Source organism: Ornithorhynchus anatinus, chromosome 15, assembly GCF_004115215.2.
Source record: "Ornithorhynchus anatinus isolate Pmale09 chromosome 15, mOrnAna1.pri.v4, whole genome shotgun sequence".
NCBI lineage: Eukaryota > Metazoa > Chordata > Mammalia > Monotremata > Ornithorhynchidae > Ornithorhynchus > Ornithorhynchus anatinus.
In genome coordinates, this window is record NC_041742.1 from 25937158 (window position 1) to 26211572 (window position 274415).

The 274415-nt window shown below is 61.9% G+C and overlaps 11 protein-coding genes and 1 long non-coding RNA gene across 20 annotated transcripts in view; 4 read left to right on the forward strand and 8 right to left on the reverse strand.

The window, feature by feature from the left end:
* Positions 1-32388: 32388 nt before the first annotated feature.
* PPP2R3B (protein phosphatase 2 regulatory subunit B''beta) lies at positions 32389-58691 on the forward strand. Of its 2 annotated transcripts, XM_039914236.1 has the most exons (14): positions 32389-32572; positions 40115-40300; positions 41375-41478; positions 41735-41837; positions 42604-42717; positions 43942-44028; positions 45277-45433; positions 45554-45602; positions 45828-45917; positions 46882-47057; positions 47689-47807; positions 48320-48426; positions 49956-50013; positions 58399-58691. In XM_039914236.1, exons 1-13 carry the CDS (start codon positions 32441-32443, stop codon positions 49978-49980), a joined length of 1449 nt encoding a protein of 482 aa, XP_039770170.1. In that variant the 5' UTR covers positions 32389-32440; the 3' UTR covers positions 49981-50013; positions 58399-58691. The 2 variants fall into 2 exon arrangements, with proteins under 2 accessions (XP_039770170.1, XP_039770171.1); XM_039914237.1 differs by lacking the exon at positions 32389-32572 and having other exon boundaries at positions 39972-40300; positions 42643-42717.
* On the reverse strand, positions 57445-77397 carry LOC100083619 (cohesin subunit SA-2-like). Its single transcript, XM_039914171.1, has 18 exons — positions 77319-77397; positions 75358-75636; positions 74854-74927; positions 73548-73670; positions 71215-71313; positions 70388-70467; positions 66448-66555; positions 65736-65841; positions 65351-65468; positions 64093-64196; positions 63541-63633; positions 63020-63109; positions 62693-62896; positions 62150-62226; positions 60955-61042; positions 59659-59739; positions 58533-58625; positions 57445-58053 (listed from the first exon to the last, which is right to left on the reverse strand). Exons 1-18 carry the CDS (start codon positions 77395-77397, stop codon positions 57742-57744), a joined length of 2208 nt encoding a protein of 735 aa, XP_039770105.1. The 3' UTR covers positions 57445-57741.
* A 1-nt stretch (position 77398) lies between these two features.
* On the reverse strand, positions 77399-82241 carry LOC120638846 (cohesin subunit SA-2-like). The gene is made up of 6 exons (XM_039914172.1): positions 82211-82241; positions 81770-81909; positions 80830-80926; positions 80086-80160; positions 78651-78722; positions 77399-77523 (listed from the first exon to the last, which is right to left on the reverse strand). Exons 1-6 carry the CDS (start codon positions 82239-82241, stop codon positions 77498-77500), a joined length of 441 nt encoding a protein of 146 aa, XP_039770106.1. The 3' UTR covers positions 77399-77497.
* A 4662-nt stretch (positions 82242-86903) lies between these two features.
* Positions 86904-97711, forward strand: GTPBP6 (GTP binding protein 6 (putative); the record flags this gene model as incomplete). Its single annotated transcript, XM_039914173.1, has 11 exons — positions 86904-86922; positions 86953-87123; positions 88900-89037; positions 89646-89716; positions 90224-90354; positions 90934-91004; positions 91751-91909; positions 94190-94398; positions 95125-95273; positions 95830-95982; positions 97086-97711. Coding segments are annotated over 11 exons (1395 nt in total), but the record flags the coding sequence as incomplete, so codon positions are not given.
* A 1370-nt stretch (positions 97712-99081) lies between these two features.
* PLCXD1 (phosphatidylinositol specific phospholipase C X domain containing 1) lies at positions 99082-117792 on the reverse strand. The gene is made up of 8 exons (XM_039914174.1): positions 117765-117792; positions 111772-112011; positions 108929-109109; positions 107115-107251; positions 105645-105773; positions 104212-104367; positions 103174-103357; positions 99082-99425 (listed from the first exon to the last, which is right to left on the reverse strand). The coding sequence occupies exons 2-8, from the start codon at positions 111967-111969 to the stop codon at positions 99082-99084; spliced, it is 1329 nt and encodes a 442-aa protein (XP_039770108.1). The 5' UTR covers positions 111970-112011; positions 117765-117792.
* A 1981-nt stretch (positions 117793-119773) lies between these two features.
* LOC100074091 (regucalcin-like) lies at positions 119774-134405 on the reverse strand. Of its 5 annotated transcripts, none has more exons than XM_029079902.2 (7): positions 134148-134405; positions 125741-125906; positions 124981-125163; positions 123213-123428; positions 122014-122145; positions 121009-121163; positions 119774-119984 (listed from the first exon to the last, which is right to left on the reverse strand). In XM_029079902.2, the coding sequence occupies exons 2-7, from the start codon at positions 125901-125903 to the stop codon at positions 119934-119936; spliced, it is 900 nt and encodes a 299-aa protein (XP_028935735.1). In that variant the 5' UTR covers positions 125904-125906; positions 134148-134405; the 3' UTR covers positions 119774-119933. The 5 variants fall into 5 exon arrangements, with proteins under 5 accessions (XP_028935735.1, XP_028935734.1, XP_028935727.1 ...); XM_029079901.2 differs by lacking the exon at positions 134148-134405 and adding an exon at positions 131343-131405; XM_029079894.2 differs by lacking the exon at positions 134148-134405 and adding an exon at positions 131293-131375.
* A 2293-nt stretch (positions 134406-136698) lies between these two features.
* RGN (regucalcin) lies at positions 136699-143180 on the reverse strand. Its single transcript, XM_029079904.2, has 7 exons — positions 143077-143180; positions 141636-141818; positions 139764-139946; positions 138807-139022; positions 138160-138291; positions 137761-137915; positions 136699-137077 (listed from the first exon to the last, which is right to left on the reverse strand). Exons 2-7 carry the CDS (start codon positions 141796-141798, stop codon positions 137027-137029), a joined length of 900 nt encoding a protein of 299 aa, XP_028935737.1. The 5' UTR covers positions 141799-141818; positions 143077-143180; the 3' UTR covers positions 136699-137026.
* A 3404-nt stretch (positions 143181-146584) lies between these two features.
* On the reverse strand, positions 146585-180744 carry JADE3 (jade family PHD finger 3). The gene is made up of 11 exons (XM_003431415.5): positions 180521-180744; positions 168541-168602; positions 166741-166823; positions 164489-164646; positions 161979-162169; positions 159930-160141; positions 156973-157140; positions 153645-153761; positions 152707-153180; positions 151596-151713; positions 146585-147354 (listed from the first exon to the last, which is right to left on the reverse strand). Exons 1-11 carry the CDS (start codon positions 180577-180579, stop codon positions 146585-146587), a joined length of 2412 nt encoding a protein of 803 aa, XP_003431463.3. The 5' UTR covers positions 180580-180744.
* Positions 180745-197549: 16805 nt separating this feature from the next.
* On the reverse strand, positions 197550-213444 carry RP2 (RP2 activator of ARL3 GTPase). Its single transcript, XM_029079972.2, has 5 exons — positions 213315-213444; positions 204675-205340; positions 201326-201440; positions 200330-200415; positions 197550-198199 (listed from the first exon to the last, which is right to left on the reverse strand). The coding sequence occupies exons 1-5, from the start codon at positions 213402-213404 to the stop codon at positions 198116-198118; spliced, it is 1041 nt and encodes a 346-aa protein (XP_028935805.1). The 5' UTR covers positions 213405-213444; the 3' UTR covers positions 197550-198115.
* A 4402-nt stretch (positions 213445-217846) lies between these two features.
* LOC114817018 lies at positions 217847-221395 on the reverse strand. The gene is made up of 3 exons (XR_003764858.2): positions 221054-221395; positions 220683-220777; positions 217847-218944 (listed from the first exon to the last, which is right to left on the reverse strand). It is a non-coding gene; the product is annotated as an uncharacterized LOC114817018 (long non-coding RNA).
* A 948-nt stretch (positions 221396-222343) lies between these two features.
* SLC9A7 (solute carrier family 9 member A7) lies at positions 222344-257681 on the forward strand. Of its 2 annotated transcripts, XM_029079969.2 has the most exons (17): positions 222344-222701; positions 236108-236307; positions 239070-239147; positions 242117-242193; positions 243284-243396; positions 245639-245744; positions 246209-246350; positions 247704-247809; positions 248688-248776; positions 249137-249250; positions 249580-249691; positions 251082-251235; positions 253604-253663; positions 254600-254663; positions 255395-255477; positions 256788-256893; positions 257267-257681. In XM_029079969.2, exons 1-17 carry the CDS (start codon positions 222407-222409, stop codon positions 257477-257479), a joined length of 2112 nt encoding a protein of 703 aa, XP_028935802.1. In that variant the 5' UTR covers positions 222344-222406; the 3' UTR covers positions 257480-257681. The 2 variants fall into 2 exon arrangements, with proteins under 2 accessions (XP_028935802.1, XP_028935803.1); XM_029079970.2 differs by lacking the exon at positions 253604-253663.
* A 10495-nt stretch (positions 257682-268176) lies between these two features.
* MGAT4A (alpha-1,3-mannosyl-glycoprotein 4-beta-N-acetylglucosaminyltransferase A) overlaps positions 268177-274415 on the forward strand; it is a 22013-nt gene continuing 15774 nt past the window's right edge. For 2 of the 3 annotated variants that reach the window (XM_029079994.2, XM_029079996.2), the window contains exons 1-6: positions 268177-268231; positions 270222-270458; positions 270975-271047; positions 271808-272074; positions 272958-273125; positions 274083-274223. In XM_029079994.2, the coding sequence (XP_028935827.1) occupies positions 271981-272074; positions 272958-273125; positions 274083-274223 (403 nt within the window). In that variant the 5' untranslated portion in view covers positions 268177-268231; positions 270222-270458; positions 270975-271047; positions 271808-271980. Of the gene's footprint in view, positions 268232-270221; positions 270459-270974; positions 271048-271807; positions 272075-272957; positions 273126-274082; positions 274224-274415 lie in introns of those variants that run through there. The other variant, XM_029079993.1, reaches the window with a different exon arrangement.

Genomic DNA, 274415 nt, shown 5'->3' on the forward strand with positions numbered 1-274415 from the left:
TAGATAGAGATCGAAGGGAAGAGGAAAGGGAAAGGGAGCAAGGCGGGGAAAGGACTGGGCCCCCAAAACCAGTTCCGGACCAGTTATGCCTCCACCCCACGAATGCGGTAGAAAGAGAAAAATAAATGGGAGAGAAAGGGGCAGGGAGGGAGGGAGGGGAGAAGGAAGGACTTTTAAAGTCGTAAAATGGTTTGATGTCTGAATGTATAATAAGAGTTCAGAGAGATGCAAAATGTAGGCAAATGTATGCAAACCATCATGCAAATCATGAAGAGATAATTAAACAGGCCAGTGGGAAGGACAAATAATCCGGAATAGCGATAATGCCCTCCTCCACCTCAGTGCCACGACCCGCCATTAGCTATGGAAACCAACGGGAGCCGTGGAGAAATGAAACTCACAAATAATCCAAAAATCTCATCCTATCGTGGTTGTGGGCAGGGAATGCGCCCGTTTAGTGTCATGCTAAACACAGGCGCTCGGTGCAGTGCTTTGCTCACAGGAAGCGCTCAGCAAATACGACTGAACGGATCAATGAATCGATGGCATTTAGCGGGCGCTTACTGTGGGCAGAGCACCGTATTCATTCATTCATTCAATAGTATTTATTGAGCGCTTACTATGTGCAGAGCACTGTACTAAGCGCTTGGGATGAACAAGTCGGCAACAGATAGAGACGGTCCCTGCCGTTTGACGGGCTTACGGTCTAATCGGGGGAGACGGACAGACGAGAACGATGGCACTAAACAGCGTCGAGGGGAAGAACATCTCGTAAAAACCGATGGCGACTAAATAGAATCAAGGCGATGTACGATTCATTAACAAAATAAATAGGGTAACGAAAATATATACAGTCGAGCGGACGGGTACGGTGCCGTGGGGATGGGAAGGGAGAGGTGGAGGAGCAGAGGGAAAAGGGGAAGATGAGGCTTTAGCTGCGGAGAGGTAAAGGGGGGATGGCAGAGGGAGTAGAGGGGGAAGAGGAGCTCAGTCTGGGAAGGCCTCTCGGAGGAGGTGATTTTTAAGTAAGGTTTTGAAGAGGGAAAGAGAATCAGTTTGGCGGAGGTGAGGAGGGAGGGCGTCCCGGGACCGCGGGAGGACGTGACCCGGGGGTCGACGGCGGGACGGGCGAGACCGAGGGACGGCGAGGAGGCGGGCGGCGGAGGAGCGGAGCGTGCGGGGTGGGCGGTAGAAAGAGAGAAGGGAGGAGAGGTAGGAAGGGGCGAGGTGATGGAGAGCCTCGAAGCCTAGAGTGAGGAGTTTTTGTTTGGAGCGGAGGTCGATAGGCAACCACTGGAGTTGTTTAAGAAGGGGAGTGACATGACCAGATCGTCTCTGCAGGAAGATGAGCCGGGCAGCGGAGTGAAGAATAGACCGGAGCGGGGCGAGAGAGGAGGAAGGGAGGTCAGAGAGAAGGCTGACACGGTAGTCTAGCCGGGATATAACGAGAGCCCGTAATAGTAAGGTAGCCGTCTGGGTGGAGAGGAAAGGGCGGATCTTGGCGATATTGTAGAGGTGAAACCGGCAGGTCTCGGTAACGGATAGGATGCGTGGGGTGAACGAGAGGGACGAGTCAAGGATGACACCGAGATTGCGGGCCTGAGAGACGGGAAGGATGGTCGTGCCATCCACGGTGATGGAGAAGTCTGGGAGCGGACCGGGCTTGGGAGGGAAGATGAGGAGCTCAGTCTTGCTCATGTTGAGTTTTAGGTGGCGGGCCGACATTGAGGTGGAGACGTCCCGGAGGCAGGAGGAGATGCGAGCCCGAAGGGAGGGGGAGAGGACAGGGGCGGAGATGTAGATCCGCGTGTCATCTGCGTAGAGATGGTAGTCAAAGCCGTGAGAGCGGATGAGTTCACCGAGGGAGTGAGTGTAAATGGAGAACAGAAGAGGGCCAAGAACTGACCCTTGAGGAACTCCGACAGTTAAAGGATGGGAGGGGGAGGAGGCTCCAGCGTAGGAGACCGAGAATGATCGGCCAGAGAGGTAAGAGGAGAACCGGGAGAGGACAGAGTCCGTGAAGCCAAGGTGAGATAAGGTACGGAGGAGGAGGGGATGGTCGACAGTGTCAAAGGCAGCAGAGAGGTCAAGGAGGATCAGAATGGAGTAGGAGCCATTGGATCTGGCAAGAAGGAGGTCACGGGTGACCTTAGAGAGAGCAGTCTCGGTAGAGTGGAGGGGACGGAAGCCAGATTGGAGGGGGTCTAGGAGAGAATGGGAGTTAAGGAATTCTAGGCATCGATTGTAGACGACTCGTTCTAAGATTTTGGAAAGGAAGGGTAGTAGGGAGATAGGACGATAACTGGAGGGGGAAGTGGGGTCAAGAGCGGGTTTTTTTAGGATAGGGGAGACGTGGGCGTACTGAGTGCTTGGGAGAGGACGATAAAGCGGAGTCGGTAGGCGTGTTCCCAGCCTACAGCGAGCTTCCATCCACACCCCAGGCCCCCGTGCCGGGCGTGATCAGACTATGGGGGTCTCCCCAATACCCCTCCAAGCCCCAGCCCGTCCAGGGGCATGACCAGAAAGGGGGGGTTGGGGGTGACAAGAGCTGGAGGGAAGAAGAGAAGGACTGTAAGCTAGACCGTAAGCCCCCTCCTCCAGGCGTCAGTCAACTGCATTTATTGAGCACCTACTGGGTGCAGAGCACTCTACTAAGCGCTTGGGAGAAGACAATAGAACAACAGAGCGGACGCGTTCCCCGGCCACAGTGCGCCTACGGTCTACAGAAGCCGCTTGGTTCAGTGGAAAGAGGGGTTGGGCTCGGGAGTCAGAGAGCCCGGGTTCTAATCCCCGCTCCGCCACGTGCCGATGCGGGACCTCGGGCGAGTCGCTAAACTTCGCGGGGCCTCGGTTCCCTCATCTGCAAAATGGGGATGAAGACTGTGAGCCCCACGTGGGACAACCTGATCACCTTGGATCTACTCCAGCGCTTAGAACAGGGCTTGGTACATAGTAAGCGCTTAACAAGTACCATAATTATTATTATTATTATAGAGGTGAGTAAGCTGATTAGACTGTAAGCCCGTCAGAGGGCAGGGACTGTCTCTATCTGTTACCGATTTGTACATTCCAAGCGCCTAGTACAGTGCTCTGCACATAGTAAGCGCTCAATAAATACTATTGAATGAATGAAAAAGTAAGCTCCTTGCAGGCAGGGAATGTTTCTACTAACGCTGCTGAATTATACTCTCCCAGGTGCTTCGGACAATGCTCCGTCCTCAATGAATACGACTGATGAGGTAACCGAGGCACAGCGAAGTGACTCGCCCAAGGCCACACAGCAGACTAGCAGTGGAGCCGGGATTAGAACCCAGGTCCTTCTGTCTCCCAGGCCCGAGCTCTGTCATGCCACGCTGCTTCTCATGCTGCTTACTGAACGCTTCCCGTGTGCGGAGTTTCCTCATCTGTAAAATGGGGATCAGAGCGCGAGCCCCATCTGGGACAGGGACTGTGTCCAACCCGATTTGTTTGCCTCCCCCCCAGCGCTTAGTAGAGTTCCTGGCACAGAGTAAGCGCCTAACAAATGCCACAATTACTATTATCGTTACTACATTGCTTGGAATATAGTAAGCCCTTGACGCATCTACGTATAATCAAGACTGAAAAAATGTGAGCAAGGAACGCATCTGCTTACTGTCGCACTGTACTTCCCCAAGCGCTTAGTACGGTGCTCTGCAGCCAGTAAGCGATCAATAAATACAACCGAATGGATACAGATGATTATCATTACGCACAGCACCGTGCTAAGCGCTCGGGAGGGTACGATAGAACCATTAAAGAGACAGATTCCCCGCTCGCGGGTTTTCAGCGAGCGACGCGCAGTCGGAGGGTAGGCCGGGGCTATGTTCTGAGGAGGGAGAGTCCGGGTGGAGGGGAGGACGGCTGCACGGCCCCTCCGGCTCCCCGGGGGACCCCGTCTGCCCAGCGGAAATCGCTTCGGAGGAGAGAGCCGTCGTGCATCTGAACCGCCCCCCCCTCCCCGATTCGGAGGGTCGTAGAAATGATTTCTGACTACCGGGTCTAATTAATACCGCCACGCTGACCTCTGCCTCTAGCCCGTCTCAGAAATGTTACAGGGGACCTGATTCAACATGAACTGCAGATCAGCCGGGGCCTGGTACTAATGAATACTAATGAACAATAATTACTGGAAGTCTGTCACCGAAACCCACCCTAAAGACATATGCTAATGGGTCCCTGGGAACGGCCCCACCGGGAGTCGACGACGAGCGATTAGAAAACTCTGGGGGTCGTGGGACGCCCCCCACCCGATCCTCCTGCCCCTCACGCGAATCCACACATTCATTCAGCCCCCGGACCCTCACCCCCGACCCCGTCTCCCGGCCCTTTCCCCACCCGGATGGGAAATGCCGTCTCCCATAGGATTTGGGGGGTGCCATTTTGTCTCCGGGAAGAGAGCCGGCCTCCCTGTACGTTTTTCCTGGTCCCGTGGGAGCCTCGACTCCAGGCTTCTTCCGCCAACGAGTCGGGCAGAGAAAGGCCAACGGGACCCAAAGAATAGTAGTCGCGGTGGTGTGAGGAGGAGGAGGAGGAGGAGGAGGAGGCCTACCTGTAGTTGAGGTGGTGATAGGAATGATAGTAGAAAATCGTAGAAGTCGCAGTCATAATAATAATTATGGTCCCTGTGGAGCGCTTACTACGTGCCAAGCACTGTTCTAAGCGCTGGGGTAGGTACAAGCTATTCGGGTTGGACACAATCTCTGGCCCGCATGGGGTTCACACTCTTAATCCCCACTTGACAGCTGAGGAAACTGAAGCCCAGGATTAGGATTGATCCTAATTAATAGAAAGAAATCCTAAGGTCGCGGAGAAGACTAGAGGCGGAGAAGCCGACATTAGAACCCAGGTCCTCTGACTCCCAGGTCCGTATTGGTGCCGCGCTGCTTCCCTGATAGCCACCGCTAGCATAGCCGCGGTGAACAGAACCAGTATTGTTGATGCTTCAGAGCAGGACTTGTAGTAATAATAATAATAATTGTGGCATTCTTTAAGTGCTTACTGTGTGCCGGCCACTCTACTAAGCGCTGGGGTGGATACAAGCAAATCCATTTGGACACAGTCCCTGTCTCACGTGGGGCTTACAGCCTTCATCCCCATTTTGCAGATGAGGAAACTGAGGCACGGAGAAGTAGAGTGACTTGCCCGAGGTCACATGACAGAGGGTGGAGCCGGGATTAGAACCCATGACCTTCCGACTCCCGGCCCGTGCTCTTTCCACTAAGCCACGCTGTCTCAGGATCTGCGGTCCAGACCGATTAACCTGTAAGTCAGTCGTATTTATTGAGCGCTCACCGTGTGCGGAGCACTGGGCTAAACGCTTGGGAGAGGATACTGTAACAACAGAACAGACGCATTCCCTGCCCACAGCGAGCCTACAGTCTAGAGCAGAGAATAGGCCAAGGGCAAAGACTCCCACCTTTTTGAAAGCAGGGAATCCGGTCAAGCAGAAAAGGCGGAAAACCGCCCTGAGAGGAGAAGAACAAATCTCTGCGTCGTCGGGTCGGAGGTCGGGTACGCAGTGGTCAAGAGCGTGTCGGCGGTGTCGAGACCCTTTCTACTCTTCGCCTGGTTTGCGGAGGAGCAAAAGACCTCGCCTCCCACCCCTCCTCCCATCCTCAGAGACCCAACGCTTTCGACTCTCGCTCCGTAGAATCACCCCCGCTCCCGAAATATTTCAGAGGGAAATGACAAAGGCCCGACGGGGAGAGACGTTCCTTGTGAGGCCTGTGAGTGATGTGTTCTCTCGCCGCCTCGTTCCCGGAAGGGCACGAGAGGGGCCTAAATAATGTATGAAAAATCATTCGGGCCTCGGGGCTGGAGCGGATTCAAAGGAAGTGAGTCGGGTCCAAAAAAGAAAAAAAAACTACACTTAAACGTCTCAGGCCCGTGACAGTTGGGAAGGCCATGAGGGTTGATTTTGCTCAAGCTAGGGGGGATTTAAGATGTGGTGGATCAGCGGCAGGTCGGGGAGGATGGAAATAACGCAGGCTATTCAACTTGGGAATTATCTGGGGGCAGCAGAACTGTGCGCGTGGGGGGTGAGGGGAGTCGCCGGGTTTGAAGAAAGCGCCCAAAACTCCGACTTCGCTCCTGTTGGAAGACACCTCAGAGCAAGAACGGAGAAGGAAAGGTGGCCAAGATGGCGACGGCTGAGCCAAAGTCAGAAGACTTCCACTTTTTTTTAAAAAAAAAAAGGGTACTTGCTAAGCACTTACTCCGTGTCGGGCACTTCACTAAGCACTGGGATAGATACAAGATCATCGGGTTGGACACGGTCCCCGTCCCACACGGGGCTCACAGTCTTACATTTTACAGATGAGGGAAGCGAGGCGCCGAGAAGTGAAGTGACTTGCCCAAGTTCACCCAAGCAGACACAGGGCATTAGAACCCAGGTCCTTCCGATTCCCGGCCCGGGCTCTATCCACTAGACCACCCGGCTCCTCCACGTGTCACCTCCCCTCCCAACCCCAGGGCGTTTCGGCATCTCAGCTCTCTCAAACGAAAGGCTAAGTCTAAGGAGAGTCTGTGATCACTGCTCTGTCCTGGATTGTCATCACTCCATCAGGGGGATTTACTGAGCGCTTACTCTGTACAGAACACTGTACTAAGCACTTCTTAGTGCAATGCAATAGAATTAACACACTTCCTTATTGTTAACAATGGTACTTATGTAGCTCTTACTACGCGCTCTCCTAACTACGTCCTGCCTCCGCATATCCGACAGACGATGACTCTCCCCCCTTCCAGAGCCTTATTGAAGGCCCACCTCCTCCAAGAGGCCTTCCCCGACTAAGCCCTTCTTTCCCGTTCTCCCACTCCCTTCTGCCTCATCCTCGCACTCGGATTTCCACCCCTCCCTCAGCCCCACACCGCTTACGTCGATATATGGAATTTATTGATTTCCGTTAATGTCTGTCTCCCCCTCTAGACCGTAAGCCCACCGTGGGCAGGGGCTGTGTCTGTTACATTGTTCTATTATACTCCCCCAAGCGATTAGTAATAATAACAATTATTACGGTGCTTGTTAAGCGCCTACTCTGCGCAGACCACTGTTCTGAGCACTGGGGTAGATACAGGTTAGTCAGGTTGGACACGGTCCCCGTCCCCATTGGGGCTCACGCTTTTAATCCCCATTTTACAGATGAGGCCCAGAGAAGTGAAGTGACTTGCCCAAGGTCAGACCGCAGACAGGTGGAGGAGCCGGGATCAGAACCCAGGTCCTTCTGACTGCCAGGCCCGGGCTCTCTCCACTAACTTCTCTGTGCCTCAGTTCCCTCAACTGTAAAATGGGGATGAAGTCCGTGAGCCCTACGTGGGACAACCTGATTGCCTCGTATCTACCCCAGCGCTTGGAACAGTGCTCGGCACATAGTAAGCGCTTAACAAATACCAACATCATTATCATTATTATCAAACCACGCTCTGCACACACTAAGTACGATCGACTGACTACGCGCTGAGCATTTTCCGAAGCGCAGCATCTGAAACGGCGAGCTTTGCTGGCGTGAGAGAAAGGTCCAGAACGCTGGGGATTCTAGAGAGACCCCCGGGTTTATTTCTGACAGAAAACTGCATCAGATAAAATAAGCTACAGCCGCTGAAAGCCCCACTCCAGGAACGACGTGAAATACGGCACGTGAGGCGGCTCTGAATAGTCACAGAGAGAAGCTGAAGAGAATCCCAAAAAATCACTGACGCTGAGGCTCCCCTAATCTCACCGGACGGACGTTTGATGGGGCGGGATTGAACAGCGGTCCCTTCTCGCCTGAGGGAATCGAATCCTCAAACGGAAGGATTTTTCCCGTCTCACTACCTGCGGGCCGTGGGTGAATCTGTGGCCTGGCGGCAAAATACGGAGCAGAAGGAAAATGGGGCTTCTAGTCTCGGTGTGTCCCTAATAACTGTGGCATTCGTTAAGCGCTTATTATGTGCCAGGCACCGTACTAAGCCTTGGGGTGGACACGAGCAAATCAGGTGGGACACAGTCCCTGTCCTAAGCGGGGCTCACCGTCTCCATCCCCATTTTACAGAGGAGGCGACTGAGGCACAGGGGAAGCGACGTGGTCACAAGGCAGGCAAGCGGCGGAGCCGGGATCAGAACCCAGCTCCCCCTGACTCCTAGGCCCGGGCTCTATCCGCTAGAACACGCTGCTTGGTGCTGAAAGCAGAAACTTTCTGAAATGCACGAATTGTTCCCCCCAACCCGTGGTTTTCACAGGGATGAGCCGGGCAGAGAGGCGAGCAACAAGTCCAAGTCTGTCCTGCAACTCTTTCTCCGTAAATAGGTCTCCCCACGGAAGGCGTTTCAGAATGCCGATTTCACCGGGCACTCTCTCCTCAGAGAGGCTTCGAACAGTGAGGAACACGGCTGAGTTTTGATCCTTAGAATGTTCTTGTCTGCGATTTTTGTTCACTTTTATGTGAAATAAGTTAATGGCTACCCGACAAAGTCCGCTATCCCCGTTCTGCCCAGCCTCTGGAAACCTCCAGAGCCTGACAGGGGGAGGATATCGTCTTTGAGAGGGACCAAGGTTTCCCATTCAAATGTCCCAAAATCACGGCACAAGAGAAGTAAAATGAAAACATTTTTCCCCTATTAAGCCAGTCTGATGAAAACTACCCTTTCATCTCGCCTCACAGTGGGAGGGAGATTTTTTTTTTTCTCCAAGTCCGGCCCTAATTTATTTATCTTAAAGCAGGCAGTTTTCTGTAATTTTGCAATCAAGGACTCCCAATCAAAGCTTACCTTATCCAGAGGTAATTAATACAAAGATTGTTGAATTAAAGATGTGAGTCTTGACAGTTTGGCAGGGGGTGAGGGACATGGGTCTCAAAGGCCTAAATTATGCCCGAAACAGACCAATTAACACCATGTATCTTCTTTTATGTTAACTTCAATTAAGCTCTCTTAAAATTTTTTAAAGTTATTTTCTTCCTCACCGTCTCAGAGTGTCAGAGATGTACATCAAAGAAGGGCGCTTCAGTGGAACACCATAGGTAATGCTCATTTGCACGCAGATCTGCATATCGCAAGAGTTCAGAGGCCCCTTCTGCATGAATTACTGCAGGAGAGGAGTCAATGAATTAAAAAGCTTGAAAAAGAGCCACCCTCCTCTCCATCAGCTATTTGTGTTTACCTAATGGCTCGCCAAAGAACAAATTACAATCCCGCTTTGATGGTGTGAAGGCACGATTCATACGCCCCCCCCCCCACCCCGACACCCACCAATCTTTCATCATCCTGTACGGCCACGCTGGGAGGGAAGTGGAGAGTGACTTTTCTCTGGGACGAGGAAGAATTTTGAAGAATTCTGCTGAGCCCCTGCCTGCAGTCTTCATCCCAATATTTAATCTGTCTCTCTTTTTTAATGGTATCTGTTGAGCGCCCACTCTGTTCCAGGTACTGTATTAAGTGCCGGGGCGGATATAACCACCCCCCAACCCTGCGGCACCGTCTTTGAAATTCCACGGAAAATGTGAAAGGAAAATTTGAAAATGGAAAATTTTCCTTTGCAGATAATAATCATAGGACTATTATTACTAGGCTAAGATTTCCATTGAATTCCACTGAAAGAGAAGCAAGGGATTCTAGCCCTGGTCAAGGCTTTTAACCGGACGCGTCTCCCAGGATCGTCACCGGGAGAAGGACAGAGATGGGAGAGGGACAGGGAGGTTCCCGTTCAAGATTCCGGATCTGTGATTCCCTCCTAGTAGGACCTGGCAAAGTGGGACTGGAGGATCAAGCGATGGACCTCGATCAGAGTCGTGGCCTTGAGTCAGAGGGACCCGGGTTCTAATCCCAGCTCCTCCACTTGTCCGCTGTGAGTGACCTTGGGCAAGTCACCTCACTTCTCTGGGCCTCACTTCCCTCCTCTGGAAAATGGGGATCGAGACTGCGAGCCCCACGTGGGACAGGGACTGGGTCCAATCCGGTTTGCTCGCGTCCACCCCAGCGCCTAATATAGTGCTTAACAAATGCCACGATTATCATTACTAATTATTGCTACCAACAATATCTAACAACGAGTATCATCACCATTATTATCACCCAATCGATGATATTTACGGAACGCTTACTGCGGGCAGAATGCCCCCCTCATCCCGGCTCTGCCGCTTATTTATTTTTCAGTATCTGGCAAGCGCTTTCTCCGCGTCAGGCATTTTACCTACTACCTCTACTTGCCCAAGATCCCACCACAGACAGAGTGCAGAACTGGGCCTCAAACCCAGGTCCTCTGACTCCCAGGTCCACGCTCTTGCCACTGAGCCACGCTGCTCGTCTCGTCTGCCTGCCGTGTGACCTTGGGCTAGTCACGTAACTTCTCCGGGCCTCAGTTTCCTCATCATAAAATGGAGATTCCATACCTGATCTCCATCCCATTTAGACCGTCTGCCCCGGGTGGAACAGAGATGCTGTCTGATCCGATTGAATCGTATCTACCCCGCCGATTAGCCGAGCGCTCGGAACAAAATGCTCAACAAATATTCATTTAGTCGTATTTATCGAGCGCTCATCAGGTGCAAAGCCATTGGGAGAGTACCATATAACAACAAACAGACTCATTCCTGCCCAAAATAAGCTCACAGATACCGAAGATATTATTAACATCCCCTTTACGTCTCCGACCAGTCGCATCTCCTGCAAACCTAAGATTTCCTCATCTTTTCAGGATCCTCTCCCCACACTCTCTTGCTGTCCTTTCTACTCTTCTTTCACAAACTGCTTTTCACTTTCTAGTTTTGTCATTTCAAGCATGTGAGCGGATGGGGGTTTATTGGTGCTCTGTTCAATCGGTGGAGTTACAGGTGAAGGGGAGAGGGCAGATTCCAATTCTGCCTGCCCTGAAGAATCTGGGGGTCCCAATCATTTCTAAAAATTGCTTCCGAGATTAGGGAAAACGATTTCTGGATGTCTTTAACAGACCTTTTTCCATCGGATTTGCATCTATAGTGCCTATTTGAAACAAAGACGGGCTTATATTTTCTCCACAATTACCGATCCTGAACCTGCGGATTACATCCTTCTTCACCCTCGTCATCATCGACATCGGAATCGGTCGAACGTCCGCGGCGTGCAGAACACCGAACCGGGCTCTTGAGAAAATACAATGAAAAGTAGAATTCACGGGCTCTGAATCGGAGGAACGTAAACTCCAGCGGGAGACGGGCTCTGTTTCTGTTTTTAATCGTCTTTTTCAGGCACTTGCTACGTGCCAGGCACGGTGCTAAACGCCGGGATAGATACAAGATAATCAGGGCGCATCTACAGTCTTAATCCCCATTTTTCAGAACGGGGAGCCGAGGGCAAGAAGCGAGGTGACTTGCCCAAGGTCACGCAGCAGAGAAATGGCAGAGCTGGAATTAGAACCCGGCTCCTTTGACTCCCGGGCCTGGGCTCTATCCAGTAGGCCACACTGCCGGTTCAGGGAGGGGACAGTCAAGAGCGAGGCAGAGTTAGGCGAATGATTTGGGAAAAGGGAATAGCGTGAGCGGGTGTGAAGTGGGAAGACCCCGAAGTCAGGAGTCTCTGTTTGACGTGTTTCTGTTAGGAAAGCAGCGTGTCCTAGCGGAAAGGGCCCGGGCCTGGGAGTCCAAAGGACCTGGGTTCCAGTCCTGCCTCTGCCCCGTGTCTGCGGTGTGATCTTGGGCAAGTCACTTCACTTCTCTGGGCCTCATTTACTTCATCTGTAAAATGGGGATAAGCGGATGAGCTCCACGTGGGACAGGGACTGTGTCCAACCTAATTAACATGCATCTACTCCAGCGCTTGGCACATGGTAAGCGCTTAATAAACAACATTATTTATGTGATTTATGCTTTTATTTATGCAGAGAAGCATGGCTTAGTGGAAGGAGCGAGGGCTTGGGAGTCGGAGGTCGTAGGTTCTAACCCCAACTCCGCAACTTGTCAGCAGTATGACTTTGGGTAAGTCACCTAACTTCTCTGTGCCTTAGTGACCTCCTCTGTAAAATGGGGAGCAAGACTGGGAGCCCCACGTGGGTCAACCTGATGACTCGTATCTCCCCCAGCGCTTAGAACAGTGCTCGGCACATAGTAAGCGCTTAGCAGATACCATCATCATCATCACCGTGGCTTAGTGGAAAGATCATGGGCTTGGGAGTCAGAGGTCATGGGTTCGAATCCCACTCTGCCACTTGTCAGCTGTGTGACTGTGGGCAAGTCATTTCACTTCTATGCCTCAGTTACCTCATCTGTAAAATGGGGATTAAGACTGTGAGCCTCATTTGGGACAACCTGATTACCCTGTATCTACCCCAGCACTCAGAACAGCGCTCTGCACACAGTAAAAGCTTAACAAATACCAACATTATTATCATCATCATCATCAGTACTATTATTATGAGATTCACAATCCCCTGGCCTGGCTTCATGACTTTTGTTTTTGTTTTTTCAGCAGGTTGATTTCGAGTGAGGTCAAGGAGACTCTTCCCCGCCCCAGCATCATGGAAAAACAGCGTGGCTCAGTGGAAAGAGCACGGGCTTTGGAGTCAGAGGTCATGGGTTCGAACCCCGGCTCTACCACTTGTCAGCTGTGTGACTTTGGGCAAGTCACTTAACTTCTCGGTGCCTCAGTTACCTCATCTGTAAAATGGGGATTAAGACTGGGAGCTCCACGTGGGACAACCTGATTCCCCTGTGTCTACCCCAGCGCTTAGAACAGTGCTCGGCACATAGGAAGCGCTTAACAAATACAAAAAAAACCCCCACAAAAAACACTTCACTTCTCTGGGCCTCAGTGACCTCATCTGTCAAATGGGGATGAAGACTGGGACCCTCACGAGGGACAATCTGATTACTCTGTATCTCCCCCAGCGCTTAGAATAGTGCTCTGCACATAGTAAGCGCTTAACAAACACCAACATTATTATTATCGTCAAATAAATGCCAAAAAAAGGAAGATTTTGGGATTTCAAGCTACAATTGCTGGCGAACAGGTGACAGTGCCATCTAGTGGCGGGCAGGTAAACGCGCGCCGCCAAAATTAGCCAGATTTTCCCCTTTTTTGTTGTTTTTTTTTTGTTTTTTGGTTGGTATTCGTTCAGCGCTTACTATGTTGCAGGCACTCTACTAAGCGCCGGAGTAGATACAAGCTAATCAGGTCGGATGCGGCCCACACGGGGCTCACAGCCTTGACAAGCAGGCCTTGCGGATAGAGCCCGGGCCTGTGGGGGTCAGAAGGACGTGGGTTCTAATCCCGGCTCCGCCACCTGTCTGCTGTGCGACCTTGGGCGAGTCACCCCGCTTCTCTGGGCCTCAGTTGCCTCCTCTGGAAAATGGGGATGGAGACCGCGAGCCCCACGCGGGACAGGGACTGTATCCAACCCCATGAGAAGCAGCGTGGCTCAGTGGCAAGAGCCCGGCCTTGGGAGTCGGAGGTCATGGGTTCGAATCCCGACTCTGCCACTTGGCAGCTCTGTGACTGTGGGCAAGTCCCTTCACTTCTCTGTGCCTCAGTTCCCTCATCTGGAAAATGGGGATTAACTGTGAGCCTCACGTGGGACAACCTGATGACCCTGTATCTACTCCAGCGCTTAGAACAGTGCTCGGCACATAGTGAGCGCTTAACAAATACCATCATCATCATTAGTCTTCCCCATCACTTAGTACGGCGACCGGCACGGATTAAGCGCTTAGCAAGTACTATCTTTAAAAAAAGAGGGAACTGAGGACCAGAGAAGTGAAGCGATTGGCCCAAGGTCACCCAGCGGATGAGTGGCAGAACCGGCTTTAGAACCCAGGTCCTTCTGAGTCCCCGCCCCGGGTCTTTCCACTAGGCCACACTGACTCCTAAATTATCAAAAAAGGCGGTATCTCTACTGCAAACCAGATGTGCTACGTCGGTCGGCATCCAGTACACGAAGATAATCAGAACCATGAAAGCGTACGTAATGACCAGCCATCCCGGTGTCCTCCGCAAGGTGGTAAGCGCTTCCATATGTATCCGACAAAGAAGGAAAAACGTACCAGACTCACCATTTGGCTAGAGTCCCGGCCTGGGAGGCAGAAGGACCCGGGTTCTGATCGCGGCTCCACCGCTTGCCTGCTGCGCGCCCTCGGGCAAGTCGCTTGCCGTCTCTGAGCCTCAGTCACCTCGTCTTAAAATGAGGATTAAGACTGTGATCCCGGCTCCGCCGCTTGCCAGCTGTGTGACTTTGGGCAAGTCACTTAACTTCTCTGTGCCTCAGTTACCTCATCTGTAAAATGGGGATTAAATGTGAGCCCCGTGTGGGACTACCTGATCACCTTGTATCCCCCAGCGCTTAGAACAGTGCTTGCCACATAGTAAGCGCTTAACAAATACCAATATTATTAAGTTTCCCTAGACCGCAAGCTCGTTCATTCGTGCGTTCATTCTGTCGTATTTACTGAGCGCTTACTTACTAAGCGCTTGGGAGAGGACAGTGGAACAGTAAACAGTCACAGACCCTGCTCGCAAGGAGCTGATAGTCTAGAGTGGGAGACGGACAGTAATATCAATAAATAAATCACAGATAAATTACAGATAGGTACATAAGTCATGGGCGGGAAATAATAATAATAACGATGGTATTTGTTAAGTGCTTACTATGTGCCAAGCACTGTTCTAAGCGCTGGGGGAGATACAAGGTATCAGGTTGTCCCACGTGGGGCTCACAGTCTTAATCCCCATTTTACAGATGAGGCAGCTGAGGCACAGAGAAGTGAGGTGACTTGCCCAAAGTCACCCAGCTGACGGGCAGCGGACCCGGAATTAGAACCCACGACCTCTGACTCCCAAGCCCGGGCTCTTGCCACTGAGCCACGCTGCTTCTCTATGTGTCTGCTACCTGAGCACACGGTAAGTACTCAATAAGTAGAATGGATTGATTGACATGGACTCTGTCCAATCTGATTAGCCCAGCGCTCAGTACGGTGCCTGGCACATAGTAAGCACTTTAGTACTGTAAAAAAAAAAATATGGTTTTCATAACAGTGATGGCATTTGTGAGGCGCTTACTATGTGCCAGGCACTGAACTAAGCCCTGGGGTGCATACAAATTGAATAGGCTACACTTCCTGTCCCATATGGGGCTCAGAGGCTCAATCCCAACTTTCCAGAAGAGGGAACTGAGGCCCAGAGAAGCGAAGTGACTTGTCCAAGGTCACACGGCAGACAAGGGGCAGAGCCGGGACCGGCACCCCCGACCTCCGGACTCCCAAGCGCGGGCTCTAGCCACGACGCCGGGCTGCTGCTCCCCATTTACCTACCAAACCCAGAGCGGTAGATTGGTGAACACTCCCTGAATTGAAATAGAGGGAACCAATATTCACCGGGAGGTCATCTGGGGGGGCCAAAAGCAAAGTAGAGGAAACGGTCAGCCGCTTTCATGTGAGAGAGACCTCCTGCGATGGTCAGCCAGGGTTCGGCGGAAAGCCTGAGGAGATGGGGGGAAAAAAAACACAAGGAAAAGGAAGAGGAGAAGAGGGGAGAAATGTCTGCCGAAGGGCTGGTGGAACGGTCACGTGGCTGGTGACCTGCTGTTTGCCCTGCTCCGGCTGGAAGAGCCCCCCAGGACCTCGTCCGGTTCCCCGCTGTGTCCCCTACCCTTAAATCCAGGTCTGCCAGGGAAGTTTCTTCGGTTGAACCGCGGTTGCCCGCCGGCCTGCAGGTACGGAGGCACCCGCGGAGCCGAAGCGAGGATTCTGGGACGGCTCCAGAGACACAGAAAGAGAGAGACGGGGAGCGGGAGAGAGACGGAGAACGATATAGTACAGGTGCAGATACAGAGATAAAGCAAAGGATTCTCGGATGGCTACAGAGAGAGAGACACAGAGAGTGGGGAGAGAGAAAATGATTTAGATATAGAGATAAAAGATTCTGGATGGCTAGAGAGAGACGGGGAAAGAGAGAGAGACAGGTACAGATGCAGAGACAAAGCTAAAATACCAGTAGAGCTAAAGCGAAGCGAAGAGACACACAGAGATAAAGAGAGAGAGACAGACTGATACAGAGATGGGCGGAGGTAGAGCTAGAGATACGGGTAGAGTGAGATTAATTTATTGAGCCCTTACTACGTGCAGAGCACTGGACTAAGCACTCGGGAGCGGACACTGCAAGAGAATTAGCGAGACGCGATCCAGGCCCCTAACGAGCTTACAGTCTGAAGGGGGGAATAAATAGCTAGAGATACAGGAACAGGTAAAGCTAAGGACGCCTCTTTCGCTTGGCAATCGCCGCAGAACTCCCCCCGTCCGAGCCCGCCCGAAGCTTCCCCTCCGACTCCGGCTGAATCCCCAAGAAACCCCGGACCGACTCCTCCTCCGGGGCCTAACGGGGACATCTATTTCGGGAAGCATAAATCCAGGAGGAGAGGAGAAAATGCAACCCCCCAAGACATCATTTTAAATATCGACACCCGTCTGCTGCGCGGCCTACATTTCTCGGAAATCAAATGAGAGGCCGACAAGTCCAGCGTTTACGTGTCTGAAGGCACACGCATCTAGTTCATTATCTGGGGAAAATGATGAGGAGGCAGAATTAGAGAGCGTGATTTTGTTAGTCCATCTGGCAGGAGGATCTCGTGTACCTTTGTCTTTTATAAATGACAGAAAATACTGAGGGGAGAAAAGTGAAAGACCCATCTAATTATTCCAAAATAAATCGCATATAATGTTATTACTACGGAAGCGGTTTTTCCGTGCCCTTTGATTTTTACCTTTTTACATATTTCCTGGGGCGGCTGCTGACAATAACTTTTATGGTCATTATCTATCGATGGGAGCATAATCCCTAGGTTGTCGGGTCTGGACTTTTTAATCGGCGCTTAATTTGATCCTCTCGTTTTTTATTACCACTTCTCTGTTGTAGAATGACTATATAGAGTAAAACTTCACAAGGGTATTAAACAGTCAGAGGCAAAAGAACAAGGGTGCTTAGAAAACTCGGTGGATTTGAATTCGTCGAATTTCATGATAGAATATGATTAGATGATCATTTCCCCCTTTCACTCTTCCGCATCTCCGATGTACTTGGGTCCGTATCTCTTAAGTACTCGCACAGCACTTACGTCTGTGTCTTCTAGACCGTGAGCCCTTCGCTGGGGAGGGATTGTCTCCATTTGTTGCCAAATTGGAACTTTCCAAGCGCTTAGTACAGTGCTCTGCACACAGTAAGCGCTCGATAATTACGACAGACTGAATGAATGTCCACATCCTTCTCCTCTGCCATTCCCCAATCTGTAATTTATTTTAAACTTATTGGTCATTCGTTTATTCAATCTTATTTATTGAGCGCTTGCTGTGTGCCGAGCACTTTGCTAAGCGCTTGGGAGAGGACAAGGCAACAATAAACAGACACGTTCTCTGCCTGGCCATGAGCTTACAGTCTAGAGGAGCTTATTATTATTATTATTGTATTTAAGTTCTTTGTATGTGTCAAGCACTGTTCTAAGTCCTGGGGTAGATACGAGGTAATCAGGTTGGACACAGTCCCCGTCCCACATGGGGCTCACAGTCTATTTAGGAGGGGCACTCAATAAATATCACTGATTGATGGATAGGCTAGAAAATTCAATGAGGAAAATATTCCGTTAGAAATAAATGTCCAACTTTATTGACCTGTAGCTGCTCCAGTGCTTCGAACAGTGCTCGGTACCTAGTAAGCACTCCACGAGTACCATAATCATCATCATCACTATGATTAAAGGATGTGAGCCGTGGGGCTCTCTTGAACAGTAAACAGGGAACACGTGCTGTTGGTGTGAAAAGAAATTGGGACGAGGGGCATTTAAAGATCTCCGCGACCTTCTGCGCAGATGCGTCTGAAAGAAGAAATAGACGGATGCGTATTTCCCCGCGTGCTTGATAGTTTTTCATCCCAAAGCAGGGAGGGTCGGCACGACCGTATCATTAGCAGACGGGCGGCAAGGATAATTTCTCCCCAACGACTCCCACTCGCAAATATCTGTGTCACAATATTAATGAATCTCTCAGAGGATGGATTGAAAACGCTTTCTATACCAAGTGGCAATCTCCAATGCAGAGAGGCTGTAGATGGGAGACTGAAATGGATCTGTTTACGAGCCTCATTTGTCGCACAGAGGCAGATCTCGCTGCCTCCCCCCTTCAGAAACGGGAAATCGCCGACGACAGATCTTCCCGGCCGCCATCTGCTCCGTTTGGCAACGAAGCTCAGAGGGCAGCGGGGTGGGTTCCGGAGATAAGAGAAAAAGGGAACGTCACACGTACGTCCCAAGCGCTCAACGGCGCGTTCCCACAACCGAATCCGAGTCGTCTACGTGGAAGTCGAATACGGAGAGGAGCAGCCCGGCCTAGCGGATAGAGTCCGGGCCTCGGAGTCAGAAGGACCTGGGTTCTAATCCCGGCTCCCCCACCTGTCGGCCGTGAGACCTCAAGCGGGTCGCTTTCACTTCTCTGGGCCTCAGTGTCCTCATCTGTAAAATGGGGATTGAGACGGCGGGCCCCACGTGGGAGCGGGACTGGGTCCAACCCCATCTGCTCGCATCCACCCCTGCGCTTAGTACAGTGCCTGGAAAATAGTAGGCGCTTACTATCGTCTGACCTTACGTAGAGCCAGAACTCCAGGGCTTTGGAGCAGAAGCAGCATGGCGTAGTGGAGAGAGCACGGGCCCGGGAGTCAGAAGGTCACGGATTCTAATCCCGGCCGCGTAGGCGGGGGTGAACAAACTGTCCCTTCCCCGGAATGTGAGAAATGACTGGTGGAATCTCATCGGCCCTTGGCAGACCCACACGTGTAATTTGGGAAGTGCTTAATGGACCGCATTGAGCTTCCCGGAGAGCCCTGGATTTGAAATCCATTTGGACATGAAATTCCAGACTCCCCTCTGGGCAGCGTTCCCGGGAGAGTTGGGAGCGAGGAGGCCGGAAGAGGAAGAGAAGGGATTTTGGAGCGAATCGCCTTGACCTCGTCGCTCTCGGGGGCGACTTCCTTTTGACTGGAAGTTCTAACCCGTCTGCCATTCGTTCAACCGTATTTATTCATTCAGTCCTATTTATTGAGCGCTTCCCGGGCGCGTAGCTCGGGAAAGTACAATACCACAATAAAGAGTGAGAATCCCTGCTCACAACGAGGGATTCTAGCGGGGGAGAGACAGACATCGATACAGATGAACGGACATCAATAGAAATAAATAAAATGGCAGATATGTACATAAGTGGCGTGGGGCTGGGACGGGGGAAGAGCAAAGGGAGCGAGTCGGGGTGACGCGGAAGGGAGAGGGAGATGAGGAAAAGCGGGGCTTAGTCTGGGAAGGCCTCTTGGAGGAGATGGGCACGGCTTTAAAGGCGGGGAGAGGAAGTGTCTGTCGGATTTGAAGAGGGAGGGCGTTCCAGGCCAGAGGGAGGACGTCGTTGGCAAGAGAGACGAGACGGAGGCCCAGTGAGAAGGTCGGCATCGGAAAAGCGAAGTGTGCGGCTGGGTTGGGGTAGGAGGGTACTAATGTTGGTATCTGTTAAGCGCTTACTATGTGCAGGGCCCTGTTCTAAGCGCTGGGTTGGATACAGGGTCATCAGGTTGTCCCACGTGAGGCTCCCAGTCTTCATCCCCGTTTTACAGATGAGGTGACTGAGGCCCAGAGAAGTGAAGTGACTTGCCCACAGTCACCCAGCAGACAAGGGGCAGAGGCGGGATACGAACCCATGCCCTCTGACTCCCAAGCCCGGGCTCTTGGCACTGAGCCACGCTGCTTAGTGAGGTGAGGTAGAGGGGGCGAAGGGATTGACTGTGACCCCCATGTGGGATGCACTCAGGACAGTGTTTGACACAGAGGAAGCGCCTAACAACTACGGAAGTTACCATTATTTTATTGTCAATCAATTCTATCTCTTGAGAGCTTCTGTGTGCAGAGCACTGTACTGAGCGACTGAGAGAGTACAATAGAACAACATAGCAGCCACATTCCCTGCCCACAACAAGCTTTCAGTCTAGAGAGGGAGACAGACATTAATCGAAATACCAAAAAATTACAGATATGACGCTGACACTCCCGTTTGCAATGATAATAATGACGATGCTGGTATTTGTTCAGCGCCTACTCTGTGCCGAGCACTGTTCTAAGTGCTGGGGTAGCTACATATTAATCGGCCTAGACACAGTCCCTGGCCCACATGGGTCTTAATCCCCATTTTACAGATGAGGTAACTGAGACACAGAGAAGTGAAGTGACTCACCCGAGGTCACACAGCACACAGGTGGTGGAGGCGGAATTGGAACCCACAACCTCCGACTCCCAAGCCCGGGCTCTTGCCACTAGGCCCCGCTGCTTCCTGTAAACTGCTTCACGTGTGCTCCCCGAGGGCGGGGACTCTATCGTAGCCTCCCAAGCATTGTCAGCTGTGTGACTGAGGGCAAGTCACTTCACTTCTCTGTGCCTCAGTTACCTCATCTGTAAAATGGGCATTAAGATTGTGAGCCTCACGTAGGGCGACCTGATGACCCTGTATCTGCCCCAGCGCTTAGAACAGTGCTCTGCACATAGTAAGCGCTCAACAGATACCAACGTTTAGTACAGCGCCCCGCACAGAGCAGGCGCTCGATAAATCCCAGCGACTGGCTGACAGTGACCGAAACGCCTGGCTTCGGCCTGGAAGTCAAACTTCCCCCGTGCCAGCGCATCGGAGACGGAGAGAAACGAAAGAAACTCGGGTCATGAGATCTGCCCTCGATCGGGAAGTTAAAAATTGTCCGGGAGCAGATTCAGAGATAATAACCGGCTTCGAGTAACCCAGTTCCGACTGGATGTCACCGCCTCCGGCACGAAAATGTCACTTCAACGAAAAAGTCTGCAGGGCTATAAAAGGAAAGCGCTTCCCATCTCATTCCCGAAGATTCCGAATGTTGGCAACGAGGCGACACGATTCCTCTGCCCCTTCTAGAACTAGATCGGGAAGATTAAAGACCCGCCGGTTCTGAGACTGACATGGGATTTATTGCTCTATTGTGCTCTCCCAAGCGGTCAGTACAGTGCTCTGCACACAGTCGGCGCTCAGTAAAATACCATCGACTGGACGACCGATCCCCCGATCTCCATCTCCAGCCTCGATCTCCCTCCCTCTCCGCAGTCTCGCCCTTGGACGTCCCCTCAAATTTAACACGTCCAAAACAGAGCTCCTCATCTTCCCACGCAAACGCGGCCCCCACCGTCCTTCCCGTCTCACGAGGCCCCAACCTTGGCGTTCTCCTTGACTCCTCTCCCTCGCTGAGCGCTCACTGTGCGTCTAGCACTGGTCCAGGCGCCGAGAAGGGAGCGGCAGTGTGATTCGGCCTGGCTGAGAGGAAAGAACCCGGGTCTGAAAGTCGCAGGACCGGTGTATTGATCCCGGCTCCACTACTTGTCTGCTGTGTGACCTTGGGTAAGTCACGATTAGACCGTAAGCCCGTCAAAGGGCAGGGACCGTCTCTATCTGTTACTGATTTGTCCATTCCAAGCGCTTAGTACAGTGCTCTGCACATAGTAAGCGCTCAATAAATACTATTGAATGAATGAACCTAACTTCTCGGTGACTCTTACCTCATCTGTAAAAGGGGGATGGAGTCCTCCTCTTCCTCCGTCCCACTTCGTCTGCCCAACCTGATTACCTTGTATCTACCCCAGCGCTTAGTACAGTGCTCAGACTGTAAACTCCTTACGGGTAGGGACCGTTGTCTGCTAATTCTGGCCGGACTGTGCTCTCCCGAGGCCTGCAGCACACGGTAAGCGCTCGGTAAATCCGACCGATTGATACAGTGCTCGACACACAGTAAGAGCTCAACAAATACTCCACAAGAAACGCCACACTGATCATGCTGCCCTCACCTTGGTGGCTTAGCATAAACCATTAAAAAACCATTAAAACAAAAACAGCGCCACAGAAGACGACCGATTATGACTTTTTCTTCCTATTAAACAGAACTGGGAGTTGGGTTACCTGCAGTCTTGGAGGCCTAAAACGGTTGAGCTGTGACTTTCTAATCTTGTCTTCCTCGGGGATTTGGTTTTTTTTTCTGAATTATGTTTTATTTTGCCTTCAGCAAGTGCTAACTGGGCTGTTTTGTGGTGGCGTTTTTTTTTTTTCAATCTGTTCACCTGGGGTTGCAAAGGAGTGTATTTTGCATTCTGCAAGTGTATAATGAGAGGTCAAATTAAATTCTTGTAAAAATTCCCTTTGGGCTTTTTCCCGTCAAGCCCCGACAGAGTTGCAAAGCGTGTTTCAAAGAGTGATTGAAGGCGCGTCTCCTCCAAGAGGGCTTCCCTGACTCGCTCCCTTTATTCATCCCCCCTTCCCAGCCCCGCACCACGTATTTCCATATCTGTAATTTTATCGATTTCTAATAATGTCTGCCTCTAGCCTGTGAGCTCCTTGTGGGCAGTGACTGTGTCTGTTGTTTTATTCTACATTCCCAAACGCTTCAGTCCGGTGCTCTGCACAGAGTAAGCGCTCAATAAATACGACTGCTCAGCTCTGGCCTAATCTCGCCTCGCTTCAAAACCCTCCACTGGATTATAGTGTCCCCCTTCTTTTTTCTATGCTATTTAAGTGTTTATTCCGGACATCGTACCGAGCACTGGGTAGATGGGAGATAGACACAATTCTTGTCCCACATGGGGCTCACAGTCATCCATTCAATCGTAATGAGCGCTTACTGCGTGCAGCGCGCTGTACTAGGCGCGTAATCGTGTCCCCCCCCCCCCATTTTACAGATGAGGGAACTGAGGCCCAGAGAGGTGAAGTGACTTGCCCAAGCAGACAAGTGGCGGAGCTGGGATCAGGACCAGGTCCCTCTGCTTACTGTGTGCAGAGCGCTTTACTCAGCACTTGGGAGAGGACCTTATAACAGAGCCGATATAACAGCGAGCTTCTAGTCTAGAGGGAGAGATAGACTTTAATCTACATTATGGATTTCAATCGGTCAATAAGTCATAACGACTGAGCGCGTACTACGTATTGCACCTCGGAAATAGAAACATTCCCTTCCCGCAACGAGGCGAGAGTCTAGAGGGGGATATGTCAATATAAAGAACTAAATTACGGATATCAATCCATCCATCAATCATGCATATTGAGGGCTGACTAGGTCCACGACACTGTACTGAACGCTTGGGAGAGTCCAGTATAATAGTGTGGGTAGGACACGGTCCCAGCCTACAACCGTCTAGGGGGAGATAGACGTGCATATAAACGAATAAATTACAGATAGCAATCAATCAATCGTCTTTATTGAGCGCTTACCCGACCTAAGCGCTTGGGAGAGGACAAGAGAACAATATACCAGCCGCATTCCCTTCCCACAACGAGCCGACAGTCCGGAGGGGCGGCCAGACATAAATAAAAATAAGTAAGGATGTAAATCTTGTCGGGCTGAGGAATGGGGGAAGAAGAGGGGCAAATCCAAGGGCCGGAATTTTTCCAACGGGCCACTGTCTGGGAAGAAAGGGTGTCACCCATTGAATAGTCACACTTCCTCCTATCATTTCCATTTTTTTCCCACCAGCGGAATCTTCCCTTCTCCCCTTTACCCTCGGCCGCGACTGCATTTTACATGCTCTAACCTACATAAATTCTTAATTTCTGACGGCGCTTTTTGCAATGGAGATGTTATGGGTAAGGTAATAAGAAAAAGCCCCCAACTTGTTCCCGGTAATGTGAATCTCCGTCCCTTCTGAGAATATTGAATAGACTTCATTATTTTTTTCAATACCGGGCTGTATCCTACCATTTGATTACCTGGACCGAAAGCACTCCCACACGCTATCCATCACCCTGACCGGCGGAAAACGCTGAATATTCAGATTAAATCGGAACTTTTTTTTCCTATGAATAAAGAATCGGATTCAATTCTATAATACCCGGCGTCTCCGGGGAGAGGAAATCGAGCCGAAGGTCGCCGAAGGCAAGTGAGAAAACTGTATTATCCAAATACGAAATTCTTCTCCTTGTCGTCGAAAGGTGAAATACGGCCCTTGAGGGGCGGAAGGGGGGGGGGTGCGGGAGAGAATTCAATTAGAGATGAAAAGGGAAAAGGTGCATTTTCCAAAGGCGCGTCTTCCCACCTACCTTTCATTTTCCCGAACGGGCGGCTTCGCCCCGTCACGTGGAGACGGTGAAATATCGGTCGAGGGGCTTAAACTTTTCGGAGGGGAATCGGGAGACATTCTGGGTGGGCTGGAAAGGGACGGGAATTTAAAAAGAATGGTTCGCTTGCCTGGCGAGGTCTTCCGGTCGAGGAGTCCCAGCGCTGTTGAGTTGAGGAGGTGAGGCCTCGACCCGCTCAGGTGGCGGGATGGGGGGCTGGAAGGGGAGGGGAGGACACCCCCAAAGAGGGCAGGGGGCATTTGGGGTGGGAGGGGGGTCGGCGGCAGGCCCGCGGCCGTGAGCGGCCTGGCTCGGTGGCAAGAGCGCGGGCTTGGGGGGGCAGAGGTCATGGGTTCGAATCTCCCACTCTGCCACCTGTCAGCTGTGTGACTGTGGGCAAGTCACTTCTCTGGGCCTCAGTGACCTCATCTGTAAAATGGGGGTAAAGATCGTGAGCCCCGTGTGGGACCGCCTGATGACCCTGTATCTCCCCCAGCGCTTACAACAGTGCTCTGCACCTAGTAGGCGCTTAACAAAGACCAACGTCATTACTATTCTGGGCCTCGGTTTCCTCATCTGTAAAATGGGGGTTAAGACCGTGAGCCCCATGTGGGACCGCCTGATGACCCTGTATCTCCCCCAGCGCTTACAACAGTGCTCTGCACCTAGTAAGCGCTTAACAAAGACCAACATCCTTATTATTCTGGGCCTCGGTTTCCTCATCTGTAAAATGGGGGTTAAGACCGTGAGCCCCGTGTGGGACCGCCTGATGACCCTGTATCTCCCCCAGCGCTTACAACAGTGCTCTGCACCTAGTAAGCGCTTAACAAAGACCAACATCCTTATTATTCTGGGCCTCGGTTTCCTCATCTGTAAAATGGGGGTTAAGACCGTGAGCCCCGTGTGGGACCGCCTGATGACCCTGTATCTCCCCCAGCGCTTACAACAGTGCTCTGCACCTAGTAAGCGCTTAACAAAGACCAACATCCTTAATATTCTGGGCCTCGGTTTCCTCATCTGTAAAATGGGGGTTAAGACCGTGAGCCCCGTGTGGGACCGCCTGCTGACCCTGTATCTCCCCCAGTGCTTACAACAGTGCTCTGCACCTAGTAAGCGCTTAACAAGACCAACATTCTTATTATTATTCTCTGGGCCTTGGTTTCCTCATCTGTAAAATGGGGGTTAAGACCGTGAGCCCCATGTGGGACAAACTGATGACCCTGTATCTCCCTCAGCGCTTAGAACAGTGCTCTGCACGTAGTAAACGCTTAACAAATACCAACAGTAGTATTATTATTAACTTCTCTGGGCCTCAGTTACCTCATCTGTAAAATGGGAATTAACTGTGAGCCTCACGTGGGACCACCTGACTCTGTATCTCCCCCAGCGCTTAGAACAGTGCTCTGCACATAGTAAGCGCTTAACACCAACATTATTATCAGCAGCAGTGGTGCTTAGTGAGCGCTTAGAGGGTGCAGAACACTGTACTACGCGCTTAGGAGAGGACAATAAAGGCCCATTCCCTGCCCACAGCGAGTTTACAGCAGTGGAAAATGGGGATTAAATCCCTTTTCCTCAGATTGATGCCCCATATGGGCCAGGGAATGAACCCAACCCTGATTACCCTAAAACGACCCCAACAATTCCTAATAATAATAATAATGATAGTAATGCGGGTATTCGTTAAGCGCTGCCTGCACCGTGCTAAGCGCTGGGGCGGAAACAGGCAGGCCAGTTTCCAATACAGTCTCCACCCCCCTTTCCCAGATGAGGAAACTGAGGCCCGCAGGAGTGATGCCCAAGGCCACGCAGCAAAGTGGGGGACGGCGGGATTAGAACCCAGGACTCTCAGACAGGTCTAAGAACTCTCCCCCAACCCCGCCCACCGCCGCCGCCGCGCGCCTGCTCTCATTGGCGGAGGCCCCACCGCGCGCGCGCTCTCATTGGTGGATGCCCCGCCAGGCGCGCGCTCTCATTGGCGGGCGGAGTCGCCCCTTCCCCCCCTTCGTGCTCTTTGCGGCGGGCGGGGCCAACCCCTCCCGACGCCGCGCGCCTCCTCTCATTGGCGGACGCCCCGCCGCGCGCGCGCTCTCATTGGTCGACGCTCCGCCGCTCGCGCTCTCATTGGCGGGTGGAGTCGCTCCCCCTCTCCCCCCTCCCCGAGTCCTCGAGCTATCTGCGGTGGGCGGGGCCAAATCCTCCCGCTGTCGCGCGCCCTCATTGGCGGACGCGCCTCCTCGCGCCTCCTCTCATTGGCGGACGCCCCGCGGCGCGCGCGCGCGCGCTGTGATTGGCGGGAGGAGTGTCTCCCTCCTGCTCTCCCCCCCGAGTCCTCGAGCTCTCTGCGGTGGGCGGGGCCACCCCCCTCCCGCCACCGCCCGCGCGCTCTCATTGGCGGACGCGCCGCCCCCGCGCCTCCTCTCATTGGCGGACGCCCCGCGGCGCGCGCGCTCTCATTGGCGGACGCAGTCGCGCCCCCCCACCCGTCCTCGAGCTCTCTGCGATGGGCGGGGCCACCCCCTCCCGCCACCGCCACCCGCGCGCTCTCATTGGCGGACGCCCCGCGGCGCGCGCGCTCTCATTGGCGGACGCAGTCGCGCCCCCCCACGTCCTCGAGCTCTCCGCGGTGGGCGGGGCCCCTCCCTCCCGCCGCCGCCCGCGCGCTCTCATTGGCGGACGCGCCGCCTCGCGCCTCCTCTCATTGGCGGACTCGCCGCGGCGCGCGCGCTCTCATTGGCGGACGCAGTCGCGCCCCCCCACGTCCTCGAGCTCTCCGCGGTGGGCGGGGCCACCCCCTCCCTCCCGCCGCCCCGCGCCTCCTCTCATTGGCGGACGCCCCGCGGCGCGCGCGCTGATTGGCGGGCGGGGCCTCCCTCGGCCTCGCGCCCCCCGATTGGCCGCGGCGGGGCGGTTTGGGGCTTCCGGTCGCGGGGCGCGCGCGGCGGCCATGGCGCCGGGGAAGGGGCTGCAGCCGGTGCTGAAGATGAAGGTGGACGAGCTGTTCCTCTGCTGGCTCAGCGACGGCGCCACGCAGCGCGTGCTGCGCCAGGGACTGCGCCGCCTGGCGGCCCCCCGCGCCCCGGCACCCGCCCCCCGCGCCGCCCCCCGCCCCGCCCCGCGCCCCGCCCCCGCCGCCCCGCCGCCTCCGCCGCCTCCGCCTCCGCCGCCTCCGCCGGTAAGACCCGCTCCTCGGCCCTCTTGGCAGCGCCCGCTCTGTGCACGGCGCTGCGGAGGGGACGGTGCATTCGCTCCCGTTGAGCACGCGCTCCGTGCACGGCGCTGCGCAGAGCATGTGCATTCGCTCCCCGGGAGCGCTCGCTCTGTGCACGGCGCTAGGGAGGGGACGGTGCCCTCACGATGGAGCGCCCACTCTCTGCGCAGCGCTGCGGAGAGGACGGTGCCGTCACGATGGAGCGCTCACTCTGGGCACGGCGCTGGGGGGAGGACGGTGCATTCACTGCCAGTGAGCGCTCACTGTGTGCACGGCGCTGCGGAGAGGACGGTGCACTCCAGTGAGCGCTCACTGTGTGCACGACGCTGCGGAGAGGACGGTGCATTCACTGCCAGTGAGCGCTCACTGTGTGCACGGCGCTGCGGAGAGGACGGTGCCGTCACGATGGAGCGCTCACTCTGTGCACGGTGCTGGGGAGAGGACGGTGCACTCCAGTGAGCGCTCACTGTGTGCACGGCGCTGGGGAGAGGACGGTGCACTCCAGTGAGCGCTCACTGTGTGCACGACGCTGCGGAGAGGACGGTGCATTCACTGCCAGTGAGCGCTCACTGTGTGCACGGCGCTGCGGAGAGGACGGTGCCGTCACGATGGAGCGCTCACTCTTTGCACGGTGCTGGGGAGAGGACGGTGCACTCCAGTGAGCGCTCACTGTGTGCACGGCGCTGGGGAGAGGACGGTGCATTCACTGCCAGTGAGCGCTCACTGTGTGCACGGCGCTGCGGAGAGGACGGTGCCGTCACGATGGAGCGCTCACTCTGTGCACGGTGCTGGGGAGAGGACGGTGCACTCCAGTGAGCGCTCACTGTGTGCACGGCGCTGGGGAGAGGACGGTGCACTCACTGCCAGTGAGCGCTCACTGTGTGCACGGCGCTGCGGAGAGGACGGCGCATTCACTCCCGGCGAGCGCTCACTCTGTGCCCGGCGCCGGGGAGAGGACGGTGCATTCGCACCCGGTGAGCGCTCACTGTGCGCACGGCGCCGCGGAGAGGACGGTGCATTCACTCCCATTGAGCGCGCACTCTGTGCACGGCGCCGGGGAGAGGATGTGCATTCGCTCCCCGGGAGCGCTCACTCTGTGCCCGGCGCCGCGGAGAGGACGGTACGTTCACGATGGAGCGCTCACTGTGTGCCCAGCGCCGCGGAGAGGACGGCGCGGTCACTCCCAGCGAGCGCTCACTCTGTGCCCGGCGCCGGGGAGAGGACGGTGCATTCGCACCCGGTGAGCGCTCACCGTGTGCACAGCGCCGGCCTAAGCACCGGGGAGAGGACTGTTGGGTCCTATCGAGCGCTTATTTATTGAGCGCTCGCCGTGGGCACAGCCCGGAGCGCTGGGGAGAGGCCCGCTGGTTCCCGCAGTCCTATTTATTGAGCACCCACGGCGGGCCGAGCGCCGGGGAGAGGCCGCTCCGCTGGCCCGATCCCAGAGGACGCGGGTTCCGATCGCCTCGGAGCCCCGCGTCGACCCCAGCGCTTAGAGCGGCGTGAGCGCTTCGCCGGTGCCTTGGTCGCGCCCGGGAGAGGACCGGTCATCCTCTCCTCCTCGCGCTTCCGAGGGAGCTCTTGAATACCGTCGTCATGATGATTCTTCTTCCAGCGTCCGCGACGGGACCGGGACGGGCCCTCCTGATGTCCAGGCGGCGCGGCTCGGGGGAAGGAGCCCGGGCTCGGGAGGCGGAGGTCACGGGTTCGAATGCCCGCGCCGCCGCCGGGCGGCCCGGTGACTGCGGGCCAGGCGCTTCTCTGGGCCTCGGTGACCTCGGCCGTCAAATGGGGATCAAGTGGGAGCCTCGTGTGGATCTCCCCCAGCGCTTAGAACGGTGCCCGGCCCGTAGTCAGCGCTGAACGGATACCGACATCATCACCTGTAAAGTGGGGATTGACTGGGAGCCTCGCGTGGGACCCCCTGATGACCCTGCATCTCCCCCGGCGCTTAGAACGGTGCTCTGCACCTAGTCAGCGCTTAACAAATACCAACGTTGTTATCATTATTACTATTCGCCTCTCTGGGCCTCAGTTCCCTCATCTGTAAAATGGGGGTGAAGACCGGGAGCCTCACGTGGGACCCCCTGATGACCCTGCATCTCCCCCGGCGCTTAGAACGGTGCCCTTCACGTAGCCAGCCCTTAACAAACGGCAACATTATTCTCATCATCGCGTCGGCCTCCTCTCCGATCTCCCTCCCGTCTCTCCGCGCCCCGGGCTGCCCTTCGCTCCGCCGCCGGGCTCGTCTTCCCGCGGAAACGCTGGGGGCCTGTCGCTCCCCTTCTTAAAAACCTCCGGCGGCCGCCCGGCGACCTCCGCACGAAATAAAACGAAAACTTCTCACTCTGGGCTCGGAGGCCGTCCGTCACCTCGCCCCCTCCGACCTCTCCCCCCTTCTCTCTTTCCGCCGCCCGCCTCCTCGCCGTCCCCCGTTCTCGCCCGGCCCGCCGTCGACCCCCCCCCCCCCGGCCCGCGTCCTCCCGCGGGTCCCGGAACGTCCTCCCTCCTCGCCTCCGCCAAACTCATTCTCTTCCCCTCTTCGAATCCCTCCTGAGAGCTCGCCTCCTCCGAGAGGCCTTCCCCGACTGAGCTTCCCCTTTTCCCTCTGCTCCCCCTTTCCTCCCCCTTCACCTCCCCTTCAGCCCCGTCCTCATCTGAATCTATTATTTATTACCCTATTTATTTTGTTAACGAGGTGTCCCCCCCCCAGATTCTATTTATCGCGATTAAGTTGTCTTTTATTTTTCGTCCCTCTCCCCCCCCGATTAGACCGTGAGCCCGTCGACGGGCGGGGTCGGTCTCTGTTGCCGAACCGTCCAAGCGCTCGCTAGATACCACCGAAAGACCGCCAGCCAGAAGGACCCGGGTCCCGATCCCGGCTCGCGTGGCTCAGCGGAAGGAGCCCGGGCTTGGGAGTCGGAGGTCATGGGTTCGGATCCCGGCTCGGCCACTTGGCAGCCGGGTGACCGTGGGCGAGTCGCCTCCCTGGGCCTCGGTCGCCTCGGCTGTAAATGGGGATGAAGACCGTGAGCCTCGCGCGGGACGACCCTGGGTCTCCCCCAGCGCTCAGAACACTGGTCCGCACGTAGTAAGCGCTTCACCAATACCGACATCTTAGTCTGCCGTGTGACCTCGGGCGAGTCGCTCCGTTGCTCCGCGCCTCGGTTCCCTCGGCTGCAAAATGGGGGGCCGCGGGTCAGTCCCGCGGGCCCGGATGGTCCCGCGTCCGCCTCGGCGCGCGGTGAGCACGTAAGGGACGCGGTCGAGTCGTTGCCGTTTTTCCAACGGCGGATGCTTTTCCTGCAAGACCCTTCCGGGAGTTTCTCCGGGCCCGGATCGGTCCTACCGGCTCGTTCGGGAAGTTGGGCCCATCCATCTCTGTAGCGCGACCTTATCCGTCAAGCGCCGTGCTGCGCGCCGTGCGGACGATAACAGTGTTGGTATCCGTTAAGCGCTTACTATGTGCAGAGCACTGAAACGCCCATTTTACAGATGAGGTAACCGAGGCCCGGAGAAGTGACTCGCCCACAGTCACACAGCTGACAAGAGGCGGGGTTCGGACCCGTGACGGGACCGTCCGGTCCGGCGCCGCCGTCCGAAGGGGGAGGGACGACGGGTCTCCGGGCCCCCCCCCCGGCTTCACAGAGAAGGAAACCGAGGCACGGAGCCGCTGAGCGGACCGTCCGAGGTCACGGCGGGCGGGTGGCGGGATCGCGGTCCAGAACCCGGGTCCCCCGAATCTCCCCCTTCGGCGGACGAGGAGACCGAGGCCCGGAGCGGGGCGGCGACCTGCCCGGGGACGCCCTGCGGGCCGCTGCCGGGGATCAGAACCCGGACCCCCTGACTCCCAGGTCTGGGGTCTTCCCCCGAGGCCACGCTGTCGGGTCGAAAGCCGGTCTGATGCCGTGTGACCTTGGGCGAGTCACTCGGCCTCCCTGGGCCTCCCTCCCCTCCCCCGTTGAGACGGGGCCGACGCCGGGGGGGGGGGGGGGGTCGGACCCGCGGCGCCCAGTACGGCGCCCGGCACCCGGTGAGCGCCGCCCGGACGCCACGGGTAGCAAATCCACGCTCGGCCGGCCCGGGAAACCGGGCCCCCGTTGCCCGACCGGAGCCGACGCCTCTCCCTGCCTGTCGCCGTCCGTCTCGACGGACGCCCCCCGCCCCCCCGGAAGCGGCAGCTGTCCCGGCCCCGCACATTCCCTCGGCCCGCCCCCGCCTCCTTCCCTTCCCCGGGGGATTTTCGAGCGCCGGGCGTGGGGCGGAGCACCGGACCGCACGGCGTAGCCCCGGACGGACGCTCTCCCCGCCCGCGACGTGCGGCCCCTCGGCTCCTCCGGCCCGCTCCCCGGCGTCACCCGGAACGGCGGGCACGCCGCCGTCGAGCGCCGACCGTGCGCCGGGCGCTCCCCCGATCGTTTCTCGCCGACGCCCGGAGCCGCCGGGGATTAGGGGAAACAAGTGAGATCCCAGGGTGCCGACGACGTCGGTCCCGGGTTCTGATCCCGCCGCGTCACCCCTCTGGGCCTCGGTCCCCTCGTCTCTAAAACCGGGGTGAAGGCCGGGAAGCCCCCCGGGGGACGGGCGCCGTGCCCGCCCTCGTTACCGTGTATCCACCCCGGCGCTTAATACAGCGGCGGGCACGTGGTGAGCGCTCAAATACCGCGATCATTACCCCGGGCAGAGCGCTACGCTGAGAGCCGGCAGAAGGTCAGAATGAGCGGACGCGTTTCCACGGCCGGCCCGTGAGCCCGGCCCGGGCGGGGGGTCGCGGCGTCGTGCCGTCCTCTCCCGAGCGCTTGGTCCGGCGCCGCGCGCCCGGCAGTGACTATCGCCGCCCGACCGGAGGTCTCGGAGAAAGCGACGCGCGGGGAGGGGCCGAAACCTGGCACGGCGTCCCGGGAGGTTTCCGCCAGCTGGCCCCGCGGGGAGGGGGGCGGGGAGAGGGTCGGAGAAGGCGGAGACGCCATTCCGAACCGGCCCTTTTCCCAACCGCCCCTCCTGGCCGCCGGGCAGAGGGAGGGCTCGCTTCCAGACCCGTCGCACGGCGAGGCCGGCCCCCTCCGCCCGCGGAGGCCGACTGGAGCCGGACCCCCCCCCTCGGGCCGCCGGCCCCGTCTCGTGAAATCCGAAAGCATGAGGATAAAGGAGATCTCCCTGCGGCAGGACCCCGACCTGAGAAAGGAGTTGGCCTTGTTGGCGCGGGGCTGTGACTTCGTTTTACCTTCCCGCTTCAAGAAGAGGCTCAAGGCTTTCCAGCATTTCCAGGTTTGCCTTTTTCCGGGCCTTTTCTCTTCCCCCCCCCACGCTCCCCGCCCGGCCGTTCGGCCCGCGTTAAGGGAAGGCCCGCGTCAGAACGGCGCCCGGAGGTTTTCCCGTTCGGTTTGGTTTCCCGTCGCCCAACGCGCTCCCTCGGGCCGGAGAAGGGGAAGGGTTCCGGCGGTCGCGACGGGAAGCTCGGCGCCAACTCCGTTCACGCCGGGGCGATGGGGAGGGAGACGTCGAACGGACTCTTCGCCCCGTGAATGGGGCGTGAAACGGAGTTTCGACGCCTCGTGCGATCGCGGAGGGAAACGGCCGACGCGCCTCGTACGCGCGGTGGAATCGCGGCGCGAAACGTCGCGCGCGCCGCGGGAGATGGCGCACGAACCTTTCGGCCCCTGTGCAACCGTGGAAGGGAACCGCGGTCCCCTCCTCTCACGCTTCTCCCCGCCACCGTAACGCCCGAGCGGCCGAAAACCGGCCTCACCTTTCGGAGGATTTTAAGTGACTCCCGGAGAAAGACGGGCGAAAATCCCACCTGAGGGCAGGGGGCCGAGTTTCTCTTTTCTGCCGTTCCTTCCCCCTTCCCGAAAGGCCCGAATCTAATTGGGGTAATCATAAAATAGCGACGAGAGAAAGACGGTAAGCGCTCGACGAATGCCACAACCATGATCGTTACAGCGCCCGGCCCGTAGTGAGCGCTTAAATACCGGAATCGTCCTTATCGCCGTTAGGGAGCCGGGCCGTTGGTTTCTGTCTTCCAAGCCGGCCTGGGACGGATCGGCGATTAAAGGCCGGTCACGCCTCACGTACGCTTCCCGGCTTGGAATGTAAATGACGGGCATCTCGCCCGTCCCGAGTTCACCCTTGGCGGTCGTTGGGGTTACGGGAGGCGGCACGGGACCCGCTCCCAGAGGGAGGGGGGCCGACGCCGCCGGCAAAGCGACCCTCCCCTCGGGCTCTCGGAATTCCTCGGTCGAGGGCTCGAGAGCGACGCCCGAATTTCCGACCGCTCCGCGGGATCGAGGCAAGGTCACGACTCCGACGGGATCGGGTCGGCCCCCCCCCCCGGGCGGGATTTTAGTTTTTGCCTTCGGTGCGGCCTCCCCCCGTTTCTTCTTTCTTAAGCCAGTTTCGCCCGGCACGTTTAGCTGTCTCTCCTCCGCCACCTGCCCAAATTGGCAACCGGCCGCCCTTCACGGTGCCGGTCGCGCTCCGTGAATTCTGCCCCGGCCTCCCCCGAGACGTGACCGACTCCTTTGTCGGCCCCATTCGGAAAAAGTCCCCCGGCGGAGAAGCGTCGACGAGGGTATTCACCGAGCGCTTGCCGCGCGCGGAGCCCGGGCCCGAGCGCTCGGGGGAGCGCGGTGAGACGGAGTCACGCTCCCTGCCCTCGACGGGCTAGCGGGGGAGACGGATATTAGGCAGTGGGTGGTAGGCGTCGAGCCCTCTGCAGAACCCTGCGCCGAGCGCCTGGGAGAGCGGAATGCTACAGGGCAAGTCGCAACGAGCCGACGGTCTAATCGTAATAATGTCCGTGTCTGTTAAGCGCTTACTAGGTGCAGAGCACTGTTCGAAGCGCCGGGGGAGATACAGGGTCATCGGGTCGTCCCACCTGAGGCTCACGGTCTTCCGTCCCCGTATTCCAGAGGAGGGAACCGAGGCCCAGAGAAGGGAAGCGACCGGCCCACGGTCCCACGGCCGACGAGTGGCGGAGCCGGGATTCGAACCCGCGACCTCTGACTCCCGAGCCCGGGCTCTTTCCGCCGAGCCACGCTGCTTTGGCACCGAGCGTATCCCTTGAGGGCCTGCTGTGGGCCGAGCACCGTACCGGGCATTCGGAGAGCGCTCTCCAACCCTTCTCTGCCCACAGCGAGCTTCCAGTCCAGACCAGAGGGGGAGAGAGTCGTACCGCCATCGAAAAGAGACGTGTACTGAGCGCCCACGGGGCGCAGAACGCCGTTCGAAGCGCTCGGGGCCTAGCCGCTTCTCCGACCCGGGGGCTTTTCCCTCCGCCAGAGCGGAGGCGTTCCGCTTCGCCTGTTCTCGACTCCCAGACCCTCCGACGCCCCTCCGGAGTAAGAGTGAGCCCCGCCGAGCCGACCGTCTTTTGAACTCCCCTGCGGAGAAGCCGCGCGGACCGGTGGCTGGAGCCCGGGCGGCAGGCGGACCTGGGTTCGAATCCCGGCCCGGCCGCTTGCCTGCCGGGCGACCTCGGGCGAGTCACCGCCCTCCTCCGGTCCTCAGTTCCCTCGTCTGGTAAACGGGGCTGAAGAACCCGGAGCCCCGGGTGGGACGGGGACCGTGTCTAACCTGACGGCAGCTACCCCGGCGCCTAGCACGGCGTCCGGCCCCTAGCAGGTGCTCAAGGAGTACCCCTCCCCCCCCTCCGTAAAACCAGGCAGGAGACTCGCGATTTGGATCTGGTGGTGGGAAAAAGGGCTTCGCTGAATCCAGCTCTGTTTCGCAGCTGGGAGGGACAAAAACCCTTTTCAGAGTGATCGTTTCTTCCCCCGAGCGGAGCCGGCCGCCATCGCGGCCGTTTCCAGATTCACCGCAACGCATTTAGCAAATTTCTCCTCGTGGGGCCCCTCGGAGGAGGCGGGGCGGGGAGGGGAACCCGTCTTCCGCCTCGGTCGGATCGGACTCCCCCGGGGCGCTCAGCACAGACGGTGCCGACTGAACAGGACGGACCGAGTGTTGCCCGCCTCCCCCTCTAGACTGGAAACCGTGAAGGGAACAGTCAACGGACACGTCCTCCGCCCGGGCGGCCGCCTGTTGCGCGCGGGGCACCGTGCCGAGCGCTGGGGTAGATGGAAGGGTTTGGACGCGGTCCCCGTCCCGGGTGGGGCTCGCGGCCTCGGTCCCCGTTTTCCAGCCGGGGTCGCCGAGGCCCAGAGAAGCGGCTCGGCCCAGGTCACGCGGCAGACGAGTGGCGGAGGTGGGATTAGAACCCGGGGCCCTCTGCCTCCCGGGTTCTAGCCACTCCGTCACACTCCTCGCCGCCTCCTCTCGCTCCGTCCCCGTAGTTTGCCTTAGTCTCCGTCTCACCCAGGAGCGGGCGGGCAAACGGCGCCCACTTACTCACCGCCAGCCCCTCGGCCACGGCCCGCCCGGGGCCCGGAACTCGCTCCCTCCGCGTTTGCCGCAGGCCGTCGCTCTCCCCCACCTTCGAAGCCCCCCCGGCCCCCTAATCCTGCTTCCGTTGCATCCTCCCGAGCCCTCGTCGCAGTGCTCCGCACACAGTGAGCGCTCGGGAGAGGCCACCGATGGATCGATCCCAAACCTCGGTCACCTTCTCTGCGCCTCCGCGACCTCGTCCGTAAAAATGGGGATTGAAAACCCGCGAGCCCCACGTGGGACGGTCCGATGGCCCCGCGTCTCCCCCCGGCGCTTAGAACGTAGTAAGCGCGGAACAGACACCGCGCTCGTCGGACGGCCTGCCGCCCGGAAGGCTGTTCGCGACGGGCGGGCCGAGAACGCGTGATCTCCCGTGCGTCGAGCGGGGCCATCTGGCGAGACCCGACCCGTCGAAGGAGCCGGCGGAGATTCCCGGGCTGGTCGAGGGGTTCGGATCGCAAGAAGATATCCGAGCCCGCCTCCCGGTCGGGGGTGGAGGGCGGAGGGCGGGAGCGGAGATGTCTCCGGACTCCAGGGGTGAGCCGAAGCCTCCGGGAACAGGCGTGGCGGCGACGGACGGAGGGCGAGCGAGGGGTTTTTAAGCCACGGATCCCGCGCCGATTCCGCCCGACGGCTATTGGGAAACCCTCATCCGAGGAGCGCGGGGTTTGGCTTTTCCGTCGACGTCTTCGGTACCTGAGGGCTAGTTAGGCCGGACACGGTCCCGGGGCTCCTGATCTGCACCTCCGTCTCACAGATGAGGGGACCGAAGCTCAGAGGAAGGGAAATGACTCGCCCGGGGTCACCCAGCCGACAGGCGGCGAGCTGGAATGAGGACCCGGGTCCTTCCGACTCCCAGGCCCGGGCTCCTCCCATTAGGCCGGGCCGCCCGACGGGGACGGCTAGGGGACGACGGAGCGATGAACGGACGCGTTCCCCGCCCGCGAGGAGCCGACGGTCCGGAGGGGGAGACCGACGTCAGTAGAAATGAGCGACGGGTACGGACGTCGGCGGTGGGGGGGCGGTGAATAAAAGGAGCGAGTCGGGGAAGGGAGAAGAGGAGGATGCGATCGGGGAAGGCCTCCCGGAGGAGACGGGGGCCCGGCGAGGACGTTCGCGGCGGAGGAGCGAGGTTTGCGGGCCGGGCCGTAGTAGGAGAGCGGCGAGACGAGTTAGGAAGGGGCCGGGGGACCGAGGGCCTGGAAGGCGGCGAGGAGGCGGTCGTGTCGCTGTGCCTCGGGACGGAGACGACGCTTGGCCTCCCGTCCCGGAGGGCCGGCGGGGCGGGCGGCCAGGCCTCTCACACCCCTCGGGCGTCCTCTCCCAAGCGCTCCGCCCAGAGTAGGCGCTCCATCGATTCCCTCCGTCGGCCCCGACTACCTGCGGGAAGCGGGCCGGGCGGCGGCGCGAGGGTCGAGATCGAGGTGCGGCGAGAAGGTGGGCGTTAGAGCAGCGAGGTGAGGTAGGACGGAGAAAGGCGCTCCCCAGAGCCGGCGGCGCCGAGTTTCCATCCGAGGAGGAGGAGGAGGACGGGCCACCGCCAGAGGTTCTTGGGGAGCGGGGGGACGTGTCCTGAACGTTTCCGTAGGGAAACCAACCGGGCGGCAGAGTGAAATGAGGATCGAAGTGGGGAGAGGCGGGGAGGTCAGCGAGGAGGCTGATAGAGCAGCCAGGTCGGGGTGGGATAAGCGGCCGACGGGGTTTGGATGGGGAGGATGGCGACGTCGGGAAGGGGGGGGGCCGACGGGCCACGTCGACGGGTCGAACGTAGGGGTCGGAGGAGAGGTCGGAGCGGAGGGGATCTCCGAGGTCACGGGCCCGCGAGGCGGGAAGGATGGCGGTGCCGTGACGGGAGAGTCGGGAGGAGGGCGGGGGCTGGGTGGGGAGATGAGGGACGACGAGCCCGAGGTGACGAGGGGACATCCGAGCAGTGACGGCGGGAGGCGAGGCTGCGGAGGGGGAGGGAGATCCGGGGAGTCGAGGCCGCTGGATGGGGCGAGGAGGAGGAGATCGCCGCCGACGCGGAGCGAAGGGGACGGAGGGGGTCGAGGAGAGGGATCCGAGGCGGCGGGCGTACGCGTCCGCCGGCGGGCGGGCGGTCCGGCGCCCTGCCCGCAGTAAGCGCTCAGCAGATGCAACTGACCGACTGTACTGAGTTCTTGGGAGAGCGCGAGCCCACAAAACCCGGCGTGCTGTCGGGGTGCACCCATCCCATCGCCTCACACTCCCCCGTGGTCCGTCCCCGGGAGTAGGGTGGGCCGAGTCTGGAATAGAGATGATCTCAGGCTCCTCGGGGTGGGGGTCTCCAGATGAATAATGATAAAAATAACGGTATCTGAGCGCTCGCTACGTGCCAGGCACCGCACCGAGCCCCGAGGTGGACACGAGCCAATCGGGTCGGACGCGGTCCCCGTCCCAACGTGGGGCTCGGAGCGTCGATCCCCCTCTTCCGGACCGGGGAACCGAGGCCCAGAGAAGCGACTCGCCCGCGGCCACACGGCGGACAGGTGGCGGAGTCGGAATTAGAACCCGTGACCTCGCGACGCCCGGGCTCTAGCTACCACGCCCCGCTGCTTTGATGTCTTCCGACCCTACGCGGTGCCCGCCCGGCGCTTCGGACCAGATGTCTCCCTCGGCACGGCCCAGGTCACGTCCGCTCGGAGGCGAGCCTTCCGACAGAAGCCTCCGTTGGTCCGGTCGTACTTATTAAGCGCCTGAGGTGTGCGGGCACCGGACCGGGCGCCCCGGGAGAGTCCGACACGACAATAAACAGACACGTTCCCCGCCCACGACGAGCTCGCGGTCTAGAGGACGGCCTTCTAGGGCTCAGGATAGCGGGAGAGCCCGTCGGTCCCGAGCACCGAGCGCTCACCGCGTGCAGAGCACCGGGAGAGGACGATACCTCTAGGCCGTCCGCTCGCCGCGGGCAGGGGACACGTCGACCGTGCTGGTCGGATCGGCGTCCGGTACGGCGCTCCGCGCCAAGCGCGGCGCGCGGTAAATACCACGGTCGGATCGATTCCCCGCGCGTCGACCGTAACGGGGACCTCCCGATCCGCGCTCAGTACAGCGCTCCGCACGCGGAGGAGCGGCGTGGCCCAGTGGACGGGGCACCGGCCTAGGAGTCGGAAGGATCTGGACTCTATCCCCGGTTGGGCCCCGCGTCCGCCGCGCGACCCCGGGCAAGTCAACTTCACCACTCTGTCAAATGGCGACCGGGGTCCGGGCCCAGTTAGCCCGCGGTAAATCCCACCGAACCCATGGGCGAGCGGATGCAACGCCGCAACGTGCTCGGCGACCGTCAGCGGCAGAGCCCCCCCGCAAGGAGCCGGCCGCCCACCGGCCCCCAGGCGGACGACGGCCCCCATCCGAGTTCCGTTAAAGAAAGGAGAGGGCGCCCGGCGCTAAAATTAGCCGGAGTCCATCCGAGGAGCAGATCGCGGTCCCCCTCGGACACCTGCCGGCTATTCTGGAAAAGCTAATCTTCCTCCCCGGGGGAACACGCGAGCCGTCCTCGTTGACTGGCCGCCCCCCGGACCCCTCCCCGATTCCATCCCCAGAATAGCAGTCGCCCTGTTTGTCCCGGTCAGGTGGTCTTCCCCTCCCTCTCCCCACCCCCGGCGCCCGCGAGGAAAACACACTCGGCCCCCCCCACCGCCCCCAGCCAAGCCCTGCTGAAATCCCCCGTCGTCCCCCCCCCCCCCCGGCTAGGACCCGCTCTGCGGACCCGGCAGCTGTCGTGGCTCCCTCTCCTCCCGGCACACCCTTCGACCTAAGAATAAGAGTCGCGGTGCCGGTTAAGCGCTCGCTCTGGGCCGGGCGCCGTACTGAGCGCCGGCGTGGGCGGGAGCAAACCGAGTTGGACGCGCTCCCCGTCCCGCGCGATGAGAACCGGGCTGTCGGTTAAGCGCCAACCGGGGGCCGGGCGTCGGAGCTAATCCCGGCTCGGGCAAGTCGCTCCGTGTCTCGGCCTCGGTCATCTCGCCGCTATAAAGGGGGATTAAACCCGTGAGCCCCACGAGGGACGGGGACCGTGTCCGACCCCATCACCTTGTATCCCCCCGCCCCCCCGGCGCTTAGAACGCGGCCCGCGCCCGGTAAGCGCTTGACGAGGACCACGATTTCGGTTCTTAAAGCGCCGGGGTGGGTCCGGGCAGATCGGGTCGGACCCGGTCCCCGTCCCGCGTCACCATAATAATCGTGGTACTTAAGCGCCCGTTACGCGCCCGGGCCGAGCGCCGGGGTGGCTGCGGGCCGACGGGGTGGGACGCGGTCGGAATCCGCCTTCCCCGGATGAGGTCGCCCGAGCGACCCGCCCGAGGCCCCACGGCGGGCGAGGGGCGGCGCCGGGATCGGGACCCCGAGGCCGGGACTCCGCCCTCCGGGCCGCTTTCCATTTCCCTCGGTTTCCCCGCTCTCCGTCCTCAGGTCCAGACGAAGAAAGAGGAGGCCGTGGCCCCGGCCTCCAGCCAGAGCATTCCAGCTTTTTACTTCCCCCGGGGGTGCCCCAAGGAGAGAGTCGACGTCGACGCCGTCATTTCCAGAGTGGAGAAGGCCTTCTCCCAGTTTCCCAACGAGAGAGCCACTCTAGAAGACATGGGCCGGGTGGCGAAGGTAACCGGCCGACGGGCGGGGCGCGCGTCTCCCCGCGCTCCGGCGCGAAGTCGTTCCCGTCGACGGCCGGCTCCCCCTCCGGACCCAGGAACGCCTCTGCCGACTCTGCTCGGTCGGACTCGCCCGAGCGTTGGGCGCGGCGCTCTGCGCGCGGGAAGCGCTCGATCAAGGCCGTCGATGCATTACCGTCGGTATATACGTACGCGTACGCGCGCGCAGGGATACGTCCGTCCGTCCGGTCGGATCTCTCGAGCGGTTACTGCGTGCGGGGCACTGTACTGAGCGCTTGGAAAGTACATTTGGGCAACGGATGGAGACGATCCCTACCCAACAATGGGCTCGCAGCCTACGCGGCTGCGTGTCTTTGCATACGGCGAATACGTAATAGTGATGTTGGTATTCGTTAAGCGCTCACTCTGTGCGGAGCACCGTTCTAAGCGCCGGGGGAGATACGGGGTGATCAGGTTGTCCCACGTGAGGCTCACACTTAATCCTCATTTTACAGAGAAGTGAAGTGATGTACGTGCCAGCGCGTGCCTATACGTGTGTGCGTGTGCATATATATATATTTGTGTCTGTATATGAACACGTGTATATTTGTCCAGTTGTATTTCCTGAGCGCTCACTGTGTGCGAAGCACTATAGTAACTGCTTAGGTGTGTGTATACGCGTGTGTGTATATGCGTGTATGCATGCGAATCTCATGACACAGAGTGACTAAGAAGTGCCACGATCGCTATTATTATTAGTAAAGTTAAGCGCCTGCTCCGTGCAAGCCACCGTTCCGAGCTCCGGCCCATCAGGTCGGACACCGTCCCCGTCCCCCCGTGGGGCTCACGGTCTCAGTCCCCATCTTCCAAGGGAGGGAACCGAGCCCAGAGACGCGAAGCGACCCGCTCGAGGTCGCCGGGCTCGGAACCGGGTCCTCCGACGGCCCGGGCTCTACCCGCCAGGCCGAGCCGCGGTCCGCGGATCCCTCGGGCTCGGGAACCCGGTTTCCGGAGGTCCGGGGTCTCCCGCGGGGGGCCGGCCCCAGACCGGAGTCCCACCGTGCTCCGCGCCTCTCTCCCTTAGGCCTGCGGCTGCCCCCTGTACTGGAAAGGGCCGCTCTTCTTCGGCGCCGGAGGCGAGAGGACCGGCCACGTGTCCGTCCACAAATTCGTCGCCATGTGGAGGAAGTGAGCACCCTCTCCCCGGGGACGCCCGGCCGGGAAGCGCGGCGACCCGGGGAGCTCGCCCCGCCCCCCTCCGGGGCGATGCCGGTCGGAAGGCCGGGGGTCCCGGAAGATCGGCGGGAGGGGCGGCCGGACCTAGTCGCGGGCGACGGGGCTCTCCCGGCGGGACGCTCGGGAGGGGCCGGGGGCTTGCCCCGCGCCCGTCTCCCCGCGGGGGGAGACGGCGGACTCGACACCTCGCGGCCCCGTTTCGTTTCAGAATCCTGCGGAACTGCCACGACGACGCCGCCAAGTTCGTCCACCTCTTGATGAATCCTGGCTGCGACTACCTGGCGCAGGAAGATTTCATTCCGTTCCTACAGGTGAAACCCGGCCGTTCCGTGGAACCGCATCCGTCCCTTAACCCCCGGCTCTCCGGCGGCCCGGCCGCCAGAGCGGCGTGGCCTGGCGGCTCGAGCCCGGGCCTGGGAGCCGCAAGGTCCTGGGTTCCGATCCCGGCCCCGCCCCCCACTCCTCTGCCGGGTGACCTCGGGCGAGTCGCTTTACCTCCCCGGGCCTCGGTGACCTCATCTGCGCAACGGGGACGGAGACCGCGCCCGACCCCATCTGCCCGTCTCCGCCCCGGGGCTTAGCCCGGCGCCCGGCCCGGAGTACGCGCTTACGGCTGCCGTGATTACTAGATAGAGGCAGGGAGCGCGTCTGCCGGCTCCGTCGCCCGCTCAGTCGTATTGATCGGGCGCTTGTCGTGCGCGGAGCGCTGTACCGAGCGCCCGGGAGGGTACGCGGGTCCCGATCCCGGCTCCGCCCCCCCCCTCCCCGTCTGCCCCGCGACCTTAGTCGCCGCGTCTGTAAGATGGGGACGAGGGGCTCGCGGTCTTCGCGGAAAATAACCGAAGAAGCAGCGTGGCTCAGCGGACAGAGCCGGGGCCTGGGAGCCGGAAGGACCTGGGTTCTAATCCCGGCTCCGCCACGCCGCCCGCCGCGCGCGACAGGTCCCCGCGCCTGTCTGGGCCTCGGCGACCTCGTCCGTGAAACGGAGATGGGAGCCCGGGCCCCGTAGGGGACGGGGACCGTGCCCGACCCCATTAACTCGCGTCTGCCCCGGGGCCGAGAACGGGCGTCTCACAGGTCCCGTCAGCGTCATCTCTTGTCGTCGCCGTCGCGCAGGACGTGGTGAACACTCATCCCGGCCTGTCGTTTCTCAAGGAGGCGTCGGAATTCCACTCGCGCTACATCACGACGGTGAGCAGCCTTCCCCGGGGAACGTCTCTCTCTACTATCTGGCCGGGCCCCCCCTTCCCCGCTGCCGACGCCTCGACTCGATCCTCCTTCCGGCCCGAGGGAACGCTCCGATTCCCCGGAAGCGTCTTCCCCTCTCCCCTCTGGGCCATCCGGCATCCTCCCCACCCGGGGAGGCCGGGCCGGAAGCGGCGGGAGGAGGACGCGTCTCTGGTTAGCCCGAGTCCCGTCGGGGAGGATCTGCCCCCGCTCGGCCCTCCGGGGCCAAACGACGCGTCGGTCCGTTGTCGGACCGTTCCCTCCCGAGCGCCTAGTCCAGTGCTCGGCCCACGGCGAGCGCTCGGTCGGTCCGATGGAACGAAGTCACGTCCGGGTCGGTCGTTCATTTCTGTCGGCGTCCGTCTCCCCCACTTTAGACCGGGGTCTCGTCTGGGGCGGGGAACGGGTCCGCCGATTCCGTCGGGTCGGACCCTCCCGGGCGCTGCGTACGGCGCTCTGCGCGCAGTAGACGCTCAACAGATAGCAGCGAATGCAGGAACGGACCGCTAGGCCCCCCGGGGGCGGGGCAGGACAGCCCACGACGAGTCAGGTCCGAGCCCCGGCTTGGCGAACGGAAGTCGTCCCGGTCGGGACGGAGTCTGCCGTCTCGCGGCGGAGAGGTCTGTCGGAGTAGGTCTCGTCTGCCGCTTGTCAGCTGTGTGACTGTGGGCGAGTCACTTCACTTCTCTGTGCCTCGGTTCCCTCGTCGGTAAAATGGGGATCGACCGTGAGCCCCCCCGGGGGACGACCCGGTGTCTCCCCCAGCGCCCGGAACAGTGCTCTGCACGTAGTGAGCGCTTAACCGATACCAACATGGTTATCATTAAGCCGTCGTCCCCGACCCCCAGCGACGACGCGGCCGCGTCTCGCCCCGCGGCCGTTCCGGGGCCGTCTCCGGAGATCCGGGGACTCTCCGGGGGCCATCCCGAGAGGGGCGTCGGAGGAGGCGGTTTCGCTAGCGTTGGTTCGACGGACCGTACGTACCGAGCGCTCGGGGCGTGCGGAGCGCCCGACTGAGCGCCCGGGAGAGTCCGACCCGAGGATCGACGACCGCCGCCCTCCCGGCCCGGTGCGGCCCCCGGCGTCCCGGGATCGGTCCCCGCTCGAGAACGCCCGGGCGGAAGGAGAGAAGGAATCCACCCCGGACTCGGGTTCGCTCCCGGCTGACGGCCCTCTTGCTCCTTTCAGGTCATCCAGCGGATATTTTACACCGTCAACAGGTCCTGGTCTGGGCGAATCACCTGTACCGAACTCAGGAAGAGCACCTTTCTGCAGGTATGGTGGGGCTCCCGCCCCCACGCGAAGCAGCGTGGCCTAGTGGGTAGAGCCCGGGAGGCGCAAGGACCCGGGTTCTGATCCCGGCTCTGCCGCCTGTCTGCTCTGTGACTTCGGGCAAGTCACGTCACCGCTCTGTGCCTCAGCGACCTCATCTGTAAAATGGCCACCGAGACCGTGAGCCTCACGTGGGACGACCCGATGACCCCGTATCCACCCCAGCGCTTGGAACGGTGCTCCGCACCCAGTAGGCGCTTGACCAGTACCGACGTTATTATTATCATCATCTCGCTCTTCTGGGCCTCAGTTCCCTCATCCGTACACTCGGGAAGACCGTGAGCCCCACGTGGGGCGGGGGCCGTGTCCAATCCGATCGTCCCCAGCGGTGCTTGGCACTTGACGAGCACTACTATCATCATCATCATCATTAAAAAAACCTCGTTAACGCTCCACCTCCTCCAAGAGGCCTTCCCCCTAAGCCCGCCTCTCCCCAACTCCCTTTATCCTCCCCGTTTTAAAGACGAGGGAACCGAGGCCCAGAGATGTTGCGGCGACCCGCCCGGGGTCTCACAGCCGCGACGTGGCGGAGCCGGGATCAGAAGCCCGGTCCTTTCGTCGGTTCGATGGTACTTCTCGAGCGCTCGCTATGCGCCGAGCGCCGTTCTGAGCGCTCGGCACGGACAGTCGGGCAACGGAGACAGTCGGGTCCCGGGCCCGCGCTTCGTCCCCTAGGCCGCACCGCGCCTCTCTGGACTGCGAGCTCGCGCCCGTCGACTCCGTCGGGTCGGACGCTCGCGAGCGCTCTGTACCCAGGAGGCGCTCGGCCAACACCGTTGAGCGACCGGGCGGCTCAGTGGAAAGGGCTTGGCCGTCGGGGGTCATGAGTTCGAATCCCCGCTCTGTCCCCGGCCAGCCGGTGTGACTGTGGGCGAGTCGCTTCCCTGTGCCTCAGTGACCTCATCTGTAAAATGGGGGTGAAGACGGCGAGCCCCACGCGGGACGACCCGATGACCCCGTATCTCCCCCGGGGCTTGGGACGGCGCTCTGCACGTAGTAAGCGCTTCACGACTACCGACATCATTACGTCCGCCCCTCGCTCTAGAAGCGTAAGTCCGTTAGGGGACACGTCTGCCCGTAACGTCAGAGCGGATGCTCCCGGGCGGCTCGGTGCGGCGCTCCGCACGTCCCACCGAGCGGTCGACAGATTAAGCGGCGGCCGGCTGAGGCCGCGCGCGTTTCCGTCCCCAGGACGTGGCCCTGTTGGAAGAGGAGGCGGACATAAACCAGCTGACGGACTTCTTCTCTTACGAGCACTTCTACGTGATCTACTGCAAGTTCTGGGAGCTGGACACGGACCACGACCTGTACATCGACCCCAAGGATTTAGCCCGACACAACGACCAGGGTAAAGACGCCCCCCGCCCCGGCCCGGCGTCGGCCCAGAGCCCGGCTCGAGAGGGGGACCCCCGGGGGGCGGGGGGGGGAGACGGAAGCGGTCGCCCAGTCCAACTCTGCTCTCCCGCAGCGATCTCCAGTCGGATGATCGAGAGGATCTTCTCGGGAGCCGTAACCAGGTGAGGGGGACGGGGGGTCGTCTCTGAGGACCAACCTTTCCCTACTTTTCCGGTGGGAAGGGGGCCCCCTCCCGCTCCGGACCGGAAGCCCGCCGGCGGGCAGCCAACGCGTCCGTGTCCCGCCGCGTTGCCCCGGGCGCTCAGCCCGGGGCTCCGCACGCGGCGGGCGCTCACCGGACGCGACCGCCCGAATCCGACGCATCTCTTTCTCTCTTGGGGCTCAAGGGGCCGCAAAGTCCAGAGAGAAGGGAAGATCAGCTACGCCGACTTCGTCTGGTTTCTGCTCTCCGAAGAAGACAAAAAAACCCCGACCAGGTAGGCGGCCGTGCCGGGGGTGGGGGGGCGGGGCGGTTCGGCGAGCGCTCGCCGGGAGAAACCGCCCGACCGGGCGCCGACTCCGTCAGCCGAGAAGCCGGTCGGGCCACTCGCTTTCGCCGCCCCGGACCTCGGTTCCCTCCTCGGGAAGACGGGGACGGGGACCGCGAGCCCCACGTGGGCCGGCGACCGGGTCCGACCCCATCGGCTCGTATCCGCCCCGGGGCTCGGTACGTAGCCCGGCGCCCAGTAAGCGCTTAACGTGCCGTGATCGTCATCGGAGCCCGTCGATGGGCCGGGATGGTCTCTGTCCGTGGCCGGACCGTCCGCTCCGAGCGCCTAGTACGGCGCCCTGCCCAGAGGAAGCGCTCCATAAATCCTATCGAATGCATGAATTCACTCACTCGTGGCTCCTCGGCCGCGGGTCGCTTCCCTTCTCCGGGCCTCGGTTCCCTCATCCGGAAAGCGGGGACGAAGCCCGTGAGCCCCACGTGGGACGACCTGCCGATCCTCTCATCTTGCCCGGTGCTTAGAACGGTACGCGGCGCGTAGTAGGCGCTTCACCGCCGCCGCCGTGACGGCGATCGTCGTCATTATTAAAGGAGCGCTCGCTGCGGGCCTGTCGCTCCACCGGGAGCGCGCAGCCCCTCCGTGGTAAAACGGCATCCGCGAAGCACCCGCTACGGGCCGGGCGCCCGTCCGGACGCGGTCCCCGTCCCCGTCTGCCGGGCGACCGTGCCGCCGAGAGGCGGGGTGACCCGCCCGAGGTCGCGCGGCGGGCGCGGGACCCGGGACCTCCCGGCTCTGTCCGCTGGGCCGGGCCGGTTCTCGCCGGGCGGTAGCGACGGAGCACCCTCCGCGTGCGGGGCACCGCGCCGGGCGCCCGGGAGAGTCCAGTAGAGCGGAGGCCGTCCCGGCGCCCAACGAAGGCCGCCGAGCGAGGGCCCGGGGTGACGCTTTTCAGCATCGAGTACTGGTTCCGCTGCATGGACCTGGACGGGGACGGGGTGCTGTCGATGTACGAGCTGGCCCACTTTTACGAGGAGCAGTGCCAGAAGCTGGACGACCTGGCCATAGAGCCCCTGCCCTTCCAAGACTGCCTCTGTCAGATGCTGGACCTGGTCAAGCCGCAGTGCCAAGGTACGACGGCCCGGCCCCTCCCCGCTCTTCCCGGGGCCGCGGGCCGCCCTCCCCCGCCTCCCCAGCGGGGACGGCCGATGTCCCGATGAACCGGCTCGTCGCGGGCGGGAAGCGTCGCTCGCCATCGTTGCCGCGTACTCCCCCGAGCGCCCAGCGCGCGCCCGCTAAATCCCATCGACCGCCTGGCGGGCCCCGTCGGGGTCACGTCCCCTCCCCGGCCCCCGGGTCCCCGAGACGAGGGGATCGCACCCGGCTCGGGGAACGCGCCGGCCAACCCGAACTCGGTGTGGGTAGGAAACGTGTCCGTTTACGGTGGCCTCGCGCTCTCCCGAGCGCCCGGGACGGGGCTCCGCACGCAGTGAGCGCTCGCTAAATGCGGCCGAACGAACGAATCGCTTCGCACGCTCAGTCCGGCGCCCCGAGCGCCCGACAGAAGCCGACGATCGGCGTCTCCCCGGCTGCGCCGTCCGTCGGCCGTGGGCGCGGCCCCCCCCCCCCCCCGAACCCCGTCGCGTCAAACCCTCCCAAGCGCTCGGGGCGGCGCCGCTCCGCGCCCCGTCGTGAGCGCCCGACGCGTCCCGGCCCTCGTCGTCCCGGTCACCGGACTCTCCTTCCCGGCGCCGTCCGGCAGGGAGGATCACCCTCCGGGACCTGAAGAGGTGCAAGATGGCGGGCGTCTTCTTCGACACGTTTTTCAACATCGAGAAGTACCTGGACCACGAGCAGAAGGACCAGCTCGCCGTGCTGAGGGTGAGCAGCGCCCCGACCTCCGCCGACGCGGGCGGCCCCTCCGAGACGCCCGCCCCGACCGCGCCCTCCCTCCCCCTTCTCCCGCTCCCCTCGTTCATCCCTCCCTCCCGCCGCCGCGGCGCCGCCGTCCGTACCTGTCGTGGCTCGCTCCCCGCTCGCGGCCGTCTCCCCGTCTGGACCGCCAGCCCGCCGCGGACGGCGAGCGTCCGTTCGGCCGTGCCGTCGTCCCCTCCCGGGCGCTCGGTCCGGGGCTCTGCGCCCGGTTGTCGCTCCATCAGTTCAGTTGAATGAACGAATCCCCCCCGCCCGGCCCCGCGGCACTCGGGTGTCTCTATCCGTCCCGAATTTCTGTTGACGTCCGTCCGTCCCCCCGCCGCGACCGTCGGCTCGTGGGAGCGCGTCGCGGCGGCGTGGCGTCCTCTCCCGAGCGCTCGGCCCCCCGGGGAGCCCTCGACGCGTAGGATCGAGCGGAGGGGGCGCGCGGGTCGGCTGAGGCCGCGTCCCTCCGGCAGGACGAGGACGGCGAGGGACAGGAGGCCTCCGACTGGGAGAGGTACGCCGCCGAAGAATACGGCCTCCTCGTGGCCGAGGAGGCCGCCGGCGACCAGTGGGACGACGGGTAAGGGCACGGCGGCCGCGCCCCCGGGTCCGCCGCGTGCTTCCCGCGTGCGGAGCGCCGGCCCGAGCGCTCGGGAGAGTCCCGCGGGACACGGGACGGACACGTCCCCCCGCCCGCGAGCGGACCGGTGCCGCCCGCGGGGTCTGGGAGGCCCCGACCCCAAAACAGACACGCGCGGACTCGACCCCGGAGTTGGAGGGTTTGGCTTTTCTGTCGTGGTGTTTGTTAAGCGCTTACTGCGTGTGCCCCCGGCCCCCGCTTTCTAGGATTTGGTTTATTCCGGGTTTTTTACGGCAACAGTTGTTAATGATAGTGGCGTTTGAGCATTGACTACGTGCCGAGCGCTGCTCTGAGCACTAGGGTAGATACGGGGTCGTCAGGCGCTCACGCGGGGCTCACGGTCTTCGTCCCCCTTTTCCAGACGAGGTCACTGAGGCTCAGGGAAGTCAAGTGACTCGCCCGAAGTGGTGGAGGCGGGATTAGAACCCACGACCTCTGAGTCCCAAGCCCGGGCTCTTTCCGCCGGGCCACGTTCCCGCTCCGCGTCGGGCCCTGTCTTCTCCCCTCCGCCCCCCCCAGCCCCAGAGTACTAGGCTTCTTGTCTCTCTGGGGGAGGTTCTGTGGTACCGGTTCCGTTCCGGCTCCGTGCTGAGCACTGAGGCACATCGAAGCCCATCGGGTTGGACACGGTCCGCGTCCCTCGGAACAAGAAGCGACAGGGCACCGGTTGAGCGCTTCCTCCGGGCCCGACTCTGCACTGAGCGCTCGGGAAGGTATCGGGTCGGCGGGTTGGACCCGGTCCCCGCCCCACAGGAAAACCGGGCTATTTGATCGGCGCTTACTACGCGCCGGGCACTGTACCAAGCGCCGGGGTCGACGGAGACTGATCGGGCGGGTCCCCGTCTCCCGGAGGAGGGAACCGAGGCCCGGAGCGGTCAAGTGACCCGTCCGAGGTCCCCCGGCAGACGGGTGGCCGAGCCGGGATCGGGACCCCGATCTTTCCGACTCCCGAGCCCGGCGGTCCACCGTCCCCGTCCCCCGTTTTACAGACCAGGAGACTCCGATACACCCGACTGGCTTGGGTCTACCCCAGTGCCTAGGACGGGGCCTGGCCCGTAGGAAGCGCTCAGCAGATATCACCGGGGGGGGGGGGGATTTAAAGAAAGGCCGAAAGGTGGGCCAGCGACCCCCCCAAAGCCACACAAAAAGCCAGGGTCTCCAACGGGTGCCGCCCGTTTTTCCAGGGAGAAATGGGTGTCCCGAGAGCACCGGGAACCGCCCCCACCCGGAGGGATACGTCGGGGGGCCGGGCTCTCCGTGGCACCCCCCTCGGTACCCCCCCCGCCCCCCGGCCTTCAGGCCTTATCGCAGGCCCGTCTCCTCCAAGAGGCCTTCCCCGACTAACCCCTCCTTTCCTCTTCTCCCGCTCCCTTCCGCGTCGCCGGGCCGCGAGGAGCCGAGGCGCCGGGGGCCGGGCCCTCCGAGCCGCCTTCCCCCTCCCGCTGACCTCCCTCCTGTCGCCGTTGTAGGGACTCTGACTTCTCCGACTACTAGCCCGCCCGGGGCTCTAGATGAGGAGCGGCTCAGGTAAGGGGGCGCTCGCCCGAGAACCGGTTCGCCCACCCTGTCCGCCCGCGGCGCCGTGTCCGAGGAGACCGGGGGGGGGGGGGGGGGGGTGGCTTTTGACCCAGACTTCCCCCTCGCCACCCCGGGAGATAGAAAAGAGAGGAGGGAGAAAGGAAGGAGATAAAGAAGAGAGGGAGAGCGAATGGACGAGAAGAAGAAAGGAAAAGATGAAAGGGGAGATAGGAAGACAGGGGAAACAAGAGAGAGGAAGGAGAAAGGGAGAGTGGAAAGAAAAAGGGGAAGACAAGAGAGGAAAGGGAGAAAGAAGAAACGAAAGGGAGAGGGAAAAGAAAGGAAAGCAAAAGAGATATGAAAAGAGAAAGAAGAAAGAGGGAGAAGAGGGAGAGGAAAAGAAAAAGGAGGAGAGAAAGGGAGAGAGGAAAGAAAAAAAGAAAGAGAAAGAAAGCAAAAGAGAGGAAAAGAAAGGGAGAGCGGGAAAGGAATAAAGGGGGAGAGGAAAGAGCAAGAGGGAGAGAGAAAGCAAAATATAAAGAGATAAGTAAAGAACGAGAAAGAAAGGGAGAGGAAAGAGGAAAAAATGAAAGGGAGAGAAGGAAGAGAGCAAAAGAGAGGAGAAGAAAAAAGGGGAGAAGGAAAGAGAAAGCAAAATATAAGGAGAAAGGAGAGAAAAAAGAAGAAGGGAAAGGGAGAGAAGAAAAAAGGTAGAGGGGAAAGGAAAAGAGGGAAAGAGAAATAGAGAAACAGAAAAGGGAGAGGAAAACAGCATTAGGAAATGTGAAAAAGGGGAGAGGAAAAGAAAGCAAGAGGAGAGGGAAAGAAAAAGGGAGAGTGGAAAGAAAGGAGAGAAAGAAAAAAGGAATATAGAAGAAGAAAAAAAGGAGGGGAAAAGGAGAGGACAAAGGGAAGAGAAAAGGAGGGAGAGTGGAAAGAAAGAAAGAGCAATAGGAAAAAAAGGGAGAGCGGAAAGAGACAAAGGGAAAAAGGAAAAGAGGGAGAAAGAAAAAGGGAAAAAAGAGGAAAGGGAAGAAAGGCAGAGAAAGGGGAAAAAGAAAGCAAAAGAGGAAGAGAAAGAGAGTGGAAAGAGGGAAAGGAAAGAAAGGGAGAGGGAGAAAGCAAGAGGAAAAGAAAAGGAGAGAGGAAAGAAAAAGGGAAATAAGAAACAGAAAAAGAGGAAGGAAGGGACAGTAGAAAGAATGGGGACAAGAGAAAACAAAAGGAAGACAGAAAAATAAAAGGGAGGAAAGGAAAAAGAGAGGGAGAGGAAGAAAAAGAGGAAAAATAAAGGCAGAAAAGGAGAATGGAAAGAACAGAGAAAGAAAAAAGGAGTAAAAAAAGGAAAGAGAAAAAGTGAGAGAAAGGGAGAGGGGAGAAAGGGGACAAGCAAGAGAAAAATAGGAAAAGAAAGGGAGGAAAGAAAAAGTATAAGGGAAAGAGTAAGAGAGGGAGAAAGGGGGAAAGATAAAAACAGGAAAGAAGAGAGAGAGAATGGGAAGGTGGAAAGAGAAAGAAGGGAAAAAGGAAAAAGGGAGAGAGGAAAGAGAAGGGAAAAAGGAAATGATAGGGAGAGTGGAAAGAGAATGGGAGAGAAAGGGAGAGAAAGAAAGGGGAACAGGAAAAGAGAAAGAAGAAGAAAAAACTAAAGGAAGGAGAGGGAAAAGAGGGGAAAGAGAAAGCAAAAGAGGAGAAGAGAGAAAGAGGGAGATTGGAAAGAAAAGAAAAAAATAGAGGAAAGGAAGGAGTGAGAAAAGATGGAGAGAAAAAGATAGATAAAGTACAAAAGAAAAGGGGGAGTGCAAAGAAAGAGGAAAGAAAAAAGAAGGGGAAAGAGAAAGGAGGGAGAGGAAGGAAAGGAAAGAAAAAGACAAAAAGAAGAGAGGCAAGAGGAAAAGAAAGGGCGAGTGGAAAGAGAAAGGAAAGAGAAAAAGAGGGAGTAAGAAAAGGAGGGGGAAAAGAAAGGGAGAGAGGGAGAGTGGAAAGAATGAGAGAGAAAAAGAGGGAGAGAGAGAAGAAAGGAAAAAGGAAGGGAAAGGGAGAGAGAAAAAACAAAAGGAAGGAGAGGGAAAGAGGGAAAAAGAAAGCGAGAGACAGAAAAAGAAAAGGGAGGAAAGGAAAAAAGAAAAAGGGAGAGAAAGAAAAAGAGGAAAATAGAGGGAGGAAAAGAGGCAGAACCGGAGAATGGAAAGAAAAGAGGGAGAGAAAGGGGAAAAAGGAAATGAGAAAGAGAAAAAACTAAAGGAAGGAAAGAAAGAAAAAGGGAGAAAGAAAGAAGGGGAAAAAAGCAAGAAAGGGAGGGTGGAGAAAGAAAGAGAATGAGAGAGAGAAAAAATGGAAAAGAAAAGAGAGGGAGCAAAGAGGGAGAGAGAGGAAAAGAAGAATGGGAGCGAGGAAAGAAAGCAACAGGAAAGAGAAGAAGAGCCGGCGGGCCCGGCCCCCGCCGGCCCCCTCCCGGCGCCTCACCTGGCTCCGGGGCCGCCGCGCCCCTCTCCGGGAACCTGAGTCTCTTGCGCGCCCCGGCCGCCGTTTCTCCGTCCGCCGGCCCGCCGGGGGCCGGGGGGGGCCGGTCCCGGGAGGCCCCTGCGCACCCGGAGAGAGACGCGGCCGTGAGCGTGACGGCCGGGCCGGGCGCCGCCGCCGCGGCGAGCTCCCCCTCCCCCGGGGGGCTGACGGGGGCCGGCCCGGGCGGGCCGTCCTCCCCCTCCGGCCCCGGCCCCCCCGCCGCGCCGAGCGCCTAGCCCGCGACCCCCCCGGGGGAAGGGGATCGTACCCACCGCGGCCCTCACAACGGCACCCGACGCAGCCCGCGAAAGACCGCCGTGAAATCCGACGGCCCCGCCGTCCTCCGCGTCCCCCGGCCGCCTCGGCGCCCGGCGGGCCGCCCACCTGGGTCTTTGCGTTTGAGGGAGGAGGAGCCCTGGGGTGGGGCGGGCGGAGGGCGGAACCCCGCCGGGCCGGCCCCGTCCTCCTCTGGGCCCGTCAGCAGGGAGTTCCGGTAGCAGACCAGCGGCCGCCATCCCTCCCCCGGTCCGGGGTCCTCGCGTTCGGGGACGAACCTCCGCAGGTAGCCGTACCTGGCGGGCGCGGGGAGACGGGGTCGCGCCGGAAAGAAAGAGAAGGACAAAGAGAAGGAGAGGCGAGCGAAAGAAGCGAGAGGAAAAGGGAAATGAGAAACAGGAGAAGAGAAAAAGAGGAAGGGAGAGTAGAAAGAATGAGATGCTGAAGAATGCTGTTCTCCTTTCTCTCTCCCTCTTTTCCTTTCCTCTCCCTTGTCTGTTTCTCTTTCCCTGTTTTCCTCATTCTTTTCTCCTTCCTTTCCTCTCTTTCTCCATTTTTTTATCTTCTTTCCAATCTCCCTCATTCTCTCCTCTCTTCCCTTCTTTTTCTGTTTGTCTTTTCCTCTTTCGCTTTCTCTTTTTTCCCTCTTTTTTCTCTCCTTCCTTTAGCTTTTTTTCTCTCTCGTCCCGTTCCCCCTTTCTTTCTCTGTCCCTTTCTCTTCTCTTTCCTCTCCCTTTCTCTTTCCACTCTCCCTTTCTTCCTATTATTTCTTTTCTCCCTTCCTCCTACGTCGTGGGCGGGGGGTGATGTCTCCGTCGTGGAAAGGTACCCTCCCCGGCGCTCCGCGCGGACCCGGGGCCGACCCCGGCCGGGCCCCTCGCCGGGGAACCGGACCTCCCGCCCGTCGGAGGCCTTCGGGAGGAAGCCCGGGACGGAAGGGGCTCTCTGGACGCCCGGCCCTCCCGAGACCCCTCGCCGCGAACCCGGGGCCGGGGGAGAGGGGAGCCCCGTCCCGCGAGGCTCGGGGTCGGGTGCTCCCGGCCGGAGCCCGAGACGTCGCCTTTCTCCGTCTAAAAGCGGCGTGGCTCGGTGGGAAAGAGCCCGGGCCTCGTGAGTTCGACGGCCGGCTCTGCCGCTTGTCGGCCGTGTGACCGTGGGCGAGTCACTTCACTTCCCCGTGCCTCGGTTCCCTCATCTTGAAAAAACGGGGATTAACCGTGAGCCTCACGTGGGACGACCCGATCACCCCGTATCTCCCCCGGCGCTCAGAACGGTGCTCCGCACGTAGTGAGCGCTTAACAGATACCAACCTTATCATGATTATTATTATTATTATTATTAAAAAACCCCCAACGTGGATAACCGTCCGGCGCGGCCTAGCCCGTAGAGCCCGGGAGGCGAAGGCCGAATCGGGGCTCCCCCGCCTGCCCGCCCCGTGACCCCGGGCGAGTCCCTTCTCTCCTCCCGGCCTCGGTTCCCTCGTCCGTCATACGGGGATCGAGGCCGGGACCCCGCGGCGGACGGGGACCGCCTCCCGTCCGACGGGCGCCGACCGGATACCCTCTCCGACGACGCCGGCGACGGCCGCAGAGAGCCACGTCGGCCCAGATCGGATCAGCGTTTCCTAATGACGATAACGACGCTGGCATCTGCCGAGCGCCTACTACGTGCGGAGCGCCGTTCTGAGCGCCGGGGGAGATGCGGGGTCATCGGGCCGTCCCGCGTGAGGCTCACGCTCTTAATCCCCGTCTTCCGGTGAGGTCGCCGAGGCCCGGAGAAGTCAAGTGACTCGCCCACGGTCAGCCAAGGGGCAGAGCGGGGATTCGAACCCACGACCCCCGACTCCCAAGCCCGGGTCCTTTCCGCCCAGCCACGATCCCGGTCCCGGTCGGTGCCGGCGGTGCCGGCTGAGCGCTCGCTCCGGGCGCCGGGGCGGGGCCGAGCCAGCGGGGTGGGACCCGGTCCCCGTCCCCCGCGGGGGTCTCCGTCTCCGGCCCCGTTTTCCGGACAAGGCGACCGAGGCCCCGAGGAGTAGGGTGACTCGCCCGAGGTCCCGGGCTCCATCCGCCGCCCCGTGCCGTTTCCCCGCCTCCTCTCCCGGGGGCTCGGTCCGGGGCCGTCCGGCCGACCGAGGGACCCGGAGAGGCGCCCGGAGAGCGCGTCTCCGCCGGGTCCGTCGGGAGGGACGCCTCCCCGACCCGACGGGACCCCCGGGACCGAAAGAGACGGCCGGCCGTTCCCGTCCCGGCCGGCGGACGGGTGGGCGGGGGGAGATCCCCGGGATCCCCCACGGCCCCGTCTGCCCCGAGCGGCTCGGGAGCGGCGGCTCGGGAGCCGAGCGGGGTCGGGCGGCCGACGGCGCCGTGGCTCCCTTCTCCCGGGCCCCCCGCGCTCCGCGTACCGTCCTCCGCGGCCCCGCGCGCTCCCCACTTACACCAGCCTCCTGTCGGGTTTCAACAGCCTGCCGGAGAACTCGCCGACGACCGTCAGGAAACTTAGATTCGGAGGGTGGGCGTCCCCCGCGGCCCCGGGAGGTCGCTCGAAGGCGAACTCGATCCCTTCTCTGCGGGGAAGGAGCGGGAAGGGGGGGGCCGGGAACGCCGACGGCGGTGTCGGCCGGGCCCCCGGGGGCGGACGCGGTCCTCGGCCCACGGGGGAGCCGAGGCGCGGACGGGCGGGTGAGGGGGCCGTCCCGGATCTCGGGGGAGAGGTGGGCGAAACCCCAGGGGTCCCCCCCCCGCCCCGCCCCGGCCCCGACCGCCGGGGCGACACGTACTTGTGGATGGCGGTGACCGCCTCCCGGGACTTGGCCGGGTCCCAGCCGAACGTGAGGGAGAACCGCCGAGCCAACTCTCTCACGTGGGCCAACGGAGGGCCCGCCGACTCGCCGGGGGCGCCGCGGGCCCCCGGCTGCCTCCGGAAGGCCTGCGCGATCACCACGGCGTCCGTTAAGCGCTCGCCGGGGGCCCCGGGCTCTTCCAGGCGCGCGGGTCACGACGGTAGCGACGGCACCGGTCAAGCGCCCGCCGCGCGCGGAGCGCCGGGGAGGACGCGGGGCGACCGGGTTGCGGGTCGCCGTCTCAGTCCCCGTTTCGCGGATGAGGTCGCCGAGGCACGGAGAAGTTGACCCACCCGCCTCGGGGCGTCCCCGAGACACGTTCCCCGACCGTCGGCGCCGCGCGGGCGGGGAACGTGTCTCTCGACGCTAAGCGCCCGGGAGGGGACGGCCGCTCGGTGGGGTCGGCCGCGCCGTCGTCCCGTGCCCGCCGGACGCGACTCCCGCCCGCGAGGAGGGATCGCCGGGGCCCGGTGGGCGGAGCCCGGGCCGCGCGGGACCCGCCTCCCGACCCCCGGCTCCGCCGCCTGTCCGCCCGGCCACCTCGGGCGGGTCGCCTCCGCTTCTCCGGGCCCCGGTTCCCCCGTCCGTAGAACGGGGGGACGAGCCCCGTGGGGGGGACGCGGGCCGTGCGCGAACGCGTTGTCCTCTGTCTCCCCGCAGCCCTCAGCCCGGTGCCCGGCTGCACGGTAAGCGCCCGGGGGATACCGTAAAAAACCCAACCGGCAAACGGGGGCCCGGGAGAGGCCGTTGACACGGCCGCCTTTTTTCCAAGAGGGGCCGTCTCGGCCGGGGAGGCCTCCCCGGGACGCAGGTGTCGTCCCCCCCCCCCCCCCCGCCATCCGGAGATTCCCGGCGCGGCGGCGGCCCCCTTACCTCGCGCAGACAGAGAACCAGCGCCCTGGCCGCCCCCGTCGGACTGTTGTGCCTCGTTCGGCTCAGGGTTTCCCTGATGATGTCCCCGAAGTCGTCGTACGCCTTCTCGGGGCGAGAGAAGGGAGAGGCGCGTCACCGCCACGGGGAGAGGCGACGTCCTCGACGTTCGAGGGCCGGACGCCGGGGAGAGGATGACGTGCTTCCCGTTCTGCGGGAGGGTCCCCGGTGAGGAAGGGGGGATCTGGGACCGCGCGGGAGTCGAGCCTACGTCCCCCTGTCCGAGACGGGGCCCGAGGAGGACCCGACCGCCGGCTCCTCGTGGGCGAGGGATCCGGCGGGGAGCCGACATCCGCTCCGGGAGCTCCGGCGGACCCGGTCGCGTCGGGGAGGCGGAATCGTGATCCCGGGGGGCCCCCGCATCGCTTTCTCGCCGGCCTTCAGGGGAACCGACGCGACACCCAGAGGGCGGTGAGGGGCCGGGCCGTCTAGTGGCCGGCGCCCGGGCCCGGCGGGACCCGGGTCCCGACCCCGGTTGAGTCGCTTCGCCGGACCCCGGGTCCCCCCGTCCGTAAAAGGGGGCCGAGGACCGCGTCCCGCCCCGCCGGCCGGTGTCCGCCCCGGGGCCCCCGGCCCGGAGGAGGCGCCGCCCAGGGACCGCCGTCGTCACCGGCCCGGCCGCGCGGCGCGGTCCGACGGATGCCGCCGAAGAACTGGAAAAGAAAGGAGGGACCTTCACGTAGTGGCTGAACACTTCGGCGGCCGCGGCCGCGTCCACCACGTCGGAAGCGATGAGTCTGCAGTAGCCAGCCAGCAGGCTCCTCCTCCGGGGCAAGGCGGTCAGTTGCCGCTCTCGTCCGACCCTCCTCTCCTCCTCCGGCCCCTCCGCCGCCGTCTCGGCCGAGCCTGGGAACCCGGTCCGCGCGTCGACCGCCTCGCCCCTCCGCCCCGCGTCCCGGGCCCGTTTCGCTCGCCCCGTGCGAGACCCCGCCCCCGATCGATCGACCGCCGGCCCCGCGCCACGGTGAGCGCTCCGTGAATGCGACCGGGCGAATCCCCTGGGCCTCCCGACCGGAACTTTAAAGCCGCCCCCGCTTTTCTCTCCGACCTCGCTCCCTCTTACTTATCCCCCGGGGAGAGAGAGGACCCGCCAACCCAGAAGAGGCACCTTCCGTCGATCTCCTTCGCCCGCCCTGGCCGGGAGCGCCAGAGCCGACGTCACGCTCGCTCCGACGGGCATCTTCCCCTTAAGAGCCCGAGGCGCGGGGCACCTTTGAGCTCCGAGACCGAGAGCCTCGGTCCGTAAACCTGCCCGCTTCTCCCCCGCGGAGGCGCAGAGGAGGGAGGGGAGCCCTTCCGGGCGGGAAGGGGCCGGCGGACGAGTCCCTTTTACCCGAGGCCCCGTCCGTCTCCTCCGCCAACACCCGACGCCGGACGAATCCGAGGATCGCCGACCGCAGCTCCGGGTCCGGGGGCAGGAACGGGCCGCCGGCGCCTCCGCCGTCTCTCCGGCCCCGGCGACTCGAGGCGAACAGCAGGTCGCAGAGGAGGGCGAAGGCCTGAGACGCGAGGGCGCGCCGGGAGAGGGGTTACGGGGAACGGAGCGGGGAGCTTCCGGCGTTCGCCGCCGACGCCGCCGTGGAGAGTTTCTCGGGCGAGCCCGGGGCCCGGGAGTCGGAGGGCCCGGCTCTGCCGCGGGACCTCGGGCGAGGCCCTCCGCCCCCCCCCCGGGCCTCGGTTTCCCCCTCCATCCAACGGGGGTCAGATCCGGTCCCTCCCGGCGGCCGGACGCGGGCCCCGTCCGACTCGGACCGGCCGCCGGCGCCGAGGATACCGCTCGGCTCACGGGAAGCGGCGGGGCGGGCACTGTTCTCACGACCGTTATCGGCACCGATTTCTTCCAGTCCCTCCACCCCGTGACGTCCCAGAGGCTCAAATCCCCGACGGTGCCAGACGACGCAACGGTCGCCGCCCGCCGACCCCCGGCGGGGACTCGTTTCCGGAGGGACGTTCTGGTCGGCCAGCCCGAGACGCCCACCTTTTCGCTCAGATCCTCCTCCGGGCGACCGAGGTAGGGTCTGCACACCCGACAGAAACGCCTCACCCGACTCTTCAACTCCTCCGTGTCATCCTGAAACCAAAAAAAAAAAAATAAAGGGGATTCTCAGAAAAGGTCCCTTCGGGGAAAAGGTATCGACACGCAGACTCTTTTCTTCTGCCTCCGACGGCGGCCCGGCGGGAAGAGCCGGGTTCTCTCACCCCGGCCCCGCCACCCGTCCGCCCGTGCGGCCCGGGGGGGAGTCGCTTCCCCTCTCTGTGCCTCGGCGACCTCGCCCGTAAAACGGGGCTTAGGGCCGTGGACCCCGGGGGGACGTTCCCTTCGCTCGGTCGCATTGACGGAGCACCGTCCCCGGTCCCATCGGCCCCTAGCGAACCCGGCGCTCGGAAGAGCGCTCGACGCGTAGTCGGGGCCTCACGGATGAAAGGTAGATCCTCTCCCACCGAAAGGAGAAACGAAGTAACGGAGGGCCCGCTTGCTGAGCGGGGGGGGGGGGGGGGGGGGCGCCTCCAAATGACCAGGAACCGCCTTGAGAGGCTGAATTCCGATTAAAAAGAAAAAATTAGGCCATCCAAACATCGGGACGGGCGACACGGGCCTGTCGCCGCAGCGGGAAGGGCGCCGTGGATACCCGGGTCGGGGGGGGGGGGGGGGGCCGCGACACCGCGACGACGGCGGCGGTCTCCTCCGTGCCCAACGCCGTCCTAAGCGCCGGGGTAGATACGGGCTGAACGGGTGGGACGCCGTCCCCGTCCCGCGCGGGGCTCACCGTCTTCCACCCCGTTTTCCGGCTGAGGCGACCGAGGCCCAGAGGGGTGGAGCGGCTTGCCCGGGGTCACCCGGCAGACCCGTGGATTCGAACCCCCGTCCCCTGACCTCCGGGCCCGGGCTCTTTCCGCTAGGCCGCGCCGCTTCTCCGTGTAAGCTCCTCGCGGGCGGGGGACGCGCTCGGTAGACGAGCGCGACGCCGACCGAGGAACGGGGGCCGCCCGCGGCCGAAGGTCCGGGCCCGGGAGTCGGAAGCCCCGGCGCACGGCCGGCGCTTCGATACCACAGCTGGCGGGCTCGCTGTCCCTTCGGCGGGGGGTTTGGGGGGAAATCCCACCTCGGAGAGCGGCCCCTCGGCGGCCGAAGCCAGCTGCCACAGGAGGCCGAAGTAGCCGCACTGGAGGGCGGGGAGGGCGATCTGGGGGGAGAGACACACAGGGAGACGCGGCTCAGACAGGGGAGCGAGGAGAGAAGCCATTGAAAAGGAAGAGAACGGCACCGCTCGAGTCCTCGCTACGGGCCGGTCGCCGTACCGAGCCCCGGGGTGGCCGGGAGGCCCGACCCGGGCCCGCGCGGGGCTGGCGGTTTGCCTCCCCGTGCACAGAAGAGGGAACGGAGGCATGCGTTAGGGGCTCTGTGTCAAGCACCGTTGTAAGCGCCGGGGCGCCAGCAGAATGACCGTGACGACGGTGAGCGCCGACCACGTGCACGGCCCCGGCTACGAGCCCGTCGGGTCGGAGTCCCCGTCCCGCACGGGGCTCGCGGTCTTAATCCCCGTTTTCCGGACGAGGGAACCGAGGCCCAGGCGAGTGCCGCGACGGGCCCGAGGTCACCCGGCCCACGCGCCACGGAGCCGGGACCCGGGTCCTTCCGGCCGCCGGGCCGCTCTTCGGCCCGGACCCGGCGGCGAGAAGCGGCGCGGCCCCGCGGTCCGGGCCCGGCCCGCCCCGTGACCTCGGGCGGGTCCCCCGGCGTCCCGGGGCCTCGGTTCCCTCGTCTGGAAGGGCCCCGGCCCCCACCCGACCGACTCGCATCCACCCGCCGACACGCGGCGGGTGCCGAGTGCACGGCCGATCTGTTATTAAAACGACGACGCGTATCACCGCCGTAGTAAAGGGTTATCGTCGTCACTCCCCGGCCTCGGGGCGCCGAGGGTTTACGGCAGCTCCCTCTCAGGGAGCCCCACGCGAGGCGGCGACCGGATCCGACCCCATGACCCGCCCCGACGCTCGGGACGGCGCCCGGCACGGAGCACGCCCCGAACGGGTACCGGAGTCGCAATCGTCGTCCCGAAGGAGGCCCACGACGGGCACGGGTCGGCCAATTCCGCCGTCCCGGCCCGAGGTCGGCGCGCCGCGGACGAGAAGCGCCCGCTAAATCCCGCCGACCGCGGGCCCGTCGCGGGCGGGGGACGCGTCCGCGTTCATCGCTGCCTTCTCCCCCTCCCCGGGGCTCGGCCCGGCGCTCGGCACACAGTCGGCGCTCGGTAGATACCGACCGTCGGCTCGTCGTGGGCGGGGACGCGCGTCCCGAGCGCCGGGCCCACGGCGAGCGCCCGGGAAGTACGGCCGAACGGATCTCTCCCTTCCAAGGCGCGGGCCGTTCGGCCTTCCCGGTCGGGCTCCCCCTTCACCTGAACGGGGAGGCTCCCGTGCTCCGCGCCGACGGCGAGCAGCCGCTCCGTCTCGCCGCTCACGTTCCGGCCGCTCAGGTCGTGAGTGCTGCGGGACACGGGACCGGGTCACGCGCCCGCCGCGGCGTCCGCGCGGGTACCCCCCCCCGCCCCGCCCCGCCGCGGGAGCGGCCGGAGCCCGGGCCCCGATCGCGGCTCCGCCGCCCGTCTGCCGGGTGACCTCGGGCGAGCCGCTTCGCGCCTCTCTGCGTCGGTGTCCGTCCCCATTTCACGGATGAGGGAAGCGAGACCCAGAGAAGTGACTCGCCCGGGGTCACGCGGCAGGCAACAGGCCCGTCGGGGATTAGAGACCAGGTCTTTCGGCCCCCCCCCGCCCCCGGCCCGGGCTCCGTACCGGGCGCCGTCGTACGCGCTGGGGTGGACGCCCGTTACTCGGGTCGGACTCCGCACCGTCGGCTCCTCGTGGGCAGGGAGCGTGCCCGTTCAGTAATAGCGATAACGATAACGTCGGTATCTGTTAAGCGCTCCCCATGTGCCGAGCGCTGTCCTAAGCGCCGGGGTAGACCCGGGGGGATCGGGTCGTCCCACGTGGGGCTCTCGGTCTTCATCCCCGTTTTACAGATGAGGTCGCCGAGGCACCGAGAAGTGAAGCGACTCGCCCAGAGTCACGCAACTGACAAGTGGCCGAGCTGGGATACGGACCCGGGGCCTCTGTCTCCGAAGCCCCTGCTCTTTCCACCGAGCCACGCCGCTGTTTACCGTTCTGTCGTCCTCTCCCGAGCGCCCGCTCAGTAAATCCACCCAAGGATCGACCGATCGAACCCAGTCCCCGGCCCACGAGGGGCTCGCGGTCTAAGCGGGAGGGCAGGTGTCGGATCTCCGTGGCGCGGCGGGGGAAACGGCGGCCCAGAGAGGTGAACCGCCTCGTCCCAGGGCACCCGGCGGACGGGCGGCGGGGTGCCGGGATTAGAACCCAGGTCCCCGGACTCCCGGGCTCTTTCCGCTGGGCCGCGCCGCCTCTCCATCCCGGCCTCTAGACAGAGGCAGGGGCTTTGTGGATCCCATCTCCCCCGCGTCGGCTTTCTAGTCCGGAGGGCCGCCTCTCCCGGAGAGATTTCCGAGCCCCAGGGCGCCCGACGGATCTCGGGGGCCGACGCGCCTTCCGTGAGACGCGGGAGATCCCCCCCCCCCTCACCTGTAAAACGCGCTTATTCTTTGCAGAGTGGCGGAGATCTGGGCGACGCCTTCTTCGTCCGCACGGAGGCCTTCTCCCTGAACCCCGAGGGACGAGGAAGGAGAAAGGGAAGCGCCGGGGAAATTCCGAAACTCCCGCCCGAACCTGCAGGGGCTCGGGGCTTCGTCCTCCCCGGCCCTCTCTTGCCCCCCAAAGCCCGGCGTCTTAGAACGGTAATCACGGTCCTCCCGAAGCGCCGACCGCGTGCCGAGAGGCCCGGGTCCCGAGCGCCGGGGTCGACGCGACTCGACGGGGCGGGCCCCGGTCCCCCCCCCGTCGGGCTCTTCGTCCCCGTCCGACGGGTGAGGGGGGCGAGGCCCGGAGAAGCGGGGCGACCCGCCCGGGGTCGCTCGGCGGACGCGCGTGCCGGGCTGAGGACCCGAGTCCTCCGACGCCCGGGCGCCTTCGCTCGCTCCGTCGCCGGGCCGACCCCGCCCGCCCCGGCGCCCCGAGGGGCTCCCGCGGGACCCCGCGCCGCCGCCGGCCGCCCCCGCGGGCCCCCACCTCGCCGAGGGAATCCTCCAGCAGCCGGGCGAGGCGGGCGCCCAACCGGTCCATCAGCCGGGCGCGGGCCGGGGCCGCCCCGCCGGGCCCGCTCGGCTCGAGGCCGCAGAGGACGGCGAAGGCCACGGCGCAGGCCTCCAGGACCCCGGGGTCCCGGTGTCTCAGCACCAGCTCCGTCACCAGCCGCACCAGCTCGCTCCCGTGCTGTGAGGAGAGGCGGGGGCGCGGCCCGGGGGTGAGGACGGGGCCGGGCGTGGGGACGAGGGGAGCGGCCGGCCGGGGCTCGGGACCCGGGCCCTCCCGTCCCCCGGGCCGCCCCGCCTTCACCTTCTCCGCGTCTCCACCCCCGTACGCGTCCCGGTCGAAGTAGCGGAGGATCCGCAAGAGGTCGGCCGCTTTCCCCGCGTCGTCGGAGAACTGCGGAGGGAGGCGGGGCGTGGGGACGCTCGGTCGGCCGAGCGCTCGCCGCGCGCGGGCGGCCCGTCGCGTCCGCCGCCCGCGGGGCGGAGCGCTCGGGGGAGCGCAACCTAACGCGAGACGGACCCACAGAGGGCCGGCGGTCTAGAGCGGGGGGGACGGACAAGAAGGATCGACAGATCCGGCCCTAAGCGGCGCGGGGCCCGGGAGGGGGAAAGGGAGCGCGTCGGGGCGCCGCGGGAGGGTAGTGGGAGAAGAGGCGGGGAGGGCGTCGGCGGGGAGGGCCCCTCGGAGGAGACGGGCCCGCGACGGGGCCCCGAGGCGGGAGGAGGCGGGCGAGAGGTCGGCGGCGCGGGGGAGGAGGCCGGCCTCAGCGGAGCCGCGCGGGGAAACCCCGGGCGAGGGCGGCGGCCGCGGCCGCCGGGCACTACCTTGTCCAGCAGTCGGGGCAGCGTGGCTGAGAAGTGCGCCGTGATCCTCGCGCGGTCCTCCAGCCGGACTCTCCTCTCCTTCGCCGAGAGGACCTGCGGACCGGACGCGCCCGTCACCCCCCGCGGCGGCGCCCGTCCCGCGGCCTCCGGGCGGTCCCCGCCTCCGGACCCGAAGCCCGGGGCGGGCGGGGAACGCGTCCGCTCTCCCGTCGCGCCGTCGCCGCGTCCGCCCCCGGCGAGCTCGAGGGGACCCCGACGCGCCCGTGACGTTCGCCGAGCGCCCACCGCGCGCAGAGCCCCGCGGTCCAGAGGCGGGAGACGCGTCCCTCGTCCACGGCGAGCGCGAGTCACGCCCGGGCATCCGCCGGGCGCCCGGCGTGCGCGGAGGGAGCCGCGAGCGACGGGCACGCTCCCCGCCCGCGAGGAGCCAGCGGTCCGGAGCGGGCGAGGCAGGCGGAGGGACGTTACGGACGCGGGAGGAACCGGGCCGCGGCGGGGGGGGCGGGGGAGCGGCTCTCCGGCACCCAGAATCCGCCCCCGGACCCAGCTGACCTTGCGGGCGGCCGCCCGCCCCGCGGGAGGGCGGCCCTCCGCCGCCTGGCGCACGGTCACGGCGACCATCTCCACCAGGGCCGTCTCCTGGGCGGGGGTGAGGGCTGAGAAGGAAGAGATGGCGGCCGGCGGTGACGAGACGGGGCCTCGACGGGCGGGCCCCCCCCCCCGCCCCGTCCGCCGCGCGACCCAGTCGCCCGGCCGCCCGACGGGGACGGGGGCCGGGAGCTCCGGGTGGGACGGGGAGCCGTGGGCCGTCGGGGCCGAGGGTCCCCCGGGGGCCTCTCGGGCGGGATGGGTCTCCGGCCCTCGACGTGAGCGTAGGGAATCCGAGGTCCGGGGACGTGAGGCGGGAAGGGGCCCGGGGCCGCACCGCCTTCCATTTCGGGGCTTCCCCTCCCCGCCGGCCCCTCCGCTGCGGGCGGGGACCGCGGCCGCTGACCGTCGGGCCGCCCCCTCCCGGGCGCTCATCCGTTCCTATTCGAGAGTATTCACTGAGCGCTTACTACGCGCAGAGCGCCGTACTAGGCGCTTGGAACGGACAGACGGGTAACAGACGGAGACGGTCCCCGCCCTCCGACGGGCCCCCGGTCTAATCGGGGGAGACGGACGAGAACGGGGCGACAGACTGAGTCGAGGGGAAGAACGTCTCGTTCAAACAGCAGCAGATGAATAGAATCGAGGCGACGTACGTCTCCTTGACAAAATAGAGAGGGCGATGGAGACGCATCCGGTCGAGCGGACGAGGACGGCGCCGAGGGGAGGGGACGGGGGGGGGGGAGAAGAGGCTTTAGCTGAGGGGAGGTGAAGGGGGCGTAGAGGGAGCTCGGCCCGGGAAGGCCTCTCGGAGGAGGTGAGCTCACCGCGGCGCTCGACGGGTACCGCCCACCGACTCGGGAGTCGGGCCCCGTCCCGCGCGCCGGGTTCCACACGGGGCGACGGGGCCCGACGCGGTCCCCGTCCCACCCGGGGCTCTCTGCCTCCGTGGGAGGGAGGATTCCCGCTTGGCGCCTGAGGAAACCGAGGCCCGGAGAAGCGAGGCGCCTCGCCCGAGGTCACGCGGAGGGGGAGCCGGGACTGGAACCCGGCGGGCCGGGCCCGGGGACGGGGGGCGGGGGGGCCGGGCGGCCGAGATCCCCCCGCGGGACGGGGCCCGGGGCCTCGGGGGTCGATCCCGGCAGGCCCGACTCCCCGCACGCCAGAGGCCGGAGGCGTCTCCCTGAGAAAGGCGGACGGAGCGCGGGCGCCTCTCACCCACCGGCTTCCTCGTCCCCGACGTCGCCCAGTAAGAGGGCCGTCATGCACTCCCAGTCTTTCAGCAGGTCCGCCGCCCAGTCCCACAGGCTGTCCACCAAGTAGGTGACGTGGCTGTGCATCTGAGGGGGCGAGAGGAAGCGCTCGGGTCCATCCGTCATCCACCGGCGGCGACGTGTCCGCCCCCCCCCCCCCCCCCCGCCCCGCGTCGCTCTCGATCGCCGTCTTCTGCTCTGCCAAGCGCTCCGCGCGGGGCGGGCGCCCCCCTCCCCTCCCCACAGCTCCCGTCCCCTCTACTCCCTGGCCTTCGTCGACGGGCCGGGCGCCGCGCTGAACCCTGGGGCGGACGGGTGGCCCCCTCGCCGGCCCGCGATGCCCGTCCCCCTCACCTCTCCCTCCAGAAAGAACGCAAGAAGCCACTTCAGACGGCCGACGCCGGACCTCCCTCCCTTCGCCGAGACACGTTCCCCTTGGCTAGGTGCGGAATCGAGGAGCCTGTGAGGAGTTAAAAAAAGAAAATATATCCAATCCCGGTCGGGAGAACGGTTCGTCTCCACTGTTGTTTTCTCGACGGTACCGGCCGAGCACTTAGCGTTCTCCGGGCGCCGGACCGAACGCCAGACTCGAGGCGATCGGACGGCCAGCCCGTCGTGGGCGGGGACCGTCTCTGACGCCCAGGTGCCAGGCCCCGTCCCGAGCGCCGGGGCAGACCCGAAGCTAATGGGGCCGGACGCCGTCCCTATCCCGCGTGGGGCTCAGAGTCGAATGATGATGATGACGTCGGTATCCGTTAAGCGCTTGCCACGCGCAGGGCGCTGCTCCGAGCGCCGGGGGAGATACGGGGTCACCGGGTCGTCCCGCGTGAGGCTCACGGTCTCCCGCCTCCCGCGCCCCTACGACCGGGCATTGGGACCGTGGATCATTCCCGCAATTCTTATTATTCCGGAGCCAGACACCAAGTGCCGCCGCCGAGGCCCACCCCACCCTCGCCCGGGACAGCGGACAGTAGGCCGCCGCCTTCCCCGGCGGCTTCCCCCCCGCAGAGGAGGATTCTTTGCCCCTTCTGTCCCGTTTCTCACCCGCGACCGGCGGACGGGCTACCTTTTGTGCAGAAACTCCCCGGCGGCCACCGCCAGCGGCCTGTGGACCGCGTAAACCAGCCGGCACAGGGCGTCGCGGTCGGCCGACGACAGCGCGTCCTCACGGTTCCTGGACGGGGGGGGGGGGGGAGAGAGACACGGGGAGGGGGCTGCGGGGGCCCGGGACGATCCGCCGGCCCACCCTGGCTACGGAGGACCGGTCCTCGGCCCATCAGAAACCGCTGCCGACGCGAAGCGGGAACGGAAGGGGAGCCTTCGACGGAGCCCGCGGGGGGGGGGGGCGGGGGGGAAGGAGACGACGACAGAGCGATACCGGCCCGAGCGGATTCGAGATCCGCAGGCCAGGTGCGGTTCCCTGTCCTACGGCTGCTCGCGAGGAGGGAGGAGCGGCGTTTTCTCCCCGTTTTACAGACGAGGAAACCGAGGCATCAGAACGGCTGGGAGACGCTCCGGATTTTTTACGGTATTCGTTCCGGGCCCGTATACGTGCCGAGCGCCCTGCCGAGGGCTGGGGCGGACACGAGCTAATCGGGTTGGACGCGGTCCACGCCTCTCGGGGGGGGGCCCACGGTCTTCACCCCCATTTTCCCGCCGTGGAAACCGAGGCCCGGACAAGCGGGGACGTTCCAGGTTCCCGTCCCGCCGGTTCGGCCCCGGCGGGCCGGGCCGGGGCTGACGATAACGGTGCTCGCGAGCGCTTACCGCGGGCCAGGCGCCGTCCTAAACGCCGGGGCGGATACGAGTCGGCCGGACGGGAGACGGTCCCCGTCCCCCACGGGGCTCGCGCCCGTCCGACGGCCGAGGGAGCCGAGGCCCGGGGAAGCCAAGCGGCTCGTCGCGGAGCGGACGGGTGGCGGAGCCGGGATCGGGACCCGGGTCCCCGGACGGGCCCGTGGGTCACCGGCCCGACCGCCGAGCCTCCCGGCTCCGGTGACGGGTGGCGGACGTTCTTCCTTCCCGTCCCGAGGCCAGCCGGGCGAGGAGCCTCGCATTCCCTTCCCTCCCGGACCGCGCCTCCGATCCGGCCCCCGGGGAGCTCCGACAACCCGCGTCCGCGCCGCCCGGCCGCGTTCGCCCCGGCGCTCAGTACGGCGTCTCGTGCTTCCTAAGCGCTTAAGGGAGGCCGTGATGGCCGCCGCTCACGCGCGAGGGAGGCGGAACGGCCCGGTGGCCCGGCTCCGCCGCCTCTCTTCGCCTCCCTGTTCCTCGGTTCCCTCGTCTGGGAAAGGGAGCCCCCCCCCACGCCCGTCTCCAGACCCTCAGCTCGTCGGGGGCCGGAAAGGCGTCTGTTTTGAGCTCGACTGGACTCTCCCCGCTCCGGGGACGCGCGCACGAGGACGACAGATGCCGGTGGATCGTCCCCGGGAGGAGAGATCCGTAAAGTCGCCGCGCGTCGGAGACGACTCGACGGCGTTCGACGGCGCCGCTCCCCGGCGCGCGGTTCGGTGCCCTGCGCGCCGTAAGCGCGCGATAAAAACGACCCATCGGGTGAATGACCGCGGGGCGGGGACCGTGTCCTAGCGGATTGGCCCGTGTCCGCCCCGGGGCTCCGTGCGGCGCCCGGCGCGTAGCCGGCGCTTAACCAGCGACGTGGGGGACCAAGTAGGGGGCGGGGAGGCCGGAACGGCCTCGCCTTCTCCGTCCCGTCCCGCAGCCGCTTCGGACAAAAATAACTCGGACCCGGGTCACGCCGCTGCCGAGAGGGGGGTCCTCGGCCTCCTCCCCGGGGCCCTCCGCCCCCGGCCTAGGGGACGGAGCCGGGCCCGGGGGTCCGGGGGACCCGGGTTCCCATCCCGGCTCCGCCGCCCGGGGCCTCCGGCCGGTCGCTTCCCGTCCCCGTGCCTCGCGGCTCCCCCGTCCGGAAAACGGGGACGGAAACCGGGAGCCGCGCGGGGCCTGGACCGCGTCCAACCCCGTTAGATCATATCCACCCCGGCGCTCGGTACGGCGCCTGGCCCTTTGCGGGCGCCACCGAGAGGGCCGGGGGCGGGCGAAGGGCTTCCGCCTCCCCGCCCCGCCTCCGCAAGAGGAAGGCCGGGGACGCCGACTCGAGGGGGAGGCTCTCCGGGGTCTTGAAATCCGAGCGTTCCGGATGCCGGGCGCCCGATAGGAAAGGTTAAGCCGGCCGGGCCCCGAAGGTATCTGGTCTGCTGAAGACAGCGCCGTGGCGTGCCGGCACCGTGAGCTAATGCTCTAATTCTGGCGGCGCTGGTTAAGCGCTTGCCGAAACTCCTGGTCCCGAGGAGCGTCCGTTTCGAAATGACATCTGTTGAGCGCTCGTTATACGCCAGGCACGTGATGTGCGATTTCTTTATTTCTGTTAACGTCCACCTCCCCCTCTGGACCGTCGGCTCGTCGCGGGCAGGGGACGTGTCCGTTCATTTCCTGCGGTCGGAGGGATCTGGGTTCCGATCCCGGGCGGGGCGCTTCCCCGGGACTCGGTTCCCTCGTCTGCAGAACGGGGGCGAGGACCGCGAGCCCCACGTGGGACGGGGCCGCGTCCGACCCCATCGGCCCCTACCTACTCCGGCGCTCGGTACGGCGCCTGGTACGCAGTAAGCGCCTAACGGAGACCGTGGGGGAGGAAGAAAAGGCGGAGGGCGGAAGGGCAAGTTCCTCTCGGCTTATACCTTCGGGGGAGGGAAGGTTTTCCGGCACACAGCCGCAGCGCGGAAGTGGGCCCGGCGTGGATCGGATGCCCGATTTTTGACCAGCCGCCAGAGAGGCTCATCCGCTTTCTGTCTGGATTCTGCCCGGCCCCGGAGGCGGCCGGCCGAGAAACGGGCTCGTCGACGTGGCCGGGAAGGTTCTCGGCAGGCGCGGGGCTTGGCGCGGCGGACCTCGCTGGATCCGGGGGGACGGGAGGGATGGGCTCCGCGAAGGCCGGGAAGCCGTGAGGCTTAGGGGCCGGAGCCCGGGAGCCGGCGGGACCCGGGTTCTCATCCCGGCTCCGCCACGCGTCCGCCGTGGGGCCTCGGGCCCACTCGCTTCCCTTCTCCGGGCCCCGGTTCCCTCGTCTGTCAGACGGTGAGCGCTCAACGCGTGCCATGCGGAAATTAATCTGAGAAGGGGAGGAAGGGGGCTCCCCGGATGACACCCACAGAAGCGATTTCACCATCCACGTCGGATAATCAACAACAGTATCTATCTATGCCTATCTTTAGATCTATATCCTAAACCCTTTCCCCTGGGCAAACTACCTCAGCTATTTACCCCCAGACCTTCTTCTGGATCGTTTCCTGAATCCATTCGGATCTCGGATAAGGGCCCGACTGACAAGGCCGGGGCGTTCCCTCGATCGGATTGAACGCGCGCTGCGTGCCAAGCGCCGTACCGAGCGCTTGGGAGGGTCCAGCCGCACAATAAGCGGACACGTTCCCCGCCGACGCGCCCGCGGCTCCGGGCAATCGGCGTCGTCTAGTCACCCGGCAAGGTAAATCCAGCCACCCTCCTCCTCCTCGGCGGTATCGAGCGAGCGCTCACCGCGGGCGCCGGACTGAACGCGTGGGAGAGTAAGACGGAACCGAGTTATACAGGAGGCTCGCGACGAGCCCGCGGTCTGGAGGGGGAGACGGCCGCTGCTCGAAATGGAAGACCGTAACCACGGGAGAAAGAAGATCATCTCGCCGGCGTGAAGTCAACTCGGGAGTCGAGACGCGGGCCCGGTCGCTCCGGTGCTGCGCACGCAGCGAGGGCTCGGTCGATACGGTCGGACGGGCGCGCGGACAGTAGGCGCTCGACGGGTACCACACGGGGCTCGCCGTCTTCGTCCCCGTTTTCCGGGCGAGGGAACCGAGGCCCAGAGAAGCAAGGGGACTGGCCCGGGGGTCCCCCGACGGCCGAGTGGCGGAGGCGGGAGTGGAACGCCGCCTCTCCGCGCCGACCGAAGCCTAACGCCCGCCAGGCCGGGCATTCTTTCCATTAAAGAAAGCCTTATTTACCGTGACATGAGCATCAGGAGCTTCACGGCTTCCACGGCGACCCTGCAGTCCTTATCCAGAGTCATGGACACGACGCGCTCCTAGGGGGCAGGCAGAAGGGAGACGAAATTCAACGCTCCGTCCCGGCCGCTTCCGAGAACCCGACGGGAGACCTCTCCGGCACGGGGTCACGGGCGGGGGGACGGAGCCTGGCTCCCGCGCGCGCGCTCGGAGCGCTCCGTGAAGCGGCGCGTCCTCACGCCTCGGCACGCCCGACGTGGCTGTCTCCAATCCCTTCTCCCCGGCTTCAACGCCGGAGATCGCGAGCCCCCCAGAGAGACAGAGGCCGCGGCCGGGGCACCGCCTCCGCCCCCAGCGACCCCTTAACGGACCGTGATCGTCCCGAGGGACGGGGTTCCGGTCTAATTCTCGCCCGGGCCACCTCTCCCGGGGCCCAGCACGGTGCTCTGCACGCCACTTAATAGACCGGGAGCCCCCGAGGGGCGGAAACTGCGTCCGATCCCCAGCTGCGCCACCTCTCCCGGCTCCCAGCACCGTGTGCTGCCCACGGAAACCGATTCACGACCGCGGTACCTCTGCGGCCGTTACTCAAAGGAGAAGAGCCCAAAAGCGGCGGGAGAGGCCAAGGGAAGAGAATGATTCTGCCGGGACGGAGAAGCGTAAAACGGGGACGGAGGCCGTCGGCCCCGGGTGGGACGGGGACCGGGTCCGACCCGACGACCTTCTATCCGCCCCGCTGCCCGGCGCGGCGCCGGGCGCCGAGTGAGCGCCCACCCAACGCCGTACCGAGAAACCGAATAAAGGGAGAGGCACCAGAATCCGAGTACCTTGAACCGGGAGGAGAAAAGGTCCATTTTGAAAGCGAGATCCTTCCGGTCATAGAGTCCTTTCAGGCCCAGGAGACACTTCAGCCGCACCTCCGGCTGCTACGAGATAGAAAGACGGCTCCGCTCACCGTCAGCGACGATCCCGCCTCCGCCGCCGGCCCGCTGGGGGACCCCGGGCAAGTCACCTGACCTCCCCGGGCCTCCGTCTCCTCGCAAGAGACCCCGCTCACCGTCGGCATTAATCCCGGCTCCTCCGCCGGCCCGCTGGGAGACCCTGGGCAAGTCGTTTAACTTCTCTGAGTCTTGGTCTCCTCACCTGGAAAACGGGGATTCCCCGCCCCGCTCTCCCTCCTAGAGCACGAGTCCCACGGGGACGGGGGTCCCACCTGACCGACCGCTATCTACCCCGGGGCTTGAAACAGTCTGACACATAATCAGCGCTAAAGATTTGGGTTTTTAAAGGAACACAGCGAGTCTCGGCCGTTCACGCGGACGGGCAAGCTGATCGTGGCAACTCAGAAACGGATCTATCTATTCAGTTCGGCCACCTGGGGGAAGAAATGGATTTTGCCAGGCGCTCGCTATGTGTCAGGCGCTGTCCTGAGCGCAGGGGTAGATGCACGTTCATCGGGGGGGGGGGTCCCACGTGGGGCTCCCCCTCTTAATCCCCGTTGTACAGATGAGGCCTAGAGAGGTGAGGTGACTCGCCCGAGGTCGCGCGGCAGACAGGCGGCGGAGCCGGGATCAGAACCCACGGCCTCGGACTCCCCGGCCCGGGCCGCTCCTCGTCTTCAGCACGCTATCCTGCCGTCCTACTCCAGCCCGGCCCCCGATGCCGACCTTCCCGCCGTCCCTCCCGTCTCGTCTCGCTCGCCGCCGCCCTCTCGCCCACCTCCTGCCTCTGCTCTCCGACGCCCTCCCTCCTCCGATCCCCCTCGCAGACCTCATGGGAGGCCCTCCCCTCCTCCCGCTCCCTTCCGCGGCGCCCCGACTCGCTCCCTCGATCCGTTCCCCCCCCCCCCCCCGTCCCGGCCCCGCGGCGCTCAAGTCCACATCTGTCATTTCTTTATTTCTAGTCACGTCGAGACCGTCGGCTCGTCGCGGGCGGGGAACGCGCCCGCTCACCGTCACGTCCTACTCGCCCCAGCCCCCGGCGCGGTGCTCCGCACGCAGGAAGGGCTCCGTCGACCCGACCGGCTGAACGGAAGGAGTCCCGAGGGGCTGGAAGAGGACCATCTATCTATCCTTCATTGAGCGGAGCGCTCTGCACACCGTAAGCGCTCGATAAACACAACTGAACGACGTAGCCGCTTCGCGGGTGAGACGGTGATCCACCGCCTCGGCGTCAGCGAGGCGAACGTGGATTCTCCCGTTTCGAGCACCCTCCGCTGTCTCCCTGTCAGCCCTCGCTCGATAAGCCTCCGCCCCGGCTCCGAAATACAAACCGGCGCCTCCAGGGTGTTTCCCGCGACGCCGTACGGACCCGAGGGCCGGACGGTGGAAAAACGGGACGATTCTTTTGGAACGCGGGGTCGGAGCAGGCTTCAGCGGATGCCGGGGACTGCCCGAGAACCAGACGGAGGGATTCGGGGACAGACCGATCTCTGGAAGGCCAAACGACTCGACTCAAGATGGGCGCGTCTCGGACACGTCATCAGGAGCGCCGACGCTCTAGGGAGGGGACTGAGGCTAGGGGAAGTCCGGGGGGAACGCGGAAGAGACAGGCCGGCGGCTACGGGGATAGCACACCTTAACGAGGCTGACGGAAAAACCGTCAGCGAGGCTGAGGATCGTGGCGGAGGACCCTGTTCGGGCGGAGAAAACGGATCCCCGGAGGTCGCCCACTTGGAAACGACGCGACGGCGCTCGGTACTCACGACGCGACTCCAGCCGACCCTATCTGAGCGCATGCTGCGTGCACAGCGCTGCGCTAAGCGCTTGGGGGAGCGGTCTCCCGTCCCCCGACCCCGCCGAGCCCACGGCCGCCGTACGTATCCGTATAGTACGTTCATATCTGCGACGTGTCCGTTCGTTTACTTCTACTGATGTCCGTCTCCCCCCCGCCCCCCCCCGGACCGCGGGTTCGTTGTGGGCAGGCAACGGTCCCCTCCCAAGCGCTCAGTGCAGCGCTTCGCACACGGTACGCGCTCAAGAGATACGATCGTTAATCACGATAACGACACGGGGGAGAAAGGTCGGTCGTCACCGTCGGCGGCGGCCGCCCGGAGGACGGGGATGGAGACCGTGAGCACGTGGCGGGGACCGCGGCCGCCCCGACGCGCTCGTCCCCACCGGCGGCGCTCGCACACGGTAGGGCGCCGAAACCGACCCACCTTATCATAGAGCATCCAGCCGACGTATTTCAGGTAGCTGTCGTTTAAAAACATAGTAGGGTGCATCCTTAGCCAGCCGCCCATCTCCTCCACGCAGATGGCTCGGATCTCGGGATGACGTCTCTGCCGAGGAACGAGAGGACGCCGCTCTCATCCGCTTTCCCCCGCCCCTGACCCGGAGTCCCCCGATTCTCTTTTGAGGTCCGCGGCGAGGCTGCAAAACCAAAAACCGCTCATCGGCATCGACCGCGGCACTCATCGGCGGTGCCCTGCGCGAAGCGCTTGGGAGAGGGCGATCCCGCAGGATCAGCAGATCCGCTCCCCCGCCCGACGGGGGGGTTTCCCACCTTCCTCCGGGACCGTCGGTTCGTGGGGAGCGGGGAGTGGGTCCGTGTCTCGTTATATCGCTCTCTCCCTAGCGCTCGATACGCTGCTCGAAGGACATCAGGCGCTCAATAAATAGGACTGACCGACCTCTGAGCTCTGAGGACGCTCGCACTTGTTTCTGAAATGGGGCTGGCTAAGCGCTGACTTCGTGCCAGGCACCGTCCTAAGCGCCGGGCTGGACGCAGTTAAGCAGGTTGGACCCGGTCCCGTCCCACATGGGGCTGGCGCTCTCCGGCCCGTTTCCCAGACGAGGTCAGAGGCCCCGGGAGGTGACCTGACTTGCCCGGGGGCGAGGGGACGGGCGGCTTCAAAGCCGAGGGCGAGGAGGTGGGCGCGCTTTCCCGAGGAGCCGGAACCCGAAGGGCTTCTCTGGTAGAAAAACGAGCCGGGGAAGCCCGCGAGAGAGAGCCTGAGGGAGAGCGGCCGATGAGGGACACGCTTTACGGAGGCGAGGGGGGGGAGGAGGGAAGCGTCCTCGCGGATCGGACCCGGCCCTGGAAGACCCAGCTGCGTCGCTCGTCTGCCGGGTGACCTCGGGCGGGTCGCTTCCCTTCACCGGGCCTCGGTTCCCTCGGCCGGGGAACGGGGATGGAGACCACAGGCCCGCTTGGGACGGGGACCGTGTCCGACTCCATCCGCTCGGCCGGCGGCTCGTTCGCTTAAAAAGTACCGCCGTCGTCATCGCGTGAGAGCCGAGTCGCGCCACAGGCGCACGTGGCGAGCGGGTGGGAGACCACCGGGAAGGAGGAGAATCTGGAGGCGGTGGCGACGGGACGCCGAGGAGACCCAGGCCGGAGGAGGAGGACGTGCCCGGCTTTCGACGGCGAGGAGGCCCGCGGCCCTCCGGGTCACGACGGCGGGAGCCGGGGGGCCGGGCGGGGACCGGAGATCCGCAAAGAACCGCGCCCGGGGCCCTTACCTGTAGCGCCACAGGAAAGTCCCTCGGAAAAGCGCGTGCACCATGTTCTCGATTTCCACAGGTCTCCGCTCCAACTGGCGAGGCAAAAATCCCCCGGGGCGGCGGTCGGTCTCGGCGCCGGCGAGCGAGGGGAACCGGCCCGTGAGATTCCACAGATTACGGACGGAGAGGAGGCGACGGGGCGGGGGTTCGAGGGGAACGCGACCGTCTGACCCCTGCCACCGATCCGTTGCCGGCCCGGGCGACAAAACCGCCCCTATCGAGGCTTGCGTTTTCTGAGTGGCTCTCTTACGTTAACGCATTCGCTGCGGGGTATTTACTGAGCGCTTACCGAGTGCGGGACGGCGGTCTAGGCGCTTGGGAGAGGGCGCGGAGGGCCTCGGTTTCCTCCTCCGTAAGACGGGGATTAAAAAGCCCCGCTCTCCCACTTAGACCGCGAGCCCCACGCTCCGGAGACGGGGCCCGGGTCCGACCTGATTAGTTTGGATCCGCCGCGGCGATTACGACAGCGCCCGACCCGGGGTGAGCGCTTCCCGAGCATCATAAAGAGGGAAAGGAGAAGGCCCCCGGATAAGCCGGAGCGGCCCCTTCTGTCGGACCGCCGTTTAAGCCCCGAGGAGAGGGGGCTGACCTCCTTCTTCCTTCGGTCGAGCTGGCGTAGAGGGCAGCCGGCCTCCCTCCCCGTCAGTCGCTTCTCTTCCGCCTCGTAAAGCCTCTGGGCGTTGCGCTGGCTGACGTCGAGGTTCGAGATCACGTTCACGAGAGCCGTCAGGAGCTTCATGGCTAGGAGGCGGGAGAGTGAAGAATCAAAAAGGACCAAGGCCGAGTGGACAGATCTCTCCTGGCTGCCCTCCCGGCCTCCCGTCTCTCCCCGCTCCCGACATCACTCTGCCCTCTTCATTCACCTCACGGCACGCGCGTCCGTGTCCGGAATTTACATTAACAGTTACGGAACGTGTTAGGCGCTCGCTCGGTGCCACGCGCCGTTCCGGGCGCCGGGGCAGAGGCAAAACGAGCCGTCGGGACGCTTTCCCCGTCCCACCCGGGGCTCACGCTCTTAATCCTCGCTCTCTACGGCGGCGGAAACTGAGGCCCAGAGAAGTGAAGCGACTTGCCCCAGGTCACACAGGAGACGCGTGGCGGGGTCGGGACGAGAGGCCAGGTCCTCGTGACTCCCGGGCCCGGGTTCTGTCCGTCACAGGAACGTCCCCCCCCCCCCCCCCCCCCGGTCTAAACGGTGGGCCGCTGAAACTCTGGTCATTCTGCTGACTTGCACACGCTCAAACGCTTCGTACGGCGCTCTGCGCATAGTATCAGCGCTCGATAAATACCATTCATCGACTGCAGAGCGAGAGGCTCGATTCCATCGTGCCAGACGGCGATGAGGTGGAGTATCAGGAAGGACGGCCGGAAACCTCCGCACGCGGGAGGTAGACGACGGCTCGTTTTTGCTTTAAAGATCAAGGCCATCTGGCCGTCCCGGGTTCAGATGACGAGCCGAAAATTCCCCCGAGGGGCTCCGTTTTAAAATGATTACGATTATTGGTATTCGTTAAGCACGGGCCTAGGTGCCAGGCGCTGAGCGGAGCGCTGGGGTGGAGACAAATCAGACTGGACACGGTCCCTGTCCCGGCAAGGGGCTCACAGGTCGAGGAGGCGGGAGTAGGATTCATCCCCGTTTTACGGATGAGGAAACCGAGGCGCAGCGGGCGCTCGATAAATACGGTCGAACGAAACGCGACCGAACGAAGGCGAGCCCCACGTGGCTAACCTCCGCTCGCTACGCCTCGGGAACACGTCCGCTGATTCCGTCGTTCCGCCTTCTCCCGGGTCTCGGCACACAGTGACGCTCAACAACGGTCGACTGATCTAACCCCGGCGCTTAGAGCAGTGCCCGGCACGTAGTCGGCGCTTAAAACAAGTACCACGGGAAGGACCAGAATGCCAGAAAACGCTCAAGATCTGACCTCGTCCGGCCGGTCCTCCCCTCTAGACAACAGCTGGTTGTGGGCAGGGGGTGTATCTGCTTTACTGTCCCGTTGGGCTCTTCCACACGCTCGGCACAGCGCTCTGCGCGCAGTTAAGCGCTCAGTAAATGCAACTGACCGGCCGACCGCGCTAACCGTTGCCCGAGACCGCCCGGATCCCGTTCCAAGTGGGAGGCGGCCCGGCGTAACGGGCAGAGCCCGGGCCTGGGAGTCAGCGGACTGGTTCTATCCCGGCTCCGCCCTCGCCTGCCGGGTGACCCGGGCAAGTCACTTCGCTTCCCTGGGCTCGGTTCCCCCGTCTGGAAAAATGAGGACCGAGGTGGGCGGGACCGGGACCGTGTCCCGACCCGGTCGGCCTCCATCCACCGCGGCGTTTAGTACGGCGCCCGCGCGCCTAGGAAGCGCTCGCCAGATACCGTGATCGTTAAATACCGTAATTACCATTCGCGTTACGGTGCGGAGGGGAGGTGTACTCACCAGCCAAAGTGCTAGTGTGTCTTACTGCCCTCACCATGGAGTCCGTCAGGCCCGTGAGCAAGGAGATGACGGTGTCCATTCAGGTACCCGTCGTAGAGAATGCTGGGGTTGACACTGTTGAATCAGCACTGTGGTAAACTCACAGAATGGCTCTGAATTTCTTCCAGTAGGGTCCCGGCTTAATCAGAGGGTAGCTGTCGTTTTCCTGCGTAGGGACAATCAGAATAAAAGGCACCGTTTGGACCAGATGCGCCTGGAGAGGCAGGTCGACAGGAGAGACGGTCATTCCTGGCTATCTGAAAATACCTTCCGGGACGGCACCCGGACGACGAAATCCCTCTTGCAAAGAGAGGGCGAGGGCGGCGCAGGGAAAGGTCCTAACCTCGCCCTCCGCCACCTGTCCGCCGCGTGACCTCCTCGAGTCACCCCGCTCTCGGGGCCTCGGCTCCCTCATCTTTACCGAAACGGGGATTGAGCGCGGGGCGGGGGCTGCGTCCGACCCGTTGCTTCCGCCGGCCCGGCGCTCGAATGGCGCCTGACGCCGGGAAGGAGCTTAACCGACACAATCGTTACGATTATCACAGGCCGGGGTCGGGGGGGACCAAAGAAAATCCCGAATTTTGATCCCGTCCGTCGGTCGGCCGTACTGACTGGGGGCTTACCGTTGGGCCCGGCCCCGTACTGAGCGGTTGGGAGAGTCCGACGGAAAGATACGACAGACACGTTCCCCGGCCACGAGTTTACGGTCTACGGGGGGGGTGCTAGGTAGGGGCGCTCAAGCTTCGGAGCGTCACCGTGTCTTTTATTTAGAACTCGACCTCCCGAAATCATCACGTGCCGACACGAGCCGACGGCCGACCGAGCGAAATGACGGATTTATCGCCGAGCTTTAAACCGAATCTCCTCACTGGCCACCGGGGCAGAGGACAAGTTGCCCGGAGCGGTTTCGGAGATCACCCGGAAAGTCAGGTTCTCCCAAGAGCCCGAGGACGCCTAAGCCCAGAAACACCGGGCTTAGTGTTTTGAACTCTTTCAAATAACGGTGATTTTAACTGGGGCACTTGTTAAGCTCTTACGAGGTGCCAGGCACCGTACTAAGCACTGGGGTAGAGAGGCCATCGTCGGGTCGGACACGTCGTCCGACGTCCCCGATGCTTAGAGCACGTAGCCCCACGCGGGACAGGGACTGTGCCCAGCCTGATGACCTCGTATCTACCCCGGTGCTCAGAACAGCGCCTGGCACCTAGTAAGCCGCCTAACAAACACCGTTAAAGAGAAATACAAAGTGACTTCCGAATCCACACGGCGTAAAGACAAAGGGGCGACTCTTACCGTGTCCACTGGCCAGGTAATGGTCAAAATCCAGGGATACGCCATGAATTTTTTGTACTGTAATCCCGTTTCCTACAAAGGGCAAAATTAAAAACTTCTGGAAAGACACGGATCCAGGCGGGAGGGGAGGAGCGATCGGCTCGACGCAGCCGGGACGGAGAGGAAAGGGCGGATTCTAGCCACGTCGCGAAGGCGGGACCGAGGGGACGCGGCGAAAGATCGAATGCGCGGGTCGAACGGGAGAGAGGCGTCGAGGAGGACGCCGAGGTGACGGGCTCGTGAGACGGGAAGGACGGCGCTGCCGTCTGCGGTGACGGGAAGGGCGGGGGAGAGGATGGGGACCGGGTGGGAAGACGAGGAGCTCCGGTTTGGACACGTTAAACCCGAGGTGACGGGAGGACGGGCGAGCAGAGACGTCCCGAAGGCAGGAGGAGAGGCGAGACGGCGGAGGGGGAGCAGGGCCGGAGATTTGGGAATCCTCCGCAGAGAGCTGGGGGTAGAAGCCGGGAGAGGGAACGAGCTGTCCGAGGGAGTGGATGTAGAGGGAGGGGAGGCGGGGATCCAAGGCCGACCCCCGGGGGACCCCCCGGGGCGGGAGGCGGCGGAGGAGGGGCCCAGGAGAGGACGGAGTCAGCGAAGCCGAGGTCGGATCGCCTTTCCGGGAGAAGGGGACGGTCCACGGCGTCGAAGGCGGCCGAGAGGTCGGGGAGGATTAGGACGGAGTAGCCGTCCCACGTCACGCAGCGCAGCGGAACCCGGGCCCTCCGCTTGAGAAACCGGCCTGGCGTAGTGGCCGGACCCCGGGGCCCGCGAGTCAGAAGGTCAAGGGTTCTGATCCCACACCCTGTCTGCCTGTGGGCCCCTGGGCGGGTCACTTCTCCGTGCCTCGGCGCCCCCCTCTGTAAAACGGGGATTAAGCCCGCGAGCCCCACGTGGGATACGGACCGTGTCCTACCTCGTCATCCTGTACCTACCCCGGGTGCTTAGCGGAGTGCTTGCCGCACAGTGAGCACTACGGTACCTTTTTTTTTAAAAAAAAAAGAAAGCTACAAGTGAGGCTATCGGGGCGGACACGGCGGCCCTGTCTTTTAATCGAGCGGTCGGTCGTACTCATTAAGCGCCTAGGGGTGAGCGCGCCGTACTAAGCGGTTGGGAGAGGACGAGAGGACACGAGAACGGACGCGTTCCCCGGGCATTTCAAGACCGAGGAGATCGCACAACGCGCTCGGCGTAACCCTCCGGGCCGCGGTCCCCTCGAGGGACGAGGACCGATCAGCCCGTCACTGACTTACTTAAAAGCCCCCCGACCGGGCGCTCGCCCAGTGCTCGGCACGTAGCGAGCGCCCGGGCGGCCCCTCACCGGTCTGGGGAGGTTGAGCCGGCTTTAAAGTACGCGCTTCCGCAGGCCGTGACGCCAACCGACCCGGGGCCGTACCTCGTCGAACTCCTCCGCCATTCTCCGCGCCAGGTCGTTCCCGGAGGGCTCTGGAACATTTCGGCGTCACCAACCCTGCAGAGAACCCGAGGGGAGGACGGGCGAGGGAGGGGAGTGGACGGCGGCCCCGTTGGGCGGCTCCCCAAGGCGAGACGACCGACGGTGGGGGGGGGGGGGGGGCGGGAAACGCTAACGACGGCGACGACAGTCGCCGCGTGCCTCCTGGGCACTCACAGAGGCACTCGCTAACGTTAAGCAGAAGCAGCGTGCGAGAGCCCGGGCCGGGGAGCCGGAGGTCGTGGGTTCTAATCCCGGCTCCGCCATCTGTCGGCTCTGTGACTTCGGGCGAGTCGCTAAGCTGCTCTGGGCCTCGGGGACCCCGTCTGTACGATGAGGATGAAGACGGCGAGCCCCACGTGGGACGGCCCCGTCACCTCGCATCCTTCCCCGGCGCTTAGAAAAGCGCTTGGCGCGTAGTCAGCGCTTAGTCACTTAGCTTCTCGGTGCCTCGGCGACCTCATCGGGAAAACGGGGATTAAATGGGAGCCTCACGTGGGACGACCCGATGGCCCTGTATCTACCCGAGCGCTCTGCCCGTAGTAAGCGCTCAACAGATACCGACGTTATTACGATCGCCAGATACCCTCACCGTCACTATTCATGTTATTTCTCGAACCCAGTTCCTTCTGACTCCCAGGCCCGGGCTCCTGGAGAAAGGAGAAATTCCCAGGGGAAACCATTTACCTTGGCAGCCCGAACACTGGATGAAGAAGTTGATGAGGTCCAGGAGGGCCCCATCCCGGTCGACTTTATAGGCCCGGACCCAGTCGTCCACCACCGACTGAGGGGAGATAAAATACAACGGCCGGGATTTAGGGAGGATTCGGCAGCGAGCCGCTCGTTCCACACCAACGGAGCCCAAGCGAGCGATTTCTCTCATCACGAGGCGTCTGCTGCCCTCTCGGGACGGCACCCGGAGGGTTTCGGGCCTCTACCGGCCTCGGCTACGGGAGGGAGAGCCGGGCGGAGGCCCATCCGGGGCTCTCCCGGCCCGGGCGGGGGCCGGCGAGGGGAAGGCCGTCCGCCGCGGGTCCTGACTCCCCGCGCCCGGGCAGCGGCGGCGCCCGACGGGGGCGAGGGCCGAGACCCGAGCCGACCGCGCGGAAGGAGCCGCGCTCGCCGCCCCCGGATCTCCCCCGGGGAAAAAACTCTACGGATCGGCTGCCGGAGGGACCGCGGACGGAGGCGGGGGTCGGAGACGAGGCGACGGCGCGAGACGGGATGGCGCGTTCGTTAAGCGCCGCGGCGGATGCCGGCGATCGGGTCGGCCGCGGTCCCTGTCCCACCCGGGGCTCGCGGTCTTCGCCCGCGGCTCACGGCTGAGGGGACTGAGGCCCCGGGGGTGCCCCGGAATCCCGAGGGCCCCGGGTTCTAATCCCTCCACTGCTTCGCTTCTCCGGGCCTCGGTTCCCTCCACTGGAGGAGAAGACCGTGAGCCCCACGGGGGACCACGTTGCCGACCCGGGACCTCCCCCGGGCGCTTAGGACGGCGCTCGGCACCGTCCGCGGGGCGCTTAACCGACACCGTCGTCCTCTCCATCGCGCCGGCGCTCCCCGAATCCGGCCCCTCGCCGGCCCGCGAGACGGGGAGGTTTCTCGGGGGGGGGGGGGGGGGGGGGGGTACCTGCATAGCGCCGTAGCCCACGCTGACCACCTCGAAGAGCGTCACCGCCTCCACCACCTGTCCCCCGCTCCCGGCCTTCCTTCGGCTCCGCCGGTTCCGCCCGAGGTTCTCGCACTGCTTGCGGCCTCTCCTCTTGGCCCCTGAAAAGCGTTCGGCGACGGGGAGGGAAAACAGAAACCCGGCGTCACTACGTCCAGCGGCTTCCCGGCCGGGCCGGGGAGCCGGGCCGGCGGGCCAGGCGGGGAGGGCTTCGAGGAAGAGGGTTGAAGGGGAGGGGTCACGCCGCGTGGCAACAGAACGGGGCCGCGGTGGACTCCCCCGAGCATTCGGCTCAGTGCTCCGCACACGGGGGGACGGAGAAGGGAGTAGACGGGACTCGGGCTCCCCCCCTTCACCCCGATACGACCGGGCCCGACGTCTCCCTCGCTCGCCTCCCCTCGCGCGTTCCGCCGCCGTTCGGGGACGGCGGCATCGCGACTCCTCCCTTGCAGCCGGGAGGCGAAGAGGGAGATGCCGAATTTTTCTGCCCCACCGAGAACCCCTCACCGCGGTCTCCCGGCGCGGGACGTCTCCGGACATCTGGGGCGGCGCATTCCGACACGCCGCTTCCCGCCCGCCGTCCTCCCTAACGCAGAGGGGAGAGCGGGCTTCGTCAGAGGGGAGCGGGCGGGAATGCCGGAGAGAGGAATCTCATCTGGGGAGTCCTCCGGAACCGTAAACTGGCCGCAGGGCGGGAACGTGTCCGTCCGCCGGCGCTCGCACACAGTGAGCGCTCAGTACGTACGACCGGCGAACGAAAGCCTTCCGCAAACGAGTCCTCTTTCAGCCGCTCCCTCCCCGGCCCCGCGTCCTCCCGCTTTCAATGCCGCCTCCATCCGACTTTTCCCGGTTTCGCTTTCGACCCCGGGGTCTCGTAGTCCGCGAACTGTTACTTTCCGGCGGCGCCCAATAAATACGACCGAACCCTCGATAACGGTGGTGTTTCCTCGAAACGGACGCCGCGTGCGTGTTTTTCTAATCCCGCTTCTCTCCAGGCCCCGTTTCACCTCCTCTCCGCCCTGGAAGTGCGTCTGCGGCCCCGCTTTCCGTCGAATCCGGCGTCTCCCGCCTGCGCGCGGTCGGGGGCTAATTAGGGATGCCCGTAACATTCCCCGCGAGCGGCGGGCTATTAAATTAACGAGCTCCTCCCGGAGCTCCAGTCAGACTTGTTAGTAAACCGCCGCCATCCTCAAGTGCCGATCCGCGGCTCCGCGATCCTCTAGGGGTTGGGACTAGCGCGCCGTCATTTCCTAAACGCTATTCCGGGGGGACGACGGCGGCTAATTTGTTTCAAATGAACGAGTCTTTTATTTACCTCCCCGGCGGCTAACGCGGTCGTCTTCCGCGCGGCCCCGGGGGAGGTTTTAATGCCCCTGCGGGGCTGCTCGCTTGCTTCCGAGAACGATAAGGGACGATGGTATTCGTTAGGCGCTCACTGGGGGGCGGAGCGCTGCGCTGAGCGCTCGCAGAGTACAGTTCGCTCCTCCTTACCCACCGACCGACCCCAAAGCCCGTGCTCTTCCCACTGAGCCGCGCTGCTGGGAAAGAGCGTGGGGCTTGGGAGTCGGAGATCACGGGTTCGAATCCCCCCTCTGCCACTTGTCAGCTGTGTGACCGTGGGCGAGTCACTTCACTTCTCTGCGCCTCGGTTACCTCCTCCGTCAAATGGGGGTAAACGAAAACAAGAAACTCTGAGCCCCAAGTGGGACGACCTGATCACCTTGTATCCCCCAGCGCTCAGAACAGTGCTTTGCACAGAGTAAGCGCTTAGCAAATACCACGATCCATCTATCTACCTGGGCCAGTGAATGAGGGCGGCTCGACGCGAAGAGCCCGGGCTGGGGAGTCGGAGGTCCTGGGTTCTAGTCCCGCCTGCGCCGCTCGTCTGCGGTTTTGAGCGGGTGCCTTGACTTCTCTGGGCCTCGGTCCCCCTCACCTGTCGGGGGGGCGGGGAGGCCCGTGGGACCACCCGGAGGCCCGGGATCCACTCCGGCGCTTAGAACGGCGCTCGGCGCAGAGCGAGCGCTAGTGGCGGTTATCATTAGCCACCGGAGCCAAACGCCGGCCCCGACCCCATCTGGGCGACCGGCCCCGTCCAGCCACTGGCCGCCGGCCCGTTCTGGGCCCCCGCTATCAACCGGCCACTGGCCGCCGGCCCCCTGGGAGCACCCAACCTCAAATGGCCACTGGTCACCAGCCCACGGTGGGCAACCATTATCACCTGGCCACTGGCCACCAGCCCACTGTGGGCTCCCACCCTCAACGGGCCATTGGCCACCAGCCCATTGTGGGCAACCAGCATCACCTGGCCACTGGCCACCAGCCCACTGTGGGCCCCCCCCCAACTGGACACTGGCCACCAGTCCATTGGGGGCAACCAGTATCACCTGGCCATTGGCCACCAGCCCACTGTGGGCAACCAGTATCACCTGGCCATTGGCCACCAGCCCATTGGGGGCAACCAGTATCACCTGGTCATTGGCCACCAGCCCGTTGTGGACAACCAGTATCACCTGGCCATTGGCCACCAGCCCGTTGGGGGCAACCAGTATCACCTGGGCATTGGCCACCAGCCCGTTGGGGGCAACCAGTATCACCTGGCCATTGGCCACCAGCCCATTGGGGGCAACCAGTATCACCTGGCCATTGGCCACCAGCCCACTGGGGGCAACCAGTATCACCTGGCCATTGGCCACCAGCCCATTATGGGCAACCAGTATCACCTGGCCATTAGCTACCAGCCCATTATGGGCAACCAGTATCACCTGGCCATTGGCCACCAGTCCATTGGGGGCAACCAGCATCACCTGGCCATTGGCCACCAGCCCACTGTGGGCCCCCCCCCCCAACTGGCCATTGGCCACCAGCCCATTATGGACAACCAGTATCAACTGGCCATTAGCTACCAGCCCATTGGGGGCAACCAGTATCACCAGGCCTCTCCCCTCCCCCTCGAGGACTGACCTTTCCCCGTGGCGATCCGGGGGTCCGGGCGGGGGCTCCGCCAGCATGGCCGCCGAGGACGACGACGACGACACCGAGGGGGGACCGGCCTCAGATCCGGGCAGGGCTCACTCCGCGCCCACGGCTGAGGCGCGAGGGAGGGCGGCCAATGGGAGGCGCGCCTCGCCGTCACGTGACCCGGCGCGGCCAATGGGAGGCCCCGAAGGGGGGGGGGAGGCGGCCCCGCCCTCCGACGGGGAGGGAGAAACCGGTCCGCGGCGGCCGGAACCTTTATTCCCGCCTCTCTGGTTCCGGGGGGGGGCGCTTTTAGCTGCCGGACCCCTCCCCTTTCCCTTTCGGCCACTTCCGGGATGACGTCATCCGGCCTTTTTTTTTTTTTTTTAATGTAGGCGCTCCCGCGGTGCGGGACGCTGCGCTGGGCGCTGCGCCCTCGCGGTTTCCGGTTGCGGGAAGGGGGGGGGACCAGCCGAGGAGAGGGCACGGACCCACCGCCCGCCGTGCGCAGCGTGATGTCGGTATTTTAATAATGTTGGTATCGGTTCGGCGCTGACTAGGTGCAGAGCGCCGTCCTAAGCGCTGGGGGAGAGGCGGGGTCTTCGGGGGGGCGTCCCACGTGAGGCTCCCGGTCTTCATCCCCATTTTGCAGATGGGGCAACTGAGGCACAGAGAAGGGAATCATCATAATAATTCCAGATGAGGCAACTGAGGCACAGAGAAGGGAATCATAATGTTGGTATCTGTTAAGCGCCATGTGCAGAGCACTGTCCTAAGCGCCGGGGGAGATCCGGGGCCATCGGATGGTCCCACGTGAGGCTCCCGGTCTTCATCCCCATTTTGCAGATGGGGCCGCCGAGGCCCAGGGAGGTGAACACTACGGATGTTGGTATCTGCTCAGCACTTACTAGGTGCAGAGCGCTGTTCTAAGCGCTGGGGGAGATCCAGGGTCAGCAGGTTGTCTCAGGTGAGGCCCCCCGGTCTTCATCCCCATTTTGTAGATGAGGCCCAGAGAAGTGAATAGTACTAACGTTGGTATCTGTTAAGCGCTTACTGTGTGCAGAGCACTGTTCTAAACGCTGGGGCAGACACAGGATCAGCAGGTTGTCCCACGTGAGGCTCCCGGTCTTCATCCCCGTTTTCCAGATGAGGCAACTGAGGCACAGAGAAGGGAAGCGGCTCGCCCACGGTCACACGGCTGCCAAGGGGCAGAGTGGGGATTCGAACCCATGACCTCTGACTGCCAAGCCCGGGCTCTTGCCACCGAGGCCTCCACGCTCCTTCCGTGCCAAGGCCCGTGCCGAGCGCCGGGGTTGCCACCGGGCTCGCAAGTCTTCGTCTGGGGCGGGAATAATCGTAATCGTGGTAATAATAAAGCGATGGCGTTGGTCAGGCGCTTCCTACGTACCCGGCACCGTACTCGGCGCCGGGGCGGTGACGGGCCGATCGGGGTGGACGTGCTCGAACCCCCAGTTTACAGATGAGCAAACCGAGGCCCAGAGCCCTCCGACGGTCGGTGGTATTTGGTGAGCGCCGACCGCGTGCCGAGGAATGACCGGGCTCCCGAGGCGCCCGGCGCCGTCCCGAGCGCCGGGGCGGATGCAAGGCGATCGGGTCTCACGTGGGGCGCCCGGTTTGGAGGGGGAGACCGAGGCACGAGGCGATCGGGCGCCACGTGGGTCCCGCAGTCTAAGCAGGAGGGAGAACAGACGTCGAATCTCCGTTTTACAGATGAGGAAACCGAGGCCCAGAGACGTCGACCGATCGGCGGTACTTACCGTGCGCGGAGCGCTGTACGAAGCGCCCGGGAGAGGCCCGGTCCAACCGGGTCGGTAGCCGCGTCCCCTGCCCGAGGAGGTCACGTAGCCTAGGGAAGTGACTTGCCCGGGGTCACCCGGCTCGCCCGTGCCAGAGGCGGGGTCAGAACCCCGGGCCCGGCCTCTCTCCGCCGTTAACCGGTGGCATTTACTGAGCGCCCGAGCGCTACCGACTGAGCGACGGCGTCGGCCGGACCATGTGGGCCTCGGGGGCCGTGTGCCGCCGCGGGGCCGCGCTCCTCCGCTCCCGTCTCCGGCGCCCGCCCCCGGCGCTCGCCCCCGGCCCGCGAGCGCTCGCCCCCGGCGACCCCCGGGGTCGGGAGCAGACCCGGGAGGCGAGTGGGGGGCGGCGGCGGGCCGGGCCCGGGGCCGCCGGGGGAGGCCGGGGACGAGACGGAGGAGGAGGAGAGGAGGAGGGAGAAGAGGAGGAAGAAGAGCCCCTCCTGAGGACAGAGCCCCTGCTGCCCCTGGGGAGCCAGCGGGTGTTCCTGGTGCACCCCGACATCAAGCGGGGCCCCAAGAAACCCACGCTGACCCGAGGTCGGTCCTCCCGACGGCCCCCCAATCATCGGGGGGTGTCCGTTAAGCGCTCGGGAGCGCCCCTTCCCCGCTGGGATTTGCCGAGCGCTTCCTACGTGCGGACCACCGGATTAAAAGCCCCGGAGGGTTTCGTCCCCAGTGGGATTTATCGGGCGTCGGTCTGTCGTCTCGACGAGACGTTCATCCCCTCGATTCTGGTTACTGCCACTGTCCTTGTCTGTCCGTCTCCCCCGATTAGACTGTAAGCCCCTCCGAGGGCGGGGACTGTCTCTCTCTGTCGATAACCATGTCGGTATTTGTTAAGCGCTCACTACGTGCAGAGCACCGCGCTAAGCGCTGGGGTAGATACAGGGTCATCAGTTGGTCCCCCCGTGAGGCTCACGGTTAATCCCCATTTTCCAGACGAGGTAACTGAGGCACCGAGAAGTGAAGCGACTCGCCCACGGTCACACAGCTGTCACGTGGCGGAGCCGGGAGTCGAGCCCCGGGATCTCTGACTCCGAAGCCCGGGCTCTTTCCACTGAGCCACGCTGCTTCTGTTACCGATCCGTCCATTCCAGGCGCTTAGTACAGTGCTCTGCACATAGTAAGCGCTCAATAAATACCACTGAATGAATGAACACTGGGGAGAGCATCGTCCCCCGTGGTGATAGTCCCACCTCGATCGCTCCGTGGGCCTCCTCGCCGACCTCCCTGCCTCCCGTCTCTCCCCACTTCGGCTCCCCTCTGCTGCGCGGCTCGTTTTTCTCCAGGGACGTTCGGTCCACGTTTCCCCGCTCCTCGAGGGCCTCCCGCCCGTCCCCCTCATCGGACGGAGACCCCGCGCCGTCGGCTTTAAAGCCGCCCGTCCCCCGGCCTCCTCCGACCTCTCCTCGCCGCTCTCCTGCCCCGGCCCGGCCCGCACGCCCCGCTCCTCTGATGCCGACCTTCTCGCCGGGCCCCCGTCCCGTCCGTCTCGCCGCCGGCCCCTCGCTCACGTCCCGCCTCCGGCCCGGAACGCCCTCCCTCCTCAGATCCCACAGACGATTCCCCTCCCCCCGGCTTCAAAGCCTTCTTGAAGGCCCGTCTCCTCCGGGAGGCCCTCCCCGACTAAACGCCCCCTTTCCTCTTCTGCTCCCTTCTGGGTCGCCCCGACTCTCTCCCTCGGTTCATCCCCTCTCCCGCACCGTTTATGTCCTTAGCTGTCATCTATTTCTGTTATCGATGATGATAACGTTGGTATTTGTTAAGCGCTTGCTAGGTGCAGAGCACCGTTCTGAGCGCCGGGGTAGACTCGGGAATCGGGTCGTCCCACGTGGGGCTCGCGGGCTTCATCCCCGTTCTACAGATGAGGTGACTGAGGCACAGGCAAGTGAAGTGACTCGCCCCCAGTCACACAGCCGACGAGTGGCAGAGCCGGGATTCGAACCCATGACCTCCGACTCCCAAGCCCGGGCTCTTTCCACCGAGCCACGCTGCCTCTCCGGACCGTCAGCTGGAACTGGGCGGCAGACGGGTCTGATGGTTCCGCGGTCCTCCCCCAGGCGCTCCGCACACAGTAAGCGCTCAATAAATACCACGGACCGACTGGCCTGATCCGCTCGTATCCACCCCAGCGCTCAGTACGGTGCCCGGCAGAGGGTGGGCACTTATCGAACCCCACGGTTCTTAAAGGCGATGGCCCCGTGCCGGGCTCGTGATAATCACGGTGCCCGCGAAGCGCCCGTGGGCTACGGACGCGGGGGCGGTCGGCGGGCCGGCCCCACGGTGATCGTTCCTTCCTCTCCGGCCCCGAAGTGGACCTGCAGGTCGCAGAGGCGACCGCGTTGGTGCGGACCCTGGCCGACTGGTCGGTGGAGGAGACCGCCGTCGTGTCTACCAAGACCCCCGGCGAGAAGCTGGTGTTCGGCAAAGGGAATTTTGCGCTTCTGACAGGTGAGAGGTTTCGGCTATTTATCTTTTCTGTGGGGGTTTCAGGGTGCTTTTTCGCTCACCCCCGCTGAACCGGGGGGGGGGGGGAGGACGGGTGATGTTCTAGTCTTACGGGGGGGAAAAAACCCCACGCTCAGAAACGGGGATGAGGTCTCCCTGTTAGGAGAGGACCGGGTGTGAACATATTTTGAGGAAGAGGGAGAGGGAGGGAGTGTTGGAAAGAAAGGAGGAGGGAGGAAGAGAGAAGGAGAGAAAGGAAGGGATAGAGGAGAGAAAAAGGAAGAGAGAAGCTGCATGGCCTAGCGGATAGAACACGGGCCCGGGAATCAGCAGCAGGCCCCGGGTTCTAATCCCGGCTCCCCAGCTTGCCTGCCGGGTGACCTTGGGCCACCCACCTCTCTGGGCCTCGGTTCCCTCACCTGCAAAATGGGGGCGAAGACGGCGAGCCCCCTCATTAGCCTGGATCCACCCCAGCGCTCAGAACGGTGCCGGGCATTCGTAAGCGCTTTAAGAAATACCGTAAAAAAAAAAAAAAAACCCCGAAAAACGATTGAACTGAATTTTCCATTATGACCGGTAACGGGACTTTGGTTGTGTTTTCCGTTCCCTAGAAAAGATCAAGAGCTGTCCGCAGATAACATCCGTCTTTCTGAACGTAGAAAGGATGACTCCGGTGACCAAGGTAATTTCCAGGGCTGGTTCATTTATCCGGGTAAAGTCTTCCTCACTCAACTCGCCGGGAAACGTCAAACTCTCACGATCGTAAAGCGTGTTTTCACATCACGAGGGCGCGAGCGGTTTAATGAGACTCATCGATGCGGGGGATGGGAGAGTCCTAAAAATGCACATCTCTGACTAGCGGTTTCGGATTCCCGGGAAAATCTGGATAAACGTTCATTTGGCCAGCGACACGGCGGGCGGATTTTGGGGGGGGGGGGGGTGACATTTAATTCATGGTAATCATCATAATTGCCGTGAAGCGCTACCGGGTGCCAAGCACTGTCCCGAGCGCCCGGATCGACAGCGGGGTTGGACGCGGTCCCTGTCCCGCGTGGGGCTCGGGCTTTTAATCCCCATTTTCCAGATGAGGTAAGCGAGGCCCAGAGAAGTGAAGCGACTTTGCCCAAGCGCTCAACAGATACCACAGTTGTTATTACCTTTTCCATCTCATTCGTTTCGTACCCTCAAGAGAGAACTGGAAGCCGCGTGGGGAGTGGAGGTTTTTGACCGCTTCACCGTCGTCCTTCACATATTCCGCTGCAACGCCAGGACGAGAGAGGCCAAGCTCCAGCTCGCGTTGGCCGAGATTCCGCTCCTCCGGTACTCTCCCCCGCAGCCGACCCCCAACGTCTGCACCGCCGGCCCGGCGGCGCGCCGGGATCGGAACTCACCGCCTTCCCCCCCGAGCACGGGCGATACCCCTCCAGGGCTGGCGAAACTCTCTCCTCTTTCCGGGAAGCTCACGCTCCGCGCGGCTGGAATCCTCCCGGCGCGATTCGCTCCCAGGGGAACGCCCCGCGATAGATGCCGCCGTGGGAGTGCCGGCCGCCTCGCCGAAGCGAATATCCAGCCCGTGGTTTCCGTGCCTTAAGAAAAGGGAGAGGGGCCGGTCGTAAGCCCGCCGGCCCCGATCAGGGCTTCAGGTTCTCCCCGGGGAGTCCGAACCCCAAAATGAGGCGTATTCGGTTAAATCGTAAATGATTCCAGATTCAGATCCCTTGGTCTCTCTGGGGCCACTTGAAGATGCCCGTGGAATCCGCTCCCGATTCCTCGACCGTTTTCAGCTGTGGTTTTTTTTTTCCCTTTTCAATCTCCGTTGAACTCGGTCGTTTTATACCGGCTGTCTTCCTGGGTTGCCGGAGTTTGCGCTCCTAAGAAATCCTCCTCCTGTTCCACCAGGTCGAATCTGAGAAATGAGGTTGCTCATTTAGACCAGCAAGGAGGAGGCTCGCGTTATATCCTGGGGTCAGGTGAGATGGTTCGTCATTACGATAATTATCAAATTAGTAGCGTTATAATGGAGTCTCTCAAGGACTCACCGAGCAGCGGGGCCCAGAGGAGAGAGCCCGGGCCTGGGAGTCAAACGGCCGGTTCCGCCGCTCGTCTGTTGCGTGAGCCGGGGCCAGTCACTCGGTTTCCCTCCTCTGGAAAAGGGGGATAAAGACCGCGAGCCCCCCGTGGGCCGGGGACCGTGTCCGACCCCATCGCCTCGGCCTGGCCCCCCGGTAAGCGCTTAACAAAGAGCGTTCGCAAAAGAGGCCATTGAAACAGATCCCTTATCCGCGCGGCCCGGCGGGCAGGGCACGGCCGGGGGTCTCATCCCGGCTCCGCTCCTTTCCCGCCGCGTGACCTCGGACAAGTCACGGCGCCTCTCCGGCCCTCCGTTCCCTCATCCGTACGATGAGGGTCCGTCCCCCGTCCTCCCTCCCGCTTAGACCGTCGGCCCCCGCGCGGGACCGGCCCATCTCGTATCTACCTCGGCGCTTAGGACGACGTTGGGCACCCAGCAGGCGCTCACCGCGTACCCCGGGGTGCCCAGCGTCATTGCCGGCGTCGAGAAAAGTCTCGCGGGCGTCCCCCTCGTCGGCGGACCGCGCCGGGCCGAGGCCCATCTCCTGGAGGAGCGCGTTGCTTCCGCGGCTCCTCGCCAACGGGAGCTTCCGCCCGATGGCCCCCGTCCAACTTTCCGACCCCGTCCTCCCTTGACTCTTTTTAGGGGAAACCTTCGTGGAGGTTCGGCGGCGACTCCTGAAAGAAAAGGAAATAAAAATCAAGAAGGCCCTGGAGAAGCTGAGAGAGAAAAGGCACCTCCTCCGCAGTCAGCGCCGAAAGTGTGAATTTCCGGTGATCGCGGTGATGGGCTACACCAACAGCGGTGAGGAGGAAAACTCGCTCGAGATATTTTTAGCCTGCCCCGGGGCCGTTACCCCACCGGCCCGGTTTCACGCATTCGATTTCGTCAGCCCTCCTTCCCGCACAGCAGGGATGCCCTGCGGTTTTCCGCTGTGTGACTGTGGGCGAGTCACTTCACTTCTCTGTGCCTCGGTTCCCTCATCTGTAAAATGGGGATGAAGACTGTGAACCTCAGGTGGGACGACCTGATGACCCTGTATCTGCCCCGGCGCTCAGAACGGTGCTCTGCACGTAGTAAGCGCTTAACGAATACCGACATTATTAGTAGTATTAGAGCCCGGGCCCGGGCGTCCGAGGGACCCGAGTTCCGATCCCCGTCCGCCGGGTGATCTCGAGGAGGTCACTTCACCTCTCTGGGCCTCAGTGACCTCATCCGGAAAACGGGGATTCGATTCCCCGTCTCCCTCCTACTTAGACCTGATTAACGTGCACCTTACCCCAGCGCTCAGAACAGCGTTTTGACGCAGAGCGAGCGCTTGTCCGAGCCGACGCGATACAGTCAGAGGTCACGAGTTCGAATCCCAGCTCTGCCACTTGTCAGCTGTGCGACTGTGGGCGAGTCGCTTGACTTCGCTGTGCCTCAGTTTCCTCATCTGTAAAATGGGGATGAAGACCGTGAGCCCCACGTGGGACAACCTGATTCCCCTGTGTCTACCCCAGCGCTTAGAACGGTGCTCTGCACATAGTAAGCGCTTAACAAATACCGGCATTGTCCTTATTACAGTAAGATAAATGAGAAAACCTGACCTTGGGTAAGTCGCTTCTCTGAACCTCGGTTGGGCGCTTCTCAAATACCGTAAAATAAACAGGCAAGACAACCTGACCTTGGGTAGGTCACTCTTCTGAACCTCAGTTTGACCCGGATTAAGCGCTTATCCAATACCATAAAATTAAAATCCGTTTGACACATCGTAAGTGCTTATCAAGTACCATAAAGTTAAAATAAATAAGAAAACCTGACCTTGGGCAGGTCACTCCTCTGAACCTCAGTCTGACACACAGCGCTTATCAGGTAGCATAAAATTAAAATACATTTGACCCACAGTAAGCGCCGATCAAATGCCATAAAATTAAAATACATTTGACACATAGCGCTTATCTAATGCCATAAAATTAAAATACATTTGACACACAGTAAGCGCTTATCCAATACCATGAAATTAAAATAAATATGAAAACCTGACCTTGGGCCAGTCACTCCTCTGAACCTCAGTTTGACACATAGTAAGCGCTTATCAAATACCATAAAATTACAATAAACCAAAAAGAAACCTCACCTTGGGCAAGTCGCTTCTCTGAACCTCAGTCTGACCCATAGTAAGCGCTTATCCAATACCATAAAATGAAAATAAATACAGGAATAAATAAAAAGAGAGAAAGAAAACCTGACCTTGGGCAAGTCACTCCTCTGAACCTCAGTTTGACGCATAGTAAGCGCTTATCAAATACCATAAAATGAAAGTGAATTCGACACCTAGTAAGCGCTTATCAGACACCATAAAATTAAAAATAAATAAATGAATAAATAGAAAGAAAACCTGACCTTGGGCAAGTCACTCCTCTGAACCTCAGTTTGACCCCTAGTAAGCGCTTATCAAATACCATAAAATGAAAATGAATTCGACACGTGGTAAGCGCTTATCAAACACCATAAAATTAAAATAAATAAATAAGAAAGCCTGACCTTGGGCAAGTCACTCCTCTGAACCTCAGTTGGACACATAGTAAGCGCTTATCAAATCCCTTAAACTTACAATAAACAAATAGGAAAACCTGACCTTGAGCAAGTCACCTCACTTCTCTGAGCCTCGGCCTGAGGCACAGTGAGTGCTTATCAAATACCATAAAATTAAAATAAATAAGAAAGCCTGAAACCCGACCTTGGGCAAGTCACTTCACCTCTAACTGAAGCCTAGTAAGTGCTTCTCAAATCCCATGAAATTAAAATAAGCAAGTGGGAAACCTTGGGCAAGTGTCTTAGCCTCAGCCTGACGGGTATTAAGTGCTTTCAGATACCGTAAAATGACAATAAATAAGAAAACCTCACCTTGGGCAAGTCCCTCCACTTCCCTGAGCCTCGTCTGAGGCACAGCAAGCCCTCATCCGATACCCTACAATGAAATAAACCCGAAAGTTTGGCAAGGGCCGATCAAATACCGTACGGTGACGTGACGAATGGGGAGAGGAAGGAGAACGCCCGACCCTGAGCGGACACGGCCTGGGTCTCCGCCCTGCCTTTCAGGAAAAACCAGCCTGATCCGCGCCCTGACGGGGGACCCGGCGGCCGAGCCGAGGGATCAGCCGTTCGCCACGCTGGACATCACGGCCTACGCGGGCGCCCTGCCGTCGCGGCTGACCGTCATCTACGTGGACACCATCGGCTTTCTCTCCCAGCTGCCTCACGCCCTGATCGGGTCCTTCTCGGCCACGCTGGAAGACGTGGCCCACGCGGTGCGTAGACGCGGGCCGCTGAGGCGGGAAGGCGAGAAGCGGCGCGGCGGCCCGGCGGGTTGAGCCCGGGCCCGTTGGGTGACCTCGGCCGAGTCCCTCCGCTTCTCTGGCCCTCGGTCGGCTCGTCTGGAAAACGGGGAGGCAGACCGTGAGCCTCGCGTGGGACCGCGTCCAACCCGACCGACTCGTATCTCCCCCGGCGCTTAGGACGGTGCTTGGCACGTAGCGGGTGCTTTACGAGCACCACGATCATCATCGTCATCCCTGTCGTCGTTATTGAAACGGAAACCGGGGCGGCAGGACGGCCTGCCGGCTGGAACCCGGGCCTGGGAGTCGTGAGGACCTGGGTTCTAATCCCGGCTCCGCCGCCCGTCTGCTGGGTGACCGAATGACTTGGCTTGTCTGGGCCTCGGTTACCTCGGCTGGAAAAACGGGGAATAGGATCGCGAGACCCATGTGGATCGGGGATCGTGTCCCGCTCCGATGGAGCGCGAATCGCTCCGTACGGGGCCTGACGGATATTAAGCGCTTAACGCGTACCTTCGTTATTATTATTATTATTTGCGCCATTTTGGAGATGACATCACTGAGGCCCAGAGAGGTGAGGCGCCCCGCCGGAGGTCGCCCGGCGGACGCCGGCCTTAGAACCCGGCTCCTCCCGCGCTCTCTCCCTAGGCCACGCAGCTTCTCCTCCCGATTCTACTTATGCCCCTTTGAATCCTGTAGGATTTGATCATCCACGTGCGGGACGTCAGCCACCCGGACACAGTCCTCCAGAAGGCCAGCGTCCTGGACGCCCTCCGGAACCTGCGGCTGCCGAGGGCGCTGCTCGACTCCATCGTGGAGGTCCACAACAAGGTGGACCTGATGGACCGGTGAGGAGAAAACGCCCGGCTCGGGCCCTCTGCCGGTCTCAGCGCTGTTTACCTTGGCTTCCGCTACGTTCGGGGGCGGGGGCCCAGAGGGCGTTTCGCCCCGTCTCCTCGCTCGTTTTCTCTTTGCTCCCCTCTGCTAGGTGACCTTGGCCGAGTCGCTTCACTTCTCTGGGCCTCGGTTCCCTCCACAGAAGCGAAACGGGGACTCGATATCCGTTGTCCCTCCTACCTAGACCGTGAGCCCCACGGGGGGGCCCGATGAGCTTGCATCTACCCCAGAGGCTTCCCGCCGTAGTGAGTGCTTAACAAAAACCATTAGTATAATCATCCGAATTGTTGCTGTTAAGAGGGGAGAAGCGAGGAGGAAAGGGAGCAAGAGGTACGGAGGAAGGGCACCACCGTCCCTTATCCCACCCCTTGGGTCTCCCTTGGCACCGGGTCGACGTCTAAGCGCGGTTTTCCTAGAGCACGGCCTAGTTTTCCACACAACCCTAACCGGGGCTCCGGCCCAGCCTGCCACCCGGCCCGATTTTACCGGCCGCTCCCCGTCGCCCAGGTACGCGCCCGCCGAGCCCAACGCGGTCGCCGTCTCCGCCCTCCTCGGCCACGGACTGGGAGAACTGAAGGCCGAAATCGACAGGGTGGTTTTAAAAGCAACCGGCAGGAAGGTGCTCACGCTGAAAATCGACTTGGCCGGAGCTCAGCTGAGGTAAGGGGCGGCGGGCCGAGGCGGGGGCTCGTCGAGAAGCTGGAATCACCCTGCAGGAGGATTCGTGTGCGAGATTACTTTAAAAGCCAAACGGAAAAGTTCCTGTTCCAGACAGAATTACGTATTTCTGATCTGGTGTCGAGCGTTGAGTGGTGTTTCCTCACTCTGCAGAGTTTTCTCTTTTTTTTTTTTTTTTTTTAAAGTATTGGCCAAACGCTTTCTAGGTGCCAGGCGCTGAACTAAGCCCTGGGGTAGATAGGAGATAATCAGGGCGCTTTCTAGGTGCCAGACGCTGTGCTAAGCCCTGGGGTAGATAGGAGATGATCAGGGCCTCCGCGACCCATAGGAGAGAATCGGGGCTTCCGTGACCCAGGCTCGCGGTCTTAATCCTCGTTTTCCAGGTGAGAGAAGTGAGGCGCGGGGAAGTGAAGAGACTCACCCGAGGTCACCCAGCAGACAAGAGGCAGAGGCGGGATTAGAACCCGGGGCCTCCTGCCTCCCGGCCCCGGGCTCGAGCCGCTGGGCCGCGGCGCTTCTCCCTTTCCCTAGAGACCAGAGGCCGGACCCTGGTTCGGAACGTCTTTGGCCTAGTAGGCTTCCTCCCACCTCACGCTGTCTCCCCCGGTTCTCCCCTCCACCTGCTTTTCTCCCCCTGCAAATTCACTTTTCCTCTTAGGTCCGCCCCTCTCAAATCCCGCTTCCTCTTGGTCTTCCCCTGATCGCTTCTGGTTTTCCCCTTCACCTCCCCTTTACCCCCTCCGGTCTTTCCCACCGTCGCACAGACAGGGTGTTCGGCCGGGTGATTGAATTAATCGATCATTTAACTAATAACCGGCGCCCCGGAGCCCGTTAGAACAGTGCAGGGTGTCAGGAGGGACCCGGGTTCTCAGCCCGGCTTCTCTGCTGCGTGTCCTCGGGCAGGTCGCTTCACTTCTCTGGGCCTCGGTTCCCTCATCTGGGGATGTAAGACCGTGAGCCCCCCGTGGGACGGGGACCGCGTCCAGCCCGATCGGCCGGCACCTCCCCCCGGCGCTTAGTGCGGTGCCTGGCGCGTAACTCATCCCGTTACAAAGGGAAACGGTGATTCTTTGGTGGTTTTCAAGCTGGCTGTATAAAGAAGCCACCGTACAAGAGGTGGACGTGATTCCCGAGGACGGAACGGCCAACGTGAGGGTCATCATGAGTCACTCCGCCTACGGAAAGTACCGAAGCCGCTTTCCAGCCTGACCCGGAAGAGCCCGACAGCGCCGAGACCAAGAGGCCCGGAGGGGCGACCGCGACTTCCACCCTCCATCAGACCGGTGAGGCCTGAAGGACGCGGGAACCGACGGAACCGAAGCTATTTATCGAGCGCCGTGTGCAGAGCGCCCCCCGCCCGAGCTTCGATTTTCATCCGGGCGAGCCGACGGTATTTTTGTGACCGCCGAGGCCGTCCGCTCGTTCCTACTGACTAGGAGACGCAGCACGATGGCGGACGCGCCGTCGCGACCTCGGTATCGCAAGGGCTGGAGGGCTGCCGCGGGAGACTGCCGGGTGTCTTGTCTACTTTGGAAATGTCATTCTTAAATGTAGATATTTCCAGTCAGGAATGTACAATGCCTCCCCCGTCCCCGACAACCCCCTCAGCCGGCACCCGATGGTCACCCCCGCCCCCCGAATGGAATGGGAGTGGACGGTTTAATCTATACCAAATTGCCTTCGGTAGAGAATAAAACTATCTTCACGCTACCTTCCGGAAAGAGACGTTCGTTTCCGTCTACGTCGAAGCTTCCCCGCGTCCCGACGGTGGGAAGCTTGGAGGTTAGCTCTTAATTCACCTGGTCCTTCGGGATTCTCCAGGCTTGCGACGCGTCACCGCAAATGCGGATCCCTTGGAGAACGCGTTCGCCCCCGTGGCCTCGACTCCCGTCTCTAGGCGGATGATTCCCAGATCTCCCTCTCCGGCCCTGCTCTCTCTCCCTCGCCGCAGTCTCGCCTCTCCTCCTGGCTTCGCGACGTCTCTACTTGGACGACGTCCCGTCCCCTCAAACGTAACGTGTCCAAAACCGAGCTCCTCATCTTCCCACCCGAGCCCCGTCCTCCCCCCCGACTCTCCCGTCACCGTAGACGGCGAGGCCGTCCTTCCCGTCTCACGAGCCCGTCCCCTTGGTGGCTTCTCTCCGTCATTCGAGCCACGTACTCAACCCATCGCCAAATCCTGTCGGTCCCACCTTCGCGACGTGGCTGAAATCCGCCCTGTCCTCTCCATCCCAACCGCTACCGGGTCATCACGACCACTCGCCCCATCCCGCCCGATCACCGCGTCGGCCTCCTCGCTGACCTCCCGCCTCTCCCCACTCCAGTCCCGACTCCCCTCTGCCGCCCGCCTCCTTTTTCTGCGAAAACCTGCGGGACCCGTCGCCGCGCTCCTCAGAAATCTCCAGCCCGTCCGCGTCAAGCGGCAACTTCTCGCCATTGGCTCCGAAGCCCTCCGTCCCCTCGCCCCCTCCCACCTCACCTCTCGCCTCTGGCCGTCGAGTCGCCTCCGACCAGACCGGATCGTTCCGGTAGCGGATCCGTAGAGTTGTCTCGGTAAAAATCCGGAAGCGGTAGACCTCGACCCTCGGCCTCTGCCCGGCCCGGGGGGAGTTTTGACCCGTAGCGGCCGGCCTTCCGCCCGCTAGCCGCCGGCCAAGGCTAGGAGTGGACCGGGTCGGCCTCCGCCTGACTCTCCCTCCCGTCGTCGAGACCGGTAGAGTACGGGGAACTCTCCGGGTGCGACCTGAGAGGGGCCGCCTCGCCTCGCTACTCTCCTGATACAACCCAGCCCGCACGCTAGCCTCCTCTAATGCCAACCTTTGCACCGTGCCCCCGTCTCGCCCGCGTCCCGCCTCGGACCCGGAACGCCCTCCTCGAATCCCACCGACAATTCCTCTCCCCCCTTATTGAAGGCCCATCTCCTCCAGGAGGCCTTCCCTGACTACGCCCTCCTTTCCCTTCTGCGTCGCCCTGACCCGCTCCCTTTCCCCATCCACCCCCCCCACCACCACCACCCGTGTCCGTATCTGTCATTTCTAGTCACGTCTCTCTCCCCTGCCCCGTGGGCGGGGAACGCGTCTGTTACAGTATCCCGTCGCCCTCTCCCAGACGCTCAGTCCAGTGCTCCGCACGCGGTGAGCGCCCAGTAACCGCGACCGAACGAACGAACGGCAGACGGAGCCCCGGCCAGGGTTTGAGAAGCTTTTCATTCAGACCGATCACGTCCCCGACAAAATCGTCGAGCCCGACGAAGTCTCCGGCGATGATGTTGATGCACTTGCATCCCGGGCCGGGAATCTGACCCCGAATCCAGGCCTCCAGGCGGGGCAGGTTGGGAAGGGTCATCTTCTTCAAGGATCCGGCCGGGTGGGCCAACACGTACTGCAGGTTTTCCGTCAGGTTGATCCCGGCCACGAAGAGTCCGTCTGAAATGAGACGGGAGACGAGGGGGAGACGTCACCGTTGCGTCGCTCGATCCTCCGGACTGGAACGACGACGATCACTTACGGTATCTGTTAAGCGTTTACTGCGCGCCAGCGACCGTACTGAGCGCTGGCGTGGATACGAGCAAATCGTACCGGACACGGTCCCCGTCCCGCACGGGGCTCTCGGTCTCGACCCCCGTTTTTCAGATGAGGGAACTGAGGCTCAGAGAAGTGAAGCGACTCGCCCACGGTCACACGGGAGACGAGCGGCGGGGCCGGGATTAGAACCCGGGACCCTCTGTCTCCCAGGCCCGGGCTCTACCCGCTAGGCCAGGCTGAAGTGAACCAGGAGACAAAGGGAAGACGTCCCGGTCCCGCCGCGTCACCCTCTAGACAGGAAGCCGTTGCGGGCGGGGACGGTGTCTCTTTATTGTTCTCCTGCACCGCCCCAAGCGCTTAGTACAGTGTCCGTAAGCGCTCGATACATACGACTGAACGACTCCTCCTGTCTCTCCCCTCCCGGAAGGGCACATCTCCCAGAGGCCTTCCCCGAAAGAGGCCCCCTTTCTCCCGGCTCCCTCTCCCTTCTGCCTCGACTACGCGCTTGGACCCGTGACCTGGGAACAGCGCTTGGCACGTAGTGAGCGCTTAAAGGGTAGCCCGGACCAAACGGACCGACAGACAACGGCAGCCTCCGGGTCTCCCCGCTCGCTCCGGCCTCGGAGGGCCCTTCCGCCCGACTGGCTAATCTGAGGGGGGGGGTTGAGGGGTATATCCCCTTCCCCGCCCCACAGCACTGGTGTATATTTGTACTTATTTATTATTCTATTTATTTTACTAATGATATATCTCTGATTCTATTTATCTATTTCGGTGCTATTGACGTCTACTTGTTTCGTTCTGTGGTCTGTCTCCCCCCTTCTGGACTGTGAGCCCGTAGTCGGATAGGGATTTGTCTCTCTCTGTGGCTGAACTGTAATTTCCAAGCGCTCAGTAGAGCGTTCTGCACGCAGTAGGCGCTCAGTAAATACGAATGAACGAACGAGGGGTGGAGAAGGGAAGTTTGGCCGCTGAAGAAGCTGCCGCTTTCCCCGAGGTTTTGAGGAAGTGATTCTCGTGAGTGTCACGAGGAGTGCCATTTTTTTATTTTACCAGTCCTTGGTATGGTATCGTCCCCGCAAGTGCCGTCGATTCAGAGCGGAAAATAATAATGCTGGTATTTGTTAAGCGCTTACACTGTGCAGAGCACCGTTCTAAGCGCCGAGGCAGATGCAGGGTCATCAAGTTGTCCCCCGTGAGGCTCACGGTTAATCCCCATTTTACAGATGAGGGAATTTAGGCCCAGAGACTCGCCCACGGTCACACAGCTGACAAGTGGCGGAGCTGGGATTGGAACCCATGACCTCTGACTCCCAAGCTCGGGCTCTTTCCGCCGAGCCACGAAAATGCCTCCGTAAGGATCTTCCTTCCTCCTCTGGAACTCCGTCCCTTTCCCCTCGACATCTGACAGACCGCCACTCTTAGAGAAGCAGCGTGGCTCAGTGGAAAGAGCCCGGGCTTTGGAGTCAGAGGCCGTGAGTCCGAATGCCAGCTCTGCCACTTGTCAGCTGGGTGACCGTGGGCGAGTCGCTTCACTTCTCTGGGCCTCGGTTCCCTCATCTGTGAAATGGGGATGAAGACCGTGAGCCCCACGTGGGACATCCTGATTCCCCCGTGTCTACCCCAGCGCTTAGAACAGTGCTCGGCACATAGTAAGCGCTTAACAGATACCAACATTATCATCACTCTTCCCACCGTCAACACCGTATTGTCTTTTCATTTGTCTCGGTGTCCGTTAGGCGCTTCCCATGTGCCAGGGACCGTACTAGGCACCGAGATGTATACGTGACCCTCGGATTGGACGCGGTCCCTGCCCGAGCGGGGCTCCCGGGCTTAATCCCCATTTTACAGATGAGGGACGCGGAGAAGTGCAGTGACTTGTCCGGGGTCTCTCGGCGGACAGGCGGCTCCCATCTCCTCCGAGAGGCCTTTCCCCAGCTGAGCTCCCGTCTCCCCTACTTCCCTCTCCCTTCTGCGTCCCCCTTGCATTGGAATCCTTCCCCTCTATCGGCCCCGACCCTCGGCCCCACGGCACTGAGGTCCGTAGCCCGAATTGATTTCTCTCTATTGATTTCAATTCATTTCTTAATCGATTTATTTCTATTAATGCCAGTCTCCCTCTCGGGACTGTCAGCTCGTTGTGGGCGGGGAACGTGTCTACCCACTCCATCTACTTTATATTCGACTATATAACTCTATCTCTGTCCCTAGATATACGCTACTACATAGCTATAGCTAGAATCCATAAGTAGATCTCTATATCTACATCTATCTATATCTATATATATGTAGGTCTATAGAGATCTATGTATATCTAGATATATTTAGAGATATATATAGATGGGTATATCTATATATATATATATATATATATCAATCAGTGGCATTTAGTACATGGTCAGCGCTTAACCAATACCATCGTTATTATTACTGAGCGCTTACTATGTGCAGAGCATCGCACTCAGCGCTTGGGAGAGTTCAGTATAGCAGAGTTATCAGGCACATTCCCTGCCCGTAATGACCTGGCAGTCTAGAGGGGGAGGCAGACAAAAATATGAATGAAGTGTTCGCACGTATCCATCGTATATGTTTATGTGTTTCCATCAACCGATCCATCATACACATATATGTATAAAATTATATATGTGTGTGAGTGTATATTGGCATGACTATAGGTGAACATTGTATTCATCTATATTATAGATATACTCTATATTATATATGTGTGTGTGTGTGTGTATAGATATACATGTACATGTCATGGGTTCGAATCTTGGCCCTGCCACTCGTCAGCTGTGTGACCGTGGGCAAGTCACTTCACTTCTCTGTGCCTCAGTTCCCTCATCTGTAAAATGGGGATTAACTGTGAGCCTCAAGTGGGACAACCTGATAACCCTGTATCTCCCCCGGCGCTTAGAACGGTGCTCTGCACATCGTAAGCGCTTAACAAATACGAACATTATTATTATTATTATTATTACTACTATTATGTGTTTTTATTCATATATCTTATGTGGGTGTGCATTCACTCAACCATATTTATTGAGAGCTTCCTTTGCACAAAGCTCTGTACTAAGCGTTTGGGAGAGGACAGTAGAACAAGAAACGGACCCGTTCCCGCTCATGACGAGCTGACAGTCTAGAGGGGGAGACGGACATTAATAGAAATAAAGAAATATATGGATGAAGAAATTACAGGTATACACAGATACGTGTGTGTGAACTTGGTGAGTCACTTCACTTCTCCGGGCCTCAGTTCCCTCATCTGTAAAATGGGGATTAAGACCGGGAACCCCATGTGGGACAGAAACTGTGTCCGACCTATACATATATTGATATATAAATACATTAGAAAGAGAACACATAAAAATATATAACTTAATTATAAATATAAATGGGATGTATAAAAATATATACTGCATTAAACAATTATGAATGGATGGAATAGAAATTCATATATATAAATAGGTCAGGCACGGTCCCTCTCCCAACCTTTTATTCTACCTATATACCTTCACCTGTAAATGAACAAAATGTTATAATAAAATTAATCTGCTTTCTAAAATAGCCTGGGAATAGAACGTTAAAAGACAACACGGTCAGAGGCCGGTGACGGCCGGCCGGAGGCCGGATCGATGACAGACCCTACCCGGTCGGCCGACGTCTTTCATGGCTTCTAGATAGCGGACGAGGTCGTCGGCCTTGACCTTGTCGCCCCACCAGTAAGGGGCGGCGGGCCAGAGCTCCCGGTGCCCGCTGACCGTCTCCTCGTCCTCGTAGGAGACGACGACCTGGTAGCCCCTCTCCCACAGCTGCTGCAGGCTCCGGAACTCCTGGGACGCAGACAGACGGCGGGGCGATAATAATAATAATAATTACGATGATGAGCACGGCGTCTGTTCAGCTTGCCACGTGCCCGAGCGCCGGGGTAGGTACGGGGCAGCGGGTTGTCCCGCGAGGGGCTCGCGGTCTTCACCCCCATTTCTCCCGTGAGGGAACTGAGGCCCAGAGAAGCAGAGTGACTCGCCCGAGGTCACAGGGCACCAGGCCGTGCCGCTCCTCGGGGGGGTCACGGCCCGGTCGGCCCCGGCCCCTTCCTCTTCTCCCACTCCCTTCTGCGTCGCCCTGACTCGCTCCCTTTATTCACCGGCCCCTCCCGGCTCGGAACGGTGTTCGACACGTCGTGAACGCTCGACGAGTACCATCGAACGACACTCGGCGCGGGGATCGTGGCCAACCTCGTTATCTCGTATCCGCCCCGGTGCTCAGAACAGTGCCCGGCCCACGGTAGGCGCTAGCATCGAAAACAAAAACACGTCCCACTGCGGGGGTCCTTGCAGGTGAAAGCACGGGGCGGAAGACGATAAACTTCAGCGACGGCGACCGCGCCATCCGTGCCGAGCCCTACGCCGAGCACCGAGGTGCGTACGCCCTGATCGGTGTGATCCAGTGGGCGGAACACGGGCCTGGGAGTCGGGAGGACCTGCTCTGTGAGCTCGGGCAGGTCACTTGACTTCCCCGGGCCTCAGTTCCCTCATCTGGAAAATGGGGATGAAGACCGTGAGCCCCACGTGGGACGGGCTTACGAGAGTGCTCGCCATCCTTTACTCTTCTTTATTTGGGGGTTGGTTTTGGTCAATTCGGGGGCTTTTCCCCCGACGCCCCGGCCCCCTCGGCTCACACTCACATCCCGGGGGCAGAGCGTGTCACCGAAGATGTTTTTGATGCAGGAGACGAGATACTGGTGCAGGCCGTCTGTCATCCCCTCAAAATTCCTGCAGGCCAGGATCACCACCTCCTTGGGATGCTGCTGCAGCCATTCCGAGATCTCCGTCAGGGTGTCCTGCGGGGAGAAGCTCGTCACGCTGGGGGCGTCCCGTGGGGAGAAAGCTCGGGACACTCGGTCAGGAGAGCCGTCTCTCCCCCCACTCGTCCCCAGCTCGTCTTTGCCCATCTCTCCCTCACTTCAGTCCCATCTCTCCCCGGTCTCTCCTCTCCCTGTCTCCCCTCTATCCCTCCCCTGCCTCATCCCCGTCTCTCCCCATTCTCTCCTTTCCCCATCTCTCCCCAATCTCTCCCTCGCCTCATCCCCATCCCTCCTCCCTCCAATCAGTCGGTCTGTCCATCGAGCAATCTCTCCCTCAGCCCATCCCCATCTCTCCCCGGTCTCTCTTTTCCCCAACTCTCCCGCTCCCTCTCCCCCCCACCCCCATTTCTCTCACCCCATCCCCATCTCTGCCCAGTTTCCCTTTTCCCATCTCTCCCTCGCCTCATCCCCATCCCTCCTCTCTCCAATCTGTCGATCCATCGAGCAATCTCTCCCTCGCCTCATCCCCATCTCTCCCCGGTCTCTCTTTTCCCCATCTCTCCCTCACCCCATCCCCATCTCCCCATCTCTCTCTCATCCCATCCCCATCTCTGCCCAGTCTCCCCTTTCCCCATCTCTCCCTCGCCTCATCCCCATCCCTCCTCTCTCCAATCTGTCGATCCATCGAGCAATCTCTCCCTCGCCCCATCCCCATCTCCCCTATCTCTCACCCCATCCCCAACTCTGCCCAGTCTCCCCTTTCCCCATCTCTCCCTCGCCTCATCCCCATCCCTCCTCCCTCCAATCGATCGATCGATCCATCAATCAATCTCTCCCTCGCCTCATCCCCATCTCTCCCCGGTCTCTCTCTTTTCCCCATCTCTCCCTCACCCCATCCCCATCTCCCCTATCTCTCTCTCACCCCATCCCCATCTCTTTCCAGGTTCCCCTTTCCCCATCTCTCCCTCGCCTCATCCCCATCTCTCCCCGGTGTCTCTCCTCTCCTCTCCCCCTCTCTCCCTCCTCCGTCTCTCCCCCGACTCTTCGCCCCATCCCCGTCTCTGGCCAGTCTCTCCTTCCCCCTCTCATCCATCTCTTCCCGCCTCATCCCCGTCTCTCCCCCTTCCCTGTCTCTCCCCGCTCTCTTCCCCGCCTCATTCCCGTCTCTCCCCAGTCTCTCCCACGCCTCATCCCCACTTCTCCCCATCCCTCTGGCATTACTACTACTCTCAGTAGCATTAACAGCAGACTCGGTATTCTCGGGGTTGGTATCATTATTATTATTATCATTATTATAAATATTACTATAATACCTCGACCAGGGCAGTGGTGTAGACCATGTGAACGAAGTGCAGGTTCTTCTCCGAGCCGTCCGCCACGTGAGCGATCCTGAGGTCCAGATAGCGGATTCCACAGTCCAGCTGCTCTGTCACGTTCAGCTCCTGCCATCGATAAATCATCAGAACGACCGTCGTCGTCGTGATAGGAAAGGACAGTATTCGTCAGGAGCTTACTCTGTGCCGGGCACTTGGGATGGAGACGCCGTAACTCACTGGCTCTATATTCCAGGAACTGTAATAATCATAATAGCCGCGGCATTCGCTAGGCGCTTACTCTTTGCTCTCTACACAGGGCTCTCCACGCCGTAGGCGCTCAGCAAATACGAACGAGTGAATATGCTAACAACTGGGGAAGGTACAGTCGGTCAACGGTATTTCTTAGCCCTTACTAGGCGCGTCGCACTGTATTAAGCACCTGGGGAGAGTAAAATACAACAGAATTGGCAGATTCGTTCCCCGCCCGTGGGGAGTCACTAACCCACTGAGGTTCCGGCCTCAATTATATCCATCAATCGGTGGTATTTACCGAGCGCTCAGAGTATGCGGAACCGTGGACCGAGCGCTTGGGAGAGCACAACCTAACAATCGACGGGCACGCTCCCCGCCCACAGCGAGCCGACGGTCTGGAGGGGGAGACCCGAGCGGATGAGACGGAGGTTGGGTCGGCCTGGAGGATCTAGCGAGAGGCAGCGTGGCGTAGTGGAGAGGGCCCGGGAGTCAGAGGACCTGGGTTCTAATCCCGGCTCCGCCACTCGTCTGCTTGCGTGACGCTGGGCGAGTCGCTTGGCTCCCCCGGGCCTCAGTTCCCTCATCGGTCAAATGGGGAGAAACTCGCGTGGGTCAGGGACCGTGTCCGACCCGATCACCTTGTGTCTACGCCGGCGCTCAGAACGGGGCCTGGCACGTAGTAGGTGCTTAACCATTACCACAGAGAAAAAGGAAGAGGACTCGGGCGACACAGAGTCAACTAAGCCAGCAATCGATCCATCGATCGACCACTGCAGGCAGGACCGGCTCCGGGGTCGGGCCAGTGTGAGGTAAAAAATAACCGGAACGATCATAAAAATAATGATAATAATAACAGCAGTGTCGAAGCACTTACTACGTCCCAAGCACTATACTAAACACTGCGGTAGATAGAATACCTTCGGATCGGATTGCCTCCTCTCTCCCCTCCTTCTCTCCCCCTCTTTCCTCACTCCTTTCCCATCTCTCTGGGTCTGTCCCCGCTCTCTCCCCTCTGCCCCCGGGGCACGTGGAAGCGGGGCCAAGCCGAACCCGGGGCCGGACAGGTCGGGGACGGCGGCACGAGGGAGACACGGGGGAGGGGCGGCCCCGGCCGGCCCCCGACCCCCGAGCTGCGGCCCGGCGGCTCCTTATCGGGCGACGGGGACCGCCCCGAGAAGGCCGTTCGGAGCTCGCGGGCCCAAGGAGGCGGATTACCTGGGTCACGGACCATTTCAGGACCACCGGGCGGGCGATGCAGGGGGCCACTCTGTCCAGAAACCGCAACAGCTTCGATTCGTTCTTGGACACGGGGGAGTTCCTGTTCAAGCAGTAGGTCATCGTGTCGTGGCTCCCTAAAAACCGGAGGGGGAAACCCCTTCCATTTCCAGCCGCCGGTTTGCCTCCAGACCACTCTCCAGGGCTGGGTGAAATCAACAAAAAGCGCCCGGACACTCCTGGCTCTCCTGGGGAGGGGCTATTTAACCCGCCATCCTTCTCTGGAAGACTTGGGAAAAGCAGTAACCCGGGGTATTTACTAAGCAGCGTGGCCTAGTGGAAAGAGCACGGGCCTGGAGGTTAGAGGTGATCCAGAAAGTAACCCGGTGTGGGCAGGGAATGCGTCTATTTTCCTATCGTCCTCCTCCAAACGCTTAGTACAGTGCTCTGCACACGGTAAGCGCTCAATAAATACAACCGAACCAATGATTGAAGGCGAGTATTAGAACCCAGGTCTCCTTTAGTGGTCTTCGTCAGGCGCTTACTACGTGCCGGGCACCGTTCTAAGCGCTGGGGTGGATACCGGATTATCGGGTAGGAGACGGTCCGTACCCCGTGTAAAAATCGTAATATTAACGATGATAATCGGGGTACTCGTTAAGCGCTTACTATGGGCCAGGCACCGTGGACTAAGAGAAGCAGCGTGGCTCATTGGAAAGAGCCCGGGCTTGGGAGTCAAGAGGTTGCGGGTTCTAGAGAAGCAGCGTGGCTCGGTGGAAAGAGCGTGGGCTTGGGAGTCGGAGGTCACGAGTTCGAATCCCAGCTCTGCCACTTGTCAGCTGGGTGACTGTGGGCGAGTCACTTCACTTCTCAGTGCCTCGGTTACCTCATCTGTAAAATGGGGATTAACCGTGAGCCTCACGTGGGACGACCCGATTACCCTGTATCTACCCCAGCGCTTAGAACGGCGCTCGGCACATAGTAAGCGCTTAACAAATGCCAACGTTATTATTAATCCCCCCACCGCCACTTGCCAGCCGTGTGACTTCGGGCAAGTCACTTCTCTGTGCCTCCGTTACCTCATCTGTCAAATGGGGATTAAAACTGTGAGCCCCACGTGGGACAACCTGATCACCTTGTATCCCCCAGCGCTTAGAACAGTGCTTTGCACATAGTAAGCGCTTAACAGATACCACCATCTATTTATTTACGAAACGCTCGCGGGGGACAGAAACAAATCAGGTTGGACCCAATCCCCGCCCCACATGGCTTTCCCAGTCGTAATCCCCTTTTTTCAGAGGAGGGAACTGAGGCCCAGGAGAAGCAAAGCGGCTCGCCCGAGGTCCCACGGCAGACGGGTGGCGGGGCCAGGACTAGAACCCAGGTCTTCTCAACTCCTAGGCCCGGCCTCTTCCCGCGGGGCCGCGCCGCTAGCTCCTGACTGCCAAGCCCGGGGTTCCTGACCCCGTCAGAAGTCCGGAAATGGCCACTCGAGGGCTAGCTTTGTTCTGGGCGGGCGTTGATGTGGAATCCTCGGGGCAGGGGGCCAAAGGGTGACCACGGCGAGAGGGAGGGCCGGGACGGTGCGTTCCGACGGGCCGGGGGCCGGGGGTCCTATTCCTCTCCGGGGAGGAGGGGTCTGACCCCGGCCCGGCCCCCTGACAGGCGGGCGAGACCCCCTTCGGTTCCCGCCGTCTCCTCGTCCGTAAAGCTGGGGCGTCGCCGGGGGCCGGGGACGGGAGGAGGGAGCGCCGGAGGAGGAGCAAGAGGGACGGGAGAGGACGGAGGGAGACGAGAGGCCGTTAGCCCCCGACCTGGAATGGAGAGGTGGTGAAGCGGGACGGTCCGGAGCCGGGGGGGCAGCTCGGCCATCCAGTTCTCGTGCTTCTTCCGCCCCGCCGTCCTGCCGGGCGCGGAGGCCGGCGCCGAGCCCATCGGGGTCCCCGCCACGACGCCCCCTGCGATGGGCAGAAAGCAGGACGGGGAGGAAGAGGCCTAGGGGGAAACGGAATAATAATCACGGTCCCGGCTAGGCGCTTACTATGTGCCGAGCACTGTCCTAAGAAGAGGCAGGAGTCCTCCGGCCCGGCGGCGGCCCTGCCTGTGGTGTTATTCTCTCGTCCGCTCCCAGGCGCCCCGCACCCGGCGAGCGCTCCGGAAATACCGCCGGCCGACTGAGGATTAAAACCGCGAGCCCCACGTGGGACGGGGACTGCGTCCGACCCGGTTATTCCGTGATCCGCCCCGGTGCTTAGTACTGCGCCCGGGAAATGGTAAGCGCTTAGCAAATACCAAACACAGAAACCAAACATCACACGCACACCTCGGTCCGGCCAACGGGGTGAGTCAACCGGAAGAGCCTCCCCCTGCTGATCCCACAGCTCTGACTGCCAGCCCAAGAATGTCGAGGCGACTTCTTCCTCCGGCCACCGGCTCCTCGCCCCGTCCCTCCTCCTTCAGGACAGGAGCGGGAGACGGCAAGGAATCGACCATTTACTGAGCGCTTATTGGGTGCAGAGCACTTGGGAGAGGACAGAACGACGGAGTGGTAAAAACACCCCGATCTCTCTCTCACACACACACACACACAAAAATCCCTCACCCACTAATCCCGTCTAGCCCACCTCCCCCCGCTGAACGGCGCCGGGTCTTCCTTCCTCCTTACGGGCAAGGGCGCAGCCCAGCGCTCCGCACGTAGTAGGCGCCGCCGTAAATGCCGTCGAGCGACCGATCGATCCTAGGTCCCCGGAGGCACGGACCATTTCCGACCTCCCCTGCGCCGCCCCTTGCGAGAAACGCACGGCTCCCGCGGGGAGTCCGTCGGCCAATCCTATTTCTTGAGCGCTTACTGTGTGCTGAGCGCTGTACTCAGCGCTGGGGGAATGTGCTGCGGCAATCAACGGACCCACCCCCTGCCCGCAACGAGTCGACAGTCTAGAGAGGCGGCGTGGCCTAGCGGAAAGAGCACGGGCCTGGGAGTCGGAGGACCCGCGTCCTAATCCGGGGACGTGCCACGTGCCGGTCGGGTGACCTCGAGCGGGTCGCTTCGCTTCACGGGGCCTCGGTTTTCCTCATCTGTGAAACGGGGGTGAAGACGGTGAGCCCCACGTGGGACGGGGACTGGGTCCAACCCTGCATCCAGCCCAGTGCTTAATACAGTGCCTGGCGCATAGTAAGTCTTTAGCAAATGCCATTTTTAAAAAGTCTCTGAGCTCTTAGTAATACTAATAACATTTTAAATGGTATTTTTTAAGCCCTCACTTGAGGCACGTACAAGATAATCAGGTAAAACGGAGGCCCTGGCCCACGTGGGGCTCCCAGTCTTCATCCCCATTCGACAGATGCGGGGACCGAGGCCCGGAGAGGTGAAGTGACTCGCCCGAGGTCGCACAGCAGACGGGTGGCGGAGCAGGGATTAGAACCCAAGTCCTTCTGACTTCCAGGCTCTAGCCTCTCTTCTCGTTAGGTGCCTACTCTGGGTCGAGCCCTGTTCTAAGCGCCGGGGTGGGTACAGGCTAAGAGGTTGGACTGAAGCCCTGTCTTACCTCAGTTTCCCCACCTTTGACCCGGGAATCGTGCCACCTTCTCCTGCCCGCCTCCCAGAGTGCTATTCAGCTAAAACAAGAAATGCCAAGAATCGTCGTGGCGTTTGGGCGTCGCTTACCGTGTGCCAAGCCCTGCGTACCGAGCGCCGGGGTCAATACGAGGGGGTCAGACAATCTCTGTTCCACACGGGGCTCGGCATCTTAAGGGGGGGAGGGCGATCGGGTATTTAACGGAGCCCGGGCCTGGGAATCCAGGCCCCGCCGCCCGTCCGCCTCCTGACCCTGGGCGAATCCCTTCACTTCTCCGGACCCCAGTTCCCTCCACTGTCAAATGGGGACGAAGACTGTGAGCCCCATGTGGGACAGGGACGGCCCGGCACACAGGAAGCGCTTAACAAATACCACAGCGATGATTAGTGTCATCGTCGTTCGTATGACTTGGGAATGCCCATTTTACGGATGAGGAGACTGAGGCCCAGAGAAGTGACTTGCCCGCATTTAGGGGTGACCCCGAAACCTCAGGTGCGATATTATTTCAAGTTAGTAAGGCTCTCCTCCCTACCCACAGACCCGCGCGCCATCGCTGAGTACGGACTGCGTTCAGAGCACGATGTTGAGCACTCGGCGCAGTACGTCGGAGTCGGCGGACAGAACTCCCGCCGTCGAGGCGTTTAAACCTCTTTCCCACACGTAACCTGGATCTCCCGATCGATCGATCGGTGGTATTTACTGAGCGCTGACTGCGCGCAGGGCCCCGTACCGAACTCTTGGGAGAGGACCACAGAACAGTCAACAGACCCATTCCCTGCCCGCGAGACCGACGCTACTAGAAATGAACACGGGACGGAGAAGGATTTCAGTGCAGCGGGGCCGGGGGAGCGGGGGATGACGGGAATACAAGAGCGGCTGTCGCGTCCCCATTTGGCAGAGGAGGGGACCGAGGCCCGGAGAAGCGAGGCGACTCACCCGAGGTCACGCAGCGGACCGGAGGCAGAGCCGGCGTGGGAACCCGGGTCCCTCGGGCCCGGGGCTCTTCCCGCTAGGCTACGCCGCTTCCTTGACTTTCTGGCCAGGGATTATTTCTAATTTCTCATTCTGGCTCTGGCACTTACTTTGCAGGGCGCGGGGCGGTGAGGGGGTCTTGGCCTCCGCTGGTTGTGCCGAGAGGAAGGTGACCTGGTTGGACCCTGGGCTTCCTCCTCCTCCTCCTGCTCTCTTCCTCTGCTTGAGGATCCTCTGACTCCTCTGCTGCCGTTCTGCTCCTCCTCTTCCTCCTCCTCCTCTAGCTCCTCCTTCTCTCGCTCCTTCATTCGTCCGATCGTACTTATGGAGGGACTACTGTGTCCAGAGCACTGTAATAATGATAATGTTGGTATTTGGTAAGCGCTACGTGCAGGGCCCTGTTCTAAGCGCTGGGAGAGATGCAGGGTCATCAGGTCGTCCCACGTGGGGCTCACGGTCTTCATCCCCATTTTACAGATGAGGGAACCGAGGCACAGAGAAGTACTGAGCACTTGGGAGAGGACGCTACAACAATAATGATAATGACGACGGCACCTGTCGAGCGCTCACTATGTGCAAAGCACGGTTCCCTGCGACGAGCTCCCGGTCTACAGCCCTACGAATAAATCAGTGGACACGAGCGGCGCGGGGCTGGGAGGAGGGCGATGGATAAAGGGAGAGAGTCGGGGCGACGCAGAAGGGAGCGGGAGAAAAGGGGGGGCTGCGCCGGGGAAGCCCTCCCGGAGGAGACGGGCTTTCCCTAAAGCGTCCAAGACGGTCGACGTCCGTCAGACCTGAGGAGGGAGGCCGTCCCGGGCCGGAGGCGCGGGCGAGGGGTCGGCGGGGAGGCAGACGAGACGGAGGCCCGGCGGGGAGGTCGGCGCTAGAGGGGCGGGCCGGGTCGGAGAAGGAGAGGGGCGAGGTGAGGTAGGACGGGGGCCGGGGGATGGGGCGGAAGGCCGTCGGCGAGGCGTTCCCGGCGGAGGCGGACGGACGACCGCCGGAGAGTTTCGAGGAGCGGGGCGACGTGTCCCGAACGTTGGAGAAACGATCGGGGCAGCGGCGTGAAGCGTGGACGGGAGCGGGGAGGGCCAGGAGGTTGGGAGGTCGGCCGGGAGGCTGCTGCGCTCGTCCAGGCGGGAGAGGAGGAGCCATGTATGGACTTATCGGCGTGCGGAGATGAATGATAACGATGGCATTTATTACACGCTTACTGTCTGCCAGCCCTATGCCGATCGCTGACGTCGACAGGAGGCTATGAGATCGGACCGGGTCCTCAGCCCACGCGAAACTCGCCGTCTCTCTCATTCCCATTTCCCGGATGAGGAAACCGAGGGCCGGATCATTTCGGCGTCTTGCCCACGCGGCGGGGCGGTGGCGGAGCTGGGCCTTTTTTTTTTTTTTCCGGTTATGTGTGGAGCGATTACTCCGTGCCAGGCGCTGCGCTAGACGCCGGGGTGGTTAGAAGCTAATGGGTCCCTGTCCCACGTGGGGCTCCCACTCTTCACCCCCGTTTTCCAGATGAGGGAACAGAGGCCCAGAGAAGTGAGGCGACTCGCCCGAGGTCACCGAGCCGACGGAGCCGGGATGAGAACCCGGGGCCCTCTGCCTCCCGGGGCCTGGCTCTGACCATTAGGCCGCGCCGCTCCTCCCGGCCTCAATCTCCGACCTCTTCCCCCTCCCCCGTCCCGTGCTCTTTCCGCCGGGCCGCGGAAGCTGCGGATGGAGAACGGGGAGGCCAGGAAAGCGGTGTGGCCTAGTGGGAGGAGCCCGGGCCTGCGCCTCCGAAGGACCCGGGTTCTAAACCCGGCTCCGTCCGCTGCGTGACCCTGGGCGAGTCACTTCGCTTCTCGGTGCCTCGGTTCTCTCATCTGGAAAACGGGGTTTCGATCCCTGTTCTCGGGCTGTGACGGGGACTGTGTCCGGCCTGATTACTTTGAATCTACCCCAGTGTTTAGAACAGTGCCTGGCACCTATAAAGACTTAATAAGTCTCTGGGCAGCCCCGGAAACAGCGTGGCTCAGTGGAAAGAGCCCGGGCTTCGGAGTCAGAGGTCACGGGTTCGACTCCCGCCTCTGCCACTTGTCAGCTGTGTGACCGTGGGCGAGTCGCTGGACTTCTCTGGGCCTCAGTTCCCTCATCTGGAAAATGGGGATTAACTGTGAGCCCCACGTGGGACAACCTGATCACCCCGTACCTACCCCAGCGCTTAGAACAGTGCTATGTACATAGTAAGCGCTTAACAAATACCAACATTATTAAACAGGATGATATTAGGCCAGCAAGATTCTGTGTGTGCTTTGCACAGAGTAAGCACTCAATGAATACCACTGAATAATTGGGATTTATATACCCAAAGGCAAATAAGAATAATAAGTGTTTCTTTCAGCGCCTACTATGTACCGAGCACTGTGTTAGGTACAACACGAGTAAATCCACCCCGGTCTCTGCCTCTCATGGGATTCACGCCCTAAGATTAGAAAGGAGGAGCAGCGTGGTTTAGTGGAAAGGGCCTGGGAGTCAGAGGTCGTGGGTTCGAATCCCCGCTCTCCCGCTTGTCAGCTGTGTCTCCTTGGGCGAGTCCCTTCACTTCCCTGTGCCTCAGTGACCTCATCTGCAAAATGGGGATTAAGACCGTGAGCCCCACGTGGGACAACCTGATTACCGGGTATCTCCCCCAGCACTTAGAACAGTGCTCGGCACATAGTACGCGCTTCACAAATACCAAAATTATTATTATTATTATTATTATTATTACCCCAGTGCCGTGTGACTTTCCGCAAGCCCCTTGCCCTCTCGGGGCCTCAGGGACCTCATCCGTAAAACGGGGACTGAGACTGTGAGCCCCGCGTGGGACGGCCTGGTAACCTCGGCGCTTAGAACAGTGCCCGGCACACAGTGAGCGCGTCACAAACGCCATCGGAAGAATAAAAAGAAAAGGCAAAGAAATGAAAAAAAAACAAGTACCAGAAAAAAGAGGGTCTTTGGAGACTCTTCCCAGCTCCGTTTTTCTAAGACACGGAGAGGGAGGGAGGGAAGAGGAGGGTCCAGGGGAAAAGCAAACAGATTAACTGGAAAAAGAGTTTGCACACAGTCATCTCCACCCTCTCTTCTCTTGGAGAAGGAGAGGCCTCTCGTGGAACGCGAAGAGGTTTGCTGAAACCTCCCCAAACTTAAACCCCTTATTGGCCTGACCAAAGGCCAAAGGAGCCATGAAGGGAGAGAGAAACGGCGGACCGATTATATAACGACACTTACTGAGCGCCCACTGCATGCGGAGCGCCGCGCTAACCGCCTGGGAGAGTCCCATCCGACAGTCGGATTTTTTGAGCGCTTTCTGCGGGCATTCATTCGTTCCTTCGACCGGATTTAGGGAGCGCTTACCGTGTGCAGAGCACTGGACTCGGCGATTGGAAAGGTAGAGGTACAAGGTTAGAGGGTAACAATACGAGGAGTAATTATACTTGTAGTTTGTTCAAATGAAAAAAAAATTAGGCCGTGAGCCTCGAGCGGGAGAGGAACTGGGTCGGACAGGATTAAACTCTAACCACCCCCAGCGTTTAGAACAGTGCTTGACACACAGTGAGGGCTTAAGGAATACAACGATAATAGCTTAATAGAGGGGGGATCGGACATTAGTAATTAGTATTTCTCTAAGGGATCTTTGATCCGCCCTTGGGAGATCCAGGCGTTCAAAACAGTGCTTGACACACGTATCCGCTTGTCAGCTGGGTGACTGTGGCCTTGTCACTTCACTTCTCTGGGCCTCAGTCCCCTCATCTGTAAAATGGGGCTGAAGACTGGGAGCCTCACGTGGGACAACCTGGATTACCCTGTATCTACCCCAGCGCTTAGAACGGTGCTCGGCACATCGTGAGCGCTGAACAAATACCGACATTATAATAATGATAATAATAGAGTTGGTATTCGTTTAAGCGCTTACGATGTGCCGAGCACTGTTCCGAGCGCTGGGGGAGATACAGGGTATTCAGGTGGAGGGCACAGTCTCCATCCCCATTTTCCAGATGAGGGAACTGAGGCACAGAGACGTGAAGTGATCGGCCCAAGGTCACACGGCAGACAGGCGGCAGAGCCGGGATTCGAACCCCCGACCTCTGACTCCCAAGCCCGGGCTCTAACGCTGCTTTTCACATAGTGAGCGCTTACGGAATATAATAATAATCTAGTTTAATAGAGGGAGAGGCAGACATGAGCATTTCCCTACAAGATCTTCGATCCCCCTCTTGGGAGATCTTCAATTTTTTAACACAGCCGCCCTTCCCCTTGGGAGAGGATTTCTCCACTCCCTCGTCTGCCGGGCCTGGGAGTCGGAAGACCTGGGTTCTAATCCCACCTCCGCCGTTTGTCTGCCGCGTGACGTCGGCCCGGTCACTTGGCTCCTCGATGCCTCTGCTTTCTCAGCTGTAAAATGGGGGATCGAATCCTTCTCCCTCTTACCTAGACTGTGAGCCCCATGCGGGACAGGGATGGTGTCCAACCTGGTGAGCCTGTGTCTACCCCGGCGTTTAGTACAGCGCCTGGCACACAGTGAGCGCTTAAGGAATCCCCTAAAATTGAAAAAAGTGTGAAGCACGGAGTGGAGGCCTGGAGGTGCGGGCTGCTCTTAGATCAGCCGGTGGAGGGGAGAAGGACATTCAAAGTGTAAGACAGAGTAGTCTCCACCCCCAGTCCAACCTGATGAGCTTGTAGCTACCCCGGCGTTTAGTACAGCGCCTGGCACACAGTGAGCGCTTAAGGAATACCCTAAAACTGAAAAAACGAAGCGTGAAGCACAGGGTGGAGGCTGGGAGGTGGTCTTTGATCAGCCGGTGGAGGGGAGAAGATTCCAAGTGTAAGTCAGAGTAGTCTCCACCCCCAGTCCAACCTGATGAGCTGTAGCTACCCCGGCGTTCAGTACAGCGCCCGGCACACAGTGAGCGCCTAAAGAATACCACAGAATTTGGAGGCCGGGAGGTGCAGGCTGGTCTCGGATCAGCCGGCGGGTGGAGGGGAGAAGGAGATTCAGAGAGTAAGACAAAATAACACCCCAGCGCCTGACACACAGTAATCGCTTAACAGATACTATAAAATTGAAAAAATCCAAGCGTGAAGCACAGCCTGGAGGCCAGGAGGTGCAGGCTGGTCTCAGATCGAAGGGTGGGGAGGAGGGTGGAGGGGAGAAGGAGATTCAGAGAGTAAGACAAAGTAGTTTCCACCCCCATTCCAACCTGATGAGCTTTCATCTACCCCGGGGCGTTTAGTACAGAGCCTGACACACGGTAAGCGCTCAACAAATACCATAAAATGGAAAAAATCCAAGCGCGAAGCACAGCGCGGAGGCCAGGAGGTGCAGGCTGGTCTCAGATCAAAGCTGGGGGGAGGTGGGGGGAGGGGAGAAGGAGACTCAGAGTCGAAGACAAAGCGGTTCCCACCCGCAAGGATCGGAGGCGGCCGGGGATGGCAAACATACAATGGGAGGAAGGGCGAAAATCGGGCAGAGAACTGATAAAATCTAATGTAAGCGGAACATTCCCGGGGTCAAGAGTGAAAAGGTGAAGCAGAGCAAACAAGTGGGGAAGGAGGTGGGGCAGGGGGGAGGGCTCGGGCTGCGGAAAGCTAGGCGGAGGTGGTTGGGGGAGTCCTTTCCTGCCGCGTGACCTTGGGCGGGTCACTAAGCCTCTCTGGGCCTCAGTTTCCCCCTCTGCGAAATGGGGATCGAGACCGGGGCAGCCCCATTTGTCTGTCTCCACCCCGGCGCTTGGTATGGCCGTAAGCGCTTGATGAATACCTTAATTATTATGAAATAGCATTAAAAAAATAACCCAAGCGGGCCCCCCGGCCAGGCACACGTTTGGGCTCAAGATACGATAGCTGGGGGGGGGCCTGGGGTTCCGGACTCCCGTCGTCATCGCAAATGGCTCCATCGGTGCTACTTACTGAGCGCTTGCTGAGGCTTCTGAGGGTCTCGGGGCCCCTCCCCTGAGCCCAAGGGGGAGAAAGGGCGAGAGGCAGCGTCCGGGCCTGGAAGCCGGAGGGACCCGGGTCCTCATCCCGGCCCCGCCGCTGGTCTGCTGGGTGACCCTGGACGAGTCGCTTCGCCTACCTGGAGAAGCGGCGCGGCTCAGTGGAAAGAGCCCGGGCTCGGGAGTCTGAGGTCACGGGTTCGAATCCCAACTCTGCCACTTGTCAGCTGTGTGACCGTGGGCGAGTCACTTCACTTCTCTGCGCCTCAGTGACCTCATCTGTAAAATGGGGATGAAGACCGTGAGCCCCACGTGGGACGACCCGATTCCCCTGTGTCTACCCCAGCGCTTAGAACGGCGCTCTGCACACAGTAAGTGCTTACCAAATACCAACATTTTTATTATTTACTATTAAACGGGGGATTGAACCCTCCTGGCTTGGACTGTGAACGGGGACTGGGTCCAACCCGATTATCCGGTCACTTCCCCGGCGGTCAGACACAGAGCAGGTGCCGGATAAATGCCACTAAAATCGTAATTTCTTGTTCTTGCCCGTCTCCCCCGATTAGACTGTAAACCCGTCAAAGAGCGGGGACTGTCTCTATCTGTTACCGATTGGTACATTCCAAGCGCTTAGTACAGTGCTCCGCACGTAGTAAGCGCTCAATAAATACTATTGAATGAATGAATGAAACGGTCCGACTGGGATGACGGGTTTTCCCATCGAGGGAGAGAGGGCCGCCCGTCTCATCCGTGTCCCCGACGCTAGCAAAATCCTGTTGGTTGGGCAGCACTGAGACTCCATCTATCACTCAAAAAACTCAGCTGAACCTCCACTTTATTTTTAATAGTGATTATTAAGTACCTGATAGGGGCCAGGCATTAAGCCCGGGGTAGGTAGAAGCCGAACACCTCCTCAGCTTAGCTGGGTTAGAGTCCCAGTAATCGGAGAATCACATTAAGAGAAGCAGCCTGGCCCGGTGGCAAGAGCTCGGGCTTGGGAGAGGTCGTGGGTTCGAATCCCTGCTCCGCCGCCTGTCGGCCGTGTGACTTTCTCTTTGCCTCGGTTCCCTCATCTGGAAAATACGGTTTAAGACGGTGAGCCCCACGTGGGACAACCTGATGACCCTGCACCTACCCCGGCGCTTAGAACAGTGCCTGGCACGTAGTCAGCGCTTAACAAAAACCGTCATTATCATTATTAGTAATCGGGTCCCTCCCCCAAGCCCCCAAGGGCCGTCCGGACCCCAACGATTCCTCAACTTTGGACCCCTGCAAACACCACAGGCTCCGGACTCTGCCAACCTCCCTACTCCCGAGCGTTCGACGCAGCGTGCCGCACGCGGTCAGGCGCTCAATAAATACGGTCGAACCAATACCGTGTCCGGATCGATCGGCGTCTACCTCTCCCCCGGCTTCCGGATCCGGAGAAGCCCGGGCCGATTCCGCCTCGGCGGCTCTGACCTCCGCAAACCGGATCCCTCCGCCCCGTCGACTCTCGCTGGCGTCCTCGGAGGGTTAACCCAGATCCTTCCCGCTTCCGCCGACGTCCGGGGAAGACCGAGGCCTGGAGAGACGCGTCCCGCGGCGGGAGAGAAGGAAGTTACATTAAAGTCCGTCTCCCCCTCTGGACTGTCGGCTCGCCGCGGGCAGGGAAACGTGTCCGTCGATTGTTCTGTTGGACTCGCCCAAGGGCTTAGCCCAGTGCCCTGCACCCGGTCAGCGCTCGACAAACAGGACTGAACGAACGGTAGCGGCTTGGACGTAGACGGTGGATCCCAGCGATGTCGCGAAGGACAGGAACTATTGAATACGGGGGTCGAACGAGCGAGAGGCGTGGAGGAGGACGCCAAGGCGAGGGGCTCGGGGGGCGGGATGGACGGCGGCGCCGTCTACCCTGACGGGAAAGTCACGGAGGGGACGGGGTTTGGGTGGGAAGACGAGGAGTTCCGTTTCGGAGAGGTGAAACTTGGGGCGACGGGAGGACAGCCGAGTGGAGGGGTCTAGAAGGCAGGGGGAGATGCCAGATCGCGGAGAGGGAGAGAGATGGACGGTCCGGGGGTGCAGCCGCGGAGAGGCGGAAACACACAAACGCACACGGGCGCACAAACACAGACACGGGTTGAGAGAAGAGACAAATGCGGGGGACTTTCTGAAGACACATCTCTCCTCCCGGGGCGGAGGAGGGTTTTATTGCCCAGGTTAAGCGGTCGCAGGAGTCCCCTCCTCGTCTTCTGACGTCGTCGTGGTCGACGGCTGCAGGCGCTTCCGTTTAGGGGCCGATCCCCCTCCCTCGGGGGTCGAGGGGCTCACCCGGCGAACGCGCACTGTGGCACCCCTTTCACCCCCAAACCCGTTATCTGTAGGAGCAGAAATAAGAATCGTCGTGGTATCTGTGAAGCTCTTCCTACGGGCACCGTACTGGGCGCTGGGGTGGATGCAGGCGAATCGGTCGCAGTCCCCGTCCCACGTGGGGCTCGCGGTGCCCAGCCCCGTTTGACAGAGGTCACTGAGGCCCGGAGAAGAGGAGCGACTGGCCCCGGGCCACCCGGCGGACACGCGGCAGAGCCGGGATGAGAACCCGGATTCCCAGGCGCGGCCTGGGGGTCCCCGAGAAACGGGCAGTGGCCGGGTTTCTCCCCCTCTCCTCTCCCACGTCGCCCCTGATGTCACCATCGGTCCTGCCCCCCACGAGGCCGGCTGATCGGGTTGGAGGTCGACCCTCACCCACATGGGGCTCTCGGGCAGTGAGTCGGTGTTATTTTTCGAGCGCTTCCTGTGTGCGGAGCCCTGAGCTGAGCGCTTGGGAGAGGACAACGGGACCACGTAACGGACGCGTTCCCTGCCCGCAGCGAACCGACGGTCTAGTGGGGGAGACGGACGGTAATAGAGATGAATAAATGACCGATATGGACCTAAGTGCCGTAGGGCTGGGGGGGGGGGGGGCGGATAAAGGGAGCGGGTCAAGGCGACGCAGGAGGGAGTGGGAGAAGGGAAAAGGGGGGCTCGGTCAGGGAAGGCCTCTTGGAGGAAACCGAGGCCCGAAGAATGGCGTCCCCCCACCCCTCCGACTCAAAGACCCCCAGGCCACCAATCCCCAGCCTCTCCAGCCCCCCACGGGCAGCGGCACGGCCTAGCGGAAAGACCCCGGGGCCCGGGAGTCAGAGGGTCGTGGGTTCTAATCCCCGTTCAGCCACTTGTCCGCTGGGTGACCTCGGGCGAGTCACTTCCCTTCTCCGGGCCTCAGTTCCCCCGGCTGGAAAATGGGGATGAAGACCGTGAGCCCCACGGGGGACCCCCTGATTAGCTCGTCCGGACGCCGGCGCCCGACCGGATGTCGTCATCATCATCATTAGCGTCGGCGTTAACCCCCGAGCCGAGCACCTTGAAGATGTGTCCGGCCTGGGGCTGGGCGCGGAGCTCGTCGGGGCCGAGGCCGTCGCTGGCCGAGGTGACGAACAGATCCCGGTGGTCCGGCCCCCCGAAGCAGCAGGACGTGACCCTGGGGGTCGGGAGCTTCACCGTCCGCAGCCTGGTCCCTGCGCGAGACGGGTGGGCGGACGGACGGTCAGACCACCCCCTTGACCCCGTTCGGCCGATCGGGTTTATCGGGCGCTCACCGTGTGCAGAGCACCGGACTGAGCGCTGGGGAAAGTACGATAGGGCGATGGAGACCGACAATCCCGGCCCACAACCAGCTCACCTCTCCCCTGCTCCTCTCTGGGGCTACATCGGATCCCCCCCAGTTGCCCCCCGGGGCTAGATTAGACCCCCCTCCTCCCCTTCTCTCCTCTGGGCGTAGATCAGGGTCTCCTTCCCCTGGGGCTACATCAGGACCTCTCTTCCCCTCTTTAATTTCAGATCGTGAAGGACAACAACCATGTCTTAAATCTCACCCGCGTATTTCTTCCCAGTACTCAATGCGGGGCTCCGTACGTAATAAGCCCTTAATAAAGACTATTTCTAGTACGGAGCAGAGTGTGAACGCTACTCCGTAAGCTCACTGTGGGCGGGGAACGTGTCCACTCCATTATACCGGACTCTCCCGAGCGCTTAAAATAAGTGCTCGATAAATACCCTTGACTTTTTACTTATATTAACGTCCGTCTCCCCCTCTAGGCCGTCGGCCCGTTGCGGGAAGGGACCGTGTCTACCCACTCTGTCACACTGTACTTTCCCAAGCGCTCGGCCCGCGGTGAGCGCTCCGTAAATTCGACTGACGGATCGACCGGGTCCCAGCGGAGGCCCGCCGATGCCAAACTCCGCTGAGACTGGAGGATGCCACTGGCCGGCGCCCCCGCAGCTGCCTTCGGGAAGCCCCCCGGGCTCGCGAGCCTAGGGGGTCGGGCCGGGCCGACCGGCCCCGGGCCCCGACCGGCCGGGACCTACCTGTCTCGGGGTCGACGCGGATGACCCGGCCCCCGTCGATGCAGGCCACCCACAGCTTCCCTTCCGCGTCGACGCACATGCCGTCCGGCATGCCCTCCTCCTCCTCCAGCCGGTACACCGGCCGACGGTCGGCTGCCGAGGGAGAGCAGAGCGGCGGCTCGGGCTGGGGGGACGATGCCCGGTGGCCGCCGCCCCCGGCCGCCCCATGGGGCCAGCTGGCTGCCAAGGGAGAGCCGCCGTTCTCCGCGGGCTCGCCTCTCCTCCTGCCCCTTCGAGACACCTCTACCTGGACGTCCTCCCCGCCACCTCAGACTTCACGTGCCGAAGCGGAGCTCCTCATCCTCCCACCCAAACCCCGTCCGCCCCCGACTTTCCCATCGCCGTAGACGGCAGCACCACCCTTCCTTTCTCAGCGGCCCGTAACTGTGGTGTAATGCTTCACTCCTCCCTTTCATTCCATCGGTCACTCGATCTTGTCGGTCCCACCTTCACGGCGTCGCTAAAATCCGCCCCTCCCTCTCCGTCCAGACCGCTCCCACGTTAATACGGTCGCTCCTCCTCTCCCACCCGGATCACTGCATCCTTGCTGACCTCCCAACCTCCCGTCTCTCCCCACTCCAGTCCACGCTCCGCTCTGCGGCCCCGATCGTTTCTCTACGAAAACGTCGAGGACGGGTCACCCCGCTCCGCCGCCGCCGCCGGTGGTTGCCCATCCGCCTCCGCGTCAAACAGAAACTCCTCGCCGTTGACGTTAAGGCATTCGGTGACCTCGCCCGCTCCTACCTCAACTCTACATTCCTTCTACGGAGCAGTCCGTCCACTTCACTCCTCCGGTCCTAACCTCCTCGCGGGGCCTCCACCTCGCCTACGTCGCCGCCGACCCCCGGCTCACGTCCTGCCTCTGGCCTAGGGTGCTCTCCCTCCTCAGATGGGACGGACGGTGACCCTCTCCCCCTTCAAAGCCTTATTGAAGGCACATCGCCTTCCCCCCACCGAGCCCCCCCCTTTTCCTCATCTCCCACTCCCTTCCGCACCGCCCCGCCTCGCTCCCTTTTCTCTCCCCGCCCCCCTTCCGGCCCCCCCAGCGCTCACGGCCGTCTCTGTCATTTATTTATTCATGTATATTAATACCCGCCTCCCTCCCTCCGGAGCGTAAGCTCAGCGCGGGCAGGGAAGGGGAGTCGGGGGAGCGTCCGTACCCATCCGGCCCGTCTGCAGGTCGTAGCCGAAGGCGCGCACGGAGTAGGTCAGGCTGTCGATGTGGAAGAAGGTCCGGTGATCCGGGGACCAGTCCAGCCCGTTGGAGATGTCCAGCTGGTCCAGCTGCCTGACCACGGAGCCGTCGGCAAACAGCGTGTAAAGTGCCCCCTGACGCCGCTCCCACACTCCGGGCCTCAGGGCCTCGGGCATGGTCCCTGCGGGGGCGGAGACCCTCGGTCCGCCGAAATGCCCTCCCTCCCCGCGGGCGGGGCTTCCGCCGGTCACCTCCCGGGGCTCCGGGGAGCGACACGACAGCGGGGGCCGGTCCCCGTCCCCCCCTTCACGTTGCCCGCAGGCATCCCTTTCCGCCCCCCTCAAAATTGCCCATCCTCCCCTGTCGGCCCCCTGAATTTCCTCTCTTCTCGCCCACCCCTCGCCCCTCGTTGTCCCCCTGCGATTGAGAGAAGCGGCGCGGCTTTAGCGGCTACAGCCCGGCCCTGGGGGTAAGTCACTGCAATTCCCTAAGCCCCGGTGATCTGTAAAATGAGGATTAAGAGCGTGAGCCCCTTGTGAGACAAGGACCGCGTCCAACCTGACTACGTCGTATCCACCCCAGTGCTCAGAACGGTGCTTGGCACATAGTGAGTGCTTAACAGGTACCATCATCATCATCGTCGTCATCGTTATCCCCCGGCACGCGGTAAGTGCTTAAATGCCAGAATCATGGCTATTATTATCATTACGGTGCTCTGCACGCAGTAAGCGCTCAAGAAATACGACCAAACGAATCAATTCAATCTCGATCCATTCGATCGTTATTTACGGAGCGCTTACGGCGTGCCAAGCGCCGTACCAAGCGCTTGGGCGAGTACAACAGAGCAACAAACGGACCCATTCCCGCCCAAACCAGCTCACCGCCTAGAGGGGGGAATCAGGGAATCGAACGAACGGAGCGGCGAGGCCGAGGGAGAGGGGGACCGGCGCAGGAGGGAACCAACGTCTCTCCCCGGGACCGTTTCGGCCCATCCCGCCCGCTCCGGCCGGCCGCTGAGACGCTATCCCGGCGGAGAAACCCCATAAAGGGAAGGAACGTTTACAGGAAGGTTTATGTGTCTGGGATGATTAACCAATTAAAATAAAACCCCGTTTGGTTGCGGGAAAGAAGAGCCCAATGGCCGAGCAGGCTCCGCCCGATGACACGGCGGCTCCCTCGAAGGCCCGGACGCCTGTCTGGCCGCTGATGCTCCGGGAAGGAACGTGTCAGTTTATGGTTCTATCACCCTTCCGGGCATATAGCACAGTGCCCTGCGAACAGGAAGCGCTCAAAAAATACCATCGACTGACCGGCCTGACTCTGGAGCCCGTGAAGGGGGGGGGGGGCGGTCCCTCGGGCGCAGAGAAAGAGCTTAACAAATACTACGATTATTATTATTGCTTGAACTCCTCTGAGCCTCGGGTTTTCCGCCTGCAAAATGGGGATACCCGTTCTCCCTCCTACTTAGACTACGAGCCCCGTGGGAGACGGTGCCTTTAGACTGTCAGCCCGTTGCGGGCAAGGAACTGTTTACGGCTCCGTTAGACTCTCCCGAGCGCTCAGTCCAGGGCTCCGCACAGAGCGAGCGCTCAGTAGATACGACGGAAGGAAGGAACGAACGGGACGGGGTCCGTGGCCAGACTAACCGGTACCTTCCCCAGCGCTTACAGCGGCGTTAGACACATATTTTCGATAGTTTCGGTCCCCTCCCGGAGGCGGGGGGAGACGCTCACCTGCCACAAACCTCCCGGCCGGATCCACTTTCCCGTCGTTGAATCTGTTGTTGGGCTTGTCCGTCTCGAGACGAGCCACCGTGGCCACGGATCCGGTGTCCCAGTCCAGGAAGCCCAAGCTGGTCCCCAGGGCCACCACGTAGCCGCCGGCCTCCCGGAGGCCCACGGAGCCAACGCGGGCGTCTGTGGGGGCGGCGTGAAACGCGCGAGAGGGACCCCTCGTCTCCATCCCTCTCCCCCGACGCCGGCCAAGGGATCGGGATCGGCGGCCAGAGAAGCCGGGTCACCCAGTGGCCGGCGCGCGGGCCTGGCCGGCCGGCGACTTCACTTCAAAGCCCTCGATGGGCTCGCCCTCACCGCTCCTCGGATGCCAACGTTCCTCCCGTCCCTCCGTCTCGCCTGCCTCGCCGCTGACCCTCGCCCCCGTCCCGCCTCTGGCCGGGAACGCCCTTCCTCCTCAGAGCCCACAGACTCTCTCCCCTTCGGGGCCTTATTGAGGGCCCGTCTCCTCCAGGAGGCCTTCCCTGACTACGCCCTCCTTCCTCGCTTCCCGCTCGCCCCCGCGTCGCCCTGACTCGCTCCCTTTTTTCATTCCCCCCGCCCGGCGTTCATTCCTATTCACGTCCGTCTCCCCCTCCAGACCGGCAGCTCGTTGTGGATGTGTCGGTTCATCGTCGCGCTGTCCTCTCCCAGGCGCGGAGAACAGTGCTCCGCACACAGCAAGCGCTCACTAAATCCGCCTGACGGACTGACTTCTTACCGAGCTTCACACTCTGCACCTCCCCACTGAGGGAATTCCATCTGCAGACCTTCTGCGCGTTGATGTCCACGTAGACGAGGTGACCGCTCTTCGCTTCCCACACCGGACACTCTCCCATCCTGTTCTGCTCCCTGACGACCGCCTCGACCTTAACGGATGCCATGGCCTGCGAAGGCGAGTGGAGCCGAAGTCATCAGGAGTATTTATCGTTCATTCAGATCGTATTTACTGGGCGCTCACCGCTAGCAGGTGCTTGGAAAGTACAATTTCTCGAGCGCTGTCTTTTTGGTTTCTCTCTTTGGTTCTTTCGGTCGCGAAGCAGCGTGGCCTAGTGGCTAGAGCCCGGGCTCTAATCCCGGCTCCGCCGCCTGTCTGCTGCGTGACAAGTCGCTTTACTTCTCTGGGCCTCAGTGACCTCGTCTGGAAAATGGGGCCGGAGACCGCGAGCCCACGTGGGACAGTGTTCGACCCGATTCTGTTCGGTGTCTGGCGGGCTGCCTGGCACGTAGTAAGCACTTAGAACGGTGCTCCGCACACAGTCGGCGCTCGTTGAATACGAATGATCGATTGAGAAATGCCATAAATAAATGCAAAAATGCATTCACGCGTGTTGAGGAGGCTCGCGACGGACTCCTATATCCTAGAGTCCGCTGAAGCCATTCGGAAAGGACATTTAATCTGCCGATTCCCTTCCCCACATCCTCAGGTCTCTGCGTATCGCCTACTACGCGCTTGGCACCTAGTAAGCGCTGAACAAATACCATCATTAATATTATTACTATTCCTACTCCTATAACGAATGCGGTTTTGGTTCGGCGCACACAATGTGCCAAGCACTGTACTACCCTCTGGGGTAGATACAAGGTCAGCGGGTCCCACGTGGAGCTCACAGTTTAAAAGAGAGGGGAGAACATGGTAAATCCCCATTTTGAGGCCCACAGAAGTGAAGTGACCGGCCCAAGGTCACGGAGCTCCTTCTCCCTGGCTCACCTCATCTGTCTTCTCTAACTTTTTTCCCTTGTCTACTGGACACTTGGAAGAAGAGGCATCGGGTGGTGGAGTCGACATGAAACAAGCTGCAGGATTCTCGGAGAAAGGAAGAGAGACGGGGGGGGGGGGGACAGAGACAGAGAGAGGGGAAAAAAAAGGACAGAGAAGAGAAGAAAAAAGACAGAAGGACAGAGAGGGAGGGAATGGTCAACATGGATACGCGGACGAGATGGATCGAGATGGGGAAGGAGAGAGAGGCGGAAGCCAGAGGGAAAAACCACCCAAGTTTTCCTTTCTTGTTCTCTCCCCGGCAGAAGACCTGGATTCCAATGACGACTCCGCCACGTGCCTGCTGTGTGACCTTGGGCGAGTCACTTCCCCTCTCTGGGCCTCCGTCCCCTCACCTGGAAGATGGGGATCGAGACCCTGAGCCCCACGCGGGACGAGGACCGTGTCCACCCCGGTTTGCCGGATCCACCCCACGGCCCAGTGCCCTGCCCGGCCCATTAAGAAGCGCTTGACAATCACTCCCCGAAACCAAACAGACGGACACGTTTCTCGACCTTCGGCTCTGCCTCTTCTCCTAGCGTTGAAGGGGACGGGAAGGAGGAGAGGGTTGAGAGAAGGGAGTGAGATGGCTGGGGCTGCCAACATTCGAGGGCGAGTGTTTAGATCTTTATTTGAAGCCGAGCCCGGCTTTCATAAAGGGCTTAAAAACCCGTCTTGGTTCCCAAGCGCTGATCGTCTCAGATGTCCAGTTCTGACTAATACAGGATGCAGGATACAGCAGCCTACTCTTGGGAGCTTTGGCAAACGGGTAGCATTTTTTTTTATGGTATTCATAAAGCGCTTACTAGTGCCAGGCACTGCTGTAAACACTGGGGCAGACACAAAACTCCTCCTCCTTATTATCCTCTTTCTCCTCCTCCTTTCTCCTCCTCATTCTTTTCCTCCTTCTCCTTCTTCTCTGTCTCCTTCTCTCGGTAATACTTGCGGTCCTCGTTAAGCACTTTGCGCTCAGCGCTGTGCTCCGCGCCGGGGTAGATAGAATGCAAACCCATCAGTCCCCAGTGCCCGTGGCGGAGGCTTCCAGTGCAAGGAGCTGCCCCCCTGCCCCGGGGGGGATGGAGGGGCTCTTTAGCTCCTTCCCCTCTCCATCGATCCCTCCTCTAGACGTTGAGTTCGTCGTGGGCAGGGAATGTCACCGTTTCTTGCTGCACTGCACTTTCCCAAGCGCTCAGTACAGTGCTCTGGAAGCCCTTCTACGACTGAATCGATCGCATTTCCCGAGCGCTCACTGCTCAAACTAAGCGCTGGAGAGAGTCCAGTAGAACAGATCGACAGGCAGGTCCCCCGCCCACAACCTGCCGGCCGCCCCCGAGACCCAGAGGGGCTCCCCTATTCCAGAGACCCCCCCTCCCAGCCATCGCAGGGTACCTGAACCAGAGGAGGAGAGGTGCTTCCCCCTGGCCCGCGTCGGCGGTCGCCTCGTGCCGGGCGGCGACCTGTGCCAGAGGGTCCGGGGCCCGGCTTATATAACAACCCCGGCGACGGCGGGCCCTGACATACGGAAAATCTTGCTCAACGTGGCTCTCCGGGCTGGGCGTGGGGCGAGCTGCAGGGAGGAGAAGCCGAGAGATCAGCCAATCGTCTCGGTTTGTCTCTCTCGTGGTGTCGGTTAAGGGCCTACTACGTGCCAGGCGCTCTACCGAGCGCCGGGGCGGAGTCGGAGTCATCGGGCTGGACGCGGTCCCTCTCCCTCACGAGGGGCTGGCGGCCTTAATCCCCATTTTACAGACGAGGGAAGTGAAATGATTTGCCCAAGGTCACGCGGATGACAGGTGGCGGAGCCGGGGCGAGGACCCGGGTCTTCCGACTCCCAGGCCCCGGGCTCTTTCCACTCGGTCATGCTGCCTCTCCAGAACTGTACCTAGAATCTTTCCTCACGCCGTGATTATAATGATAACAACAACAGTCGGGGAGTTGGTTAAGGCTGACGACTAAGCGCCGGGGTGGAGAAGAGCAGATCGGGTTGGACACGGTCCCTGTCCCACACGGGGCTCCCGCTCTTAATCCCCATTTCACAGACGAGGGAACTGAGGCCCCGAGAAATGAAGTGACTCGCCCAAGGTCACACGGCGGACAAGTGGCGGGGCCGGGATTAGAACCCAGGTCCTCTGACTCCCAGGCCCGGGCTCTAGCCACGAGGCCACGCCGCTTCTCCTTCCTTCTAGGTATCGTCCCGACTGTTCAGCGTCTTTTAACCCTCACATTCAGAAATCCTGTCCATTTTCCCACCACTACCTTTCGCTGATAATAATAATAATAATAATAATGGTGGTATTCATTAAGCGCTTACTATGTACCAGGCACTGTTCTAAGCGCCGGGATAGATACAAGATAATCGGGTCGGACACAGTCCCTGTCCCACGTGGGGCTCCCGGTCTTCGTCCCCACGTTACCGACGAGGGAACCGAGGCCCAGAGGGGCGAAGCGACTCGCCCGAGGTCACCCAGCAGAGGAGGATTAGAACCCGGGCCCTTCTCACTGCCGGGCCCGGACCCTATCCGCTCCCCCGACCCCCGGAGCTAAGTCTCATCCCCTCCCGACTAGAAAAGGGCTAGGTCCCGGCTCCGACACGCCGGCAAATTAGGGACTTCAGAGCGATGCCGGAAGAGAGGGTGGATCGTTTTCGGGAAAACGTCTCTCCGCGTACGTCTCCCCACTCCCCGTAACCTTCAATGGACACCCATTAATAATAATTATCAGGCGTTGGTTGGAGCGCGTACTCTGCGTCGAGCGCCGCTCTACGTCCCGGAGTCGGTACCGGTTAATCGGGCCGGACACCGTCCCTGCCCCACGCGGAGCTCAGCGTCCGAGGGGGAGGGAGAAAGGGTATCGAGTCCCCAGTTTACAGAGGAGGAAACTGAGGCACAGAGACGTTAAGGCTGTAACACGGGGACCGAATACCCGCCTCCCTTCTCCTTTAGACGACGAGCCCCGGGGGGGGAAGAGGCTGTGTCTGATCCGACCGCTTCGTGTTCACCTCAGTGCTTGGCACACAGTAAGCGCTGATCGGGTGCGACTTATTAGCTATCGATTTTCCTCCTCTTCCTTCTGTAAATCCACTCGTTCGTTCGATCGTATTAATTGAGCACTCACTGTGTGCAGAGCACTGTACTTAAGCGCTTGGAAGGGACATCTCGGCAATAAAGGTTCAACCCGCATAAACTGTCAGCTCCTCGAGGCCAGGATTTAGGACAGTAGATTGTTCTCTGCCCAGCGCTTAGTACAGTCCCCTACTCATTACCGTCTTACGCCCGTAGCGACCCCACGGACCCGTCTCTTCCAGAATGCACCACCTCCACCCGCGATCGTCCCGGGAGTGGATCCGTAGAGCGTTTTGGGGGAAAAATCCGGCCTTCCGCACCGTCAACTCGAGTCTCGGCCCTCGACCCGCTCCCGTGCCGCCGCTGCCCGGCCCGGGGGTAGTTTCGACCTGTAGTGGCCGGCGCTCACATCCAAGCGCTCTGCACGTGGTAAGCGCTCAATAAATACTATTGAATGAATGATGATCACGTTGGCATTTGTTAGGCGCAGCGTGGCTCAGTGGAAAGAGCCCGGGCTTGGGAGTCAGAGGTCATGGGTTCGGATCCCGGCTCCGCCGCCTGTCAGCTGGGTGACTTTGGGCCGGTCACTTCACTTCTGCCTCAGTTACCCTATCTGTAAAATGGGGATGAAGACTGTGAGCCCCAAGTGGGACAAGCTTGTATCCGCCCCGGCGCTTAGAACAGTGCTTTGCACGTAGTAAGTGCTCGACAAATGCCATCATTATTATTATTATTATTGTTATTACTATGTGCCAGGCACTGTTCTAAGCACTCCGGCCAAGCGGGGAATGGACCGGGTAGGCCTCTGCCCGACTCTCCCTCCCGCCTTCGAGTCTGATGGAGGCCCGGGGACTCTCCAGGTGTCGTCCTGAGAGGGGACTCCTCAGGATGGGTGCCCAATAAGTACTACGGACCGCCTGATGGACGACCCCCATGCGGTGCCGGCGATGAGGCCGAGTAATAATAATAATGTTGGTATTTGTTAAGCGCTCACTATGTGCAGAGCACCGTTCTAAACGCTGGGGGAGATACGGGGTCATCAGGTCCACGTGAGGCTCACAGCCTTCACCCCCATTTGACAGATGAGGTCACTGAGGCACAGAGAGGTTAAGTGACCGACCCACGGTCACACAGCTGACTAGGGGCGGGGCTGGGATTCGAACCCACGACCTCTGACTCCCCAGCCCGGGCTCTTTCCACTGAGTCCCGCCGCTTCTCCAGAGCCCGGGCCTGGGGGTCGGCAGGCCCTGAGTTCTGATTCCGCTGTGGGAGCCGGGATGAGGCACCCAACCGGTCTGGGCCTCAAGTGCAGCGTGTGGAAAATGGGGCTGAGGAAGATGAGGCCTGCCCTGAGGGAGGCGTCGTGGCCATCTTGACTGCAGCCCGGAGAGGCAGTGGGGTCGGGATGTGTGTGTGTGTGGGGGGGGGGCCCTGATCAGTCGCGACATTTGCCTGGGGGACGACGACAACCATGTCTACTCCCAGCAGGCCTTGCGCTTCACCTGCCAGCACCTCCGTGGCCGGGGCGCTCGTTGCCGGGCAACGGTTGATTGACGGGCGGTTGGCGCGCGCCTGCCCCCCCCCGCCCGGGGACACTCGTTGCCGGGCAACGGTTGATTGACGGGCGGTTGGCGCGCGCGCGCGCCCCCCGCGCGGGGACTGTTGGGAGGGGGAGGAAGCGAGTGCGCATGCGTGAGGAAGGGCCCCTCCCGTCTTTCGCGCCACGGCCGTTAGGCCTTCATTCATTCATTCATTCATTCATTCATTCATTCATTCATTCATTCATTCATTCATTCATTCACTTATTCATTCATTCATTCACTCAATCCTGTCTATCGATAATAACAATAATAACGTTGGTATTTGTTAAGCACTATGTGAAGCAGCGTGGCTCAGTGGCAAGAGCCCGGGCTTGGGAGTCAGAGGTCATGGGTTCGAATCCCCGCTGGGCCACTTGTCGGCTGTGTGACTTTGGGTGAGTCACTTCACTTCTCTGGGCCTCAGTTACCTCATCTGGAAAATGGGGATTCAGACTGTGAGCCCCACGTGGGACAACCTGATTCCCCCGTGTCTACCCCGGCGCTTAGGACAGTGCTAGGCACATAGGAAGCGCTTAACAAATACCAACATTATTATTATTATTATGTGCCGAGCACTGTTCTAAGCGCTGGGGGAGATACGGGGTCATCAGGTTCTGTGGCCGATTTGTCCATTCCAAGCGCTTGGTACAGTGCTCGGCACATAGTAAGCGCTCAATAAATACTATTGAATAAATACTATTGAATCAGGTGGTCCCACGGGAGGCTCCCAGTCTTCATCCCCATTTTCCAGATGCAGGGACCTGAGGCACAGAGAAGGGAAGGGGCTGGCCCAAAGTCACACAGCTGACAGGTGGCGGGGGCCGGGATTAGAACCCACGACCTCTGACTCCTAAAGCCGGGCTCATTCCACTGAGCCATAAGCGCTTACTGGGTGCCGAGCACTGTACTGAGCGCCTGGGAAAGAACAATGCGAACATAACCAGCGACATTCCCTGCCCATAACGAGCTCTCAAACCAGGGGGAGACAGACCGATACGAATAAATGAAATTACATATATATTACTATTATTATCATTAGAGTATTTAAGACAGACACTGATACTGATCAATAAAATGACATCTATATTATTATTATGGCATTTAAGAGTGATGCAAATAAAGCAAATTACAGATGTGTATTAGAGACATATATTCTTATTACTGTCTTTGTGAAGCGCTCACTATGTGCCCGGCACTGTACTGAGCGCCGGGGTGGACACAAGCCAATCGGGTGGGACCCAGCCTCTGTCCCGCGTGGGGCTCACGGTCTTCAACCCATTTTATAGAGGAGGGAACCGAGGCCCGGAGGAGTGAAGTGACCGGCCCGCGGTCACACGGCAGAGAAATGGCAGAACCGGAGTTAGAACCCACGACCATCTGACTCCCAGGCCCGAGCTCTGGCCACTAACGCTATATATAATATATAATAAATATAGACATACGCGTGCTCTCTGTGTTCCGGGGGGCTGGGAAGGGGGAAGAGCAAGGGGAGCAAGTCAGAGAAATGCAGAAGGGAGCGGGAGATGAGGAAAAGCGGGGCTTAGTCAGGGAAGGCTTCCTGGAGGAGGTGGGCCTTCGGGAAGGCTTTGAAGGCGGGGAGAGTCATGCTTGCTTAGCGCACCGGTTGGGGCGCTCAGTCAGTCGACCAAAGTACGCAGTCCTCCCGTCACATTTACTGAGCACCTACAGTGCGCGGAGCTCCGTACTAAGCGCTCGGGAGAGGGCCCCACACTGCTTTGCAGCGTCTCCGCGGTCTGTGGAACTCTCCTAATCGCCCTCCAATACCCCGGAACGGTCGAGTCCCAATCCAGCGCTTTGTAAGGGGGTTTGGTATCCGTATGGGAAAGAGCCCGGGCCTGGGAGTCGGGGGACGCGGGTTCTAATCCCGGCTCCGCCGCCCGTCTGCTGTGTGACCTCGGGCCGGCCGCCCAACCTCTCTGGGCCTCGGTGGCCTCATCTGGAAAATGGGGATGAGGACCGTGAGCCCCTCGTGGGACGACCCGATGACCTCGTATCTCTTCCCGGGCCTAGAACGGTGCTCGGCACATAGTAAGCGCTTAATAAATACTCTAATTATTATTATTATTATCAATACCAATATTAGCAGCAGCCAGCTTGGCACCCCCCACCCCCCAAAAATGCTGACCCAAACGAGTCCCCTCTGTACCGTGAGCCCACTGTAGGCAAGGATTGTTTCTCTTCATTTCTGAATTGTACTCCCCGAGTGCTTAGTACAGTGCTCTGCACATAGTGAGCGGTCAATAAATGCGATTGAATGAATGACCCGATTATCTTGTACCTAATCAAGAGTCTGGCACGTATTAAGCGCGTAACGGATATCCCTAGACCATAAGCCCACCGAGGGCAAGGGAACGCGTCTGTCGACGGTTATCCCGACCGCTCAACACAGCGCTCCGCACGCACCGATGGTGCCCGAACCAACCTCCGGGTGCGGAGGCAACTGGGAGTGGGCGGCCCGGGCCCGGAACGGCTCGGGAACGGCTCCGCGTGTGGGCCGGGTGGCGAGGGCGCTCCCGGGACCGTCCCGTCTGTCGCAACGTGGGGCGCGGCGAACGGGTCCGGCCCGTCCGGGGACTTGGAGATCGGGCGGCCACAACGCCCACCGCCGTACGGGACGGGGACCGGGCCCCTCCCCGTCATCTTCTATCTACCCCGGCGCTCAGTGCAGCGCCTGGCGCGTAATAAACGCGTAAACGCCAGAATTACCAAGATTCCGCGGTTTACACGCCGCCTCACGGCCCGGGCGAAAGGGTCCCCTCTGGGCCTCGGTTCCCTCGTCTGTCAAATGGGGCGTAAGCCGGGGAGCTCCGTGTGGCACGGGGACCGGGCCCGACCCGATCGGCTGGGGTCTTCCGCAGCGCTTAGGACCGTGTCTGGCACACCCCCCGTCTCCACCGTAAGCTCGCAGGGGGCAGGGAGTGCGTCCGTTATATTGTTCCATCGAGAATCAACGTGGCCCAGCGGATAGAGCTCGGGAGTTAGGAGGTCACGAGTTCCGATCCCGGCTCGGCCGCGTGTGTCTGCTGCGTGACCTCCGGCAGGTCGCTTCGCAGCTCTAGGCCTCAGTTTCCCCATCTGGAAATCGGGGTCGACGACCGTGAGCGTCCAACCCGATACGCCGGTATCTACCCCGGCGCGAACGCCCGAAGAAGGCGGATACCGGGGGGGTGAGGCGCTCTGCCGGCGGGGGGGGGGGGGGGGGGGGATCGAACGCGGGCCTGGGAGTCAAAAGGTCACGGATTCTAATCCCGGCTCCGCCGCCGGTCTGCCGCGTGACCTCGGGCGAGGAGTCACTCGGCTTCTCTGCGCCTCGGTTCCCTCGCCTATAAAACGGGGACGGAGACCGCGGGCCCCACGCGGGACCGGGACCGCGTCCAACCCGATTCGCTGGGATCGCCCCCGGCCAGCGCCGAGAACGGTGCCCGTCCCGGAGCGGGAGCTTACCCAACGCCACGGCTATCCTCGGGAGGGTCGTCCCCCTCACTCCCGGCCCCGCTTCGGCCCGGACGACCGGGTCCTCGGGCTGGCGTGGCCGGGGGGGAGGAGGAGGGGTGGCCCATCCCTGCTCCTTGATGAACGTGGGGAACCACAGGTGTGTCCTTCTCCGCCGCGAGTGATGCGGAATCTTTAAAACTTTCCAGAGAAACCAGCGGCCACTAATCCCCTTTTAATGGAGCTTGTCTCCCGCCGGAGGAGGAGGAGAGCTGGCCGAAGGCCAGGGTCGGGTGGCTAATAAACGGCTAATGAGGCTCTCGCCCCTTCCGTGCCCTCTGCCGAGACCATCCGATTTCCTCCCCATCCGGGGGAGGGCGTTCACTGGGCATCGTACTGAGCGCCGGGGAGGGGAGATTTAGACGCGTCCCTGGCCCCGAAGAGGCTCCCGGTCTAAGAACAAAAGGAGGTTCGCCGTGGGCGGGGAACGGGCCGACCCACTCGGGTAGAGCAGAGTCTCCCAAGCGCTCGGTACAGTCCGCATCTGTAATCTTCTCCCTCTGCTCTCCCCCGCTCCCAGGCACTTACGTACAGTCCAGTGCTCTGCACCCTGTAAAGCGCTCCATAAGAAGGACCGCATGATCACCCGTCATTTTAATCGTATTGCTGTCTCCCCAACTCCCCAGAGCGACGTCTCTGTTCCGTTCCCGCGGGCCAGCGAGTCAGAAGGACCTGGGTTCTAACGCCGGCTCCGCCCGGCCCCCGCTCTGTGACCCCGGGCGAGTCACGTGGCTTCTCCGGGCCTCGGTTCCCTCCCCCGCAGAATGGAGACTCGACGCGGCTCTCCCCGCCAGCCCCTGGGACCTGGTCACCTCGCATCCGCCCCGGCGTTTAGGTCAGTGCTCGACCGATAGTAGGGACCGATAAACGCCGCAACCGTGACCCCGATCGGGAAGCCGTGACCCGGTCCGAGCGGCGTTTCTTCTTTACGGTCTCGTTTTCCACATGGAAGAAAACGGACCGATATTTATTCGGACGCTTCCTCGTCCCGGGAGTAGTTGTCCGACCCCACCGGGGAGCGGCTGCTCTCCGGATGAGGGACCGGAGGCCCGGGGGAGTGAAGCGACTCGGCCAAGGTCGCCCGGCGGACCGGCGGCGGAGCCGGGATTGTGCTATCGCCGCCCGTTTAGTCGTTTCGATGTCCGTCTCCCCGTTTCTAGCCCGTGAACCCGCCGAGGCTCTCTCTGCCGCTGAATTCTACCTCCCGCGCGCTCAGGACAGTGCTTCGCACACAGTCAGGGCTCGATAAGTACGACCGCGTGAACGAACGGATGAGAACCCAGGTCCTCCGACCCCCAGGCCCGGGCCCTTTCCATCTATCTCCTCCTGATCTGACCTACAGAGTTCACACATCCTTATTCTCTTCCGCTTCCCCGTCGGCGTTTTAGCTCCATCTCTTTCTCTCCGGGAGGCCGTGAGGCCGGGGATGAAGCCGACCAAGTCGATTACGCCGCAAGGCCCGAGCGAGAGGTTGCCGACGGGAGAGAGGAGACGGAGAGGGCTACGCCCGGCCCGCTAACGATAACCGGGCTGGGCCCAGGCAGCGTGAGGGATTTAGGTGGGACCCCGCTCATACGGCGCGGGGGGAAGCGCCGGCCCGTGACGTCCTCCTCAGAGCGCCTCGTCAGGGTCGCCCACCTCCGCCCGCGCCCCACATCCCGTCTCGCTCGGCTCCGCCCGGTCCACCCCCACCGATCCCGCCCGAGGGGGCGGGTGGGAGGTGCCCGCGCCCGAGGGGAGTGAGGAAGCGTGACGAGCCGAGCCGAACGGCGGTCATCCCGGGGGAGGGTTTATTGGGTCGGCAGCCGGGGACCTTTCCCTCGGCATTCCACGGGGGCGCCTCCGCCCTCCGGCCCCCGGCACCGACGGCCCCGGCGGGGAGGTGGGGGTGGAAGGGGACGCCGTCAACGCCCACCGCCCCTCTCCCCCGGCCCCGGCTTCACCGAGGAACCGAGGCCGCGACGGGTGCGGGGAGCGAACGGGGGGGAGGGGAGGGGTGGGGCGACGGTCGAGTTCTCCCGCTGCCTCGCTCCTCTGCGATGCCAGGCCGGACGCGGGGTTCGGACGAGAGGGGGGCGGGCGGGGCGCGGGATTCACCCCGCAAACGAATTGGGGGCGAGTCCTTTCACCCCCAGCCCGGAGACCTGCAGCCGGGAGAGACGGGAAGGGCGGGGAAGGAAGGGAGAGAAGGCAATGGACGATTCCCACGGCCGCCGGCCGGTCGTATTTTCCGAGCGCTTCCCGCGTGCGCAGCGCTGTGCTGAGCCCTCGGGAGGGGACATTACAACGGAGGTGGTGGACCCGGTCCCCGCCCACTAATAATAATGATAAAAGCTTCCAGTCCACTAATTCCCCGTGGCTTTGGGGACCGCGGAACACCCCAGGATCAACGCATTCCTCTCCGTCTGGTTGTGGGCAGGGGATGGGCCCGGTTCTTCTTCTAACGTCCTCTCCCGAGCGCTTAGTCCAGTGCTCTGCGCACAGCAGGAGCTCGATGGACACGACCGACTGAACCGACGCCCGAGGGGGAGAGCCGGCCTGCCGGGCCCGTCTGCTCGGGCGCGAGTTTCCGGGATCCAGAGACTCCGGACGAGCTGCCGGGTGAGCCCGGGCAAGTCCCCGCTCCCGCGCCTCAGTTTCCTCCTTTCTAAAACGGGGATTCGGGACCCGTCCCCGCTCCCACCTGAGGCCCGTGAGCCCCACGCGGGACGTGGGCCGCGCCCGGCTCGACGGATCGCTGCCGACCCCGGCGCCCGGGACGGCGTTCGGCACGTCGGAAGCGCCGGACGGGCGCGACCGTCCGTCCCGCCGACCGCCGGGCTCTGACCTTGAAGATGCCCCCGGCCTGGGGCTGCTTGGAGAGCCAGGCGCCGTCCATTCCTTCGCGGGCGGACGTCACGTACAGATCCGAATAATCCGCCCCCCCGAAGCAGCACGACGTGACCTTGTCGACCGGCAGCCTCACCGTTTGGAGTCTTCTCCCTGGGAGACGGAGACGTTTCGGGGGGAAACGTCCTCCCCGCGGCCCCTGCCGCCCACCCCAGCGCTCAGCGCGGTGCCCGGCGCACGGTAAGCGCTCCGCGGATCCCACGATCACCGTTACGGCGACGACCAACGCGCTCCGGGTCTCCCTTTTCCCCGCAGCTCGCCCGGGGCCCACCGTCCCCCTCCGCTCCCCCCCCCCGGGGCCCGGGAGCCGGGCCGCGCGCCGAGTTCGGACGCCCACCCGTGACGGGGTCGACGCGGATGACCCGGCCTCCGTTGTAGCAGGCCACCCACAGCTTCCCGTCCGCGTCGATGCACATGCCGTCCGGGATGCCCTCCTCCTCCTCCAGGCGGTACACCGCCCGGCGCTCGGCTGCCAAGGGAAATGCCCCCGTCGCTCGGCCTCGAGGGGCCGGGGCCCGGGGGCACCACCCCCCCGACCCCCGGGGGACGCCCCCCAGTTGCCCCCACCCGGACGGCGGCGTGGCTCGGCGGCAAGGGGACGGGCCTGGGAGTCAGGGGCCGTGGGTTCTAATCGCGGCTCCGCCGCCCGTCCGCTGTGCGGCCTCGGGGAAGCCGCTCCACCTCTCCGGGCCTCGGTTCCCTCCACTAGAAAGTGGGGACGGAGAGCGGGAGCCCCACGGGGGGACAAGCCCACGACCCCGTCCTCTCCCCCGGCGCTCAGAACAGTGCTGGGCACGTAGTAGGCGCCTAACAGACGCCGTGGCCGTCCTCCTCGGGGCCGCCACCGCGAGGAGCTTCTCCCTCGCCTCGGCCCCCGGGATCGGGACGAGGGGAGCCCGTCCCCCTCGGCCAGGAAGGCCGCAGCGGGGAGACCCGGCGGGAGGCGGGCGGGGCGGGAGGGGACCCTCCGGCGAGCCCCCTTACAGAGCCGGCCCGTGCCCAGGTCGTAGTCGAAGGCGTCCACCGCGTAGGAGAGGCTGTCGATGTAGTAGAAGGTCTTGCGGTCCAGGGACCAGTCCAGCCCATTGGAGATGTCCACCTGGTCGAAGAACTTGACCACCCGGCCGTCGGGGTGGAGCGCGTACAACGAGCCCTGGTGTCTCTCCAGCACCGCCGGGGCCGTCTCCTCCGCCATGGTCCCTGTCCACGCACGGTACCTACTGAGCGCCGGCCGGGGGGCCGAGCCCTTCCACGGCCGCCCCCGTCCACGCGGACCCGCCCGCCGGGCCTCGGGCCCGAGGGCGTCGGTCGGATCCGGGGCGTTCGGTCGGCGTGCAAAGGGGAGGCCGGCCGGTGTGAGGGGGAGGGAGAGCCGGCCTTTCGGGAGGAAACTGAGGCCCGGCCCCGCGGAGGCGAGGCGAGATGAGGACCCGGGCTGTCGGCCGTCCTCCCGCCCCAGAGGGACGCGGGGCCCACCGTGCGGACAGGCCCGGGGCCACGGGTGACCCCGGGGGGAGCCGAACACCGAGGGGCTCGGGTGCCGATTTCCTTTTCCCTCCGTCGGCCCGGGGCCCCCGACCCTCAGGCCCGGGAGCGCGGCCATTCCAGATTCCCGGGGACGCCGGCCCCCCCCCCGCCCCCCAACCTGCCCCCCCCCCCCCAAAAACCCGTCCCTCTCCCCCGTCCCCCCAGACGGGTCCGTCTATTGTCGTGCCGGACTCTCCCGGACGCTTGGTCCAGCGGCCCGCGCGGCGTAAGCGCTCAGTCACTACGACCGGACGAACGATCCCAGAGGGAGCGGGGAGTCCCGACCTCCGGGGCCTCGCCACGGCCCGGGATCGCGGCCGTTCCGGATTCCGGGGCCGAACCCCGCCCGGTCGGCCCCCCGCCGCCCCTCCCCGGCCCTCCCCGAGGGGGTCCCCCGAAACCGCCGAACGGCACCTGCGAAGAACCTCCCGGCCGGGTCGACTTTGCCGTCGTTGAAGCGGTTGTTGGGCTTGTCTCCGTCCACGGCGGCCAGCGTGGTCACGGCCTGCTCCTCCCAGTTCAGGCCGCAGAAGCGGGTCCCGACGGTGGCCACGTAGCCGCCCGCCCGGCGGAGGGCCACCGAGCTCACGGGGGCATCTGCCGGGGCAACGGAGACCCGCCGCTGCAGGGCCCCGGGCCGGTCGGGCCCCCGTCCCCGCCGACCAGACATCCTCTACGCGGTCGCTCGTCGCCGGCGGAGGACGGGTCCCCTCATCCCGCCGGACCCTCCTCTCCCGACCGCTCGCTCGGCGCTCGATAAATACGACGCCCTGCTGGATCGATGGATTCACGCCCGTGTCCCCCTCTAGACCGTCGGCTCGCTACGGGCGGGGAACGCGTCCGCTCGTTCCGCTGCGTCGTTCCTCTCCCAACCGCTTAGCACAGTGCTCTGCACGCGGCAAGTGCTCAAAAAACACGACCGAACATCACGGTATCTAGCGCGTAGGAAGCACTTACACACCCTTATTATTACCTATCCCCGCACTCATTACGGCGCCTGGTACATAGCGCTTAACAAATGCCAGTATTATTATTATCATTAATATTATTATTATCCACTTGAGTGCTTAGTATGGTGCCCGGCACGTAGTACGCACTCGACAAATAGCAAAGTTATTATTATTATTACAGTGCCCGGCAGAAAATAAGCGCTTAATAAATGCTATTATTAATTATACTGTCATCTACCTGAGCGCTTAGCGTATGGCGCCTGGCACAGAGTCAGCTCTTTCCAAATAGCAAAATTACGATTATGATGACGGTGTCTGGCACGTCATGAGCGCTTAACAAACACTACCGTGATCATCATCATCATCATCGTCATCATCATCTCCCTGAGCGCTTAGAACGGTGCCTACCAAACAGCAAAATTTTTAATTATCATGGTGCCTGGCACAAAGAAAGCGCTTAACAAAGGCTATTGTCGTTATTAATATGACCGTCATCTACCTGAGTGCCCGGTACGGTGCCCGGCACACAGTCAGCACTTCATAAATAGCCACGTCGCTATCAGGGCGCCGGGCACGTAGTAAGCGCTTAAACAAGCACCGTAACGACGAGTAGAAATTCAAAAACAACTGAAGGCTGCGCTCCACCGGGTGCGTCGGAGACAGAGAGACAGAGACGGAGAGAGACATTCCCTCCAGCCCCCGGAAGGGATGAGCTTTGCTCATCGCCCTCGTGATACGGCTGAGCGACGCCAACCCCGATGCCCGGGCGAGGCGAAGGGAGAGGCCTCGTCCCACCCGAGGAGGGGAGGGAAAGGGCGCCGCCCGTCCCAACGGCCCTCGGCGGGACAACCCACCGAGCGCCTCCCGGGGCCGGGGCGGCCGGAGGATCGGGAGGGGAATCCCTCGCGGGACGGACCGCCGCCCGCCGATCCCGCCTCCTCCGAGAGGCCTTCCCCGACCGGGCGCCCCCGTTCCCCCTACTCCCTCTCCCCTCCGCGTGGATCCGTCCGATGGGATCCACGGAGCGCCGGCCGCGCGCGAGGGCGCTGTGCTGGGCGCTCGGACCGGAGCCCCGTAGGCGCCCTAGGTCTTCACGGAGTCGTTCGGGGAGCGGACGGGCGGAGCACGAGGAGGGCACGGGCGGAAGGGGCCGACGGCAACCCCCCGGTTTTCGTCCGCGGCCTTCGTCGGGCGCTCGCCACGCGCGCGCGGGGCGGCGTGGCGAGCGCCGGGGTGGGCGCGGGCGGGGCTCACGGTCTTCGGCCCCGTCCCGGAGGGATGCGAGGCCCGGGATGGGAGCCGGCCCCGGTCTCCCCGCGGGGGCCGGCGGTCTTACCGACGGCGAGGCTCCGCACGAGGCCGGTGAGGGAATCCCAGCGGCTGACCTTCCCGGAGGCGATGTCCACGAACAGGAGGCTCCCGGAGGCCTCCTCCCACACGGGAGACTCTCCGATCCCGCAGCCCTCGGCCGCCACGCACGCGACCGTCACCGAGGACATGGTGGGCGCCGAGCCGGACGCTGCCCGAGAGAGACCGGGGGAACTTATTTAGTCACACGGATATCTCTCTCCCCCCCCGAGAGGCGACGAGGGCAAGTCGCTTAATTTCCCTGGGCTCCTCCTCATCTGTTCGAATGAGACCGACGACCAGGTGCGACGGGGGCTTTGTCCACCCCGGCGCTCGGTACGGTGCCCGGCGCGTACTAAAGCGCTTAACGGATACCTTCGGCGTCATCATCGTCATCATCGCCGTCGTCAACAGATCCCCCCCCAGTCGTGACCGCGAAGGGTCATCGTCTCCGGGCAGAGCCGGGCCTTCCTCTTACTGATAATGACGGCTGGGGTATCTGTTAGGAGCTCACCACGTGGCCGGCGCCGTACCGAGCGCCGCGCCGGACGCAAGATAATCCATCTGGACACGGTCCCCGTCCCCCCGCGGGGCTCACGGCGTCCGGCCCGGGGGGGTCGGGGGGCTCCGGGCTGGGGTCGGCGGTCGCCGCCGGTGGGGGTCCCGGGGGCGTGGGGGGCTCGGGGGTCCCGGGGGCGTCGAGGGGCTCCGGGTCGGGGGTCGCCGCCGGCGGGGGTCCCGGGGGCGTGGGGGATTTGGGGGATGGGGTCGGGGGTCCCGGGGGCGTCGAGGGGCTCCGGATTGGGGTCGGGGGGTCTTCGCCGGTGGGGGTCCCGGGGGCGTCGAGGGGCTCCGGGTTTAGGATCGGGGGTCACCGCCGGTGGGGGGGGTCCCGGGAGCGTCTGGGATTCGGGGGTCGGGGGGCCCCGGGGGCGCCCAGGGCCTGCAGGTTGGGCTCGGGGGTCGCCGCCGGCGGGGGTCCCGGGGGTGTCGGGGATTTGGGGGTCCCGGGGGCGTGGAGGGGCTCGGGGGCAGAGGTCACCGACGGCAGGGGGTCCCGGGGGGGGGGGGCGGGATCTGGGGGACGGGGTCGGGGGGCCCCGGGGGTGCCCAGGGCCTGCAGGTTGGGCTCGGGGGTCGCCGCCGGCGGGGGTCCCGGGGGTGTCGGGGATTTGAGGGTCCCGGGGGCGTGGAGGGGCTCGGGGGCAGAGGTCACCGACGGCAGGGGGTCCCGGGGGGGGGGGGGTGGGCGGGATCTGGGGGACGGGGTCGGGGGGTCCCGGGGGTGACCAGGGCTCCGGGCCGCAGTCAGGGGTCACCGCCGGTGGGGGTCCGGGCGATTTGGGGGCTCGGGGGCAGAGGTCACCGACGGCAGGGGGTCCCGGGGGAGTAGGGGGTTTGGGGGGGGAGGGGGGTCCGGCAGCCCCTACCTGTCTCCTGGCGGGGAAAGGCCGTGCACGGCGGGCGGAGGGGGCCGGCCTTGGGTCGGTCCCGGACCCTCCGGCCGCACGTCACCTCCCGGGGGCGGGGGCGGGGCCCGGGTGGCCGTCACGCGGCCGGGGGCGTGACCCGGCCTGCTCACGTGTCCCGCGGGTGGGGGGGTGGGGGGGGGTCCCAGGCCTCTCGGCCCCGAGCTGTCAATCGACGGCTGCCCGCCCGCCGGCACGAAGATCGCCCGGAGCCCGGGAGCCTCGGGTCCCGGGTTCCAATCCCCGCCCCGTCGCCCGCCTGTCGCGGGACCTCGGGCGGGTCCCTTCCCCTCTCTGGGCCTCGGTTTCCCCGGCCGGAAAAGGGGGACGGAGACCGGGAGCCCGTCTGCCCGTACCCCACCCCGGCACGTGGCGGGCGCCCGAGGGGTGAAGCCTCCGTCCGGCATCCCCGTCTCCGTCCGGTCCCTTCCCGCAGCGACGACGGTAACGGCGGCGTCCGCTCGGCGCCGACTCGGTGCCGGGCGCCGCCGCCGCCGATGGTGTCCGTCGGGCGCCCGCCGTGCGCCGAAGCGCCGGGCCGGAGACGAGGCCGTCGGGTCGCCCCGCGGGCCCGGGGTGGATGCGGGCGGATCGGGCCGGTGACGGCGACGACGGCGCCCGCCGGACGCCGTTCCGCGGGCCGGGTCGCCGCGGTCCCCGTCCCCGTTCTCCGGATGAGGCCGCCGAGGCCCGGAGACCCGCCGGTCCCGTGCGGGGGGACGTGCCGGGGATCGGCCGCGGCCTCCTCGGCGGGGCCGAGGCGACTCCATCTTTGTCTCCGACGTCCGACCGGCCCCCCGGGGGGTGGAGGGGATCAAGGTCCGGGGGCCCCGGGGCCGCCGGGCCCGGGAGATGAGTTGCTGACTGGGCCCCGGAGCCGCCTCCCGGCCCCTGACCTCGGGGGAAGAAGGCCAATAAATCTCCAGTCCCGTCCCCCCTCGCCGGCCCGGGGCCGGGCGCACGAGACCGGCTCGCGGCCCCTCCGGGTCCAAGGTCCCCCGCCTCGCTCGGCGAGCGGCGGGGCCGGGCTGAGAACCCACCGGCCCCGGCCCCTCCGCCGGGCTCTCGCTCCCATCCTGGTGACTGCCGTCGTTATTAAAGGTCGGCGGTCCGGCTCGTAAAAACGTTACCGCGCGCGTGACCGCCGCGTGGGACCCGTTCCTGGCAATAATTAGTCCGCCGGCGGAGGTCAGGGGACTCTCTTATCGCTCGTCTCTTTCTCCCTCGGGCCCCCGCCCACCGCCGCCCGGACAAAACCCACCCCGACCACGATTCCGCGGAGATGTTGAGAGGGAAAGACAAAGCTCCGTGCGTGGCGATGCGTCTCTTCTCCCCCCCCCGGCCGGACGAATGACCGTCGATAACCAGGAACCGATCCGTCGGCGGGACCGGCCCAACGTTCACCGTGCGCTGAGCCTTCGGGAGGGCAGATCCGATCCCCGCCCTTTGGGCCTTTACAGTGGAGAGGCAGCGTCTGCTCCGAATAAACCACGGTGGACGAAATGCGTTAGCGGTTTCATAATTTAATGAAAAAGTACTCGTAAAAAGGAGACGTTTGAAAAAGACCAATTTCTTCCTGGAAAATTGAATATATATATATATATATATATTTATATATAAAACAAAACGCCAAACCGAGAAAAAAAAAAATCGAACCAATAAGATTAAGAGGTGATACTTCGAACGACAATTAACCACCAACACATACGGTAAAAATTAGCGACTACGTTCGGGGACGACGCCTGCGAGCTACGTAACTAAAGGCTCCTTCATTTACCTAGCAAAATCCTGTAAAAAATATCAAAACGATCGACTGGAGACACCCGGGCCAACCCCCCGCCCCCGCCGCGAAACCGGGAAAGGGCCGGGGGGCTCGTCGGGGGTCCCGGCCTCCCTTCCCTGAGGGGGAGGCTGACAGAGGCCCCCCCGGCCTCCTCCTCCGCCTCTCCCGGCACTGTTCTCTGGGACTCGTCCGTCCCATCCGGGTCATCCCCCCGCGCGCCGAGGAGGAGGAGGCGGCGTCGAGAAGCAGCCCGCGGAGCTGGTGGAGAAGGGGGAAATGGCATGATTTGGGAATACAAAGCATCTTTCTTTAAAGTAAAATATATGAAACCCAGGCCCCCCCCCCCCCAGCCCCCCCCAGCCCCCTGCTCCCACTAGGGTATATTTACATCCAAAAGAAGCCCCGGGAAAAAGAGGGAGAGCCACGAGGACGGAGAGGGCCGGCCGAACCGGAACAGCCGGGCCCGGGGCAGGTGGCCGCAGCCGCGCCGGCCCCACGCCCCCACGGGGAAGGACTCCGCGGCGGCCGCTGCGCTTTCCCGGGGTCGGGGGGGGGGGGGGTGGGAGGGAGGGGGCGACCGGGTCCTCCGTTAAGGCGAGGGACCTCTCCGGTGGGCGACCTCCTCCCTCCTCCGGACCCGACGCCCTTCCCGTCCGCCCCGAGGTCGGCGACGCCGTTCCCCGCTCCTTCCACCCGACGGGGCGGAGGGCGTCCCCGATCCGGGGGGCCAGGGGAGCGTCGGCCTCGAGACCGGCTCGGCGACGAAAACGCGCTGGGAGAGCCGAGGGGAACCGTCGGGCCCGGGGCGAGTTGGGAAGATATCGACCGGCCGCCCTCCCCCTCCCGACTCTCCCCACGGGGGGGTCTCCGGGATGAATCCACGATCGCCTCGACGTTGGGGCGTCGAGGCGTCCCCCTTCCTCGTCGCCCGTCCGACGTGCGCCAACGCGATCGGCGGGGCGGGGGGCTCCGGGATCACCTCCGGCGGGGTCCGTCCGTCCGTCCCCCGGGCGGGTCGGCGTACGGGCAGCGGAGCGGGAGGGCCCGGGGCCGGGCTGGGTACCCAGCGGCGTCCGGAGGGGCGGGAGAGCCAGACCCCGGGCTGCGCCGTCAGGCTGCCGGGAGCCTTAACGCCCGCCGGCCCCGCCCCGAACCCGGCCCCCCGTCCTCCTCCCGGGGCCGAGACCCGGGGCGGTCGGTAGCCTCCCCCGACGGCGGCCTGGTGGGTCAGAGCCCGGGCCCGGGAGTCGGAAGGTCGCGGGTCCTGATCCTCGTCGTCCGGGCGAGAGCCGGGGGGCGCGGGGGGAGGCGGCGAGACGCCTCACCTCTCTGGGCCTCAGCTCCCCCCCTCCGCGAAAGGGGGATGGAGACGGGGCATCCCGGGTCAGAGAGGGACCGTGACCTCCCCGCTCCGCACGCATCCGCCCCGCCGTCGGCGCTCGACAGATACCGCGGTGATCGTCCTTCCTCTGGTCGGGCGGGCCCCCCTCCCTCGTCTCCTCCCCGCCCGCCCCGGGCCCTCCGGCATCCCGCGGGCCGGGGGGGGGGAAGGGGGGGGGGGCCTTTCCCGAACGAGAGGCGGAATCACCCCCCGCCGGCATCCCGGAGGGACGGGGCGGAGGGTCTCGATCGGCACGTCGACGCCGGGGCCGGGCGACGGTCGGGCGGTCCGGGGCGCCGTCCCCGTCACCTCTGCACGGCCCCGGGGGGCACCGCCCGCGCCTGGCCCCCGCGGCCCCCCTCCCTCCCCGGCTCCCTGGGGGGGCCGCCCCTCCTGAGCCGCCCGCACCCCCCGTCCCGCTCGCCCTCGGCCTCGGAGTCGCTCAGCTCCGAGTCGGGGCAGTAGCCGTCGTTCTCGCGGTCCGGGCCCCCCCGGCCGCTCGGGTCCGGGGAGTCCCGGCTCCACGGCCGCTCCCTGGAGCTCAGCCTCCTGGGGGGCTTCTCGCAGGCCCGCAGATCCTCGGCGCTCCTCGCCAGGCTGTTGGACGCCTCCTTGAAGGAGCGGCCGAAGGGGTCCAGGGCCGACCGGCGGAAGGCGGGCGGGCCGGCGGGCCGGCGGGCCGGGCCGGGGGGCTCGGCCTCGTGGCCCGTCTGGCCGGCGTCGTCCCTCCGGCCGCCGGGCGCCGTCAGCCCGTTGGGCCGGGGGGGCCGGGGGCTCGGGGGCAGCTTGCCGTTGCGGACCGCCGTCTGGCCCGCCAGCCCGTTGAGCCGGCCGTCGGGGACGGGCCGGGGCCAGGACGCCGCCCGGCCCTCGGGGGGCTCTTTGGACGGCGGGGGCGTCCCCCGCCTGCCGGGAACGGGGCCGGCCCCGTGGTCCGGAGGGGGCAGGCCGTTGCCGGGCCTGGCGGCGTTCGTCCGGCTCTCCCCCGGGCCCGGTCTGGGCATCTTGAGCTTCAGAGTGATCCTGGGAGGAGGGTAGAACAGACTGCTCTCCGGGCCGCTGGGCAGAGAGTGTCCTGTAGAATCGGCGGCCGAAGGAGAAAGGGGAGAGACAGAGACCAAGAGAGATGAGACAGAGGGACCGCCGCCCCTCCCTGCCCCCCGACAAGCGGTCGGTCCGCCGGCCGTATTTCTCGAGCGCTTCCCGCGCGTCGGGCGCCCGGGGGGGGGGACGAGACGACAACGGACGGACACGTTCCCCGCCCACAACGCGCGTGGCCTAGTGGGAGAGAGGCCGGGCCCGGTCCGCTCCGATCCCGGCTCCGCCGAGCGGCTGCCGGGTGCCCCCCGTCGGGTCACTTCCCTTCCCCGGGCCTCGGCGGCCCCGTGTGGAAAACGGGGTGTCCGACGCTCCCCTCCTGCTCCGACCCGGCCCGCGCGCTCCGGCCTCCTCGCCGGGCCTCCGTCTCGTCCCCGACCCCGCGTCCCGCCTCCGGCCCGCCCTTCCTCCTCGAATCCCGGCGAGTCTCCCCGCCTTGGAGGCCTTATCGAAGGCCCGTCTCCTCCGAGAGGCCTTCCCCGACTACGCCCTCCTCTCCCCGGCTCCCGCTCCCTTCCGCGACGCCCTGAACTCGCTCCCTCTCCTCACCGCCCCCCTCTCCGCCCCGTTTACGTCCCTTTCCCTCATTTTTTTATTTCTATTCACGTCTGTCTCCCCCCGGGACTGTCAGCTCGCCGTGGGCAGGGGATGCGTCTCTCTGTCACTCTATCGTCCTCCCCCGAGCGCTCAGGACCGCGCTCTGCACACAGAAAGCGCTCAATAAACACGACCCCGCGAAGGAACGAATGAAAGAGCTTGGATTTACTCCCGGGCTTGGTAAGGGGCCTGGCCCAGAGGAAGACCTTAACCAAATACTATAAAACAACTAAAAATCTGATTATCCTATCTACCCCGACACCCGGTCCAGATGCCTGGCGCTTAACAAATACCATAAAAAAAAAAAAGTGATAATCTCGAGTATACCCCAGCACTTCACAGGTGTCTGGCACAGACTAGGTGTTGAACAAATACCATTAAAAAAAACCACCAAAAAATCTGATTATCTGGTATCTCCCTCCTTGCTTAGTAGGGTGCCTAGCATAAAGTGTGCGCTTAACAAATACCGTGGAAAGAAAAAAATCTTTTTTCTCGTACCTCCCACATTACTTAGCATGGCACCTGACACATTGTAAGTGCTTTACAAATACCCTAAGGAAAAACTGACAATCTTGTGTCTACCCCGGTGCTTAGCACGGGGCCTTAAATACCATAAGAAAAATGGATTTTCTTGTACCTACCCTGGCACTCAGTACAGCGCCTGCCACACAGTGAGCGCCTAACAAATACCATAAAAAAAAAAAGATAATCTTTTCCATACCCCAGCTCTTCATAAGAGTCTAGCTTAGAGTGAGTGCTTAAATTCCAGTAAAAAAAACAACTGATTAGCTTGTATCTACCCCAGGGCTTAGCACAGCACCGGACACATAAAAAGCGCTTAACAAATACCATGCCTTGGGCAAGTCACTTAACTTCTCTGTGCCTCAGTGACCTCATCTGTCAAATGGGGATTAAAACTGGGAGCCCCACGTGGGACGACTGATCGCCTTGTATCCCCCGGCGCTTGGAACAGTGCTTTGCACATAGTAAGGGCTTAACGAATACCACAATTTATTTATTTTATTTATTCGTTAAAAAAAAAGATACTCTCGTATCTACCCCAGCTCTTCGATAAGTGTCTGGCACAGAGTGAGTACTTAGCAAATACCATAAAAAAAACCAGATGATCTTGTACCTATCCCAGCACCGGACCCAGAGTAAGCGCTTAACAAATACCATAAAAAAAACCTGATTATCTATCATGCACCCCAGGGCTTAGTTCAGCACCGGACGCAGAGTCATCGCTTAACAAACACCATTCAAAAAAAAGATAATCCCGTATCTATCCCAGCTCTTCGGAAGTGTCTGGCACAGAGCGGGTACGTAGCAAATACCAGAAGAAAACGAATTATCTAGTATCTACCACAGGGCTTAGTACAGCACCGGACCCATAATAAGCGCTTAACAAATACCATTTAAAAAAATGATTATCTAGTATCTAGCCCAGGGCTTAGTACAGCACCTGACGCATAGTAAGCGCTTAACGAATCTCTGTGCCTCGGTTACCTCATCTGGCAAACGGGGAGTAAAAAAAACTGTGAGCCCCACGTGGGACAACCTGATCACCTTGTATCCCCCGGCGCTTAGAACAGTGCTTTGCACACAGTAAGCGCTTAACAAATACCACAATTATTAAATACCATTAAAACAAAGATTATGTAGTATCTACCCCGGGTCTTAGTACAGCACCAGACACATAGTAAAACGCTTAACAAATACCATTAAAAAAAAGGATAATCTTGTATATACCCCGGCTCTTCACAGGCGTCTGGCACAGAGTGAGTGCTCAACAAATACCATAAAAAAACACCTGATGATCTTGTATCTACCCCAGGGCTTCGCACAGCACCGGACACATAGTAAGCTCCTGACGAATACCATTAAAAAAACTGATTAGTGTCTACCCGCGGTCTCCATACAGCAGCGGACACATAGTAAGCGCTGAACAAATACCACAAAAAGAAAAACTAAGGACGCGAACGGCCCACGGCAGAGCAGTTGAGCGTTCCGGCTGCCCGCCTTTCCGCGACGGGGTCGGAGACCCCCCTCAGAGAGGCAGGACCCGAGGCAGGCATTCATTCACTCGATAGTATTTATTGAGCGCTTACTACGTGCAGAGTTTAATGGAGCGGCACACAGCCCGGCTCTGCATTTCTGCCCGCCCCGCGGAGCCGGCTCGGCCTTCCCTTAACCCCGAGGTTAATCCCCAGACGACGGTTCGGCGAGACCTCCGGACGCGAACCCAGGTGGGCCGTAAGAGAGGCCGGAGTCCGGGCGCCAGAGGGTCGCGGGTTCCAATCCCGCCTCGGCCACCGGTCCGCCGTGTGGCCCCGGGCAACTCGCTTTGTTTCTCTGGGCCTCGGTTCCCTCGACCGCAAAATGGGGACTGAGCCCGCGAGCCCCACGGGGGACGGGGACCGGGCCCGACCCCGTTTGCTCGAATCCCCCCCGGCGCTGAGTACAGTGTGGGGCGTACAGTGAGCGCCTATGAGAGACCACGGTCGTCATTATCAGGAGTAAGAACAGAAGCCGTAATGCTCGGCAGAGAAGCAGCGTGGCTCGGTGGGAAGAGCCCGGGCCGGGGAGTCCGAGGTCGTGGGTTCGAATCCCGGCCCCGCCGCCTGTCGGCGGCGTGACTCCGCGTGGGTCACTTCACTTCTCTGTGCCTCAGTTCCCTCATCTGGAATACGGGGATGAAGACCGTGAGCCCCACGGGGGACAACCTGATGACCTTGCATCTCCCCCCAGTGCTTAGAACAGCGCTTGGCACACAGTAAATGCTTAACAAATACCGACCTCGTTACCGTTAACAAATGCCATCATCATCATTATTATTCTTGTCATTAAACAGGGGTAGTAATAGTGGACAAATTAGCAATAAAAGTAGCCATATTAGTAATAACAGTAGAAATAGACTTAATAATAGTGATAGTAGAAATAGTAATGACAGTACTCGTAGTAATAATCACAATGATAGTAATAACGGCATTTGTTAAGCGCCTACTATGTACCAAGCACTGGGGACGATACAAGGTGATCAGGTTGTCCCCCGTGGGGGCTACCGGCCTTCATCCCCATTTTACAGAGGAGGAAACCGAGGCCCAGAGAAGTGAAGCGGTGGGAACGGCGGTCGTAGAAAGGGTCGGGATAATAGGGGCGGTCACTGTACATTCCAAACGCTCAGTACAGTGCTCTGCACATAGTAAGCGCTCAATAAATACTATTGAATGAATGAAGGAAGGAATAACAGTCGGGATAATAGCAGTAGGAATAGTTAGCGAGCGTCCCCTGGGGCCAGTCCTCTGTGCTAAGCTTGTGCGGGAAGTCCAAAACGGGCAGGTGCCGTTCCCGGCCCCCGGACGGCTGACGTTTCCATTGATTTTTTGAAAATACGATTTCTATTCCGACGGGGAAGACGGACAGGAAGAGGCTCCCGCCCGCCGAGGCGTCGGAACAGAGAGCCGAGCTCGCGCCCGGAGAAACGAGCCGAGGCCGAGCCCGGGGACGGAGGGACGGAGGGAGGGAGGCCGGGGCCTCCCCGTCCCGAGAGGGAAGGCTCCGGAGGCGCCGTTCCGTCGGCGCCCCGGAACCTCCGCCCGCGACCCGGCGCCCGTCGGTTACCTGCTTCCATTTCCTGATTGATGAGCTGGACTTGCAGGTTGAAGATCTGTTCGTGGACTTTACTGTGCGACAGCTTCAGCTTCTCTCTCCTGCTCACCATGTAGCAGAGGTTTCTGACCTACAAGAAGACCCCCGCCCCCGGGAAACAAAAGATTTCCATCACGTCGAGGGGGGCGGACCATCGGCGGACGCCGGGGGGGGATGAGGAACGCGGGCCAAGACCGGGCTCCTTCCCCGCCGGGGCCCGGAGAACCGCTTTCTCAAACTTCCCCAGCCCTTCCTCGCCTCCCCGATATTTCACTTCCCCGCGGACGACGGGAACCGAGCCCACCCGCCGATCGGAAGAGGCAGGCGACGATCGGCCCGGCCCTCGTCCCCCACGTTAGGGGACGCCGGGTGGAGACCGGAGGCCGCGTGCAGGGCGCCGAGCGCAAGGGAGAGTTCGGTGCGACGGGGTCGGCGGACGGGTTCCCTGCCCGCGGGGGGCTGACGATAATAACGATAATAACGATAATGTGGATGGTATCTGTCGGACGCTCGCTGTGTGCCAAGCCGGGGCTGCTCCGACCTCCTCGTTCTTCCGTTTTACACGGGAAGAAAGAGTAGCGGCCGGGGAAGCTACGGGGGGGTGGGGGTCGGGGGGCGAGGGAGTCGCGGCCAACCGCTAAGGGATCTCTCGCTCTGGAGATGCGATACGGCCTAGCGGACGGGGCCCGGGCCTGGGTTCTAATCCAGGCTCCTCCACCCGGCCGCCCGGTGACCCCGGACGGGCCGCCTGCCTTCCCCGCCCCTCGGTTCCCTCGTCCGCCAGAGGAGGGACATTAAGGCCGCGTGGGACCGGGACGGGGGGGGGGAACGTGTCCGTTTCTCGGTTCTCCCGCCCTCTCCCAAGCGGTCGGGACCGCGGCCGGCGCACGGTCGAGGCGCCGGAACGGATCCCATCCGCGTCCGGGACCCGGGAGATCCAAGGGGGAAGGGCGGAGCCGAAGACTAACGCCCCTCACGGGACCCGGCGCCGCGCCGCGCACCGCGCCGGGGCCGGACGGAGGAGCGGGAGGGCCGCCGGACCGATGACGACTCGGGCCCTCTCCCCGCCGGGATCCGTCCTTACCCTCTCCAGGTCCTGCCTGAGGTGCATGAACATCCTGAGCCGGATATGCGTGCTGTCTTCTTTCGGCTGGACGAAGCCGTTCTCCTCCTCCTCCTTGGGAGGGAAGAGCGGCTTGTTGGAGTTGCTCTTCCGCTTGAGCTTCCAGTAGTTGTAGATGAAGTCCACGGCCAGCTTGGGGAGCCGGAGCTCGGCGGCCGCGTGCTCCACCTTGACCAGCGAGTAGAATTCCTCCTCCAGCTCCCTGAGCTTCTGGGTCCTGAGGCTGGTCTTCTTGCTCTCCGCCTGTTTCGGGTCGGGGGCGTTCCTGGGGGTCTCCGCGGCCTCGTCCGGCCCGCCCGGCTTGCTCTTGCTGTGCTTCAGGCAGTAGGACTTGAATTTCACCTCGTCGCCCTCGTCCAGGATGGTCTTCATCTCGAGGCTGTGCTCGAAGGCGCACGTCACGTGGAAGGCCGTGATGCAGCTCTTCACGGAGCACTGCGGGGAGAAGGGGACGGCGGTGGGCCGGGGCGGGAGGGCCCCGCCCGGGGTCTCCCCGAGAGGCGGCCGCCGCGAGCCGCCAAAATCGTCCGTCCGGGGCGCCCGACCGCGGGCGGGTCGCTTCCCTCCCCCGTGCCTCGGTTTCCTCACCCGCGGAAGGGCGCCTCGATGCCCGCCCCGCCTCCCGCTCGGGACCGTTCCCGACCCGGCCGACCCGGGACAGCGACGAGGACGGCCTTTTGTTTCTCTGGCGCCCCGGGTTGGACCCGGGCCCCGCCCCGCCCGGGGCTCCCGGTCCTCGTCCCCGTTTTCCGGACGGGGGAGCCGAGGCACGGAGAAGCGGAGTGACTTGCCCGGGGTCGCCCCGCGGGGGCGCGGCGGAGCCGGGATTAGAACCCGGGACCTTCGGGCTCCCGGGCCGCGCCTCGCGAATACCAGGAGAGTAAAATAAAATGAAATACCTGAATGCAAGCACCGGTCTTCAGCTTGCACAGACTGCAGACCAACGCCCAGCGGCTTGGCGGGATGTGAGAGATTTTGGTGATGGGCTCCATCCTTTCCGGGCACGCGATGCTCACCTAGGGGCAGAGAGCCTCGTTCGTTCATTCGGTCGTATTTACTGAGCGCCCACGGGCGCCCGGCGCCGTACCGGGCGCTCGGGGTTGCCAGTCACCCCGCCGTCCGAGAGGAACGGGCGCGTCTCTAAGAGAGACCGTCGTCGTGAAACGCCACGATTCCCGCCGCCGTTCCTACGAACCGTACCCGCGGGATCTGTTGGGCGCTCACTACGTGCCGGGCACTGGGCTAGGCGCCGGGGTGGGTACACCGGTCCCTGTCCCAAGTGGGGCTCGCCGTCTTCACCCCCATTTTCCGGAGGAGGTCACCGAGGCCCAGAGAGGTGAACTGACATGACCGAGGTCATCCGGCAGGGCGGGATTAGAACCCAGGTCCTCCTGACTCCCGAGCCCGGGCTTTAGCCGCTAGGACGCGTTGCTTCCTTACTGAGCACTTCCTGGGTGCGGAACACTGTACTAAGCGCTTGGGAGAGCCCAAACCGAGTTGGCAGATACGTCCCCCGCCCGCCGTGAGCTGTCGTTCAGAGGGGCAGACGGTCGGTCGGTGAGTCGACGACATCCGCCGAGCGCTCACCGTGCGCAGAGCACCGGACCGAGCGCTTCGGCAGACGACACGGTCCCCGCCCACGACGGGGCGGGGGACGTTGACAGAAAGGAATCAGGGTCCCCGAGAGCTGTGGGGAGCCTCCACCCCGGCGGCGGCCCGAGGGGCGACGCGCAGAGGACGGGAGGCCTTCCGGGAGGGGGAGAGTGGAGGGGGCCGACGCGCACCGCCCGGGGGCGGCACGCGGAGGAGGGGGAGAATGGAAGGAAGCGACGCTCAACGGCAGGGGGCGACACTGGGGGGGGGGTGGCCTTCCGTGAAGGGAGAATGGAAGGAAATGACGCTCACCAGCAGGGGGCGACACTGGGGGGGGGCTTCCGTGAAGGGAGAATGGAACGAAATGACGCTCACCACCAGGGGGCGACCCTGAAGGGGGGGGAGAGGCTTTCCGTGAGGGGAGAATGGAAGGAAACGACGCTCGCCAGCAGGGGGCGACGCTGGGGTGGGGGAGGCCTTCTGTTGAGGGGAGAATGGAAGGGGCCAACATTCACCACCAGAGGGCGACACTGGGGGAGGGGGAGGCCCTCTGTAAGGGGAGAATGGAAGGAAAAGACACCACCGGGGGCGACACACAGAAGAGGGGAGGCCTTCGGTGAGGGGAGAATGGAAGGAAACGACACTCGCCACGGGGGGGGGGGGGCGACACTGGTGGGGAGGCTTTAAGTGAGGGGAGAATGGAAGGAAACGACATTCACCACCTGGGGGCGACAGTGGGTGGGGGGGAGGCTTTAAGTGATGGGAGAATGGAAGGAAAGGTCACTCACCACCGGGGGGTGACAGTGGGTGGGGGGAAAGGCCTTCTGTGAGGGGAGAATGGAAGGAAAGGACACTCACCACCGGGGGGCGACAGTGGGTGGGGGGAAAGGCCTTCTGTGAGGGGAGAATGGAAGGAAAGGACACTCACCACCGGGGGGCGACAGTGGGTGGGGGGAAAGGCCTTCTGTGAGGGGAGAATGGAAGGAAACAGCACTCACCACCAGGGGGCAACACTGGGGGGGGGAGAGGCCTACCGTGAGGGGAGAACGGAAAGAAACGACACCACCAGGGGGGTGACACTGGTGGGGGGGGAGAGGCCTATCGTGAGGGGAGAACAGAAGGAAACGACACTTACCACCAGGGGGTGACACTAGTGGGGGGGGGGGAGGCCCTATGTGAGGGGAGAACTGAAGGAAGCGACGCTCACCACCAGGGGGCGACACTGAGGGGTGGTGGGGAGGCCTTCTGTGAAGGGAGAATGGAAGGAAACGACGCTCACCACTAGGGGGCGACGCTGAAGGGGGGGCGGGAGAGGCCTTCCGCGAGGGGAGAATGGAAGGAAATGACGCTCACCAGCAGGGGGCGACACTATGGTGGGGAGGAAGGCCTGCCGTGAGGGGCGAATGGAAGGAGACGACGCGCACCACCAGGGGGCGACACACAGAGGAGGGGAGGCCTTCGGTGAGGGGAGAATGGAAGGAGATGACACTCACCACGAGGGGGCGACACTGCGGGGGGGGAGAGGCCTACGTGAGGGGTGAATGGAAGGAGACGACGCTCAACACAAGGGGGCAACACACGGAGGAGGGGAGGCCTTCCGTGAGGGGAGAATGGAAGAAAACAACGCTCACCTCTAGGGGGCGACACTGCGGGGGGGGGGGCGGGGGAGAGGCCCACCGTGAGGGGAGAATGGAAGGAAACGACGCTCACCACTAGGGGGCGACACTGTGGGGGGGGAGAGGCCTACCGCGAGGGGAGAATGGAAGGAGACGACGCTCACCACCAGGGGGGCGACGCTATGGAGGGGAGGGAGGCCTACCGTGAGGGGCGATTGGAAGGACACGACGCTCACCACCAGGGGGCGACACAAGGAGGGGGGGAGGCCTTCCGTGAGGGAAGAATGGAAGGAGACGACGCTCACCTCTAGGGGGCGACGCTGAAGGGGGGAGAGGCCTACCGTGAGGGGAGAATGGAACGAAACGACGCTCACCACCAGGGGGCGACGCTGGGGGGGAGGGGGAGAGGCCTTCCGCGAGGGGAGAATGGAAGGAGACGACGCTCACCACCAGGGGGCGACACTTTGGGGGAAGGGAGGCCTACCGTGAGGGGCGAATGGAGGGAGACGACGCGCACCACCGGGGGGGCGACACGCAGAGGAGGGGAGGCCTTCGGCGAGGGGAGAATGGAAGGGGACGGCGCTCACCACCGGGGGGCGACACTGGGGGGGGGGGCTTCCGTGAGGGGAGAATGGAAGGAGACGACGCTCACCACCGGGGGGGGGGGGCGACACGGAGGGGCGGCGGCCTTCGGTGAGGGGAGACTGGAAGGGGCCGCCACTCACTCATTCCCTCATTCGATCGTATTTCCCGAGCGCCTACTGCGTGCAGAGCACTGTGCTAAGCGCTCGGGAGCACAACCGGGCACCGGAGAGAGACAACCCCTACCCAACAAGGGGCTCACAGTCCACGAGGGGGTTGGGAGGAGACGGACCCCGAAAGAGGACAAGCAGACGGCCACGCGGGGGGGCGACTGGGAGAGGAGGGGAGGCCTCCCGTGAGGGGAGGATGGAAGGAGGCGGCACTCGGGTGGAGTCGGGGCGGGGAAAGGCCTTCCGGAAGGCGCCAGAACGCTCACCTCGGGGATCCAGAGGGCGCAGCTGACGTGCGCCCACTTGGTGCCCGTCCTGGTGGCCTTCATGGCCCCGCCCCTCTTCGGGCACAGGAGACACTGAGGATGAACGCCCAGGACGCAGGTGCGACACAGCCAGCTGCCTTCGGGGACCTTGAGGATGCCGTAACACGCCTCGGAACAGAATCGATTCATCGGGTCACTGCGTCGGTCCGGCGCCTCCTACCTCGCCGGGCTTTTTTACGGTCCCCGCTAAAGGCTGGCTAGGTGCCGGGCACCGCGCTAGGCGCCGGGGTAGACGCCGGCCAGTCGGGTGGGATCGAGGCCCCGTCCCACATGGGGCTCGCGGTCTTCACCTCCATTTTAACCGAAGTCAGAATAATAATAAAATGACGACAGTGGCGCCCGTTAAGCGCTCACTATGCGCCGGGGAGGACACGGAGTGATCGGGTTGTCCCACGTGGGGCTCCCGGTCTTAGCGCCCATTTTACAGACGAGGAAACCGAGGCACGGAGGAGTTGGGTGACTCGCCCGGAGGCACACAGCTGACAAGCGGCGGAGCCTCGTGGTTCCCGTCAGGCGCCTCTTACGGGCCGGACACCGTACCGAGCGCTCAGGTAAATACAAGGCGGTAAACAGTAACGATCGCGGTGACGGTGTCTGTTAGGCGCTCACTACGTGCCGAGCACCGTTCCGATCAGGCCGGCCACGGTCCGCGTCTTCCACACGGTGCTCATCCGCACTTTACGGATGAGGGAACTGAGGCCCGGAGGAGCGCAGCGACTCGCCCGAGGTCACGCAATCGGGCAGTCGGTCGATCGTATTTAGGGAGCGCTCACTGGGCGCGGAGCACTGTACTGAACGCTCGGGAGAGGAAAACAGAACAATGTCCCGGACATCTTCCCTGCCCACAACAAGCCGACGGTCTAGAGGGGGAGAGAGACAAGTGACGGAGCCGGAATCCGAACCCAGGTCCTTCTGCCTCCCAGGCCCGGGCTCTACTCGCTAGGCGACGCCGCTTCTTACCCGGTCTCACCTGCTGCGTGACCCCGGGCAGGTCATTTCACTTCTCCGGCCCTCAGGCACCTCATCGATGCAACGGGAACAAGACTGCAGGGCCCCGATGGGGGACAGGGACCGGGTCCAACCTGATTCGTTCGTTCGGTGGGATTTATCGAGCGCTTACCGTGCGCAGAGCGCTTGGGAGCGGACAGCACGACTATACCGGCCCACGGTTAATTCACAGTCTTGGCGGGGAGGGGAGTATTCGCCCGATCTGTCCCATCGCTTAGTACGGTCCCTGACTCGTCGTAAGCGCTTAACAAACACCACGATCGCGATTCTTATTTTTATTATCGGGGAACACTTCGAGGCAGGCGCAACAAATAACCCCGCCAGACTCTCTCGTATCCATCCCAGCGCTCGGTACAGTGCCTGGCGCGTTGAAAGCGCCTGACGGATACCCCAGTTATGATTGTTTTTTATTATTATTGGAGCACATCCGGGCAGACGCGACAAATAACCTCACCGGGCCGTTGGATCGCCTACAAGGAAGGTCTTTAGCGTGGCCCCGGGGGTGCCGATGAAGCTGCGTAGCTCGGCCGTGCCCGACCTGCTTTCCTTGTATCTGCTCCACCGCTCGGCACAGTGCCTGGCACGTGGTCGGCGCTTAACGAATCCCGCAGTTATTATTACCGAAGGAGGAAATTTTACTCTAAAAATGCTGAAAAAGAGAGCGCTCGCTCAAAAAAATCGATAACCTCGTTCACCCGCCGGGGGGCGCTCTACCCTAAAGCTGAAACCGCATTCATTCGCTCAGTCCTATTTATTGAGCGCCTGCTGTGTGCGGAGCACTGTACTGAGTGCTTCCTGAACTCGTACTAGACGCAGCTAGCCCTTGCTCTGCGTCCTGATAATTTTTTTTTTTCTGAACGGTGCTTGTTAAGCGCTTACTGTGTGCCGGGGACTGTACTGAGTGCTGGGGGAGACACAGGCTGCTTCAAACGGTGCTCGGCCCACGGTGGGCGCTTAATAGATACGACCGAAAAAGAAAAATGCGCAGTCCCTGTCCCGCCCGGGGGTCGCGGTCTTCCTCCCCGTCCTCCAGATGAGGGAACCGAGGCCCGGAGAGGCCGAGGTGACTCACCCGAGGTCACACGGCAGACAAGCGGCGGAGCCGGGATTAGAACCCGGGTCCCTTGGCTCCCGGGCCCGGGGTCTTTCCGCTAGGCTTCCCCAGCTAAAGGATCCAGGCTTCGGAGGGAAATCGCGTTCGGTCAACAGCGTCCGAGCGTGAACAGAAATGACGGGTGGGTAAACGAGAAGCTGACAGACGGGGATCGATTCCGGTGGACGTTCGCTAACTGAGAAGCGGCTCGGTCCGGCGGGAAGGGCCCGGGCTGGGGAGTCGGAGGTCGCGGGTTCGAATCCCCCCTCCGTCGCTTATCAGTCGTGTGACTCGGGCCTGGTCACTTAACCTCCCTGAGCCTCCGTTAACTCACCCGTAGAATGGGGATGAAGACCGTGAGCCCCGACGTGGGACAACCTGATGACCCGGTATCAACCCTAGCGGTCGGAACGGTGCTTGGCACATAGTGAGCGCCTAACAAATGTCCTTATTATTATTAGGGAGGAGGAAGATTTCAGCAGGTTTTGGAACGCCGGCCCGGGGCAAAGCACTGGGCGAAACCAACTTGGGAAAACACTGATTTATTTTAGGGAAGCAGCAGGGCGTAGGGGGGAGAGCCCGGGCCTGGAAGCCGGAGGGTCCCGGGTTCTAATCCCAGCTCCGCCTCTCGTCTGCCGGGCGACCTCGGGCGGGTCGCTTCACCTCCCCGGGCCTCAGTCCCCTCGTCCTTAAAACGGGGTGCAAGACCGTGAGCCCCAGGCGGGCCGGGGACGGCGTCCGTCCCGGCGCCCGGGCCCGTGAATCCCGCCGGGCGCGGGGGTCTCGGTCGGCTCACCTGGTGGACGCAGATGTTACACTTGTCGCAGAACACCATGTCGTTGCCGTCCTCGCTGTCGGGAGAGCGGCAGACGTCGCAGATGACGTCCTCGTCGTACTCTATGCCCAGCCCTTCTTCCGTCTCGATGGCGTGGTTCGTGTTCTCGTGGCACTGCCGCTCCAGCACTTCCACCGTCTTCTCCATGGCGTTCTCGTCCACCGGCCCGCATCCTGGACGGAGAGACGGGGAGGGAGACCTCTCTAGGGCGGACCGACTTCCTCCGGGCGCCGGACCGAACGCTTGGGACGTAGAGTCCGGCGACGGAGAGGGACAATCCCTGCCCACGCCGGGCCCACAGTCTAGAAGGACGGCAAAACGGGTGAACTAACATCGGGAGCGTCGATATAAATGAACAGAATGAGGGAGACACGTAAACGTCGCGACGAGTCAACAGCCGGGAACAGAAATAAACAGGATGACAGGAACGTGCACGGAGACGCCACCGCCGTGGGGCGGGGGGAACTTGGGAAAAGGGGGGCTGGGTCTGGGAGGGCCTCCCGGAGGAGGTGAGCCCTCAGTAGGGCTTGGAAGAAGGGGGGAAGTGGGATGAGGGGACCCAGCCCTCCGTCTGCCCTCCCAAGACGGCACGTGGAGAGTTTCCGGCCCTCTACCGGTCTCGGCTTCGGGAGGGAGGGTACGGGGCTCTGCGCACGGCCGGCGCTCAATAAATAGGACCGAAAGGATGCGGAGGAGTCGGGATGAGACTTAACCTCGCACCCGAGGCTCGAGGAACCGCGCGGCCTAGCGGGGAGAGCCCGGGCGGCGGAGGACCCGCGTTCCGATCCCCGCTCCGCCGCTCGGCTGCTGGGCGACCTCGGGAGGGTCGCTTCACTCCTCGGGGCCTCCGTTCCCTCCTGGGCAAAACGGGGATTCAAAACCCGCTCTCCCGCCTACCTGGGCCACCGGCCCCCCGGGGGACCCGATTTGCTCGGATCCACCCCGGTGCTCGGTACAGTGCTCGGCACGGAGCAGACGCTTAACGAAAACCAGTCCGTCGGGCGTCGTTATCGAGAGCCTTCAGTGTGCAGAGGACTGTACTAAGCGTTTGGGAGAGGTCGCTATACCAATATAACGAACGGTTATTAATCGTTTTTATCATTACTAACCTTATACCATCCTGGTGCTTAGTGGACCGTCTGACACACAGTAAGCGCTTAAGAAACCCCACATTTTGATTGGTTGGTATTTGTATTTGTTAAGCGCTTACTCTGTGCAGAGCACTGTTCTAAGCGCTGGGGTAGACACGGGGGAATCAGGTCGTCCCACGTGGGGCTCCCAGTCTTAATCCCCATTTTACAGATGAGGTCACTGAGGCCCAGAGAAGTGAAGTGACTCGCCCACAGTCACACAGCTGACAAGTGGCAGAGCCGGGATTCGAACCCCCGACCCCCCCGACTCCAAAACCCGTGCACTTTCCACTGAGCCACCCTGCTCAACTGTCATTAGTATCATTAACCCGATTATCCTGCATCCACTTGGGCGCTTAGTACGGCTCTTGACACAACTGCGAGCCCGTTGTTGGGTAGGGATCGTCTCCACCCGTTGCCGATTTGTCCTTCCCAAGCGCTCGGCACAGTGCCCTGCACACAGTAAGCGCTCCATAAATACGACTGACTGAACGCCGAAAGCGCTTAGCCGATTCCACAACTATTATCGTTATTATCTACCCCAGAGCTAAGAACGGCGCCCGGCACATAGTATTAATAGGACGATGATGAAGAAATGTCATTTCCCCCTTTCCTTCCCCGCCGTGCCCGTCTCCCTCGCCAATACTCCTACCCCTCGTAACGACCGTGGCGACGACTGCGCGCTCACTACGCGCCGGGCGCCCCGCCGAGCGCCGGGGCGGACGCGAGGCGGGAGGGGAGGGTCGGAGGAATCGGTAAGCGGCCGAGATGGCGGGGTCTCCCTCGCCGACGGCGAAGCCCGTCCCCTCGCCCGGCGGCTGGGCTTCCCGGCCCGGTGCCCCGCGCACGGCGGGCGGTCGACCGACCCGCCCGTACCCACCCATCTCGCCGAGTTCCTCGTTGAGCTCCTGGAGCCAGAAGATGTCCATGTCGTCGAGGTCGTAGCGGCAGACGGACTTGGCCAGTTCCAGGATGTTGATGTAGCCGGGCTCCGTGGGCTCCTGGCTGGAGCAGTGAATGTACTTCCGGGGGCGAATGTACAGTACTTCCTTCACCTTTTCGGCTACCACCCTAAAGACCGTCGACAGACAGCAGCGGTGAGACTTAGAGGAGGCCGGGCGGGTGTCGACGCGGGGGGGACCCGGGGCAGGACACCATACTAAGCGCCCGGGGGGAGGGGCAGCGAGGCGGAGCGGCCCGGAGCCCGGGCGTCGGAAGGCCCGGGGGGGGGGGGGTCTATTCCGCTCGTCCGCCGGGTGACCCGGGGAGAGTCACCGCGCTTCTCGGTGAGCGCTCGATAAACGCAATCGAACGACCTCCTCTGGGCCTCGGTTCCCTCATCTGGGAAACCGAGACCGGCGGCCCCCACGGGGACCGCCTCCGACCCGTTTTGCCCGGATCCGACGCGCCGTGTTTCCCAAAGCGCTGCACGGTCGCGGAGCGCGAGGAAGAAAACGGGAAAAAAAAAAATCCTCTCTCGGGCAACGCTAGGTTAGAGACTCATAAATCCCAAGTGGTGCCCTTATTATAAGAAACATCTCTCGAAATGAAACTTCCGAACCTTCAGCCCTCTGGCTGAAGAGCAACTTGGACATTGATGAAAAATCGCCTCCCGCGGCAGAGCCGAACCACCTCTCTTCCTCTCCCCCGTCCTCCGAGGCCGAAACCTTGCGGGGAGAACCGCGTCAGAAACCTCATTTTCTGAGCTCTGCTCCCCGGCCGTTCCGGCCACGGTCTTTCGGGATCCTCCGCTCTCCTGCCTCACCCGCCTTTTGTCTTCCCGAATGGGAGAAGATGGGGGGGGAGAAGGCTTCGGTTCCTATAGAAACCCAGCTCGGCCCCGACTCGGCCCTTTCGAAAAGCCGCGAGCGCGGGAGCCGACGGGGAGGTCGTCGATTCAAAAGCCTTTAGTTTCCTTGGAAAATAACGGAGCCGCTATTTTCCGGGAGAGCCGAGAGGGCTCGACGGTCCCCTTGCTTGATTTACGGAAAGAAAAACAACGTCCCTTAATGCGGTTTGGGAGGCCCGGAGGTTCGGAGCAGACCGGGGGAGCCTTTTTTTTAAGAAGCGATTAGCTGTGCTCGGGGACAAGGAATTCTTTTTTCGGTCTTCTCTGGGAGTGTGCATCGGGGATGGGAACCGGTGGTGGAAAAGAAATCAAGCTAAGACCGGATCAGAGAAGGAGCGTGGCTCGGTGACAGGAGCCCGGGCTTGGGCGTCGGAGGTCGTGGGTTCTAATCCCGTCTCCGCGCTGATCGGCTGTGGGATTTTGGGCGAGTCGCTTCACTTCTCTGGGCCTCAGTGACCTCATCTGGAAAATGGGGATGAAGTCTGTGAGCCCCAGGTGGGACGACCCGGTTACCTCGTATCCCCCCCCCAGTGTTTAGAACGGTGCTTGGCACAGAGTAAGTGCTTAACAAAGACCATTATTATTATTATTATTATTATTATTAATAATGTCCTGTTGGAGCCTAAGTGAGCCTAATTGGAAAAGTCCAGAATTTAACAACTTGTTATTAGGCATTTTGTAACGCTTTTTACTTTTAAGACCTAAAACAGCTTTGAAACAGAGCACGTTTTCGGAAAACACGATTTGGGGCTCTCGGGCAAGAAGCTCAACTCTCTGTTTTGTTTTACGGGCTTTTTTAAAAAATGGTATCTGTTAATCATTCGTTCATTCAATCGTACTGATTGAGCGCCGACTGCGCGCACAGCACTGTACTAAGCCCTCGGGAGAGTCCGACGGAGCTGTAAAGAGGCCCGTTCCCTGCCCACAGAGAGCTTACTATGTGCCAGGCACTGTCCTGAGCGCCACGGTCGACAGGGGATCGTCGGGACCGACGCGGTCCGTGTCCCACATGGGGCTCACAGTCTTCACCCCCATTTTACAGGGGAGGAAACCGAGGCCCGGAGAAGCGAAGTGATTCGCCCAAGGTCGCACGCGGAGCTAAGATCGGAACCCGGGTCTTACTGACTCCCAGGCCTTTAATGAGTACACTCCGTGCAGAGCACTGTACTAAGCGTTCGGGAGAGGATAACAGAACAATAAATAGGCACATTCCCTGTGAAATACGTTGGGCATATGTGGTTGACAGAGAGAACGCGTGGACGGCATTTATTATTATTATTATTACTACGACTAGTAATAATAATGACAACTATGATATTCGTTGAGCGCGAACTATGTGCCAGGCACTGCTCTAAGCGCCGGGATAATCGTCGGACTGGACCCAGCCCGACCCCCGCGGGACTGAAAGTCTTCACCCCCATATCACAGACGGGGCAACCGGGGGCAAAGAGAAGTGAAGTGACTCGGCCAGGGTCACCCGACAGGCAAGCGGCGGAGCCGGGATGGGAGGCATCGGTCGAGGGGGCGGCGCGTGTAAATACCTGAGAGAAGGCTGCGGGATGGAGGCTGGGCAGGAAGGAACCTGAACTCCCTTTTCCCATTCTTCCTTCCAGGTATCCGCAAAGAGGTAATATTCCTCGGGATTGACGTGGTGCGAGTCGGGCAGCTTCATGGCGCTGATGAGATCCTTCCGGAACACCTGGGGTGAGCACACCGAGGCACGGAGGAGTCATCGGCATCATAATAACGCTAACTCTGGCACCCGCTAAGCGCCTCCGAGGCCGTACTGAGCGCCGGGGACGGGGGAGACAAACCGAGGGGGTCGGACACGGTCCCCGTCCCGTGTGGGGCTACGGGTCTCCGGCCCCATTTGACAGATGAGGGGACTGAGGCCCGGAGAAGCGACTTGCCCGAGGCCACACGGCGGACAGGCGGAGGAGCCGGGATTAGAAACCGGGACCCTCTGCCTCCCGGTCCCCGGTTCCGGCCGCTGCTCCGTGGCCCAGACGGCAGTTACGTGAGGTCTATCTGACGGGGTTTTCCCATTTTCTCCTCCCACGTCGTCCGGCTTGGGACGCGGGTTCTAATCCCGGCTCCGCCACGGGCCCGCTGCGTGAGCTCGGCCAGGTCGCCCGGCTTCTCTGGGCCTCAGTTCCCTCATCTGGAAAACGGGGCTGAAGACTGGGACAGGGACCGCTTCCGTCCCGGTTAGCCTCTCTCCACCCCGGAGTCCGGAACGGTGCTTGACGCAGAGTAAGCGCTTATCCGAAACCGTCGTCATCCGTCATCCGTTAGCCGCAGGGCTGCGGACTGAAACCGGGTGACCAGATGATCGAAGAGGCGAAGAGATCCACACCTTCCTGTGGTGCGGCGCTAAGCGCTGGGGCGGGGGCCGATCTCGGGGGCAGAACAGGAATCGAATCCCCATTTCCTGGCTGAGGAAACTGAGGCCCGGAGAGGTGAGGGGACCGGCCCGAAGTCACCCGGCAGGCAAGTGGCCGACCCGGGATGAGAACCCGGTTCCTCCCGACGCTCGGGCCCGGGCTCTTTTCACTAGGTCGCGCCGCTTTTGTTCGTTTAACTCCGAGGCAGCCCGGGTTTCTTGTCACTGCTCTCCCGGGGCGCTCTCGTTTTGAGTCAGCGCTCGCAGACTTTCTCCGAAGAAGGTATCCGACCGTTACGGGAGGCGGAAAAGTCGTTCGGGAGGCCCCGGGACCCCGGCTGGAGCGCTCGACGGGAAAAGCCGCCGGGGGACGTCAAGCGCACCTCCGGGAGAAATCCAGTTTCGATCCGAGAGGGTTTCCCGGCCTGACCCGGACCGTTCAAACCTCCCCCGTCGCAAGTAGGATTTCGCCTTCTACCCACCTCCGGGGCGAGCGGCGGGGCCGAGGGGAAAGAGCACGGGCCCGGGAGGCGGGGGACCCCGGGTTCTAATCCCACCTCTGCCAACTGCTTGCGGGGTGACCTTGGGCAAGTCATTAAACTTCCCCTTTTTTTAATCTTCTTTTTCTGATGGCTTATTCAGCCCTTACTCCGTGTCAGGCACCGTACTGAGCGCCGGGGGCGATCCGAGCCAACGGAAACGGTCGCGTCCCCCTCGGGGCTCACATTCTTAAATCCCCATTTTTCAGATGAGGGAACCGAGGCTCAGAGGAGAAACAAAATGATGGTGCCTGTTAGGCGCTTACTAGGTGACTGTATATGCATTTGACATATAATAAAATTACATTCTTATGATACGAAAGGGTTTATGATATGATGAGAGGATATGATCTATCTGTAATTCATTTATGTGTATTAATGCCCGTCTGCCCCTCTAGAATGTAAGCTCGTTGCGGGCAGGGAAGGTATCTGTTTATTGTTGTATTGGACTCGCCCAAGCGCCTAGAACAGTGCTCTGCACGCAGCAAGGGCTCAATGAATACGACAATGACGAATTTGATAAATGATATACATATTCACGGTATTTGTCAAACGCTTACTACGTGCCAGGCACTGTTCTAAGCGCCGGGGTAGATACAAGCTAACGGGGTAGGACGCGATCCGTGTCCCCGGCCCACACGGGGCTCTCCGTCTTCATCTCCATTTGACAGAAGAGGAAACTGAGGCCCAGGGCAGTGAGGTGCCTCGCCCCAGGTCGGCCAGCAGGCAGCAGAGCCGGGATTAGAACCCAGGTCCTTCTGAGTCCAGGCCGGGCGGAACACCGGAGAGCGCCATAGGAGTCAGTCGCAAACGAGCTTTGGGCCGCTGAGAAAGACCCGCTGGAGAATCCAGCGTGAAGAAACCATCTCACCTCGGCGGGTTTCTTCGGTTCGCTGCCTGCCGTTTTGGACTTGCTCCTGTATTTCAAGCAGGAGGAAAAAGAAGTAGAAGGACCTGAGGAAAAACAAAAAGACAAATTATCACAAGCGGCACTTACGACCCATTTTTCCCAAAACGCTGTCACACCTGCAAGAACGCCGAACGATCTCAAAGCCCCCGGGAGAAGGATTAAACCTCACCGAAAAGAAGAATAATAACGATGACGGTATTTAGGGAGCGCTTACTATGTGCCGGGCACTGTACCGAGCGCTGGGGTGGACGCGGTCCACGTCCCACGTGGGGCTCACCGTCTCCATCCCCGGTTTCCGGATGGGGTCGCTGAGGCCCGAAGTTAAGCGGCTCGCCCGAGGTCACGCGGCAGACAAGTGGCCGGGCCGGGATTAGAACCCGCGACCTCCCGACTCCCGGGCTCGATCCGCTAAGCCATGCTGCTACAAGAAGACTGTCAGCGCTCAGTATAGCTCCTGGCACAAATTAAGCGCTTAACGAGTATCACCAAATTACAAGATCCTCACAACAGAGGAGAACGGAATTAGCCAAAGACCTGCTGGCAAGAGCCCGGGCTTGGGGGGGGGTCAGAGGACGTGGGTTCTAATCCTGACTCCGCCATCTGTCTGCCGCGTGACCTTGGGCGAGCCGCTTAACTTCTCTGGGCCTCAATTCCCTCATCTGTCAGTGGGGATTAAGACCGCGAGCCCCGCGTGGGACAACCCGCTTAACCGGCATCTTAGCCCAGGGCTCGGGAGAGTGCTCGGCACATAGTAGGCGCTTAACGTCATTATTATTATTACCTACTGGATTACTGAGCCCGAAAGGGAAGTCACGCTTTGGGCTTTCCTCCTCCGCACGTGACCAACTGGCTCCAGGAGCAGAGGGGCCGAGGGAGGCGATGAGAAGGGAGAACCGAACGCCCGGCGGTTTCCCGACGGGTAAAATTCTGCTTCCTGGCTCTTTTAATCCGAAAATACGTCACGTGGAAGCTGGTGGAGCATTTTAAAGCCTCGGCGTTTACAGTACTGGCCGCCGAATCCCTCCAAGAGACCGAGATGGCCGAAGGGCCCTTCTGATCCTGAAGAGAAATCCTGCCTATCCAGAGGGAACTTCTCTGGGCCCTACAGACTCGGCGACTAACCCGGAACTGAAACGTTGAGGCCCATTCTAAAAAGGAACAGAACCAAAAAAACTTCTCTTTGATTTTAGCAGGTTCTGGAGATGGCCGTCCCCTCTCAGGACGGCGCGCGGACGGTTTCCGGGCCACTACCGGCATCGGCTACGGGAGGGAGGGCCGTTCCCGACTCGGAGGTTGGCTAGAGAGCGGGAAACCGGTCTAAACTCCCCCGAGTCGTGCAGCGGCGGGACGGGAGAAGGGCGAGGGCCGGGACTCGGGTCGGCCCCTTCCCGTTTTTCCCGAGTGAACTCGGCGGATCCGCTGCGGACCGGCCGCAGCCGGAGGTCGGGCGTTCGGGGAGGGACGCGTCCTTGGGGTCGTCGCGGGTCGGAGACGACTGGACGGCGTAAGAGGGGAGATCACCTCACGGAGGAAATCTCAACAGACCGGCCCTGGAAACCATGGGGGTCCCCCATTTCCACCCTCTGACGGAATTTCCAAACGTCTTGATCGGCGAGGGTCAGACGCAGGCCGCCAGAAACGGGCTTCTTCTTTTGTAGAAAAGAATTCGAAAGCCGTCCGACAGTTTGCAGTCGCAACCCCGGAGGGAAACCCGAACGGGGCCGATGGAAGACGGGCTAGAAGGCCCCGCGCTATACTCACTCTCATTGTCTGAACTGCCGCTACTGCTTAGATGCCTCTGGCGTTTCATCCTGAAGCACACCCTGAAAGGAAAAGACACAAAGGAGAAAAGGTTGTTGCCAGCCCGGTGAAGGATGATTAACGGTTCGTGGCGCCCGTTAGGCGCTTACTATGTGCCAGGCGCCGGCGTGGAGACGAGCAAATGGGGTTGGACGCGGTCCGGTCTCGATCCCCGTTCTACGGACGAGGACATCGAGGCCCAGAGAAGCGGAGGGGCTTCCCCAAGGACACACTGTGGATCGGCGGCGGACAGAGCCAGGCCCAGGGTTCTAATTCCGGCTCCTCCGCCTGCCAGCTGGGTGACCTCGGGCAGGCCGATCCACTCCTCCCTGCCTCAGTTTCCTCTACCGTAAAATGCGGATTCCATCCCCGGTCTCCCTCCTACTTGACCGCCGGCCCCAGGGGGGACGGGGACCGGGTCCCACCTGATGGACCGGAATCGACCCCGGCGCTTAGAACGGCCTTCGAGAACGGCCTTCGAAACGTAATAAGCCCTTAACCTAGACCTTTAAAAAAAAGAATAACAAAAATAACCAGCCCATCCCGAGGGAGGCGAGACGTCTCTGGATGGGAATATGAAGGAGCTCTCGGGGCAACCTTTGTCTCCATCAGCCCCAAACAAAGAATTTCTTGCCAATGCACAGACTAGAGATCCAAAAACCCTCCACTTGCAAATCTCTCTTTTGTCTGGCTGAAAGGAAGCTGCTTTTGTATCTGCGCTGTTGAGCAGCAGAGGAGTTGGAAGGGTTTTTGATCTACCCCACAAATTACTGGCTCCGGGGAGATTCAGCCGCACGGGGCTCCACAGAAAACACAGTAATCAGTCGGTATTTACTGAGCGCTCCTTATCTGCGGAGCATCTGACAGGAGGTTAAAATACAAAGGATTTGGCAGACTCCCTCCTTGCCCACAGTTAGCTTGGAGTTTAAAGGGGGAGACAGAACGTTAATAAGTAATTTACGATCTATAATTTCTAGATATTTGCCTAAGGGCTGTGTGGGGTCTAGGGAGAGGTGAATATCAAATGCCAAAAGGTCCTGACCCCAGTGCAGAGAGAGAAAGAAAAAGAGACAGAGGAGAAAGAAAAAGCGAGCGACAGAGAAAGGTGAGCGTTTCTGGAAAACGATCTGAAGGATAGAAGAGGGGTGTGTATCATCATCCCCGATTCTCTGAGCACTTACTGTGTGCAGAGCACTGTGCTGAGCACTTGGGAGCGTACAATACAATGAAAAGACACATTCCCCGCCCGCAATGAGCTTATAGTTTTGGGGGGGATGGATACTGATATCAATGAGTAATTTATAATTTAGAGTTTAAAGATAGTTGAATAAGGGTTGTGGAGTTTAGGGTGAGGTGGATAGTCATTCATTCAATTGAATTTACTGAGCGCCTACTGTGTGCAAAGCACTGTACTAAGCGCTCGGGAGAGTACGACGGGTGCACGGATAGCAAATGCCCAGAGCTCACAGACGCAAGTGGAGACAGGCACAGAGAGAGAGAGGCAGAGAGAGAGAGATAGGGGTTTTTGGAAAATAATCTGATGGCCAGAAGAGATTTCGGATATATATCGTCACCATCAAGGCCTTGCTATGTGCAGAACACTGTACTAAGCACTTGGGAGAGGCCGCTCATAACAGGGTTGGTAGACACGTCCCCTACCCACAGCGAGCTGACAGGCCAGAGGACGCGGTAGCCGCTGATGGAAAGCAATCATTTATAATCTGGAACATACAGCCATAAATGACCTCTAAAGTGGACAAAAATGTGCATTTTTGACTCAGGGAGAAACCGGCAACAGCATCGGCTTGGGTTTCCTAATCCCTCCCACCGCGCGTACAAGATCCTGACTGTGGGCAGACTTTACGGTGACCTGCCTAATCGGGGCCTCCTCGAAAGAATAACCGTGGTTTTGTTAGGCGCTTACCATATGACGAGCTCTGGAGTAGATACAGGCCCCCCAGGCCCCACGTGGGGTGCACGGTTTAAGTACGAGGAGAACAGTTGTTGAATCCCACATATAATAATAATAATAATAATAATAGCAATAACGATGGAATTTGTCAAGCGCTTAATATGTATCAAGCACCACTCTAAACGCCAGGGTGGATCTAGGCTAATCGGGTTGGGCACGGTCCCTGTCCCACGTGGGGCTCAAAGTCTTCACCCCCGTTTTGCAGATGAGGGAACTGAGGCACGGAGAAGAGAAGCGACTTGCCCCAGGTCGCCTAGCCGGGATTAGAACCCAGGCCCTTCTGACTCCCAAGCCCGGGCTCTACCCGCTAGGCCGTGCCGCTTCCCTAATGGCCAGACTTCTTGGTCTGCGAAAAAGAAAGGGGCACCGGGTTAAAGAGATGGAAGAGAAATTTAGTTGTCTCCCCAAGTGAACCACCAAGATGGTTGTAAGCGGGTTCGTTAAAAAGCCACTTTGTAGCGTTTTAGGGGAAAGGGGCTTTGTGGGAGAGGAGAGGAGAGAAACGCAATCAAGTCTGAGATTTTTTTTTTCATCCCACGCCGAAAGTAGCTTGCATGCCCGTCAGTGTCAGCAATTCTTAATTTAGTAAAGGGGCCCCATCGCACACGCACCTGTCCCAGACATCCCAGAAGAAAATTCTACTAATAATAGCGGTGTTGGTGAAGCGCTTACTAGGTGCCAGGCACCGTACTAAGCGCCGGGGCGGATACAAGCAAATGGGGTTGGAGAGAGTCCCCGTCCCGCGTGAGGCCCGCAGCCCGAATCCCCATCTTACAGACGAGGGAACTGAGGCCCAGAGAAGTGAGGTGACTTCCCCAAGGCCAAGCCGCAGACGGGTTGGCCGAGCCGCGATCGGAACCACGGCCGCCCGCCGCGGAATCAATCCCTCAGGGCGCGGAAAGAAGAGACGCGTAAGCCTTTCTCGCTGCGTCCATCCGAGCACCCCCCTCCGCAGACCGATTGTGCCCCGGTTCAGTCCACCAAACCCAAGCTCTCTCCCCTCCTTCAAAAAAAAAAAAGGCACCTCCCGAAGAATCGTCTCAAAACCGACCTCCGCCTGCTCTCTAGACACGAAGCGTTTTCACTCTACCACGGATCCAATTCCCCAGAGATCTCTCGTTGCCAGGCTCGCGTGCTACAGCGGAAACATTTCAGACGGTTTCCGAGGGGAATCCGCGGGATCGAACGGTAGCGATTTCTGCTCGGCGTGCCACCCCTTGGCAAACTAATTCTCCCTAAGCACAGAGGACGTGACATTTAAGACGGGCCCGGCACCACTCCAGAGTTAACTCGACAACCCTGAACCGTCTCCATCTAAGAACGGTCTGTTCGGAGACGGCCGTTCCGAAAGCGGAAGGACCCCTTCGGCCCCACCTGCGGCTTCGCTACTCGATCTTCAGGCGGGACCGCGCGGTCGGACGTCTCAGACGCAGGCGGTCGTTCCGTCAAGTTCTTTCACAAGTCTGGGAACGGATCGGGCCGGGAGCAAAACCAGAAGAGGAGGTGAGGTCTGGTTGCGTTGAAACAATTAGGACCTAAGCGGACGCTCGTGAACTGGAACGATTTTGGTTTCCACTAATGAACTCCAGTCCGTAAGCACGTTGTGGCTAGCCAACGTGCGCTCTCCCGAGTGTTCAGTCCAGTGTTCTGCACGCGGTGAGCTTCGATAAATACCACGGCTCGATGACTGATGCGTGCGAGCGGCTCACAGAATCCTACGACGCCGTGGAAAGGAATCTCGTAATCGAGACCCTTTTCCCCCACCTCCCGTACTAAGCACTTGGGAGAGCGCGATACTAGAGATCAATGGTATTTACCGAGCACCTTCCGCGTGCAGAGCTCTGTACTGAGCGCCTGGGATAGGACAACCCAACAGAGTTGGGAGACGCGCTCCCTGCCCGCAACAAACTTAACGTGTACTAAAAAACGGATTAAAAAATACGTAAAATGGAACATACGTAGTTCTTTTATATGTAATACTCATTCATTCAATTCAGTTGTATTTACTGAGCACTCACCGCATGCAGAGAATTGTACCGAGCGCTTGGGAGAGGGACACACGATGAAAAGACCCATCCCCTGCCCACGACGAGCTGCCAGCCTACAATCCGTAGAACACATTACAAGAGAAGCAGCGTGGCTCAGTGGAAAGAGCCCGGGCTTGGGAGTCAGAGTTCATGGGTTCGAATCCCGGCTCGGCCACTCGTCAGCTATGTGACCGTGGGCAAGTCACTTAACTTCTCTGTGCCTCAGTTCCCTCATCTGTAAAATGGGGATCAACTGTGAGTCTCATGTGGGACAACCTGATTACCCTGTATCTAGCCCAGCGCCTAGAACAGTGCTCTGCACGTAGTAAGCGCTTAACAAATACCAACAGTATTATTATTATTATACATCGCATGATGATAACAATAATAATAATGACGGTATTTTATAAGCGCTTACTACGTGCCAAGCCCCGTTCTAAGCGCTGGGGTAGACACAAGGTAATGAGACGTATACTGCTCTACGATATGTTGTATATTACATGTATACGCTTAGTAGAATGCTTTGCACCCAGTAAGCGCTCAATAAATGCAGAAGAATGAATGAATGTGTACCATACAACATATTAAATAACGGATATATAATCCATCCACTACGCCACGGCGATTAGGTCGGACAGAGGTCCTGGCTCACGTGGGGCTCACAGTCTTTACATATCATATAATGTTATATACATTATAATACATACACTCTACAACATGCACTATATACACACTACATAATACGTATATATATATAAAATATATAGAATATAATAGAGGGAGGCTCTAGAAATACCTATCACATACACGTCTACGTATAGACCTCTAGAAAGGTTTCCGGCTGGCTCTCCTGACCTGTTCTCATCAGACTAAATCGGGGGACATTCGTTTCCCTCCTCTTTCAATCCCAGCTCTCTCGATCCAGAAGGCGGTTTGGAAAAAGAGAAGAAAAGACGGCGGGAAGTCGGTTAGCTTACGGCTCCGGAGGGGGCGGCCCTTGATCTCTGGAGCTCGGGGCGGACACTCACCCGCGACCCGGCCCCGGATCTGGTCGCCTCCCGAACCGCCATCTAAATGAGAATGAGTAAGAACGGGAACGGGAAATTTCCCAAGAAGTCCCCTATGCAAAACTTGAGGAGGGACGGAAAGCTGATGGGAGTCTCTGAACTGAAGCTAATGTAAGCGAGCGCTAAATTTAAGCCAAACCAGAAGCGAGGGGGGGTTTTTTGGGGTTGTTTTTTTTTTTTAATGGCATCCATCGAGCGCTTATCGGGCCAGGCACCGGGACTAAGCACCGGGGGAACGATGATGGTCTTTTTTAACCACTTACGATGTGCTAAGAACTCCCCAGATACTAAATACGCACGGAGCGCTGGGGTGGACACAAGCAGATCGGGTCCCCGTCCCACGTGGGGCTCACGGTCTCAATCCCCATTTTCCCGATGAGGTCGCCGAGGCCCAGAGAGGTGAAATGATCTCCCCAAGGTCACACGACAGGCAAGGGGCGGAACCGGGATGAGAACCCGGATCCTTCTGACTCCCAGGCTCGGGCTGTAGCAACTAGGTCCTCTCCCGAGGGCTTCGTAAGCGCTCAGTAAAGACCTTCGATTGAGTCTTCCCGAACTTCCCACCGAGCCTCCCCTCCCACCTTCTGTCTTGTCTCCCCCGACCACGTCGGCCCAACTACTTTGTTAATTAAATCGAAACCATGAGACCGAGGTTCCCCAAATTTCCCCTCCTACTCATCCTCCTCAGCTTTCTCTCAAGAGGAGACCCTCCCACCTGCTCTCAAAAACCCTCCCTCAAGGGAAGCGGCGCGGCCCGGAGGTTAGAGCCCGGGCCTGGGAGTCCGAGGACCTGGGTTCTCCATCCCGGCTCCGCCGCCCGTCTGCTGTGTGACCTCGGGCGAGTCGCTCCGCTTCTCTGTTCCTCGGTTCCCTCGTCTAACGGGGATGAAGGCCGTGAGTCCCGCGTGGGCCGGGCCCAACCCGATTTTAGCCGGCATCTACCCCGGCGCTTAGCACAGGGCCTGGCACCTAGTAAAGGCTGAACAAATACCTTGAAAAAGAGCTATATCGATCAGTCGGTGGTATTTACGGAGCACTCGCTGTGAGCAGCGCACTGTACTGAATGCTCGGGCGAGTACGGTGAGAAACAGGCCGGCCTCGCGGAGAAGAGCCCGGGTTCTGATGCCGGCTCTGCCGCTCCTCTGCTGCGTGACCTCGGGCAAGTCGCTTCGCTTCTCTGTGCCCCGCTTCCCTCATCTGTAAAATGGGGATTAAGACCGTCAGCCCCAGGTGGGGCGGGGACCGTGTCCATCCCGATCTGCTTATATCCACCCCGGGGCTTGGAACAGCGTCCGGTACGTAATAAGCGCTTAACGATGATAATCAGAATATTACCAATCATTCTGGTATCTGTTAAGCGCTCACAGTGTGCCAGGCACCGCACAGATGCCACAGTAGTAATAATAATAATAATGATGATGATAATGGTATCTGTTGGAAGTTATTACGTGCCAAGCACCGTTCTAAGCGCCAGGGTAGATACGAGGTTGTCCCAGGTGGGGCTCGCGGTCTTAATCCCCATTTTCCAGATGAGGTCACCGAGGCCCGGAGAAGTTAAGCGGCTTCGCCTAAGGTCACACGGCAGGCGAGTGGCGGAGCCGGGATTAGAAACCACGACATCCGACTCCCAGGCCCGGGCTCATACTTTCCACGTGGGGATTCGCCAACCGACGGCCGAATCGCTCGATATCAAATCGCTCCCCTCCGAGGAAGAGTCGTGCCGGCCAGAGCGAAAGAGAAGACGCGGCCATTTCTCCTCAGGGGCCCTACTGGAGGCCCGACTGCGAATGAATAAATCTCTCCGGCGGACTTCCCTCTCCCGTCCCGGGGAACGGCGGGAGGCCAGAGGGGGAGTGGAAACCGGAGAAAACACAGGGCCTCTTCAAGCCCGACGGGAGCCCGTGAACGCGGCCCTAAATCCGTCGGGCCGGACCGGGGGTCGGTCCGCAGAGACTCCCGGAGGAGACATCGCCCGTCCGTCGCTCCGCCGGCGCCGGCTGGAGCCGAGCGAGGATCGCTGAGCCTCTCCCGCCACCGGAGCGGTTTCTTCTCGGCGGGCCGGGGGGCGGTGGGGAAGGTTTTGGGGGACGCGGGGACGCCGAAATCCGAGGAGGTCTGGTCGCGCTTTTTCTTTCCCGGATCCCGAGATGGCCTCGCCTCTCCGGGCCTCAGCTTCCTCCCTTGCATTTTAGACCGGGAGCCTCTCGGCACGACGACGACCTCGGCAAATCGATGCTCCGCGCAGGGAGAGCGCTCAGGATAATACGACTGAACTAGATTAATAGCCGGAAAGCCTCAATCGCTGTTGTTATTGTCATAGTTCAGGGGGTTAAGGTCACGGGGAGCTAAAAGAGGGGTCGGGCTCGTCTCTAGACTAGCTCATTGGGAGCGCGGAATGTGTCCGTTTCTTATTCCAGCGTCCTCTCCCAAGCGCTTAGTAGAGTGCTCTGCGCACAGGGTGTGCTCAATAAGGACGACAGAGCGAATGAACGAATGAAGACGATCTCGACGGGGGGAGAGGGGCAAATTGAAAACTAAACGATGGGGATCTTGTTGGGTAAAAGGGGTTCAGACGCCTTGGATATTATTACTGCCCCCTCTATGTGGCACCCGGATCCTTTTTCTCATTTCAATAACCTTAAACGGCACAGCCCGCCTTGTCCATCTGTCCATCCGGCCGCCCACCAACCCCTCCATCCATCCCCGTTCCTCTCCTCCCAGGTCCCCGCCCTTCCCGCCGGCCGGCGGAGGGGTCCCTTGCCCCCCGTAGGGAGCTCGGCTTGGGGAGCCCCTCGCCCTCCTCCTTCCCGCCTCCCTGGTGACCCAGCGGAGCCCCGGAAGAACGGAGCGGGCGGGCCCGCGTGGGGCAGGAAGGCCGGGAGAAGTGGTGGGATTGGGCGAGCCTCCCGGGATCCCGTCGGCCCCTCGGAGCTCACCCGGAACTCAGGCCTTCCCGCGGTAAAACGGCGGCGGCGGTTGGATAACGGCCGACGGGTCGCGGGGCCGTCCGGGCCCCGGACCGACGGGAGACGCCGAGACGGCCCACGAGGACAAGACGGCCCGTCACGTGCCACTTGGCTTCATCCCGTCTTTTTTCCCTCCTTCGCCCCACGTTTCCCGCGTGGGCTCCAGCCGGGGTGGCTGCCCAAGAGCCGGTCGGAGGAACGGGCGGCGGGATTCCTTCGTTCATTCTGTCGTATTTATCGAGCGCTTACTCTGTGCAGAGCACGGAGCTGGGGTAAGTGCGACGGAGTCGACAGGCGCGTTCCCCGCCCCCCAGGAGCCTTGCGGTCCGCTGGAAGATGAACTAAAATGAAATAGCGGGAGATATTTCGGTCCGAGATCACAACACGCCCCACAGACAGACCAACTCCGTCCCGCCGCCATCTCTGTGCGAGTCGGCGGGGCTGCCCATTCGGAGAAGAACTGCGGAGAGGCAGCGCGGCCCGGCGGGGAGAGCCCGGCCCGGAAGTCAGGAGGAGCCGGGTTCGGATCCCGGCTCCGCCGCCACGTGCCGTGTGACCTTGGGAACGTCCCTTCGCCTCTCTGTGCCTCCGTCACCCCGTCCGCGAAACGGGGGTTGAGACCGGGAGCCGCACGCGGGGCGGGGACTGGGTCCGACCTGAGTATCTTCTACCTGCTCCAGTGTCTATGACAGTGCCCGGCACATAATAAGTGCCTAACAGATACTATTTTTTAAAAAAAGGACCTGGATTCGAATCCTGCCTCTGCGCTTGTCTGTTGTGTGACCCGGGGCGAGTCGCTTCACTTCTCTGGGTCCTCAGTTTCCTCATCTGGAAAATGGGGATGAAGACTGCGAGCCCCAAGTGGGACAACTTGATTACCCCGTCTCTACTCCAGTGCCTAAAAGAGTGTTTGGCCCATAGTAAGCGCTTAACAAACACCATTATTATCATTATACTCTTTATATTGTTATACAATCTACTGTGAAAAGAATATTCGTAATAATAATAAAGTTGGTATTTGTTAAGCGATTACTAGGTGCAGAGCACTGTTCTAAGCGCTGGGGGAGACACAGGGTCATCGGGTTGTCCCACGTGAGGCTCACGGTCTTCATCCCCATTTTACGGATGAGGGAACTGAGGCACAGAGAAGTGAAGCGACTGGCCCACAGTCACACAGCTGCCAAGGGGCCGAGTCGGGATTCGAACCCACGAGCTCTGACTCCCAAGCCCGGGCTCTTTCCACTGAGCCACGCTGCTTCTCTAACATCTGCTACACTGTAGGCTGCCAGCGGGTAGCGCGCGGGCCCGGGAGTCAGAAGGACCTGGGTTCTAATCCCGGCTCGGCCGCTTGTCTGCCGTGCGCCCTCGGGCGGGTCCCTTCCCTTCCCTGGGCCTCGGTTCCCTCATCTGTAAAACGGGGATGAAGACCGTGAGCCCCACGTGACCGCGTCCACCCCGGCGCTCAGTAGAGCGCGTGCCTGACAAATAACGTATAAAGACGATCGACCGACCCGCCTCTGAGCCCGGATGCGCTCAGAAAAGGAAAATCCCCCGCCTCGTCGCGAGGAGGGATGGCTCTGATCCTCAGCGCGACTCGAAACCAAACCCCGACCCGCACTCACCGGGGAAGTTCGCGACGGTGTCCGAGCCACCATCGAGACGAGGCCCCCGGACGCCGCCGCGGCCCCGCGGCCGACTCCGGAAGAGCGGCCACCTCGCTCCTAGAAAGCAGCGAGGCGAAGACGGCGTTCCCCGAGGCCTTCCCGCCTGCTCCCCCGAGCACGGCTGCACGGCAGCGACCGACGGATTCTAGCTCTACCGCGGCTGACCACAGACCCGGACTCGAAATAGTACCCGGAAAGCACATGTCAGAAATGTGGTCGCTGACAGAGACGGGGGCCGGCTCCGAAAAGCGTCCGCTGCCTGACGCCGACTCGCACGGTCCCGCCGGGAGGGATTCCTTACGGCCGCCGAGGCGAGCGCGGGTGACGACGACGGGGATAACGACGACGGCGTTCGCCGAGCTCTCGCTCTGTGCCGAGCACTGTTTCTGAGGAAGCAGCGTGGCCCGGTGCGTGGGAGTGGGACCGGGTGGCAGAGGTTGTGGTTTTGTTTCGCCGTTTCCCCCTTTTAGACCGTGAGCCCGTCGTTGGGCAGGGACCGTCTCTCTCTGTCGCCGAATCGTACATTCCAAGCGCTCAGTAAAGTGCTCCGCACACAGTAAACGCTCGGTAAATACGACTGAACGAATGAATAATCCCCGCTCCGCCACTTAGCTGTGTGACTCTGGGCCAGTCACTTCACTTCTCTGGGCCTCAGTTCCCTCATCTGTAAAATGGGGATTAAGACTGTGAGCCTCACGTGGGACGACCTGATGACTCTGTATCTCCCCCAGTGCCTAGAACAGTGCTCTACATAGAGTAAGCGCTTAACAGATACCAACATTATTATTATTATTATTAATCCAGGCTCCGCCGTCTGTCTGCTGTGCAACCGGGGGCCTGTCACCTCGCTTCTCCGGAAGATGGGGACAGAGACCGTGAGCCCCATGCGCGACAGGGACCGTGTCCAACTTGATCAGCTCGTATCTACCCCAGCGCTTAGAACGGTGCTTGGCACATTGGATGCCCTTAACAGATATCATTATTATCATTATTATAAGCGCTGGGGCAGATACGAGGTCATCCGGTGGTCCCACGTGGGGCTCACGGTCTTCATCCCCATTCTGCCCAGAGGCCCAGAGAAGGGAAGTGACTCACCCGAGGTCACACAGCAGACAAGCGGCAGAGCCGGGATTAGAACCCAGGTCCTTATGGCTCCCAAGCCTGGGCTCTACCCGCTGGGCCACGCCGCCTCTCGTCTGATAAAGACCCCTGACTTGGCGGAAAGAGCCCGGGCTTGGGAGTCAGGGGACGTGGCTTCTAATCCCGGCTCCGCCACTTGGTCAGCTGTGTGACCTTGGGCCAGCCACTTCACTTCTCTGTGTCTCAGTTCCCTCATCTGTAAAATGGGGATGAACACTGGGAGCCCCACGTGGGACGACCCGATCGCCTTGTATCCTCCCAGCGCTTAGAACGGTGCTTGGCATGTAGTAAGCGCTTAACAAATGCTATCATTATTATTAAAGCAGAGGGAGGGAGAGGTGGCGGGGCGGGGGGGAGGGGAGACATCTTTAGGGAAGAGAAGAAGCTAAAGAGAAAAGCAGAACTAGGAAATTAAACGACGTTTAAGCCTGACTTGAGGGAGACGGGTGACAGCAGGCTCCATCGAGAGTCATTCAGGTTACTCCAATTCACGCTCTCGGCTCTTGGGCAAATCGGCACGTGCGCGCTGCGTCCAACCCGATTCGCCTGTATCCACCTCAGCGCTTAATACGGTGCCTGGCATATAATAAGCACTTAAATGCCACAATTATTATTATTATCATCCTCTGGAACTCACCTCATCTGTAAAACACAGATTAAAACCGGGAGCTCCACGGGGGACGTCCAAACCGATTATTCAGATCTACTCCCACACTCAGTTCGGTGCCTGGCACGTAGTAAGCGCTCAACAGATCTGGTCGGTCGCTGTCGAATCGTTTCCGATCCACAGCGACTCCTACGAATTCTGGCAAAAGGAAAAAAATCGAGTCCAGGACAAAACCGCCGGCCTGAAATCGACATCCTGGGCCCAGAAGAAATGTAAAACCTAGTCTCTCTTCGCCTGGATTAAGCGGAGAACGAGAGAGAAGACCAAAATAAAAAAATAAAAACGAGAATACTCCTCATTTAAAGTTCGTTAGCACAGGAACGGGTATCCCTTAGCAGATCTGCCCAACTCTCTAAGAATCCTCGATTCTTTTGGGGGAAGATCCTAGTGTCGTCCAAGTTCCCGGAGCACTTGGTGAGAAATTTCTGGTTCACTTACGAGAACGGCCAGGTCCCCCGTTCAGAATCCCATGTTCCTCCTTCAACATTTGACAGCATCACAGTCGCCTTGAAAAGAGAAGAGTTTCACCGAAGGTGGCCCGGGAAATATGAGCGTTTCCAGGTCCACCCAGGGGCGACTCCGAAGCTCGGAAGTTAAAGAACGGGCGGATGAGAGAGACCGAGGCCCGGAGAAGCGAAGCGACACGGCAGACCGAGGATTCGAAATCAGGCCCTCTGACTCCCCGGGCCGCTCTCTGCTTCCTTCCCCGAATTCCCGACCCTGCTCAGCTGTAAAATGGGGATTCGTTCATTCAATCCTATTTACTGAGCGTTTACTGTGTGCAAACACTGTACCCTGGGGACACGGGTGACTTTTCACTAATAGAGTGACAAGAAAATCAGCTCGTAGATCCCAGTCGGAGCGATTATTGCTGGATTTTATTAAACGTTAAGGCTGGGTTCCACGTGGGCCAGGCCCATGTCGATCCCAGCGCTCAGGACAGCTCTTGGCTCCTAGCGAGAGATGAACGGAAAAGACGACGATTACTCGGACAAACCTCTGCGCCGAAAGCTGGGGAAAGATGATTATACACCTCAGGGTACGGTTCCTCAAATGGCCTCAAAGGTCTCGAGATGCCCCCGTGACTGGTTCCGATTTGAATTCTTCCGCCACCGGAAAACCGGGGGCGGGCAAACGGCCCCATTTATTCGGCCGCCTCGGGCTCAAACGGCAGTTCTGAGACTTATTATTTGTTCTGCTCAAGCAGTTCCAGGTCACCCAGAGCCTCAAAGCAAGGAATCCCTCAGGTAGTTTATCCTATTAAGTCAGAAACGGGCAGGCGTGCATTAAGTCACCAAAGAAGGAGCCCAGATGGGTCTCTGCAGAATCTCTATTTTGACTCTTTGTCTCGGACGGAGGCGGGGGGAAAATAATCAAAGAGCTGCATCAGTGGGAAAGCGCGGACTACTGACCCATCCCTCAGCTGGGGGAAAAGGTCCGGCGGACGGATCGATAGTTTCCGAATTTACGTAACGTCCTGCCACTCGCCGATCAAAATAAACGGAGTCGCAATAAATGGGAGGCCCCAACCTGTGTGTTTTACTGGACAGCGTCCACGACGAGAGCAAATTTGACAGTCCGAGGGGCGAGGAGAGGGATAAATCCGGCGTAGAGTTCCCCGAGGTTGCCAGAAAAGAATCCTCAGGGTCTGAGGGAGAGAAAAATTCCTTTTTTTTCCGGGGGGGGGGGGGGGGGGGGGGGGGGGGGGGGGGGTGTTGTTAAGTGCTTACAACGCTCCGGGCATCGTACTGAACACTGGGGTAGATAAAAGCTCGTCAGGCCGGATACAGTCCACGTCCCACATGGGTCTCACCGTCTTCATCTCCATCTTACGGATGAGCTGACTGAGGCCCGGAGACATCAGGCCACCCGCCCAAGGTCTCCCAGCAGACGGGCGGCGGAACGGGGATCGGAATTCCAGGTCCTCTGGCTCCCAGGCCCGGGCTCTATCCCCTAGGCCTCGCTGCTTCTTTTCACTACGAGAGATCGTGCTGGTTCCCGTGGGCCCCTCCAAGACGGGGGTTTTGGAAACGCTCCGCTACGGGACGGACTCCGGCTGTTTACTCTGGCAAGTTCGGATCTGACAGAAACGTCACACTTCATTTTCACAATTTTAAAAGGCTTCCTTCTGCGAGACTAGGAATTCTTCAGTGAGAACTTCTTAGCCTTAGCCAGAAGACAGAGGAAAAATTTTAAAAAGCCTTGCGGACCCCCTGTGGGACAGAGACTGTGGGTGATCTGATAACACGGAGCTCCCTTTTTCTTCCCTTTTCTTTTTTAAAAGGTATTTGTTAATAATAATAATAATAATAATAATGATAATAACGGCATTTGTTTAGCGCTTACTATGTGGCAAGCACTGTTCTAAGCAATGGAGTTGTCCCACGTGGGACTCACAGCCTTCATCCCCATTTTACAGATGAGGTCACTGAGGCCCAGAGAAGTCAAGTGACTTGCCCCAAGTCCCACAGCCGAGAAGCGGCGGAGCCGGGATTAGAACCCACGACCTCGGACTCCCAAGCCCGGGCTCTTTCCACTGAGCCACCCTGCTTAAGTGCTCACTACGTGCCAGACGCTGTCCCGGGCGCTGGGACAGATACAAGTTCGTCGGGTGGGACCCAGTCGCTGTCCCCGTTTTAGAGATGAGGAAACCGCGGGCCAGAGAGGTGAAGCGACCTGCCCAAGGTCACACAGCCGGCAAGGGGGAGGGCCGGGATCAGCACCCAGGTCCTCCTGACTCCCGGCCTCCAGCCGCTAATCCACGCTGCTTCTCAAGGGATATCCTGCAACTCCAGCTCAGGGGAAAGGGATACGGCAGGACGTTCTGGCAAGATTTCCCGGGAAAAGTCGGCGGAGAGAGGTGGGGAGAGGTCCCTGGCCCGGTGGAAAGCGCAGGGGCCTGGGTTCTAATCCTGCATCTGCCGACTGTTGGCCGTGGGACCTTGGGCTAGTCACTTCCACGTCTCTGTAACTGTAAAATAGGGATCCAAAACCTGTTCTCCCTCCTACGCGAGACCGGCCACGCGGGACGGGGACTGGGTCCGGCCCACCTCAGCGCTTAGAACGGTGCCTGACACGTAGTAAGCGCTCAGCCAGTAGGGCAAAGCAAAACAAACCAACAGGGAGGGATACTGGCCCATCCCGAGGAGAAAGAAGACCAAGAACACGGCAACGGGGCAACGGGAGCGGCTGGCGGGCGCGCGTCTGTTTGGGTGTGTGGCAAAACGGCGACGAAAATGGAAAGGACGTCCGCTACTTGTTCAAAATCCCTCACCCGTCAGGGCTGAGGCGCAAACTAGCTTTTTTTCCCCCTCTGATACCTACGGGAGCGTCTCGGACGCAGAGAGGTCACCGTGAATACCGGAGGATGAGGATATTTACAATAATTAGAGGCCAAAAGAGGTCTTCGGCATGAGGAAAAATATCGGGCTCTCCCGAGGTTCCTAAATGAGACAGCCCGAGGCCTCACACGTCGCCACGACTATCTGTTTCGTCGGCCTTTCTGAGAACCCGGGTTTCCGGTAATAATTACGACGGCGATCGTATTTATTGAGCGCTTACTGCGCGGCACGCGCCGTTCTAGGAACCGGGGCAGAGACAAGATCGCCGGATCGGACACAGTCCTGCGCCTACGAGGGGCTCCCGGCTATCTTACCCTCCTTGAACAGATGAGGAAATTGAGGCCCGGTAAAGTGGAATGACTTGTCCAAGGTCACACACTGAAGGAGGAGGAGGATTGCGGTGCCCGTTGAGGGCCAAGCGCTATGGCAGATCCAGTGCAATCGGATCTAAAAGGGACGAGGAAACTGAGGCATAGAGGAGTGAAGTCAGAGCCAGGGCCGGGATTAGAACCCGGGTCCTCCGACTCCCAGGTCCTGGCTCTAGCCGCTAGGCCGTGCTGCCGACTGCGAGCGGAGTCATGAATCTAAATGTCTCTGCCAGAGAATCTATGAAAATACGCTAATCCATCTCTCCCGGCACCGTGCTACGTTCAAACGCGAAGCAGGAGAAAAATCAGAGGCCCGGGAGGCAGAGGGACCTGGGTTCTAATCCCGGCTCCGCCCCTTATCGGCAAGTCTCTGCGCTTCTCGGGGCCTCAGTTACCTCGCCTGCAAAACGGGGATGTAGTCCGTGGGCCCCACGTGGGACAGGGACTGCGTCCAACCCGACTGGCTCGCATCCACTCCGGCGATTAGTACGGGGCCTGGCACATAGTAAGCGCTTGATAAATAGCATAATTATTATCGTTATTACTGTTAAATAGGCGAACCCAGGAGCGGAGGTCGCCCCTCTCCACCAGACGTCCTCTCGGACCCCCGCGGACCCCCGGGCTCACTTCCCAGCACGTCTCACGCCCCCGCTGACCTCGCCCTGGACCTCTCGGACTGACCGCTACATGACTCCTCCAGGAGCCCTGGGCGCACCCCTCTCCCGGGCCGCCCCGGCTTTCCCCCCCCCGTCACCACGGACCCTCGGGACGGAGGGAAGCGGCCGCGGACCCGACGGTGGCCTCTGGACCTTGGGAGCTGGAAATTCTGCTCCCCCCGCCCCAACCTTGTGTTTCAGTCCTCAGGCTGTCTCATTCATTCATTCAATAGTATTTATTGAGCGCTTACTATGTGCAGAGCACTGGACGAAGCGCTTGGAAGGTACCGTTGGGCAACAGATAGAGCCGATCCCTGCCCAGTGACGGGCTCGCAGTCTAATCGGGGGAGACAGACGGCAGAGCAAAACAGAACGAAACAAAAACAACATTATCACGATAAACAGAATCGAGGGGACGTTCAGCTCATCATATATTAAATAATATATACCAATGAGCGCATTGCTGAGGGCAAGGGGGCTTCGTTTCACCTCTCCTTATGCAAGAGCCAACCCTCCCTCCCCCTTTCTATTTTTAATAATCACAACTGCGATATCGGTTGGGCGCTTACTACGTGCCAGGCACCGTACCGACGGCTTGGGTGGATCCGAGCCGATCGGGTTGGACGCCGGCCCCGTCCCACGTGGGGCTCACGAGTCTCCAACCCCAATTTACAGACGAGGTCACTGAGGCCCGGAGGAGTGAAGCGACTCGCCCGAGGTCGCGCAGCGGACCAGAGGCCGAGCGGGGATTAGAACCCGGGACCGTGGAAGTACAGGATCTCTATCGAATCTGTCGCCGTCGTCCCACGCTGCCGAGTCGGGTCCGACCCGCAGCGACGCCACAGACACGTCTCTCCCAGAACGTCCCGCTTCCACCTGCGGTCGTCCCCGTAGCGGATCCGTCCCACCTCTATATAATAATGTTGGTATTTGTTAAGCGCTTACTATGTGCAGAGCACTGTTCTAAGCGCTGGGGCAGACACAGGGGACTCAGGTTGTCCCACGTGGGGCTCACAGTCTTCATTCCCATTTTACAGATGAGGGAACTGAGGCCCAGAGAAGTGAAGTGACTCGCCCGCAGTCACACAGCTGACAAGCGGCAGAGCTGGCATTCGAACTCATGACCTCTGACTCCAAAGCCCGTGCTCTTTCCACTGAGCCACGCTGCTTCTCTATATTCTATCTCCGTCCTCAGAACGGTGCTCGCACACAGGAAGTGCTTGGTCAATATTATTAATATTCCTAAAGGTCAAGAATTCTCTATCAATCTGGGACCCAAACTCCATTTTTCTCTTTAGCTTCGTCCTGAAGAAACTAACGTTCTGCTCGGTGGGTGGTGGAACCGACACAGGAGGGGAAAGAAGTCGACTAATTTAAATTTACAAATTCTACACATTTAGAATAGGGTATATACAGTTAGTTGCTCAGGAGATGAAACTGGGAGTGAAATTCACCTATTCATTCATTCGGGCGTATTTGCTGGGCGCTTACTGTGTGCGGAGCACTGTACTGAGCGCTTGAGAGCGGAGGACGGGTGCGCGTGTGACTTTTCACTGCGTCACCAGAAAAACTATCCTGAGGATCTCATTTTAGACTTTCCAAAGTGCCTAATTGTTGACCGTCTTAATTACTGCTTCAGACGCTTCCCCTCCTTAGCGTCACTCTCTCCTATCCGGAAAAAAAAAAAATCATTAAAGGAAAAATAATCTAGAGACACACTGAGGGAAAAAAAAACCACTAAAGAACTTGAAAATACTGGTCTGATGTATTCACGATTTCTACTTGAGAAGCAGCACGGCCTAGTGGAAAGATCCCAGGCCCGCGAGTCGGAGAACCTGAGTTCTAATCCCGCCGCTACCTCTTGTCTGTCGTCTGACCTTGGGCGAGTCCTTTAAAACGCTCTGGGCCTCATCTGTAAAATGGGGATGAAATCCTCCTCCTTCCTATTTAGACTGTGAAGCCCACGTGGGACAGAGACTGTGTCCAACCTGATTAACTCGACTCTACCCCAGCGCTCGGGACAGTGTTTGACACACAGAAAGTACTTCAGGGTTATGATTATTATTCGTTGAATCGCTCAGCCGTACTTATTGAGCACCTACTGCTCGCCAAGCCCTGTAACGTGGCTCGGGGGCAAGAGCGTAGACTTGGGAGTCAGAGGACGTGGGTTCTGATCCCGGCTCGGCCGCCTAGCAGCTGTGTGACTCTGGGCAGGTGGCTTCGCTTCTCTGGGCCTCGGTTCCCTGATCCGTAAAATGGGGATGAAGACTGTGAGCCCCACGCGGGACACCTGATTACCTCGCATCCACCCCGGCGTTTAGAACGGTGCTTGGCACGTGGTAAGCGCTTAACAGAGACCAAAATTATCGTCACTGAGCGCTGGGGAGAGTCCAACGCAACGATCGACAGCCACGACCCCCCGCCCGCAGCGAGCTGACGGTCTAGAGGGGGAGACGGACGTTCACGCGAATAAATAAATTACAGAAATGCAAATAAGTGTTGTGGGGCCGGGAGGGAGGGGGACGAATAAAGGGAGCGAGGCAGCATCGTTATCCTTATGACCATCGTCAACACCGCCAGCCGACGCGAAACCCCGAAAAGACACGTCGAGGGGAGAAATCAACTCAGAGTTATCCACCTCAGAGACGGAGAGCCGACGCTCGCTCTCCGCGTTGGGTACGGCCGTGGGAGAACGCAGAGACGTTGCCTCGGGAGGCATCCGAAAGGGAGCCGGCAACCTAAAGGCCACGACGCCCCGTTCCTCAATTTTCGCGGTCGAAACGCGGCCGACTCTTGGTTCTCCTAAGCGACGGGCGACCCGACTCTGGCGAGGAACCCGCGGGCCCTGCCCGGCCTCCCGGCTGCTCGGACTTCCTCCGGGCGGGACGGCGTTTGACGGGGTCCGCGTTTCACAGAGGCGTCTCTCTGGATCGGGAGAGGAAAACCGAGAGGCGGGAAAGGAGGGAAAACGAAAGCTACCGGGTACGTGTGAGGAAACTTCTTAGAGCCGGGCCGGCCGCCGGGCCGGCCGCCGGGCCGCTGGGATTTCTCACTTCCTTCTGGGGAAATTTGACGCTGACGGCATAAACAACACTCGCGCACACACGCGCTCTGACACGGAACACCTAAGCGTCTGGATGTATGCATCCGTTCATTCGGTCGTATTTACTGAGCGCTGACCGTGCGCAGAGCACTGTCCTAAGCGCTTGGAAAGCACAATTCGGCAACAGATGGAGACACTCCCTGCCCAACAGCGGGCTGTACGTACACCCGGCTGTAAAAACCACGGCTTTCTCTACATCCCACTAGATTGCAAGCTTCTCGACGGCAGGGGTCACGTCTACCAGCTGAACTCTTTCAATCCATCGATCCTATCGATCGGGCGCTTATCGCGTACGGAGCACCGTACTAAGGAGATTACGACAGTTCGGAGCCGGTAGACGAGTTCCTGCCCAGAAGGAGCTCAGGGTCTAGCGGAGGGTTCAGCACAGCGCCGACAGAAGACCGCGCATCGATATGAATGGGAAAAGAGAAGTATTTGAAGCCAACGTTCTCGAGGGGATCTTGAGTGGCGGAAAAATCCCCCCCTTTGGGATGAATAATGATAATAATGGCATTTGTGAAGCACTTCCTATGTGCTAAATGCTGGGGTAGATACAGGGCCGAGGGAGCCGCCTTCTAATCCCGGCTCCGCCGCTTACCCGCCGTGTGACCTTGGGTAAGTCCCTTCACCTCTCTGGGCCTAAGAGGGGAGGACAGGATTTGGGGGATAAGATGAGGAGCTCTGGATGTAGACCATCGCGGGCGGGGAATCCGTTTACTGGCCTCTCCCAGACTCTCAGGACAGCGCTCTGCACATAGTAAGCGCTCAATAAATAAGAACGGATCATTGACCGATGGACCGAACTACTCCACACTGAAGCACGGCGCTCGAGCTTTCTCACTCGTAATACCTGTGCTACCGTCCCACGATCAGCACGGCTTTATAAATCAAACGTAATTTACGAGTCACGTTATAAAGACGGACCGATACCCAACATTTCCTCCCTCCCTGTCCGCCGATTCTGCCAAGAAATTAAGGTCGCCAACCGAATCGCCGAGGCACTCCCCTCTTCCCCAACACGACGCGGCGCGGCGTGGCCTTGCGGAGAGAACCCGGGCCTGGGAGCCGGAAGGACCCGAGGTCCGATCCCGGCTCCTCCGCCCGTCGGCCTGTCGGGCGAGTCACTTGGCTTCTCTGGGCCTCAGTTCCCTCCTCTGGAAAATCTGGATTAACGACCGTGAGCCCTCCGTGGGACGGGGACCGCGTCCAACCTGATTAACCCGTGCTCGGTACGGCGTCCGGCACGTAGTAAGCGCTTCGCCGACACCCTGCCGGTATCTCGGGGGCCGCGGCGACCATCCGTGGGAGGACAACCCACACACCCGCCCCACGCCCGGCTACAACCGGGCCGTCCGCACGGCCCCCGATCCGCGCCGGGCTGCCGAAGCGGATCGACCGCGATTCCGGGGTGTTCGGTAAGCGTGACTCCACGTCACGGGTCACTAAACGTCGGGGTGGACCCGTGCCAGTCGGGTCGAGGAGAGCCAAGTGGACGGCTCTCACCTCAGGCCCGCACCCGGCCCTCGCCATCCGACTCACGGGCAGCGGTCACGTGGTCCCCGACCGCGGCACGTGGCGTCACGAGGTCCCCGCAAGTCACACGTGGCAGCGACGCGGCCCCGTTGGCAGCCGGCAGTCGGAATTGCGGGGGTCCTCCGGGGTTTCGGAAGCGGCCGGACGGCCCCCGACCACGGTCTCCCCCGCGGATCGTCCCGCACGATCCCGCCCACGGTCTCGCCACAGGTACCGGCGGGTCTCCCGCAGGGACGCCCGCGGACGGATCCCCGGGCTCCCGCCCACCCACCGTCTCTCACGGCGTCACCCACAGACGCTGCCGAGGTCTCCCGGGGACTCCCAACCCGGACGCCGTTCACAGCCTCGCCCGCATTCAGACGCCTCCTCGCCCCCGACGCCCGGTCTCCCCGCGTCTCGGCCCGCGGGCGGACGCGGCTCCCCGCCGTCTCTCCCGCGTGCCCCCGCGGTCTCACGCCTTCCCGCCCCGGACGCTCCGTCGCCCACGGTGCGAGACGGTCCCCCCGGCGGCCTCGCCGCGGACGCCCGGTCTCCCCCGGTCAGACCCAACCCCGCCCCGGACGGTCCCCCGGCCCCCGCCCCAACCACGGGCCGTCCCGCGGTCCGCCGGCATCCCCAAGGCCGGGCCCCTAGCCCCCAGGGCGTCGCCCCGGACGGCCCGTCGGCTCCCCCCCGTTACCGGGGACGGTCGACGACCCTCCCGGGGCGACCGAGGACGGCTCCCGGCGTCGCCGGAGACCGTCCCCCGGCCCGCCGCGGTCACCGCCCGCGGCTCCCGGTGTCACCACGGCCGGTCCCCCGGTGAAGTCCGTCGCCGCCGACCTTCCACGTCCCAGCGTCGCGGCGGACGGTCCCCCGGCGTCCCCCCAGACAACCCCCCGGCCCTCCGGCGTCACCGCGGTCGCCCTTCCAGTCACCCGGACGGTCCCGGCATCACCGCGGACCGTCCCCGACCCCGGCGGGGCCACGCTCGGCTCCCGGCCGGCGTCGCCGGCGTCCCCCGGGATGGCCTCTCGGCCTTCGGGGGGTCACCGCGGGGTCGCCCCGGACCGTCCCGGGTGACCGTGGCCAAGTCGCTTCCCTTCTCCGGGCCTCGACGGCCTCATCTGCGAAACGGCGATGAGAGATGACGGTAACGTGGGCCTCGGCGTTGCGCTTCCCAGGTGCGGGGCGCCCTTCCGAGCGCCGGCGGAGCCTCGGGGGGACGAGGCGGTCCCCCGTGGGGCTCCCGGGCTCCGTCCCCATTTTCCAGACGAGGTGACCGAGGCCCCGACGAGTCACCCGGCGCAGGGGCAGGGCGGGGATCCGACCCCGTGACGGAGGGGGGAGCCCCACGTGGGGTCCCCCCGGGGCGCGGGGCCGAGGGCCTAGGCGGGGCCTCTCCGGGCGGCGAGGCCCGGGCCGGTCCCGTCGGCGCCGCCGCCATCCCCCGTCCGGGCCCGGCGGGGTGGGGGTCGGGCCCGCGGGCGGGCTTACCTCGTCCGGCCTGGTCGGGGCCGGCTCCTCCCCGGCTCATTCCCGCCCGGGCCCCCGGGCTAGGCGGCCCCCGCCGCCGCCGCCGCCGCCGCCGCCCCCGCCCGCTCATGGCCGCAGGGCACCGCGCAGCACCGCCGGGCCGGGGCCGGGGCCGGGGCCGGGGTCGGGGCCGGGGTCGGGGCCGGGGCCGGGGCCGGGCCGGGGCCGGGCCGCTCGGCCTGGGGCTGCGGGTGCGCGGCTCTCCCGCACACAGCACACACAGGAGCCCTATTGTATTGTTGACACTGGCAGCGCGGGAGCTCCGCCTCTTCCCCTTCCCTTCCCTCCCCTCCGTCTCCTCGCCTTCCCTTCCCTCCCCTTCCCTTCCCTTCCCTTCCCTTCCCTTCCCTTCCCTTCCCGGCGGCGCGGCCCCAGCCCGGGCCTCTCCGCCACCGCACCGCCTCCCTCTCCCTCCTCTTCCTCCGCCGTCCTCCCTGGCCTCCTCCTCTTCCTCCCCTTTCTCTCCATCGCCTTTTCCTTCCCTTCCTCCTCCTCCTCCTTTTCCATCCTCCCTGTCCTCCTCCTCCTCCTCCTCCTCCTCCTCTTCGCCCTCCGCCTGCTCCTCTTTTTGCTTGCTTTCCTCCTCTTTTCCAACCTCCCTGTCCTCCTCCTCTTGTCCCTCCACCTCCTCCCCTTTCTCCTCATCTCTTTTGCTTCCCTTCCTCCTCCTTCTCAATCCTCCCTGGCCTCCTCTTCTCGCTTCCCTTCCTCCTCCTCTTCCTTTTCCAACCTCCCTGTCCTCCTCCTCTCCTTCCTCCACCTCCTCCCCTTTCTCCTCATCTCTTCCGCTTGCCTTCCTCTTCAAACCTCCCTGTCCTCCTCTTCCTCCTCCCCTTCCTCCTCTTCCTTCCCAAACCTCCCTGTCCTCCTCTCCTTCCTCCACCTCCTCCCCTTTCTCCTCATCTCTTCCGCTTGCCTTCCTCTTCAAACCTCCCTGTCCTCCTCTTCCTCCTCCCCTTCCTCCTCTTCCTTCCCAAACCTCCCTGTCCTCCTCTTCTTCCTCCGCCTCCTCCCCTTTCTCCTCCTCATCTCCTTTTCCTTCCCTTCCTCTTCCTTTTCAACCAGTCTGCCCTCCCTCTCTTCTTCCTCCACCTCCTTCCCTTTCTCATCTCCTTCTCCCTCTCCCTTCTCAGTCCCGTCTTCGTCTGCTTCCTCCACCTCCTCCCCTTTCTCCTCCTCTTCCTTCGGTCCTCCCGTCCTCCTTCCCTTCCTTCTGCCTCTTTTCCTTCTCCATCCAACCCGTCGTCCTCCTCCTCCTCCTCCTCTTCCTCGTTTTCCTGCTCCCTTTCCACTCTCCACATGGGAGGGTACTAGACGCCGAGGGCGATCCGAGCTCATCGGGTTGGACACGCTCCATGCCGCTCAGGAGGCTCCCAGTCTCCATCCCCATTTTACAGATGAGGGAACTGAGGGGCCGGCGAATGAAGTGACTTGCCCGAGGTCACGCTGCAGACTAGTGGCGGGTCTGGGATTAGAACCCAGGTCCTTCTGACTCCCAGGCCCGGACTCTGTCCGGTAGGCCCTACTGCTCTATCTTCCTCCTCCTCCCCCCCTTATTTCCTCCCCATCCTTTTTCTTCTCCTCCTCTCTCCTTTCTTCTCTCCTTCCCCTCTCCCTCTTCTTCTCTTTTCTCTTCTCTCTCCTCTCCTCTTCCCCCTCTTCTTTCTACTCTCCCTCTTCTTTCTCCTATCTTCTTTCTCCTCCTCTTCCCCCTCCTCTTCTCTTCCTCTTTTTTCTACTCTCTTTTCTCTTTTTCTTTCCGCTCCTCTTCTTCTTCCTTCTCTTCTTCTTTCTCCTCCTCCTCCCCTCCCTCCCTCCCTCCCCATCCTCCCACTCCCCATCCTTGCCTGGACCAGTTGGGTCGAGCTCCTCGTGGGCGGGGAACCCGGCAGTCACACTGTCGCATTATCCTCCCCCAGGCGCTTAGTACAGTGTTCCACGCCCAGGAAGCGCTCCATAAATACCAGCGATCCATCGGTCGATAGGCACGTCTGAGGACCGCTGAGGGAATGTGTCTCTTTATTGCCGTTCACTGCCCTGCGCACAGTAAGCGCTCAAGGAAATATAATGGACCGATCGAGGGCTGAGAGGTTCAAGTGCCTTTCCGGAGGTGAATGGACCCCCCCCCCCCCCCCCCGCCCCCGCCACCATCCGGTACCCAATCGATCCATCGATCGATGGTGATTATGGAGCACCGTGTTCGGCGCACTGTTCTACGGTTCGAGAGAGTACGCGCCGCCTCTCCATCAGGCAGCCGTAGTTACCGAGTGATTCCCGGGTGCAGAGCGCTGGGTTAAGGTCCGGGTTCTCGGCGGTGTGCGAGTCCGGCCGCGAGGCGTGCGAAGCAGCGCGGACTCGGGGGGGGGGGACCCGGGCCTCAGGGGACCTGGGTTCTAATCCCGGCTCCGCCGCGAGCCCGCTGTGCGGCCTCAGGCAGGTCCCTTCACCGCTCTGGGCCTCCGTCACCTCATCCGTCTCAAATGGGGACGAAGACTGTGAGCCCTACGTGGGACAGGGACGGTGTCCAAGCTGATGATCTTTGATCTGCCCCGGCGCTCAGTACGGTGCCCGGCACACGGCAGGCGCCTAACAGCTACCTTTAAAGCCAATTTACCGCATTTTCTTTCGCATCTAACGTTGCGGGCCGATTCGGGTCTGTCCCCGGATCTTTCTGGAAAAGCGAGATGGAAAGAACGAATCCGGTCAGGAAACGGCGTTCCCAACGTCCACGCTCCGTTAACGGGGAGCGATAAAGACTTGGTTTACCTACTTTTAATTTTACTGCCGAAATTAAAAGGAATCAAGCGAGCGTAGCTTCGCTGAGATGTGGATGCGGAGCCACCGTGGAAGATGAAGGACTTTCGAAACAAAAACGGGAAAGCATTTTAATGTGAAGTGTTTATTACGAACCACATTTTACAAACGCTAGATAAATCGCACCCAAAAGCGTCACAGGTTAAATACGCCAAAGCCGGACGGAGTACGTGCTACGACACGAGAGGCCCGCGGATATAAAGTCAGACGTTCGGAACGCGTCGGGAAAACGACGGCGTTCGTTACCGATGATTTTCACAAATTCAAAAGCTACCCGGAGAAGAGAGGCCGAACACGTTCCGTCGCTCGGAGAGTAGACGTAATAAAAACGTCCGCAGACCTTTTCTTTAGGTTGATTGAAACAATCCCCTGCGAGTGTCTCAGGGACCGACTTATCGCGCAGAGGGAGGAACGGATTCGGCCGGTTCATTAAATAAAGGAACCGAATGATCCCTCGTTAATCGCGGAGGCGAACGGTGAAGTCATCGAAACCCGTTTCTCCCGCAGCGTGGTCTTCAGCTTTCGTTGAATGCCACGTGAAAGGTTGAGAACCAAATTAAAGACATACGGTTTCGTATCTTAAACCTCCGTATTGGAGGGTTTTCGCGGTATCGCGCTCGGGGATCAGACGCTTTCGAACCTGCCTTCCGGGCGAGGCGCGAGCCGTCCGTCGACCGGTGGTGTCTACTGAGCGCTCGCCGCTCTACCTCACAGAGACATCAGCCAGGGTCACGTGTAGTTCTGTAACTACGAAACTTGAAACCTCTGTGTCGGTGGTTTTCCCCGATACCGAGATCGGAGGAGCTCGGATCTCTCCAAAGCTCCCTTTTAGGCGCGCTTCAAATGGTCAGCGGTATTTATTGAGCGCCTCTCACCGTACCTCACGGAAACGCCGGCTACGGTCCAATGCTCCCGTACGCGTTCCGATGAAAAGTTTCACCCAACTACCGATTTCTAGCCGGTTTTTTAAAAGAGCTATCACTTGGATCCGACACGATGATCCCGTCTCTGAGGCGGGAGTTGTGCCTAGGAATAAAGTTACAGATACGGGAGGCTAAAAGTAATTTTGCAAAGCATCTCCCCTCGGCAAGGACCCAGTTTCACGGCTAGAAATTAACCTCTGGCATGAGGAATTTTACAGCTGGCTCCCGATCCCGGCCGTATCCTTCGTCGGTTGCGTGACCCTGGGCCGGTCACTTGACTTCTCTGGGCCTCGGTTCCCTCGTCTGGAAAGTGGGGATTCAGACCGTGAGCCCCATGTGGGACGGGGACTGTGTCCGACCTGATGAGATAATAACGATGAGGACGATTCCATCATTCATTCAACAGTATTTACTGAGCGCTTACTACGTGCAGAGCACTGTACTAGGCGCTGGGAACGGACAATTCGGCAACAGATAGAGACGATCCCTGCCCCGTGACGGGCTCACGGTTGATAATGGTGTCATCTGTTAGATTTTAATGTCTGTCTGCTCTACTAAACCATAAATGCCTTGAGGGTGGGGAGCAGCTCTGTCGAATATATTGGATCGTGCTCTCCCAAGCGCTCAGTACAGTGCTCTGCACACAGTAAACGTTCAATAAATGCCACTGACGATCTGCTGAGCCCTTTCTACCTACCAAGCACTGAGCTACGCGCCAGAGAAGAAACAGCACCATCGGATCCCACGTGGGGCTCGCGTTCTAAGTAGGAGGGAGAACGGAGAACGAGTCCCCGTTTTACCGGTGAGGAAACTGAGCCTAGACAAGTGAAGTGACCTGGCCCAGGTCACACGGCAGGCAAGCGGCAGAATTTGAACGCAGGTCCCTCGACTCCCAGGCTTATAACGGGATGGATCTAGAACGGGCTACCTGACAAAAACGGGTCGGGGGAAACGGCCTCTTTTCAGGATGCGGAAATCCTCATCGTCATCGGTATTTAGTGAGCGCTTACTAGGTGCCGAGCACTGTACTAAGCGCTCGGAGGGTCCGGTACGGCAGGGCCGGTAGATCCGCCCCGGCTTAGACCGTGATCCCCATGTGGGAGACGGACCCTGTCCAACCTCATTAGCTCCTATCTACCCCAGTGCTTAATACAGTGCCGGGCACATAGCACTTCAATAAATCCCATTAAAAAGAAATTTAGGTGTTTATCAAATTCCAACCCAGCAGGAAAAAAGGTCCCCAGTTTTTCTTTTTGGGGGGTTAAGTGCTTACTATGTGCCAAGCACTGTACTAAACACGGGGGGAAGAGAGAAGATCGTCAGGTCCCACACGGGGCTCTCAGTCTGAGTCGGAGGGAGAACGGGGGGTTGAATCCCCATTTTGCAGATGAGGTCCAGAGAAGTGTAACGACTTGGCCGAGGTCACCCGGCGGACAGGTGGCAGAGGCGGGATTCGAACCCAGGTCCTCCGACTCCCAGGCCCGGGCTCCGCCCGCTGGGCCGTGCTGGTTCCCCGCTGGTGTTTGAGAATAGCACCTCATGAAGTAGAGGGTGGACGTGGATTTCGTTTAGCGTCGCGGGGCCGTGGGGCCTGGAAACACAAGCCGGTTCCAGAGAATTCGGATAGAATAACGGGTGAGAAGCCCTTCTTAAAAGGAGAACTGGGGACAAAGGGGAAAAAATATCCATGAGGATCGTCTCTCTTACGAGATTCAGCTTCCTTTTTGCAAGGCGAAATTTAGTCACTGACAAGTGTTTTCGCACAGATCACAACAACTCTTTTCCAATCGGTGGTATTTACTGAGCACTTCCTCCGTGCCCTCTAGTAAGCGCTTGGGAGAGTACAATACGCCAGAGTTGACAGACACGTTCCCCGCCCACAACGAGCTTACTGGGTGCAGCGCACTGTGCTGGGGTTTTTATAATGGTATTTCAGCGCCTACTCTGCCTCAAGCACCGTTCCAAGCGCTGGGCTAGAGACCGGCTCATTAGGTGGGACGTCGGCCCCGTCCCGCACGGGGCTCGCAGTCTTCATCCCCGTTTTCCAGACGAGGGCACCGGAAAAGCAAGTCCTCAGGCGCCGACGTTTGCCGACGCCGAGCTCCGGAGCGTACGAGACGCCCGCGCTCCGCCACGGCAGCCGCGTCGCAGATTTTTCTCGGGCCGGGGCGCCGAGCGGACCTCGGGATTTGTAACCGGGTCCCGAAAACCCGCCCGGCCAGTGCTTTCCTTGCCCGGGGTCAAATTATAAAATGGACACCCCGCCCGCAAAATGCCCCTCTATCGCTCGATTCTGCATTTCCTGAGGGCAGGGACCCTTTCTACTTATTCTGGTCTCCTCTCCCGGGATCCCGGGACAGTGTGGCCTAGTGGATAGAGCCCGGGAGTCAGAAGGCACTGGGTTCTAATCCCGGCTCCGCCCCCTCGTCTGCCGCGTGTCCTTGGGCAAGTCGCTTCTCTGGGCCTCAGTCACCTCATCTGCAAAGTGGGGATTAAGGGGGCGAACCCTATGCGGGAGGAGGGACTGTGTCCAACCCGATTCGCTGGTGGCCGCCCCAGCGCTCGGTACAGTGCCCGGCACAGACTAAGCGCTTACCGAACACCGCTCTTATTATAATTACTATCGTTATGAAGTAGAAAACGATTTCTTGGAAAACACACACACCAACACGCACACGTCACAGACACTAAATCTTTACTGGTAACGACACGTTACTTCTGTACAACGAGTTGCTTTTTCCCGGGCCACGAGAGACAACATCAGAAGCTCTACGTGGAAAGTTCCTGAGGGTCACCTCACACCCGGCTCCGAAACTACGATTCTCTTTATCGTCTCCCCGTTTCTATTCTTTCGTTTCGCAAGATCGCTGGGGTTCGAATCCTCGGGATTTATCGATTTGGGGCGTTAGAGGCGGAGGAGAGAAAACTTATTCTACAAGGTATCTCCGGGAGAAGAAACCCTGAGGGACCGACTCCCGGTAAAGAAAAAGACAACTACGCCCTCCCTTCCCCTCCCCCCGTAAAAAACCCAGCGTTTAAAATCGTCTACAAGTGTTCAACGATCTAACAAAAACCACTATCGTAATCTGAATGGTTTGAGAAGACCGAAAAGCTAAAGTTTTAAACGGTTGATTCCCGCCCCCCCACCCCCCCCCGCCCCCCCCGTAGGATAGTCCTGAAGTGCAAAAAGGTTAAAATTCACAAAAGTTTCCGATCAATCTAAAAATGTCCTGTGCATGTATTTGGTGAGGAGATTCTTTCCCCCCTCATAGGATAGTCCTGAAGTGCAAAAAGGTTAAAATTCAAAAAGGTTTCTAATCAATCTAAAAAATGTACTGTGCACGTATGTGGTGAGATGTTTTGGTTTAAGAAGATATTGCATTTAGAAAAAAACCCATCAAGTATGTTCCAGGAGAGCTTTCACCTATTAAAATTCACTGCAGATGTTCACCTGTCACAGTTCATTGGAAAGTCCGGTTTAAAGAATGCACATTTCTAGGGCGGAAAGTGCATTTCTTGGGGGGTGCAGGGGGCGGGGGAGGGGGGGAAATCTGACAATTATTCGTACGGAATTTCTCAATTTAAAAACAAACTACTTGCTCCGCGGCGGGTAACCGACGCACCCGATATCGACAGATTCCTTCAAAAATAGCCTCTTAACATTTTAGCCTCGGTATAAAATGAAGACCTCCCTAGTGCAAAAAAGTATACGAGCCCGACCTACACGTACGCGTCGAAAAACAGGAGCCTCGCTCCGCCGGTCGAGGTCTGGGGGGGATTTCACATTCCCATCTGCAGGTCGGCGAAGTTGTAGAAGCTGTCTACATCACGAGCCGCTGCCAGCTTGCTTTCGGATACGAAGATCTATTTTGAAAGAAGCAGAGAGGCATTTATTTCTAGAAGACCCACCGAGACAGAGCCACGGTCTTCAGCATCTCTCCGCCTCTTCTCTTCACTCGCTACCCGCCCCCGAAGAATATTGAAGATATAAAATAGTCCAACACTAGATGGTTTGAAAACGGCCTGATGCGTATTTTCCACCGGCATCGTCAGGGCTGAAAACCTGAATTGAGTTCCTTTCGTAACGGCAACCTCCGGTAGACTCAAAGGGGAGGTATTTGGACAACTTGGAATTTCCCTTCTGACGCACTGGCATTTCCTTACTGTGGGTTTTGCTAAATCCGTATCAATTTTTATGGTATTTCTAAGTGCTGACTTGTGACCTAGAGGGTAGAGCGCCGGCCCGGGAGGCGGGAGGACCTGGGTTCCCGATCCCAGCTCCACCTCGTCTCCGCTGTGACACCTCGGGCGGGTCGCTTTACTTCTCTGGGCCTCAGTTTCCTTCCTCATCTGGTAAACGGGGATTGAGACTGTGAGCCCCACCCGGGACAGGGACTGTGCCCAACCTGATTAGCTTGTATGTCCCCCAGCGCTCAGTACAGTGTCTGGCAGTGCTTAACGAAGACCATTAAAAAAAAAAAAAAAAAAGATAATGATGTTGATATTTGTTAAGCGCTTACTATGTGCAGAGCACTGTTCTAAGCTCTGGGGGAGATACAGGGTCATCAGGTCGTCCCACGTGGGGCTCACAGTTAATCCCCACTTTACAGATGAGGTGACTGAGGCACAGAGAAGTTAAGTGACTTGCCCACAGTCACGCAGCTGAGAAGTGGCAGAGCCGGCATTCGAACCCGTGACCTCTGACTCCCAAGCCCAGACTCTTTCCACTGAGCCACGCTGCTTCTCTAAGATCTGGGGCAGATAAAAGATGATCGCGTTGGACGCGAGATTATCGGGTCGGATGATCCGAACCACCAAAAAAACAAGGCCGACGGATTCAAAAGAACACAGTTTTCCATTTCTTCCCTCCAAAACTCATCTGTCCCCGGCGTACGTAGACGCTTGCAGATATTTCAACCATTCACCCTAAAAAGCGCTGCTTCTTTCATTGATCTTCTTCCGTAGAAGCAGCGTGGCTCAGTGGAAGGAGCCCGGGCTTGGGAGTCAGAGGGCTTGGGTGAGGTCGTGGGTTCTAATGCCGTGGGCAAATCACCTCACTTCTCTGTACCTCGGTGACCTCCTCTATAAAATAGGGATTGAGGCCGTGAGCCCCACGTGGGACAGCCCGATAGCCTTCTATGGATCCCGGCGCTTAGAACGGCGCCCGGCACGTGGTGAGCGCCCAACAGATACCATCGTTATTATTAATATTCTTTACCAAAAGGTCATTGTTTTAATTTGAGAGGTGGGCGGGGGAGTCTAGTCTTCTCGGGAGTATTTCGACAATAACACGAGCACCCAGCTGCCGCTCTCCATTCTCATTTCCAGGACGCCGCTTCTCCGTTCGCTGGCAGAAGGCTTAATCACGGCGGGCACCCAGTGACCACTCCAGCCAACAGAGAAGCAGTGTGGCCCAGTGGGTTGAGCCCCGGCCCGAATCTGGTTAGAACGCGGCGCGGGTCGGGACCCCTCCGTCCCGTTGTCAATATTAATAACGACGGCGTATCTCTTCGGCGCTTACTCTACGTGCCGGGCACTCTAGCGAGCGCTAGGGTGGACACAAGTAAATCGGGTGGGACCCGGTCTCACTCCCCATTTGACAGATGGGGTAACTGAGGCCCGGAGAAGTCAAGCGACTCGCCCGAGGTCACACGGCAGACGGGCGGCGGAGCCGGGATTAGAACCCAGGTCCATCTGACTCCCGGGCCCGGGCTCTAGCCGCTGGGCCGCGTTGGGTTCTTTCAACTAAGAGGAAAACAAAGGGGGAGGATATGAAGGACGGGGGGAAAACAGACAACTTACGGACGATTCTCCGACAAAAAGGAACTTTACGGACCCAGTACTCCTCTATATCAGGGCGTTTCTGAGGTGGTAATAATCACAGTAATAATAATAAGGGTATTTGTTCAGCGCTTACTATGTGCCAGGCACTGTACTAAGCGCTGAAGTAGGCGTAATCTGCCTTTGTTCCTTACTGAGCAACTGAAAGCTCACCTTGGTCCCGCTGAAGATGTCGCTGACGATGCTCTGGCATTGTTCGACCGCACCATCTCCGTTAAACTCTAAGGCGACCACAGACCCTGTGAGAAAACAAAAACCGCGTCGCCGATTCTCGAAATGTTCCCAGACCAAGGCAGGAGGATGGGGTTGAATCGACAGGGTGGTGGATCAAGAGAGAAGCTGCGGGGGAGAGGAAATGGAGGTGGGGGTCCAATACAACTCGTTCTGAGGCGTCGGGCGACGGAACGAGAGCGAGATAAAACCTCGCGATCGCGCGATGGCTTTTTCAGCGCAAGACTGACGCGTATTTGAAGGCGGCAGGAAAGGAGTGAGCGATCGAATCAGTCCATCGATCGGAAGTATTCACTGAGCGCTTACTCGGCACCGTACTGGGCGCTTAGGAGGGGAAGGCACAATCGGCAGACACGTTCCCTGCCCACAAGCGGCTTAGAGTCCGGAGGGGGGAGACGGCCATTCGTGACGATGCATCAGTTATGGCTAAATTCATACCCGCTGTGGAGCTGAGGAGGGTGGTGAATCGAGGGAGCAAATCGAGGTGACGTGGGAGTGGGACACGAGGAAAGGGGGGGCGCAGTCAGGGAAGGCCTCTCGGAGGAGATGGAGAAGGCTTGGGAGCGGGGGAGAGGAATCGTCCGTGGGATCCGAGGAGGGAGGGCGTTCCGGGCCGGAGGAGGAGGGTAAGGAGGCGAGGTTGGAAGTGAGGTGAGCGGATGCTTTAAAGCCGACGGCGAGGAGTCTCCGTCTGCCGGGGAGGAGGACGGGCGACCGCCGGAGGTTCCCGAGGAGCTGGGAGACGTGGCCCGGACCATGTCGTAGGAAAGAGGTACGGACCCGAGCGGGGAGAGACGGGAGGCCGGCGAGGAGGCCGACGCGGTGCCCCCGAGCCCGTTACCCTTCCAAGTCCGATTTGTCTCCCTCAGAGAGGGTCTCTGGACAACCTCTCCAGGCAAAAACATCCCCAAAATGTACCTTTATCCAGGAGCGGGATGAAATCGGATGCTTTTTCCTGGAAAACCCTCTGCGCGTCCTCAGCTTTCATCGACACTTCCTTCGTCTGAACCAGTAAAAAGCCTTTGCCAACCATCTGTTAGGAACACACAGACCCTTGAATCAGGTTTGAAAATAGACTCACCACCCGGGACCGTTGGGGAACGGAAACGTGGCCTCTGGGCTAAATCAAAGCGCTTCGTTCATTCGTTCCGTCGCATTTTTTGAGCGCTTCCCGTGCGTGCAGAGCACTGTACCGAGCGCTTGGGAGACTTCGATATAAAAATACGCGGAGACGTTCCCTGCCCACAACGAGTTCCGGTACCGGTACCGGACATGACTTCCACTCCCTGCAGATAATTCCAAATGACACTTTAAAACCCTCCTCTTCCTCCCTATTCCCTTCCCGATCCCCGTCCTTCCCCACTTTCCCATCCCCCCCCGCCTCTCCTCCTCCTCCTCTCTCGTCTCCCCAGTCCCGCTTTCATTTTCCTTTCTTTGGATCTGAATCCCAGAGACAGCCGACGTCGCGACCCTCGTCTTTTCCGGCTGACACCCGCACTATCCCCCTTCCCCACAAGCTGCACGGCCTAGCGGGTAGAGCCCGGGAGTCTGGGGGACGCGGGTTCTAATCCCGGCTCCGCCGCCCGCCTGCCGCGTGACCTCGGGCGAGCCGCTTCGCTCCGCTGTGCCTCGGTTCCCTCATCTGTAAAATGGGGAGTGAGACTGTGAGCCCCATGTGGGACGGTGTCCAACCCGATTCGCTCGAGTCCACCCCAGCGTTTAGAACGGTGTCCGGCACCCGGCAAGCATTTAACCAATACCATAAGAACGAAAACATAAAACATCTACACGCTGAAATAAAGAACTCTAGGGTAGGAGGGTGTCGCCTGCTTTTGTTTTAGAGAGGTCGTAAGGTTATCCGCGAGGACGCTCGTGGCCTTACTCTAGACCGTCAGCTCGCCGCGGGCAGGGGATGTGTCTGTTCATTGTTCGACTGTCCTCGCCCGCGCGCTTAGTACAGCGCCCCGCGCACGGCGGCCGCTCGATAAGTAAAACGGAACGAAGGACACGCAAGCCGGGGCGTAAGGGACGTCTGATTCGGTTCCCTAAATACGAGAGGGGGAGAAAAGAGGCGAGGGGGGGAGAAGGAAAAAAGGAAGAGGAGGTTCAGAGGTTAGCTCGGAAGATTAAAGAAAAAAGAAGAATTTTCTGGGGCGAGAAGACTACTCCGTCCGGATTTCAGAAAAGGGGAACCAGGCAGGAAGCAGGAGGAAGGAGTTAGAGACCGGTAAAAAGTCTTGGTGAACTAACAGATTTCTGAAACTCTTTGCGGCTGGCTTTTTAACGGACCACTGGGTCGGGAGGGCCGTTTTGGTCTTGAGGGGTACTCGGTAAGGGCTCGCGACGGCTCAGACACCGTCGTGAGCGTCGGGGTAGCTACGAGTCACTCGGGCCCCGGTCAACACGGGGTTTGCGGTCAAGTGGGACCGAGTCCCCGTTCGGCTGTTGAGGAAACTGAGGACCAGAGAAGCGATGCAACTCGCCCCAGGGCCCCGGGCGAGGCGAGGGGCGGAGCCGAGATCAGGACCCAGGTCCTCTGGCTCCCGGAAACGCGCTTGATCCACGAGGCCTCGCGGCTTCCCATTTCTACGCTCCGCCCCGGTGAACCGCCTAGGATTTCCGTTTCCTCGTAAAGACGAGCCGGTCAGCCACGCTTCCGCCGTTTCCGTGGTTTTCGGCCTTCCGGCTGCCTTCCGTACCTCTTTGGCCCGGCGGGAAGCGCCGGGGCCCGGGAGTCGGGGGACCTGGGTTCGAATCCCGGCTCCTACTCCGCCCCGGCCCGCGGGCCTCGCTCCTCGAACGCCAACCTTCTCGCCGGGCCTCCGTCTCGCCCGCGTCCCGGGACGCCCTCCCTCCTCAAATCCCCCAGACGACGACTCCGCCCCGCCTCCGGGCCTTTTCGAGGGCCCGTCTCCTCCCAGGGGCCTTCCCCGACTACGCCCTCCCCTCCTCCCGCTCCCTTCCGCGTCGCCCTGACTCTCTCCCTTTATTCACACCCCTTCCGGCCCCTCGCCGCTCATGTCCATCTCTCTTTTATTTCTCTTCATGTCTGCCTCCCCCTGTAGCTCCTTGTGGGCGGGTACTGCGTCTGGTTATCACCGTACTGTGCTCTCCTGAATGCTCTGAACACAGCGAGCGCTCGAAAAATACGACTGAGTCCGCCAACTGCTCGCTGCGTGACCTTGGGCAAGTCGCCTCACTTCTCTGTGCCTCAGTTCTCCTCTTCTCCCCTCCTGCTTGGATTGCGAGTCCCCTGGGGGACGGGGACCGTGTCCAACCTGATTCACGTCCATCCTCCCTGTTACTCAGTACAGTGCCCGGCACGTAATAAGTGCTTAACCAGTGCCATAAAGAAAAAATTAGGACAGGGATTGTGTCCAACCCGAGCAGCTTGCGCCTACCCGAGTACGGTGCCCGGCACGGAGTACGCGCTTAACAAGCACCATTTAAAAGAAAAAAGAGAGAAAGACCGCGAGCCCTTAAATGGGACGGGGACCTAGTCCGACCTGACTAATTTCAATCTACCCCGGCAGTGCCTGGAACCTAGTGAGCATTTAACAAATACCGTAAGTAAAGATAGATAGCTATCTATCTATAGATACGCGCATATCTGTATACCCAAATAGAGATACCTGTAAATCTAGACAGACGCACATCTATATACATTTAGACCTGCGTTTATCTATAGAGAGATTTATCTGTCGCTGCACACGGTGAAGGCTCAATAAATACTTTGGAGTGAATATATATTTACGTATAGATAGATGCACGTCTATAAAAACATACATCTCTTCATATATAGATATACGCACATCTATACGCGTAGCTCTGTAATAATAAATGGTATCCGGTAAGCGCTCACTGCGTGCCAAGCACCGTTCTAAGCGCCGGGGTGGATACGAGGCGATCGGGTCGTCCCACGTGGGGCTCGCAGTCTTACGGCCGAGGTTGCCGAGGCCCAGAGGGGTTAAGTGGCCCGCCCGAGGACGACGGCGGATGCACGGGATCGGTCGGTCAACGGTCTGGGCGCTTACCGTGTGCAGAGCACTGTGCTAAGCGCCTGGGAGAGGACGAGAGCACAGTCGACAGACACTCGCCCCCGCCCACGAGGAGCTTAGAGTCTAGAGGGGGAGACGCACGTTAACGGAAAGGAATCGCGCGGGCGACCCGCGGCCGGTCACGGGGCCGGCGAGGGGGGAAGGGCTCCGCCGGCGTCCCGAGGGCGGGTGGGGGAGGGAAGGGAAAGCCAAGCCCGGCAGGCCCTCACCTCGTCGATGAGCTTCCTGGCGTTGGCGGTGGTGTAATCGCCGGCGAAGAGCACCGCCAGGCAGGACTCGTCGCTGGGCTTCGGCCTGTGGCCCCAGGTGACCGGCACGATGCTCCGCCCGGCCTCGGCGCTGACCCGGACGGCCTTCAGCTCCTCGGCGGCGGGCGGGGGGACGCAGTCCCGCAGCCCGCCGTCCTCCGCCAGGAGCCTCCAGTGGTCCTCCCCGGCCGCGGGGGTGAAGTCGTGACCCCGGCTCCAGCAGTTGTTGAAGACGCTCAGGCCGGCCGCCTTGAACTGGGAGGCCAGCTCCGGGTAATAGAACTGGAAGCACCCGCACCTGACGCCGCTGGAGGCCTCGATGACCGGCTGGGTGGCGGAGCAGAGGAACACGTCCAGCTCGGCGCAGTCCCGGCTGCGGAACTGCTGGCAGGCCACCACGGCCTTGCAGTCCCGGCAGTTGCGGAAGAACGCGCTCCCCTTCACCGGCCCCAGGAAGAACCTGCAGTTGGTGCAGTCGTCGACGGTCACCGCGGCCGAGTGGTCGAAGATGAAGATGCGGCAGTCGGAGCAGTCCTGGATGGCCAGCGGCCGGCCGGACACCTGGCCGGGCAGCCGGCCCACCGTCTCCCCCTTCAAGCCGCTCAGCGTGTAGTCTCTGGGGTCCACCTGGGGACGGAGAGGAGGGAGAACCTCAACCGGCGGCTCGAGGCGGGGGGCGGGGGGGCCGACCGTCTGCCCCCCCCCCCCCCCCCGTGCCAAGCGCCGGGGTGGACGCGGGCAGATCGGGTCGGACCCGATCCCCGGCCCACGTGGGGCTCCCGCGCTCCGTCCCCGTTTTCCAGAGGAGGGGACTGAGGCCCAGGGGAGTCACGGGACCCGCGGGCTAGGTCGCGGGCAACGGGGCGGAGGCGGGATCGGAACCGTGGATGGAACCGTCCCGGGGTGCGGCCCGACCGAGTCGGGCGACCCGCTCCCCGCCCTCCGGACTCTACAGCCGAGAGGCGGGAGACCCGGGTTCCGGTCCCGGCTCGGCCGCCGGCCCGCTCCGTGACCCCGGCCAAGTCGCCCTGCCTCTCTGGGCCTCGGTTGCCCCATCTGTAAAACGGGGGGGGAGACTCCTCTTTCCCGTCCCCCGTGGGCCGTGAGCCCTGCCTGGGACGGGGACCGCGGCCGGTCTCATCATCCCACGTCTATCTCGGCATTTGGCGGGGCGCTCTGCTACCTAATGATCATCTGTAAGGGTTATGGTACCCGCTAGGCGCTCACTACGTGCCAGGCACCGTTCTAGGCGCCGGCGGGGGGGGGGAGATACCAGACCCTCGCGTCGGGCTCGCGGACCCAATCCCCGTTTCGCCGACGATGGCGAGCCCCACGTGGGACGACCCGGCTACCCCGTATCTACCCCGGCGCTCGGCACGACGCTCGGCACGTCGTGAACCCCGGTCCCCCGGCTCCCAGGCCCGGGCTCTTTCCACTGAGCCGCGCTGCTTCCCGTGCTGAGCCCTGAATTGAGTGCCGGGGTAGATAGCTGATAAACGCGCCGCTCCCCGGTCAGCCGGCTGTACGGCCGACTCTTTTTTATTCCGACGTGCGTTAAACCCCGACTACGCGCCAGGCGCCCCTCTGGGCACCGGGCCCGGAGATCCGGCCCATTTAGGAATCTGATCGATTCCTTTGCGGAAAGTTCTGCGGAGGTAAAGACCCGACAGAGAAACCTTGGACACCGGGAGCCTTTTGAGATGTTCTCCTCTAGGGCGATGTGATTCCGAAAAGCAAAACAATCCTCGGGGAGATTTCGTCCCATTTGGAAAAACCTCCCCCTCATTCGCTCGGTCGCCCGTTCGATGGGATTTCTCGGGCGCTTACTGCACCGCGCTCGACGCCGGGGGAGGGACGCGGCACCCACCGACCCGTTCCCTGCCCCCTCGACGCCGGCTACCGTTTCAACGGTTGGAAGAAAACGGACTTTCACTTCACCCCGCATCCATTCAACGCCCGGAGGTCAGCGAGGGAGCGGCAGGGTTTCCGAACGCTTTCAACCGCTATATCGGAAGGGGGATTTCGAAGGGGATTCAACCTGCCACGCACAAACCCCAGACGCTTTCGTTTTACGGGCGGGGGATTTCGTTCCACGTCGGATACTTTTTCGGTCCGCTTATGAAGCAAAAAAAAAAAAAAGGGTCTGGGTTTCCACGGTGCCCCAAACAACTCCAGTACAGAGCGGAACCAAGAGGGAGCGAGGCGGAACGGGCTGAGTTTACCTTTTCGGTTCTGGAGAGTTCTTAAAATGAAGCCGACGGGGACTGCCCTTTTATCATTTTTATTTCCCAACCCGAAAAATCCCAACCCCCCCGCGTGACACAAGGTCAGGACGTCCCGTCTGCGCTTCCCTATTGCGGGCTTCGGAGAGAATCGGAGAAAATGAAAATGCAAGCCGCCAGCTCCGGAAGGGGCCCGGAGAAACCTCTCCGAAAAATCAAGCGGCAAATTCGTTTCTGCGCAAGAACCTCGGGGGGGGGAAAAAAAAAATCACTCCACCCTCAGGGGGCTTGCGTAGAGATCCGCAACGTGTCTATCAACCGAGGAATTTACCGAATCGCGCTTAACGATCTATATTAATGGCTGGAGCCCTCTCTAGAGCGTCAGCTCTTGGTGAGCGGGGAACGCCACTAGCGGGCGATAGGCCGTCCCCTCCCGACGCTTAGCGCAGTGCTCCGCACGCTGTCGGCGCTCAATGAACGCCACCGCCCGTCCGCTAGTTACGGGCGGGGAAGGTGTCCGCTGATACTGTTGGGCTCTCCTCTCCCAAGCGCTCAGTACAGTGCCCCGCACATGGCGAACACTTTCTAAGTCCCATTATTATTATTATTATTATCGTAGGCTGTTTTTGGTTCTCCCTTACTCTCCCAAGGGCTTAGGACAGTGCTCTGCGCTTCCATTAGAAAAGATAAATCGAACTCCGGGCACCTCTTCCCCGCAGCAGCCGACACACAGGGCTCCGCGGGCACGGGTGACCGGGCATCGGCATCAGGCCCACCCCCCTCGGGGCTAATAACGATAACGGGGACGATGGCATTTGTTAAGCGCTATGCGGCGAGCACTGTCCTAAACGCCGGGGTGGAGACAGGCTCATCTCCAAATCGCCTGGGGGAATACGACGGTTCCTTTCTCTTCCTCCAGCTATCGGCCCGGAAATCATTAAGAAAGCAATTCGAATCAAGCGCCTCAGCTCCTTATAATAAGAAGAAGAAAGACGACGATATCTGTTAGGCGCTCAGTATGCGTCAAGCACCGTTCCAAGCGCTGGGGGGGGGGACACACAAGGTGATCGGCTCGGCCCGCGTGGGGCTGGCGGTCTCGATCCCCGTTTTACAGATGAGGGCCCGGCCAAGTGACGTGACGCGCCCCCAAGTCGCAGAGCTGACAGGCGGCGGAGGCGGGATTAGAACCCACCGCCTCTGCCTCCCAAGCCCCGGGCTCCTCCCGCCGGGCCACGCCGCTCCCTCGCTCGCTTCACGCCTCCCCGCTCACGGGCCCGGTCGAGAGCCGGGAGAGGCCCGGGTGAGGTCGTTCCGCCGGGACGGCGAAAGAAAACCATCGTCCGCAGCCGCTTTTCCCAAGTAGAGAGGCGGCGTGGCTCGGTGGCGAGAGCCCGGCCTTGGGAGTCCGAGGTCATGGGTTCCAATCCCGGCTCCGCCACCCGTCGGCTGGGTGTGACTCTCAGCGAGTCGCTTCACTCCTCCTTCGGCGCCTCGGTGACCTCATCTGGAAAACGGGGATTAAAACCGGGAGCCCCACGAGGGACCACCTGATGACCCTGTATCTCCCCCGGCGCTTAGAACAGCGCTCCGCACACAGTAAGCGCTTAACAAATACCAACATTATCAAGTTCTGCCGGCAGAAGGCCGTTCCACGAGCGCCAGGGGCGGAAGCGGACCCCGCCTGAACGTCGCCGCTCTCCGGCGCGGAAAGACCGCGCCGGTCACCGTCGGCAGACCGACCCGAACATCCCCGGCGGCCTTTAGACGCCCCGCTTAGAAGCCCGCGCCCGCCTGCTGCCGCTGGGACGGTCCGTCGAGGACGCCGCGAGGGAATCTGCCCGATTCTACGCCAATCTCTGTAATTTATCTACTTCTTTATTTCTAGTCCCGTGTCCCCCTCTAGACCGTAAGCTCGGTGCGTTTATTTTCATCTCCTTCATTTCTTTATTTCTATTCCTGTCTCCCCCTCTAGACTGTAAACTCGGTGTGTTTATTTTCATCTCTTTCATTTATTTATTTCTATTAACGTCTGTCTCCCCCTCTAGACTGTAAACTCGGTGTGTTTATTTCCTTCTCCTTCACGTCTTTATTTCGCTTATCGCCAGTCTCCCCATCTAGACCGTCAGCTCGTTGTGGGCAGGGCTGTGTCCGTTTCTGTCGTACTCCCCCGGGCGCTCGGTGCCTGATCTTGTAATAATAATAATAACGTTGGCATTTAAGCGCTTACTCTGTGCAGAGCATAAGCGCTGGGGTAGATAGAGGGTCACCGGGTGGTCCCACGTGAGGCTCACGGTCTTCATCCCCATTTTACAGATGAGGTCACTGAGGCCCAGAGAAGTCAAGCGACTCGCCCACGGTCAGCCAGCTGACGAGCGGCAGAGCCGGGAGTCGCACCCGTGACCTCTGACTCCGAAGCCCGGGCTCCTTCCACCGAGCCACGCCGCTTCCCACGCTTGTATCCCCCCGGTGCTTAGTGCAGTGTTTTGCCACATAGTAAGCGCTTAAATACCACCGCTGTTAACTAGGGGCGTGCCGGTCAAATCGTCATTTTCTTTTTTGTTAAATGGGATCAGTTCCCAACACGAGCTACTGGGGTTGGACGCGGTCCCCGCCCCGCGTGGGGCTCACACTCTTCCTCGCCATTTTACAGGTTCCCCTTTAGGGTTGAGAGGTCAGCCTTTAAATCGGAAGCAAAATCTGAAAAGGCATCATTTGCACCCTTCGGCTTTGAAGGCCACCACACTGATACTCATAAATACTGAAACATATATATATATATATAAAAATACACACACACACATACATACATATATATATATACATATATACACACCTATATACATACATATATACACACACACATATACATGAAGAAACATGTGGCTCAGTGGAAAGAGCACGGGCTTTGGAGTCAGAGGTCATGGGTTCAAATCCCAGCTCGGCCACCTGTCAGCTGTGTGACTTTGGGCGAGTCACTTCACTTCTCGGTGCCTCAGTTCCCTCATCTGTAAAATGGGGATTAAGACCGTGAGCCCCACGTGGGACGACCCGATTCCCCTGTGTCTCCCCCAGCGCTTAGAACAGTGCTCGGCACCTAGTAAGTGCTTAACCAATACCAACATTATTATATACGCACACATATAAACACACATACATACATATAAAATATATATACACATGTATAACATATACAAATGCAATATATACATACATGTATATACATGTATAATATATGTGTAATGTGTGTGCGCATATCTGAAAACAGGTTATATATGTATATGTGTGATTGACGTGTGTGCATTATATATGCACATATATTACATATGTATATATTGTACATCTATGTATATAATATATACATGCGTGTGTTACATATATAGATGTGTGTGTGTCTGTATAGATGGATGGATGGATGGAGAGATAGACAGATGATCGATCGATCGATAACCCGTATACCGATATACTCGGAACCAAAGAAGAAGGAGCGACTCAGGCTAAACCTGACCGGATCCGAAAAATCGAGCCTGCCAGCGGCCCCCCAAACTTTCAGGCGGTAAAGCGCGCCCCGCCCGCACCGCGCCGAGTCGACGCCTCCCCCGGATCTAGCCCGGCCTCCGCACGGAATGGGATAATTCGCGTACTTAGGGTACGGCCTCGGCCGGGCGCCCGCCGCGCGTCGAGTCCCCTTCTAAGAGCCGCCGACTTCTCGAGCGCCTCATTTAGCCAAGGCCCGTCTCCCGCGGGCGGCCTTCCCGGCCGGCGCCCCCCTCTCCGCTTCTCCCGCGGCGCCCCGACTCGCTCCCCTTCACTCGCCATCTCCCCTCCCGGCCCCGCACGGGTCCCTATCTGTCATTTTCTCATTTCTATTCAGGCCCGCCTCCCCCTCCGAGCTCGCCGTGGGCGGGGGGCGCGTCCGCGAGGGTCGGGCTGACCCCTCCCGGGCGCTCGGCGCAGCGTCCCGCGCCCGGCGGCGCTCGACCGAGACGACGGGACCGACGCGGGCCGGGGGACGAGGGACCCGAGGCGCGGGGAAGCCAAGGGGCTGGTCCGAGGTCACGCCGGGAGGCGGCATTAGGACCCGGGTCCCTCTGACGCCCGGGCCCGGGTTCGAGCAGGAAGCGCCAACGGCTCCCGGCTTCCGGGAGATCCGCCTTGGGTCACGGGAAGGGAACCCGATTGGCTTGGACCCCGAGGGCGAATCGATTTTGAGACCTCGGACGTACCGGGCGCAAACCAACAGGGACAACCGGGGCGTCGGGAGGCGAAGCTACCCGTCTTCGCCTCCGAGGGCGGCGGCTCGCTGGAAGGGAGTTAACCGCACCTGAAAATCGAGGCGCAAAACCGTGACTTATGGGGAAAGGGGAAGCGTTGCGACACGGGCGACCCCGAACGCGTCACGTGTCACGGTTCGGCACCGGACGCCGCTCGCCTCTCTCGATTCCGCCCGGGGGGCTTGTCCCGCGGACCCCGAAACGTCGAGACGCCGATTTTCATTCCGATTTCGATTCCCGAGCGAGCCACGAGGCGCGACCGCTCGTACCCGTGCCGGCGGGATCCCCACTCCCTCCGCGTACCGGGCGCCCCAGGGGGGCCGATACGACGGGTGGGCGAGCCCGTTTCCCGCCGGCTCGGACCGCGAGCCCCACGGGGTCCGACCCGACCCGCTCGTCTCGGCCCCGGCGTTCAGTACGGCGCCCGGCACACGGTAGGCGCCTCGCGAGGGAACGTGCGTCGACGTCCCGCCCTCAGATGGAAAGCGAAAGCCACAGCGGGGAGCGACTCCCATCTGGCGACCCGTGCTTTTTTTTTTTTTTTTTTTTTAACGGTATCCGTCGGGCGCTCGCTACGCGCCAGGCACCGTACCGAGCGCTGGGGGAGGTGCCGACCGACCTCCCCCGGGGTCGCACGGCGGGCCCGGATTAGAACCCGGGTCCTCCGCCTCGCGGGCCCGGGACCGTCTCCCTCGTCTGGTAAAGCGGGGCTCCGGCCCGCATCCGTCCCCGGCGCTCGGCACGGCGCCCGGCACGCGGCGGACGCCTGAGCGATACCGCGGCGCGGAGCGCCGACCGTCGGGACGCTCGCCCTCCGCGGCCTCGCCGACGTTTCCGGCGGCTCTCTCGGGAGTCTCGGACGCGTTCGAGGGCGGGACGCCTCTCCCCGTTGGCTCGGGAGGCGCCCGCCGCGGGCCGGGGTGGACGCGAGAGGGCCGGACCCGGGCCCCGCCGTCCGAGGCCGGACCGTGACCCCCGCCGTGGGCAGGGCGGCGTCTCCGCCGATTCCGCGGCGCCGTCCTCTCCCGGGCGCTGGGTTCGGCGCTCGATAAACACCGCCGCCAGGAGGACGCCGGGCAAGTCCGCCCCTCCGGCCCGGCTCCGCCTCGTCTCCGCCGGGCGGGTGGCTCGACCTCTCTGGGCCGACACCTCCCGGAGGGAAAAGCGGGACTCAAAAGCGGGATCTCCGTCCGCCTGGGTGGGGACCGCTCCGGTGACCGCCCGGAGGGGCCCGGCGGGTAGAGCCGGGGCCTGGGAGGTGCGAGGACCCGGGTTCCGATCCCGCCTCGGCCGGGCCGGTCACCGCTTAGCCGCCTCGGGTGTCTCCGGGCGCTGGGTCCAGCCGCGCCCGGCACGGGCCAAGCGCTTCGACGAAGGCCGCTGTGACGGTGGACTCCCCCCTACTTCCTCTGGGGTCCGGCCCGACGAGCCCGGGCCCCCGGGGGCGCTCGGTACAGTGCCCGCCACGTGGTAAGCGGTCTGACAGCCCCACAGCACGGTCAGGCCGCTCCCTCCCACTTGACTCCGCCACGCCCTCCGCGGACCGGGGGCCACGGATCCCACCCGACGACCTCGCGTCTCCCTCGACGCTCCGTCCGGCGCCCGGCGCGTAGTAAGCGCTTCCCAAATAGCCCCAGCGATGGCCACCCTCCCTCCCACCTTGCCTGGGGGCCGGGGGGGGGGGCGCTTCTGGGGGCGCTCACTCCACTGCCTGCCACAGAGGAAGCGCTTCCCGAACCCCGTCCTAACAGTAATCACGCTGCCTCCTGCTTGATCCGCGCGCCAGGGGCTGTGGGTGCGACCCGGTGACCTCGGGCCCCCGGGAGGGCGCTCAGTACGGCGCCCGGCCCCGTAGTGAGCGCTTCCCCCACCCCACAGTCCCAGCCAGAGCCACTCCCTCACCCCTGGGGCTGGGCTCCCCGGGTGGGCCAAGGGCTGGGGGCGGGGGGGGGGGTCCACCCTGGTGAGCCGGGGCCCCCCCGGGGGGCGCTCAGTACAGCGCCCGGCCCGCGGTGAGCGCTTCCCCCGCTGCACCGCCACCGGCGAGGCCGGGGAACCCAGGCAAGCGCGGTCCGGGGGGCGCTCAGTACAGAGGCCGGGGCACCGACCTTGTCCCGGCTGTCCCAGCTGTACTGCTTGGGCCGGGGGTCCTCGGGCTCGCCCTTCCGCCGCGCCTTTTTGGAGAAGAAGCAGCCCATGGCCGCCGCCGCCGCCCGCGGTCTCCGCTCCCTGCGCCGCCGCCCGCGGTCGGTCCTGGCGCGCGCCCGCGCCGTCGCCTAGGCCACCGCGCGCGGCCGAGGGGCGCCGCTCCCGCCGCCGGCCGACCAATGAGCGCGGGCCCGCCCGCCCCGGCCCACCAATCGCCGCCGCCGCCGCCGCCCGCCCGGGCCCCGCCCACACGCGCGCGACGGGGCTGCGCGGGAGGGGGCGGGGCGCGCGACGCGAGGGAGGGAGGGAGGGAGGGGGGCGCGTGACCCCCCCCCCCCCCGGGAGGGCGCGCGGCCCACGTGGCTCCAAGCTCGGGCCCACGTGGGGGCGGGGCCCCGGTGACCCTTTCTCCCCCCCCATATTAACAATGCCGACGTCGGTCTTTGTTAAGCGCTTCCTAGGTGCCCAGCACTGTGCTGAGCGCCGGGGGACGACGCAGGGGATCTGTGGAGCGCTCTGTGCCAAGCACTGTTGCAAGCGCTGGGGAGGCTACGAGGTCATCAGGTTGTCCCATAGGGGGCTGGCCGTCTTCATCCCCATTTTAAGGATGAGAGAACCGAGGCCCAGAGAAGTCAATAATAATGATAATGTCGGTATTTGTTAAGCGCTTACTGTGTGCAGAGCACTGTTCTAAGCGCCGGGGGAGATACAGGGTCATCGGGTGGTCCCACGTGAGGCTCACAGTCTTCATCCCCATTTTACAGATGAGGTCCCTGAGGCACCGAGAAGTGAAATGACTTGCCCACACAGCCGCGCAGCTGACACGTGGCAGAGCTGGGATTCGAACCCAAGCCCACGCTCTTTCCACTGAGCCACGCTGCTTCTCTATGTGAAGTGACTGGCCCGAGGTCACCCGGCTGACGCGTGAGGGAGCCGGGATCAGAACCCACGTCCTCGGACTCCCTCGGACTCCGACTTCCACTCAGCCACGCCGCTTCTCTATAACAGCGCTAATACGGAGAATACAGATCGTAGGGATGATGATGATGATGATAACGGAATCTGCGAAGCGCTGACTACGTGCCAAGCGCCGTCCTAAGCGCCGGGGCGGATGCGAGGTTCCCCCGTGGGGCTCGCGGGCTCCATCCCCATTTTACAGATGAGGGGACCGAGGCCCAAAGCGGTGAAGTGACCGGCAAGAGGTCACCCAGCAGATAAGGGGCGGAAGCGGGATCCGAACCCCCGTCCTCGGACTCCCAAGCCGACGCCCTTCCCGCTCAGCTTCTCTGTGACGGTACTGAGACCGAGAATACGGATCACCGTAGGGATAACGATGATAAGAACAGTGGTATCCGTGAAGCACCGGCTATGGGCTAAGCGCTGGGGAGGACACAAGGTCGTCGGGTCGTCCCCCGTGGGGCTCACGGCCTTCATGCCCGTTCTACAGATGAGGGAACCGAGGGGCCGAGAAGGGAAGTAGGCTGAGCCGAGCACTTCCGCCCTTCCTCGCGGAGGAGGGAACCGAGGCCCGGGGAAGTGAAGTGACTCGCCCAGAGTCAGCCAGCCGCCAAGTGGCGGAAGCGGGATCGGAACCCAGGTCCTCGGACTCCCCAGCCGGTGCCCCTTCCGCTCGGCCACGCTGCTTCTCTATAATAGTACTAGTACGAAGAATACAGATAGTAGCGACGATAATAACGCCGAGCGCTGTCCTAAGCGCTGGGGAGGATACAAGGTCATCGGGTTGTCCCACGTGGGGCTCGCGGCCTTCATCCCCATTTTCCGGACGGGGGAACCGAGGCAGCGAGAAGTCAAGCGACTTGCCCAAAGTCACCCGGCAGACACGTGGCGGAGGCGGCGTTCGAACCCACGTCCTCTGACTCCCAAGTCTGGGCTCTCTCCGCTAAGCCGCGCTGCTAAACTACTGCCGCTACTACTGATAAAGAGAGTAGTGATAACAGTGATAATGATAATAATAATCATCAGTTCCCTCATCTGCAAAATGAGGATTAACTGTGAGCCTCACGAGGGACAGCCTGATGACCCCGTATCTCCCCCGGCGCTTAGAACGGCGCTCTGCACGTAGGAAGCGCTTAACAAATACCAACGTTATTAATGGCATCCGTGAAGCGCCTACTATGTGCCAGGCCCCGGACGAAGCGCTGAGGTAGGTATCGTCCTCTCCCAAGGGCTCAGCCCAGCGCTCTGCACACGGTGAGCGCTCCATAAATACGAACGGATGAATGAATACAAGCTTTCATTCATTCACCGGTATCCATTGAGCGCTCACCACGGGCACTGTACTGAGCGCTTGGAAATGGACAACAGAGCCACGACGGGCCCCCGGTCACCTCACCTCCCTGGGCCTCAGTTCCCTCGTCTGTAAAATGGGGATGAAGACCCCGTGAGCCCCCCGGGGGCCTCGCGCCCACCCCAGCGCCGAGACCGGCGCTTGGCACGTAGTGAGCGCTTCAAGGATATCGTCGTCCTTATCGTCATCATCGCAATGTAGTCGTTGGATCGTTTTTTTTTTAAGCGCTTACTGGGTGCGGAGGACCTTACCGAGCGCCTCGAACCCGGCATCTCTATCGGCTTTGACACCACAGCACGGTTCGTGGACGTCGGTGGTGAAGGTGAAACTTCACCCTTCGTATTCTATTTCTTTCTTGGCCGATAAAATTCACCACAAGGACATTCAGTGTGTGGTTTGTTTCCTGTCCCTCGAGCGTGCTGCTAATAATGGCTGTTAAACGACGACAGAAGATGCGGACGAAACGTCCGCTTTGGCCGCTGGACCCCCGTTTTATGATATCATATCACGGGATATTAATCGATAGTTTTTTAAGGGTCTACGGGTGACTGGCACCGGGCGGAGAGGTGGAGTAGATGGGGACTAATCCGATCCGATCCGGTCCCTCTCTCCCACAGGGTTTCCCCATTATCACGGATGATTCCGTTCCGACCGCGAGCCCGTCACTGGGCAGGGACGGTCTCTATCTGTTGCCCGACTGGACACTCCGAGCGCTCAGCCCAGCGCTCTGCACGGAGTAAGCGCTCAATAAATACCATCGCGTGATTCCCGGCTCCGCCCCCCTCTTCTGCCGGGGGACCTCGGCCCAGTCGCTTCCCATCTCTGGGCCTCGGTTCCCTCATCTGGAAAATGGGGACGGAGACCGTGAGCCCCACGGGCGACCGGGACCGCGCCTGACCTGATTGACTTGCATCCGCCCCAGCGTTTAGGGCGGTGCTTGGCACACAGTAAGGGCTCCACAGCATTCATTCAATCCTGTTGAGCGCTCACTGTGTGCGGAGCGCTGTTCTAAGCGCTCGGGAGAGGACGCCAGAGCAATCAACGGACACGATCCCCGCCCGCCGCGAGCTCGCGGTCTAGAGGGATAATCACCTTATTTTTATGAGGAAACCGAGGCACAGAGAGGTCGAGAGAGGCAGCCAGGTCAAGTAGAAAGAGCCCGGGAGTCAGAGGTCACGGGTTCCAATCCCGGCTCCACCGTTTGCCCCGTGACCACGGGGCCAGTCGCTTTGCTCCAGCGCTCAGAACAGTGCTCGGCACATGGTAAGCGCTTATCAAATACCATCGCTATCGTCCGTTATTATTCTCTGGGCCTCAGTTCCTTCATCTGCCAAATGGGGATTGGATCCCCGTTCTCCCTCCAAGACTGCGAGCCCCAGGTGATTATCCACCACAGTGCTTGGCGCATAGGAAGAGCTCAACGGAAACGACGGTTTTCCTTTCTTTCTTGGGCCACGCGTGAGACCGGCCTTAAAACCTCCCCGAGTTTTAAAAACGGGAAGAGGAACGCGAGGATGGAGAGGCTGTCACGAGCCCTGTTCTCGAATTTCTTCCTTCCTGTCGCTCCCCGTCGGGAAACCCTCCCCCTCCGAGGCCGCGAGCCCGTCGTCGGGTTGGGATCGTCCCTCTCCGTTGCCGAACTGCACCCTCCAAGCGCTCGGCACAGTGCTCCGCGCCCAGTAGGCGCTCAATCAATACGACTGAACGAATGAAATCCGGCGGAAGCGGTTTTCGGAATCTAACGGCGGGGGCCGGGGGAGGTTCCGAGACGAAACGCTCTTGAAACCAGACTTTTTCGGGGCGAAACCCAGATGGGCGGCTGGGCTTCCGCCCCGTGGGGCACCGCTTCTCCCGGACTGATCGATCGATCGACCGGTCGGCCGACGGGGCGCTCTGACGGAGCCCGGACTCGGTAGTTGAAAGCACCTCTCCCCTTAAGCGCCCGAAATCAGATCGGGGCGGGGTCGAGGTCGTTGGATTTGGCGAGGAGGAGGTCACCGGTGACCCTAGACGTCGTCTTTCTCGAGCGCTTACTGCGTGCGGAGCACCGCGCCAAGCCCCTGGGAGACCACAATGCCACCGAGTCCCCGCCTGCGCCGAGCTCACGGTCCGGAGGGAGCTTCCGGTCTAGAAGAAGGAATATTTTTGCCCCCCACACCACGGCGACGAACGGAAACGACGGGACTCTTGAGTGGTACTTTATTGAGCGCTCGCCGTGCACCGAGACGGTACCGAGCGCTCGGAAGAATGCGAGACTCGGTAGATTCGGGGAGTTTACGGTCGGCGGAGTTCACGCCGACCCCCGTGTGCTCGGAATGAAGAGTCCGATCCTTCGGCCTGTCAGTCGGCGGTATTTACCCAGCGCCTGCCGTGTGCCGAGCGCTCGGGAGAGGACGAGATAACCGGTAGACTCCGCCGGGAGTTTACTATCGGCGGGTTCTGAGGGACCAAAACAGTCTCTTTCCCGGCGTCCCCTGGAGCCCCCCGAGGGACAGACGAGCTCTCCGGAGGAAGAGAGGAGGCTACGCCAGCGTATCCAAGCAATCGATGAGACCGGCGAGGACGCTTCCAGCCCAGAACGGCAACGCGTCTCGTCTCCGCGGTTACGGACCGTCGGTCGGTGCTGAGCGGCGCGGCCAGAGGCCGGGCCTGGGCCGTCGCGAGGACCCGGCTTCCCATCCCGTCTCGCCTTGCGCCCTCGGCTGAGTCGTCTCGCTCCTCCGGGCCTCGGTCCCCTCATCCGCCAAATGGGGATGAAGACGGTGAGCCCCACGTGGGACGGGGACGGCGTCCAAACCCGATCGGCCGGTACCGGCCCCGGCGCTCAGAGCCCGGCGCTGGAAGCCCAGCGGCCTGGGCCTGGCGGCGGTCCCGGCTCGCCCGACAGCTCCCTCCGAGCCGTTCGGTTTCTGGGCCGGCGTGACCGTCCCCCAGCCACCTCGCTTCAGTGAAGGAGACTCTCTCGGGTGACCGGAGACGGTAGGCGTGGTTGAACGTGACCGCGTTCGGTCCGGCCGCGCCGCCATTTGGTGGCTAGAGCCCGGGGCCCGGGAGTCGGAAGCACGACGACTTCCTGTTTTCTGACTGTGCCTTCAAACGTCTCCGCAGTCCGGACTCCCTCTTTGCATTTTTACGGTATTTTCTAAGAGCACATCAGGCGTCAGGCACCGTACTAAAAACTCTGGGGGTAGAGATGAGCCCCGGCACAGCCCCCGTGTCCGCTTATCAGCTGGGTGACCTTAGGCGAGTCACTTCCCCTCTCGGGGGCCTCAGTTCCCTCATCTGTAAAATAGAGATTAAGGCTGTGAGTCCCATGTGGGGCAGGGATTTGTCCAAACCGTCCAGGATTGTCCAGACCGGTCTGCTTCCACCTAGCCCACTGTTTAGTGTAATAATAATAATATTAACGTGGGTATTTGTTAAGCGCTTACTCTGCGCAGAGCACTGTTCTAAGCTCTGGGGTAGATACAGGGTCATCAGGTTGTCCCACGGGGGGCTCGCAGTTAATCCCCATTTTACAGACGAGGTCACTGAGGCACGGAGGAGTGAAGCGACTCGCCCACGGTCACACAGCTGACGAGTGGCAGGGCCGGGATTCGAACCCGTGACCTCTGACTCCCAAGCCGGGGCTCCTCCCACCGAGCCACGCCGCGTCTCTAACTAGTGTAGCGCCCGGCACGTTCATTCATTCGTATTCACTGAGCTCTCGCTGGGTGCAGAGCACTGTACTAAGCGCTTGGGAGAGGACAACAACAAACAGGCCTAGAGAAAGCACTTAACGAATACCACCGTGGCTGTTGTTATTATTAATAATGACGATGACGGGATTTGTTAAGCGCTCACGAGCCCCGTGCTCAGCGCTGGGGGCGATACAAGGTCACCGGGTCGTCCCACGTGGGGTTCCCGGCCTTCGTCCCCATTTTCCAGATGAGGGAACCGAGGCACGGGGAAGCGAAGCGACACGCCCAAAGTCACACCGCCGATAAGGGGCGGAGCCGGGATTGGAACCCACGCCCTCTGACTCTTCATTCAGTAGTATTTACTGGGCGCCTACGCCGCGCAGAGCACTGTACTAAGCGCTTGGAACGGACAATCTGGCAACAGATGGAGACGATCCCTGCCCCAACATGGGCTCACGGTCCAAACGGGGAGGGAGCTTGCCCGTAAGCCACTGTGCTTCTCTGATTGTTTTTATTATCTACTCCAAGCAAGCTCATCACATCTCCTCTCTCCTTTGTTTCTTCTTCTCTAGGTGTCTCTATTATCAGGAAATTGGGTGGGAGATGGTCTCGAGACAGGATGAAGCCAGCTCAGGATTCCTAAGCCGCTTATCGCGTCAGTCCCCATTTCCCACATGAGGGAGGCCCAGAGAGGTCAAGCAACTCGCCCCAGGTCACAGGGCGGGGCAAACGTCTCGATTCCACAGTCTAAAATCTTAAAAAGAGCCTCCGTTGCCCGTCCAACGCTCGGCTGGAAAATGGGAATAAAACCGATCGACCGACGCGTCGGTCAATCGATCCGGTCGTTACTTATCGAGCACGGCGCTAAGTACCTGGGAGGGGACAATAAGGGACCCCATTCCTGCCTTCAGAGGGCTTCCGATCAAAGCAATCATCCTCTGGCTTGCTCCCTCCGTCCTTCCCCCCTCCCGGCCCCGCAGCACTTAGGTACATCTATTTACGTCAATAGAGAGAAGTCATTTTTTAATAGATTAACGTCCGTCTCCCCCTCTGGACCGTGAGCTCGTCGCGGGCGGGGAACGGGTCTGTTTATTGTCGCGCGGCGCTCGGAACAGCGCTCCGCACCCGGCAGGCGGTCGGTAAACGCGACCGAATGAATGAATGCGGGCACCGTCTGCAAGGCGTGGGGAAAGAAAAAGGACCGAGGAGGCAGAAGGCCCCGGGTTCCAATCCCAGCTCGGCTACTTACCCGCCGGGTGACCTCGAACGAGTGACCCCGCTTCTCCGTGCCTCGGTCCCCTCACCTGGACGACGGGGATCGACCGTTCAGTCCTACTTACCCGGCGCCGCCCGCGGGCGAGGCAGCGTACGCTTGGAAGAGGACGACGCGATACCCAACGGACGCGTTCGTTCCCCGCACACGACGAGCTCAAGTCTAGAGGGGGAGACGGACGCGAATACACGTAAATAAATAAAATAGACGTCAACAAATAAATGAGAAGCGATAGAGCCACCTGTGCCGCGGGGGTGGGAGCGGGAGAAGAGGAGAGGGGGGCCGAGTCAGGGAAGGCCCCTTGGAGGAGACGGGCCTTCATCGAGGCCTCGAAGGCAAGGGGAGGAACGGTCTGGGGGATCTGAGGAGGGAGGGCGTTCCGGGCCAGGGGTGGGACGTGGATTTTAATGATAATAACGGCAGCTGTGAAGCGCTTACTATGCGCAAAGCACCGTCCTAAGCGCTGGGAGGATACAAGGCGATGAGGGGGTCGGCCGCGAGACGGACGAGACGGAGGCCCAGTGAGCATTAGCGGGGCGAAACGCGCGGGCCGGGTCGGTGTAGGGGAGCGGCGAGGTGAGGTCGGAGGGGGTCTGGGGTCGGAGGCCTTTGAAGCCCACGGCGAGGTGTTAAAGCCCACGGTGAGGTGTTTTCGTCCGCTGGGGGAGTGGACGGGCAACCGCCGGAGGTTCTCGAGGAGAGAGGAAACGGGGACCGAACGTCTCTGGAGAAAAACGATCCGGGCAGCAGGGGGAAGTCCGGACTGGAGCGGGGAGAGGCGGGAGGCAGGGAGGTCAGCGAGGAGGGAGAGGGAAAGGGGACAGAGAGGGGAGGGCGAGGGGAAGGGGAGAGAGGAAGAGGGAGGGGAGAGAGGGAGGGGAGGGGAAGGACAAGGACAGCGGGAGATAAAGGAGGGAGAAGAAGAGAGGGTGAGGGAGAGGGAGGGATAGAGGGAGAGGAGAGGAAGAAGGAGGAGAGAGGGAGAGGAGGGTGAGGGGAGGGGAAGGAGGAGAGGAAGAAGGAGGGGAGAGTGAGGGGAGAGGAAGAAGGAGGGGAAGAAGGAGAGGAGAGCGAGGGGAGAGTGAGGGGAGAGGAAGGAGAGGAGAGTTGAGCGGGGAGGAAGAAGGAGAGAGGGAGGCGAGCGAGGGGAGAGGAAGGAGAGAAAGAAGGAGAGGAGAGTGAGGAGGGAGAGGAAGAGGGAGAGAGGGAGGAGAGTGAGGGGAGAGGAAAGAGAGAAAGAAGGAGAGGAGAGTGAGGAGGGAGGAGAGGAGAGTGAGGGGAGAGGAAGGAGAGAGGAGAGTGAGGAGGGAGAGGAAGAAGGAGAGAGGGAGGAGAGTGAGGGGAGGAGAGGAGAGTGAGGGGAGAGGAAGAAGGGGAGAGAGAGGAGAGTGAGGGGAGAGGAAGAAGGAGAGAGGAAGAAGGAGAGTGAGGGGAGAGGAAGGAGCGGAGAGTGAGGGGAGAGGAAGAAGGAGAGAAGGAGGAGAGGAAGAAGGAGAGTGAGGGGAGAGGAAGAAGGAGAGGAAGGAGAGAAAGAAGGAGAGGAGGGAGTGGAAGAAGGAGGGGAGAATGAGGAGAGAGGAAGGAGAGGCGAGGCAGTGCAGAGGAGACGAGAGCAGAGGAGGGAGGGAGGGAGGGAGGGAGGGAGGGAGGGAGGAGTTCGGGGACGGAGGGAGGGCGGGCGTAGGAGGAGCGCTTAGGTCGGAGGGCGGAGCGCGTCGGGGGGAGCGCAGGCCCGGGCGCCGCGGGTGGGTGGGTGTGTGCGGGCCGCGCAGGGCGCCCTTGTGCGGGGCCATGGAGCCTCCGGCCCCGGGGGCCGCCCCGGCCTCCCCGTCCTCGTCGTCGTCGTCGTCGTCGTCGTCGTCGTCGTCGTGGTGGTGGTCCTCCTCCCGCTCGGGATCGGGGCCGGGGGCGGCGGGGGGCGCGGGGGAGCTGGCGGCCGAGCGGGAGGCGGAGGAGAGCCACCGGCAGGACAGCGCCAGCCTGCTCACCTTCATCCTGCTGCTCACCCTCACCATCCTCACCATCTGGCTCTTCAAGCACCGCCGCGCCCGCTTCCTCCACGAGACCGGACTCGCCATGATCTACGGTCAGCGCGGGGACCCCCCCCCCCCCCCCCCCCAGGCCCACGCCTCGGCCCGGGAGCGGTGCGGAGACCCCCCACCCCTGTCCCGGGACCCCTCCGGGCCCAGGCCGTGACCCGGCATCGCTGCGGAGACCCCCCTACTCCCGCTCGGGGACCCCTCTAGCCTAGGCCGTGACCCGAGATCGGCGCGATGATCGGCCCCTCCCTCGTCCCGGGACCCCCGGCGAGCCCCCCACCCCCGAGCCCCCCGTGATCCGCGCTCAGCCCGGGTGTGTGTCCGACGCCCCTCGATGAACCCGCCCCGGGCCGGGGGGGGGGGGGGGGGGGTCTTGCCTGTCCCCGTCCTCTCCCCCTCCTCCCCGGGGGTGCGGCTGTTTTTATTTCGGGGGCGGATCCTCCCCGACTGGTATTTGAGAGCCGCCCGGTGCCCCGCCCTCACACGGTGAGAGTTGGCGGCACCGACGGCGAGGCGACGCACGGCTAGCCCGCTCGCCCCGAGGGCCGGAGCCCGGGCCCGGTGGGGAGAGGAATCCGGGGGGACCGGGCGCGGGACCGGCGGGACCCCCGACGGGTTCGGGGCGCCCGCTGATCCCGGCGGATCGGGCCCGGCGCCCGGCAGGGCGTTCGGCGCACGGGAAGGGCCCGCCGCGTGCCGCCGCCGGACCCGCCGCCCCCGGGCATCCCCGGACCCCGGGCCTCCGCGCGGCTTCGGGGGCCGGGGGGCCTCGGGGGACCCCGGGCGGGCCGGACCGGGGATGGGGCGGGAGCGTCTCCCCCTGGACCGACGGGTGGTACTCATTGAGCGCCTACCGCCCGCAGAGCGCCGTCTTCCTTCAGTGGTACTTACCGAGCGCCGGCCGCGAGGGACGGACCCGCCGATAGCGCTCGGCGGGCGGGTTCGGTGGCCGCCTCCCCCGCCCCGCCGTGAGCTGACGGTCTCGGCTCGTTTCGTCCGTTCGTTCTCGTCCCCCCGTTCCGGTCGTCCCGGGCGCTCAACGGGGCGCGAGACGCCGTGGGAGCGGACGAGACGTCGACGGACGGACCCCGTTCCCTGCCCGCGGGGAGCTCACGGTCCAGGGACCTGGGCGCTCGTCCCGGCTCCGCCGCTTGTCCGCGGGGCGACCTCGGGCGGGTCGCCCCGCTTGCCCGAGGAGACCGTGAGCCCCGCGGGGGGCGGGGGCCGTGTCCGGCTCCGTTCGCCTGTATCCGCCCCGGCGCTCGGTACGGGGCCCGGCGCACGGTGAGCGCCTAACGCGGACGGTGGCCTCCGTTCGCCTCCCCGGGCCTCGGTCCCCTCCTCCGTAACGAGGGGATGAAGGCCGCCAGCCCCACTTGGGATGAGGACTGGGGTCCGACCCCACGGTGGCCCGTGTCTACGTAGTAAACGCCTAACGGATCCCCCCGGGGGCCGGTCGTCGACCCGCGACTCCGTCGGCGGTGAGCCGGGCCGGCCGATCGATCGACCCGGGGCGGCGGGGCCTGGGGGGGGGGGGGGGGGGAGGCCGGGCCTGGGAGTCAGAGGGCCTGGGTTCGAATCTGCCGGCCGGGAGACCCCGGGCAACCTCGCCCCACGGCTGTCGTGGGCGGGGAGCGTGTCTGTCCTCTCGTTCCGTCGTCCTCTCCCAGGCGCTCGGTACAGCGCTCGGGAAACACCGTTGGATAGATTGCTCGATTGGTCAGTGGCTATTTTTGGAAAAGTTGTTTCTCGAATGTCAGGCTGCCTGAGGGCTTAGGCGAGGAGGAGAGAATTTGGGGGGTGTTTTCCCTTTTACTTTAGTGCTATTTGTCGGGCTGGAAAGAGGTTAGGATAGTTTGCTCGTCTCTTTTAATGCTGTCTGTTAGGCGAGGAGGAGGAGGGGACGTTGTGCTTGTCTGTTTTTTTTTGATAGTGTTTATTGAGTGCTTACTACGCGTCAGGAACTGAACCAAGCATCGGGTAGATGGGAGGGAGTCGGGTTGGAGCCAGTCCACGTTGTACCGTCCTCTCCCGAGCGCTCAGTACAGTGGTCCGCACCCGGTGTATAGTCTCGTCGATGGTTCCCGGACAGTCCGGGAACCACTCAGCCCGGATGGGGGCTTGGGAAGATTTCTCTCAGCCCGGGAAGATACCTGAAAGTCCCCGTGGCTATTTAAAAAAAAAAACTGCTCAGCGCTCCCGACGTGCCAGGCGCCGTACCGAACGCCGGGGAAGATCCACGCTCATCAGGTTGGAGACGGACCCCCGTCCCACGTGGGGCTCCTGGTGTTCCTCCCCCTTTTCCGGATGAGGAGACCGAGGCCCGGAGGAGCGGATGACGAGGACGATGGTTTCCGTTAAGCGCTCGCTACGTGCCGAGCACCGTTGGAAGCGCTGGGGGAGATGGAAGGTTATCGGGTTGTCGCACGCGGGGGCTCGCGGTCTTCATCCCCGCGTTACGGAGGAGGGAGCCGAGGCCCGGAGAAGCGAGGCGACTTGCCCGGCGTCACGGGGCTGACCGGTGGCGGAGCCGGGATCGGGACCCACGACCCCCGCCTCCCAAGCCCGGGCCCTCTCCACTCAGCCACGCCGCTTCTCCAAGCGAAGCGGACGGGGACCGGGGTCGGGGATCGGGACCCACGACCTTCTGGGTCCCGTCCTCGTGTGTCTCGCGTGTCGCCGGGCCGGCTCGGGGCCCGCCCGGCGGAGGTCTCCTTTACGTGCTCGGGCCGAGCGTCCCCCCGCCAGCTCCACCCCGCTCTGGCGGAATTAATGGGCGATGCGGCAGAGACTGCAGAGAAATCCGAGCGCGTCCCGAGCCGTCGGCGGCGGGGGAGAACGGGAGCGCGCTCTCCTTCCGATCCCTCCCCGGGGCCAGGGCCCCTCGGGACGGACGTCCGCCCCGTGCGCGGGGGGCGGGGGGGCGTGGTGAAGACCTTCGACCCTAAAGCCGCCGAGACCCCCCGCCTGCTCCGCCGGGGCCTAAGATGTCCGCCCGGCCAACTGGCAGAGGAGGAAGAGACGGGGCGGACGACGGAGCGACGGTTCCCTCGGGCCGTCGGCGTCCTGAGGCGATGCGCACCCCGCGGGGGGCGTCCGAGTCGGGCTGCCTCGGCCGGCTCCCCTCGACCGTCCCCGCGCTCACGGGGCGGAGACCGGGCCCCTCTCTGAGGAACGGCCGCCTTCTCCGCGGGTTCCGCTCCGCCCGCCGACCGGGGGGGGGTCCCGGCGAGAGGTCGGGCCTGTGAAATCCGGTGTCCTCCCGCCGCTGGGCCGGTGCTGAGGTCCCGCGCCGTGCGGGCGGCTTTAATCCGGGAGTTTCGCTTCTCCCGGCAGCCGGGCTCCCCGCCTGGCTCCCTCTCTCCCTCCCCGTCTCTCTTCCCCATCTCTCGCCCTCCTCGTCTCCCTCTCCCCCCGGCCTTTTCTTCTCTCCCTCCCCTGTCTCTATCTCCTCCTCCCTGTCTCTCTCCCCTTACTGTCTCTATCTCCCCCGTCTCTCTCCCGCTCCCTGTCTCTCTCCCCCCTTTCTGTCTCTCTCCCCATCTCTCTCCCCGACTCTTCCCCTCTCTTTCTCTCTTCCCCATCTCTCCCTCCTTGTCTCCCTCCTCTTTCTCTCTCCCCCTCCCTGTCTCTGTCTCTCTCTCCCTTCTCTCTTTCCCCGTCTCTCTCCCTCCCTGTCTCTCTCCCCCCTCTGTGTCTCTTCCCCCGTCTCTCTCTCCCCATCTCTCCCCCTTTCTGTCTCTCTCCCCGTCTCTCTCTTCCCCATCTCTCCCCCGCTCTGTCTCTCCCCCCCCCTCTCTCTCCCCGTCTCTCTCTTCCCCGTCTCTCCCCCTCTCTGTCTCACGCCCCGTCTCTCTCTCCGCATCTCTCACTCTCCCCTTTCTGTCTCTCCCTGTCTCTTCTCTCCGTCTGTCTCGTTCATTCACTCAGACGTATTTACTGAGCGCTTACTGTGTGCAGAGCACCGTACCGAGCGCTTGGAAAGTACGGTTCGGCAACGGCTAGGGCCAATCCCTACCCACCGACGGTCTAGAACCGGTCTAGAGCGACGGTCTGAGAAGCGGCGTGGCTCAGTGGAAAGAGCCTGGGCTTCGGAGTCAGAGGTCATGAGTTCGACCCCCGGGACTGTGGGCGTGTCACTTGACTTCTCGGTGCCTCGGTTCCCTCATCTGTAAAATGGGGAGTAAAAGCGTGTGAGCCCCACGTGGGACAACCCGATTACCCTGTTTCTCCCCCAGCGCTTAGAACGGCGCTCGGCACCTAGCGAGCGCTTAACGGATACCCACGTTATTAGAACGGGGAGCCAGACGACGGAACAGTACAAGTAGACGGGCATCGATAGCATCGATATAAATAGAATCGGAGATATGCGCACAACTTTAAAATAAAGAGAATAATAAACGTGGATGCACGGACACAAGCGCCGTGGGCCGGGGAGCGGGGTAGAGCAGAGGGAGGGAGTCGGGGCGACGGGGAGGGGAGGAGGAAAAGGGGGGCTCGGTGCGGGAAGGCCTCCTGGAGGAGGGGAGCTCTCGGTGGGGCTTCGGAGAGGGGAAGAGGGCCAGTCCGGCGGAGGGGAGGAGGGAGGGCGTTCCGGGCCGGCGGTGGGACGTGGGCCGGGGGTCGACGGCGGGACGGGCGCGAACGGGGGACCGTGAGGAGGTGAGCGGCCGAGGAGCGGAGCGTGTGGGCCGGGCCGGACAAGGAGAGAAGGGAGGTGAGGTAGGAGGGGGCCGGGTGATGGACACTCGCTCCCTGTCTCTCTCCCTCGTCTGTCTCTCCGCCCACACCCCCGACCCTCCTGGCGCTGACTACAGACCTCATTCCCACAAGCCGGAAAGGCCATCAGATCTTTAGGACGCGGCAGTCGAGCCTGTACGTTCCCTGAGGGCAGCCCACGGGTCTGCTGGCGCTGTCGGGCGGTCCTCTCCTTAGCGCAGCGCTCTGCGCGGGGTGGACGCTCAATAAACGCCACCGATCTCGGCGATAATCCGAGACGGGGCTCGAGCGGGGAAAAAATAGCCACCCTATTCCGCGGTCACCGGCTCGGGTCGGATCTTCTGGGCCCCCCCCCCCCCCCCCCCCGGCGCACGGAGGCGCGGGATTTCAGATCCTGCGGGTTTCGGACTTCGTACGCTATTTAGCTCTGGGTTACCTCTGTCCTCCCGACCTGGGGCCGCCGGAGTCCGATCCGGGGGACCGCCCCCGCCGGGGCCGAGGGAACCGCGAGCTTATTCTTATTTTCAAATCCCCACGGGGCAGCCTCGTCCTCGCCGCGGTACGACCCGGCCCCGCCGGACGGAAGGCTCCCGCCGGCCTTCTGGCGGGCGTAGAGGACGGTCCGCGGATACCGTGATCGGCGCCGTAAACTGTAGAAGCAGGATAAACCACCCGCCCACCGGCCTGCTTCCCAGGGGGCGAGAGACGGTTGGCCTCCCCGCCGGCCGGATTGTTCTTCTCTCAACCCGGAGGACTCGGAGTCCCGGGCCTTCAGACGCGACCGTTTTCTCCGGGTCGGGCCGATCCCTCGGTCAGTCCGTCGGCGGGATTCAGCCAGCGCTTGCCGTACACGGCGCAGCCGAGGCGGTCGACGCGTGCCCCGGCCGGCGCCCGGTAAGGTGCCCGGCCCGGACCGACCGCCCAACAGACAGCGTGATTCCTGCTCTTATTTCTCCGTGGATCGGCCGTTCGGGGAGAGGAGAGCCCGGTTGGCGCTGATCGGGGTGGGATCCCACCTCGCCCGGTAGCGTCGACAGCGAGAGTTTGGGTCGGGGCGGGTGGCGAGCAGATTGCGCCCCATTTGCTCTGTCCTCGTGGGTGAGGTCCGTTTCCTCCATCAGATTTTGCTCCTGCCGCATTTAGCGCCGGGGTATTTATAAGCACCCCACGCGGGCTTCCTCCTGGCTCTCTCTCATCTCTTTACGCTGCTCTTCTCCGGGTCGGTGCACGTGAGATGGCGCACACGACACGCTCATTAATAACAGTGATAATTACGGTATTTACTACGCGCCTACTAGGTGCCGAGCAGCGTTCTGAGCGCCGGGGTAGATGCGGGGTCATCCGATTGTCCCACGCGGGGCTCGCAGGCTCGGTCCCCGTTCTGCAGATGAGGGAACTGAGGCACGGAGGAGTGAGGTGACTGGTCCAAGGGTCACACAGCAGGCGGGTGGCGGAGTCGGGATCGGAACCCACGACCTCGGACTCCCGAGTCCGGGCTCTTGCCGCTAGGCCGTGCTGCTCCTCTGGGTGATATATAATGGAGCAGTTATAATAATAATTCTTCTTCCCTTCCCCCCGTCTGCCATTTATTTTGGCGTCTGTCTTCCGCACTAGACCGGAAGCTCCTCGTGGGCGGGAATAGCGTTCGTTCACTCGGTCATTCTCGGTCGTCTCTGTTGAGCGCTTACTGCGTGCAGAGCACTGTGCCGGGCGCTTGGGAGGGGACAGCGGGGCCACAAGCAGACGCGTTCCCGCCCACAGCCGGGCTCGCGTCGGATCGGTCTTTTCGAAGGTCATGGGTTCCGATCCCGCCGCCCGCCACGCGTCTGGCGCGTGACCCCGGGCGGAAGACCATCCGGAAAATGGGGATCGGGGCCGTGTCCGACCCGATTATCTCCCATCCACCCCGGTGCTTAGAACAGTGCCTGGCACACGGCAAGCGCCTCACAGATCCCGTTATCGTTACTGTTAGGAATGACATCTCACTCGTGGGGCCGTTTTAAAATCCAGGAATTAAAGATAAAGGGCTAGAAAGGTTCATAGCGCCGGTCTTCACAGTTGCCATTTCCCGAGCGGACGGAGGACTGCGGAAATCGACGCGCGGACCCACCCGCTCCTCTTGAATTCCGACGGCGTTCGCCCGCTTTCTGCCCAAGGGCGGACGGCGGCGGGGAAGAGAACCTCGCGTTCATCGCCGGAGCGGGATATGGAGAAGTCAGAACGATTGACTTCGGTTTTTATGAATGAGAGGACTGTCTGGGCTGTTTCGCCGGCAATATTTTGCGGTGGCGTGTTTGTGCTGGAACAGAGGAGCGGCTAAGGGGATGAATAATCGGATGTTCCGCGGAGTGAAGGGCTTTGTTTTTAGGAAGAGTCAAAAAAAAAAAAAACCGGTGCTTTGAGATCGGGTGTCCTGCCGGAAGCAAAGGGGGCCCGATTCCGGGACAGATTCCGACAGGATAGGTGCCCCCCACCCCGCCAGATATCTCACCGGGGGGGTTGGAACTGGGTCACGACGTAAACGAGCCCCGGGATCTGTGGAAAGAACCCCACGGCACTCAGGTATTCATCATCACCACCAAGTGTCGTCGAGTGGTTTCCCGTTCCCAGCGACTCCGCGGCGGCATTTTCTCCGGGACGTCCCGTCTTCTTCCGTGACCGTTCTACGGGCGCTTCCGCTCTCCTCGTCTCCTCCAGCCGCCGGGCTGCCTCGTCCTTTTCCTAGCGTCAGTGTCTTCTCCGGAGAATCATCATTATTCTGGTGTCCGTGAAGCGCTTACTACGGGCCAGGCACCGTACTAAGCTCTGGGCTGGACAGAAGCGAATCGGATCCACGTCGGGACTGAGGGAGAGCCCGGCCTCTGCGACGATGATGATAGTAGTCGCTCGTTCATTATTTATCGGGCGCTTACCGGGTGCAGGGCGCTCTCGGTCCCCCCCGACAGGGTGTCCAAAATATGCTAATCGAAGTCATTTGCCCTTCTGGAGACCGAAGCCTTAGGAAGGCACCTGTAATTTCTCTCTATTAATGTCACCTCGAATTTATTTCTATTAATGTCTGTCTCCTCCTCCAGACTGTAAGCTCTCGTGGGCAGGGCCTGTGTCTCCCTGGTATTTTGTAATAATGATAATAATTAAGGTATTTAAGCGCTTATGACGTTCCAGGCACCGTACCGGGCGCCGGGGTAGGCAGAGGTTGGACGCAGTCCCCGTCCCGTGTGGGGCTCACGCTCTTAAACCACATTTTACAGATGAGGTCACAGAGGCCCAGGGAAAGCGTCGCACTCTCCAAACGGTCAGGACAGTGCTCCGCGCATAGTGAGCGCGCGATAATCACCATCTAGCGCAGGCCCGGTGCAAAGAGGCCGGGCCCGGGAGTCGGAAGCCCCGGATATCAATCCCGGCTCCGCCGCCCGCCTGCTGCGGGACCTGGGTCAAGTGGCTCAACTTCCCCGGGCCTCGGTCACCCCACGGGAGAAACGGGAACCCGATACCTGTTCTCCCTCCTCCCGAGACCCGGAGCCCCACGTGGGGCCTGAGCCTCCCCCAGCGCTTAGGACGGCGCTCGGCACGTAACGGGCGCCCGACCGTAACCCGGTCATCTTTATTATTACGGAGCGATCGCTGACGGGCAGAGCCGGTGAGGTTTGTAAACTTCAAATCTGTGAGGCGGGCGAGGGCTCGCCAGCACAGGCTATCGGAGTGCTTCCTGGGGATTATTAATGATAAGAATAACGATAACGACGGTATCTGTTAAGCATTTACTACGTGCCGAGCGCTCTTCTAAGCGCCGGGGTAAGAAGAGTGGAAAGTGGACGAAGCAAAACCCGAAACTTGGTAAATATTTAACGCGGGAACGTCTCGTCGGGAAAGGAGGACGGTGTCGGCCCCGAGACTGCAGTGAATCGATCCTTCGGTCGTATTTACTGAGCGCTCAGTGTTCCCGGGGGACTGCGGAGGGACAGTGGTGGTAGATAGGTTCCCCGTCCACGAGCAGCTGACAGTCCAGAGGGGCGACAGATAAAGGATTACGTCTTCGGGGGGCCGCGGGCCGGGGGGGTTCGAGGGGATAAATTCAACCGCAAGCGTGACAGAGAAAGGGAGCGGGAGAAGAGGAAACGAGGGCTTAGTCGGGGAAGGCCCCCCGGAGGAGGCGAGCGTTTAATAAGGCCGCGGAAGAGGGGAGGGCGATCGGGGCCGGAGGAGGCGGGACGCGGGCGAGAGAGACGAGACGGAGGCCCAGGCGGAGGAGCGAAGCGCGCGGGCGAAGGTCACGGGTTCTAATCCCCGCTCCGCCACCTGCCTGCCGTGCGTGACCTCGGGCTGACTTCGCTTCTCCGGGCCTCGGTCACCTCGTCGGTAAAATGGGGACGAAGGCCGAGGGCCCCAGGCGGGACAGGGACCGGACCGGTCATCCCGTAAGGCCCCCGGCGCTCAGAACAGCGCTGCGTATCCGCCACGGTTATCAGTCTCTCCCCGAGCCGCTGACCGACCGCCCCCCCCCCCCCCCCCCCCGGGGACCGGCGTGGCCTCGGAGTCGGAGGACCTGGCTTCTGATCCCGCCTCCGCCGCTTGTCTGCCGTGTGACCTCGGACAAGTCGCTTCACTACCCCACGGCTTCCCTCTTGTAGTGCCTGGTGCACGGTAAGCGCTCAACAGACACACAAACGGAAAAGCTGTCCGCTGTGTGACCTCAGCCAAGTCACCTCACCTCTCCGGGCCTCCTTTCCGGCACCTGTGGGGATTAAGAGTGGGAGCCCGATCGGCTTCTGTCCACCCCGGGCCCTAACGCAGTAAGCGCTTAGCAAGTGGCAAAAAAAAAAATATAATTCCGGGAGCCCGAAGGGGTCTTCGCCTCTCCCGCCCAGATGCTTTATCCATCCTGAGCCTCCCGTAGCCTCACCCGTCCTGTCTCCGAAATGACGGGAGGGTCAGATCTTCGGAAATGAGAGAAACGGGCTGGGGGGGGAGTGTGAATTTCGGGGAAAAAACGCAGCGATCCCGAAGCGCGAAGAGAGTCTGACCCTCCCGCTGTCCGGATGGAGGAGGATTATCCAGCCGCTCGGATATCCAAAGCGGGCCGCGGCCTTAAGGGTGGATTCCCCGAGGGGTCCTAGCGTTAAGAGGATGGGAAAACTGCAGTCTCCTCCGTCGCGGGATCGTGACAACGCGGACGAGGTCGGTAAATAACCCTAAGCGAGCGCCTAGGAGGCACGGGCGATCTTTCTCTAAGATCACGTGGTCCGGGGCGCTTATTTTCTTTGACCCTTGAGGTTCGAGACGCCCCACGTGGGTCTCCCGAACTCCCACCCATCCATCAGTCGACCGTATTTAGTGAGCGGAGCGTGCGGGGCGCCGTTCTCGGCGCCTAGGGGAGTGCGGCGTAAGGGAATCGTAGGCACGATCCCGGCCCACGACGAGCTGACGGTCTAGGGGGGAGACGGACGTTAATGTGTAATAAATAAATGCCGGATACGGACAGAAATGCCGTGGGGCTGAGGGTGAATGAGGAGAATGGATCCAGGTTCCGTCCCCGTGATGGGATGATTCCACTCTGCTGCGATTTTATCCTGCCCCGGTGTCCTTCCAATTAAACGGGCTTGGTTTCAATCCAAAGAAAGGCAGTTTTCCCAAACTGTGGTCAGGCTGTTCGTTTTCCTTCAGTCCGTGATCTCCGGTCCGCCCCCCCGCCCCCCCCGGGCACGGGGGACTCCGCGTTCTGAAACCGCATCGTCCGAAGCCAACCGACCGTAAAAACAGTAGTCGAAAGGAACGTGGCGTCTGTTGAGCACTTACTAGGTGCCGAGCACCGTACCGAGCGCCGGGGTTGTCGCAAGCTAATCGGGCCGACGGAGTCCCCGTCCCACAGGGGGTTCACAGCCCAAGGGGGAGGGAGGACGGGGATTTCATCCCCATTGGCTCGGTGGAAAGAGCCCCGGCCTTGGGAGTCAGAGGTCACGGGTTCGACTCCCGGCTCTGCCACTCGTCAGCTGCGTGACCGTGGGCGAGTCACTTCTCTGTACCTCAGTTACCCTCATCTGTAAAACGGGGATTAACTGTGAGCCTCACGTGGGACGACCTGATCACCCCGTATCACCCCCAGCGCTTAGGACAGTGCTCTGCACACGGTAAGCGCGTAACAGGTGCCCATGTTACGTTAGAGATTCCCAGCGTCTCCCAGAAGACCGTCTCCTCCTCTAGGTTGCCGAACTGTCCATTCCAAGCGCTCAGCAGAGTGCTCTGCACACGACGAGCGCTCGATAAATACGACAGAATGAATGAACGAGCGCCGTATCGTCCTCTCCCAACTGCTTCAGTGGAGCGCTCCGCACGTGATACGCGCTCCACCGACGGGACAGATTGAGCCGCGTCACCTCCGGGAGACCCGAAGTACGTGGTGGGTGTGAAACACTTGAAATAATCAGCTTCTCCCGGGCAGGGAACATGTCCGTCAACACCCCTAGCTGGGGTAACGGGCCGGGGTAGGTAAAAGGTGATCGGCTCGGACACGGTCCCCGCCCCACGTGGGGCTCACGGTCTCAATCTCCATTTTACAGAGGCGGTAACTGAGGCACAGAGGAGTGAAGTGACTTGTCCAGGGTCACCCGGCAGGCAAGGGGGCCGAGCCGGGATTAAAACCCGGGGGCCGGGGTTTCGTTTTGCGCACAGGAGCTTCTAGCAGCGGGAACTTCTTTTTTCCTGCCTTTTTCTTTGGTAAAATGGTCTCCGTTAAGCGCTTAATAGGTACCGGGCACTGTCCTGAGCGCCGGGCGCCGGGGGAGATACGAGCTCATCGGGCCAGACGCAGTCCCCGTCCCACCGTGGGGTCCGGCTCTCAGTCGGAGTAGGAGGGAGAGCGGGTACGGAGTCCCCGCAGTCGAGGAGACCGAGGCCCAGAGAGGTGAAGCGACCGGCCCGAGGCCACCCAGCGGAGAAGCGGCGGAGCCGGGATCAGACCCCAGGTCCTCGGGCTCCCCCCGCGAGGCCACGCTGTTTCCCCGAGTTTACCGTGTTCGATTCACTCAATAATATTTATGGAGCGCTTACTGTGTGCAGAGCACTGTACTAAGCGCTCGGAATGGACAAGTCGGTGACGGATAGAGACGGTCCCTGCCCACTGACGGGCGCGCGGTCTAATCGGGGGAGACGGACGGACGGGAACGGTGGCGATAAATCGAATCGAGGGCGATAAATAGAATGAAGATAGGACACGCTACCCTGCCTGCGGACGGACGGCCCTCCGGTGACCCGTGCCGCCTCCCGACCCCGAGGGCCCTCCCTTCCTTGGGCCGTATTCCTCCGGCGCCCGCCGTGTGCGGGACGCTGTGCCGACCGCCCGGGAGACGACACGGCCACAATTGACAGACGCATCTCCTCCCCGCCGCGGGCTCACGCCTCCCTCCGCAGACATTCAGCGGGTCAGGCCCGGAGATTTCGGCCTCCCTTCTCCCCGGGCTCCCGCCCCGCGGGGTGACGGAGAAGACGGAAGTTGACGCTTGGGGGTCTGGTTTGGTTTTTTGGGCCGGCTTGGCTAGTTTGGTGCAGCGGAAGGGCTCCCCGCAGATTCCCCGGGCCTCTGCCGGGAGGAGAGGTCGCCGGGAAGTAGGTCGGGCGGAATCCCGGGAGCCGTAAGCAGCGGCGGGTTCGGCCGGGCCCCGTGGACGGCCCGCGCGGTGGGCTCTCTCCCGGTGCTCCGCACGCGGCGACCGCTCAGTCGGCGCTCTCCCGATGGCTCGGCTCAGCGCTCGGATCCAGGCGACCGAGGGATCGAACGACCCGGGGGTGCCGGAGGGACGCCTCTCCTCAACGAGGCACGGTCCCGGATGCCCAGGTCCGCCCCCCGTTATCTCTTGGATGAGCAGGGGGCTCGGGACCTGGGTTCTGATCCCGGCTCGGTCACCTACTTGCCGTGTGACCTTGTCACTTCGCCTCTCCAGGCCTCGGTCCGTAAAACGGGGATCCGGCGCCCGCTCACCTAGACGGCGAGCCCCGCGACGATGATCTGGTACCGACCCCGGCGCTTAGCGCGGCGCTTGGCCGAGGGTATCTCCTAAATGCCATCGTCGTGAACAGCGATAAGCCTGCTATTGCTTAGTGCAGCGCTCGGCCCGTAATAACTCTTCCGTAAATATCATTATTCATAATTATTCCTTTCCCAAATGCTTAACGGAGATGACGTCTATCTAACCGCTAGACCGTAAGCTCATTTTGGGCCGGGAACGCGTCTCCCAACCCCCTCATCCTCTGCCCTCCCGACCGCTTATTTCAGGGCCGTGCGTGTAGTCAGCGCCCAATAAATACCGCCGCCGCCGCCGCCGCCGGGCAATTTTCGCCACTCTCCGGTTAAGGGAGGGTTCGAAGGGCAGCCCCGTCCTTCTTCTTAAACGGTATCCGTTGAACGCCGACCGTGGGCCGGGCACCGTGCTAATCGCTGGGGCAGATAGGAACCGATCGGGTCGGACACGGTCCCCGTCCCCCGTGGGGCCGACGGTCTCCGCCCCCATGCTCCGGATGAGGTGACCGAGGCCCAGAGAGGCGGAGGGAGTCGCCCGGGGTCGCACGGCAGGCGGAGATCAGAACCCGCGACCCTCCGCCTCCCGGCCCCGGGCTCCGCTCCGCCGTCCCGCCTCCCGCCGGGAGCCCAGAGGTGTTTTGGGGGCGAACGCCTGGACGCCGTCCCCGCCCCCCCGGTCGGCGTCTGACGTCTTCTCCCTCGTTCCCGCCCCGGTTCCAGGCCTGATCGTCGGGGTGATCCTGAGGTACGGATTTCCGGCCAGCGGGAGCCGGGAGCAGCCCCTGGCCTGCTCTCCCGGGGCCCGGCCCTTCACCACGCTGCTCGTCAACGTCAGCGGGAAATTCTTCGAGTACACCCTGAAGGGCGAGATCAGCCTCGGGAAGATCAACAACGTGGAGCAGAACGACATGCTGAGGAAGGTCGGTGCTCCGCGAGGCCGGGCGCGCGTCCCCCCCTCCCGTTGGCCAGCAACGGTGATGACGCCGGGCGTCGGGACGGCCGTCGAGGTCCCGATCCCCGTTTCCGTAGACGAGGGGACCGGGGCCCGGAGAGGTAGAGCGACCCGGCCGGGGAGACGCGCGGCGGAGCCGGGATCAGGACCCGGTCCCTCCTGACCCCTAGACCCGGCCTCTGGCCCCGAGGCCACGCCGCCTCCCGTTTAATCTGCACGTGGCGTCGGTATAAATGAAGGCGGCGGGGGGGGGGGGTCTCGCGGGCCGCGGGCCTGAATATCCGGGACGAGGCGCGAGGCGACGCAGGAGGGAGAGGGAGTAGGGGGCGGGAGGGCCGAGGCGAGGAAGGCCCCTCGGAGGAGGCGGGCTCCCGATTGGGCCCTGACGGCGGGGAGAGGCGCCGTCCGACGGATCCGAGGAGGGAGGGCGCGAGACGGAGGCCCGGCGGGTCGGCGTCGGCGGAGCGGGCCGGCTCGGAGACGGAGGGGCGGGGTGGGAGGGGGCCCGGCCGACGGCGAGGAGTTCCCGTCCGCCGCCGGGTCGGCCGGGCAGCCGGTTGCGGGGTAGCGGGACGACGTGTCTCCGAGGCGGGATCGGCCTCGTTCCTCCCGGGGGACCCCCTCGCGTCGACCCGAGGTCTCGGGCGAGTCCCGTCTCGAAAGCCCGGGGCTCCCCGGCGGAGTCGGCCTGGGAGACGGGAGCCGGTCCCTCCCTCCCCCCCCTCACCTCGCTGTCCTTCCCGCCCCTTCTCCCGCGACCATCCCATCGTCCGTTGCCCACGGGCCGGCCCCCTCCCGCCTCGCCGCTCCGCCACTCCGGCCCGGCCCGCGGGCTTCGCTCCTCGGACGCCGACCTCCTCCCGGGGCCTCCGTCTCGCCTCTCCCGCCTCCGGCCCGCCCTCCCTCCTCAAATCCCCCCAGACCGTTCCTCTCCCCGTCTTCGGAGCCTCGTCGGAGGCCCGGCTCCTCCAAGAAGCCCTCCCTGGCTACGCCCTCCTCTCCTCCTCCCCCGCTCCCTTCTGCGCGGCTCTCACTTGCTCCTTCATTCGTCCTCCCTCCCCGCCCCACTGCACAAATGCATTTATCCCTTTATAGCTGTCATTTCTTTATTCACTTCTCCGTTCGTACACGTCGCTGTCCGTCTCCCCCTCGAGACCGGCAGCCCGTCGTGGGCACGCGCCTCTTCCTTGTCCGTCCTCCTCCCCCGAGCGCTCGGCACGGCGCCCGGCACCCGGCGGACGCTCAGTAAAGACGACCGAACGGAGGGACGAATCCACCCGTTGCCTATAAGTGCACAGACCCACTGCCGTCGGGGCGAAGCGCGGGGGAAAGACCTGTCACTTGCCTCTTTTTGGAAGGAGAGGGCGGGACGGAGAGGGGTTTCCCGGTGTCCGGAGGAGGAACGGTACTCCCCGAGCCCTCAGCGCGGCGCTCCGCAGACGGCGAGCGCCCGACGAATACGAACGACTGGATAGGAGAGCCTACTCCGAGCCCCGCCCCGCCCCCCTTCCGCTTGTGGTTTCGGCTCGGGACCCGTTTCGGAGCGGGAACGTCCTCCGGAGTTTCCGACCCGAAGATAATCACTCTCGTATCGAAAGGGCCGGGCCGACGGATTTCCCGACCCCGTCAAAGGGCTTCTCGTAAACGCCGGTGACTCAATCGAGAAGTGGAGGGGGATTCCGGACGGGGAGCCGCCGGCGGGCAGTTCCCGCCGCGGGACGCGCGAGGGCCGGTCGGGGACCGGGGCGGGCCCTTAGCCACGGACCGATCCCCCGCCGGTTGGATGCGATCCGTCGGGGGTATCTGTCGAGCGCTCCCCGTGGGCGGGGGGCCGTGCCGAGCGCCCGGGGGCGGACGCTACGGCGGAATCGTAGACGCCTCCCTCGCCCGCGGCCGGCTTACGGCCGGAGGGGACTGGAACCCGTCGGCGGGGTCGACTGAGCGCTCGCCGCGCGGAAAAGCGCCGCGCTGAGACGCCGAGCGCGGCGGCCCGCACGGAGCGGGCGCTCGACCGATACCGTTTATCGGTTGCTCGACTGAGACGAGGGCGTCCCGGGCCGAGATCTCACGGGGAGACCGGAGGAGGCCGACAGGCCTCTCCCACCGTCCCCTGCCGATTGAAACCTCCGGCCCCGGTCGGCCGATCCGGCGGCGGGGGGGGCGCTTACTCTGCGCGGAGCGCTCGGGAGAGCCCGGGCCCGGGCGTCAGGGGACCCGGGTCCCCATCCCGGCTCCGGCCCCCGTCTGCCGGGCGACCTCGGGCGAGTCACTGCCCTCGCTGGGCCTCGGGGATCTCATCTGACGTGGGGACGGAGGCCGGGAGCCCCACGTGGGACGGGGACCGGGGCCGACCCGATCGGCTCGTATCCGCCCCGGCGCTCGGGACGGAGCCCGGCGCCTACTAAGCGCCTAACGGACACCGTCGCGTTAGCGTCGTTCTTACGAGAGGAACTCAAAATGCCTCGGTTTCCGAGCCCCCAACGCCAAACTGATGGGTTTCCCGGTCTCCCCGTGAACGGACGGAACCTATCTCCCAACTCCGAGCGCTCAGTACAGTGCTCTGCCCGCAGCGGGCGCTCAGTAGACGGCAACGAGCGATTGTAGGTGCCTCTGACCTGCGACGAGGACCTTCCGGTGTTGACGCCGGGGGCGGGAAGCAGCCGCCCCGTGGCCACGGGCCCTAGAGAGCACTCGATGAGCACTAAATCTGCTTCGTTTCCTGTTTTCTAGGTCACTTTCGATCCCGAGGTCTTTTTCAACATCCTGTTGCCTCCCATTATTTTCCACGCCGGATACAGTTTAAAGAAGGTAAGGACGTCTCCCTTCCTCGTCTCCGCCCGCCAGCGTTCAACCCCGCGGGTGTTTTCCGATACCGTCGGTCGATTCTCCGGGGACAGATGAGATCCGTTGGGCCTCCCCGGCCGACCCCCCGTCCCCCCCTCGCGTCGCCTCTGCGTTTGAATCTGTAACCGGCCGATCGGTCGCCTTCACCGAGCGCCGGGAACTCCTTTGAGCACTTCGGACCTCAGCCCGCCCTCGGCCCCGCAGCCCGCGAGCTCGGCGAAAGGCGGGGACGGGGCCCACCGGCCCGTCCGTCGATCGGCGCTATTTCTTGAGCGCTGACAACGGGCAGAGCACCGTGCCGAGCCCTCGGGAGAGCACACTCCAGCTGGCCGTCCCCCGCCCGCGGCGGGCCTACGCCTCGAAGGGGACGCAGAACGTCTTGGAGCGCGTCTCGTACGGCGCCGCGGCTCGAGCGCTTCGACGCGTTTTCACGGATCCATCTCCCTCCGCATCCTTACGCTCCGCCATCTCCCCTAGAGGAACCGTCTCTCGATATAATATAGCGACGGCGCTGGTTACGCGCTTACCGTGTGCCGAGCGCCGTTCTGAGCGCCGGGGGAGATCCGGGGTAATCGGGTCGTCCCGCGTGGGGCTCACGGTCCCCGTTTTCCAGAGGAGGGAACCGAGGCGCAGAGAAGGTAAGCGACTTGCCCGAGGTCACCCAGCGGACGGACTGGCACCCCGGACCGCTAGGCCAACCTAATCCGCTAGCAGCCTAAGAAGAACCTGCCACGTAAGGGCTGGGGAAGCGGCGTCCCCCAGTGGTTAGAGCCCAGAATCGGGAGTCAGGGGCCCTGGGTTCAAATCCCGGACCGGCCGCGCCTCCGCTGTGCGACCTCGGGCCCGTCACGTCACCTCTCTGGGCCTCGGTTCCCTCAGCCGGACGATGGGGATTCAAACCGTGAGCCCCGCGCGGGACACGGACCGCGTCCCACCTGGTTAGCTCGTTTCTGCCCCGGCGCTTAGCACGGTGCCTGGCACGTAGCGAGCGCCTGCCAGATGCCGAGCCAAACACCGCCGTTACGGGCTGCCGTCACTGCGGCCGCCAAAAAAACCGGATTATCTCGGGCGGGTGCGGGGGGGGTTTCGGCCTTCCGTACCTACAAGGAAATCCGGCCCGTCTCCGCAACCTTTCCCGCCGAGGGAGAAGGCCGAGGCGCCTTCCCCCGGGTAGGAGAGGGAGAAGCCGACGGTCGGTCCGGTTTAGCGGCATTCTTGGGGTTTGGAAAGCCCTTCCTCTTGCCGGACTGCAGCGTGGGACGGTTTCCGGGAGCACCGACGCGGCGAGGCCCGGCGGAGGGGACGCCGCCCCCCCCCGGAATCTGCTTTTTCGGCAATCACCCTAACGACGACGACGAGATCGGCAGTGGTGTCCTCCGGGGCATCCGTTGAGCGGTGCCGGGCGCTAATCGGGTCGGACGCGGCCCCCGCCCCACGTGGTTTCTGATCCCGGCTCCGGCGCTCGCCTGCCGAGGGCCCCTGGGCGAGTCGCTTGGCTTGCCTGGGCCTCACGCGTTCAGTCGATAGTGTTCATCGAGCGCTTCCTGCGTGCGGAGCCCCGTACCGAGCGACTTCCTCAGCTCCAAAATGGGGAGGCGGTGCCTCTTACCCGGACCGCGGGCTCCACGTGGGACGGGGGCTGCGTCTGACCCGATCGGCTTCCGTCTTTCCCAGCACTTAGGAGGGCGTTCGGTGCTGAACAAGTAGCGGGAGGCCCCCCCCCCCCAAAAAAAAAAGCCGAAGTGACTTCTTCTTTCCAGTCACCCCGGGCTTGCAAAACTAGGAACTGAAAAACCGCTCTCTCATCTTATCCCCGCCATCACCGCCGTCACCACTCGCTCCCCGATCCATAACCGCGCGGCGTTTTATCGGCGATTGGCGAACACGGCGGGCCTCGAGTCTTCGGCTGAGAGTCGATTTTTAGGCCGTGTCTCGCGTTTTCATTAATGACAAGAGACTCTCGCTGGGGAAAAATAGATCGCTTCGGGTCACTGAATTTCTCTGGGCTTCAGTTCCCTCACCGGGAAAATCGGGGTGAAATGGCCTCCCTCCCCCGTCGACCGTGAAGCCCCAGCCGGGACCGGATTCATTCCTTCGGTCCTATTTATCGAGCGCTCGCCGTGCGCAGAGCGTCCCTCCTCATTATCCCGTTCCTACCCCGGTCCTTTTTTTTTTTTTTAGGGAATTCGTTAAAGCGCGTACTCCGTGTCAGACCCTGTACTAAGCGCTGGGGTGGATACAAGCCACTCGGGTTTGGACGCAGTCCCTGTCCCACCCGGGGCTCGCAGAAGCCCGTCACTGGGCAGGGATCGCCTCTGTCTGTTGCCGACTTATACATTCCAAGCGCTCAGTACAGTGCTCCGCACGTAGTAGGCGCTCAATGAATAATACTTCGAATGAAGCCCGTCTTAGAGCCGAGGCAGCTGGGGCCCAGAGAAGCCAGGTGACTTTCCCAAGGTCACGCGGCAGAGGCGGGATCAGAACCCAGATCCGCCGAGGCCCGGGCCCGCGCGCTCGCCGCCAGGCCACGTGGCCTCTCGCCCCTCGCGCCTGGCCCGTAGCGAGCGCCGAACCCACGCCTCGATGACGAGGACGGTCGGGATGAGCGCGCCCGTCACGGGCAGACGCGCCGAAAGCGCTGTGAGGAGGGCGCCCGGTTTGACCTCTGGATGGAGAGGACCCAATCGGTCGCGTTTCATTCTTCCGGTCGTATTTCTTGAGCGCTCGCTGCGCGCAGAGCGCCGTACCGGGCGCTTGGGGAGGTACGGCACGACGACAGACCCTGACATCCCCGTCCCACCGCGAGCCCCCAGTCTCCCTCTCCCGTGGCCGAGTCAGACCCCCGCTATCCGTCCGTCGATCCCTCGTATTTAGCCAACGCTCGGCGTAGGGTGCCCGGAAACCTCAGCGCGATTCTTCTTCTTCTCCCTCAGAGACACTTTTTTCGCAACCTGGGATCTATTCTGGCTTACGCCTTCCTGGGCACCGCGGTCTCCTGTTTCATCATTGGGTGAGTGGCTTTGCTTTTGGCTGGCGTCGGTCCCCCGAGTTCCCTATTTCGACTCTTCGCTCACCGTTTACGGCGCTGAGCTCGGCCAGGTTCGGGCCAACGCGGAGCTCCCTCGCCTAAATCCGTTCGGTCGCTTGTCGTAAAACCGTCAGGTGCGGTGGCGCGGGACCGTCCTGCCCATCTTTTCGAAGAGGATAGGGTTTCGCCCCGCGACGGACCCGATCTGGGAGAAGAGGCTCACCCGAACCGGCCGCGTCGCGTTCCGGGTCCGGCCGCGTTTTCTATTTCCGATCCGTCGCGCCGCGGGAGGGCGTCCATCCGGAGGTTTCTCGTCGGACCCGAACGAACGGGACCGGATGGACGGTCGGTCGCTGAATTCGTCGGTCAACGGGAGGGGCCCGGGCCGGCGTCCGCGCGGCTCTCCCGGCGGCCGAGACGCGCGGAGACGGGAACCCTCCGGGGGCCAGCCGGAGACGGAACGGGTGAGGGGGGCGGACCCGAGGTTTCTTCACCTCTGGGAGGAGAGAGACGTCGGGGAGCTGGCCGAGCGAATACGCAGATCCCTAAATAGGGAATCCGTAGGTAGCCAACTCCGCCGGGGGGCGATCGCTCCCACGCGGCAGGAAAAGAAACGATAAGCGATGGTATTTATGAAGCGCTTGCTTCGCTTCCGGTCCCCTAGACCGGCCGCTTCCCGTGGGGCCGGGCCGCGTCTTCCGACTCTCCCGATTCTCCCCAGCGCTTAGTACGGGGCTCGGCCCACGGGAAGCGCTCAGTGAACACCGTTGGTCGGAAAGGGAGTTCTAGAGGGCTGGATGACGATAATAATAACAGTGATGACGACGCGGTATCGGTTAAGCGCTTACTGTACTAAGCGTGGGAGATCAAGTCGGTCCCGATCCCCGTTTTCCGGGTGAGGGAACCGAGGCCCGGAGAAGTGCATCGAGTTGGAGGCGGGTGGAGCCGCCGGGAGCAGAGCCCCGGGCCGCGCCCCGATCGGGGACGGACGCTCGTCCTCGGAAGGGACGGGGCCCGATCTCCCGGGACCGCCGACCTCTCCCGGTTGACCCTTCTTCTCCCCTCGTGGCAGGAACCTCATGTATGGCGTGGTGAAACTGATGAAGCTGGTGGGACAGCTCTCCGAGAAGTTTTACTACACCGACTGCCTCTTGTTCGGAGCCGTGATCTCCGCCACCGATCCAGGTAGCGGCCGTGGAAACGGGAAGCGGCCGACGAGCGTCGCGAAGGGCATTAAGAACGGCCGACTGAGTGCCGTTCCGACCGTTTTGCCTTTCTGATGATGTGGGGAGTGGGGGCGGGGGGGGGGGGGCGGGCGGGGGAGGCTTTAAACCTGAGAACTTAAAATGCTCTTCCCCTCCGGACTGCGAGCTCCCTGGGGACGGGGGACGTGTCTCGTATATCCCGCTGTCCTCTCCCGGGCGCTTAGTACGGTGTTCCGCGCCCGGTCGACACTCGGGGAATCCGATCGATCGACTGATTTAGAGAATCCGGGTGGCCCCGGCGCTCGATGAATACGACCGAGTGAATCGAATCAGCGCTCAGTAAATCCCAGCGAATGACTGATTCAGAGAAGCTCACGCTCGATACCTACGATCGGATCAATACTCAGTAAATCCGATCGGGCGATTGATTTAGAGAATCGGGGCGGCCCCGGCGCTCAGTAGATACGAATGAATCGAATCGCCGCTCAGCAAATCCCATCGCGGGCTTGACTGAGAGGATCCGGGCGGATCCGGCGCTCAGTGAATCCGATCGAATGAATCGAAACGACGCTCGGTAAATCCGATCGAGCGACTGATTTAGAGAATCTGGGTGGCCCTCACGCTCGATGGAAACGATCGACTGAATCGAATCGACGCTCGGTAAATCCGATCGATCGACTGGTTTAGAGAATCCGGGCGGCCCGCACGCTCGATAAATACGAGCGAGTGGATCGAATCGACGCTCGGTAAATCCCATCGAGCGACCGATTTAGAGAATCTCACGCTCGATAAATACGATCGAATCGACGCTCAGTAAATCCGACCGATCGACCGATTTAGAGAATCGGGGCGGCCCCAGCGCTCGAGATAAAGACCGTCGAATGAATCGAATCGACGCTCACTAAATCCCGTCGCGGGATTGATTTGGAGAATCTGGGCGGATCCGGCGCTCGGTGAATCCGAGCGAATGAATCGAATCACCGCTCGGTAAATCCGATCGAGAGATTGCTTTAGAGAATCGGGGTGGCCCTCACGCTCGATGGAAACGATCAGTTGAATCGAATCAACACTCAGTAAATCAGATTTAGGGAACCTGGGCGGCCCCAGCGCTGAATGAATAACGACCGAATGAATCGAATGGAAGACGACGGGGCTAGGAGTCGGGGGACCTGGGTCCCCGCCCCCCCCCCCCCCCCGCGGCTCCTCCGCCTGCCCGCTGTGTCATCTCGGGCAAGTCACTCGACTCCTCTGGGCCTCAATCTCCCCTCCTCCAAAACGGGGGTTCGACCCCCGATTTTCCTCCCCCTCCGGTCCCACGTGGGACGGAGACAGGGACCGACGGGACGATTCGGTCTCTGCCCCGGCACGTGCCACAGTGCTCGGCGGCGTCGGGCAGCAGAATTGTTAGCGGGGAGGTGTGTTTTAGGAGAGAGATTTGAGGGATTCGCCCTCGTGTCGCCGGTGGAGCGCCGGACCGTAAGCCGCAGCTCCTTCTGGACTGTACGTTTCTAGACTGAAACCTGCTTCTAGATTCTAAGCCCCCTCTAGATCGGTCACGGCCGGGGAACGTGTCCGCCGATTCTGTTGCATCCTACTCTCCCAAACGCCTAGTACAGCGCTCCGCCCTTGGTCCTCAACACATACCCCCCGTCGATCGGTTAGCGGGATCGAGCTATTCAAATACCATTATCGCTATTCTTCTTCTTCTTATTTTTAAAGCCCAGATGGGCCCATTCGGTTTCCGTGAGCCCGCTGCCGGGCAGGGATCGTCTCGACCCGTTGCCGAATTGTACGGCGCTCGGCCCACGGTGAGCGCTCAAAAAACGCCACTGACTGAACGAACGGATGAACCGACTTGGCGTTTTAGCAGGGCGAAGCGGCCTTAGAGCCGCTGAGCGCTTACCACGTGCCAGGCACCGTTCTCAGCACCGGGGTAGGTACGGGCAGATGGGGTTGGACCCGATCCCCGTCCCCCGTGGGGCTCCCAGTCTTCATCCCCATTTTCCAGAGGAGGGAACCGAGGCCCAGAGAAGTGAAACGACCCACCCGAGGTCACACGGCGGACGAGCGGCGGAGCCGGGACGAGAACCCGGGCCCGGGCCGTACCCATTAGGCCGCGCTGCCTCTCCGTCTTGGAAGATGTCCATTCCTCCCCCTCGCCCAGTTGGCAGGAGGCGACGACGAGGGGGGGGTCTCCCGACGCTTTTACGTTTTCCCTCCAGTGACGGTGTTGGCGATATTTAACGAGCTACACGCCGACGTCGATCTCTACGCCCTGCTGTTCGGAGAGAGCGTGCTGAACGACGCCGTGGCCATCGTGTTGTCTTCGTGAGTATCGCCCCCCCCACCCCAGCGCCGTCTCGAACGACTGGGCCGCCTTTGTGGAGAACGGCGGCCGTCGAGCGCTTCCCGGGCGCCGGCCGACAGAATCGTCCCGAGGACGATGATCTCGGGCCGTATTCCGCGCTCGCTCCGGGCGGCGCGCTCGGCGCCGGGGTGGGGACGGGCCGACCGAAGCGGACGCGGTCCCCGCCCCGCGTGGGGCTCGCCGCCTCCATCCCCCTTTTCCAGAGGAGGGAACCGAGGCCCAGGGAAGCGAGGCGGCCGGCCCGAGGTCACCCGGCGGACACGGGGCGGTGCCGGGGTCGGAACCCGGCTCCCTCCGACGCCCGCGCTTAGGCTTCCCCGTCTTTCCGGAGTGGGGCCGTACCCCCGGGGTCGTGTCCCCCGACCTCCCCGAGTTGCTCATCGCGCGCGTCCCGGCCTCCGACCCTCCCCCTCTCCGCCGGCAGGTCGATCGTCGCCTACCAGCCCGCGGGGGAGAATTCCCACGCCTTCGACGCCGCCGCCTTCTTCAAATCGGTGGGCGTGTTCCTGGGCATCTTCAGCGGCTCCTTCGCCATGGGGGCCGTGACCGGCGTCGGGACCGCCCTGATATCCTGCCGTCGACTCGCCGTCCGGCCTCGGGCGGGTGGGGTTTACTGAGCGCTCGTTGGGTGCGGAGGGCTGTGCCGAGCGCCTGGGAGAGGACAGCCCGCCGGACCCGTTCCCTGCCCGCGGCGAGCTCACGGTCTAGGCGGGGAGGCGGGCATTCGGAGAAATCGAGAAATGGAGGCATGGATGGATTACAGATATAGACGTATATGTATCAAGATGCATATATACGTGTATGCGGATGTAAAGATATATACACGCGTAGAAATAGATGAGTAAGCGGATTACAGATAGATAGATAGATACACACGTGTATAAAAATATAGACATCTATAAAGACATCTATAATACATATAATATAAACACGCGCATAGAGAGAGAGGATAACATATATCTATATGTAATATAGAGAGAAAGATATAGATAGAAAGATAGCTATACATGTAAAGATATGCATACATGTAAACAGATAGATTACGGATATATAAAAACATATACATATATATCAAGGTGTACCTACGCATATATACAGACATGTAAAAATACATCCATCCATATAAATAGACGAATAAGCAGTTACAGATATACGCACACACATGTATAAAGAGATATACATTTATAAAGATACAGACGTGACTATATAAACATATATGTAAAGATATATGCATAGATATACACAGATGAATAGATTACAGGTATATAAAGATATATACAGATATATCAAGACGCATATACACAAATAGATAGAAACGTAAAGATGTACACGTACATATAGATAGATGAATAGATTACAGATATATCAAGATATATAAAGATACACATTCGTATATACGTACATGAAAAGATACACACACACACACATATACAAACAGATGGATAAATAGATTACAGATACACACGTAAGACTCTCTAGCCCCGAACCCCAATTCCAGTTTCCGAGCTTTCTCGCGGTATCTGCGCGACGCCCGCCCGGGCGGCGAGGCGGCGTGGCCTAGCGGGTAGAGCCCGCGCCCGGCGGTCAGGAGGTGGCGGGTTCCGATCCCGCCACCCGTCCGCCGGGCGACCGCGGGCCGGCCGTTTCGCCTCCCCGGGCCCCGGTTCCCTGGTCCGGCCGACGGGGACCGGGCCCGACCCGATCCGCCCCCGTCCCACGGGCGGACGGTCGGCGCTTCAGCGGGGGCCGGGATCATCGCGATGGGCGGCGTCCCCCGGGTCGCTCCCCCGCCCCCGCCGCGCGCGCGCTGGGCGAGCAGCGTCGACTCTGGCGTCCCGGGCTCTCCCAGCGGGCCCCTCCCCGAGAGGGAGCGCTCAGTCCATCCGATCCACCGATTGGGCCCTTAACGGGATGTCGACGTGACCAAGTTTACCAAGCTGCACTGCTTCCCCTTGCTGGAAACGGCTCTCTTCTTCCTCATGTCCTGGAGCACCTTCCTGCTGGCCGAAGCCTGCGGATTCACAGGTGACTTCCTCCTCCTCCTCCTCCTCCTCCTCCTCCCCAGAACCGGCGCCCCGCCTCCCTTCCTCTCCCGGGGCCGACGTTAGAGCACGTTCCCATCGACGACGACGACGACGACGGCATCCGTCGGGCGCCGAGCCCGTGCCGGCCGCCGGCCGAAGCGCCGGGGGAGACGCGGGGTCGTCGGGCCGTCGCGCGTGGGGCTCGCGGTCTTCGACCCCTCCGACGGACGAGGTCACCGAGGCACGGAGAGGTCCGGTGACCGTCCCGGGGCCGCCGAGCGGCGGGGCCGGGATCGGAAGCCGCGGCCTCCGACTCCCGAGCCCGGGCTCTTGCCACCGAGCCACGCTGCCTCTCTGACGAGGGCGCTTCTTAGGCGCTCGCTGTTCTCTTTACGCTGTCGATAACGCGTCTCTGACTCTGATTCCGTTTCTCTTGAGGCCGGCGACGCCCGTCGGCGGGCGGGGATCGTCTCTCCCGGCGGATCGTACCCTCCAAGCGCTCAGCGGAGTGTCCCGCACGCAGGGAGCGCTCGGTAGATCCGACCGGACGGACGCCGAGCGCCGTGGTCGGGCCCGGGGGCCAGAGCCCGGGCCTCGGGGGGGGGGGTCCACGGGTCCCGATCCCGGCTCCGCCGCCCGTCGGACCTCGGGCGAGTCGCTTCACTTCTCCGGGCCTCGGTTCCCTCGTCCGGAAGACGGCGACCGGGAGCCCCGGGCGGGACAGGGACCGCGTCCGACCCGACGAACCCGCACCCCCCCCCCCGCCCCCGGCGGTCGGGACGGCCCCGGCACGTACCGGGTGCTTAACGGGTGCCGTTTTTGGAAATAAATCCCACTAAAAACGGCGTGCGTCGCCCCCGCCTCTGATTTTCTCGGCAGGCGTCGTAGCCGTGCTCTTCTGTGGAATCACCCAGGCCCATTACACCTTCAACAACCTGTCGGCGGAATCCAGGAGCCGGACCAAGCAGGTGAGAGGGCGGCGCGGCCCGGCGGGGGGGTCACGGGGCCCCGGGGCCCCGGCCCGCCTCTCTCGCCCGCCGGCCGGGTGACCTGGGGGGAGCCCGCTTCGCTTCTCTGGGCCTCGGTTCCCTCGTCCGTAAAACGGGGGCGAGGAGCGTGACGGGGGGGGGGGGGGGGCGGCGACGCCGTGTCCGAGCCGGTCACCTTGTCCGACGCCTAGAACGGCGCCTGGCGCCGAGTGAGGCCTCCCGAATACCGTCGGGATTTTTCCTTCTCATTCCGCAGGGCCCGCTGGGGGATCGGGTCGGGAGGAGAGGGGAGCGGCGGGGCGTGATCTTTCTCCCGCCTTTTTTCCTCGTTCCTTCCAGCTCTTCGAGGTGCTGCACTTCCTGGCGGAGAACTTCATCTTTTCCTACATGGGCTTAGCCCTCTTCACCTTCCAGAAGCACATTTTCAGCCCCATCTTCGTCATCGGAGCATTCGTATCCTTTCCGGCCTCTCTCCCTCTCCCCGCGGGAGTATCCGGGCCGCGACCGGCGATTGGGGGGGACCGGGCGGGGGGGGGGGGCGGCCCCGGAGAGACACGGAGGGGGCCGGTCTAGTGGAAAGAGCCCGGGCGTCAGAGGACCCGGGTTCTAATTCCGGCTCCGCCCCGCGGCCTCGGCGAGACCTCGGGCGAGTCCCGGCCTCCGCGACCTCGTCGGCGGAACGGGGATTCCGTCGCGCCGTCGGCGCCGCCGTCCCCCCCCGGGCCCGACGACAGCTTGACGTTCCCGGCCTTGACTCGGTCTCCCTCCTCGCGGGCGGGCAGGTGGCCATCTTCCTCGGTCGAGCGGCACACATCTACCCTCTCTCCTTCTTTCTCAACCTGGGCCGCAGGCAGAAGATCGGCTGGAATTTTCAGCACATGATGATGTTCTCAGGTAAAGGAAAACAAAAACCTAAGCCCGGGAGGAGGCGAACGCGACGCCGAGGAGACCCTCTATTTGCGATGGGGTCCGCGGGCGCGCGCTCGCCGTGGGCGAAGCGCTGTTCTCGGGGCCGGGGTCGGCACGAGCTGGTCGGGGCGAGAGGCGGCGCGGCCCCCGTCCGCCGGGTGACCTCGGGCAAGTCACTTGGCCTCCCTGGGCCTCGGCCACCTGTCCGTAAACCGGGAATTCAGTTCCCTTCCCTCCTCCTCGGACCGTGAGCCCGGCGACGGGGACCGCGTCCGACCCGATTAACTCGTATCTGCCCCGGCGCTCGGTACGGTGCCCGGCCCGTGGTAAGCGCTTCACGGGTACGTTAATCGCCATGTTAGTGTTATTACGATTATCGACCCCACTGCCCAGAACAGCGCCTGGCACCTAACGAGCGCTGAATAAATCCCATAAACGTTATTTTTATTATCGACCCCAGGCCTTCGAACGGGTCCCGGCACCTAGTAGGCGCCGAGTAAAGGCCATTAACCTTATCATTATCGACCCCAGAGCTTAGAACGGCGCCTGGCACCTAGTAAGCGCTGAGTAAATACCATAAATGTTATCATCATCGACCCCAGTGCTTCGGGTCCCGGCACCTAGTAGGCGCTGAAGAAAGGCCGCTAATATCATCATCATCATCGGCCCCAGCGCTTAGAGAATAATGCCCGGCGCCTAGTAAGCGCCGAATAAATGCCATAAATATTATTGTCATCGACCCCAGAGCTTAGAATAACGCCCGGCACCTGGTAAGAGCCGCATAAATACCATAAATGTTGTCATCATCGACCCCAGAGCTTAGAATAACGCCCGGCACCTGGTAAGTGCTGAATCAATGCCGTAAATATCAGTATCATCGACCCCAGAGCTTAGAATAACGCCCGGCACCTGGTAAGTGCCGAATCAGTGCCGTAAATATCAGTATCAGCGACCCCAGAGCGTAGAATAACGCCCGGCACCTAGTAAGCGCCGAATAAATATCATAAATGTAATTATCATCATCGACCAGAGCGCTTAGAACAGTGCCCGGCACCGGGTAAGCGCTGAATGAATACCGTAATTATCGTTATCGTCATCGACGGTGCCTGGCACCTAGTGAGCGCTGACTAAATACCATAAATACTACTATTATTATCGACCTCCGAGTGCAGAACGGCGCCCGGCACCTAGTAAGGGCTTCAGCCCGGCGTGGGCAGGGATCGGCCCCCCCCCCCCATTTCCGAACCGCGCGTCCGAGCGCTCGGGGCGGCGGCCTGCCCGGAGGAAGCGCCCGACGGATCCGACGGGCCGGACGCGGAGCGCGGGCACCGCCGGGGTCCCCCCGGGCCTGACGTGGCTCCGTCCGCCGCGCCAGGCCTCCGGGGAGCGATGGCCTTCGCCCTGGCGATCCGCGAGACGGCCACGTACTCCCACCGGATGATCTTCTCCACCACCCTGCTCGTCGTCTTCTTCACCGTCTGGGTCGTCGGCGGGGGGACGACCCCCATGCTCTCGTGGCTGAACATCAGGTCAGTGCCCGGACGCCCGAGGGACGGCGACGCGCGCCCCCGGCACCGCCGAGAACGGGACAGCCCTCGGCGGGGCTGCCGTCCCGTCTGCGCGGCGAGCCCGGTTCGCTCGGCGCCGGCGCTCGGTAAGGTGGCCGGCGTAGAGTAAGCGCTTGGCGTGACCACGGTCGTCGTCGTCGTCGACCGGGTCCGGCTCGCTCCGGCGCTCGGTAAAGTGCCCGGCGTCGAGTAAGCGCTTCACATCACCGCATCTGTCGTTATCATTAACCGGGCCCGACCCGATTCGCTCGTCGCCGGCGCTCAGTCAAGCGCCTGGCGTCGAGGAAGCGCTTAACAAACACCACGGCGATCGATCATCGCGGTCGACCGCGCCCGCCCCGATCGGCCTGTATCCGCCCCGACGCTCAGCACAGCGCCCGACGCACGAGACGCGCCCCACGAATACCGTTGAGTAACGGCAGTCTAGGTCTTCGGGTCGGACGAGGCTACCGGGGTGGTCTTTTGGTTTCCACGGTACCCGTCGACAGTACCGACTGAGGGTGTTCCGTCAGCGCTGTGCGCGGCACGTATGAGACGCTGAATGAACGCCCCCGTTCTTAATTATGGTGAGCCCGGGCAAGCGGCCGGAGCCCGGGCCCGGGAGGCAGAAGGACCCGGGTTCCGATCCCGGCCCGGCCCCCGGTCCGCCGCGGGACCCGGGGCGGGCCGCGGCGCTTCTCCGGGCCTCAGTTACCTCGTCTGTCCAAGGGGGGTGGAGACCGCGAGCCCCCCCAGAGCGGGACGGGGACCGGGCCCGACCCGACTTGCCTGGATCCACCCCAGCGCTTAGGGCGGTGCTCGGCGCGTAGTGAGCGCCTAACGGAGACCGGCCGACCGGGTGGCGGAGTTCTCCCAAGATCCGGAGGGGCCTCCTACGTAGCGGAAACCGAATGGGCCCATCGGGGTTTTAATACTACTGATGATAATAATTATTATTATAGTATTTGAACAGCTCAATCCCTTGGAAGGAAACCGAGCAGCACCTACATCCGAGAAGGCCTCTCCTGCTCAGTCCGTCGGTGGTATTTACCGAGCGCTTACCGCGTGTGCGTTCATTCCTTCGATATTTATTGAGCGCTACGTGCAGAGCAGTGTACCGAGCGCTCGGAATGGACAATTGGGCAACGGACGGAGACGGTCCCTGCCCACCGACCGGCTTCCGGTCTAATCGGGGGAGACGGACGGACACGGACAACAGCAATAAGTAGAATCGAGGGGATGCGCAGAACACTGTACTGAGCTCTGGGGAGAGTAGGGGAACGGGATTCCCATCCGCGTTCCCCGCCCCACCGGGGGCGGGCCGTCTAGCGGGGGGGGGACGGACGCGGAAATAAATGGGCGGACGCGTTCCAGAAACGGAAGCCTTTCCCTCTGGGCCGTAAGCCCGCTGTGGGCGGTGATCTGTCCGTCCTCAACTGCCGTGATAAGAACGACGGGATCTGTTAAAGCGCTCACTACGTGCCGAGCACCGTTCTAAGCGCCGGGGGAGATGCGGGGTCATCGGGTTGTCGCACGTGGGGCTGGCGCTTTTGACCCCCGTTACCACAGAGGAGGTAACCGAGGCCCAGAGAAGCGAGGTGACTGCCCCCAGGTCACGCAGCGGACAGGCGGCGGAGACGGGATGGGGACCCGCGTCCTCGGGCGCTTAGTACGGCGCCCCGCACGCCGTAAGCGCTCGGTAAATACGAACGAACGAAAGAGTGAGCGGAGCGTGTTCTCTTCCGGGCCACAGAATACCTCATCCTAAATATTTTGCTCTCCGCTTCAACGACAGGTGAAGCGATTCCTATTTAGGTGAGTTTCCTCCGCGCCGGAAATGACACCTCAGTGGCATCCCTTGAGCGCGCGCGCTGTGTGCAGGGCGCCGTCCCGTGCGCTTGGGGGAGGGCAAAACAATAATAAACGGACCCGTCCCCCGCCCGCAAGGAGCTGACGGCCTAGAGGGGGGCGGACGTGACGTGACCTTCTCGCTCAGAGAAGGTCGGCGTGAGAGGAGCGCAAGCCGCGGGCCGGGTTGGAGTCGGAGAGCGGCGAGGTGACGTGGAGGTCTTGTCACCCTCACCCTCCTGCCTCCCTTCGCCTTTGAGCCGACTCGGGTCGCGCTCACGTCCCCTTCTCGCTTCTGGAGTCCGAGGTCGCGGGTTCTGATCCCGGCCCCGCCGCCGGTCAGCTGGGCCTCGGTGACCTCAGCTGGAAGGCGGGGACGGAGACCGGGAGCCCCGCCGGGGACGACCCGACGTCCCGGCGTCTACCCCGGCGCTCGGGACGGTGCCCGGCCCGCGGCGGGCGCTCACCGGGTACCCCCGTTATCATCATTGTGTCGTGTCAGAGTCGGCGTCCGGAATACGTCGAGCGAGGATCCGAGCGGCAGCCGCTGGCGGTACCTCAGGTGAAGCAAGGCCCCCCTCCGACCTCGAATCAACCCGGGGCTCGGCTTTCCGGACCTTTCTAACCCAGCTTTCTTTCTCCGCGGCGGAAGGGAGAGGGCGGGAGACCGCGGCCTTCTCCGCCCTCCCCCCGGCTTCTCTCCGCGCGCGCGCGCGCTCCGATCTCACGTCGCTCCCGCGGCTCTCTCCGAGAACCTACCTGCGGCTCTCCCTCCTCGACACGTGACCCCGGGGGGATCGTCGGAGGAGAGACGGAGGCCCCCCCCCCCCCACCTTCCGCCACGAGCGCCCTTTGGGGGCGCAGCCCGGACCTGGGAGTCGGGAGGATAGCGATAATAATAATAACGATAACGACGGTCTCCGTTAAGCTCGGGCCGGGGCGGATGCAAGCGAGTCGGGCCGGACGCCGGCCCCGCCTCCCGTGGGGCTGACGGTCTCCGTCCCCGTTTTCCAGGCGAGGTGAGGGAGGCCCGGAGAGGTGAAGCCGCTCGCCCGAGGCCGCGCGGCGGACGAGCGGCGCAGCCGGGATTAGAACCTTCCGACCGCCAGGCCCGTCATCCCGGCCCCGCCGCCGGCCCGCTCCGTGACCCCTGGGCGAGTCGCTTGACTTCTCCGGGCCTCAGTTCCCCCATCTGCAAAAGGGGGATGGGGACCGGGAGTCCATCTCTAGCCCGGCGCTGAGAACGGCGCCTGGCACATTGGAAGCGCTTAACCAATACCTCCATCATCATCATCATTATTAAGACGCCGTCCCTCCCCTCCGAGAGCCCCACGGGGTCGCAGACCCCCGTCTCCGCCATTTCTCTCGCACCAACGCTCTCCTCTCCTTTCGGCCAACGGCTCGATCCGCTTTGGGAAGGTGACCGCTTCCGCCGTGGAATCGTGGGCCCGGAGTAACGTCTGTCTTCCCGCTTGTCTTCCCTCCGTGCCGCCGACAGAGTCGGAGTGGATCCGGACGAGGACCCGCCGCCGAGCCACGACAGCTTCCAAGTCTTACAGGGGGCAAGTGACGCAATTCTCTTCGGGTCCGCGGCGGGGAAAGCGGGCCGGGCCCGGAATCCCGCGGCCGTTCATCCGGGCGTATCGACCGAGCGCCTACCGGGTGCGGAGCGCCGTACTAGGCGCCCGGGAGAGGACGGTACTCTAATCCCGGCTCCGCCACGGTCCGCTGGGCAAATCGCCTCTCTGGGCCTCGCTTCCCTCATCTGGAAAACGGGGACGGAGACGGCGAGCCCCACGTGGGACTTGCTCGTGTCCGCCCCACTGCTTAATACAGCGTCTGGCACATAGCGAGCGCTTAATAGATTCATTCATTCATTCGGTAGTATTTATTGAGCGCTCACTTGGTGCGGAGCACCGTACTAAGCGCTCGGAACGGACAGACCGGCAACAGGTAAGAGACGGTCCCTGCCCATCGACGGGCTCACAGTCTAATCGGGGCAGTCACGACAGTCACGAGTAGAAACGTGTCCGTCTGTCGTCGTGCCGTCCCCTCCCGGGCGTTCGGCACAGCGCTCTGCACGCGGTAAGCGCTCCGGAGCTGCGGTGGGACGGACGAGGTCGGCGTCGAACTGAACTCTCTCCGGGGAGCGCTCTCCTTTTTCTCACGACGGCATCCGTCCGTTAAGCGCTCACTCTGCGCCGAGCGCCGTCCTCTCCTCCCTCCCCCCCCCCCCCCCCCCCCCCCCCCCCCCCCCCGCCGCTAATCCTCCCTCTCCGTCGGGCATTCCCAGGACGGGGCCGAATCGGGAAGCGGAAACCGGACGAAGCAGGAGAGCGCCTGGATCTTCCGTCTGTGGTACGGCTTTGACCACAAGTATCCTTCTCCGGTTTCCCGGCCGAGCGGCGGGAGCCCGGGCCCGGGAGTCCGAGGGCCGTGGGTTCCAATCCCGGCTCCGCCGCCCGCCGGGCCAGTCGCTCCCCTCCCCCGGGGCCTCGGCGGACCTCGTCGGTGATGGAGCCCGGGAGCCCCGCGGGGGACGGGGACCGCGTCCGACCCGATCCGCTCGCATCCGGCGCCCGGCGGGCGCCTCCCGGACTCCTGAAGGTACACGGCTTCCGACCGAGCGCCTTGAAATGGCGAGGGGAGCCAAGACGGGATCGCCCGGGTTCCTTCACCCGTTTATTCATCGCCGGCAACGGGCCCGCGGGGTTTCACGAGCTCCTCCGGCGTCTCGCTCCAATCAGGAAGCTCTGCCGTGACCCGAGAAACCCCCTTCGAGCCCCTCTTCCTACCCTGCGGTCCCGGGAGGAGCGGGGAGAGTCCTCCTCCACCGGCCCCGTTGACACGTTTCTCAAAACTCCGCTCCTCCGACCCTTTTTTTTCCCGCTTCTGGACCCTCGTCGCGTGGGGCCGTTTGTAAAAGCGTGCTCCGCGCCGCCTCCGGGGTTCTCTTTCGCAGTGACGCCCGTTAAGCGCTCACTACGTGCCGGGGACCGTTCCGAGCCCCGGGGTGGCTACGGGCCGACTGGGGGTCCCCGTCCCCCGTGGGGCTCGCCGTCTTCGCCCCCGTTTTACGGCCAAGGGGGCCCGGAGAAGAGAAGTGACCGGCCCCGGGTCACGCGGCCGCCGGGCCAGGCTGCCTCTCGGAAGAGAGTCCCGGAACGGGTCATCCCTCCCGAGGTGCGAGACTTCCCGGGGAGGGAATCTCGGCGAACGATTACCCGGGGTCGGAGATCGGGAATCTCGACCCGGGTGGCCCCCGGTGCTCCCTAAATCCCGAAGGGTGAAACCCGGGTCGAGCTCACCTATCCCCGGAGACCCGGCCCCTACGCGGGGCGATTGGCGGGGCGAGAGGCGGGTGGCCCGGTGAAGGGAGCCCGGGCCTCGCCGGCCGGCTGACCTCGGGCGAGTCGCTTGGCTTGGCTGTGGCTCGGTTCCCCCGGCCGGAAAACGGGGATGGAGACCGTGGGACGGGGACCCAGACGGAGAAAGAGAGCGAGAAAAGCGAAGCCACGCTCAGCTGGTCGTGGGCAGGGAATGCGTCGGTTTATCGCTGCAGCGTCCCCTCCCAGGCGCTCGGTCCGACGGAACCAGTGAACGGCGCAGCCGGGATCCCTTTCAGGAGGAACCGTCGTCCTTCCCTGATATCCCGGAGCGGTTTTTCCTTAATCCTTCTTTTCCAGTTACCTGAAGCCTATTCTCACGCACAGCGGCCCGCCGCTAACCGCCACCCTCCCGAGCTGGTGTGGCTTGATCGCCCGTTGCCTGACCAGCCCCCGGGTTTACGAGGTAGGTGGGGGCGGGGTCTCGAAAGGAGGAGCCGTCCGTCTCGTCTCGCCCCCCTCCCCCCCCGGGCAGTTAACCTTCCCGCGGCATCGCGGTTCCGACTCCGGCCGGGCCGAGAGAAACCCCCGTCGGGACGTCTGGAGCCGAGCGGCCGCGACGGACGATCGGCGTCGGGTCGGGGCTCGCTCCGCCCCGGGCGCCCTTCGAGAGGCCGACCGGGGCGCACGGCCGAGTGGCGGCTGGCGGCCCCGCGTGTGCTCGGGGGTGACCTCCGAGACGGGCAGAAGCTCGCGCGCGTCCCTGGATGGGATCGGGAGCGGGGCGCGGGGGTCAGCGGCCGCCTCGCCTCACGGGGGGCCGCGGGGCCCTCTTTCAGAACCGGGAGCAGCCGAGGGACGGGGACGCGGACCTGATCCTCAACGACGGGGACCTCACCCTGACCTACGGCGACGTCGCGGCCAACGGCTCCTCCGCCCCCGCCGGCCCGGCCGGCCCGGGCTCCGAGGAGGGGGAGGCCCCGGGGGCCGGCGGGCCCGGGGGTCGGGCCCGGGGGACCCGGCTGGTCTTTCCCCTGGAGGACAACGCGTGACGCGGCCGGCCCGGAGCCGGCGGGGCCGTGGGGGGACGGGGCGGGCGGGGAGGGACCCACCGGTCGGCTCTCCTTCGGCCCGGGGCCTCCCGGTCCACCTCTTCGCCCTTCCTTTCCCGTTCAAGATGCCGCCGGGGGGTTGGTGGGGGGGTCCGACCTGCTCCCGGCGTCAGTCCCGGCCGATTCGAGACGCGGCGGCGGCCGGGAGGGGGAGGGAGGGTCGAGGGGGCGAGCGGGGAGACCCCGAGACGCCTCCCGGGGCGGCGGGAAGGCCGGGACCGCCCGAGGGAACGTCCCCCGCCCCCGGAGAGGGCAGAGCCGAGGCACCCCCCGGCCCCCGACGAATGAAGCCTCGAGTTCATCTCGCCTGGTTTCTCCCGGGAGACGGAGGCAGGGGATTCCTCGGAGAGGGGAATCCCACGCTCGGACGGACCGACGAACCGCGGCGACGAGGCCGGGGCTTTCGGGAGAAGGGCGGGGAGACCGGGGCCCGCGCTCTACGCCCACGGAGAGCCTCGGTGGACGTCTCGCGAGGCCCCGCCTTTCCGAGCGGCCGACGGGCACGCCCCCTCCCCGTTTCACGGTCAGAAGAACGTTTCTCGGGCGGCGGCGGGGAAACCGGAGCCGGGCTATCCCGCGGTTTGGCGGGCGAGGGGGCTTCGAAATTTAGATTCGTTCGGAGTCGCCCCCCCCCAGCCCGAGACCCCGGAGATCAGCCGGGGAGAGAACCTGGGGTTCTTCCCCCCCCCCCCCCCCCGTCTTCGTTTAACGTCTAAAACCCATCTTCCATCAGTCGGTCGGTCGTGTTCCGCGAGCGCTCACCGTGCGCGGAGCACTTGGGGGAGGCCGGCGGAACGACCCGACGGTCCCTTCTGCGAACGCGCTTCGGGGCGGGGACTGGATTTGCACGCCAAGTGTGTCCCCCGGATAAATAAGATCGGTCGCTTCCGAAGGCTAAGAAAGGAAAAGATCTCCGTTTCGGCGTCGTGCGCCCCGAGGGTCGGAAAACTCGAATGTCGGGGTCCCGCCGACGGGTCGGTTTTGAAGATTTCAGCGTCGAGCGTTGCCTCGGCGGGGAGATTCGATGGCGGTGAAAGGCCGCGTTGTCCCCCAGAGTGTCCGTCCTCTCCTTCCATTTAGAAGATGATAACGCTGCTATTTGTTAAGCGCTTACTACGTGCAGAGCCCCGTTCCAAGCGCTGGGGACGACGACACTGTGAAAAAAACTCTCGTTCTGGGGGGGGCGGGGGGGTCCTGGGAATCGTGGATTTATCAGGTCCGGAAGAGGGACGCGGGGACGACCGGACGCCCCGCGATCCCGTAGAGGCGGGATCCCGGCCGGCCTGTCCAGCTCCACCTCTCCTCGTCCCGCCACATTCCCGGACGGAGACCTGCCCCGCGGCGGGACCGAAGAGCCCTCGGTGACGTCCGCGCGGTGGCACTCCTCGATCGGCCCGTGCGCCGAGCGCTCGGGAGAGCACGTTCCGGACAGCCGGGGGATCCGTGGGGCTCTTACTCCGGGCCGGGCGCCGGTCGAAGCGCGCCGGGGTGGATACGAGGTAATCCCGTTGTCCCGCAGACTACGAGAGGAGGGAGACCGGGGACTGGATCCCCATCTTGCGGGCGAGGGAACTGAGGCCCGGAGGAGTGACGTGACTCGCCCGAGGTCCCGGGGCAGGCAGGCGGCGGAGCCGGGATCGCCACCCGGGCCCCGTAACTCCCGGGACCGCGGCTTTCCCTTTCCCGGCGTCCGGACACCCGCCTCTCGTCCGCCGCGTGACCTCGGAGGAGTCACTTCGCTTCCCCGGGCCTCGCTCCGCTCACCCGCGTCGAGGGCGGTCGGAGAGGCGGCGCGGCTTCGTGGAAAGGGCCTGGAAGGCGGAGGTCCCGGGGTCCAATCCCACCTCCGCCGCCGATCGGCTGGGTCGCTCGACCTCTCTGTGCCTCGGTGACCTCACCTGTAAAATGGGGACCGAGTCCGCGAGCCTCCCCCCGTGGGACAACCCGACGATCGCGTATCTCCCCCGGCGCTTAGAGCGGTGCTCGGCGCGTAGTCGGCGCCTACCAGATACGACCGTTATTATTATTTATCGTCACTCCTGTTACTTCTTGCCTCGTGAGACCGCAGCGCGCAGCGACTCAGCCGGGCCCGAACCGCCCACTGGGTTGAGGTGGTCTGGGGGAGAAGGCGGAGTCGGGGCCGCCCGGCTGGTTCTCAAAGCCCGGAGGCGGGTGGGCTTCGGGGCGGGGGGCCGGTAGGCGCCGGGCAGCCCCCTCCATCGAAGCCCCCGCGTTTCCCGGGCGCGCGCTTGTAGGATGAAGCGGGGCGGTGTCGTCGACCGGTCGACGTCGCCAAAATAAGGGTGACTGCTATTTGGTAGGCGCCTCCTCGTCCATGCGATCGTCTCTTGAGCGCCTGCTGCGTGCGGAGCTCCGTGCTGAACGCCCGGGAGGGACGACGCGGCGACAGAGGGGGACGATCCCTGCCCACGCCGGGCTCGGCGGACGCCAGGCACTAGATTAGCGGAGAGGGCGCGGGTTCGGGTGTCGGGGGACGTGGGTCCCGATCCCGGCTCCGCCACCTGTCTGCCGGGTGACCCCGGGTGAGCCGTTTCACTTCGCTGGGCCTCGGGCCCCTCATCGGGGAAACGGGGGTGAGGACCGAGCCCCACGTGGGACGGGGCCCGGGTCCGACCCGATCGCCTCGGCTCCTCCCCGGCGCTCAGAACGGTGCCGGGCGCACGGTAAGCGCCTGATACCCTTATTTATTATTATTAATAATCGCATCCGGCCCCCGGGGCTCACGGTCTGACGGGGTTGGAACCGGAACGGGGAAGCGGGGGGCCCGGAGAAGCCAAGCGGCTTCCGCGATCCCGCGGCAGCTACGCGGAGGAGCCGGCGTCAGAACCCGGGACCCCGGGTCCGGCTCCTCCCCGCCGCTTCGCCGGACGGGGCACGGCGAGACGTGGCCGTTCGGAGGATGATCCGCCGGGCCGAGGGTGGAGGATGACGCCCCGGGGGGGGGGGGGGGGGGGGGGGGACCGGACCCGAAGGACGCCGCGGAGAAGGGTTGGGAAAAGGGGAAGCGGGACCCGGGGCCGAGCGCGAGGATCGGATGCGGGTGTGAGAGAGGGGGTTTGGGGCCGGTAGAGTCCCGGCCCCCCGCTCCCGCCGCAGCCGGAGCGTTGCGGGCAGTGGCGGAGCTGAGGATTTTGGAGGGTGGTCCCTCTCGAGCGCTTACTGTGTGCCAAGCACCGTTCTAAGCGCTGGGGTAAAAGCGAGGTCATCGGGTTGGCCCACGCGGGGCCCACGGTCGTCGCCCCCGTTTTACAGATGAGAGACCCGAGGCCCGGAGAAGCGCCGCGACCCGCCCGCCGTCACGCACGGCCCGCACGTGGCGGGGCCGGGATTCGAACCCCAGACCCCCGACTCCCGGGCTCCTCCCGCTCGGCCTCGCCGCTGCTCGGCTTTTAACGCAACCGGCTTTCCGCGTGGTGAAGATCGTGGCCGTGACGGTCTCGACCGAGCGCTTGCCGTAACGACCACGACAACCGCGGCGTTCGGAAAGCTCTGGCCGCGGGCCGGGCGCCGCGCCGAGCGCCGGGGCGGATCCGAGCGAGTCGGGTCGGCCGCCGGTCACGGTCTCCGCGGCCGAGGTCCCGCGGCGGACGCCGTTCTCAGCGCCGCGTCCCGTTCCGATCCCCATTTTAGAAAGGAGGGACCCGGGGCGCGGAGAGGTGACTCATCCGAGGGCTCCCGGCGGACGGGTGGCGGAGCCCGGGCCCCGCGCGCCACGTCGCGCTTTCGGCGTCGAGGCTCTCCCCCGTGCCCCTTCTGGCGGCCCGCCGGCCCCTCGCCCTCCCGGCTCTCGGCCTCGCGACCCATTCCCGCTCCCCGGGAGAGGCGGAACCGACGGGGAAGGCCCGCTCCGGCGGCCCGGGCGGCCCGAGGCCCCGGGTTCCGACCCGGACGTCCAATCCTCGCTTCTCCGGCCCTCGGTCACCTCCACCCGACTCCCCCGTATCTAGTACAGCGCCTGGCCCGCAGGGACGGCTTGCCAAATTACCGCTGTTATCGTTATCATCGGTTCCCGGGAGGGGCGCGGGCGGAACCCGCCCCTCGACCCACCCCGTCGACCCTCCGGGGCCGAGGGCCGAGCGCCTCGTCCGGGGCTTCGCGTCCCTCCCGCGACGCGCCCTCGTCGGAGCGGATGCTGGGCGAAGGGGCAGCGGGGCGGTCCATCGATCCTACCTGCCGAGCGCTTACCGCGGGCAGGGCGGTGAACCGGACGCCAGGACCGACGAGGTCGCCGCCCGTTCGGCGTCGCGGGGGTCGGAGGCGCCTCTCCTTCTACCTCCGGGAGGCCGCCGGGTTTCTTTTCACCCAGGTCGGGCGGCGTCCCCCCGCCTCCCCGGAGACCGGTGAATTCCCGGTTCCCGGACGCCTGCCCCCGGCCGGCCCCCTCCCGGCTCCGCTCTTACGGAATTCTCCCGCTCCCTCGGAATCCCCGGGCGCGAGGAGCGGAGGGGCCCCGGGGGATTTCCGAAGCGGGAGGCGGCGGGAGGCCCGGGGGAGGCCGGATGGACAAGGGCCGAGGCCGGGGGGAAGGAAGACGGTTCCGTGGGCCGGGCTCCCCCGGTTCAGGTTCGCCCTCGCCGCCCCCGTCCGGACGGAGACGGGGTCGCGCCGCCCGTCGTGGGCGGGCGGGAGCTGGAGGACGACGCCCTCCGTATTGGAGGGCCGCGGCGCCCCCGGCCGCCCCCTTCCCGGCCGACGGGCGCCCGTCGGTAACCGCCCCTTCGCTTGCTCTTTTCCTTTTCTGCCGTGCAGAACGGAATCCCAGAGGGCCGGCCCGTGGGGTGGCGAACCTCCCGGGACCCGGCGCCGGCTCCCCCTCGCTCCAGTTCCGCCCCACCCCTCGGCGCCGCTAAAATCGATCGACGGGCGGTCTTTACCGGGACCGGCGAACGACACCCGCACGGGGGTCGCGAAATAACGCTCCCGGGACGCCGGGAACGCGCGGCGGCCACGTGCCCGCCTCGGGGCCCGGAGCGAAATGGCGCTCGTTCTTCTAGTTCCCGTCGCCGGCCTGGGATGTTTGGCGGCGGGGAGCTCATCCCGGGGACCGGGGCTTCCGGACGGAAGTTCGGAGTTGGGAAAAGTCCCTCGACTGGCCCTCCTCGGGAGGGTCCCGGGGGGGAGCGGGTCGGTTTCGGCCCGTTCGCCGTCGCTCGCCGAGACCCCCTCGGCCCGAGAATGGAAATTCCCCACGGAGCCGCCCTTCTTTACAAAGACGGCGATGAGAACGGCGGCGTCTCTCGTGGGCCCGGCGCTCTGCTAAGCGCCGGGGTAGATGCAGGGTAAACGGGCGGGACGCGGTCCACTCGGAGGGAGGACGGGGCCCTCCCGTCCCCCGCCTTCACCGACGGGGAGACCGAGGCACCCCGGGAACCCCGGTCTTCCCCCTCCCGGGCCCGCACTCCTTCCGCTAGACGCCCCTCTCCCCCCCGAGGCCCGGAAGGACGGCGACGGTCCCGTCTCCCCCCCGTTCCCGGGCCGAGCCCCGGCGACAGACGAGCCTCGATTCCGACCGTAGCCCCGGCGGGCTGGCGGGACGCCGGAAGGGAGCCGAGGGTCTCGGGCGCTCTACCCTCCGAGCCGCGAGGTCTCCGGCAAGTCGCGGGGGGAGTTAAAGCCCCCCGCGTCCCTCCCGTCCCGAAGAAGAGCCGCCGGGCGGGAGGCGGGCGGAGGAGCCGGCCTTTCTCACCCGTGATGTCGTGTCCGTCCTCTGTCATTCCGCTGACGTGTGAAAATAAATACTCGGAAACTGCTGTCCTCCACCTCCGGTCTCCTTCTCTGAGCCGACGCCCTTTCCCGCCCTCTTTGCTTCTCCCCTCGGTATTCGTTAGGCGCTCGCTCCGCGTCCGCCGCGGCGCGTGGATCCGCCCCGACGCTCAGTACGGTGCCCGGAACGTAGGAAGACCTTAACCGATCCCACCGTGTACGTCGCCTGCATCTCTGCCCCCCCCCCCCCCCCCGGCGCTTAGAACGGTGCCCGGCACGTAGCGAACGCCATCCTATACGTACTCCGGATCCGTCCCGGCGCCCGGCACGGAGTGGGCGCTTAACGAATACCCACCTTATTTTTTACGTCGACTGTTACCGCCGGGGTAGATAGGAGATGATCGGGTCGGACACAGAGAGCCCGGGCTTGGGAGTCAGGGGGCGTGGGTTCGAATCTCGGCTCCGCCGCTTTCATTCATTCAGTCAATGGCATTTATTGAGCGCTTACTATGCGCAGAGCACTGTACTAAGCGTCTGGAATGGACAGATCGGTAACAGATAGAGACGGTCCCCGCCCTGTCGGGACAGACAAGAACCGTGGCAATAAACAGGATCGAGGGGATGAACATCTCATTGAAACCACGGCAGATAAATAGAACCAAGGCGACGTACATCTCATCAACAGAATAAATAATGAAGATATATACGGTCGAGCGGACGAGTACGGCGCCGAGGGGACGGGAGAGGGGGAGGAGCGGGGGGGGGGGGAGAAGAGGGTTTAGCTGAGGGGAGGTGAAGGGGGGCGGAGAGGGAGCGGAGGGAGAAGGGGAAGCTCAGTCTGGGAAGGCCTCCTGGAGGAGGTGAGCTCTAAGTAGGGCTTTGAAGAGGGGAAGACAATGAGTTTGGCGGAGGTGAGGAGGGGGGGGGGGGCGTTCCCGGACCGCGGCAGGACGCGGCCCGGGGGTCGACGACGGCGGGCCGGGCGAGAACGGGGGACGGCGAGGAGGCGGGCGGCGGAGGGGCGGGGCGTGCGGGGTGGGCGGCGGAAAGCTGAGCGACCGTGGGTGAGTCGCTTCACTTCTCCGGGCCTCGGTGACCTCATCCGTCAAGCGGGCATTAAGACCGTGAGCCTCCCGTGGGACCACCCGACGACCCCGGATCTCCCCCAGCGCTTAGAACAGGGCTCGGCACACGGTGAGCGCTGAACGGATACCGATATTATTACGCGAGTCGCACCGAGGAGCGGGTCTCGGGGCTCGCTTACCGGGCAGGGGACGGGTCGGCCGACTCGGTGGCCCTGTCCCCTCCCAAGCGCTCCGCCCCGGCTGGGCGTTCAATAAATCCGGCTGACCGATGGACCGACGGACGCGGTCCCCGTCCCACCCGGGGATCCCGCTCCTCATCCCCATTTTCCAGATTCATCCGTTCGTTCAGTAGTCTTTATTGAGCGCCTTCTAGGCGCCGAGCGCTGTACCGAGCGCTTGGAACGGACAGACCGGTAACAGATGGAGACGGTCCCCGCCCTCCGACGGGCTTCCGGTCTAATCGGGGGAGACGGACGGACGAGAACGATGGCGATAAATAGAACCGAGGGGAAGAACGTCTCATTTAGAATCAGGGCCAGGGGACGGAGGCCGGGAGAGGGGAAGCGACTTGTCCGAGGGCACCCAGCGGTCGGGGGATTCGAACCCAGCTCCCCCTGAGGCCCGGCCCTACCCCTGTCCCCTTCCTCCTACCTTCTGCCGGGAGGAAGAGGAGCAGAGCCGGCGGCAACCCGCAGGCCACACGCGGGGAGCATCTGAAAACAGTGATGATGCTGGAATTTGTTAAGCGCTCACTATGTGCAGCGCGCCGTTCTACGCGCTGGGGGAGATCCGGGGCCGTCGGGTCGTCCCACGGGAGGCTCCCGGTCTTCATCCCCATTTTGCGGACGAGGGAGCTGAGGCCCAGAGGAGGGAAGTGACTCGCCCACGGTCACACGGCCGACCAGCGGCGGAGCCGGCATTCGAACCCATGACCTCTGACTCCCCAGCGCGGGCTCTTTCCGCCGAGCCACCCGGAAACCTCACATCCCATCACGTCGGCAACGGGCTGCCGGGAAGGAGATCCACCCTCTCGAGGTCCGGGCCGGTGAGAGCGCGAGCCCGTCCTTGGGCGAGGACGGTCTCTAGCCGGTGCCGAATCGTCCATTCCGAGCGCTTAGTGCAGTGCTCTGCCCACAGTAAGCGCTCAATACAGACTACCGAACGGACGAATGCGAGCGTCGGTCGATCGGGGGCGTTCACTGAGCGCTTTCAGGATCAGCCCCGGATCGGAGCACTCGGGAGGGTCCGGGGGGACAGATTCGCATGGAGTTCTCGCCCTCCCCGGGACGCGATACGCGCTTAACACGTGTCAGCTGTGTGACCGCGGGCGGGTCACGTCGCTTCTCTGGGCCTCAGCGACCTCATCTGCAAAATGGGGATGAAGACAGGGAGCCTCACGGGGGACCACCTCATTCCCCTCTATCTCCCCCGGCGCTTAGAACGGTGCTCTGCACGTAGTAAGCGCTTCACAGATACCAACTCTATTATTATTAGTCTCTGGGCCTCGGTTTCCTCATCTGTCAAATGGGGATTAGCTGTGAGCCTCGCGTGGGACCACCCGAGGACCCCGGATCTCCCCCAGCGCTTAGAACGGTGCTCTGCACATAGTAAGCGCTTAACGAATACCAACATTACTGTTGTTATTACGGGAAGCGGGGCCCCCCCCCAAGGCCCTGAAACCATCGTGAGGAGCGGCACGGCTCGGTGGCAAGAGCCCGGGCCCGGGACTCGGAGGTCGTGGGTTCTAATCTTGTCCGCCGTGTGGCCTTGGGCGAGTCGCTTCTGTGTGCCTCCATGACCTCGTCTGGGAAATGGGGATGGAGACCGTGGACCCCCCCCCCCCCAGAGGATTGCTCGTCCCCCTCCGGCGCTTAGTACGGTGCCTGGCATATAGTAAGCACTTAAATACCGTTATTATTATTATTACGATTCTCTGGGCCTCAGTTTCCTCATCTGTAAAATGGGGATGAAGGCCGCGAGTCCGGAGGACGACGTGACGACCTCAGATCAGCCCCGGCGCGTAGAACGGTGCTTGGCACGTTGTAAGCACCCACCAGACGCCGTCGTTATTTATGATAATAATCACGTTGGTATTTGTTAAGCGCCGACTAGGTGCAGAGCACTGTTCTAAGCGCTGGGGGAGATGGAAGGTGATCTCACGTGAGGCTCGCAGTCTTCACCCCCATTTTGCAGATGAGGCAACTGAGGCCCAGAGGAGGGAAGTGACTCGCCCACGGTCACACAGCTGACAGGTGGCGGGGGCCGGGATCCGAACCCGCGACCTCTGACTCCCCAGCCCGGGCTCTTTCCACTGAGCCGTGCTGCTTCTCCTAAGTACATTCTCTTAAATATATAAATTCTCTTAAATAAATGAATTCTCGAGTTCTCTTAAATAAATTCTCTTAAGTTCTCTTAAGTAAATTCTCAAATAAATTCTCTTAAATAAGTTCTCTTAAATAAATTCTCTTAAGCTCTCTCAAATGAATAAATTCTCCTAAATAAATTCTCTTAAGTTCTCTTAAATACATTTTATTCAATAAGTTAAATACATTCTCTTAAATAAGTTCTCTTCAATGAATAAATTCTCTTAAATAAGTTCTCCTAAATAAACAAGTGCTCTTAAATTCTCTTAAATAAATTCTCTTAAGTTCTCTTAAACAAATAAATTCTCTTAAATAAATTATCTTAAGTTCTCTTAAACAAATAGATTCTCCTAAATGAATTCTCCTAAATAAACAAGTTCTCTTCAATAAATTCTCTCAGGTAAATTCTCTCAAATAAGTTCTCCTACATAAACAAGTCCTCTTAAATGAATTCTCTTAAATAAGTTCTCTTAAATCAGTTCTCTCAAATAAACCCTCTCAAATAAGTTCTCCTAAATACACAGGTTCTCTTAAATGCTCTTCAATGAATCCCCTTCAATAAACTGTCTTAAACAAATAAATTGTCTTAAATAAATTCTCTTCGATAAGTTCTCTTAAACAAATAAATTCTCTTAAACGATTTCTCTCAAATAAGTTCTCCTAAATGAACAGGTTCTCTTAAATGCTCTTAAATGAATGATCTTAAATAGGTTCTCTTAAACAAATAAGTTGTCTTAAATGAATTCTCTTAAATAAGTTCTCTGAAACAAATAGCCTTAAATAAATAAATTCTCTTCAATAAGTTCTCTTAAACAAATAAATTCTCTTAAATAAATTCTCTCAAATAAGTTCTCCTAAATAAACAAGTCCTCTTAAATGCTCTTAAGTGAATTCTCTTCAATAAGTTCTCTTAAATAGCCTTAAATAAATAAATTCTCTTCAACGAGTTCTCTCAAACGAATAAATTCTCTCAGATCAATTCTCTCAGATCAGTTCTCTCAGATCAATCCTCTCAGATAGGTTCTCCTAAATAAACAGGTTCTCTTAAATGCTCTTCAATGAATTCCCTTCAATAAACTGTCTTAAACAAATAAGTTCTCTTAAACAAATAAATTCTCTGCCATAAAAATCTCTTCCGTTCAACGAATCCCCTTACGTCAACGGGGTCGCAGCGGCCTCGGGCGTGGCTGAGCCACAGCGCCCCCCTGAGGCGTCTCCGCTCCCCGGGGCGGCGCTGCGCGAAGCGCGGGACGCGCCGCGTCGCCGGAACGGCCCCCCCCACTTCCGGTCGCCATGACACCCGCGGGTCCCGCCCCGGAAGTGACGTCGGCCCCCCCCGGGAGCGACGGCCCAGCCGGCCAATGGCGAGGAGGGCCGGGCCCGGCGGCCGGCCGACAGCGGGGGCGGGCGCGTGACTGACGGGGCGGCGGGCCGATGGGAGCGCGGCGGGGAAGCCGGGCGGCGGCGGCGGCGGCGGCGGCCGGGAGAGAAGGCGGCGGAGCGGAGCCCCGAGCGGGGGCGTGAGTGTGCATGGGGGAGGCGGGGGCTGCACGACGGGGCCGCGGGGGGACGCTGTCCCGAGCGGGGCCGGGGGAAGGGCGGGCGACGGCGCGTCGCCCCTCCGGGCCAGGCCCACGAATGACCGCATCGCCCCCGGTGGCCACGCCCCCCGTGGGCACGCGCTCCGAATGGCCCCGCGCTCCCGCTGGCCACGCCCCCGAGGGTCACGTGCCCAGGGCGGGCCCGCCCCATCGTCCTCTCTGGCCACGCCCCCGGGGTCACGTGTCCCGAGCGGGCCCGCCCCTCGTTGGCCCGTTGTCCTCTCCGGCCACGCCCCCGAGGGGGGCACGTGCTCCGAATGGACAGCCCCTAAAGACGCACGCGCTCCTGTTTGGCCACGCCCCTTGCGGTCACGGGCCCCGAGTGGGCCCGCCCCATTGGTCCACCGCCCGCTCTGGCCACGCCCCCGATTGTTACGTGTTCCGAGTAGACACGCCCCCAGGGCTCACGTGCTCCCGGGGGGCTCGGGGCCCCCCCGACGGTCACGTGTCCCGGTGGGCCCGCCCCCATGGATCCATCGTCCTCTCAGACCACGCCCCCGACGGGCACGTGCTCCGAGTGGACACGCCCCCATTGACCCCTCGTTCTCTCTGGCCCCGCCCCCGATGGGCACGTGCTCTGAATGGCCCCGCCCCCAGAGGTCGCGCGCTCTCGCCCGCCACGCCCCCCCCGACGGTCAGGTGCACCGAATGGACTCGCCTCAAATGCGCACGCTCCCGATGGCCACGCCCCCATCGGCCCACCGCCCTCTGGCCACGCCCCTACGGTCACGTGCTCCGGCTGGCCCCGCCCCCGAGCGTCACGCCCAATGCGGCCTCGCCCACGCGCCTCCGCTCGTCACGCCCCCTATGGTCACGTGCCCCGGCCCCATTGGTCCGCCGCCCTCTGACCACGCCCCAGATGCTCACGCGCCCCCGATGGCCACGCCCCCATCGGCCCACCGCCCTCTGGCCACGCCCCTGCGGTCAAGTGCTCTCGATGGTCACCCCCTAGGCGACCGCGCCCCCATCCACCACGCGCCTTCGCTCGCCAGGCCCCCGAGGGTCATGGGCTCCACCCTCATTGGCCCATCGCCCTCTCTGGCCACGCCCCTATGGTCACGTGCCCCGCGTGGGCCCGCCCTCATTGGCCCACCGCTCTTCCCTGGCCCCGCCCCTACGGTCACGTGCTCCGAGTGGACCCGCCCCCAGGGCTCACGTGCTCCCGATGGCCCCGCCTCATTGGTCCACCGCCCCCTCTGGCCACGCCCCTGATGGGCACGTGCTCACGTGCTCCCTGTGGCCACGCCCCCAAATGGTCACTTGTCCGGATGGGCCCCACCCCTTTGGTCCGCCCCCTCTGGCCACGCCCCCGGTGGTCACGTGCTCCGGGTGGGTCCGTCCCCAGTGCTCCCGTGGCCACGCCCTCGACGGTCACGTGTCCCGGATGGCCCGCCCCCATTGGCCCATCGTCCTCTCTGGCCACGCCCCCGGTGGGCACGTGCTCCGGGTGGGCACACCCTCAGTGCGCACGTGCTCCCGATGACCCCGCCCTCTCGATCACGTGCCCGGTTGGGCCCTCCCCCGTTGGGCCACCGCCCTCTCTGGCCACGCCCCCGGTGGGCACGTGCTCGGATTGGCCCCGCCCCCGACGGTCACGTGGTCCCAATGCCCCCCTCCCCCCCCCCCGGCTGTCATTCATTCATTCATTCATCCATCCATCCATCCATCCAGTCGAATTTCCTGAGCGCTCACTGTGTGCGGAGCGCTGTGCTGAGCGGCCGGGACCGGACCAGAGGCCATGACCCCCCCCATCGTGCTCCGCCCCGTCGCCCTCCGACCCCCTCATTCGTCGCACGATATTTCTTCGGCGCCGACCGCGTGCGGGGCACTGTGCTAAGCGCCGGGGGGGGGATGCGGGGTCGTCGGGTCGTCCTACCTGAGGCTCACGGTCTTCATCCCCGTTTTCCAGATGAGGTCACCGAGGCCCAGAGAAGCCACGCGACTCGCCCACGGTCCCACAGCTGACAAGCGGCCCAGCCGGGATTCGAACCCACGACCTCCGACTCCCCAGCCCGGGCTCTCGCCGCGGAGCCGCGCCGCTTCCCGTGACCGAAGGCTTACTGCGTGCGGAACACTCCGCTAAGCGCTTGGGAGCGGCCGCCCTCGCATCGGACTGTGGCCCTCCCATTCGGTCCTCCATTCGGCGGTACGTAGCCGGCGCTGACTGTGTGCTAAGCGCTGGGAGAGGACCCTACTACACCCGTAGAGGGCGACCCCTCGTCCCCCGCCCCCGTCTTTCCGTTTTCGTTCACGCCGTGGTATTTCTCGAGCGCTGGCTGCGTGCGGGGGCACCGTGCTGAGCGGTCGGGAGAGGCCACTACAATAAAAATAATAACGACGATGATGATGGTATTTATTAAGCGCTTACCGGGTGCCCGATACTGTCCTGAACGCCGGCGCAATTCGCGGGACAGAGCACGGGCTTTGGAGCCAGGGGTCATGGGTTCGAATCCCGGCTCCGCCCCTCGTCAGCTGCGGGACCGTGGGCGAGTCACTTCGCTTCTCTTTGCCTCGGTGACCTCATCTGTCAAATGGGGATTGAGACCGCGAGCCTCACGTGGGACCACCCGACGACCCCGTATCTCCCCCGGCGCTTAGAACGGTGCTCTGCACGTAGTAGGCGCTTAACGGCTATCGACATTATCATCATCTCGCCTTCCAGATAAGGCCACCGAGGCAGACGGCACCGCCGGGCCAGGGAGGAGGACCGACGTTAAGAGTCCCCGCTGGGTCGGGTGAGTTTTCGGCCCGGCGCTCGTCCCGCCGGGCCCGGCGCCTCCTTCCTCTCCTCCGGACGTCTCGGTCCGGGCCCCGCGGCCGACGAATGATCCCGGGCCTCCGGATTCCGGGCGGCGAACGGGGCGATTACCCCGGCGGCGTGACCCCATCCGTCGCAAGAGCGGGATCTCGTTCGGCTTTTCCGGGGGGAGAACGGGGGCGGGGGGGGGGGGGGGCGTTGAGCTGCCCCGCCCGAGGTCCCGCGGAAACCGAGCGTATTATTTTCCTAAGGGTATCCGCCGGGCGAGCCGGCGGAGGAACGGGCTCATCCGGGCGGACGGCCGGGGCTCACGGTCCTCGGCCCCGATTTGACGGATGGCGGGGGGGGGGACGGAGGCGCGGAGAGGTGAAGTGACCTATCCGTGGTCACCCGGCCTGCCAAGCGGCAGAGCCGGGATTAGAACCCGGGTCCCTCGGACGCCCGGGCTGTAGCCGCCGGGCCGCGCCGCTGCTCGCGGGAGACCGTCGGCTCGCGGTGGGCGGGGAAGGTGTCCGTTCTGCCTCTCCCGAAATAACTCCGCCGGATCGATTCTAGTCCCGGCTCCGCCGCCCGTCCGCCGCGTGGCCCTGGACGGGTCATCTCGCTTCTCTACGCCCCGGTCGCCTCAGCTGCAGAACGGGGATGGAGGCCGCGGGCCCCGCGCGGGACGGGGACCGCGGCCGCCGAGAGATCCCGCTCCGGGGGCCGAGGGCGAAAGGGATCTTCTTTCCGCGCAGGAGGAGGAGGAGCGGGCCCCGCGTCCGGCTCGATGCAGCCCGGGAGGAGACGCCGGGATCGCCGTCCCTCTCCCGCGGGGCCGTGCGGCCGGGCGGCCGAGATGGGGGCGGCCCGGAGGCGCCCCGGCCCCCGCGACATCGCCGCCGGCCGGGCGTGAGACGGTGGGACTGAGATGAGGCTGCGGAACGGCCCGGTGGCCGCCGCCTTGGTCTTCGTCACCTCGTTCCTCGGTCTGTCCTGGTACACCGCCTGGCAGAACGGGAAAGGTGAGGAAAATCGCCTCTCCGAATCCGGCCGCTCCCCCGCCGGGCCTCGGGCTCGGCTCGCGCCGTCGAGCCCTCTCCGACCCGCGGCCCCAGAGGGTCCTCGGGAGAAACCCGGGAGCGGTTGACCGTTGCCGCCTTAATGATAATACTAATAATGACGACAGTAACGGGAAGCAGCGTGGCTCGGCGGAAAGAGCCCGGGCTGCGGAGTCAGAGGTCACGGGTTCGACTCCCGGCTCTGCCACTTGTCGGCTGTGCGACTGTGGGCGAGACACTTCACTTCCCTGTGCCTCGGTGACCTCATCTGTAAAACGGGGATTAACCGTGAGCCTCACGTGGGACGACCCGATGACCCGGTACCCACCCCAGCGCTTAGAACGGCGCTCTGCGCACGGTAAGCGCTTGACGAGCAAACACCAACGTCATTAATAGTATCTGCTAAGCACCGACTGTGGGCCGAGCGCCGTCCGTTCATTCTTTCGGGCGTATGTATTGAGTTAAGCGTCGCTAAGCGCCTCCCACGTGCCGAGCGCCGTCCTAATCCTTTCGGAGGCCAGCCGGCGAGTTAGCCGTTTCCCAGCCTTCGTCTTCGAGGATGGGATGTAACCAGAGGCAGGCACCGCGTCCTCGTCGGGAAGAAGGGCGCGGCGTGAAAGGGGTCGGCCGGCTCCATCTCATCCTCGGAGGAGCCCGTCCGCGGAGCTGACGAGAGCCATTCCCCGGCCTGGCGGGAGGAGCCCGGGTTCGGGGGGCGGCGACCTCGCGTTCCGGGCTCTTCTCCGGAGGGCCTCGGCGGGTCTCTCCTCCCCACTCGGGCGCGGGGGTCCCGCGGGCGGCCCCGGATCGCACGGGTGAGATGGCCGGCGGCCCTCTCTCCCCGCAGAGAGGCTGATCGCCTATCAGCGAGAATTCCACGCGCTGAGGGAACGGCTCCGGAGAGCCGAACGCAGGACCCTGCAGCGTTCCTCGGAACTCAACGCCGTGTCGGAGCAGTTCAGGAGAGCCGTGGCGGAGGCCAGGGGCGGCAACGGGGCCCTGACCGGCGTCTCGGGTAAAGAGAACGCGTCGCCGGCTTCCCCTCGGGCCCGGGGGGCTCGTCGCGGGCGGGGGACGCGGCTGTTCGGCGGGAACCGACGTGGGGCGGGCGGCTCCGGGGCCTGAGACGTCGCCCGGGCCGAGCACAGAGTCCCCCCCGGGTCGCCGTGAAGACGTACAGAGGCCCCCCCCCCTCGTTCGATCCCATCTACGGAGCGCTCGCCGTGTGCAGAGCACTGTGCCGGACGCGTGGGAGAGGACCGCCGAACAATAAACGGACTCGTTCGAGCTTACTCGGTTTGTAGCTCTTCATTCTGCCCGGAGGGTCGCCTCGTTATTCCTCCGTCCTCCCCGTTTGAGGAAAGCCTCACCACGTCCGCGCGTCGCTGTTCTGAAGGAAAACTTCCCCGGTTTTAGAAGCGAACCTTCGACCGGGGCCCGGGAGCTCCCTGGGGGCAGAGAGCGCGTCTTCCCACGCCTATACATTGTCCCTTCCCAAGCGCCCAGTACGGTGCCCCGCACTGAAATCCCACTGACGAGGAGGAGGAAAACAAGAATCGAGGCGTTTAAAAGCGCGGCTCCGACTCATCCACCGGCCGAGGCACGGGTTCATTCATTCGGTTGGATTTTACCGAGCGCTTACCGGGCCGCAGGGCGCCGTACGAAGCGCCGGGGAGAGCCCCGGGTGATAACAGACACGTTCCCGCCCGCAGCGAGCTCACAGTCCCGGGGGCGGGGGGAAAGACAGACGCCAAAAGCAAGAAATAGAGGAAAAATAGATAAATTACAGATCTGTACGTATGGGCTGCGCGGACGGGAGAGGGGGACGAGTGGAGGAGCAGGCAGAAGCGGCTCCGGAGGGGAAATCGGGGCCCGTCCTTGAACTCTTTCCCCTCTTCTCCAAATGGGAAATGGAAGCCGCCGAGCTCTCTCCGCCCGCTCGGAAAATTCACCGCCGCTTTCTGTGTCGCAGATGCTACCTTGAAACTTCTGAAGGAGCTGACGAGCAAAAGGTCCCTCCAGGTGCCCAACATTTATTATCATCTGCCTCACTTATTGAAAAATGAAGGCAGCCTCCAACCGGGCGTGCAGATCGGCTTCGGAAGGACGGGAGGTAGGTCTCCGTCATTTCAGCTCCGTATCCGGGGTGGGCGCCGGCCCGTCCCCTCCGGTGATGACGGAGATGACGACGGTGTCGGTTAGGCGCTCGCCGACCCCGTAACGCCGTCCTCTCCCTGGCGCTCTGCACACAGTAGGCGCTCGAGAAGTTGCCCGGATGGAGGGACGGGTGAATATCTGTCTCCCC

What these genes read in the sequence shown, in the direction of transcription:
- PPP2R3B (XM_039914236.1), top strand. Translation starts at nt 32,441, where the DNA reads ATGAGGATAAAGGAGATCTCCCTGCGGCAGGACCCCGACCTGAGAAAG. An exon ending in GGAAGAGCACCTTTCTGCAG is followed by an intron (nt 44,029 to 45,276) that starts GTATGGTGGGGC and finishes TTCCGTCCCCAG; the next exon opens with GACGTGGCCCTGTTGGAAGA. An exon ending in AGCCCGACACAACGACCAGG is followed by an intron (nt 45,434 to 45,553) that starts GTAAAGACGCCC and finishes GCTCTCCCGCAG; the next exon opens with CGATCTCCAGTCGGATGATC.
- LOC100083619 (XM_039914171.1), bottom strand. Translation starts at nt 77,397, where the DNA reads ATGGACACCGTCATCTCCTTGCTCACGGGCCTGACGGACTCCATGGTG. An exon ending in TTTTCTCCTCCCGGTTCAAG is followed by an intron (nt 70,468 to 71,214) that starts GTACTCGGATTC and finishes CCTGCCCCCTAG; the next exon opens with GAGCGCGTCGTGTCCATGAC. An exon ending in GGCGGGCGGCCGCCCGCAAG is followed by an intron (nt 63,634 to 64,092) that starts GTCAGCTGGGTC and finishes TCCGGTCCGCAG; the next exon opens with GTCCTCTCGGCGAAGGAGAG.
- LOC120638846 (XM_039914172.1), bottom strand. Translation starts at nt 82,241, where the DNA reads ATGCCGCCGTCCCCGAACGGCGGCGGAACGC. An exon ending in CCAGTGTTCGGGCTGCCAAG is followed by an intron (nt 80,161 to 80,829) that starts GTAAATGGTTTC and finishes GGTTCTCTGCAG; the next exon opens with GGTTGGTGACGCCGAAATGT. An exon ending in TTACCTGGCCAGTGGACACG is followed by an intron (nt 77,524 to 78,650) that starts GTAAGAGTCGCC and finishes GTCCCTACGCAG; the next exon opens with GAAAACGACAGCTACCCTCT.
- PLCXD1 (XM_039914174.1), bottom strand. Translation starts at nt 111,969, where the DNA reads ATGAAGGAGCGAGAGAAGGAGGAGCTAGAGGAGGAGGAGGAAGAGGAG. An exon ending in ACCGCCCCGCGCCCTGCAAA is followed by an intron (nt 109,110 to 111,771) that starts GTAAGTGCCAGA and finishes GTTTCCCCCTAG; the next exon opens with GCCTCTTCCTCCCCGTCCTG. An exon ending in TGAAATGGTCCGTGACCCAG is followed by an intron (nt 105,774 to 107,114) that starts GTAATCCGCCTC and finishes TATCGATGGCAG; the next exon opens with GAGCTGAACGTGACAGAGCA.
- LOC100074091 (XM_029079894.2), bottom strand. Translation starts at nt 131,313, where the DNA reads ATGGTTGTCGTCGTCCCCCAG. An exon ending in TGGTTGTCGTCGTCCCCCAG is followed by an intron (nt 125,907 to 131,292) that starts GCAAATGTCGCG and finishes TCGCCTTCGCAG; the next exon opens with GCCATGGCATCCGTTAAGGT. An exon ending in AGGCCGGACACATCTTCAAG is followed by an intron (nt 119,985 to 121,008) that starts GTGCTCGGCTCG and finishes CTGCTCCTACAG; the next exon opens with ATAACGGGTTTGGGGGTGAA.
- RGN (XM_029079904.2), bottom strand. Translation starts at nt 141,798, where the DNA reads ATGTCCTCGGTGACGGTCGCGTGCGTGGCGGCCGAGGGCTGCGGGATC. An exon ending in CCGCGTCGACCCCGTCACGG is followed by an intron (nt 137,916 to 138,159) that starts GTGGGCGTCCGA and finishes TCCGTCTCCCAG; the next exon opens with GGAGAAGACTCCAAACGGTG. An exon ending in AGGCCGGGGGCATCTTCAAG is followed by an intron (nt 137,078 to 137,760) that starts GTCAGAGCCCGG and finishes TCCCGGCTGCAG; the next exon opens with GTCTCCGGGCTGGGGGTGAA.
- JADE3 (XM_003431415.5), bottom strand. Translation starts at nt 180,579, where the DNA reads ATGCTGTCAAATGTTGAAGGAGGAACATGGGATTCTGAACGGGGGACC. An exon ending in ATCCCGCAGCCTTCTCTCAG is followed by an intron (nt 162,170 to 164,488) that starts GTATTTACACGC and finishes GACGGTCTTTAG; the next exon opens with GGTGGTAGCCGAAAAGGTGA. An exon ending in GTAACATCTGCGTCCACCAG is followed by an intron (nt 157,141 to 159,929) that starts GTGAGCCGACCG and finishes TTCTGTTCCGAG; the next exon opens with GCGTGTTACGGCATCCTCAA.
- RP2 (XM_029079972.2), bottom strand. Translation starts at nt 213,404, where the DNA reads ATGGGCTGCTTCTTCTCCAAAAAGGCGCGGCGGAAGGGCGAGCCCGAG. An exon ending in GCTGGGACAGCCGGGACAAG is followed by an intron (nt 205,341 to 213,314) that starts GTCGGTGCCCCG and finishes CTCCGTCCCCAG; the next exon opens with GTGGACCCCAGAGACTACAC. An exon ending in ACATCTTCAGCGGGACCAAG is followed by an intron (nt 198,200 to 200,329) that starts GTGAGCTTTCAG and finishes CTTTCAAAATAG; the next exon opens with ATCTTCGTATCCGAAAGCAA.
- SLC9A7 (XM_029079969.2), top strand. Translation starts at nt 222,407, where the DNA reads ATGGAGCCTCCGGCCCCGGGGGCCGCCCCGGCCTCCCCGTCCTCGTCG. An exon ending in CCAGGAGCCGGACCAAGCAG is followed by an intron (nt 248,777 to 249,136) that starts GTGAGAGGGCGG and finishes CGTTCCTTCCAG; the next exon opens with CTCTTCGAGGTGCTGCACTT. An exon ending in AGCCGCTGGCGGTACCTCAG is followed by an intron (nt 253,664 to 254,599) that starts GTGAAGCAAGGC and finishes TGCCGCCGACAG; the next exon opens with AGTCGGAGTGGATCCGGACG.